The sequence below is a fragment of the Mya arenaria genome, chromosome 13 (assembly GCF_026914265.1).
Source record: "Mya arenaria isolate MELC-2E11 chromosome 13, ASM2691426v1".
Classification (NCBI taxonomy): Eukaryota; Metazoa; Mollusca; class Bivalvia; order Myida; family Myidae; genus Mya; species Mya arenaria.
Window position 1 is genome coordinate 5012820 of NC_069134.1, and position 288358 is coordinate 5301177.

At 36.3% G+C, this 288358-nt stretch overlaps 7 protein-coding genes and 4 long non-coding RNA genes across 25 annotated transcripts; 3 read left to right on the forward strand and 8 right to left on the reverse strand.

Moving 5' to 3' along the window:
• Nucleotides 1–2912: 2912 nt before the first annotated feature.
• On the reverse strand, nucleotides 2913–4165 carry LOC128213409 (uncharacterized). The gene is made up of 3 exons (XR_008257727.1): nucleotides 4073–4165; nucleotides 3302–3429; nucleotides 2913–2995 (listed from the first exon to the last, which is right to left on the reverse strand). It is a non-coding gene; the product is annotated as an uncharacterized LOC128213409 (long non-coding RNA).
• A 37533-nt stretch (nucleotides 4166–41698) lies between these two features.
• LOC128213561 (coiled-coil and C2 domain-containing protein 2A-like) lies at nucleotides 41699–81090 on the reverse strand. 5 transcript variants are annotated; one of them, XM_052919405.1, is made up of 43 exons: nucleotides 80851–81090; nucleotides 80361–80436; nucleotides 80135–80185; nucleotides 79312–79380; nucleotides 77184–77421; nucleotides 76469–76659; nucleotides 75898–75996; nucleotides 74009–74029; nucleotides 72620–72706; nucleotides 72203–72352; nucleotides 71640–71808; nucleotides 71347–71486; nucleotides 70979–71113; nucleotides 70520–70729; nucleotides 70222–70278; nucleotides 69937–70004; nucleotides 69531–69671; nucleotides 69057–69213; nucleotides 68687–68785; nucleotides 68326–68525; nucleotides 67943–68035; nucleotides 67731–67815; nucleotides 66764–66917; nucleotides 66350–66500; nucleotides 63392–63530; nucleotides 58376–58585; nucleotides 57986–58078; nucleotides 57533–57624; nucleotides 57112–57288; nucleotides 53849–53884; nucleotides 52067–52115; nucleotides 50995–51012; nucleotides 47296–47405; nucleotides 46969–47065; nucleotides 46412–46510; nucleotides 45625–45795; nucleotides 45009–45194; nucleotides 44695–44784; nucleotides 44236–44484; nucleotides 43841–43963; nucleotides 42883–43043; nucleotides 42492–42567; nucleotides 41699–42245 (listed from the first exon to the last, which is right to left on the reverse strand). In XM_052919405.1, the coding sequence occupies exons 1-43, from the start codon at nucleotides 80853–80855 to the stop codon at nucleotides 42057–42059; spliced, it is 5211 nt and encodes a 1736-aa protein (XP_052775365.1). In that variant the 5' UTR covers nucleotides 80856–81090; the 3' UTR covers nucleotides 41699–42056. The 5 variants fall into 5 exon arrangements, with proteins under 5 accessions (XP_052775365.1, XP_052775367.1, XP_052775368.1 ...); XM_052919407.1 differs by lacking the exon at nucleotides 74009–74029; XM_052919408.1 differs by lacking the exon at nucleotides 53849–53884.
• Nucleotides 81091–81185: 95 nt separating this feature from the next.
• LOC128213602 (succinyl-CoA:3-ketoacid coenzyme A transferase 1, mitochondrial-like) lies at nucleotides 81186–115557 on the forward strand. 2 transcript variants are annotated; one of them, XM_052919503.1, is made up of 15 exons: nucleotides 81186–81318; nucleotides 84937–85045; nucleotides 85358–85491; nucleotides 85859–85951; nucleotides 89822–89971; nucleotides 98667–98773; nucleotides 103850–104018; nucleotides 104558–104666; nucleotides 105599–105693; nucleotides 106067–106188; nucleotides 107086–107161; nucleotides 107711–107878; nucleotides 108145–108246; nucleotides 110923–110970; nucleotides 114563–115557. In XM_052919503.1, exons 1-14 carry the CDS (start codon nucleotides 81220–81222, stop codon nucleotides 110962–110964), a joined length of 1575 nt encoding a protein of 524 aa, XP_052775463.1. In that variant the 5' UTR covers nucleotides 81186–81219; the 3' UTR covers nucleotides 110965–110970; nucleotides 114563–115557. The 2 variants fall into 2 exon arrangements, with proteins under 2 accessions (XP_052775463.1, XP_052775461.1); XM_052919501.1 differs by lacking the exon at nucleotides 110923–110970.
• On the reverse strand, nucleotides 95136–97926 carry LOC128213604 (syntaxin-1A homolog). The gene is made up of 2 exons (XM_052919504.1): nucleotides 97787–97926; nucleotides 95136–96738 (listed from the first exon to the last, which is right to left on the reverse strand). The coding sequence occupies exon 2, from the start codon at nucleotides 96729–96731 to the stop codon at nucleotides 95838–95840; it is 894 nt and encodes a 297-aa protein (XP_052775464.1). The 5' UTR covers nucleotides 96732–96738; nucleotides 97787–97926; the 3' UTR covers nucleotides 95136–95837.
• A 6437-nt stretch (nucleotides 115558–121994) lies between the features above and the next one.
• On the reverse strand, nucleotides 121995–193133 carry LOC128214793 (heparan sulfate glucosamine 3-O-sulfotransferase 1-like). Its single transcript, XM_052921443.1, has 2 exons — nucleotides 193073–193133; nucleotides 121995–128324 (listed from the first exon to the last, which is right to left on the reverse strand). The coding sequence occupies exon 2, from the start codon at nucleotides 128292–128294 to the stop codon at nucleotides 127206–127208; it is 1089 nt and encodes a 362-aa protein (XP_052777403.1). The 5' UTR covers nucleotides 128295–128324; nucleotides 193073–193133; the 3' UTR covers nucleotides 121995–127205.
• LOC128213817 (uncharacterized) lies at nucleotides 135939–139288 on the reverse strand. The gene is made up of 4 exons (XM_052919873.1): nucleotides 139285–139288; nucleotides 138347–138877; nucleotides 137545–138252; nucleotides 135939–137326 (listed from the first exon to the last, which is right to left on the reverse strand). The coding sequence occupies exons 1-4, from the start codon at nucleotides 139286–139288 to the stop codon at nucleotides 135939–135941; spliced, it is 2631 nt and encodes an 876-aa protein (XP_052775833.1).
• On the reverse strand, nucleotides 145588–191515 carry LOC128214794 (heparan sulfate glucosamine 3-O-sulfotransferase 5-like). Of its 8 annotated transcripts, none has more exons than XM_052921448.1 (2): nucleotides 191492–191515; nucleotides 145588–147288 (listed from the first exon to the last, which is right to left on the reverse strand). In XM_052921448.1, exon 2 carries the CDS (start codon nucleotides 147206–147208, stop codon nucleotides 146219–146221), a length of 990 nt encoding a protein of 329 aa, XP_052777408.1. In that variant the 5' UTR covers nucleotides 147209–147288; nucleotides 191492–191515; the 3' UTR covers nucleotides 145588–146218. The 8 variants fall into 8 exon arrangements, with proteins under 8 accessions (XP_052777408.1, XP_052777409.1, XP_052777406.1 ...); XM_052921449.1 differs by lacking the exon at nucleotides 191492–191515 and adding an exon at nucleotides 178299–178390; XM_052921446.1 differs by lacking the exon at nucleotides 191492–191515 and adding an exon at nucleotides 165018–165343.
• On the forward strand, nucleotides 155131–157025 carry LOC128214796 (uncharacterized). Of its 2 annotated transcripts, XR_008257976.1 has the most exons (3): nucleotides 155131–155341; nucleotides 156376–156472; nucleotides 156768–157025. It is a non-coding gene; the product is annotated as an uncharacterized LOC128214796 (long non-coding RNA). The 2 variants fall into 2 exon arrangements; XR_008257975.1 differs by lacking the exon at nucleotides 155131–155341 and having other exon boundaries at nucleotides 156060–156472.
• Nucleotides 193134–193158: 25 nt separating the features above from the next.
• Nucleotides 193159–222172, forward strand: LOC128214797 (nardilysin-like). 2 transcript variants are annotated; one of them, XM_052921453.1, is made up of 32 exons: nucleotides 193162–193301; nucleotides 195598–195763; nucleotides 196030–196136; nucleotides 196390–196487; nucleotides 196830–196911; nucleotides 198954–199054; nucleotides 199589–199715; nucleotides 200362–200457; nucleotides 201003–201125; nucleotides 201404–201461; nucleotides 201664–201697; nucleotides 201922–201961; nucleotides 202194–202263; nucleotides 203332–203409; nucleotides 203709–203829; nucleotides 204062–204175; nucleotides 204568–204672; nucleotides 206653–206821; nucleotides 207264–207311; nucleotides 213568–213690; nucleotides 213897–213948; nucleotides 214095–214178; nucleotides 214654–214726; nucleotides 215931–216058; nucleotides 216590–216749; nucleotides 217166–217240; nucleotides 217532–217681; nucleotides 217955–218091; nucleotides 219122–219212; nucleotides 219942–220058; nucleotides 220424–220516; nucleotides 221882–222172. In XM_052921453.1, the coding sequence occupies exons 2-32, from the start codon at nucleotides 195615–195617 to the stop codon at nucleotides 222050–222052; spliced, it is 3174 nt and encodes a 1057-aa protein (XP_052777413.1). In that variant the 5' UTR covers nucleotides 193162–193301; nucleotides 195598–195614; the 3' UTR covers nucleotides 222053–222172. The 2 variants fall into 2 exon arrangements, with proteins under 2 accessions (XP_052777414.1, XP_052777413.1); XM_052921454.1 differs by lacking the exons at nucleotides 195598–195763; nucleotides 196030–196136; nucleotides 196390–196487; nucleotides 196830–196911 and having other exon boundaries at nucleotides 193159–193301.
• Nucleotides 222173–235581: 13409 nt separating this feature from the next.
• Nucleotides 235582–240465, reverse strand: LOC128214783 (uncharacterized). Its single transcript, XR_008257972.1, has 2 exons — nucleotides 239958–240465; nucleotides 235582–236877 (listed from the first exon to the last, which is right to left on the reverse strand). It is a non-coding gene; the product is annotated as an uncharacterized LOC128214783 (long non-coding RNA).
• Nucleotides 240466–264865: 24400 nt separating this feature from the next.
• Nucleotides 264866–270235, reverse strand: LOC128214856 (uncharacterized). Its single transcript, XR_008257983.1, has 2 exons — nucleotides 269636–270235; nucleotides 264866–265714 (listed from the first exon to the last, which is right to left on the reverse strand). It is a non-coding gene; the product is annotated as an uncharacterized LOC128214856 (long non-coding RNA).
• Between the last annotated feature and the right edge of the window lie 18123 nt (nucleotides 270236–288358).

Below are 288358 nucleotides of genomic sequence, written 5' to 3' on the forward strand. Positions count from 1 at the left end.
AAACACAGCGGGATTTGTGCGACTTTCATATTTCATCTCCTACAAGCCTGTCAGCCCAATCTCACCGACAAATGAGTTCCATTATCTCTCAATTAGATTCTGCAATGCTCGCAAGACGTCGTGAGTGACCCTCATTGTTTATTTATCAAAGCAGAGTACAAAGGTATTAAACTATGCCTACACAAGAGCATGATGCAGAGGTATCACATTGCGATTAAAATAAAAAATAAAAACCATTAACCATCCGCAAAAACGTTACATAATATTTGTCATTTCCGTCTGTGGAAATAGTGGAAATGACACCAATATTTCAAATTATATTTCCAGATAGACTCATTAAATTTCAGGAGAAATACTTTTAGTGATATATGTTTATATCATATTTTATTGAATCATAGGTGAACAAGTATAAAATATAATAATGCCTGTAGTTGAAATATATCAGGAAAGGTGTATGTGAAGTCAAATTAGAAATATGAATATGAATATGTGGGTATCGCTAAAGGCAGTTTTGTTCATGCTTGGTTCGCCAAAGATAAGTGATCAATGAGTACATCATAAAATGCAAGTTTGTAAATTCGTGAAATGAGTCTTATGGTCTTTGTATTATAACTCGTTAAACAAACATGTTATTTCAACCAGACATTTCATTGATATTACATTGAGACAAATAATGTCTCACTGTTTGTCTCAAAGCAATTTGTTCAGGGAACATGCTGTTTTTCTATCTCAGTGCACAAAACATATTAATACAAAATAAAATACTGACTTGTTATAAAATATGTGACTGATACTGACTGGTAAAAAAACAACAACTGTACTTACAAATTAAACACTAATATGCCACACAAACAATTTTCTTCCATCAATGAGCATAAGATTTGCTTTAAAAGCCCATAGAAAAAAGTGAAACAACCGACTAATAATACTGACAGAAGCTCCCAGAAACACTAAAACAAGCAGGTGAAATTGGATTTACCGACCATTATATAGGAGGTTCATCTAATAACAAGGATCCAATATCATTTGTGTGACTTATTAGAATATCACAAAGTACAATAAGTAAACATCTACATACTTAAAAGTATATACATGAACGCGATGACTATTTACACAGATAAAACTGTCTTCTCTTTAAAATCAAATAACAGGTTTTGGCAGCAAGTCGTAGCAATGCAGAATTACAGAGTATAAATTTCAACTTTTCAGTATTACTCATAGTTAGAAATAAGTTATCAGTTTCAACGGCCTTAGCAAACAATGTTACACGGTAATCATCATATGCTCTACAATCAAGGATAACATGAGACTCGTTTTCTACAGTATCACAAAAAGGGCATTTTCTAGCTTCAACCGGTAAGTTTTCATATCTACCAGTTTCAATTCATAGAGGAGCTACACCACATCTAAATTTACTCAGTGCCGACTTATGCTGCAGCGGCATGATTATTTTACAATACTTTTCTGTACCAAATTCAGTTTTCAACAAACAGTATGTACGCAATTTGTTGCGCCCTCTACCTGATGTACCAACTGTACTATTAATCTGAGCCAACCAGCCCTGCGTAAACTGATGCAGCAACAACTCCTCTACTTTAGGCGTGAGACCACAGTTATTTTTACTATATGTTTCATATAGACACTAACCTGGCTTTTGACTTTATACACACCCCAATTGAAAAACAAGGACATGGCATCTCTAGAACAATTCAAGACACAAAATATAATCACAAGAAAACACCATGTTGACCATTGACCCGACTGTCAAAATTGAGTTCAAATACATAACCCTTCCGCCAGGGAGTCAATCGGCTACAAACAACTAATTTTCAGACTTCCACAAGCTATGATTTTTCCAATATTTACATTGAAAACTATCAATTTCTGCAATAGAGTGTCAAATTCAGTCAAGTTCTCTGCAAAAAGAACATTTTTTGCTTCTTTTTCATTCAATTTTAATAAAAAATATTGATACTTGAACACAAGCACTCTTTGTTTCTGTATTCACATCCGGTCAACGGGGGGCAGATAACTGTGGTCTTGAGCCTATTTAAGCAACATTTTTTCAGAAACAGACTTCAAAACTCCTATAGTTCAGCTTCAGGCTATATGCAACACATACTGAAAGTTTGGCAATGATATATCAAACACTAAATGAATGAGACAAGTATTAGCACCTGTGGTATTTTCATAAAAAGCAGAAACAGCCATTTCCCTCAAATGTTAAGCCGCAAACCTTTGAAGAGCCATTATTTCCTTATGCATTCGAATAATTTGACCAAGTAAAGTTTTCCTTGTAGCTTTTAATGGTGTCTATAGAACAGCACCACAAAACTGGCCTGCCTACTCTTTTAAGATTTTTTCTAAGCAAAATAAGGTTTTTCCACTTCATCGGCTTAGTGTTTTATATAAAAAATGACATAGAGCCCAACTGAAATGCCTCAACTTGTCAAAATTTTGCTTTTCTGGTCCACTTATATACAAAGGTAACAGAACTGTTCAGTTTAACACAAGAAATTTAGTGATAATGTGTTAATAGACAGTCTAAACAACACTATATGCCAAATTGTTGGCTTCCGGGACAAATGGCGCAACAAAGGAAATGGCAAAAAACACACCAAAACTTAAAGATTCATGACAACTGCTAGTGTTTTCATGTATGAGGTGGCTACATGATGTAGAAAATGCAGAGATAGCATTATTATGCCCATTTTTAAAAAAAAATTACTTTAAGAATCTGTTTTGAAGGCTAGATTTGGCATTAAATTCAGAGTACAGCACTTCACTATTGTCTATAAGATGCTTATTTACACCTGATTTGCTATAAATCTCACTCATTGGAATCATTTACACACAAACAAGCACTACAGAGTTGACTAACATCTTCATTCTTCTGAAATATTGGATTCAGAGCTGCATCTCCTGGATTCAGATTGCAGGACTACCGCCTGGGGAAAAGGCCGCAGCTAACTGGAGCTTATTGGCACATCATGATCTGCAAGCAAGACACAAAAGCAATGTTTTACACAAATAAAACTATCTGCCACTACTGTTAAAGTTTGAAAAAGGCCTGTAAACACTCATTTGAGGCATACACAACCTTTAATATAGTCATAAATGTGATAAATATGCAGAAAAGTTCATGAATTCAAAGATTTTCAGGACAAATTTAATAGAATATATAGTCTTTTGGACATTTTGCAATCAGTTTTTAACAACTCAAAGGTAAACCTCATCTTATTGAGTACCCAGATGCATTTTGCAAGCATTCAAACCAGACATGCTTAGAATTTCTTCTTACTTGGAGATGGTATTCCTTTCTTGAAAATCCTTGCCGAGAGCCGGTATGGAAAACCACAGAGACCACAGTTTTACCAGCACTGGTTCTTGTCCTTGAAAATTCCTCTGTGGCTACAGCAACCAGGCTGGCTATTAAAATAAGCAATAAATTAGGGTTTTTAAAACATTTATACTGTATTAAGGTTGTGTTTTTAATGCATTAAGGGAAAAGGCTCTATTCTTTATGAAAGCTGCTCACTTTTTATTTATTTTGCCTTGAGAAATGTCAAGTTTTTCAATGAATAAATTGAATAAATGAATGAATTAATGAATATATATGAATGATTGATAGAATGAATTAATGAATTAATGAAAGGTGGCATTATTTCTTTAAAATTGGGATCTCATTGTGTTGCTGTGATTGTTAAAGTATATGTTTTCTTGTCCATAAGCTGAAAATCATATGCACACTAAATAAAACATCATTCTGCATCCTATGTGCAGTAAGTTTTGTTTAATTGCTTATAGAATTTGCAATTATTGTAATGTTTGCTTAAAAGAGCAAACAAAATGTGTGAATAGATGCACAATACAGACCAAAGACTGATACAAGTCAGCAGTTTCATTAGAAAATAATATTATTATCAAAGCCACATCAGAAATGATTGACAACATGAAAGAAATTCATTTAGGAATGGAACAAACAGTCTCAATGGGCTTTTATGACCAAACTGTCTCACTTTGTACTTCAGTTTGGATACCATTTTCTAATATATTATCTTGAAGTACTTACAAAGTACAGCATGTTGGCAAACACCAAGTACAGCTTGGCCTCTGGTGGGCAGCTTGGTGGGGGGGGGTCTTCAACAGACAGTTCCTCCTGGGTCTGCTTCCTATGTTAAAAAAAATCCCTCCATTTATACTTTGGAATTGAAAGTGAGGCTTTCATTCATTAGTTACCATCATTTGGAACTATTTCCAAACATTAAATTGAAAGTGAAAGTAGTTTTTTTTTAAAATGTCAAAAATATATAAGAAAATTATATATTATTAATTTATATTATGTAATATAAGATTTTCACATTTCATACTCAAACACCAATATTCTATGGCTAAGCACTGTCAACTGGCCAAATTTCAACCAGATAGCTGTATAAATTAAGAATTTATAACAATTTAAAATAGGCCACCCCTCCAAAAGCTTCCTCTATATCAGGCGTGAGACCACAGTTATTTTTACTATATGTTTCATATAGACACTAACCTGGCTTTTGACTTTATACACACCCCAATTGAAAAACAAGGACATGGCATCTCTAGAACAATTCAAGACACAAAATATAATCACAAGAAAACACCATGTTGACCATTGACCCGACTGTCAAAATTGAGTTCAAATACATAACCCTTCCGCCAGGGAGTCAATCGGCTACAAACAACTAATTTTCAGACTTCCACAAGCTATGATTTTTCCAATATTTACATTGAAAACTATCAATTTCTGCAATAGAGTGTCAAATTCAGTCAAGTTCTCTGCAAAAAGAACATTTTTTGCTTCTTTTTCATTCAATTTTAATAAAATATTGATACTTGAACACAAGCACTCTTTGTTTCTGTATTCACATCCGGATCTTGAGCCTTTACTTAAAATAGCATGTTTAGGTATAACGGTTTCAATACTGCAATAAATATTCAGGTTCAGAAAACACAGTTTCTGCTTAACCAAATAAAACCAGTTACGACATGTTTCCACCGAACACAAAACTGATACTGACAGACTTGTTCAGTAAATAGATCCATTATACCGCATGGTGTCAGTGGTGTGAATGTTCGTGCCCACTGAGTACATGGTGTCAGTGGTGTGAATGTTCGTGCCCACTGAGTACATGGTCAGGGGTGTTAATGTGCGTGCCCACTGAGTACATGGTATCGGGGTTGTGAATGTGCGTGCCCACTGAGTACATGGTCAGGGGTGTGAATGTGCGTACCCACTGAAAACATGGTCAGGGGTGTTAATGTGCGTGCCCACTGAGTACATGGTCAGGGATTTGAATGTGCGTGCCCACTGACTACATGGTCAGGGGTGTTAATGTGCGTGCCCACTGAGAACATGGTGTCAGGGATGTGAAAGTGCGTGCCCACAAGTGTTTGTAGTATTCCAGTCAAAAGCAAAACTCTACAAAGTAAGGTGCTCCAGTCAAAACCATCATGTAAATGATTACCATATAAATGTTACCGTTCAAGAAAATCGCAAGCGACTTAGAAAACATGTTCTGTGATGTTCATTGATAATAATTGATCGGCTGTATACACATTGTTTATTTCATATTCGCTTCATTTTATTACGTAGCATTCTTGCATACCACTTTCAACTTTGTTTCGTCTTCGGTCATATGATCTTTATATCAATAATAAACTTGTGATTACAAGTAGATATCTGATTCGATAAGTTTTCTTGAATAAGTATGTATTTATAAATGTCGGTCTCCTCAAGGTACTCCGGTTTCCACGACAACACTCTATTACAATCTCGCGTAACATCGTGCCAACGAGAGTGAGTGGTAGTATGTTGTAATTACTTGTTTAAGAATCTTTGTAAAATAATTACGTTAAACGTTTACATGATATGCCGTGCTATTTCACACTTGATGATACCCAGTTAATAGCAATAATTCATCTTTAGAAATGCATGTGTATGATATAAAGTGGAACTAGTATTTCAGAACCTAATGGCGATTGCAACGGCGTAATCCATACAACGATAACTCTTTCTTTCCACGATGCAACATTGTCAATTTATCTTACATTTCATTGAGGCGAATGACAAACATCCCTCTATGATTATTTTAAATGAAGGCACATATTCTCTACAATTTTCGTTCGCTATTTTACTTATTGTCATCGATATAACATCGCAACAAAGCCCATTTCAGGAAGAATCATCGAGGGAACAATTTGACAAAGATGGATGCGATGCCGTACTCTTTTGACCTCCAAGCCGGAAGCAAGTGAGGTCTTCACTAGAAATAGGGAACAATTGATGTGTCGAGAGTCGTGCGACTTTTTATCAATGCTGCCTGCGTTTGCTTCTCTGTTTATCGAGCTCGCATCATCATAGCAACGCTGTCATCATCATCAGTGGCGTGCAAACACTGTTATGGCAACCTTTATCCGGAAACCATGCACGATATATGCACGGAATTACATATTACCAGTGACAATACGTATGCTCAAATGTGGTACAATGTCCATATATATGAGTCTTCAGCAGAAGACAGCGGAAATGCGCTGGCATCTGTATGTGGTGCTAATGGAATACACTCCCGTGTCATACTGACAGTGTGGGGGGGGGGAAGCGGGTGGGGGGGGATTAATTGACGTGTTTGTAGTATACCAGTCAAAAGCAAAACTCTACAAAGTTAGGTGATCCAGTCAAAACCATCATGTAAATGGTTACCATATAAATGTTACCGTTCAAGAAAATCGCAAGCGACTTAGAAAACATGTTCTGTGATGTTCATTGATGATAATTGATCAGTTGTATACAAAATGTTTATTTCATATTCGCTTCATTTTATTACGTACCATTCTTGCATACCACTTTCAGTGCCCACTGAGTACATGGTCAGGGGTGTGAATATGCGTGCCCACTGAGAACATGGTTTGTATAAGTATTTCCTTGAATAATGAAGTATGCAAAAATACAATAATCTTATGTTATGAGTTATTTGTTGAAATCTTCACATTACTCTCATGTATACAGAAAATTACAGAATGGATAGTTTTTCAACTGCGTTTCTTTGTCATTTGTCTTTGATAATCAACGGTGTTTAGAGTCGCTTGACAAATATTAATGGTTAATTAATAATGTTAACGAGAACAATCTGATTAAAATGAAACTATTTTTAAACTACATAGCAACGCACAACACTATGATTTTCGCAATTACAATTTTCTACTAAATTATAGTAACATTTACGTCCTAAATCACATTTCTAGAAAAACATCGGAGAATAATACATTTCTCAAAGGAGACGATCTGATAATTAATTTGGATCATTCCTGTTCTGATAGACAAGATAAGCGTATGAAGTATACCAAGCAGAATATATTGGACTTGAACGGTTAAATCAACTGTCAACTACCGAGACACAGGAAAGAAGGTGAAAACCAGTAGATGTTTTTATGATATAATTCAAAGACATTTTCTATGGTCCATTTATTATTTAATGACCCTTTATTTCCATGAACAGCATGTAAGCTACACATGTCTACAACAATACATGAGAATCTTAAATGATTTTGTGAAATTCAAAATTGATTAAATTGATAAGAATGACATACATTTTGTTAATTGTCAATGTGACGGATGCGGATATCGCCGCATGCATCACCATAGGTATTGTTTGCCAATGCATTCATGGCCAATAGCAGGTGAGTCAATGCGTGCACCAACAAAGGTAATATTTGTCAATGCGGACAGCGCCAATAGCAAGTTAGTCAATGCGTGAACCAACAAAGGTAATGTTTGCCAATGCGTACATCGCCAAAAGCAGGTACGTCATTGCGTGCATCACAATATGTAATGTTTGCCAATGCGTACATCGCCAATAGCAGGTAAGTCAATGCGTGCACGAACAAAGGTAATGTGTGTCAATGCGTACATCGCCAATAGTAGGTAAGTCAATGCGTGCATCACCATATTTAATGTTTGCCAATGCGTTCATGGCCAATAGCAGGTAAGTCAATGCGTGCATCAACAAAGGTAATGCTTGTCAATGCGTACTGCGCCAATAACAGGTAAGTCAATGTGTGCACCAACAAAAGTAATGTTTGTCAATAGTAACATCGCCATTAGCAGGTTTGTCAATGTGTGCACCAACAAAAGTAATGTTTGTCAATGCTTACATCGCCATTAGCAGGTTAGTTAATGAGTGCACCAACAAAGGTGATGTTTGCCATTGCTTACATCGCCATTAGCAGGTTTGTCAATGTGTGCACCAACAAAGGTAATGTTTGTCAATGTGGACAGCGTCTTTAGGTGTTGGATCTCTACGGTCCCATCACTGACGGTGCATCGAGCGTTTTCTTGTGCTGGATCTCTACGGTCCCATCACTGACGGTGCACCGAGCGTCTTCAGGTGCTGGATCTGTACGGTCCCATCACTGACGGTGCACCGAGCGACTTCAGGTGCTGGATCTCTACGGTCCCATCACTGACGGTGCACCGAGCGTCTTCAGGTGCTGGATCTCTACGGTCCCATCACTGACGGTGCACCGAGCGACTTCAGGTGCTTCAGGTCCCATCACTGAGCGTTTTTATGCGCTGATCTGGACGGTTCATATGTTTCTTATCAATTGTTTATTTATTTGTCATCATTACACGCATATTATTAGTCATTAATGTGAATGAGCCTTGTTTATTCTATCATAACCTTAGTGATTGGTAATTATTATACACCGGACACAACGTCACACATTGAAATACAACGCTTTGCTTCTTAAATCAATTAGGCTTCCTTTTAACTGACAATGCATCTTGTTACCTTCGAAAAATATAATACAATGTATAACTACTTAGTAATATCGTACATTAGGACAATTGTAGAGTCCGTTTATAAGTTGCTTTACGGGAAGCAGTCGAAACATAACAAGCGTTACTTGTAATTCAACATTACTGAATGTTTTAATGTCTATTTCTGTACATTATGCCAATATCTATAAAAATGCTAACAACAATCATATACAACACTTAATAATTACTTTTAATTATGAATAAGATTGTATCTGAATTTCGTCAGTAATTATATCAACATAGAGTTATGTGCAAAGCAATACACACTGCCCTAGTTGTGTGTTAATACTGTTTTCTTTATCGAGTCAAGATGTCTTATATTGCGTGCAAACTTTTTAACTTATATTTAGACGGGGGAGGTGGCGGGTATGCAGGGTCCGAAGAGTAGGGAGCGGGTGGTTGACTGTATTCTACGACGTTCTGCGACGGCATGAATACCGTCCCATCCCCCTGTTGGTGGTACCCAGGTGGGGGGCGGACCATGGTGGACGATAACGGCTCCCGTGGCGAGTATCTGCGGCTGGCTAACTACCGCGCATGTTGGAGTAGGGTCCACTTGATTATTGTGGTAATAGTCATCTGAAATATGATAAAAATATAAACACTAGCATTATATGAAATATATGAATTAAATAATCATTCATGGCCATATAATAAAAGAGCTTTTAATCTGTTCAATTACATGTATCCTTCTAATACCCTATTTATATGACGAGATTTACCCCTGGATGTTTTGTTTAATCTTGTTGAAAATTCGCTAAAGTATCAGTTCAAGCAATCTTGGAATAGTACTGTAAATGAGGATCAGTTCAAGCAATCTTGGAATAGTACTGTAAATGAGGATCAGTTCAAGCAATCTTGGAATAGTACTGTAAATGAGGATCAGTTCAAGCAATCTTGGAATAGTACTGTAAATGAGGATCAGTTCAAGCAATCTTGGAATAGTACTGTAAATGAGTCTCAAATGTTGTAAGTGTTACAATTATAGGATTTACATAACGGATCATAAGTTTGAAGATTGTTATGGTTTAATTCCAGAAATGTTTATCCAGTCGCTCATAAATTTCAGACTTAGCAATAATTATTTGCCCGTTGAGACGGGTCGCAGGGATGGTATCCAAAGAAATGTTTTTACATAATTGTATTCATTACTCTATTCCATTTCATATGAACTAATAAAAGCATACCCTACCCGAGTTCGTTTTCGAAATAAATACGTCACATTCACCGATGGGTATCTATTTTTGGCGATTCCTTATAAAAGACTTTTCGTCATAAAACTTAAAATTAATAATTTTCTTCTTAAATACTAGTACTAAAATTATAGGATTATTTATTCAGCATACAATAAATTATATTCCGAATTTTTTTTTATAAAAAAGCCGAAAAATCATATTTTTTTACGGTTTCAGCAACGTTTGCGCCAAATAGCACGTGTCCGCTAGGTGGCTCTGTAAATCAACAAACAACGGGATTTAAAAAATAAATAAATACCCCTCGTTAAAGTAGAGTCATTGACGATTGTTTGTTCCAAGTTTCATTAAAATCGGCCGACATTCATTTTTTCGGAGAAACGTGGTCATGTGCCTTAAGTTACATATAGTATTTTGAAATGCACCCACTTTGCAAATGAAAGAAGGAAATATTTACCAGCTTTACATAGTAATGATGTCAATATTATATTCTTCCATAGGATAATGTGTAAGACTGATTGTCAAAAGCTAATCGACACAAGCAAATTCATATCAATTTCGGTCTGACCTTATAGCCAAATTACCACAGTTTCATACTATTGTGAATAATTGAGATAATTGTATAGTGCATTCGTCTCAGACCTTATCACATCTCCAAAACGAGATATTCTGATTTTCACGTATGTTTCACCTGAATGAACAACTATATAATTATGAGACTATCAACGTAAATGGCATTGAAGTTTTAAATGACAAATTGACGTCCATTCTGTCAGATTTTCCTACGTCACACTAGTTGACAGCGGGTGCTTTAAATGCGCGAATTGGAGACCTGTTCAATTTCATTACGTCCGATAAATTAATCATTAAATTTGGTGAATGTGACTAACCATCAGATACATTTTGTATTCCCAGAGTAAGCAAAGATTGGGTCGTGAATAATTTTGGTGTTGCGCATGCAGATCTTGTTTGCACACATGGCGTTCATGTAATTAATAGCCGGACTCATGGGGATGAAAATGGCGAGATAACATGAACATCTAATAGCGATAGCAGTATAGTTGACTACTTGTAACTGCCTTTTTCGTTGGTAATAAACTAGTTTCGGTTTTATATTGGTTTCACGAACTGTGTGTTTGTTGGGACGGTTTCAAATAGAATGAAAATATCGAAACCCCCTTTAGAGGCGGTTTCGTCGGTCCGTTCCATCTCAACTCTAGCTCACTTTGAAAAAACAACAACATGGCGGACAGTAATCCAACACGTGTGTTGAAACACCATTTATAGTTAAAACAGGCAACCGACCATCTGCAGTTTCATTATTTTGAAGAAATACAGAAATAATGGCCACATGCAGAAAATGCACCATCATGTTGTTGGAGCTGTACACAAAACCATGCATCTGTTACTTCAAGCAAAACCTTCAAGACAGGTTTCCAAACCGACGAAATCATTGAAGCGAAAACCAGGGTTAGGAGTCACGTGACTTCAACGAGGTTCTCACATGGTGCACCACGGGGCAAAACCGATGTAAACAAACTTTAGTGACGTTAATTTCTAAATATCTTTATTGACAGAAAAGATATTAAAGAATTGTTTACCCTTCAAAATAACTACGCTATTTCCTGCTTCTACGCGTGTGAAATATTTTAGATTTGCTTGTATTTTAACGATGCAATCCTTGGCCAAATTTTAACATGACGGACTTAAGTAGAACGATGCGACGCTGTGTGCGCCGTTTTCTTTGTTTTGTATGCATTTCTTAGGTAAGAGTATTGTTTAAAAAGTCAGATATGGCCATGGATTTGTTATTTGACTGTGTGGTTTTTGTTCTTTTATTTGCGTCGATAAGCGTTTGTTTCTTATCAGGCTCTATTTATCACTGCTGGGGTTGTCCCTGTAGGTTTCATTGTATTAATAAGATGATGATGATGATGATGATGATGATGATGATTATATCTTTGTGGAAATCATGAACCGTCTATTTTATACAGAAACGCAAACAACATTGAGTCTTTTATTAATGTGTATTGCTTTAGTCCGTTAAAACACCATAAACCATGTGCGAATAACTTAGTGCAATGTATCTACAAAAGTGAGGTTAAATATATGATACACAGGTGATAGTAATTATATACATATACATTGCGTCACTTGCTGTTACCTAAACAATGGTTTATTAAATTTATACATTTAAGTAAGAAATAAAAATATGTATAATACTTGTACACAAAATATTTACAACAATCTTTTCAACATCGAAATTGAAAGTTAACAGTTGGTTATTTTTATCAAAAATCAAACAATGAAATCAGGGCATTCTATTAAGTGTCTTATTTTTTTAACCAGCAATGGGAAACAAAGGAAACTCTCAAAAAACATTTTAGTTGTACAATTGAAATAAAATGTGTTTTTATTGTGTTTTAAACCATGTTATCAACATGTAATAATCAAATCTCCACAAGGTTCAAACAACTCGATAACACACACAACAACGACAACAACAACAACAAGAAAGGAAGAAAAACGACGGTACGCATGGACGGAATTAATCAATTAAATACAATGTTAATTGATGTTTATGCCAGTGGCTTAAAAGGTAATTATTAACGCAAAAAGTATATATGTTTTTAAATAGTGTATGTTAAAAAGGTAACAATTAAAACGTGGAAAAAACTCAACATCAACAAAAATCTAACAAGGTAAAATATCACAATGAAAAACTTAACATAGACAAAACCGTTATAAGGTTAACTTAAAAAAAGCTTGACATGATCTTTTCTATAAAAAAAGAAGTGTGTGCTAAGGATTTGTTTTAATTAATACATGTGTATGATTTCAAAAAAGAAGGACACTTTTTGTTTGGTGTATATTCGAATGTTGATGCCTAATTTGCTACATTTTTGATTGCACAACATGTGTACACGCATTCTTTTAAAAAGATAGTAAAAACCCACCACCATTTTATTTTCAAATATAATGCAATGTTTATCACAGACACGTTAGGTAATGGGATAAACATTACATTTAAAATATAACATGAGAGAAAATCACCGAAATACTTGTAAAACATAATACATTTAAATACATGTCCTTATATTAAACGAACAACTGATAAGAGTTTTCATATATATACTCGTTATTTTTACCTGTAAGTGATTTAACAATTATATGAATGAACATATAAACAACAATACAAACAATCGAAAAATACATTTGAAAGAAGTAAAGAAGATAAAATAAAATCACATCATAACTATTATAACAGTTAACCTATATCACAGCTTCGCTTTTTTCAACTATACGTTTATATCACAGATATGCTTATATCACAGGTATGCTTATATTACAGATATGCTTATATCACAGGTATGCTTATATTACATATATGCTTATATCACAGATTTGCTTATATTACAGATATGCTTATATCACAGGTATCCTTATATTACAGATATGCTTATATCACAGGTATGCCTATATTACAGATAAGCTTATATCCCAGGTTTGCTTATATCACAGATATGCTTATATCACAGGTATGCTTATATTACAGATATGCTTATATCACAGGTATGCTTATATTACAGATATGCTTATATCACAGGTATGCTTATATCACAGGTATGCTTGTAGTACATGTACATAAAAGATGCGCTTATATAACAAGCTAGCTTATATCACACATACACTTATATCACAGACAGTGCTCGAGAGCAAGACATTTAAGTCCTTAATATCTTATTTTGGTAGAACTTTTCACATTCAGATTTTTTTGTATTGTTTTTCGTTTCTTTTTCGTAACTTTAACAATAATTTACATGTCATCAGACAGTGCTCGAGAGCAAGATAATTAAGTCCTTGAAATCTTATTTTGGTTGGCCTTCTATCATTTTACTTTTTTTTTTGTAACTTTAACAATAAATTACAAGACAACAGTAACAAATACATAGATAACGGAAAGTATATATCAACAATAACAAAAACGCTATTTTAAATGTCGACAATTTCGGCACATGTATAAAAAAATCGTTTCACCATCTCTCACATTCACATCATAACTAATACAACAGGTAAATTATATCACAGATACGCTTTATGACGGATATGCTAATATAACAGGTGCGCATATACAACATCAAGTGCTCGAGAGCAAAACATTTAAGGTTTTTTTAAATAACATTTTGGTAGGACTTTTTCATTTTATATATTTTTTGGTGTTTTTTTCGTGTGTTTTTTTTTCGTAACTTTAACAATAAATTACATGTCAACAATAACAATCGTATAACTAACGGAAGGTTAATATCAACAATAACAAAAACGTCATTTGGAAGGGCGACAATTTGGGCACTAGTATTGAAAATTTGCTATGCAAAATCTCTCAATAGACGCTAACATTTTTCTCAAAACGACAAAACTCCTGAGAGCAAGTAACCAGTCGAATTACCGCAATTTAACGTGCGTTCCCTCGGGCGGGGCTGGCTGGCGTGTCCGACTGGTCGGTGTATCGGAATGGAACCGGTTGGGCGTGGTAGGGGTTGCATATGCATGTTCAAAGATGCCACCATGTCACCGGAAGGATAATCTGTGAATAAGAATCTTGTATATAATGTCAACTATGACCGTTTATTATTCGACTTCGACATCTATTGAGGACTTAAATTGTGTGCAAAATATAGTGTTTCGGCGTTGAGATTGTTTCTGAAGCTTGGATTGGACGAAATATTAATTATGAGATTCATAGGTGCACCTTGAGCGTCATTTCTCAAATTATGTTAAAGAAGAATTTCAATCAGTTATAGTTATTAAAATTGTTACAGTTCCAATTTATAACTGATTGACTTATGATGATGATATAGAAACTCGTTGATCGATACTATGAATGGTTGTACGTTATTTCTTTTCCATAGTTTAATTTAACTTACAAATTGTTGGTTTGTTTGCTGAAAATGCTTTACACTTAGCTTTATATTTGTACATATGTACGCATATCTCCTATAAGGAGGAAATACAGATTTTGATTTGATGTGAAGATGGAATACAGGTTGTTAGACTTAAATAATAATAATAATACTTTAATAAAGCTGAAGATATATCATACGTTTTGTTTTTAATATTTCGTTGTGTATCGTAGATTTTGGATGAAGACTCGCCAACTTAAAATACATTTGATAATAAAGGTTTAATTGGCATACTTTAAAATGATATTTCTGATTATAAAAGGAAAGGCTCTGTGTTTCTATGTATTGATTCAAATAGTCGAGTAAACAATAAATATATATACATATATATACTATAATAATACATGACAAATGTAATACATCTATTGATATAATATAGATTATGAACCAGCCAATACCCCTGTTATGGCCTCTGTCGATAAAAATCACAAAAGTCATGTTATTAAGTTATTAGACCATTATAATTGAGTGTTCGAATTATAAATGGTCGCATTGGAAATTCCAATACAAATCAGTTCCCATTTTTATCTTTTAACGCTACCTCTATTATTGAGTAGTGAGCAATCGCTTAACGAGAGGACAATTAAAATGGCACATACTAATTTTGCGCTGATTTGTAATAATGTCCCACCAATTAGTGATAGTTATTCTGAAGAACGTTACGAGTGCAATACTATATAAATATTGAATGCCTTGAGGGTGACAGTGCATATTGTCAACCTGAGGTAAATCATGTCGACCGAGGCGAAGCCGAGGTTGACAGTGTTTTCCGAAGCGCTCAGGTGATACAGACTTTAAGTAAAATACTATCAGTAAATCCCGTATTCGTACCGTATTGCCAATTTCATATGTTCTATAGAAGTGAGGTCTTATAATTAGTGCATTTTAAGGTTGCAATGCCAGTTTTATATTAATCATAATTTTTCACATACGAATCCAACATGGCGGCGTATTTGTAGCGTATTTTCAATTTCATGACGTCAGAGGGTGACAGTGCGGCAGAGGGTGTTAGTGCGGGGTGATAGTCGAAAATATTGCCCTGGCGTTTTTACTATATGTTCTATAGAAGTGAGGTATAATAATACTACCTATATGGATCAATTTCGGTCTGACCTTATAGCCAAATTACCACAGTTTCATACTATTGTGAATAATTGAGATAATTGTAAAGTGCATTCGTCTCAGACCTGATCACATCTCCAAAACGAGATATTCTGATTTTCAAGTATGTTTCACCTGAATGATCAACTATATAATTATGAGACTATCAACGTAAATGGCATTGAAGTTTTAAATGACAAATTGACGTCCATTCTGTCAGATTTTCCTACGTCACACTAGTTGACAGCGGGTGCTTTAAATGCGCGAATTGGAGACCTGTTCGATTTCATTACGTCCGATAAATTAATCATTAAATTTGGTGAATGTGACTAACCATCAGATTCATTTTGTATTCCCAGAGTAAGCAAAGATTGGGTCGTGAATAATTTTGGTGTTGCGCATGCAGATCTTGTTTGCACACATGGCGTTCATGTAATTAATAGCCGGACTCATGGGGATGAAAATGGCGAGATAACATGAACATCTAATAGCGATAGCAGTATAGTTGACTACTTGTAACTGCCTTTTTCGTTGGTAATAAACTAGTTTCGGTTTTATATTGGTTTCACGAACTGTGTGTTTGTTGGGACGGTTTCAAATAGAATGAAAATATCGAAACCCCCTTTAGAGGCGGTTTCGTCGGTCCGTTCCATCTCAACTCTAGCTCACTTTGAAAAAACAACAACATGGCGGACAGTAATCCAACACGTGTGTTGAAACACCATTTATAGTTAAAACAGGCAATCGACCATCTGCAGTTTCATTATTTTGAAGAAATACAGAAATAATGGCCACATGCAGAAAAAGCACCATCATGTTGTTGGAGCTGTACACAAAACCATGCATCTGTTACTTCAAGCAAAACCTTCAAGACAGGTTTCCAAACCGACGAAATCATTGAAGCGAAAACCAGGGTTAGGAGTCACGTGACTTCAACGAGGTTCTCACATGGTGCACCACGGGGCAAAACCGATGTAAACAAACTTTAGTGACGTTAATTTCTAAATATCTTTATTGACAGAAAAGATATTAAAGAATTGTGTACCCTTCAAAATAACTACGCTATTTTCTGCTTCTACGCGTGTGAAATATTTTAGATTTGCTTGTATTTTAACGATGCAATCCTTGGCCAAAATGTTAACATGACGAACTTAAGCAGAACGATGCGACGCTGTGTGCGCCGTTTTCTTTGTTTTGTATGCATTTCTTAGGTAAGAGTATTGTTTAAAAAGTCAGATATGGCCATGGATTTGTTATTTGACTGTGTGGTTTTTGTTCTTTTATTTGCGTCGATAAGCGTTTGTTTCTTATCAGGCTCTATTTATCACTGCTGGGGTTGTCCCTGTAGGTTTCATTGTATTAATAAGATGATGATGATGATGATGATGATGATGATGATGATGATGATGATGAAAATGATAATGATGATGATGATGATTCTGATGATGATGATGATGATGATGATGATGATGATGATGATGATGATGATGATGATGATGATGATTATATCTTTGTGGAAATCGTGAACCGTCTATTTTATACAGAAAGGCAAACAACATTGAGTCTTTTATTAATGTTTATTGCTTTAGTCCGTTATAACACCATAAACCATGTGCGAATAACTTAGTGCAATGTATCTACAAAAGTGAGGTTAAATATATGATACACAGGTGATAGTAATTATATACATATACATTGCGTCACTTGCTGTTACCTAAACAATAGGTTATTAAATTTATACATTTAAGTAAGAAATAAAAATATGTATAATACTTGTACACAAAATATTTACAACAATCTTTTCAACATCGAAATTGAAAGTTAACAGTTGGTTATTTTTATCAAAAATCAAACAATGAAATCAGGGCATTCTATTAAGTGTCTTATTTTTTTAACCAGCAATGGGAAATAAAGGAAACCCTCAAAAAACATTTTAGTTGTACAATTGAAATAAAATGTGGTTTTTTTTCATTGTGTTTTAAACCATGTTATCAACATGTAATAATCAAATCTCCACAAGGTTCAAACAACTCGATAACACACACAACAACGACAAAAACAACAACAACAAGAAAGGAAGAAAAACGACGGTATGCATGGACGGAATTAATCAATTAAATACAATGTTAATTGATGTTTATGCCAGTGGCTAAAAAAGGTAATTATTAACGCAAAAAGTATATATGTTTTTAAATAGTGTATGATAAAAAGGTAACAATTGAAACGTGGAAAAAACTTAACATCAACAAAAATCTAACAAGTTAAAATATCACAATGAAAAACTTAACATAGACCAAAATGTTATAAGGTAAACTTAAAAAAAGCTTGACATGATCTTTTCTATAAAAAAGAAGTGTGTGCTAAGGATTTGTTTTAATTAATACATGTGTATGATTTCAAAAAAGAAGGACACTTTTTGTTTGGTGTATATTCGAATGTTGATGCCTAATTTGCTACATTTTTGATTGCACAACATGTGTACACGCATTCTTTTAAAAAGATAGTAAAAACCCACCACCATTTTATTTTCAAATATAATGCAATGTTTATCACAGACACGTTAGGTAATGGGATAAACATTAAATTTAAAATACAACATGAGAGAAAATCACCGAAATACTTGTAAAACATAATACATTTAAATGGCCTTATATCGAACGAACAACTGACAAGAGTTTTCATATATATATATACTCGTTATTTCCACCTGTAAGTGATTTAACAATTATATGAATGAACATATATACAACAATACAAACAATCGAAAAATACATTTGAAAGAAGTAAAGGAGATAAAATTAAATCACATCATAACTATTATAACAGTTAACCTATATCACAGCTTCGCTTTTTTCACGTATACGTTTATATCACAGATATGCTTATATCACAGATATGCTTATATTACAGATATGCTTATATCACAGGTATGCTTATATTACAGATATGCTTATATCACAGATTTGCTTATATTACAGATATGCTTATATCACAGGTATGCCTATATTACAGATATGCTTATATCCCAGGTTTGCTTATATCACAGATATGCTTATATCACAGGTATGCTTATATTACAGATATACTTATATCACAGGTATGCTTATATTACAGATATGCTTATATCACAGGTATGCTTACATCACAGGTATGCTTATATCACAGGTATGCTTGTAGAACATGTACATAAAAGATGCGCTTATATAACAAGCTAGCTTATATCACACATACACTTATATCACAGACAGTGCTCGAGGGCAAGACATTTAAGTCCTGAATATCTTATTTTGGTAGAACTTTTCACATTCAGATTTTTTTTGTATTGTTTTTCGTTTCTTTTACTTTAACAATAATTTACATGTCATCAGACAGTGCTCGAGAGCAAGATACTTAAGTCCTTGAAATCTTATTTTGGTCGGCCTTTTTTCATTTTACATTTTTTTTGTAACTTTAACAATAAATTACAAGACAACAGTAACAAATACATAGATAACGGAAAGTATATATCAACAATAACAAAAACGCTATTTTAAATGTCGACAATTTCGGCACATGTATAAAAAAATCGTTTCACCATCTCTCACATTCACATCATAACTAATACAACAGGTAAATTATATCACAGATACGCTTTATGACGGATATGCTAATATAACAGGTGCGCATATACAACATCAAGTGCTCGAGAGCAAAACATTTAAGGTTTTTTAAATAACATTTTGGTAGGACTTTTTCATTTTATATATTTTTTGGTGTTTTTTTTCGTGTATTTTTTTTCGTAACTTTAACAATAAATTACATGTCAACAATAACAATCGTATAACTAACGGAAGGTATATATCAACAATAACAAAAACGTCATTTGGAAGGGCGACAATTTGGGCACTAGTATTGAAAATTTGCTATGCAAAATCTCTCAATAGACGCTAACATTTTTCTCAAAACGACAAAACTCCTGAGAGCAAGTAACCAGTCGAATTACCGCAATTTAACGTGCGTTCCCTCGGGCGGGGCTGGCTGGCGTGTCCGACTGGTCGGTGTATCGGAATGGAACCGGTTGGACGTGGTAGGGGTTGCATTCGCCCCATATGCATGTTCAAAGATGCCACCATGTCACCGGAAGGATAATCTGTGAATAAGAATTTAAATAGGTAAGAATAATGATGATACTTTGATGCATGCTTGAATGTATTTTATACGTTGTCATGATTATTTACATGTAGTTTGAATGACGTCATAGATATACGAAGTGTACATGTGTGAACTAATCTATTACATTAGGTTATCTATAAAATGGTATGCAACTACGTGTACTTTGTACATAAATGTTGGCACATTGAGTTGAGTTGCATTTTTCTGACATTATTTTTATTTCCCAGTATAGAAATATTCAACCGTCGTTAAATAATCTGATGTAGAACAATTATAAAAGGAAATGGTTACATACCTCATAACAGCCAACACTCGTCTATTGAACACTGGGATATGTTCAACAACTGTCGAGAATAACTTGGTTCTCGTCCTGAAATGGCAATAAGTTCGATAAAACATTCTGGTACATTTTTGTATTCATAACAAGACCAATGCATTAAAACAATGGAGTTTTCAAGTTTGTTGTATTTCTCCAAGAGTTTCTTGTTGATATAAAGACACTAAATTTCCCAAAAGTATATGTTGTAACAAAGGTAACCATTACATGTTAATGTTGTTGTTGCTGCTAAATGCAGTGCAATGCTTAAACAAAATCTCAAATATCGTTTTAACTTTTGTAATATTCAAAATATGTATTGGTACAATTATTCAATGAAACAGATAAAACACTTAGTTATTATTTACAAAAAACGCGTATGTCAATAAAAAGCATTAAATATCCCACTAAAATAAGAATATAAACTTACTTTTCTACTCACGAAGCAAAGACCTCCACATGTCCTTATTCTCGCAAGGTCCTTATTTTTCGGCACATTTTGAAACTGATTGTCTGAAACAAGGCAATGATGCCCCCAACCCCACCTGGCCATTGCCGCCTACGGCGACCCGAGGTGAACTGATACATTCTTGGAGCCGTCAGTATTTATATTTACAGATCTAGTTGCCGTCCGTTCGTGTTCACGCGTGTTTGTGTCACTTCATCTGATGTTCAGATTGACAATCGACTTAGAGCGAAAGGTGCTAAATCTTTTGTGAATTCATTTTCATGGCTCGTATTATCGCCAACTGTAAAAGCGGTTTATTGCATTATAGAGTAATTATTGCCTATTACTGAATAAGATAACAATATAACAAAACAATAATTGATTAAAGGATAATCAAAACGTACTGGTATATTCTTGTATCGAGTATATAATATCTTAATATTGATCATATCCATATTAATGCAGATGTAGGTGATTTAATAGTTTTTAAAATATCAGATTAAACTTAGTTTTTACCAGTAGATAATGGATACAATTACGAAAGTATTTTTTAAAGAACCATATTTTTGTATTAAATACTGAGATAGGAGTTAAGGTTTTAGCTCGACCATTCAAAGAATATGAGAGCTATACTACTCACCCTGGCGTCGGTGTCAAATCTTAGCCATTATCTCAGTAAATACATCATTATTGCATTGTTACTTTCGACATGTGTTCCCAACTTTTCAACCGACTTAAGAAAAATATTCAATAGCCCTATCTTGTATATAATGTCAACTATGACCGTTTATTATTCGACTTCGACATCTTGTCAATGATTTAACTAAATGCACACATAGATTTATTTCTCCAAACCCAGATGAATAGATCCAACTATTAGGTCTTACGTATAGATAAGATAAAACGTACCCGTATGTAGAAATAAATTAAAATACATGTTTCTTTATTTTTTTCAAACTGACGCTTGTGTAAGATACTTATAATCCCAGCAAACGAGTGATGAATTGCATTGAGACTTTATGAAACGGTTCTCAGCCATCTAACCTACTAATATAACCAAGTGAGATAACTCTGTTTTGCATATAATGCAACATATAGAACTTTAATATTTGATTTAGATTATGCATGATATCACATTTAAATCAATATCTCAGTATAAACTCCATGTGTTGCAACACAATTTAAAGACAAATGATTTCAATCATCCAGCCTACTTCAAAAAATCCAGATAGATTACTCTATTTTGTATTCAATGCTAATTATTGCCCTTTGTTATGAATGAATGAAGAATGAATGAATGTAAATATTTGTATAGCGCATTATAAAACAAGTCTCTAAGCGCTGCACACGCGAATTAAAGGTTAAAAAGTCCACATCATTTCACTGATACGCCAATTTAAATAGGTGAGTTTTTAAAGCCTTTTTGAAAACTGTCAGGGAGTCAATGTGTTTAATTTTTTACTGGCAGGCTGTTCCAAAGATTGGCTGCACATTTATCAAATTAATAAATGATAACAAGATTGAAACCGTTTATTTAATAGCTGAAAACGCAAATATATTAAATGATCGTTGAGTGCTAAAATATTTACTGTGATCTACTATTGTCTGATTGTCTGGATTCGGATTATACTTTGTAGTGATCAGACGTGTTTTAGGGACGGGGCTAAATTTTGGGATTTTAACGTGAACTATTTGGAATACAATCGTGAAAGTTATACCATAAGAAAGAGTTTTTCATGGACATTACATAAACTAAAGATGGATTTAAAATGACTGGGAAAAATAGAAGAAATAAGAAGAAAAGGAGTGAAAGTGACGATGAGTTCAGTGGAAATAAACGTATAAATACACAGAAATCGCCGGGGGGCTTCGAGTCAATTAGCCAGGTGTTGGGCGAGGCGAATTCAGTTCTGTATGACGAGGAGATTAACGTTTCAACAAGCAATTTGTTTGAACCACTAACTACCTGGAACGATAATTGCTCACAATCGACAGATACTATGGAGGACCGTTCGGGACAACACACAGGGGGACCTACAAACTCCGATATTATCGCATTGTTGGGGAAAATGGACCTTAAACTAAATGACATGGATACACGGCTAAAAACACTAGACGGGCTGGAAAAGAAGGTCGATAATTTTGACAAAGAACTTAAGAAGCTTTGGCTACATATTGATAGCTCCATAAAAGAAAACAGTGTGAAATTGAATCGAGTGGAACATAAAGTGGACTCGGTGGATATTGAGTTGGAGGGGGCTAGGAAGAGGATTGCGGATCTGGAGCGAGACAAGGATAAGTTAAAATATGACATGAATTATGTGCAATCGCAGACTATGAGGAATAATCTCATTTTTGGGAATATACCAGAAGATGTCAATGAAACTCCAGCAAAATGTGATGAAATCGTGAGGGAATTCATTGAGAAAAATCTTAAAATAGCCAAGGAAACGGTTGCTAATATGAGATTCGAGAGGGTTCATAGGATGGGCCAAAGACAGAACGAGCCAGCCGAACGAGCAGGCAACGGAAATGGGAACGAACGGCGCCACCGCAGTATCGTGTGCAAATTCTCCTTCTTCAGCGAACGGGAGCTGGTCCGTGGTAGCAGTAGAAATCTAAGGGACACGCCATTCTTCGTGACGGAGCAGTTCCCACCGGAAGTTGCGGCGAAGAGGAGGAGACTGTTTAGGAGAGTGAAAGAGGAAAAGCAGGCCGGGCGGAGAGCCTGGGTGTCATACGACACTTTGTATGTGGACGGGAGGCCGGTTAAGGATGCGTAGGACGGGCCGGATGGGCTTAAATATGTTGTTTGGAACTGCAATGGCTTAAGCGCTTCTAAGCGCGAGGACCAAAACTTTATTTCTTTTCTTGTGCAACATGATGTTATTATTTTGACTGAATCATGGACATGTAAATCCAGTAAAATTGATCTTTCAGGATTCCATTGTTTTAACTATTATAGGAAATATAGGCATAGGCACGCCAAACGCAATAGTGGTGGCATTGTCATTTATGTACGAAATAACATTAAGGAAGGCATATCTATAGTTAAAAATACACATGATACTATTATATGGCTAAAAATGGATAAACATTTTTTTAATAATGATAACGACATATATCTTGCAGCAGTGTATATGTGGGCTGACTCATCGCCTATCGCAAATTTGATTGACGTTGATCTCTTCGAATGCCTCGGTGATGATATAAATTATCATAATTCATTAGGCACTGTTATGATTGCTGGGGATTTTAATGCCAGAACTTCAAGTAAAAGCGATAGTATTATTTGTGACACTTATGTACCGGATATTGATGATGAAAATTATGTATGCGATATTCCGATACCTAGATACTCGATGGACAAGGGCAGTAACTCTCACGGTAATAAATTATTGGACTTATGTAAAGCCACTGCATTAAGAATCGTAAATGGCCGCCTTGGTTTAGACTGTGGCGTAGGTAAATATACATGTTTTAATACTAAAGGTTCCAGTGTTATTGACTATTTGATAATCAATGAAAATAACTTTAATTTTGTTCAAAACTTCACTGTTTGCCATTTTAATGATTTCAGTGACCATGCCCCATTGTCTTTTGATATTGTTTGTAACACACATGTATTGAAAGAAGAACCATATTTGGGTGAATTTTTGAAATGGAATGACGAGGAGAAGGATGCCTTTAGAAATAATTTGATTACTAGAGTAAATGATTTTAACAATTTAGTCCAAAATAGTGATGCACAAAATGTTGACCATATTGTAAATAAGTTCACTGACATTGTACGTGAGGTAGCAGACCCTTTATTTGTTAAGCATATCATAAATTTTCCATGTTTCGAAAAATGTATTGTAACTGATTCGGCCAAATGGTTCGATCAAGAATGTAGAAATACTAAAAAGTTGTACAAAAATGCTCTACATATTTATAATAATTCACATAGAGATATAGATAGATTAGAACTGTGTAGATTGAAACGAGTGTATAAAACTACAGTGTCAAAGAAACGCAGAGCTTTTAAATTTAAACGCTGTAAAGAGTTTGAAAATTTGAAACGTAATAAACCTAAAGATTTTTGGAGATATTTCCATTCACAAAAGTCAAGTAATACGAATTTAAATGTACCCTTGGAAGATTTTAAAAATCATTTCGAGCAGCTGTTTGCGGATATTACCCATGAAATAAATGAGGAGGCTGAAATTTTTAATAACAACCATGATTTCAATGATTTTAGTACTGTTTTCGGTGACCTAGATCACCAAATAACATACGATGAGGTTTGTAAAGCTATAAAATTGCTTAAGAAGAATAAATCACCTGGAGAAGATAAATTGCTAAATGAGTATTTTATAGAAGCATGTGACATATTGGGAGGATATATTACAGAAATTTTTAATATTATTTTAAACTCTGGGAATTTTCCAGTCGCCTGGACTAAGGGTATAATCGTACCATTACATAAGAAAGGTGATAAATCGGATGTTAAAAATTATAGAGGTATAACATTGTTAAGCAATTTTGCAAAACTTTTTACATGTGTACTTAATCAGCGAATAACTAAATGGTGTGAAGAAAATAATGTAATTTCTGATGCACAGTTTGGTTTTAGAAGAGGCAGGTCTACAATCGATGCAGTGTTTATTCTTCAGTCAATTGTGCAAAAATACGTTAACTTAAATAAACGGTTGTATTGCTGTTTCATTGATATGAAACGTTGTTTTGATTCCATATATCTCAGTGCGCTATGGTTAAAGTTGTATAAATCCAATTTAGATGGTAAAATATTACGTATTATACGCAATATGTATCAGTCAGTAAAGTCCTGTGTAAAACACTGTAATAGCTATTCAGACTTTTTTAATATAGCAGTAGGCTTAAGGCAAGGAGAGATACTTTCCCCGATTATGTTTTCATTATTTGTGGAAGACTTAGAATTGTATTTACAAAATAGAAACGATTGTGGTTTAGCTTTACGTGATATTTCTTTGATTTTATTGTTATTTGCGGATGACATGGTTGTTCTTGGTGAAACCCCGGAAGACTTACAATTGTCGTTAAACCGTTTATATAGTTATTGTAATACCTGGGGCTTAGAGGTCAATATTGCTAAAACTAAAATTGTAATTTTTCGCAAAAGAGGTGGCACAAAACGTAATGAAAAATGGTTGTATGCAAACGAAGATGTTGACGTTGTAAATGATTTTAACTATCTAGGAGTAACTTTAAATTATACTGGCAATTTTAGCCTTAATACCCAAACATTATATGGTAAGGGTTTAAAAGCAGTAAACACATTGCTGTCAAATCTTAAAAAGTATGAATGTAAACCTAGTGTAGCTTTGCAATTATTTGATGCCTTTGTTTCATCTATAATTACATACGGGTGTGAAATTTGGGGATTTACGAAGTCTACACAGCTAGAAAAGATACATTTAAAATTTTGCAAAGCCGTACTAGGCGTCAGACAATCGTCTTCAAATGTTGCTGTTTACGGTGAATTGGGTAGATACCCATTGTATATAAATAGATATGTACGTATTGTAAAATACTGGTTCAAACTTAAGAAAAGTGACAATATAATTACTCAATCTGTCATAGAAGACGCAATGTTGAATATTAATAACAATCAGGATAATTGGTTCAATAAGGTTAAGAACCTTCTCACCAGATATGGCTTTTATGATGTATGGTGTAATGATACACAGCTAAACGAAAACCAGTTCATTTGTATTTTTAAACAGCGTCTGATAGACGAATATTTACAACAATGGCATGGAAGTGTTAATGAAAATGGTGTCTTAATAGTTTATAGAGTACTTAAAACTGCATTCGAGTTTGAATCCTATTTAGACAATATTGTGTCAAGAAATCTTAGAATTGCTATCACAAAAATACGTATATGTTCGCATAATTTAAGAGTTCATACTGGCAGATATGATAGATTAGAACGCCACTTACGTCTTTGTCAAGTATGTGACTCGAACGAAGTAGAAGACGAATTTCATTTTATATTTAAGTGTACACCTTATGTCCAATTAAGACAAACTTATATTAAAGGTTATTATAGAATAAGACCTAGTATGTTTAAACTTGTGCAACTTCTTAATACACAAAATACATCTGAAACATTTAGGTTAAGCAAATATATATCGGAAGCATTTAAGGTGCGTTCTACTTTATTAATGAATCAATAATTATAAGCCTTGATACACATTTTTATCTCAAGCAGTGGTATGCTTTGTTAACATTTGTAACCATTGGTTACTATTTATGTTGATATATACTATGTGAGTCTGTTTTATTGTTAGAAATTGATCAATTGTATCATTTGTTCCAACATATACTAGTATATAAAAAGCAAACTATTGGTTATTGTATTGTATACTATTATAGTTTGATTGATTCGTGTTTTCTATTCCAGTTCATCCTTAAAAATAGATTAATTATAATATTTATTTAATATTTCACACTACATTGTATAATTGTAATTGTAATTTATAAAATATGTATATGAAACACAAAAAACTGTATAGTTTACGCGTAATAAAAATTCTGTTCTGTTCTGTTCTATCAAATCTCTTTTCACCATATGTTTTAGTTTTTGTACGTGGAACGTTCAGTAGCTTAGCAGAGTCTGATCTCAGAAGTCGTATTGGCTGGTATTCACTAATTAGATTGTTCATGTATACAGGAGCAAGTTCATGTCTGATTTTTAAAGAGTACAGTATGACTTTGTACTGTACTCTGTACGGAACCGGGAGCCAGTGCAGAGAATATAGAACCGGGGTTATGTGGTCACGCTTCTTTGTAAGTTAACCAGGTTTCAGTCAGAACAAGCAAGTCAATGTTTTTATTTACAATGAAATCATATATAGAAGGTGTTTTGTTTTTGATTGAGCGGCAGTTCAAGGTATATAGAGACAAACTTCCTGAAGTAGGCTGAACATCTTTACTAGCAATCTTCAATTGTCTCTTTCTATGGGCGTTTGTAGAAATTGTGTGATCCGCTTTAATTGGTATCAAGTTTGTCCAATGAATACCAGCATTAGATCTTGTCCTCAGGCGACCGGCCCTACCTCTATATCGAAGGATATTGAATGACTTAAGCCTACTTAGTACTTCTATAGATGGTAATATACTCCTTCTAGGAGTAGATCTTAAATCCAATAATTGGTCTCTATTGTATGTAATTGCCATGTCACATGGTGAGCTGTTGATCACTAAATGTGTTGAAACTATGAAAAAAAGTAGATCCAATATTGTTCAATATTGAAATATTAAAATCAATGTAACTAATTAATCCAGTAATAATTCCACAAATCAAACTCATGAACATGATGGTATCCACTTCACAAATCACTCTGCCAAAAATCCAAATTTTAGAATCACTAGTTTTCACGTAATAATCCAAAAATGTGAGAGAGCAAAAACATTGCAGCCTTCACCAGGCGCACTAATACTCCGGAAATTGTATAATGCTTGTTATTAGACCGAGAAATTCTGCTTAAGGTTTTTAATGTGAGCACACATAAGTCAGTATCTCAGCGACTACTTCATTTGCATATAATGCAAATTATCCGTGATTCATTATTCGTCTTATAAATTTTGTTTAAGGTTTTGCATGTAATCTACACTTACAGTGATCTATGCATGTTTCACACAGACTTTCCAATCATTAAGCTTAAATGCGAGCGCGCTGTCCATGTGACTTCCTTTACTATTCAAGGATTCACTTCTACCAAATACTTAATTTAAAAAACAATATCATCACAAATATGTATGAATAAGCTTTTGGGATTGCATATTGCATCAACTCAGTGATATTATATAGCACTTATTTCAGGAAACTGATATAAATGTGTTGGTTTTCGGTCATCAGAGAAAGTACATGTAGTTTAAGAAACTGATATTTTTGTGTCTTATGCTCGAGACTGAGAGAAAAAAATCATTATGTGGATAGATAGATAGATCTCTAAAATTCCTCCAAATTAAAGGCCAAAACGTATATACAAAATTTATTTACGATAGTATTTGCAGTGCAAAAATACAACATTCATGGTCGATAGTCAATTTAATCAGTATTAGAGATAACGTTGATCCGTATATATTTTAACGTGAACCCTAACGTAGACGACTTAATTTATACGTTCGATTTGTTATTTACCTTATTTCATGCGTAACGGACAACAGATGCTCCAGGTGACATTTAAATTTACTAGATACAGGACCAACGATCGTGACATGTGAAATAACTTTTATTTACTCAGAAATAAATAAACAATCCTTGCAAACAATAAGATACTGTAATAATATTACTTTGATTAAAGTGTATATATATATATATTTATATATACTTGTAAATGTTCTTTTAATGATAACGTTCCTTTTATCTATAATCTATAATGATATAATATTATATTAACATTGCTGCAGGGCGACTCTCTTTCTTGTTAAATAAACTTGTACGAAAAGATTTGAAAACGTTAAGTTTTTAAAGTTTCCAATATGGCCGAAAAGTTGTGAAAGCTGGCGTCTGCTGCGCGGTCTTGTATTTATACTTTCCCGCGCCTTGATACTTGGTGATAAGGTCATGGCAATCATTTGCCCCAAAACCAATCAGAAACCCGGTAAATCCAAAATGGCCAATCTCATCCAATCAGGAGCCGTGCGGAAAATCCGTAGATTGTAGTCCTCTGCCACATCAAATATATTGCAACGTACGGAATCCGGACGAAATCCCCATGATACGTACTCCGTTTATGTAAGCGTGATCCACCGTAAAGTTAACAACTTAAAGTATGGTTTAACGTAACCTTGTATTACAAAGGTATAGCTAATTCCTCTTAAGCATGTTTTGCGAATAGAGATTATTTTAAGTAAAACAGGCCGCCCCAAAACAAAATGTTTTACTTCCGTGTTTCAATTACAACGTGAAATTACTAAATGGAATGACATAATTAAGAGAGTTTAACGTTAGTACATTAAACTATAACCATGATCTATTGTAAAGCCACTGACCGGTGTATGCAACACAACTATTATTGCAGATAGGGGAAAAAGTAATGTATTTTCGCGGCCAATAAAAGTTACTGTTGGCAACAAACGCAGGCAGTATTTTAATATACCAGCTGGATTAATCATGTTGAATATTATAATATTCAAGAACAGTTTGGCAAATATGCATAGCCAATTACATTACAATATCTAAACGGACGATATTGTATGCACATATGTATAAACGATTTGAAATATAAGGCAACAGTATGTTAGCAATACAGACTTGCATGTATATGTTTCGTGACTGACAGTATCTATAATGCTATTGGTCTATATTACAGCTAAAGGCTAGCATGCCTTAAACGAACATTTTAAATTGAACGCAGTAATTTACATAGCGCCATTGAAACGCATGCATTTAAGAGCAACTTACTCTGATTACAAATTTCAGTAGACGGTGTTTGTCTAAAAAAGTGATAGGAATTCCTGCTATTCTATGATATTCACCTCAATCATCTATCACAACAATGCAACTGTGGTACCGCGGCATAGTCATAAAAATCACATTCTTTACGATTGCGAAGTGTTTGTGGAAATTGTGATCAAAATTCTAATTTCAACACAATCGAAGCACTATTTTACATTTTTCTCTGACATTTGGAAAATCCGACCCTCAGGCACGCTAAATGGCCGGGTAATTCGGCAAGCCTCGGTTGCAGGCTTACGCGCGTGTCCTCGGATCGGATTTTTCAATCCGGACTTGAACATACGATGGACGCTCTTGATTGTGGCATTACAGAGGAGTTAACGATTAAAGAAAACATCAGTAAAGGGCCGAGACGACATTTAACTTTAAACTTTACCGCTCGAACAACTTATTTACAAACAGCTTTCGGATATCGTATAGAAACAGCGATAATGAGCTTTTACTTTTACTGTGGGAAAAAGAAACCGAAATTGATAATTAAAGGAGCACCCAATAGGTTGATGCAAGAAAAATGATGCATTATTATGTAAAACTATTTTATCATTAATGGCCAAAACAAGATAGCATACAATTTGTGTTCAGATCCAACACGCGTGTTGAAACACCATTTTGTTAAAACACGCAACCGACCATCTGCAGTTTCATTATTTTGAAGAAATACAGAAATAATGGCCACATGCAGAAGCCCAATTATGTTGTTGGAGCTGTACACAAAACCATGCATCTGTTATTTCAAGCACAACTTTCGAGACAGGTTTCCAAACCGACGAAACCATTGAAGCGAAAACCAGAGTAAGGAATCACGTGACTTCAACGAGGTTCTCACATGGGTCTCCGCGGTGCAAAACCGATGTAAACAAATAATTTAGTGACGTTAATTTCTAAATATCTTGATTTTTAGAAAATATATGAAAACATTTTGTATCCTTCAAAATAACTACGCTATTTTCTGATTCTACACGTGTGAAATATTTTAGATTTTCTTTTAGTTTTAGTACAATGATGCTTTTTTATTATGTAACTCTATGATCACACAGTTTTAAAGCTTTTATTTTATAAGGCAGACTGTGTGTGATGTTTTTGGTTTCTAACGATGACTGCATCGTATCTTTGAAAAGTATTTGCATTAGGTGCTCTGAATTGTTTCCCTCCGTCTACAGATAGAGTTGGGATCTCTAATCATTGAAGTACTTGGGATTTACCTTTTCGTGTTTTTTATTATTATTATTTGTTTTATCGATAAGTTAATGCATACTTTGATAAGATTTACCTTTTGCGTTTTATCTTTATTAAGAATTGTTGGGATAAGAGTGAGGTTTGTGCACTTAAACTGGTTTAAACTCCCAGTAAATTTACATTTTACTGACCGTTCCAAGGCGGTACCTAACAATTCTTGATAAACATACCAATTATATATATATATATATATATATATATATATATATAATATATATATATATATATATATATATATATATATATATATATATATATATATATATATAAATATATAGTATTCATGCACTGTGCTGTTTGTAGAGTTTTGTGCTGTTCTATGTTTCTTGTCTGTGAATTTGTGTTCTATGTCTTTGGCGTTTACCCATTGCCACTAACCCAGGTTTATGTTTAAACTTTTTGCTACTGAGCATGTTTCTGTAGCTTTTTGCATATATATTGCTTGTATTTTAACGATGCAATCCTTGGTCAAAATTTCAACATTACGGACTTAAGTAGAACGAACGATGCGACGCTGTGGACGCCGTTATTCTTTCTTTTGTATGAGTATTGTTTAAGAAGTCACATATGGCTATATATTTGTTTATTTGACTGTGTGGTTTGCGTTCTTTTATTTGTGCCGATAAGTGTTTGTTTCTTTTCAGGCTCGATTTATCACTGCTGGGCTTGTCCCTGTAGGTTACATTGTATTACTCATTAAATAGAAAGATGATGATGATGATGATATTTTTGTGGAAATTGTGAACCGCCTATTTCATACAGAAAAGAACAGCATTGAGGTTTTTTTAATGTTTATTGTTTTCTTTGAGTCCGTTATAACACCATTAACCATGTGAAATTAACTTGGTGCAATATATCTACAAAAGTGAGGTAAAATATATGACACACAGTTGATAGTAATTTTATACATATTAATTGTGTCACTTTCTGTTACTTAAACAATAGTTTATTAAATATATACATTTTAGTAATAAATACAATTTTATTTACAGTTTATACACTTTTTTAAAAACAGGTTTTATACTTGTACACAATATATTTACAACAGTCTTTTCAATATCGAAATTGAATTTTATCAGTTGGTTATTTTTATCGAATATCAAACAATGAAATCAAGGCATTGAATTAATTGTCTTATTTTTTTAACCATCAATGGGAAATAAAGGAAACACTCAAAATATATCTTAGTTGTATAATTGAAATAAAATGTTGTTTTCATTGTGTTTTAGACTATGTAATCTACATGTAATAAGCAAATATCCACAAGGTTCAAACAACTCGACAACAAACACAACAACAAAATCAACAACAAGAAATGAAAAAAAACGACGGTATGCATGGACGGAATTAATCAATTGAATACAATGTTAATTAATGTTTATGCAAGTGGCTAAAAAGGGTAATTACTAACGTAAAATATATGTTTTTACATAGTGTATGTTTAAAAGGTACAATTGATACGTGGAAAAAACTAAACATAAACAAAAATCTAACAAGGTAAAATATCACAATGAAAAACTTTACATAGACAAAAACGTTATGAGGTAAATTTAAAAAACAAATATTCACCATCTCTCACAGTCACATCATAACTAATACAACAGGTAAATTATATCACAGATACGCTTTTTGACGGATACGCTTATATAACAGGTGCGCATATACAACATCAAGTTTAATATCACAGATAAGCTTACATAACAGGTAGGCTTATATCACAGCTACGCTTATATCACAGAAACGCTTTCATAACAAGTAGGATTATATCACAGTCACGCTTGTATCACAGCTACGCTTATATCACAGACATTGCTCCAGAGCAAAACTTTTAAGGATTTTTAAATAATATTTTGGTAGGACTTTTTTCATTTTATATTTTTGTGTTGTGTTATTTTTTTCGTTTCTTTTTTTTCATAACTTTAACAATAAATTACATGTCAACAGTAACAAACGTATAACTAACGGAAGGTAAATTTTAACAATAACAAAAAAGCCCTTTTGAATGGCAAAATTTCTGGCACAGGTATTGAAAACTTGCTATGCACCAGCTCTCAATAGACGCCAACATTCACAAAACGACAAAAAACGTAAAACGAGAGCAAGTAACCAGTCGAGTTACCGCAATTTAACGTGCGTTCCCTCAGGCGGTGCTGGCTGGCGTGTGCGGTTGGGCGGTGTAGCAGAATGGAACCGGTTGGGTGTGGTAGGGGTTACATTCGCCCATATGCATGTTCAAAGATGCCGCCATGTCACCGGAAGGATTATCTGCGAATAAGAACATTTAGATTAGTAAGACTAATGATGATACTTTGATGCATGCTTGAATGTATTTCATACGTTGTCATGATTATTTATATGTAGTTTGAATGACATAATAGATATACGAAGTGTACATGTGTGTAATAATCTATTACATTAGGTAATACATAAAATGGTATGCAACTACGTGTACTTTGTACATAAATATTGGCACATTGAGTTGAGTTGCATATTTCTGACAATATCTTTATTTCCCAGTATAGAAATATTCATCCTTCGTTAAATAATCTGATGTAGAACAATTATAAAAGGAAATGGTTACAAACCACATAACAGCCAACACCCGTCGATCTAGGATATTTTCAACAACTGTCGGGAATACCTTGGTTCTCGTCCTGGAATGGCAATATTAAAAGTTCGATAAAACATTCTGGTACATTCTTTTATTCATAACAAGACCAATAAATTAAAACAATGGAGTTTTCAAGTTTGTTGTTGTTCTCCAAGAGATTCTTGTTGATATAAAGACACTAAATTTCCCAAAAGTATATGTTGTAACAAAGGTAACCATGACATGTTAATGTTGTTGTTGCTGCTAAATACAGTGCAATGCTTAAACAAAATCTCAAATATCGTTTTATAATATGCAAAATATGTATTGGTACAATTATTTAATGAAACAGAAAAAAACATTTAGTTATTATTTACAAAAAACGCGTATGTCAATAAAAAGCATAAAATATCACACTAAAATAAGAATATAAACTTACTTTTTTTCTCACGAAGCAAAGACCTCCACATGACCTTATTCTTGAAAGGACCTTATTTTTCGGCACATTTTGAAAGTGATTGTCTGAAACAAGGCATGATGGCCCCAGCCCCACCTGGCCTTGCCGCCTACGGCGACCCGAGGTAAACTGATCCCTACTGGGAGCCAGCAGTATTTATATTTACAGATCTAGTTACCGTCCGTTCGTGTTCACGCGTGTTTGTGTCACTTCATCTGATGTTCAGATTGACAATCGGCTTAGAGCGAAAGGTGCTAAATCTTTTATGAATTCATGTTCATGGCTCGTATTATCGCCAACTGTAAAAGCGCTTTATTGTATTATAGAGTAAGTATTGCCTGTTATTGAATAATATAACAAAACAATAATTGATTAAAAGAAAATCAAAACGTAGTATGAACTGGTATATTCTTCTATAGAGTAATATAATATCTTAATATTGATCTGTATTCATAAAAAGTACTCGTATGTAGAAATAAATTAAAATACATATTTCTCTTTTTTTTTCTAACTGACGCTCGTGTAAGATACTTATAATCCCAGCAAACGAGTGATGAATTGCATTGAGCCTTTATGAAACGGTTCTCAGCCATCCAACCTACTTATATAACCAAGTGAGATAACTCTGTTTCACATATAATGCAAAATATAGCACTTTAATATTTGATTTAGATTATGCATGATATCACATTTAAGTCAATATCTCAGTATAAACTCCATGTGTTGCAATACAATTTAAAGACATATTATTTCAATCATCCAGCCTACTTCAAAAATCCAGATAGATTACTCTATTTTGTATTCAATGCTAATTATTGCCCTTTGTTATTCGACCGAGAAATTCTGCTTAAGGTTTTTCATGTGAGCACACATAAGTCATTTTAACTCGCTTATACTATTCTCTTTTCTTTGTACTTAGGCCATGAATCGTTGTTACCATACTGAATATTTATATGTGTGTTTATAGTTTTCTATATTTTGTCAAGAAACTGTTACATAACATGTTTACGACAATAAACATCTCTGTTTGTCTGTCAATATCTCAGCGACTTCTTGATTTGAATATATTGCAAATTATCCGTGATTCATTATTCGTCTTATAAATTTTGTTTAAGGTTTTGTATGTAATCTACCCTTACAGTGATCTATGCACGTTTCACACAGACTTTCCAATGATTAAGCTTAAATGAGCGTGCGAGACATCTCTTACTATTTAAGTATTCACTTCCACCAAATACTTAATTTAGAAAAATATATCAACACAAATATGTATGAATAAGCTTTTGGGATTACATATTGCATCAACTCAGTGATATTATATAGCACTAATTTCAGGAAACTGATATAAATGTGTTGGTTTTCGCTTATCAGAGAAAGTAGTTTAATAAACTGATATTTTTGTGTCTTATGCTTGAGACTGAGAGAATATTTCATTATGTGGATGGATAGATAGATCTCTTTAATTCCTCCTAAAACAAAATGTATTTATGATAGTATTGGCAGTGCAAATATGCAATACATGAATACTTATACAATACACATTCATGGTCGATAGTCAATTTAATCAGTAGTAGAGATAACATGGATCCGTATATTTCTAAACGGACGATATTGAATGCATATATGTATAAACGATTTAAAATATAAGACAACTGTATGTAAGCAATACAGACATGTATATGTTTCGTGACTGACAGCATCTATAATGCTATTGGTCTATAGTACAGCTAAAGGCTAGCATGCCTTAAACATGTATTCTAAGAACATCTTCTGATGTCAAATTTCAGTGGACGGGGTTTGTCTAAAATAGTGATAAGAATTTCGACTTTACTATGATATTCGCCTCAATCATCTACCACACCAATGCAACTGTGGTACAGATGCCACGTCATACAAATCAAATTCTTCACAATTGCGAAATGTTTGTGGAAAATTGTGATCAAAATTCTAATTTACATCTCTGACTTTTGAACAATGCGACCCTCGGTCACGTTGAGTGGCCGGGAAATTCGGCAAGCCTCGGTTACAGGCTTACGCGCGGGCCCTCGGATCGGTTTTTTCAACACAGACTGGAAGATACGATGGATGTTATTAATTATGGCATAACAGAGGAGTTAACGATTCAAGAAAACATAAGGAAAGGGACGTGACGATATTTAACTTTAAACTTTACCTATTGAAAAACTTATATACAAACAGCATTCCGATATCGTAAACATACAGCGCCTATGTGCTTTTACTTTTACTGTGAGAAAAAGAAACCGAAATTGATAATTTAAGGAGCTCACTATAGGTTGATGCTAAAATGCATTATTATGTTCAACTCCTTTAAAGATGCCCCCCTACTCCCAGATAAGATCGACCACAATTAACAATATTGTTTTAATATTACCAAAAAGTATGAATACATGTTGAAAACAATGGTTCTTATAAAGGATACCGAGTTCAATTTTTGAAAGAAATGAGCATAAAACACGGTATTTCTACCTTTATGAGACTATAGTAGATCACAGTAAATCTTTTAGCATTCACCAATAATTTAATATTTTTGCGCTTTCTGCTATTAAATACATCTGTTTGTATTGATTTTAAATAAGAGTGTCCCTTTAAATTAAATGGTCAAAACAAGAAAGCTTACAATTTTGTTCAGTTAGAAATATTAGCCCTCAGCATATTGTATTTTAATTAATAGCTACATGGCCACAAATTACCCAAGTTGTGTATAGTCTAACCCTCGTTGACATTTTGCGTTATGGTAAACCAGATGGTACTTTAGGAAGATCTGTTAGATTTATTGAACATGCCCTTGTTTTGGTAGAACTGTGATGAACAAGTTTGTTAACATTTTGATTTGGGAGTTTCTGGTAATCATCTTTTGAAGTATAGAAGTTTGCTCAAGTACTGATGGACACACTTTCGGTTTGCAATACAGGTAAATCATTTTGACTAAGCCGTCACCTTAAGATCTTAAAAATAGAATCCGTATGGAGAATACATGAGAAATGGGTTTCTAATTGATATCAAGAGAGTTTAGATTGACATAAATTTATGCGCAACAAGGGAAATATAGTTTGATAGTTTTGCGTTAAATATCGAAGTTGGCCGACATCTTAACATAGACAGAAATGACAGAATATGTGCGTCCTGCTTAATCAACGAGAACAGGCTTTTATTAGAAGATGAATTTCATGTGTTTTTCATATGCCCAAGGTTCTCTACTGTAAGAAATCAGTTTTTATTTAGCTGGTACACGGGTCGATCTGACCTACATGCCTTTTACAGACTCCTAAAGTCAGATAATAGTTTTGTTATTCGACAAGTGGCAATATTTATTTTTTACTTGTTAAAAATGGCAGATTGAAATTTGTAAACAATTTGTATTAAGCAATGACACCACTGTATTGTAATTAATGATGTATATATTATAGTATGTATTTTGGGCCGGAGGCCTTTGTGTACTGAATAAAGTTGAGTAAAGTTATAAAGGGCAGTTTATCTGTTCTTACGACAAGCTGTTAAGGGTGTGTTATGCCTTAATTTCTTATACAATTGATTGGTTCTTTCTTAGTGACTGAGTTGTCTTGTTATGTTGCAAAATTCTCCTTAAAGGGACTGACTCTGTTATTTTGCCCCCGATGCTTTATTGCCGTACATACAGAGAGTACCAGATTTAGAGCGCTCAGCAATGCTTCTCTGTGCAATAGATGGCATTACAGCAGACGAGGACAAACGCAATTCGAAAAGTATTTTTCTTGAAAGAGTTTTAGTTACGTACAAAAAAACAGGACACTTGAGAAAAGATGTCTTCAATAGATAACAAGATTCCTGTTGTGCGGTTATATAGAGAACACGATGCTTTTCAGCTTTCATAATCTAACGTGATCAACTAGGAACGCTCCCGATATACGTAATATTACACCTGTCATTTGCTTCCCCGGAAATTGTGAAAAGGACATATAGAGTATCATATATTTTCAAATAAATCAAGATGAAATACTGAGAGTAATAATAATATGAATTTTGATTAAAAATGTCTATGTTGACGGTTTGAAAATTCATTATGATATATGAGTACAATAAGACACTCTGGAAAACACATACACGCATTGTACACTATATTAATTAAGCACACTGTTATGCTAGCCGCCATAATTAAAATGAATTTATTGCAGCCAACTCGATTTAACACTTTCGTTAAAATATACATTTTAAATGAGAAACATAGTATTCTCGAGATGTATCAACTGTGTAGGCTGGTTGCTTGTTTGCCACTGCATTAAGACGATTCACAATACAAGATATACCATAGACAGTTAAAATATGAGAGCAGAATCGGTCCAGCTACAAACATCTGTTTGGTGGTCCAGTCATGAACATCAGTTTGGCGGTCCAGCCATATACATCAGTTTGGCGGTCCAGCCATATACATCTGTTTGGCGGTCCAGCCATGTACATCAGTTTGGCGGTCCAGTCATATACATCAGTTTGGCGGTCCAGCCATGTACATCAGTTTGGCGGTCCAGCCATATACATCAGTTTGGCGGTCCAGCCATGAACATCAGTTTGGCGGTCCAGCCATATACATCAGTTTGGCGGTCCAGCCATATACATCTGTTTGGCGATCCAGCCATGAACATCAGTTTGGCGGTCCAGCCATATACATCAGTTTGGCGGTCCAGCCATGAACATCAGTTTGGCGGTCCAGCCATATACATCAGTTTGGCGGTCCAGCCATGAACATCTCTTTTGCCGTCCAGCCATGTACATCAGTTTGGCTGCCCAGCCATGAACATCTCTTTTGCCGTCCAGCCATATACATCAGTTTGGCGGTCCAGCTATGAACATCAGTTCGGCGGTCTAGCCATATACATCAGTTTGGTGGTCCACTCATGAACATCTATTTGGCGGTCCAGCCATATACGTCAGTTTGGTGGTCCACTCATGAACATCTGTTTGGCGGTCCAGCCATATACATCAGTTTGGCGGTCCAGCCATGTACATCAGTTTGGCGGTCTAGTCATATACATCTGTTTGGCTGCCCAGACATGAACATCTCTTTTGCCGTCCAGCCATATACATCAGTTTGGCGGTCCAGCTATGAACATCAGTTCGGCGGTCTAGCCATATACATCAGTTTGGTGGTCCACTCATGAACATCTATTTGGCGGTCCAGCCATATACGTCAGTTTGGTGGTCCACTCATGAACATCTGTTTGGCGGTCCAGCCATATACATCAGTTTGGCGGTCCAGCCATGTACATCAGTTTGGCGGTCTAGTCATATACATCTGTTTGGCTGCCCAGACATGAACATCTGTTTGGCTGCCCAGCCATGAACATCTCTTTTGCCGTCCAGCCATGTACATCAGTTTGGCGGTCCAGCCATGAACATCTGTTTGGCGGTCCAGTCTTGTACATCAGTTTGGCGGTCTTGTCATATGCATCTGTTTGGCTGCCCAGCCATGAACATCTCTTTTGCCGTCCACCCATGTACATCAGTTTGGCGGTCCAGCCATGAACATCTGTTTGGCGGTCCAGTCATGTACATCAGTTTGGCGGTCCAGTCATGTACATCTGCCAGTCATGAACATCTGTTTGGCAGTCCAGTCATGAACATCTGTTTAGCGGTCCAGTCATGCACATCTGTTTGGCGGTCTAGTCATGAAATCTGTTTGGCGGTCCTGTCATGAAATCTGTTTGGCGGTCCTGTCATGTACATCTGCCAGTCATGAACATCTGTTTGGAGGTCTAGTCATGAACATCTGTTTGGAGGTCTAGTCATGAACATCAGTTTGGCGGTCCAGCCATGTACATCAGTTTGGCGGTCCAGCCATGTACATCAGTTTGGCGGTCCAGCCATGTACATCAGTTTGGCGGTCCAGCCATGTACATCTGCAAGTCATGAACATCTGTTTGGCGGTCCAGCCATGTACATCAGTTTGGCGGTCCTGTCATGTACATCTGCCAGTCATGAACATCTGTTTGGAGGTCTAGTCATGAACATCTGTTTGGAGGTCTAGTCATGTACATCAGTTTGGCGGTCCAGCCATGTACATCAGTTTGGCGGTCCAGCCATGTACATCAGTTTGGCGGTCAGGTCATGCCATGTACATCAGTTTGGCGGTCCAGCCATGTACATCAGTTTGGCGGTCCAGCCATGTACATCAGTTTGGCGGTCCAGCCATGTACATCAGTTTGGCGGTCCAGCCATGTACATCAGTTTGGCGTACCAGCCATGTACATCAGTTTGGCGGTCCAGTCATGTACATCAGTTTGGCGGTCCAGTCATGTACATCAGTTTGGCGGTCCAGTCATGTACATCATATGGCGGTCCAGCCATGTACATCAGTTTGGCGGTCCAGTCATGCCATGTACATCAGTTTGGCGGTCCAGTCATGTACATCAGTTTGGCGGTCCAGTCATGGACATCAGTTTGGCGGTCAGGTCATAAACATTTGTTTGGAGGTCTAGTCATACACATCTGTTTGGCGGTCCAGTCATTTACATCTGCTTGGCGGTCCAGTCATGAACAAATGTTTGGCGGTCCAGTCATGAACAAATGTTTGGGGGGCAAGCCATATACATCTGTTTGGCGGTCCAGTTATGCACATCTGTTTGGCGGTCCAGTCATTTACATAAGTTTGGAGGTCCAGTCATGCACATCTGTTTGGCGGTCCAGTCATGCACATCTGTTTGGCAGTCCAGTCATGCACACAGTGAAACATTATAATGTTTTACTGGTGTTTTCATCTATAAATGAGCTTTATAAACTTTTATTGGTGCTATTACTGTCATGAAGATAAAATACAATGCTATTCACTTTTACGCACACTAATTATTGAACGTTGTCCTTGACAACTTTATACGAATCAGGAACATAACTCAAAACAAACCATTTATGTCTTACTTCAGTTTATTTTAATTATATTTCAAATGATACATTATCTATTAAAGCTAAAATATAAATAAATATTAAAACTATAATTAACAATATCACAGATCTATAAAACCACTGGACAGTATGTCCTCAGAGCACAATTTAAAACGATTTATCAGTTCCTTATATAATTTAACTGAGATTGTCCATGTGTAATATAATTTCATATATACTTGCATTTAGATGATGTCAAAGGTAATGCAAATTCACTGAAATGAATATCCATGTACTTTATAATAATTCACTGAGCATGTTTATATTGAAAACATTACTAGTGCTGCACTTTAATACAGAGACACTATAGCCTTAGCTACTGGTGTGCTCATCTGTTCTTGAGGAGTGAGGCCACATACACCCAAACTGAGAGCACAGAGTTAGGGTAGGGATGAACGTATACTGCCAAGGCAAACTCCATTTCACTAGACTCGTGTCCATGCACTCCTGTGGCGTACACAGTCTCTACGATGGCATCAACGTCTGTAAATGGCATATTGATGGGGAAACCAGACACCTGGAATAAGAGAACATGCTGTTTTTACAAACTCAAAACAAACATTTTTGTAATCTCAACAATAATTTACTTATTTTACTATCAATTCATACTACTTCAAATTAATGTAATTTGCTTTGAGAGCTATGATTTAGGCCAATGAGATTTTTTTTTTTATTTAGAACAAACATGTAATTATTTCCAAACAACTGATCACCCTATTGTACATGTAGAGGAAGTTCTACACCACAAATCACATGAATGTACCTTGTATGTGGAGAATGACTGTTCCAGCTCCTTGATGTGCTGCTCCCCGACCGTCAGGCCCAGTGACTCCTCTAGCCTGGAGTGCATTTACATAGGTGTTCAGGCAAGTCAACAATACAGGCAAAATGGCTGTACAATTTATCAGCATTATTTTAGTGACCCTGATTAATACATGTATACAACACTGCCAGCATTATGTAAATACTGTTCATATATATATATATATATATATATTACATTTCACATGCAAATACATTTTCAAAATAATTTGACAAAGACCACTTTTAAAACATGAAATATTGATATTTTTTTGTAATTCCAAGTTTCATTTTTTAAGTATTATGCAATAAACTACATTTCTCATACACCATTCAGTGCCACCCAAACTTACAGTGGTAGAGTTTTCCTCATGATTTGAGAGCAATGTCTGTTCCAGCGTGTAATGTAGCGCGCCCGCCAGTCCATGATCTTGTTCTTCAACACATGCATGATCTTCTCCTGCAGCTCTGTCACGTAATCCTTGTCTGTGGGGTAGTAGTACAGGGAGTCAGGCTGGAAAACAAGGGAGGAGTATTATACATGTAATCCTTGTCTGTGGGGTAGTAGTACAGTGAGTCAGGCTGGAAAACAAGGGAGGAGTATTATACATGTAATCCTTGTCTGTGGGGTAGTAGTACAGGGAGTCAGGCTGGAAAACAAGGGAGGAGTATTATACACGTAATCCTTGTCTGTGGGGTATTAGTACAGTGAGTCAGGCTGGAAAACAAGGGAGGAGTATTATACATGTAATCCTTGTCTGTGGGGTAGTAGTACAGTGAGTCAGGCTGGAAAACAAGGGAGGAGTATTATACATGTAATCCTTGTCTGTGGGGTAGTAGTACAGTGAGTCAGGCTGGAAAACAAGGGAGGAGTATTATACACGTAATCCTTGTCTGTGGGGTAGTAGTACAGGGAGTCAGGCTGGAAAACAAGGGAGGAGTATTATACATGTAATCCTTGTCTGTGGGGTAGAAGTACAGGGAGTCAGGCTGGAAAACAAGGGAGGAATATTATACATGTAATCCTTGTCTGTGGGGTAGTAGTACAGTGAGTCAGGCTGGAAAACAAGGGAGGATTATTATACATATTATCCTTGTCTGTGGGGTAGAAGTACAGGGAGTAATGCTGGAAAACAAGGGAGGAATATTAATGAAAGCTCTTGTTGCATTAAAAATCACCACTAGTATGCTCATTCACAGTTAAAAGCTAATGGTAATGGTCTAACTTAAAAAGGCTTGGTTGTAAAAAAAATTGAAAGAAAAACTTTCGAATTTTAGTCTAAAATAGGTAAGAAAAACAGCCTAGCATACCTGTATGCTCTGTAGTCCCGGGTTAGGTCGACTTTTATTGAAGAGTGGTTCCCAGCAGGAGGTGTCTGACAGTCGGTACATCATCTGGTCTGGCTTGTCATATGGCTGGATGTTTGCCCAGATCTGAAACAGATGGACCACATTAAACATGAATCTTACCAATTTCCTTGCATCGATAACATCTACAACAATTAATTACTGAACTTGGAGCGAGAAATACATATTTCCTTTTATTTTCCAGCATACAATTGTACACAAACAGGATTTATAACCAAATAAGTTCATAATATGCCTCTAACAATCTTATCCATGTATGTATTTATAAGCATTTCATTTGATATGTTTTATAATTATATCAAATCATTATAAAGGATTATCAGCCAAAAGCAACCTACATTTTCAGCGTTCACCAGACAGCCAATACTGCGCAGAGGACATGTAGGGTTGTTGGTGCGGAACTTCTCGCCAGTGGAGGGGTTCCAGATGTAGAAGTCATTGCCCTCCTCAGTGAGGACGTACGATGTTGGGCCCTCTGGGATGGCATTCCCGCAGATCAAGTAGGCCTTCATGTCGAAGGAGAGCAGGTAGTTCACCAGCAGAATAGCATGCTCCTCCTCATCACCAGACAACATCTGCAGGAATTGCTGGAACGCAAACGCAATGGAATGACCAATTGTACTGTACTGAATTTATAACAAGTTATTGAAGATAATAAGGTAAATAATTGTGCCGTAATTCACACTTAATATATGCCAACATATTCCATTTTAACTCTGATTTCTTTTTGTTATGCCTTTTCATTATGCGACAAATGAATACAAACGTTTGTCACGAAAGTTAATAAGTGTCCTTACATCACAAGTATTCCAGATGTCACAGAGGCCAGGGAAGATGGAGGAGTCAGCCACAAACGGAATTAGACTCACATACCTCGCTACCAGATCCTGGAGAGGGGAAATGATGAGACATCAAACACACAGATTTACAAGCTTCTGTTAGGATTCATTCATATCACAAGCATACATTTTGATATTTTATGAAATGCAGCCATTTTTTGGCATACAAATTTGTTGTTGATTTCTGAATGAGACATTTATGCCATCAAAAGTAATTGTTAATAGTACTTCAATCATTCATATTTTTCGAATACAGATATATTGACACTTACAGAACTTTTGCCTGTGAACTCATCTGGTGGTTTGATGGGCCTGAAGTAGCGAGTGATGAACACGGACTTGAAGTTGATGTCTGTGACGAAGGTTTTGAGCTCGCGTTTCGGTGTGAACCTCGAAGACACTGCCTCCTGCCATTGGTCAGCCAGGACCATCGTGGTCTCGTCCTCATTTGTGGAAAACTGGGAATATGCAACATATCAAAAACTGGAATATTAGCATTAAATACAAATGCTAAATCTACGGCTTAAATGGAATGTTCCAAAATGGTTTTGAATAAAATGGAAAGTGAAGTGCCAGAATAGCTTGTATAATAACATATTTTGGTGGGAAACAGTATAAGCTCTGCTTTCATTTAAATCTGTTCCAACATATCATTTATATAATGGTAGAACACATAATGTTGAAATCACATAATGTTGAAATATGATGTTTTATGTAAACATGTTGAATACATATATATAATATTTCAAAACAGTTATACCTGAACCTAAAGAAATAAGTTTGCAGATACAGACCACAGGGTGTAATCTTTCAAGTTTCAGTCAGCATTTTTAGGAGTTTGTGGGTATCATTGCAGAATGAAGGGTTAAGTGTGAGCAGCTTACATACCTTCTCCTTGACCGGTTCTGGCTGTGTGAGGGGAGGCTGTATGGAGATATAGAGGGACAGAAGGGTCTTCATGTCCTTGTTAATGGGGATGTCCTCGCTACCATGACCAAGACCCTCGTACACATATCCCAGCAGTACTGGCGGGGCGTTCACACGGAATGTGCCATCAATCTTGGCAACATACAGCAATACATTCAGATATTGTGTCCAATAAATAATAAATACCGTTAATTAATAACATACCTACAGCTTATAAATGTTAGATTGTATTATAAAAACAACTCCACTGTGCTACATTTCATGGGTCATATCAACATTATGGAAATTGTTTTGCTATGAAGTAAATTGAGATTGTGTTTAATAGTATAGTGATATAACAATTATTAAGTATAATTAAATAATCACTGCTGAAATCTTCAGTTTGGCAAGAATCAATCTTGTTTATAGTCACTTCAACATAAAATAGCTAAATACTTCTTCTTATTATTTCACTTCAATTATGAATAGCAGTATCATCAGCAATTGAGTTTTAGTTCTTAAAAAAATGTAACTGGCAACATTGTTTGTAGAATAGTTGATTTTTGTAATGTCATATATCATTGGTTAAATGATGTCTTGCTTTACAATGGAAGCTCAATATGGAAATAAACAATGATGTCATATCTTCCTGCGTGTTATTCAATATGAACGAAAATGTAAATATTTGATTATCAATTCCATTTGAGGTTCCATTTTGCAACCCAAGTGTAAACTATTTAAGTGATTGTAAATACATGTACATCCTTACCTTGCCATTGAAGTATATGGTGGTGAAGGGAATCTTGAGACTGCCCAGCCACTTCTTCTCGATCCTCTGGTGGACCACACGTTCCCTCTCTCTGTCATCCTGTCATACACAACAATAATCCCATACAACCTCTGCTCATAGACAATCATGTACTTAAATGCACAATTGAAATCTGATACATATTGGTTTCATAATCCTTGCTCACTACAACAGTTTTCAGAAAGTGTGTACTGTGTTCTAAACTAAATAAAGCTACCTTATTTATTTCACAAGATATGGTAATGATATAAGAACTGATTGAACAAGCAGAAGAAGTTATAACTACAGTAAAACTGCGATCGCTCGAGGACACCGAGGACCGAGCCAAAACCTCGAGGGAACCGATATTTCGAACGACCCAAGTTTCAATTTTCCAGTCTGTTATGAAATATTTTTCAGTGTAAAAAGGGACTGCCGGTTCTCCAATGACCGCTTGTTCGAACGACCGCAGTTTTACTATATAACAAAGGTTCATAGCACATTTAAACATTGGAGATATGTAGGAACCAATGCCTTACCTCCTGCACATCAACAACGACTTCATCAAACACATTGAGAAAGAGGGAATCAGACACAGTCTCCAGGCTTGCTGGGGAGAAGTCATCAAACGGTGCCCTGAAATAATAATAACAACTTCATCAAACACATTGAGAAAGAGAGAATCAGACACAGTCTCCAAGCTTGCTGGGGAGAAGTCATCAAACGGTGCCCTACAATCATACAACCACAACTTCATTCAAGTTTAACTCTGTTTCTTTTAAAATACAAAAAAACACTTACAGTGCTATGAGTGGACTAATAATTGAATGGTTGTCCAAAAAATCTTTCCAATTAATAACACCTACTTGAATGGGATTTCGAGTTCCTCATTGAAGCTTGGGTTGGAGCCGTCCCCAACAGATGTTCGAACCCTGTTGTTCTGGAACATGACCTCCACAAACGGGCGCACCATCGTCTGTAACACACACACATATGGGTGAAGATGCATGCTACACTGTTATAAACATTCTGTACTAGACCTAGACCATGATGGGTGAATGGTGGACAGAAGGATGAGGCAAGAGTTATAATGGTACTTCTGATATCACTTGGCTACCAATATCTCCCGATCAATCCTACACCCTGACCATTAATTTCCCACCTAACTGGATTTTCAAGTTTGGAAAAGGAAAGCAGTGAAAAGATAAATTAGTCTACATTTATCATTCAACGTTTGGTGAAGCAGTGGAGCTGAAACACATTTAATTACAATGATTTTAACTTGTACATAAAATGCCAAAGCACAATTATGAACACTATTTCACTGAAATTTAAATATTATTGAATAAAATTGTTTTCCCCCTTATTCCTTATTACTGTTTTTTATGTTCTATATCTTAAAAACTTGATAAGCATACAAGGCAATAGTAAGACACATTTAGATGTAACAGTATAAAAACATTACACAGCATTAAAATATTGAAAAAGGTTGTATACAATGTGAAACAATGAAAGATAATAAAAAATATAGCATTAAATTAAAAAAATAAAATAAATATATATATATAAATAACAAGAGTGCTGCGACGCAAACGTGAAAGCTCGTTGTTTTTGTTTTTTCAGTCAAATACCGAGCAAAAATCAACAATAATTGAAGCCCGAGTTATGAACTTATGGGCCTGCTGTAAATGTGCATATGGTCCCTGCCAACATGTGGCAAGTTTCATTTTCAAGAATATCTTGAACAGTTTTTGAACTATGGCCAACCACGCCAACATCAACACAAAGACTATCACAATAACCCTAGAAATTTCATAATTCTTCCAAAGAAAAGACTTTTGCATTAAAATAGTATTCAAAAATACAAAGCTTCAAGTTTCATTTTGACTAAAAACATGGAAAGCGAACAGGACAAACATTTCCCCACAATGCATTGCAAATTAAATATAAGGCAACTGCTTTCTTATTTCTTGGTTTACAAAAACTCAGAACATGGCTGTTAAACACAGGGGACCCTTAACATAAATATTATATATATATTTTTGAAGTCAGGTAGTATAAAGGGATCGTATAATTTAAAGGGACTCATGTTTTTGTAAAATGCACTTTTTTTGTATGATGAAATAAAGTGTGGCAAATCATAAGAAGTGTTAAAACTTGGATACTGACAGCTGGAACCCTTCAACAAATGTTGACATATGATCAAATATTGTCTTTGAAGTCTACAATTTTGAATAGCATTAGTAACGCAGTTCAGCAAAAGCTTCAAGTTTAAGTTATCCTTATGTTTGTGTATGAGTCCTTGTGGGTGTGAGGTTTTGTTGTCAGTTTTCTAATGACTGTACCAGCATGGTTTCGTAACCCACTAAAACAAGAATATTTTGTTATGCTGTTAGTGTATTTTATTCTGTGAGAAAAAGAGTAAAATAGTAAAAATATAAGTGTTTTCAGATGCATTACTGGGGGGAAAAATTTGGTGGAAAAAAATGAAGGAGTCCCTTAAAAGAAGAGTAATAATTTGTGTTACTATGCCTTTATAAGATGTTCAGAATTAACAATTATGCAGAATTAAATTTTAAATGCTTGAACCTAATTGAGGGATTGTTCACTGATAAATTGTGATTGTAAAAATCTTGGTAAATATAAAATGAAAGTTGCCATTTCCTAATATAGTTGATTAAATATTTATTAGCAATTACCGTCTTCTTTGTGCATAAAATTATATAAAACAAGTACAATTGCTTTGACAATTTAGCAAAATTCTGTTCCCATATTTATTCCCTTGAATTCAATCTAAAAGTTTTAATTATACCTCTTTTGCTCAATTGATTTCAGAAAAAATATTAATATTGTGTAACAAAATGTTAATGTTATTTAATAGATATACTGTAGTAATATTCTTGAAAAAAATGTTATATTCTCATTGACATTTCTATTTTTTTTATGCATTGTCAGTGACATAAAAACAAAATGGCAGCTTTTATCAATACTGTTGCAATGCAACATCACCATTCAATGTGTGACAACTTGTCGTGTGCTTGGCCAAAAATGGGCCTAACTCCATATCAAAGTAGAAGGAATTATGTTTATCTTAAGTTGAACCTTCCATTTGCACACTACTTGATATTAACAGTGTTTGGTAGTTTAATTTAATAGACTTCATGAACTTCTCTGCATTATTTTTTTTCTTTTTTTTTTGGAATTTTGTGAATGACATCTAAAATAAATCAAACAAGCCCTACAAAAAGAGCTTTTGTAGGATAGCGGGCTCGTTAATAGGCTGCTTTGCCTTAGAAATGAATGCAATAATGATGTCATATGTGCCTGTCAAATGCAATAAAAAAAGTTAAAAAATGCATCAAAACCAGGTTTACAATGATTGTCAGAAGAACTTCAACCTTTATTGTGAGATTCAGCTTCAACTGTTTTTTTATTTCTATTTCATTAACAGGGATTTAGACTTTAACCCTAGGGGCCCCATATGCAATTCAATGGAAGTCCTCCATAAACTCTTCCTACATACCAAGTTTGTCACACATAGTAAATTTTTTGGCTTGATAACAATAATAACAAAATCAAGACTATAACAATACCTCAACCTTTTTTTATGAAAAACAAGGGCTGAATAAATAAAAAAAATGACCAGATAGTTTTGTAAACCAAGAAATAAAAACCAAGTGACATATAAAGCCAACACAGTACAAAGTTGCGTGAACAATACCTAAAGCCCGAACACTATGTGTGTGCTCTATCGGAACTGATTCACCAGCCCATCAAAGTTACTGTTGCTTTATACTATTGTAGGAATATTATTTTATATATGAACAATTATGGCCAAAGCTTACACCAACACACACATTATATAAATGTATTAAGTAACTTTTAGTTTAACATGGTGATGGATATAGTTTATCGAGCAAAGTGATAAGTATTCTTCTTCAATTGGTTATTTTCCTTTGTTTCTTCCACAACCAAGATGCTGGTCTACTGTCTACAGAAGGTTTTGGCTAAATTACCAATCAATTTTATGATACATGACAATTAAGAAAGGGAAAGCCAGGGAACTGTTCCGAATGTTCTACTTATGTTCTAGTAGAAAAGAATTATCAATATCTTATCAACAAAAGACAACAGGATTTCAGTTTTCACATCAAGAACAGCACACTAGGGGTCAGCCCTTCCCTGTTTGCCTGCAAATGAAGGGGTAGGTTCTACCAAAACCAACTTATCAAAGAAGTTTGAAAATATTCAAAATCATCCTAAACCATCCTCTGTGTGATGACCCAAACTAAGGAAGAAACAAGAGACCACAGTCATATCAAATTGACATAATGCATGTCCATGCACATGGTCAAACATACACTGGCTTTATAACTCCTCTTGCTGATTACAAGTAGAAAATAGTTAGTAGCTGTAGTATTTATTTTTTTTCAACCCACTAATCATTGTCTAATTGAAATATTTCTGGTTAGAAGTAGTTTTTTCAAGTGTCTTCATACAAGGAGACTGTAACAAAGCCATGTGTTTGGTTGACCATGAAGGAGTGTCTTTTGCACTCGACTTACTGTGTGGTCTGCAGACATCTGAAATTGGACTAAACAGTCTTACTCTGCCTCCTGTAGTATTTCAATTACTCAACCCATATAGTGGCACCTTACAGGAAACATTTGGACTAAATGACAGTAACTGTAATGAGCTACTACCTACAAGAGTGTAGGGCATGTGATCAAGAGGCTGAGACCCCGATCACAGTCAAAACCCATTTCAGATTATACAATGTTAATGGATTTGCAAAACAGTTGTATGCATATTAGCCTGAAAGATGAAATTTGGTCAAACCTACATTATTAACATTTACTGCTACTGTCACAGGAATATTAAAAACATCGTGCTGTAAAGCATTGGTTACGGTACTTTTCATCACATGTTAGATACACAAACATCAACAAAAATATTTCTGTTAAAACATGTATTTTACACATTTAAAACCATCCATGATATGATTGTGACCGTCAATTGTCATGTGACCCACCATTGATATCATTCTTATCCCACATAGAAATGCAACAGTGTCATTATTCATCATCACATGACCCAAATTTGACCTATAACCTATTATTGTGAGGTGATCCTACTGACATGTGACCTTAGATTAACATGTGTTTTTATGTAGCCATGATATCACATTTGTCATGAGATCCCAGTTTGTCACTTGACTCAATTTTATCTTGTTACTCCAATTTGCAATGTTACTCAGAAAATACATGTTACATGTATCCAGTTTGCCATGTTACTTTGAAAATACATGTTACATGTATCCAGTTTGCCATGTTACTCCAAAAATACATGTTACATGTATCCAGTTTGCCATGTTACTCCGAAAATACATGTTACATGTATCCAGTTTGCCATGTTACTCAGAAAATACATTTTACTTGTATCCAGTTTGCCATGTTACTCAGAAAATAAATGTTACCAAGTTTGTCAAGTGACTCATAATAATCATATGATCTCAATTTGTCATGTCACTTGGAAAAATAATGTAACACAGTTTGCCATTTGACTTGGAAATCTCATGTTAACCAGTTTGGCATGTAACTCAGAAATCATGTGACCCAAGTTTGTCATGTGACTCACCTGTTCAAACTGTCTCTGTGCTGGATCTCTCTGCGTCACTGTACCAGACCTGCAACATACATCATACCATGTAAGGACTACATTTACGCCAACACACATCTGTCTGGGACTACCAATTGTTTGTATATTAATAAAACTTAAAAAACTACTAATTAGAATTGACTTACAAGTAATTCTCCCAAATTATAAAAACAAGGTTGATAAATGTTCAAAAATGAAGCCATGAAAAGAAATCTTGAATTAACTGATGCAAATACACTGTCTTGTTCAGGCTTGGTGTAGTTTGAGGAACTGCCATGGTCCTACACTAGACTGAAACTTCATAAGCCATTTAGATGCTCCAGTTATACATGTGTAATTGCAAGCTTCTGTGTATGTTTGTTTTTTCACATTTTTTACAGGAGATATAACAACTTGGGCCTAAAAAAAAAATTGTTTGGTTAGGGTTACATCCTTTTCAAAAATAGGTAGGGTAGGTAGGCTATTTTTTATTTATTTTTTTTTTTTTTATTAGGGTTTATATAAGAATGTCATTTTCATCATTGGAGAATGGTGTTAAAGTTATCTTCTATATAAGCAATTAAGGTTTTAAACTACACATATTTTTTTTTTATTTTTTTTTTTAGTTTTTCATTTATTTTTCAAACTGACTATAAAAACGTTAGGGTCGGCGCCTATTCCGTAGGTAGGGTCGGGTAACCCGAACCAAATGTATTTTTTTTTAGGCCTTGCAAGTACTGTAATAATCAAAATACATTGTTAAATCACAGTAACACGTGGTTAAATCAACACTAAAAAAGAATCAACAAACAATATTTAAGAAACAGAATAATCTATAGTTGAACCCATACAAGTGAATGTTAAATCCCTACAAAAGTGCATACACAATACATTTTTTTCAAAGCATTTATATTAAAATTGTGGATTCATATTTCTTTATTCCATGTATAATTCAAAGGTCTACATTATGTTAACAAGAGAAATGTTATCTTCGGGGGTATTTAGAATGTTATAAGACTGGCTTTGTGGGTAGACACCAAGACAGCCCTTGCATGGGAGGAAACTAGCCGTAACCCTGACACCTGGTACAATTAAGAGAGAAAGTTGCTAGTTAGGTGAGAACAATAGTTCTCAATAATAAAGTTAACATTTTTTAATAACAAAATATATCACATGTTACAGTTAGTTAGTACATTTTGGTATAAAGGTTACTGTATACTGAATCGTGTAAACTGAAATTTTGTATACATTTATACAAATAAAACTGACAAGTGTACACAACTGAAGTGGTTGAAGATGTGGTCCATCTGAAAATAACATGTGATAAACAGTGCTTCACTAGAGAGATCAGCCACCACTACACTAGAAAGATTAGTCTCATGTGAGTAATAGTTAAAGCAGGCACAGTGTATTGTATAGCAAACTCAAAACAGGTTCCAGCATGGTCTGCGTCACATCACCCACATCTGAATTTGCTAGCTGTTAAAGGCAATAACTTGGTGATGAAAGCACTAACACATCTTCACAACTCAGTTCCAATGGGCAGATTTGCACATGCCAACCAAACCATGACAAAAAGCATAAAAAAGACTAACACGTTTTAACTTTTCCTAACTTTCTTTGTGAGAATGTGCAAGATGTGCCTAGAGGATATTTGCATAGACAAGAGTGAGGCAGGAATGACCGTGAGTCCGTGATGGTGGTACAACAATGTTACTGCAGTGGAGACGACTGTACAATATCAGTGTGAGGTACGTGGGTACACAACTATACACAAGTTACCTCCATAACTGCTGCCCTGCACCTTCACCCTCCGCGCTACAGACAAACACAGAAATGTACACACATGTACATGGATCATGGACATACATGCACACATACACACCAATATAAACACATACACTCTGTATGTATAAACACCAACATAAACACATACACTCTGTATGTATAAACACCAACATAAACACATAAACACCAACATAAACACATACACTCTGTATGTATAAACACCAACATAAACACATACACTCTGTACCGTATTTTCTCGACTATAAGACGGGGAAATTGGGTCACGATTTTTAACCCCAAAGTAGGGGACCCGTCTTATAAGCGAGTCGATAAAATATTAAAAAAAGATTCAAGTCAAAATCAGTAAAATTTTACATAGGGTATTCGTCTATCCAGTATATCGTCTGCTGATACAAGTATGGGGCGATTAAGTAAACAACAACACGACATCTCTTCACCGCTTGTGTTCTGACGTCACACAGTGTACCGTTTGATCTGCATTTTTTCTCACGGCGCGTGTCACTATATCAAATCATTAAATTGGAATCGTAATATGATGTAGGTACCTAACTGTCAATTTGATTAAGCAAACAAATGCAAATATGAATCCTTTATGTTCGTCGCCAATCAAGGGGCACTACTGCTAAACAAACACACATTCATTCACTGCCTCGGCTTTTCGCAGTTATGATATTGAAGCCATTTATTTTCATGGTGTTATTTGCGGTTTATTGATCACAAAATGGTCAATCTTTTGATTTTAATTGGGTCGACCATTCAAAAAGGTTAAGATAGGCAAACTTATGCAGAGTTTACACACGACAATACATTTGATTGGCTTATTTTATATTACGAAATTAAAAACATAAAAGTAATTCTTTTATAATGTTTATTGATGCCGAAGAACTTCAGTTGTTATTGATTAATTATTACAATTCCGATAAGTAACGATCTGTTCTGCAAACTTAAACGCGTAGCCATGTACTAATTTTTAACCTACCTCCAAATAGAGAGCTCACAGTTGACTGCCATTTTCTTTGAATTAAACAAAAACAGTTACCGCGAAAGTCAATAATTGTCCGTTGAGCTTGAACATTTTTACACATTCAGAGGAATTCAAGCATTTTAGATTTACTGAAAAATTGACCCGTCTTATAAGCGAGTCGAAACAAAAAGCACCAGATATCATGGGCAAAGTTAGGGGGTCGTCTTATAAGCGAATCGCCTTATAGTCGAGAAAATACGGTATGTATAAACACCAACATAAACACATACATTCTGTTTGTATAAACACCAACATAAACACATACATTCTGTTTGTATAAACACCAACATAAACACATACATTCTGTTTGTATAAACAGTCAATACTGGCGTAATACAAGTTCATATAATGCATACATGCATAATATTGGCTAAATAATCTTGGCATCATGGCTAAATAACCTTGGCAGGGCTGATTCCTTGGCTTTAAAAAAAAATCTGGTGAAATAAATCAAAACTTCAGTCTTCTTTCAATTATTCTAGCCATCGATCATTTGTAATACATTTATACATAGTTCCAAAAGGAAACTAGCTGAAAATCAAGTATAGAGGGAACTAGCACCTTTATGTTAGTGATGAATTTCACACATGAGCAATACCGAGGGAACACCAATGCTTGTGGGTTTTCTCAGTCAAACATAGGTGATTATTCTACAATTATTTAAGCCACATTTACTTTCTATAAATATGTGTCGTGTCTCTTAAGTTTCATTTGATTTTGTTTTTGTTTTTGTACTGTAATTATGGCCAGGGTTTAAGATGAAACATGACAATGTTGATGAAAACAACAACACCTAGGCTATGACAATATCTGGAGTATTTATGATGGGAACACAGACAGCTAATAAAATAAAGATTAACCATTATAATTCATGACAAACAAGATGCAACGCTAATTGTGCATCACGATTAGATGCATGTGTATTAATATTTTAATATTACAATATCAATCTTATGTAGACGTCCATGTATATCATTAGCATTCTATAGCTAGAAACTTACGCATAACGGCCAACCCTGAGTAAGAACATTTGTCAAAAATATAATAACACCATCTCAAATATTCAGAAATAATGAATTTGTTTTATTGCAGTCAAATTCCTAAAGAACAAAATTCTTTTGAGTGTGGAAGTGTTTCATATCTCATTTTGTTTGATATTTGAGACTTAAAAGAATAAACAAGAATCAACAGTAAACAAGAAAACAGTATAAACGTGAGAACTGTTGAATGTGAGAACACTTGCTACCTGGCATACAAGGCAGGGTGATGGGCAAGACCTTCATACAGGTCTTTGCCTGATAACTCTTCTCTGTTCCAACATAATCCATGAATGATTTAATAATGTACAAAGGGTAATATGACATGTGTACCAACTAGTATAACCAGTTATTCTCATAACGAATGCCTTTAACAGAAATTTTAGAATATATACAACTTTGTTTCAAAGTATTTGATAAATACTAGTCATACGTGCATTGGTTTTGATAATAAAACAAAGATCTATTAAATAGAAAACAGTAAATGACAAAAACTCTATCATGAGTAATATCTTCTATTTAATGCATGATACTTGTGTATCTATAGAAAAATCCAACAATTTTGGCTCTTGTGGCCAAAATGATATTATCTGACGGTTTTACATGAAAGACAAGAACGTTTTGATACAAAATTAAAGAAATCATTCAAGTTATTTTATTCATGTTATTATTATTCTGCAGCATCTATATGTCCATAAAACAATTGAAATCAATTAAGGTGTTGCTTAATAAATGCAATGAAAGTTAACCTTTTCAATTCATTGTTCAAATAATTTTCTAAGACTTTTTCCATACAAGTCTAACTCAATAAGTAGCAGTACCAGTTAATTATCTGTGATGATATCAGTACTGTAGAAACACACATGAAGATAACAAATTCTGATGTAATGTTGCATGTTAGTAAGGCCAACTTTTACCTGCACGGTGCGTATGCTTTAGTTTTGAATAACACAATCAAATCACACAAACAATGAATTAAACAAAATCAAGTGTTCTCCAAATGCCAGATTCTAAATAGGTAAAGAAAAAGAAAAACACAGTCAAAGTTCTAGTCAAGACTTTAAAAGGATCTTTTAGTTAAAAAGCAATCCTAATTATGCATTGTTATTGAGCCAATCCCATATTGAGTGCCTTATCAAACAAATGCCCGCCCAAACTTGACCACTATCACCTACCCTGGTTGCATAGATGCCGCGATCCTCACAGGGATGTTCTGTGCGCGTCCAATGTTGACGACAATGCGAACCTCGTCTCCCTTTACGCTCTGGGCAGCAACCTTCTTTTGCTTCTTACGAGTTGGCTTCAGTGGCGTCCGCCGAGCAAATATCTTCATTATGCTTGTGCCCAGCAACCTGTTGGGGTACCGGTGATGTTGGTAAAGCACATTTCAACACCTACCAAAACTGATCAAGTTCTCATGAAACATTAACTTACAAAAACATATTTAACAAGAGCACCACTCTCAGCCACAGCTGGCATAACTCAACAAGTCAATTAGCCAGTTTGATGAGGATTGCTAATACTGATGAGCTAGAAATTCAACACTTACTATTGAAACCATGGACAATTATATCTAGAATAATCCTGGATACTTACGCTACATTAGGAACCATCTCCTCCTTGACAATATCGTCCCAGCTCTTCATGTGGGCCTGGTACCGGAATGTGCGCATCACCTGCTCGCGTATCTACAACACACCATTCCATTGAGCAACATGTCATCAGTTGAACAGAAACATTTCAAATAATCATAGGAGTTATATCAAACATGATCCTAATCATTTCTACTGTATTTTGAAGGCGGATTCGACATGCCCAGTATGAAGATGGGAGAAGGCGGTATAGGTGTAAACATGTTTACCGTAAATGTTCCAGTCAACAGTCACTAAAGGGATGTAGGTGCAAAACCAACCAGTGGTGCATTGACTTAACTGCTCTAGAAACCTCTCAAACAAATACTTATACTGCTTCCTAACAAAAAATAGATTCAAGCATTGACCATGAAGCTAAGAAACAGCTCTGTCAGAGTAAGATGACATGAGTACCTACCTTCTGCCTGAATCGTTTGACAGCAGCCCTTTGTGACTCAATGTCATCCTCCTGCAGTAGACGCTGCTCTTCACGCTTCTTGCGTTCATACTCCTGCAAACACAACATTACACCATTTCCTAGGGGAATTCAGTTTCAAATACAGTATTCAATACAAGGTTCAGTTTACACATGTCTGATTTTTAATACACTATAACTGCATGAAAGATAAGTGATGTTCTCTTTCTCAACTTTCTAGTCCACACAGTGACACAATTTCACATGTAGTACTTTATACTATTTCACATGTTATATGTATTTATATACATTCTCTAATTTGAAAATGATAAGACATTTAAATTGCACCTGGTTACAAATTAAAGTAAACCCATTACATAAATTCAATCTTACGGCAAATGCATCCTTGGGGACCTCCCGTTCCAGTGCAGGCACCATCTTGTAGTTGCGAAACTCCTGAACCTCCTCATCACGCAGCTGGATCAGTCGGAACCGTCGATTATCCATCAGCTCCTTCTCCGATACAAAGTCAAACTCGGCCATGAGCTGCTCCAGTCGGAAATACTCAGCAGGTGTTAGGTGACTCATGTCCCCACCCTTACCCTGGGAACAGACATTGAAGAGAGTTGGTAAGTTGGTTAAAAAATATCCTATTGACGAAAAAGCATAGAACATGTCAATATAAATACATTTTCTATATCCAGTATTGGAAGGGTAGACATTAACTAATATAGTTCCTCTCCCTGTATCTATATTACACACAACGTAGGCATTATCTAGAAAAAAACAACACTTTTAGGATCAAAGTAAAAGCATATAACATGCTAAGATGATTGATTGTAATTGTGAATAAAGTAATGAACAGCATCAAACAACATCTCCTTTTGCTATTCTGTCAGGATCTAGAGGTTATAGGGTAAATTTAGTTAAAGCTTGCACTGAGTTGAGCATTAGTCACCTTTAGTTGTAGAAAAAAGGGCAAATGAGAAGAAGGTACTATGTGGTATTCTGACTTCCACAACAACAGTTAAATATATTGTATGGAGTGAAGTATCAAGTTCATATTTTATAACCACAGCTCTCATGCAGACTATTTTCTTGATTTTGCGCTTAAAAATTTAGTGCAAGCAACAATATAAGAATTCTTTACCAACAATTCAGCACCATAATTTACATGTAAATACATAGTGATCATGAAGTAACATAATTATAATTATAACTTATACACCTGTTGTCAATTTACTATGGACAAAGGCATAAAAAAATAAATGTTCTCAATTCTGATAGATATATATGAATACTTCCACAGCTATTGGCCACATCAAACTTCCATATAAAGTTTTACAGATATTTGTTGATGCATGTCTATTAACAAAATCATTTAATATAATTAAATGACACATGCTTCTTCATATATATAAATGCTGAAATTGAGGAAGCAGGAAGTATATGCTATACAGTCCAGGGCTTCTAAAAACCGGCAATTTGCAGGTCTGGACCGATTTTGACCAAGCCAGACCAATTTCATTTTCAAAAAGTGTAAAAAAATTCCTTTTTATAATTTCGGTCCAAAACGACTAAGTCAGTAAAAGTTGTAGAAATTGTAATACACAATCATTCATGGGTCATTCACACATTCAAAACTACCCCCAATAGGTCATAAAAGTGTCTTAGTTACCATGAGACCGATGCGACCAGCTGTTTTTTTCCGCTACGCTGATCACTCTATAGCCTATCTGTTAATTAGCAGAAGCTTGCAATCGGTCCAATCACGTGTTTTGGTATAGTGGCAGAAGACACAATTAAACAAACTATGTGTTAATTATGTGCTTGCAGCTATCCTGATTAAGTGTTAAAATCAGTCCATATTTTCACATGGCAATATGCTATGACGTCGTCGACCATTACACGATATATCCGTTTGTTGATTACCAAACAGTTAAATTTAAATTGTAATAAAGAACCATTGCTGGTTAAAAACGTTTTTTAAGATAAATGCATTAATTTTGTCATTATTAATCCGTGAAAGCATTAAAAATTTGAATTAATTAACCTAGTAATATATAGGATATCAACAGCTACACGCTTGATTAACTACATTATATAGTCTGAAAGCTGAGTGCGCCGCTTACGTCATATTAATTCGCAGTAATGAAAAAAAAATTGTCGATATCACACTTATAGCTTGTTGCCCTGATTATAAATCTAGATATATATTATTTTTCAAGATTATCAGTTGAATGTTGACCCACTGTAGAAGCATTAAGCAAATAAATCATAATACTGTTTCACTTTTTGTCGTCTAACCGCTTCCTGACAGCCACAGTTATTGAGTTAATTACGATCGCAGTCGTTCTTGTTAGTGGGGGGGGGGGGGGGGGGGGGGACGATTTTTTTTTTCTTTGGGGTGGGGGGGGTGGGGGGGATGGGGGTTGTCGCCGTGTCCGGAACGATTGAGGTTCCAAAATTTAAGAAGCCTTGATACAGTCACAGTGGTAATAGCGCTTGAACTATTCATAACAGTTCTGATAAAAACACATGGGATGGGTTTTGAACTTTGATATCAATTGTTCAATTGGCCTGCCAACATGTTTACAGCCAACAGGTGTATATAACTAGTGTAAAAACATTCAAATTGACATCATAAGTGATCAGCCTTGTGACACTTTCACATTTTAATGTAACAAAATTGATTTTTTTTTTAAATAAAATATAATAAATACCATATAAGAGATAGATAGAATATCCCATTTAGAGGTCACTCATGTATATGGCAGATTTCACAAAAAAGGCAATTATTTGGCCCATTTGCTTTCATTTATTGTTATTGCATGTCAACGTCATATATACAGCAATTGCCTTTCCCAACCCAATAAGAACACCTAATAGAAGTGATTTGTATTAAAATAATGAAAATATTGTGTTAAATAAGGTAAAAAAATGTAAAAATATGCCGATATTTAGGACAAAAAAGACAGAAAATCTTCCCGGTACCAATATACCACTTTTTTGAGGATGCTTTTCAGTAACATCTGGTAAGTATTTTATTCTTGTCTGTTGAATAATGTTTGCAAGAAATGTTAATTAAAACAATAATATATCTAAAATGATTGCATTTCGTTCGAAATATACTTAAATTTTCGGTAATTGCGCATGGTGATAACGTTACGGTAATCTGTCCTCGAATTGTTGTGTAACATTAGCAGACATGATCCACTGCTAACTGTTTTAAGCCTAAACACACCTTTATTAAATCACTGAAAACAAAGACTACGTGTCGGATAAAAACAGTATTGCATGTAACAAGAAATTGGTCATTCCCGATCATAAAGTTTTTTAGGTCTAAAAATGTGTTAATGTTACTCAAAATCGATTCTGTCCCATTTTAGCATGACGATAGCACCTTTTCTATTCGTGAATAATTTACACCGACTGAGGGTTAACATCCGGGTAGCGATTACTTTTATATTGGACTGGTTCACAGTTGACATTGAAATGATAAAAATAGTGGTGAATACCGTTGATAAAAACTTAATCCAAGTTTGGCTCATTCTGTCCTTCGATGTAACATTAACATTATGTCACGCTAGCATTAAGACAAGCGCTTAATAAAGCAAGAAAATCGTTGAAATTTGATGACTTTCCCAGAGTCAATTATTCGAACATAACAATGTCGTCTGTAAACTATCGTTTGTAAGTATTCATTCATTAGGTATTTAGTTTATATTGAATTCATACCGCTTTTGTGTTTGATATCGTTATTTATTGGACAGAATTAAGAATTTTTGTGATTATCAATTGACCGTGTTTATCAATCATTTATATAGTTTGTTTTATACTGTATCAAGCTCAAACAGTCTGTGGTAGGTCTGTATTTTAATTTGTTGTGAAACATTCTGTCCAACTGCTAATGTGACATACTGCTAATGTTACTCATTCTGTTTTGTGGTAACACTAGCACATACTGCAATTAGCAATTTATAATATATATGTTTAATATCAAAGGTAATGATAATTGCACCATACTAGAGACATTTATATTACCACAACAAAACATTTATGTTTATAGCTTATCTGATCTGATATAAAAAGAAAACCTATGTTTGCAGAAAGCATTTTCTGTCTTGTTGTCCAATTAGGGTTTGTTTCAATAAATTTATTTGAGAAAAACGAAACAATCTTTATTTTTTGTCTGTACAATCTGTTTTATAGATAAATGAACCATTTAGTGCAAGACAAAATACTTCTTTGGATCAAAATATTAAAAAAAAAAACAAGTTTTTACCGGCAATATTGTAACACTAGCACAAATGGTATGGTGATACAAAATTCTTTTTTTTATAAAAATGCATGAATAAATCATTGCAAATGTTCTAAAATATGATAGATAAGAAATTGCTGTAAAAGATTATGTTGAAATCACAAATCTGCAATAAATTTTAAAAATCAATATTCGCCGGGAACTTTTTGGTCACCAAAACGTGAAATCTGCCATATGCAATATGTTTTACGCATTCATTAATTTGTTAAAACTTGGGCTTGTTTATATCAAGAGAACTTGTAATCAATATTGAATGACTACTCATGATATACTTTTTTAAGTTGTATTAAATGAATAAAAGAAGATTCTCTTGTCTTTGGTATTCAACTACTTCATTCAAAATAAGCTAGCATTATACCACAACTGAATCAAAGCAAAACAGTGCATGTAGCACAGTGTACTGTGAATTTCAGGTGAAACAAACATGTTTATCTCATGTGCTCAAAACACACAATGTGACTAAAACAGATGAGGTGTCACATACTGGTAGACCATAAAATAAATTGTGTTGCTGTTCATTTTATGAAACTATTTTGTCTTATACAAAACAATACTTCGTTACTATTTTTGTTCAAATTATCTGAATAAATCTGCTTAAATATGCATTAAATTTTCTGGTAATCATAATTTTTCCAGACACAAAGTTTCATCAGCTATTGTTCAACATATCAGTGGGTGCTATTGACATTGGGATAAGAGGAGAACCAAGAACATACCAGACGATGTGCAACTCTTTCATTTTTCTATAACATGCATTAACAATGAGTCAACAAAAACAGAAACAAATATTTTCACAGGTATAACAGCGAGACAGCAACCCTCAACATATCAGTAAAAATACTGGAGGTAAGATAAATATGGGTACACAAGCAAATATATAGGAAGACACAATCAATTGCATAAAAATAGAGGATGCAAGATATATGCATGCAATCTTAAAGGGAGAGAAATGTGTACATAGTTTACTAAGCAATACTGCAAATATGCCACACAACAAACAGACATATCATACATGTATGAAGTTTGTTTTAAATAACTCATGCTGAACAATTTCCAGAACAACCCCCGTAAGAATCTACTGTACATACCCTGAGCATGTACACAATGTCTGCGTTACTGGGGTCGTTGGGATCTAGTCTGGAGGTGGCAAACCAGTCTGCCAGCTTCTTGATGTCCATCACCCCGGCTGCCCCGATCGCTGCCAGAGGATCCAATCTCTTCATATGCCTGACAGGGAAGATAATAAATGGTATTCTCAACAAAAACAAGTTATAATATTTCTTTTTGGCTGAATAGACTATCACACACAAGATATCCTTGATTTGTTCTAATTCCCACATGGCATATACAAGTCTAAATTGTATTTATCATAATAATGATTTCATATAAAGTTAGGGCTATTCCAGTAAAACATATGTCCCACCCCAGGAAGGCACTTTCAAAATGGACCATCCCCCTTCAGAAGTTTATTTGATGAGAAAAGAACCCCCTTTAGAATATTTTTTGAGCAAATTCGGACCCCCTTGAGAAGTTTATTTTTTTATACGTCTATATGCAAAGATTATTTGCAATTACTCTTTTGTAACTCTTTGATCAGGTGAGCTATATAGGACCTTATAGCTCACCCTAGTTTCTAAGCCAATCATCACCCAGAGATTTTCAAATCTTTGCTCGAATAGGTTTCATATAAGATCACATCTGCATCCAATAAGTTAATTATTATAACTAGGTCAACAGACATGGCGTGCGCCAAATGAACTTCGAGCAGCCAATGGGCACGCTGTATACGGCCTTGTTCGATGATTGGCTTAGAAACTAGGGTGAACTATAAGTCAGTTACAGCTCATGTAATGGAAAATAACAAAACTTATTGCTGGGCTTCGCTTGTAATAAATTTTGTTATTTTCCATTAATAAATTTGGTTATTTTCCATTATATGGACTATAACCTACACACCACGGTTCTCTTGTTTCTTCATATGTTGCTATAAGTGCATATTAAGCCACATGAGGCTGAAACTTTCACCCATGTAATTATATACAACCTTAAAATAACTTGTGGTCGAAATGTTAAGGGGACGAAACATTCGGATTTATAACATTTACGCAATACGTACAAATTATGATTTCTAATAAAATTCTAGACAACTGTTGTCAATTTCAGGGGTCGACACTAACCATTTTTCCAAGGGATCCCGAAGGGACACCAACATTTGAAATCATGTGTCCCTTCCTGAAATTAGGAGTCCCTTCCACTTTTTACATTTTTTCATTGTTGAGCCTGTTTTAATATTAAATTCAACATCCTTTTACTTTTCAATTTGTAATGCAAGTATAAACCACCATAATTATTATACATGTTTTCAGCAGCATGTAATGACAGGTTAGTAGCACTGAATGGCAGTGAGGTATATTTTGGTCTCTAAGTTGGTAGATTGGGTTCAAAAGCGGGAGAATGTCTAAGTCCCTTTTGTTTTCAGTCAAAAACAGAGATGGATACAATGTAAACAAAAACTTGATGTTGTTACTATTTTTAGATTTTTGGAAAATACGCATAAAATACATCATGGTTCAGGGTCTTGTCAAATGTCGGTGCTTTTCATTAAGAAACTGTAGGAATATTACATCTGGCTTGTGAAAACTCCAATCAATATTTAGTAGAGCTGTTGATAAATCAATCAGACTGCCCAACAGTCGTAGTGCATACTGGAAGAGCAGACGACCAAAAATTGTGTATACATGTTAATTTTCGCGCCAAAAAGTCATAAAATTTTATAAATTTATTGAATTAATGAATAAAACCCTGCAAATTTTATTTCTATTATTTTTTTATCAAGGCATAAAATATATGTCTTTAAAATTAACAAAGAATATTGATAAGTTGAATGCCAATTAACAAAGAATGCTGAATGTAGGATGCAGTTCTTTTGTGTCGTAAATGTTACTGTAAATACTCAAAGGTCGCATCATATTATATAAAAGGTATCATCAGAGTTGGCATCTTTTTGGGCGGTTCTGACACATAAGCAAAACAATTCCACAGAAGTATTTTACCGATAATAAATCTCTGTCAGCTCTGACCTTGTTTAAAATGTAAACAACAAAACGGAAGCGTTAACCTGCATGCGCCTGTGAAATGACCTGTTTATTTATAGATTCATGACGTAACTTTAGTCAAATAGTCAGCTATACTTTCGCTTTGATGAGTCCGATAATGATAATTAATAATATTGTTTTGACATGTGCTGTCAAGAAATTTAGGGAGCCCGAATTTAGGTAATAAATTAATTAAATGCTACTTATTTATTGATATTTAGCGTTTATCAGTCAGAAATTTAAAGTGTCCCGACGGAATACCGGACTTCGAAGTTCAGGTGTCCCTCCTGAAAAACTGGTGTCCTCGGGATCCCGGGACCCCGTTAGTGTCGAACACTGCAATTTGGTATACTTACCACGAAACGTATCCACACATGCGGCGCAACTATTGGTTTCTAGCCAATTTTGTAGGTTGGTCTTCGACCACGACTTTACAAATTCTGGCGCCTCCGCCATCTTGTTGTCAAGGGACGCAACTTCTTCTGATTTCCGGTACTGCGGAACCGACTCGTAATATCGCGAAAATTTGTATCCAAACCAATTCTGTACACGACGTTCGGTAAAATATGTTATATGGATAAAAAAAACCCCGGTATTTCACCATCGGGCAGTGAATATAAATGAGCAGATACGGTCAGAAGCAAAAAAGAAAATGACGCCCCCCTATAGAAGCGAAATTGGACTTATCACCACCCCCTACAGTAGCAAATTAAGAAAAAGACCTACCCCCTACAGAATTTCTTTATTTTGCCGTCCTGGGGTGGGACATATGTTTAACTGGAATAGCCCTTAGTAAGACTTTCACTTTTCCATGAAAGTTTGCTCAAGAACAGTAATTCTTGGCCACAATAAAATTAAGTACAAATAGCTGCAAAATTGTATAACTATTACTATTTATTCCTTATTTCTTTAATAAAGCTTTGTACATATAATTTTGCCAGATATACTCACTGGAACATGGAGCTCTGGTGTGTGGAGGCTGATGGTGGCACAAGGGCATGGCCATGCTCATCCACAGCCCATGACACGCTGAACGTCACCATCCCCGTTGTCATAAGGATCACTATATCTTCACTTGCTATGCCGTACGTGAATGGCAGACCTGGGCAACACATGGCAACATGAGAGAAGTCAAGTCATTATGAAAACAGCCCAACTATTTATTAAAAAATCCCCAATAAGATAACAAATTGTTGAGAACGACATCTGTAACTATGCTTCAAATCTAAGCACATCACCATAGTACATAGTTAAAGACAAAATTACAACAAGTGTATTTGTTTTGGAAGTGACTATATATAGCCACATATTTTTCCCAGTGGAATGGATTTTATTTGTACACAACATGTCTTATAAGTAATGTACCACTGCCAACAGCTGCATGTCCGTGGCTCACTCTATGATCGCTGGAAAACTCCAACTCCTCCAGCTGTACGGAGGCTGTCGTGACACTCGTGTCCGGGATAGGGGCACATAACTCTGCCATCAAGTCAGACCCCAGGCCAAAACTCTCATACACCTGAATACAAATAAATACAATGTATATAGTCAATCAAAGTTAAACCATATTTCAATACTTACTGCTCGTTTTACCTACTGTATAACCTAGATTTAGTTAATAAAACTCTTATTTTTTAATTTAAAGTATTCAAAGTTGGACAAATAAATGCAGTGGTCGAAATTAACACAAGCCCACAAGCCCTGCACTGGTAAAATATCTTCTGGGCTTACTCAAATTCTGAATTTTATATAGCAGGGCTTGTTCAAAAATTTGATGCCAAGCAATAGTATAAGAATTCAGGCTTGTTCATCCAAAAGTCTACTTTCTATGACTGTAAATGCATGATTAAATTAAACACTCTTAAGTCTATTTTGAATGCTATTTTGTGCAAATCAAGCATCTATTTACTAGAACATTTTAGAAATTAAAACTTCTTTATTTAGATTGAATGATTGTCTTAAAACCTTTTATTATGTCTTAGTTCAACACTTTAACAAATATGTATTGTGTTTTTTATAAAGATTGTTTAAATGATTGCATTCAATAAGTGGAAAAAGTCCTAAGCTATCAATTTCATTTTTTTTTGCTAATAAATCTAGATTTCATAAATGTTCATGAACATTTCAAACAGAGTCAGTTATGAGATCACAACACACATACTTCCTCCAAATTTCCTCTCTGAATATTGAACAATAAAGGAGAAATTAAGAAAACCAGTGAATGTAAGAATTGCCCAATGGAGAAACGCATCTTGTCTTCAAACAGGCCTCTGGGTAATAGATAAATGGAAAATCATGAATTCTCCATTACCGTACATAGAAGGTGTGTTACCTGGAAGGTGATGCTCTCTGGCCACTGTACAATCTTCATGTTAAAGATCTGGCCAAAACTCACTTTGAAGTCCTGACTAAGTGCCCTGGTGAAACAAAGGGAAGACATCTTGTAACTCTACTCTACTTAAAACAACACACTAGACACATGGAAACTTTAATTTCAAAATGTAAACATTGCATGTATGATTTACACAACATAATGAAGCTTACTTAAGGTTTGTCCTGGAGACCTCCTTGTTGTTGAAGAGAACCTTGACAAAGATCATACAGCGAGACACGTCAGACCGCCTCCTCTGCTCCTCACTGTAAATAAACAAACACTGGTTTGGGGAAACGTTTCTATTGTTTCATCCTTTTAATATACATGTACTCCTTGGAAACTTGGTAAGGTGCATAATAGGAATACTTCATACTTGTGGAACATCTTGCAAATTGGTAGATAAAATATATTTTTCTAAATGCTGGAAACAAGGGGTCACATTAATTTATCTAAACAAATTTGGGGATCAATCTTGCAAACAATGTACTGTAAAGACATTATAACTTTTTAACCCCTATTTAGAAAATACCAGACTAATTTTCTGTACACGTACGGTTTACAGTTGTTTGTGGGTGTGATGGTGGCAGTGTTAGAGAACTCCAGGTGTAGGCGGGGCTCCCCAGGCTTCCTCCTGTTCTCACGGGCCTTCCTCTCCACATTTTCACGGGCTAGGCGCTCATCAAACATCTCTGGGGGCTCCGGCTGCGGTAGGTCACCCTCTGTCAACAGCTCCTCATCCTTCCTCTGTTGCTCCTTTATACATGTGAGAACAGAAAAACAGTTAACAAAAGTGGAATGAAAAACACAGGCTCATAAACTAGGTAACAATTGTTGAAATCAAAGCTGAAACATTATTCTCTATCTTTAACTTATAACAACGGAAGTGATAAATGTATCAATATTATTTCCCTTACATCATCATAGTCCTCAAGCCCCGACATTCCGCTCCCCCGACTCTGCTTCGACCCGCGCCGTTTCTTCCGCCTCTTGTCTATCCTCTTTTTTGCATCAGCCTGGAAGTGTAACATAATAGATATAATTCTCAATTTCCATAAAATTTAACACTTTGAGGACTTATGGAGCATGCATAAAATGGCCATATAACCTTTGACCCCTACATTTCAACTTGAACCTGATTGAATATGACTGGAGCAGGCCCTCTACCTGATAGCGGTATCAGGTGAACACTTGTGGTATGTTATTCCATAAGCTGTTAAGGAGGTAATTGGCAGACACAAAAAAATGTCTGTCTGATATGTGACCCGTTAATCTGACATGTCCTACCTTGGCCTGTTGTTGGTTCTGGTATCTCTTCAACTCCTCCTCGTATGTGAGCATGTTGTGTTTGAACTCACGCTCTTGTTCATCACGCAGCTCCTCCATCTCTTCCTCGATCTCCTGCTTCCAGACGAACTGGTCCTGCGTCACATCTACATCCTCCCTGCAACATAATCATTTGAACATTGATGGACAGGGATCATATGGAAACAAGTCCCCAAGATGACATGCACAATTTTAAATGGTAATGCATCAGTTAGAACTATTACTTTCATATCACAAACAGTAGATTTCTCAATAACATGTGTAAGTGTGTAATGGAAAAGCTTTAGACCATCTTTACTTAAATGCGGCCCATTTACTCAACTTTCCTTTCTTTACACTAAAACTATGGTTACTTAAATTTTATTTTTCAACCGAAAGGCGACAGAAAATGTTTAATTTATTGCAACAACTGGTATGCCTCCATGCCACACATACTTCCTGATGAGCAGTTTGACAGGCGTGTTTGTGTATCCCTGTATCTCACGCTCCTTCTTGATCCCCTTCCACGTGCTCAGGATGTTGCGCAGTAAAACACGGTCCGTCTTTTCCTCCAGGTCACGCTGATGACGTGTCTGACTGGAATATATATGGAAAATGTTAAGAGAGCTGTACACTGATGATGTGTATGACTAGAATATGTATATAGAAAATGTTAACAGAGCTGTTTTACACCAACTGAAACTTGACAATTTGTGAATCTGTTATATTGTATCCTTTGCAATACATGAAAGACATGTAAGAACTGAGACCACCCACTATATTAATAAAGAGTTTAACAGAAATTATTTCTTACATGTATTAAGTTACATATTATGAGGAAGTTGCTTATGTTGAGTATTACCTGATTTCAGCCCTGTAGTCATGCAACCTGCGGTCATAATTGGTTCTGTCTTGTATGCTGTATTCGGACTGAAATGGGGGAGTTCATATGTACTTAAACTTTGATTCAGTATAACATTACATACAGTTTAGCATTTCGTAAAGTCTCATTTTTAATTTAAGCATCATTAGTAAAAATGTTTGACATAGCATTATCTATGATTGTAAAACAAAGTTATATTATAAATCACAATGAAAACAGTCTTCAGATGTATATCAGTATGAAAAAGCTGAAAAGCATACACACCTTATGACCTGCTATGTGGTCTTGTAAATGGAGTGCAGAGTTCTTTAGGGCTTTCAGCTAAAATAGAATCAATAGGACATGTTGAGAAATAACATGAAGAAAATAAAGTCTAGAATGCTAATAGTCCACTGGAACTTTACTTAATGAGAAAAATTGTAAGTTTAAAACAATTATTTTCAAGAACTCATTGTACATTTTCCTGCAAAAATCCAATTTGTTTATAACCTTTACTATGAGTAACAGACAAACATTTGCTCTTTTTTGTTGTCCTTTTTATCAGAGAACAAAGCAGCCTCACCTTTTCTCCGAGGTACGATGTCATGTTCCGTCCCTGGCGTATGACATACTGCTCATACAGCTGTGTAAGCTTCTGTGCGAGGGCGTGCTCCTTGCTGTACAGATGATGGTGGGAGAACTCCACCTGGTTAATGTCCACATCCAGCTGGTAGTGTCCAACACCAGACGTCATACCATCAATGTAACGGTTGTCAAACTCACGGATCACAGCCTACATGAAGAAAGAGCACATTTTATACATTTATAAAAAATAAACTAACAAGTCAACTAACTGATTCACAGTTGTATCATGGGGTTAGCATGTTTAGATTGCAGATCAAAGCACAAATAAGTGTTGATGTTTGAAAAGCAGATTTCAATTTCATTCAAAGCAAAGATCCAAGAGCTTTATCGAAACACTTCTTCAGATATCCAAACAGGATCTTAACTTCACTTTTGGGAGAACAGAAATAGGAAATACCTTCTTGAAGTCCAGCTGCAGTATGGGTTCCACTTCTTCACTAATAGGGGGTCTAGAGGGACTGGACCTCAGGGGGTCAGGCAAGGCCAGCAGGCGCCCATCCTCACCAAACCACCCACGGCTACTCTCACGCCCCTGAGAGGAGAGTTGAGACTAGAAACATTTTTCATTACTACATTAAGTTACAAAAGTTTGCTCATTTACAAGGCAGAAGTATATTTCTACCATTGTCAAATGAAACCAATTGTTTGTATTATTTGTACTGATAAAGACCAAGTGACAAGTATTTATCAACGAAGCAATATTCAGGCTTGCCTCTTTGATCTAATGAGTATTTCTCAATTTGTTCTCAAGATTCTGTATCTTACACTCTGGATTTCCTTTAGGAGCCTGTTTTCCATGCGGTTCTGGTTCCAGGTGTTGGTGGCTGGCCGGGTACCGACGTAGAAGCCCTCGTCCTCTAGTCTCCTTACATCAACCTCCTCACCCAGCTTTTCAGTGTCAGGAACTGCAGGGAAAATATACAGGTGAACATAGGTCATTAGGACAAAAGACATTTGAAAAACATTTGACAATTATTTGTATTGAATGCACCTAAGACCAAGTCATATAAATGAAACTCAAACATATTTTATCATCACTCTCCCACCAATCCACTTACCAGTTGCGAAGGAAGGATAATGGTACATCTCATTCTCTTTGCGTATCTGCTCATCGATGTCCAGTACCTCCGCAGCACAGGTGACTGTGTACACATTCAGTACAATATCATCATCTTCTTTTGTGATCAGAGGCTGCTCATCCTCCTTGCCTGGCTTTGGCTCACCTTCCTGAGTAGATGTTTGAATATTTGAAGTAATCATATAACATTTAAGAATGTTTGTGTCACCTGACCAGGATCTTGATATTATCATCAATTTCTTGTTTGTAGTTTCCAACTACAGTAATGCTGACTCATTTTATCAACTAATTAAGCTCCACCTTAACATACATCTCATTCAAATTTTTCTCTCTCCTCAGTCAACCCCATTGATTTTTCCAATGCTATTGTTATCATACCCCAGCCTCTTCCTTCTCCCCAGCATTCACGTACCTCTCCCTCCAAAGCCTCTTCCTTCTCCCCAGCATTCACCTACCTCTCCCTCCACAGCCTCTTCATTCTCCCCAGCATTCACCTACCTCTTCATTCCCTACACCTCTTTATTCTTCCCTTTCTATACCTACCTCACCCTCCCCCTCCTTCTCCTCGCCTTCTTCCTTCTCCTTCTCCTCTGTTTCAGCCTTCTCCACCGCCTCCTCTTCCACCGGCGGCTCTGGTTCCCACACACGTGTAAAGAAGTCGTATGACTCTTCAGTAGTTGGCATGGCAAGGCCCTGAATTTAATTTGGTTATCTATTTAGCATGGTTTGAGCACAAAATACAAGTACATTCGTGTAAAGTTCCAGTTGAACAAGAGAATATCAATCAGATGACTGAGCTTGTTTACTATCAATGGCATTACTCATAATAACTCCTTATCTTTTATGATTTTACCAGGGCTAAAATCCAAAAATCACAAGCTAAAAAATGAACTACATGTTTAAGACAATCATTATGTTGCCAATTACAAACCACCAATGAGCAAGTCTCTTGTTCCATACCTCTTTTCCAGTGGGGGTCTTTTTCTTCTTCCTCTCCATCCTCTTCAGCTGTTCTTCTGTCCGTCTCTCCAACTCCTCTTCGTCAATCTACAAAACGCAATGCAATTATACCACTACATATGTTGAGCCACTGAACAGTCAAATATCTGCATAAAACGCAGCGGAAATGCAGCAATGAACAGCTTTGGACACAGTGAGATATCATTATTGTATGGTGAAATATCAGCTCTCAACAGCCAGATATCAGCTATGAGCACAACTACTATTTGTACTCTATATAACTGTATATATCAACAATGTATGTGGTGGATTATAAAAAGAACACCGCAAATAATAGCTGCTATTGTTACATGATGACAGTATGATTAAAGCAGTCATATGTTATGCAAATATATTCAATTATAAAATCAAGCATTTACATGATACTGCATGATATAAGTATAATACCCTGTAAAATATATATTTCATCAGACTTAATGTTAAGGATAAACACATAAAAAGTAACCACAGTGACTTCACAATCATGCAATAGTGTGATCAGTGAAATCCTGCTAATAGTTCAATCCAAATTATTTTCTGAAACAGGAAGATTATGATAAATGAGTGAGTGAATTATTAATGACAAGCAATTAACTACTTACTACCAAATCTTTCTAAAACAATTATGTGTTTGCACCAACAAACATAATCTGCTGAAAATTTCTCTTACCCCAGATAAATAGATTCAAATATTTAGCCATGCTGGAATTATTTTTAATATACACAAAAGAGTTCCAGTGAGAAAAAACCTTTTTACTTAATTTTGTTAAACTGAGGTGAGAGAAAAAGCATCTACCATGACCATTGGTTTGGGCTATCTAGCAAGCAGGAAACAATCTAGAACCCAAAAATTCTACAGATTCATTTTCAATTCTATTCTAAAACAAGTAATTACCTTAATTACTGCAAAATAAGCATGTTGTTATTTTAAGCTCAATTTTCTTCTTAGTAAAATTGAAAGAACTACTTACTAGGTGAAGAGCAATGTTAGTGATTTCTATTGATGTTTTTACAATATGTGAAACAGCATGCAAAAAAAGATGATTTCCCTTAATAAAATAAGACATAGGCGGTTTCCATAAGGAAGAACATGTCAAACACTGCAAACTTACACATGAACACAGGTTATTAAAACATTTTCAACACTGGTAGTGTACAGAGTTTTTTTAACGCTAAAACCGTACAAAATTAGATGAAAATCTTTGTGAAAATGTAAAACAACCTCCAATTGCAAAGTATGTGCTCATTCCTTGTTACTTGTTCTAAATGGAAACTGGCAAACCCGGACATTTAGTAGCAACACTCTTTTAAAACAAAATGTGACACAGAAACAAATCTCAGCAAAGTTACCTCTTTGTAATCTGGAGATGTCTAAAAACACAATGTTAAAAGTAAGTTACTGGATAAATAACTACCTAGTGTGCTAAAAGAAATGATACAGGAGAGAAGTCCTCTAAAGTGGATAGGATATAATGTGACAATATGTGCATTAAATATAACTATAAATGTTGTTTTCAAACAGCTGCATTCCCTTTAATGGGAGCTTGCTTGACGAACTGTTAACTTCAAGTGAACACATTAGTATAAACGTTGTCATTTATCAATCATTCAATTTCAATTGAAAAGCATTTAGTGGATAGGCTTTGAATAATATTTGTTTAAAGAAAGTCAAAGAAAAGTACAAGGGGAAATAACATAGCAGGTAAATGACCTAGAGTTACAATTGCGGCACTGTGAGCAACTCCTAAATAATCTATTCATGTTCATAGAAACATTCAATTGCTACCAGAAGTTACCAAGTAATGCTTTGTACAAACCTATTCTTAAAAAAGTTCAAGGGAAGGTAACACTGCAACAATGTTATCAAAGTTAAAATTCCTGCACTCAAAATAACTATCCATGTTAAAAGTTTCATTCAAATCCTTCAAGTAGTTTACAGGTTATAACTGCAAAAATGTGACCAATGTGAACTACAATTATTGCATTATGAACAAGTTCACATTCTCACCTTTTATAGATGCTCAAGGTTTCAATTAAGTTCTTTGAACAGTTTTAAGGTAATGGCCTAGAATAAGTATGTTACAAATAGATTAAACAAGGGGAGATAACAAAGCACCCAAGAAGTAAAATTATCATCTGTATAATGCACACTTAACAAGAGCATCACAAGAACATGCCAAAACTTGACAATTTCTTCTCAATCAAGGGACAAAACTTGGCAACTATTCTTGCCAGTATTATTAGCCTTGCATACACATGTGTGCATTGTCGCCGACATACTAAGCCATAATAAGGCAGATGTGAATATCTTGACAGTATGTGAACAAATTGTAATTAAGATATAATATAATCCCTAGAAAAAAACACAAAAAAACATCTATACAAACAATACTCTACAAAATATGTATCTGAACAAGCTACATAGTTTCTGCTTAGCTCATGTTTGGCTACCTGTCTATATGTTGTAGACTGTTGAAAAATGTAAGCAAGAAAATTAAAGCCATCGATCATGCATACAAATCTTTCTAAATCATAGTCATATTAATACATGTGTATGACTGTTTTATGCTCTATAAAGCACCAAACAATGTTTGCAATGAAGGCAGGATACAAAATAAGACCTACCATAAGATTAGTTGAGAACAGTGCAGATCAATCATAGCAATTATGGAAAGGGGAATACAGTAATGTAGAGTTTATGTTTGCATACTAATAAAGCTGACCTTCCAACAAGCAATAAGCAATAAACACAGCTCTATAATCTACTGTTGAAGGCCTGTTTGTCTCTATACTATTTCAGTGATCATTCCTTAATACAATCTGTGCAACAATTTTTTCAGACTGTATGTACCTAATTGATGTCAAATATAATGTGAAATCCATAAACAAGTCTACCTTTGGTGACAGCTAAAAGCAACTATTTATTTCCTTTTATGGTATCATTCAACTTCTGCCAATCCATTCCAACCATATCAATTTGACTTTGTACAAGTTTTCCAACATAACAATTGATTATTATGTCCAATTTAGTCAGGTTTGATATTATTATGACCAAACAGGCCCTTTTATAAACTGCAGTATATTGTACATGTGATTTGAAAGCAGATGCATGTACATGGTTTTGTTGCATACTGGAGGCATAGAATTGTTATAAATGTCATAGAATTTAATAAGTGATGAGAGTCACAAAAGTCATGAATGAGTTTAGCTTATATGTATGAGAATGGGAGGTAACTCACATCAGTGTCGAAGCGTGTGGTTTGTTTCTTGTCCCTCTGGAGTCGTCGTTCCTTCCGACTTGTCTTCTCCTCCTCCTTCACCTCCTCCATAGCCTCCTCCTGAAAATACACCGGTCCAGAGGAAACTTCTTGCAATTAATAGGTTACACATAAAATAAATAGGCTTTAAGGTTAAATAGGCTTTAATGTTTTTTAATGTCATAACTGTCTTTTACCCTTGATCTAGTCAGGACGAAAAACTTATATACTGAGTGAACAATTATACATTGGTTTGAATAAGATGATTTAAAACAGGTATACAATATAAAATAGTATATTTAAAAAGGAAATACCATTCCTCCAGACTTGCCATGAAAGGAATATACATATGATTATATTCAAAATACAGGTATCCTTTTTAATTTTTTTGAGAAAATGATTTGTTCATTGATACTCTCACAAAACAAAACAATCGTATGATGATTATTTGATAGGTTTCTTGGTACTTTTAAAAACTTTTGACAGAACACTGACACAAGAAAACTGTCTTTCACTGTAGCTACCAATTTTGTAATTGCATCAATGGGTAAACCTTAGCTTTCTGGAGCCTATCCTTCATCTTGGCCCGGAGTGAGGCCATTCTTGGTGGTTTCTTTTCTGGCTCTGCCTCAGGAGAGGGAGGCTGGGGAGGAGGCTCCACCACTTCTGCAGGTTTTTCCTCTTCCTCTACCTCTGGTTTGGCCTCTTCCTCCCCTTCCAACTCTGGGGGCCCTTCTAGTGGGGCTAAAAAATATTTTTAATTCATGAAGACAATTAATGGATTCTAAATATATGAAAACAATGAATGCATACTTAATATCATATTTTAACCACATTTGTGAGAATCAGTCATAAACCAATACACACATTAACTTTATACCTTTAAACAAGGAAGAACAACCATTTCATTAAAATGACTGAACTTAAGGTTTGGTAATGTTTGACAAAATTTAATATTTACATTCCCCTAGTCCTTTGTAAATATAAACTTGACGTTAATATTGTATAATCTGCAAGGGATTATAACGTCATTGTTGATTTCAATAGTGAACTCCAATTTTTTTAGCGCAACGTCATTAAACAAATGATACATGCAGTTACAAATACTTAATAAAAATATAAGTATTGACCATGGAATAAGCCGGTGTGCTTCTTTGTTCATACAGCATAAATACATGAAAAATGTGATAAATCCATAAATATATCTTTTCATAAATATATATGCAAAATATATTTAAGCTTATTTCTGTCTGGAAGATTTCTCTTACTTTCTTCAGTCTTCTTCTTAAGTTTCCTGATCCTGCTCTCCTCCTCCGATGTCACCGGTTCCCCCTCCTCCCCCTCTGGCATGGGCAGGGTACCATCATCCGCCACTTCTGACACTGCCCCCGCCGTCTCCTCTAGCTCCTGGCGCTCACTCTCATCCACCGCAGCCTTACTCTTCCGTTTTGCTTCCTTTAGCTGACGTGCCAGATCATCTTTAGGAGAGATTACGGAGTCTGCAAGCTGTTGAAATAAACACTAAGGCCAGAGTTTTTTTATCTTTAGATTTACGGGAGATTTTTCAAAAAGTTGGGTAAGGAGGAGGAAATAAAAATAAAAATAAAATGCATAAAATGTCCCAAAGGAGAAATAAATAAAAATAAAACGGATTTTTCTCCGATTTTTTTTATTTTTTAAATCTTCTTATATCATGAAGACAAAACACACCTTACTTGTGTCAGCTATTTCATAGGCTGAAAAAAGGGTGATAGATCACCATAAAGTTTCAAAAGCATAATTAAAAGATCCTTTTAATGACTGAAAATATTGACCTCAACACTGTGAGTTCAAGCGCTCATTGAAATTAATTGTATATATTTGTTCGAATGCATCTATGCATATGAGGTGCATATATTATCAACCCATGGATTTTATGAAACATGTCAGTGTAATAAAGAAGTTTAAATGGCCAATTCTAACCTTTTGCCCACAATATAAGCATATCCTTTCCATTGTGAAGTAATCAAACATTGAACACAGTTTCAGACACGGTATAATAAGGTCAAATGTGTTTTTCTGTCTTTAACGAAATAGCACCGTGACAATTTACCGTGATGTGGTTTTTATATAGAAAATATAACCAAAAAAAGTAGAAGCCCTGATGGAAATTCCTCTTCACTTCAAAGTTTGACGGGGCTTACGGATACACAGACAGTCAAAATCTACATTTATGTACTTCACCAAAGAAAATTCGGGAGCATTATGATAAATTTTACAAGTGTTATATGTTTCAAAAAACCAGGTCTAAGAACAGATTTTAGAATCATTCCTGAAAAATATCCTAATTCCAGCTATGCCCGTTGGCAATAAGCAACAGATAAGTTTGACTTCTTGCACTGACTGCCAGATATCTTATGTTCAGATTTTTTCTGTTTTATCGGAAACACAGACTATGTTATTATTGCATCATTTTCAGTATTCTATAACGATTTAAATTCTAAATCATTATTAAACTAATTGACAACTACGAATATCAGGATACCTTGTGTTTTTCTCTTCAAATATGTGATCGTGAAGCAGTGTGTTCAATGCTCCCCAGAGTCAAATTCAGAAAAAAATATCCATTTTGACTATGATGAACACGATATCATTTTGCAGTTTGTGTTTGTCAGAAGCTATACATTTTTGCGCTGTAATCCAATTCATCCTTGTTAATATACGACGTGACTCAACGACTTTTAATAGACAATACAACCCACGAATTTCTGTCTCCTTATTTTGACCGGAAGTTCGGTCCCGGAAGTTTCGCAATCATTCCACGAAACGCGAACAACATACTGAATCTACAAAAAAATCACAATAAACACGCTTTAAGTTCACCACGGTTTGATTTAAATAATGAAACATAAACATCGGAACGTTTTTTGTAGGAAAACATTTCTATATAGATGCAGAAATTGCGAGAGATAAGGGGTATGACAAAAAGTACTTTCACTTTTGACAGGACGTTGTTATGGTAACGGGTACCTGTTCTGTTTCCCCGCGTATTTCCGACTGGTTTACGTGGTTTGTGCAGTAAAAAGACCGATAATGAATGACAATTGGTACACCAGTTGGTTCTGAGATATGGGTTATAGAACACTAACTTTTATTTTGTTCTTAACATTGGAGCAACGTTCGTCGGAAAAAATAAAAATAAAACTACGAAAATGAATTTTATTTTTATTTGGGTTTTGCAATATTGAGGTACGGCGCTCCCGTAAATCTAAAGATATAAAAACTCTGGCCTAATTTGTAATATTATGTTCCATATTTTAGTTATCGTTACAGTGTGCAAAAACAATCTGACAATTAAACAGAATAATTCACTTTTGTCAAACCAAAAGTTAACATGTAAACAGTATCCATACAGACCTCCTTCTTTTTTCTTTTCCTCTTGGTCTTCAGGGTCTTCACAAGAGCATCAGCTTCAGCTGCCTCCATCTGGAGATAGAGAACAACAATGTTGTCAATAAGTATATCATTAATTGCCAGACTTTGATGAAGTCCACTAGCCTGAACCACGGGGCTGGTAAGCCTGACTCAAACTTGTGATAATTCAAAGTCAGTAGCCTGAATGACCAAGTGAAAATTTCCATATAAAAACCATACTGTGCACAGAAAATGTATACCAGGCAAGCAGGAAACAACTGATTGATAATGTTCATGTTTTTGTAATTACAACTATTGATATAACCACAACACAGAACTGTCCAGTTTCAAGTATAATTTTTTTTCGATGACTATCAAGGAAGTATGTTTTGTGAACCTTGCAGGGAATATCATAAAAATAGGGAACATCTAACTTCGGACCTGTTAGTGTTCATTCTTTATCAATACTATTCATTTCAAAAATATGTTAGGGCTAGTGAAAGTGGATTCAGGCAGGTACACATTTTCATGGCAGCTAGCCCAAATGAGCTAGAGGTCTGAAAAAAAAGAGTCTAAGACTGAATTGCTGTATGATAAAAATACAAGTGTTTGTTTAAACTTAATCATTCAGGCAAAAGAATATATATATATATATATATATATATATATATATATATATGTTTTCAGACAATACAATTAACATAGTTTCCTTTACTTTCTAAATGTTTTTAACTTTGTTAACATCAGTTATAAAGCTGTTACAAGTTGAAGTACGAATCTCCGAGCAAGTGCAGACAAATAACTTAGTTATATTGGTGTTGTATACCTCTGGTGAGGAGTCTGTGCCAGTCTGTGTGTACTCTCCCAGCTCATCATCCTGGAAACATTAAAAAAATACTAGTTCAACTGACATATTACTATTATCAAGCTTGTTGATGTATTGTATTACACTTATGTTCTTTTACTACACTGAAGAATGCAGAAGTACAGCAGACACAGTCCAATGGTTTTGTATGTATATTTAGTACAACCCATGTCTAAGCTAGACATACCATGGATGGATTTGAGATTCCCTCCTCCTCTTCCTCCTCTGCCAGCAGCCTTTCTCCCTTCTTCTTGCCTAGCCCACTAGATGCAAATAATGAAATATGTTTATCATATAGAATCAATAAGTCTACTCCCATATTTCTTATTTATAATTAATCACTAGTGGACAGACAATAAGTGAAAGCTTAAGCAACTTATATATTAAAAGTTCACTTGGACTATTTCAAGGGGAGCCATTAAAAAAATATAAACCAAACAATTTAAATGCAACGATATATAGCTTTTGGCATTTGTTGAGTTCGAGCATTGGTCACTTTTGCCGTTTTAGGTTGGTTCAATGACCAAGGTGTGCCTTTTAATTTAAGCCATGCATTCGGCATAATTTTTGCCGCAGGCTTTACACATCATTGTTTCAGTGCATGTTTGCTTAATTAATTTGAGTGTTTGCATTAAAAATATGGAATCATTTTAGACAAATGCAGTCAGATTACCTACCTCATATTTGCTTGCAAATTTATATATCAGATTTGCAGCGTTCCTGACAACACATCAGCTTTTGCACATTTTCAATGGCAATTCATATATAAAAAAACAATTAAATAAGTATAGACAAAGACAGAAATATACAGATTTGAAAATATTCAGTGATTGTACGTTGAGAGCAATTGATATTGGTCGTTATCTTCAGTGTTTCTTGTGCGAGATCATGAACCAACTTGACAGGTAAAATCCCGCAGTTCGATAATCCAGACGCTTGCATTCTAACGCATTTTTTATAAGCTTTCTTTGTAACGCCTGAGTAACCAGGATCACTATGTTCTCCAATACTGAAGAGTATATGTCAATAATTATTCCCCTTAGTTTATGTTTACAGCATTCGCAATGTCAACTTTACTGAAACTGTTTTCAAGGCCTAATTTAAAGGTTTTGCAGTATAGTCATCTTGCGGCGACATCATACTTTGTAAGTACGCAAAATACATAATTTTGGTGAACTGTCATTATTTACTTTTCTTCATGGAAGCTAATAAAACAGGTGACCTAGAACTAGAAGCTGGGACATATTGGACTGTTCATCAACCAATTAAACCACAGCATTTAACACACCTTCATGTAATATATGTTGTTTTTAATTAAAAATGTACATAGTACAGACTTATGTATAATTTTAGAAATATGAAACAGCCGAACAGTCAGCGATAATTTAAAAACACTTTACCGTAGTCTTGTTCAATTACAAAAGTTACATGGCCTTATTGTTGCTTACTGTACATATGCACATTTGGAACAAGTCCTGAGGGAGAACCTAACTTCTTAAGTTAACATATTAGTTCAGCCGCAGATTTGTTTGGCTTTTGAACTAACTATATATAGTCTGCCAGACACTCAAACTTAAGAGAATGACTATGGTCATATTTCAGTATCAGATTATTTGAAGACTGATGCAATCTTGACCAAACATGTAAGAACCTTGGTCACTACGACTACCAGACAAATTAGCCCCTTACCAAATTACCCCCTTGTTGAAATGGTTACCTTTTTGGCCCCTTACCAAATCAGCCCCATCCTGTAGACGTTTCAGCCCATGATTACGGAGACATTTCAGCCCTTATTTTTATTTATTTTTTTATTTTTAAATATACAGTATGAAAAAAACCCATAAAATATAGAAGTTGTAATGAGATATGTTTATTCACATAAAGCCATATATGCATAAAAGGTATTGTTAAAAAAATAGATTTAAAAGTAAATATCTTTATACTTGAACACAAAATATACATAATTATGAACATAGACATTTAATCATGATATTTTTTTTATAAGAATAAATCAAGTTAAAAAAAATAAATCTTTATATTTCAAACAAATCTTGAAATAATCTTCAAACAAATATACTTAAGTATGTTGTGAATATTTACAAGAGGTATAATGATATGTGTTTTACAAGTCCACTGAAAAAACTGTATCAAGCAGTAGGTTGCACCAACATTTTTCAAAAACTCCTTGCACATGACCTCATGTGAGTCATATAAGTCTCACTAAGCCATGATCCTGGGGTCAATGTCTACATAACGCTTTCGATGCTTACGGCCCAGGGCTGCCTATGACACGAGTTCATGTGTAAGCTTGACCGTCTTTGACTCCCCCAATGACAGACTCGTCGCTAGTAAGTGGCCTTCAGCCCCAAGTTCTGAACGTGACGCAGAATGGACTTACACCAGTGGAAGGCACACCCCTTTAGCTGTGACACAGGAAAAACGGATCGGAGGGCCTGCCATAAACCTTAAAGGAAAAATATTATGATCCATCCATCTCTTTACATATTTGATATGATCATTTTTAATTTTACCATGATGCATGTATATTGTAACTATGTCTATTTTGTCATTTTGATATACCGATATGTTTACCTGCTTAAAAATCCAAGATTTACCATAATTTATACAATTGTTTTGATATACCAAAAAAAATGGTATAATTTTCTTGTCCGGAGCATAACTTGAAAACTATTGGATGGAATTTAATAAAACTTCATACAGTGATAGATCATAATGAGAGGGAGTGCAGAGTACAGGAACTGCAATTCTTTTTTAGCCAATTACAGAGTTACTGCCCTTTGTTATCTTTTCTTGTCCGGAGCATAATTTGAAAACTATTGGATGGAATTTATTAAAACTTAATACAGTGATAGATCATAATGAGAGGGAGTATAGTGTACATGAACCGCAATTCTATTTCAGCTAATTACAGAGTTTCTGCCCTTTGTTACTTTTTCTTGTCCGGAGCATAACTTGAAAACTATTGGATGGAATTTAATAAAACTTCATACAGTAATAGATCATAATGAGAGAAAGTGCAGGGTACAGGAACCGCAATTCTATTTCAGCCAATTCCAGAGTTATTGCCATTTGTTACTTTTTTCTTATCCGGAGCATAACTTGAAAACTACCGGATAGAATGTAATAAAACTTTATACGATGGTACAGCACAATGAGAAGGAGTTCAGTGTACATGAATCATTACACTAGTTTAGCAAATTACAGAGTTATTGCCTTTTTCTGTCTTTTTTTTCACCTTCAGTCATAGCTCTAGTTTTACTAAACAAGATGATTTTTAAAAGCGTAGTTTTTACAACTGTTAAGTAATGATTTCTTAAATTCTAGGTACAGTGTCAAACTAAATATGTATTAAATGCAATACAAATATAGAAATAAGAGTATATTTTTAAGAAAATATGGAGATCAATAGTATACCACAAATAAGTCTTCATACATAAAAAATTGATGGTTGAAACGTAAAGGTATAATTATGGAAAAACATTTTAGCTTAGCTAATCATTTGAATTTGAATGATCAGAATATGGAATGGCATATGATCAAGGTATAGAAAAACAAATATTAGCGTATATTTTTGCGTTTTTATATGATTAATTTGTGGCCACGTAGGTTTTAATTTATTTATGTATTATCGTAGATTTATTGATACATTTATAACATGAAATTTAAACTTGGCATCAACTAAGCTGGACACCGGTAATTTACAATAATTAAATAAAAACCATGAAAGAACCCAGGTCTTTAAATGTTGATAATACTATGTGAGACACACATGTTTTTTATAATGTCCACAAATGTCCACGTGCCAATGTGTGTCATAAACATTTAGACATATATTTTACCAGTCCAGTGTCAATGACATTAGCTTTGATATAATTTGGTATTGTATGCATTTTATTCTAAATAACATGAATCATGGGATAACTTGCTGTTACATACATAGCCATATCTTGACAGATTTATTATACATTTTTGGGGTGTCTACAAAACATCAATATTGCTATTGTAACACTCGGTGCTGCCATCTGTCACATTCATTCACAACCTTATCATACTCAATACACAAATCTGAATCAGACATTACAATTATTAAATCAAAATTCAAAAACACAAATCATAAAGAAATAAAAGACACTTATTTATTCTCACTCACACATCTTTGAACATCTTTTCCACACCCACAGTTTGCCTGGCAAAGAATGCATTGATCAAAGACAAATTTTCTTTTAAGTTTTTATCGGTCAACTTATATTCAACAGTTTTAACAAAGTACATTTTTATTTTTTCATATTAAAAATAAGGGTTCAGATTTTAATGTTTTTTTTGCAATCTTATCAAAATATTTCATGAATATATATTATATATATATATATATATATATATGATCTCATGTACAACTTCTTTTGAAATAAAATTTGACAATTTATATGTTTTTCTTTATATTGAAAATAAAACAATGAAGTGAAAATTAAGGGGTCGAAATGTCTCTGTTGAAATTCAGATAGGGGCCGAAATGTCTCGAGTCAATTTAGTAAAGGGGACGAAATTGCAGGGCGGATACGTATTAGGGCCGATTTGGTAGTAGGCCAGTTTGGTATACATAGATTGTTGCTGTATAAAACCCCAAGTCATCATTATATAAATGCAGGAATTATTTTTTTACCATTTCTTAAAATAAGAGAAAAAAATTGGTTTAGTTTTACATGAAGCTATCAATTGTATGATCATGTATGTTGATTTTACAGGTATCATGTAAGTTTGGCACCACTCAGAGATTGGATTCCACCCATTACTTCAAAACTGCACAGGAGGCTGTGGCGGACATACCAAGTGGAGCAAAGCTGCTGGTTGGAGGTAATCAGTATCGACATTGTACCATCATTTTTGCAGAGTCAATTTGATATGTTCAGTTTTAGTTTGATGTGTAAAATGGAGGTCATTTTCACATACGTACAAGTACAAGTCTTGTGAATCAAGTACAGTAACAGCAGTCTTGAAATCTTTATATACAATGATTGCAGTTAATCTTAGCACAAAAGAGAAAAATACGCCTTATTCTCTTTTTTAAAGAAACCATCCATGGAAAAACTCGGACATTGAAGATTTTCCTTTGTGAGGCTACATGTAAGTTGCATTCGCAAAAGCTGTGTTGACTGTTGTTTGTAGGTTTTGGCCTATGTGGGATCCCAGAGAACCTAATAGCTGCCTTGTTGGAGTCTCGGCCTAGCGATCTGACTGTTGTTAGCAACAATGCCGGCGTTGATGATTTCGGTCTTGGACTACTTCTGAAACAGAAACAGGTAGCCACCTAGTAATAAGTAAAGGATGAAATGTTTGTCTTGTTTTAGGAAACTGATATATCAGCTCAAATAATGGCTGAGTTTAATTAATTCAGACGTAAATACATAATTGTAATTATGCACAAGTTATATCCCTTGTTTTGTTCTAATCAAGCTGAAAGAAATAGAATACCTAGTAATAGTTTTTCCCTCATTTCTAAAATTGAAAGTATAGATATTCTAATCAGAGCATATTATATATATATATATGTAAATCAGCGAGAGGTTATCAAATTACTTAACAAATAAAATATGGGCATGCACCTTACATAAACTCTTATTTACTTGTACTTCTTAAGCAGGACATGTTTTGCTACGTGTGTTTCAGATAAAGCGTATGATATCATCGTACGTGGGAGAGAATGTAGAGTTTGAGCGGCAATATCTGAGCGGTGAATTGGAGGTGGAACTTACACCTCAGGTTTGTTAAATGGTTTTCAGCTTGTCTGTTTGTCGACGATTGTCATAGCCTTGGGGTTGTTGTAGTCAGTGGGGTGCACAAACTATAACCTTGCCAATAACTCAAAAGCTGTTCATGATATTCAAATAAAACTTGGTACATATGTTTCCAGATACAATATGACATGTGTAGCAAGGCCCATAACTCTGGCCATAACAATTGTTTGACTGAAAAAGAATAGACAAGCATTGATGTTTGCTTGCTGTGTTCTTGTTATTGAATATAGGATTGGAATATCTGCATATTTCATTGCTGTCAGAAAACTCTCATGCTTGATGGTTCTTGCATCATGACACTTTGATCAGTTTATGTTGACTAGTTTTCATTTAATATTGCAAGGTTTAATATTAATTATGTCTCCCCCATTCATGGGGAGACATATTGTTTTTGCCCTGTCCATCATTCAGTCCGTCTGTCAGTCAGTCAGTCTGTCTGTCCGTACGTCGCACTAAAAGTCTTCATTTCCGCTCAATAACTATAGAAGGCTTAGATCCAGGAACTTCATACCTGGTATGCTAGTTGGTCATGACTAGTAGATGACCCCTATTGATTTTGAGGTCAAAGGTCAAGGTCGCCATGACCTTGAGGTGAAGAAACGTTTCCGTTCAATAACTATAGATCCTTTGGGTCCAGGAACTTCATACTTGGTAAGCTAGTTGTTCATGACTAGTAGATGACCCCTATAGATTTTGAGATCAAAAGGTCAAAGGTCAAGGTTACCTTCAGGTAAAAACGATATGTTGGCAGTGACTTTAAGCTTTAAAATGGTTTCTGATCAATAACTAAAGAACACTTGTACCCAGGAACTTAATACTTGGTATGCTAGTTGGTCATGACTAGTAGATGACCCCTTTTGATTTTGAGATTACTAGATCAAAGGTCAAGGTTGCCATGACCTTGAGGTGAAGAAACAGTTTCCGCTCAATAACTAAAGATCCTTTGGGTCCAGGAACTTCATACTTGGTATGCTAGTTGTTCATGACTAGTAGATGATCCTATTGATGTTGAGATCAAAAGGTCAAAGGTCAAGGTAACCTTCAGGTAAAAAACGATATGTTGGCGATATGAATGCTTGTACCCAGGAACTTCATACTTGGTATGCTAGTTGGTCATGATTATTAGATGACTCCTATTGATTTTGAGATCAGTAGGTCAAAGGTTAAGGTCACTGTGACCTTGAGGTGAAGAAACGGTTTCCCCTCAATAACTGAAGAACGCTTGCACCCAGGAACTTCATACTTTGTATGCCAGTTGGTCATGACTAGTAGATGAACTCTATAGATTTTGAGGTCAGTAGGTAAAAGGTCACGGTCACCGGACCTTGAGGTGAAGAAACAGTTTCCGCTCAATAACTAAAGAACACTTGCACCCAGGGACTTTATACTTGGTATGCTAGTTTGTCATGACTAGTAGATGACCCCTATTGATTTTGAGATCACTAGGTCAAAGGTCAAGGTTGCCATGACCTTGAGGTGAAGAAATGGTTTCCGCTCAATAACTAGAGATCCTTTGGGTCCAGGAACTTCATACTTCGTATGTTAGGTGTTCATGACTAGTAAAATGACCCCTGTTGAATTTGAGAACAGTAGGTCAAAGGTCAAGGTCACCGTGACCTTGAGGTGAAGAAATGGTTACTGCTAAGTAACTAAAGAACGCTTGCACCCAGGAACTTCATATTTGGTATGCAAGTTGGTCGTGACTAAAAGATGACCCCTATTGATTTTGTGATCAGTCCGTCAGTCAGTCAGTCTGTCAGACTCTCAAGGTCGCAGTAGATGTTCACTATTTAATACAGATGAATAAACTAAACTTCACTGTTGGTTCATCTCCAGTCCAAAATCACAAATTTCATGTCCATCATTTATTCTTTTCTCAGCTACAACCACACAATAGGGAAGACAAGCGCTTTTTTTCAAAAAAGCAATCTCTACTCATACATATTATCATTTGGATTTGAGATCAGTAGGTCAAAGGTCAAGGTCGCCGTGACCTCGAGGTGAAGAAACGGTTTCTGTTCAATAACTAAAGAATGCTTGCACTCAGGAACTTCATATTTGGTATGCAAGTTGGTCATGACTTACAGATGACCCCTATTGAATTTGTGATCAGTCTGTCAGTCAGTCTGTCGGTCTGTCAGACTGTACGTCACACTTCGTTTTCGCTCAATGAATAATGAACGTTTGCACCCAGGAACTTCATACTTGGTATGCTAGTTGGTCATGACTAGTAGATGATCCCTATTGATATTGAGATCAGTAGGTCAAAGGTCAAGGTCGCAGTAGATGTTCACTATTTAATACAGGTGACTGAACCAAATTTCACTGTTGGTTTGTCTCCAGTCCAAAATAACAAATTTCAAGTCCATCATTTATTTTTTCTCAGCTACGACCACACTATAGGGTAGACAAGTGCTTTTTAAAAAAAACAATCTCTAGTTATACTTATTTTTGGCTGGATTAAAAAATGACATATTTAGGAGAGTTTTAATTTTTGAATATCTGAAACTGTGACTGTAAGGATTGAGTTGATTTTGGTCAATACATGAAGTTAAAAGCAGTTTTTCCTCCAGGATATTAAGGGATGTCGGGCTAAACTGGGCTTGGCCAGGGATGGGTGCCCTGTCCCTTTCATTGTTTTTAGAATTTCATTTACTGCTTGTGCAATTTGACACATATTTCAAGATTTTTTAAGGTCATGAAGTGTTAGTAAATCACGCTCAAGATAAAACGAAAACACAATGAATGCAAATTAAATCAAATTTAATGACTAGTTTCATACTTAAATTATTTTTTACATTATACAGACAAATACTTGTGAATCAAAATCTAAACAAGTTGTCACATCAAGTTACAGTCAATGCATCAGTAAACACATGACCACAATATTTAAAAAAGTGACAGGTTTCACCTAAAGTTGCTGATTTTTGCATTTTCAAGACAAATGCATATGGCCAACCTTTGAGAACATTGACTGTTGCTGTATTTTTTACAGGATTGTCTAAATTTCATGTAAAGGTGAACAAATGAACTTAATTAAATGATCAGTCTGTGAACTGATCAAAATTAATATCTAAACTGAAAAGAGCACCGCGTATTAATCGGTTAACAACCCAAAACACTTTGGAGGACGCTTTCCAGCAGGCAGATTTAAGGTCAGTTTCAAAGTTTATTGTATAACTTTTATGACATGTCACGTGTCTTGATAAGGCATGTCGGAAATCCAGCTCTGAATATTAAGGGATTTCTTGCATACGGACGTGTGTTAACGGTCATGTGACCAGTGCTGGAAAAACCCATCTTACATACACCATGTAAGATGAGTCACGCGCAACAACGTGCCACTTCTTATTTCATTTATTGTATGGTTTATGAAAAATATATTATGCCATAACAATATAGTGCTATCAAATATATATGTTTGCAAGACTTTTAATTAAAATTTAAAATAAATAATCGTTAGAAAACGCTTTTTATAGTTATTGAAAATTACTGCGCTCTATGACATGCTTTTTGGTGTATATGTACAAAAAGTTCGTTTTCAACATAATTTTTCCCACAAATTGATAAATTTAGATATGCAAGAAAAAATATCAATTATGTTTTTCCGGTCCGGATTTAAAAATGCGACCCTTGGGCACGCTGCATGGCCGGTAACTCGGCAAGCCTCGTTACCGGCTTACGCACATGCCCTCGGGTCGGATTTTTCTATCCGTAACAGAAACACATGATAGATACTTATAGTCCATACCAACACCTGAAAAGGCCCTGGGGGAATTATTGCTTCAAATTTATCACTTAGTATCCTTCATAATCATACATTTACGATTTGCAGGGCACCCTGGCTGAACGTATTCGTGCGGGTGGGGCAGGTATCCCAGCTTTCTTTACCCCCACAGGATATGGAACACTGATACATGAGGGCGGGGCTCCAATCAAGTACAACCCTGAGGGTGGCATTGCCATTGCCAGTGAGATGAGAGAGGTAGGACTTGTTGGGCTAAATACACCAATATGTTAGTGTTACTGGCCTTTTTAACTAGGTTTTCACAAGGTGAAACCTGCTTATTAGAATGACCAACCGCATATCACTGTGTTCATCTGCTGCTGTATTTTAACAAGTGTCGCGGGTACCTGGTTATTAGAATGACCAACCGAATATCACTGTGTTCATCTGCTGCTGTATTTTAACAGGTGTGGCGGGTACCTGGTTATAAGAATGACCAACCGGATATCACTGTGTTCATCTGCTGCTGTATTTTAACAGGTGTGGCGGGTACCTGGTTATTAGAATGACCAACCGCATATCACTGTGTTCATCTGCTGCTGTAATTTAACAGGTGTGGCGGGTACCTGGTTATTAGAATGACCAACCGCATATCACTGTGTTCGTCTGCTGCTGTATTTTAACAGGTGTGGCGGGTACCTGGTTATTAGAATGACCAACCGCATATCACTGTGTTCATCTGCTGCTGTATTTTAACGGGTGTGGCGGGTACAAAAACAAGATTGTTAATTGTACTGTCCTGGCAGAATGGCTTTTACCAGATGGTATGGGTAAACAATCTTATCCCCCCACACTTGATAATTAGGTCGCTGGAATATTAAGTGATTGTTAAAGCATTTTTGGAAATAAGTTAATTGAAATTAAAATATAAATGGCTTTCATGCCCTAATAGGAAGAGTTTTCACCAGTAGCTCTGTTCATTTTTCATGCGTCTTTGTTGGAAGAGCAGGCCCCAATTTCTCGAAATTTCTTAAGCTTAAAAGGCTTAAGTCGCTTATTTCAATTAGCCAAAATACATACTTAAAATTGATTTTGATAAATGAAAAACGGTTTATAATGATTATCATACAGATAATTCCTATATATCGTCTAAAAACTCTTAAAAAGGTAAAGATAACGCACATTATAGAAACATAAAAATAGTGAGCTTAGTTTAACCCTGTTATAAGGGACTTAAGAAGTTTCGAGAAATCGGGGCCAGAGGTTATTGTATGTACCTAATTTTAAGTGTCAAACCTGATAAAACAAATTGAATTCAGTTTTTATACGTGTTTGTTTAAATTTGTTTTATTATGTAGGAAACTTTTGAAAGATTTTCTGAAAATCCCGATTGAAAGTACCTGTGGTCAAACATGTGTGCTAATTTCACAGGGCATGGTTGAAGGCCTTCTTGCCTCATTTTTGAGTGGAAAACATCTCTAAAGGCAACTACCTATTTTTAACCTCCAATATCAAATATCATTTAATCATATGCTACACTGTATTCAATATATTATTATGCACATTCACCCAAGTTTAACGAGGGCATTTGAAATATAGTTAAGTGAGAATAAGGTGACAATAGTGTCTGAAATTTTCAAAAGTTGCAAAGCATTATTTTTTTAGGGATGAAACTAAGTTTTGAGTAAAAACCAAATGATTTGAAGTTAACGGGGGGTGAGTGTGTTAAAACTAACTAGAATTATTTTTATAGGACGGGAATTACCGTTAATTAACACTTTCCAACCATGGGTAAAACCTGACTCGATGGGGGGGGGGAATAACTTTGATATGCTATATCATGGGGTATAGTGAAAAATACCGCAAGAAAATAATGTCTGTGGAATGGACAAATCGCGGTGACCAGCTAATTCTGCAAAAAAATGTGTGGTTGGTAGCGTAGTTCCCTTTAAAGTGGTGCACACAGTGTTTACCTTGGTTGGCAAGCACTCAATTTGCACTTATGTTAATGACATTTAGGTGACATGATATAGAGAAAATGATGCTTGAAGGTCTAAGTAACAGTGGGGTCGAAGTCACTCACGGAAAGCCATCAGATTGGTGGATATCTTAATCATGGACAAATGAATATTAATGAGGAAAAGAACAATATTTCAGTATGAAAGACTGTCATTTTAAAAAGTATTTCGTAGAGTAAACAACTAAACAATTTTCGTTTATTGTAATTCTGAATGTTGTTCATTATTGAGTGTAGTCTCGATCATCTTGACGCTCGAATATGATCCGAGTTTTACTTTCCATTTATAATGTAGTACATATATAGGTATAAAATGAAATGAAAACGACAAATTAAAAGCATGAAACAATATTTGTTTTCTTTTTATTGATTTCTCTGTTAAGGTACGTAATGACAGTATTATTTAAAGATGAAATGGCCAATATTATGACCAACGCACAATGTACATGACCGATACATGTATACACTAACCTGTCTTTCTTGAAAACCATATCAAGTTATCCGAGTAATCAAGTACCCGAGTACTTGATCGGAAGATTGTCCGAGTACTCGAGTATCAATTTTACTACTCGTTGCCATCCCTAATTAAAAGCATTGTAAACTGTGTGCTCTATAATTGACATTTCATTTATTAAGCCGTACATATAATTAAATTGGTATTATTTGCAAATAAATGTCACAATTCTGGTCATTCAATACAAAATTCATTCAACTAGTTAACTAAATAGATATAAAAAACTTGCCAATGATTTTTTTTGTTTGTTATCTTTAATAGAAAACTTAATTAATCAATTTTGTATTTAATGACCACAAAATTTAATGTAATTTCCTCTATATCCCATATACAGGGGTTCTAACGTTCAGGTATTATCCTGAAATAAGGATCTAGACCTTTTAACTTACCCTGCTTTGGGCATGAATGCCTCATCCTCTAAAGAAACCCCTAGCTTTCAGGATTGACAATAAACAGTTGTTTCAATATAATTGTGGTCAAGTTGCTTTCAATGCTTTCAATTACTATGCCTCCCCCTTTCTTGTAGCTAAATTTTGGAATACTTACACAGCAATAAGTTATAAGTATAGCCATACAAATGCAACTGTGAAGATATACTTAATTGGTCACTCAGCGTTGTCATATAGCTTATGAGCACATGTATGGTATGCAAAAGCAACCCGTCAGGTGCACGGTGTGCTATTGTTATAATGCAATAAGTTCTTATAAACTTTATCTTGTATGCTATTAACTTGAACTTACAGATAGTAGCGGATGTTAATTATGTTACACTGAGTGGTAACAACATCCTGTTATTGTTTAAATTACACTTGATAACATAATTAATTTTCCTTTAAATCTCATGCTTTACACTTTCTTATCTGTCTGTTTGTCATATCTTGCCCATGACGCTCATGTTAGCATTTATCATGGTCAGACACAAGTCCAGACCCTCATGTTGGCATTTATCATGGTCAGACACAAGTCCAGACCCTCATGTCAGTATTTTACCATGGTCAGAGACAAGTCCAGATTCATGTTGGCATTTACCGTGGTCAGACACAACTCCAGACCCACATGTTGGCTTTTATCATCACAAGTCCAGACAAATATTGGCACTTACCATGCATTTCCAATGAGAGTCATATATACAGATAGAAAGATATTTCTAATAATGTGTTTAACAATTTCCAATAACTAAGTAACTTTTAAAGTATACAAATGGTCAGAACTCTCATTGTAAATGGCATTTACCATGGTCAGAGACAAGTCCAGACTCTCATGTTGGCATTTATCATGGCCAGAGACAAGTCCAGACTCTCATTTTGGCATTTATCATGGTCAGACACAAGTCCAGACCTTCATGTTGGCATTTATCATGGTCAGAGTTAAGTCCAGACTCTCATTGTGGCATTTATCATGGTCAGACAAATCCAGACTCTCATGTTGGCATTTACCATGGTCAGAGACAAGTCCAGACTCTCATTGTGGCATTTATCATGGTCATACACAAGTCCAGACCTTCATGTTGCATTTACCATCGTCAGAGACAAGTTCAGACACATGTTTGCATATACCATGATCAGTTACAAGTCCAGACCCTCATGTTGGCATTAACAATAGTCAGACACAAGTCCAGACCCTCATGTTGGCATTAACAATAGTCATACACAAGTCCAGACCCTCATGTTGGCATTAACAATAGTCATACACAAGTCCAGACCCTCATGTTGGCATTAACAATAGTCAGACACAAGTCCAGACCCTCATGTTGGCATTAACAATAGTCATACACAAGTCCAGACCCTCATGTTGGCATTAACAATAGTCATACACAAGTCCAGACCCTCATGTTGGCATTAACAATAGTCAGACACAAGTCCAGACCCTCATGTTGGCATTAACAATAGTCAGACACAAGTCCAGACCCTCATGTTGGCATTAACAATAGTCAGACACAAGTCCAGACCCTCATGTTGGCATTAACAATAGTCAGACACAAGTCCAGACCCTCATGTTGGCATTAACAATAGTCAGACACAAGTCCAGACCCTCATGTTGGCATTAACAATAGTCAGACACAAGTCCAGACCCTCATGTTGGCATTAACAATAGTCAGACACAAGTCCAGACCCTCATGTTGGCATTAACAATAGTCAGACACAAGTCCAGACCCTCATGTTGGCATTAACAATAGTCAGACACAAGTCCAGACCCTCATGTTGGCATTAACAATAGTCAGACACAAGTCCAGACCCTCATGTTGGCATTAACAATAGTCAGACACAAGTCCAGACCCTCATGTTGGCATTAACAATAGTCAGACACAAGTCCAGACCCTCATGTTGGCATTAACAATAGTCAGACACAAGTCCAGACCCTCATGTTGGCATTAACAATAGTCAGACACAAGTCCAGACCCTCATGTTGGCATTAACAATAGTCATACACAAGTCCAGACCCTCATGTTGGCATTAACAATAGTCAGACACAAGTCCAGACCCTCATGTTGGCATTAACAATAGTCAGACACAAGTCCAGACCCTCATGTTGGCATTAACAATAGTCAGACACAAGTCCAGACCCTCATGTTGGCATTAACAATAGTCAGACACAAGTCCAGACCCTCATGTTCGCATTAACAATAGTCAGACACAAGTCCAGACCCTCATGTTCGCATTAACAATAGTCAGACACAAGTCTAGACCCTCATGTTGGCATTTATCATGATCAGTAAGTCCAGAATGTACACAGGACAACATTATGTTACCAAAGAAAGTTTTTCAATTAAGTAATTTTATCAATATTTGAACTTATAGGATCAACACTTCTTATGCAAGATCTAAGAAATATCTTTCTATCTGTATACTACACATGGATATGTATAAACATAAACACCTTGTTTTACCATCATAAGTGAGTGTGTTTATTACAGAATAAAACAATATGCACAATTACATCATAGGTAGCAAGCCACATTTGGAATGTCAAAATCTAATACAAATAACAATTGTAAATCCTTAAAATGTGACCGAACCATGACAAGCAGAAATTGGAATAATTGTGAATTTTTGAAACTAAAAAGTTTTAACTTGATGCATAAAAGTTATACATAAAAGAAACTTGCAAGAAACAGTCTAACACCTAAATGTGTAACCCAATGTTGCTGCCATTCTTGTTGCAGTCACAGCAAAGTATGATGTCATATTTGCCACTATTTCCATATATATGATAAAACCTATTTCTTTTTGCATGGTTCAAAATTAATTAAAATATAAACAAATATTTGTTCTGTTCAAAAATCATGTGCCACATGTGATGAGACTAGATAGTCCAACCAGGAACTTTGATTTTGTGAGCCTTAATTTCCTGTTGAAAATCCTGAAAAATAACTAAAATGAAAAAGCAAAGTAATGAATGAGTCTTGAATAAGATCAAGTTACAATACTTAATTAATTGTTAATTGATCTTAAAACATTCGAGTTTTAAAGGTTGTTTTTTTCTTTCTAAAATCTTTTCAGGTTCACCAAATACATGTATGATAAACTTTATGCCATCTTTGCACCAATAGGCATGTCATTGACAGTTTAAGCTACAAGCTTATGAACATCATGTTATTCTTTCTTGTTGTTATTGACAACTACAATAACGATGATCACTCCTACAATGAGCAACACAGCTACGATGATTCCAATACAGCAGACCTTCTTCCTACGAGCCTTATCTCTATATGTCCTTGCTTGCTGTAACTGTTCCACACCGTTTTCCACAGTAATTTCTGTCTCCATTACATGCTTTTCTATTGTATCAATTGTCTCTCCTTGCTCCATGATTAAGGCATTGATCTCTTTAAACAGTCTGTTCACCTCAACAACACTGTTTTCTATTTTCTTTATCTCCTGATCACGAGCTTCAATTTCCCTCAGCTCTAGTTTGGCCTTCTGTGATTCCAAGAGAAAGTCTGCTCCGAAAAGGGCTTGGTTGCTTGACGGATCACTAGAGTCGGCTCCACCAGCTTCAGCACCTACTATTTCTACTTTCTTGTGATGCAGTTTCTCAGATTTATTAATGTACTCGACTTGGGCAGCACGGAAGGTGTTAGTTGTCTTTGAGACCTCACTGCTCAGTCTATCAAGATGTGTTTTAATAACACGCTCATGATTACTGTCTAAGTACAGGTCTCCTACTTCAGCCCTGTAGCTTATTATTTCTTTCTGTATTTGATTTGTAGAGTTCAGAATTTTGTCTGAAGCCTGTTCCAACTTTTCTACTTCACTTTTGTGAATTAGTGGGTTGGACAAAATGTTTTTCCCTAACTTAACCATGACTTCAATATCTTCTTTTACTTTCTTAATCTTATTATCAAGCTCGGTGACCCTGCTGAGACAGTCAGTGAGCTGTTGTTCAGAACTGAGAAGAGGTGTTCCATTTTTCTCCTTCTTCTTAGACTTGCTGTCGGAATCTTCCGAGGTTTTTGCCTGCATTTCAGCGAGTCTGTCTCGAACCATTGTGAGCCTGAAGTATAGAATATCAAATCATCGTTAGATGGGATACATTGTATATTACATAATGAAAACAGTCTTTGAGAATGTTAAAAACATGTATAAATGATGGCTGTAATATACATCATGATTTGATGAAGTTTTTCTCCATAAATATACACTCTTTGTAATTAAGCTGATATATGAATTTAAACTGTCTCCACAATCATTAGTTAAAATGAAGAAATTTGAACATAATTTGTTTACTGTTCCAATTCAGAATGTCCAACTGTGATGTTTTGGTTCGACAAACAAACTTTAATAACATAATTTTAACTGAAACATGACTCAAGAAAAAAATTAAGTCATTACTATTTTTAATATCATCTCAGTGCATCATTCTGTTGTGTTCATGAAGTGATAAAAAAGGTGCGAACATTAGGCTATATATTTATATTGACCATGCCACAGGCAGATGACTTAGTCCAAATAATTGTACGTTGACAGATTTTTTTTTAGATTTTTGATATGGCAAATCCTTCACGTAGTTAGGGATTGGAAGAATCCTGTATAACACGTCTATTATTTTAGACTAGCAGATGACTCTGATATTGATTGTGTCTAAAATGGGAAATTATTTCATTTTGGGTCATCTACAATGTAGTGAGCAAATATTTTGTTTTATCCATGCATCATCATTCACTTGTCATCTTTTTCACAATCTTGAATAAAGATTCTTTATGTTGGACATTGTCAACACTTTATGACTAATTATTGGGTTAAGTTGGAAACTAGTCTAGAGAAAATAATATGGACATGAAATTTATTTACCTTTAGAAGTAAAAACCATACACAGCTACTTGATATTTTCACTGTATTTTACCTGTTAAACTGTTCAACAGTAAACACTGACTTTTAAAATAACATTGTGTGGATCTAGTCATTCTAAAATGCCGTCCAGGCTTTTTTTTTTAATGATGGTTAGTCCAGTCTAACCATCATTAAAAAAAGCCTGGACGGCATTTTAGAATAACTATGTGTGGATCTACCTGTGTATTATTGATCAAATCAAGTTTTCTTACCTTACAGGTACAGATTTTATATAAACAGAAGAAATAACCACTTTCTTTTCTCAGTTTCCTATGACATTGTGTTTGTCATGCTTTTTGCTGCACACTGTTATAGATAAAATATGTGTGTGTAAACACTCAGTGAATCATTGGACTGTGTCATAAACATCTATTTTTAGCCTGATCATGACCTATTTATTAAGGTTACATTATACTATAATATTTGCATGTACTGGATTCCCTTACCTTGATGTTACATGTATATATAACTCTAAAAACAAAAACATATTTAGAATAATTATATGCACCTATTGCTATGGAAATATAGTTGTTATGTTTATTCTTGGATTATTTATTATACAATCAAATCAAAACACTCAGATTCTACTCACACAATTAAGTTAAATCTAAGGTAGTAATTGAATATGGTATATATCCTCTGTCAGTTATAAACAGTAGAAATCCTCAGGCCTATCACTTTATCTGTTTGTACTTGTTTATAATGTGCATCCACCTTGCAAAAATGGGTGCTCTTTCATTTGTGTATATATCATTATAACTAGAAAAGGGTTTGGTTCACGAAAAAGGTAAAAAAGGCACTGGATTTAACCATATTTTACACTTTTCACTTCAGCTTTAATTTATTAATTATTTCTACAAAGGAGAGCTGTCATACTTTATTACAAAATTAAATTCCATTTTGTAGATGTTCTTTCAAAATAACCAAGAGTTGAATATAACACACACACGGCCAATTTTGCTCTTTCATAAACCAAGCCCTTTATCTATGATGATTCCCAAGGTTTGATCAATATATCTAACTGCCATTTTGACATTGAAAATCACCTTTGAGTTGAATGACATCGCTTTAATGGTCATTCTCTAACTTCAGTCCCGGCTGTTCAATGGTCGTCAATACATCATGGAGGAGGCCATCACAGGAGACTTTGCCCTCGTCAAGGCATGGAAAGCGGACAAAATTGGCAACCTAATGTTTCGGTCAGTATCAGCATGGACCTATAGGTCCGTGGTATCAGTTATTATGTAACTTATAAATTCTTATTGCAATGCAAAACAAATTTCAAAGCAATACTTTGCAGTAAGCCATAATGTTATATAAATGAATTTCAATCATGGTCCTCAGAAATTCTTTCCAAAGGCATAAATATGCCATTTGTTTTCTCATAAGGCCTATTATTATAAGTACAAACTAAGAGTTGGATTAGGATTATTATGATTTGTTACTAGTCCTAGGTACAAATGACTGGTCATCTAACAAGGACACATACCATTCCTGTCACTACATTGTCAAGGACACCTTACATTCCTGTCACTACAAGGACACCTTACATTCTTGTCACTACAAGGACACATAACATTCCTGTCACTACAAGGATACCTTACATTCCTGTCTTTACAAGGACACCTTACATTCCTGTCACTAGAAGGACACCTTACATTCTTGTCACTACAAGGACACCTTACATTCCTGTCACTACAAGGACGCCTTACATTCCTGTCGATACAAGGACACACAGTATTCTTGTCCCTACAAGGACACCTAACATTCTTGTCACTACAAGGACACTTAACATTCCTGTCACTACAAGGACACTTTACATTCCTGTCACTACAAGGACACACAACATTCCTGTCACTACAAGGACATTTAACATTCCTGTCAATTCAAGGACACCTTACATTCCTGTCACTACAAGGACGCCTTACATTCCTGTCGATACAAGGACACACAGTATTCTTGTCCCTACAAGGACACCTAACATTCTTGTCACTACAAGGACACTTAACATTCCTGTCACTACAAGGACACTTTACATTCCTGTCACTACAAGGACACATAACATTCCTGTCACTACAAGGACACATGCTTACATTCTTGTCACTGCAAGGATACACAACATTCCTGTCACTACAAGGACACCTTACATTCCTATCACTATAAGGACACCTTACATTCCTGTCACTACAAGGACACCTTACATTCTTGTCACTACAAGGACACCTTACATTCCTGTCACTACAAGGACACCTTACATTCCTGTCACTACAAGGACACCTTACATTCCTGTCACTACAAGGACACCTCACATTCCTGTCACTACAAGGACACCTTACATTCCTGTCACTAAAAGGACACCTTACATTCCTGTCACTACATTGTCAAGGACACCTTACATTCTTGTCACTACATTGTCAAGGACACCTTACATTCTTGTCACTACATTGTCAAGGACACCTTACATTCTTGTCACTACATTGTCAAGGACACCTTACATTCTTGTCACTATATTCTCAAGGACACCTTACATTCCTGTCACTACATTGTCAAGGACACCTTACATTCCTGTCACTACATTGTCAAGGACACCTTACATTCCTGTCACTACATTGTCAAGGACACCATACATTCCTGTCACTACATTGTCAAGGACACCTTACATTCTTGTCACTACATTGTCAAGGACACCTTACATTCTTGTCACTACATTGTCAAGGACACCTTACCTTTCTTGTCACTACATTGTCAAGGACACCTTACATTCCTGTCACTACATTGTCAAGGACACCTTACATTCTTGTCACTACATTGTCAAGGACACCTTACATTCTTGTCACTACACTGTCAAGGACACCTTACATTTTTGTCACTACACTGTCAAGGACACCTTACATTCCTGTCACTACACTGTCAAGGACACCTTACATTCCTGTCACTACATTGTCAAAGACACCTTACATTCTTGTCACTACATTGTCAAGGACACCTTACATTCTTGTCACTACATTGTCAAGGACACCTTACCTTTCTTGTCACTACATTGTCAAGGACACCTTACATTCCTGTCACTACATTGTCAAGGACACCTTACATTCTTGTCACTACATTGTCAAGGACACCTTACATTCCTGTCACTTACCTTCCTGTCACTACAAGGACATCTTATATTCTTGTCACTACAAGGACACCTTACATTCTTGTCACTACAAGGACACATCACAATCCTGTCACTACAAGGACACTTTACATTCCTGTCACTACAAGGACACATCACATTCCTGTCACTACAAGGACACCTTACATTCCTGTCACTACAAGAACACCTTACATTCCTGTCACTACAAGGACACCTTACATTCCTGTCACTACAAGGACACTTTACATTCCTGTCACTACAAGGACACCTTACATTCCTGTCACTACAAGAACACCTTACATTCCTGTCACTACAAGGACACATCACATTCCTGTCACTACAAGGACACCTTACATTCCTGTCACTACAAGAACACCTTACATTCCTGTCACTACAAGGACACTTCACATTCCTGTCACTACAAGGACACCTTACATTCTTGTCACTACAAGGACACATAACATTCCTGTCACTACAAGGATACCTTACATTCCTGTCTTTACAAGGACACCTTACATTCCTGTCACTAGAAGGACACCTTACATTCCTGTCACTACAAGGACACCTTACATTCCTGTCACTACAAGGACACCTTACATTCCTGTTACTACAAGGACACATAACATTCCTGTCACTACAAGGACACTTTACATTCCTGTCACTACAAGGACACCTTACATTCCTGTCACTACAAGGACACTTTACATTCCTGTCACTACAAGGACACCTTACATTCCTGTCACTACAAGGACACTTTACATTCCTGTCACTACAAGGACACCTTACATTCCTGTCACTACAAGGACACATTACATTCCTGTCACTACAAGGACACCTTACATTCCTGTCACTACAAGGACACTTTACATTCCTGTCACTACAAGGACACCTTACATTCCTGTCACTACAAGGACACTTTACATTCCTGTCACTACAAGGACACATCACATTCCTGTCACTACAAGGACACCTTACATTCCTGTCACTACAAGAACACCTTACATTCCTGTCACTACAAGGACACCTTACATTCCTGTCACTACAAGGACACTTTACATTCCTGTCACTACAAGGACACCTTACATTCCTGTCACTACAAGGACACTTTACATTCCTGTCACTACAAGGACACCTTACATTCCTGTCACTACAAGAACACCTTACATTCCTGTCACTACAAGGACACATCACATTCCTGTCACTACAAGGACACCTTACATTCCTGTAACTACAAGAACACCTTACATTCCTGTCACTACAAGGACACTTTACATTCCTGTCACTACACGGACACCTTACATTCCTGTCACTAAAAGGACACCTTACATTCCTGTCACTACAAGGACACCTTACATTCTTGTCACTACAAGGACACATAACATTCCTGTCACTATAAGGACACCTTACATTCTTGTCACTACAAGGACACCTTACATTCTTGTCACTACAAGGACACCTTACATTACTGTCACGTCAAGGACACCTTACATTCCTGTCACTACAAGGACACATCACATTCCTGTCACTACAAGGACACCTTACATTCCTGTCACTACAAGGACACATCACATTCCTGTCACTACAAGGACACCTTACATTCCTGTCACTAAAAGGACACATCACATTCCTGTCACTACAAGGACACCTTACATTCCTGTCACTACAAGGACACCTTACATTCCTGTCACTACAAGGACACTTTACATTCCTGTCACTACAAGGACACCTTACATTCCTGTCACTAAAAGGACACTTTACATTCCTGTCACTACAAGGACACCTTACATTCCTGTCACTAAAAGGACACCTTACATTCCTGTCACTACAAGGACACTTTACATTCCTGTCACTACAAGGACACTTTACATTCCTGTCACTACAAGGACACCTTACATTCCTGTCACTAAAAGGACACCTTACATTCCTGTCACTAAAAGGACACTTTACATTCCTGTCACTACAAGGACACTTTACATTCCTTTCACTACAAGGACACCTTACATTCCTGTCACTACAAGGACACATTACATTCTTGTCACTACAAGGACACTTTGCATTCCTGTCACTACAAGGACACCTTACATTCCTGTCACTACAAGGACACATAACATTCCTGTCACTACAAGGACACATGCTTACATTCTTGTCACTACAAGGACACATCACATTCCTGTCACTACAAGGATACCTTACATTCCTGTCACTACAAGAACACCTTATATTCCTGTCACTACAAGGATACCTTACATTCCTGTCACTACAAGGACACCTTACATTCCTGTCACGTCAAGGACACCTTACATTCCTGTCACTACAAGGACACATCACATTCCTGTCACTACAAGGATACCTTACATTCCTGTCACTACAAGGACACCTTACATTCCTGTCACTACAAGGATACCTTACATTCTTGTCACTACAAGGACACCTTACATTTCTGTCACGTCAAGGACACCTTACATTCCTGTCACGTCAAGGACACCTTACATTCCTGTCACTACAAGGACACCTTACATTCCTGTCACTACAAGGACACCTTACATTCCTGTCACTACAAGGACACCTTACATTCCTGTCACTACAAGGATACCTTACATTCCTGTCACTACAAGGACACCTTACATTCCTGTCACTACAAGGACACCTTACATTCCTGTCACTACAAGAACACCTTACATTCCTGTCACTACAAGGACACCTTACATTCCTGTCACTACAAGGACACCTTACATTCCTGTCACTACAAGGACACATCACATTCCTGTCACTACAAGGACACCTTACATTCCTGTCACTACAAGAACACCTTACATTCCTGTCACTACAAGGACACCTTACATTCCTGTCACTACAAGGACACATCACATTCCTGTCACTACAAGGATACCTTACATTCCTGTCACTACAAGGACACCTTACATTCCTGTCACTACAAGGATACCTTACATTCCTGTCACTACAAGGATACCTTACATTCCTGTCACTACAAGGACACCTTACATTCCTGTCACGTCAAGGACACCTTACATTCCTGTCACGTCAAGGACACCTTACATTCCTGTCACTACTCCTATATTTACTTAGAGACAGCTTGTATGAATGTCTGATATATTATAATGTCTTCGTTGTTTTGCAGGAAAACAGCTCGCAACTTCAATCTTCCAATGTGCAAGGCAGGGCATATCACCATAGCTGAAGTTGAAGAGATTGTAGAGAATGGGGAACTGGACCCAAATGACATACATGTGCCACATATATATGTACAGAGGCTCATTAAGGGGCCCAAATATGAGAAACGTATTGAGGTAAGGAGACATTTACCTATATTTGTTTTTGGACATGATTCTGTTTCCTGTTGTAGTAAATTGAAATATTCTATTTTTTCTTAGTAGAATATTCTTTTAAACCTACAGAGTAACAGTATTATTTATATCAAATAATGATTAATATAGCCTGGATTTAAGTTACCATAGTAATTATGTTTATCTTGAAAAAAATTTTTTATTCAGTTGCCATTCTATCCAGAAGGCTTTTCTTTTAAAGATAAATTTGGTTCTTCAAGAATAAGTGCTGAGAAGGTAAAACCTTGCCTCTAGAAAGTCCACTTGGTTTAAACTGCTTGTTTCAGATATATAGAGATTTTCTAAGCTTTTTAATAAAATATGCTTTCCATGAGAAAGCTCAAATCTTTACATTTACAATTGAGAAGTGCTATCTTGTTATGTATCATTGCATAGATTAGTTTGCTGCAGAGCGAACAAGTTTGGTTTATTCATATGACTTTGAAGTCAATAGTGATGATTATAATGAACATATTTAACAGTAGCCATGTATACATTTGCAGCGTAAGAAGCTCTTTAAGAGGGAGGAGCCACATGAGATGTCAGAAGGGGAGGCCATGCGTACCCGCATCATCAAGCGAGCCGCAATGGAGTTCCATGATGGAATCTATGGTATATTGTGCGATTAAATATTTACTATTAACTTATCCTTCATAGTCATTGTATCATTTATCAAAGATACTTTTATAAGTTTGCTGTTTAACTTGATCACCCGGGCAGCATGGTAGTTGGTGTCGTCAAAGTCTACCACTGTCTAAGTAGTGCACTTCTTATCTAATCTTTACCACTCATGAAGTTTTTAACAAATTTAATAAGCAGCCAGAGTAAGAAGTCATTCAGGAGTCATGGCTTGGCCCTTACATTGTCAAATAAAATGACCAGATTTATATGGTCAGGCCCCAATATGAAGAAAATACTCCAAACTCAATCTCAGCTATTTTTATTACATAAAACAGTGGCATTATTTAAAATCTTGTTTGCCTTTAAATCTTTTACAAATGTATTTTCTGATAGAATGTGCTCATAAACAACTTTTTAAAAACTCAATATTCCAAAGAAAATGTATTCTTATGCTTAAAATGTACTTGAGTTATTGTTAAAAAACAATGAGTTGTACGTAATAACTTGTTTTGGAATCTTGAGTTTTTAATCATCATATTTTATGAGAGGATGCACTCTTAAAAAAAGAAAGTAAAAGCATATTTTTTTTTATATCATATTGGATAATTTTTAATGTTATGTGGTAAAATGAGTCAAGATTGATATTTGACTTAAGTATTTTTATGATATTGGAGCCAGGTCTTAAACTTAAGCACTGTATAGCCTACGTTAACCAAACAAAATTAGTAGGAATTGTAATCTTCTTAATGAGTTTCATAACCAGCCATATAGATGAAGTGATTCTAGATGTACATCTGTTTGCCATGAAGTGTCTGAATTTGTTTAAACTAATGTCTATCTCTTGCTTTTGTTTGTCTTTGATCATTTTGTCGGGGCAGAAATATACTCTAGGGGAAATAACTCATGATCATGTATGTTTACAGCAAACCTGGGTATTGGTATGCCAATGTTGGCCAGTAACCACATCCCGCCCGGCATGACCGTCCACCTGCAGAGTGAAAACGGCATCCTCGGACTGGTAAACCTCTTCTGTAACATTTGAAAATATACCTGTACTCATTACACATTTTTTACTGTGAATTTAGTATTATAAGTATTTCATTAAAGATACTTGACAGCTTGTTGATTATTGTAATGTAACACTTGCTTTGTGTTTTATTCTCCAGATGTCAGTTACTAATTTAGATGTCAACTTGACCAATTAAAACTCATATTTGATAAGTTAATAGTAGCACAATGGTTGCATAATATCATTCACTCACTTCAAAAGTTTGGCAAACATGAAGACTTGGCTATACAGATAAGTATGATGTTCTCAACTGACAGCCAATTAATCAGCTCTTATATTGGAGCTTACTGATATTAACTGTTGTTACCTAACCCTTATGCAGGGTCCCTTCCCGACAGCGGACGAGGTAGACCCGGACCTGATCAACGCAGGGAAAGAGACTGTCACCAACTTGAAGGGCAGTAGCTTCTTCTCCAGTGATGAGTCATTTGCCATGATCAGAGGGTACGATAGTCACATGCTGCTTCCTTGTTGGCTGCCATGAGTTGACATTTGTTATAGTATTTGTTAACAAAACCATGTACAATAATGTAGACATAAAAATGCTTTTTTAGATAGTCTGTTTTGTATTGCAAGAGTCCAGATGTTATCTTACCATTGGTGTAAGTTGTTGTTGGCATCGAAATGAAAGGTGGTACACATCTTGCCAGAGACAAAACACTCATGTACAAGATGAAGATTGAATTTGTAATATTTATGAATATAATGGAGCAGGTAAGCTCAATTTTGAGGACAAAAGGATTTTCAAAAATGTCCATTATTTGTTTTTATTATTTTTTATGTGCTTGGAAAGGTCCTTAATTAAACCTTTCAATCGGTATCTTTATTGTTGCTTAAAATTGCATCATGAAGTCTTGAATGTCAATAAAAATTTCTTAATATTGAGAAATTGAAGGAGTTACATTACCAACTGTAAGTCCAGAAACTTTTTGCCCTTTCAGGACCTAATGACACAATTTACAGCAACAAAAAGATACTGAATTGAAATTTAAATAATACTTATTCCGTGTGTAGCATTTTTGTTACGATAATTAAAGAATATCTTTTAAGATACACATTTTTTTCTCAACAAACATGAAATATACGTGACTGAATTCTCCACTGTGATGTATATCAAGGCCCATAACATTGGCTTTAATAATAGATGAGTTATGCCCAGTTTAAAAGCTTTTAAAGAAAAAAACAACAACACCAAACTTTTTGTTCATACATTGATTTTATTTTTTAATATTCCATTTTTGTCATTCACTATTTAATAATAATGTTTTATAAAATGAAACAATTTGGAGAAATAATCCTTAATATGTTAAACATCATTTTTATTTCTGATTTCTATTTCAGAGGGCATGTTGACATTACAATACTTGGTGCTATGCAAGTTTCTAGATATGGCGATCTGGCCAACTACATGATCCCAGTAGGTGGAACTTCTGTCAGTCTTTAAGCTTGTCAAAGGGAATAATACAGAAGTCACTTTGTTAGTCTGTTACACTTGTGTCTCAGCTGTAACTTGCTCAATTCTATTCCAATTTCTTTCAAACTTCACAGAATTGTACTGCAGTATAGGAAGGTGTATAGCACAAATCACTTGTGTTCATGTCTCACAAAGGTCAAAGTCACATTTAAAGGTGAATTGGGTAACACTCTGTCAAGGCCAAATATTGGGGCATTTCTCATGGCCCTTTGACAGCTCTTGTTTAATGCTTTCTTTACACAGATCAAATTTTCAAAAGATAGGTATATTCTTCATTAATTTTTTTGGATTTAGGTATATTCTTCATTTAGTTTTTTGGATGTATGTGGTTCTTTTAGAAAGTGTTGATAATTAGAATTTCAGACTGATTATGGTTTATGCTGCATTGATATATGCATTTAATTTAAAAATCACATAAAAATGTTGAAGTATAAACGAACATTCACTCAAGTTTAAAAGAAAACAACACAAGAGATATTTCTCCCTCCTTAGGGTCGTATGGTGAAGGGCATGGGTGGGGCGATGGATCTGGTGTCCAGCGGTAACAAGGTGATTGTTACCATGGAGCACACAGCTAAGGGAGGCAAACACAAGATTCTTGACAACTGTGACCTCCCCTTGACTGGACAGAAGTGTGTCAGCACCATCATCACAGAAAAGGTGGGCAGGAATTAAGTCTACCGGTGGATCAGTAGATGTCAGATATATATAAGTCATAATTTTAGAAAATACACAAGTAGGGTTTAGAAAAACAAGTTTGCTTATGTGTTTGTGATTAGTAAACACTGCTAAATAACAGGTTTTTAAAATAATCATGATAGTACTAATTGTGTTCTGTTTTTGATAGACATTTGTCAGGACCTCTGAAGATTTCTGTTGATTTCTGTTGGTAATGTCCACGATGCTGGATGTCATGTATGTTTCAGTGTGTATTTGAAGTGGACCCTGAGCAGGGCCTCATCCTGACGGAGATCGCAGATGGTGTGAGCGTACAAGACATCGTAGAAAACACAGGCTGTGAATTCAAGGTAAGAATAGTTACACAATGTAAATTGAATTTATATGTCACTGCGAATTCATTATCACAGAAATCAGTTGTTGTTGTGAATTTATTTTTGGGAGGGGAGGGTACTCTGCATGCTAAGAACGATTCAGCAAATTTTAAGATCTGCTAAATTCCATGATCAGACATGTAAAGGGTCATAAATGTAAAATACTGACTAGGCTTGTCACAGTTAAGCAACACCTAGATCGTAGGCATAGTTGGAAGCCTGCAACTGACCAATCGATGATCAGTATTCACTACAACATAGATTTATGCATCACCTGATGTGGTAATCAATAAAATGGTCAAATGAACATGTGGCTTCAATATATTTATACACAGTTTTCAGCAAGAACGAGAAATGTTTTGCTCTGTTATCAGCTTAGGTGATGTGTAACTTTAATTATACAATAGGGTAAACGTTAATATGCGTGAAATCAGCACTCTGAGCAGGTGTGCTATAAACAAATGGCCCCTATGTCATACTTTGCATAAGAACAAATGGCATTCTTTTAAGTCGAAAAATAGATCCAGGAAAAGACCTCCATCTTTTGTATTTTGTGAATGTGCATCTTAAGGACATTGGCGGTATGAACATTGATAGTGCATTTATATTTTATTTCACAGAAAAAATACTCTAAAATTATCTTCTTTTTGTTGACTAAAGTATTTAGATACCATAAATGTCTGGTTATAAGACGCAAATTTTTCCCTCAGATTTTGATGTAAAAAACAAGCTTTTGATATTTTTTTCTGAAGTCGATGTCAGGCCGAAATTGGCTCTTCAGAGAAATAAATGGTGAAAAAACTAGTTTGTTTTGATTTATGTAGAAAGGGATGTAACTCGCATGATCTTGATTTAGTTTATACGGGTTAAAACGGCAAGTGAAGATAGGGAAACGGTGTATCGTAAAACGTTTATTATTTTTAATTTTTTTGCATTATTGTACAAATAAAAATTATTTAATATTTTTTGTATAAAACAATATTTAAACATGCATATAGGAAGCATAGCTGTGCACTGTCAAAATATGGTCAGTGGTATGATAAGGTTAGAAAACTTGCACTGCCTTTAAGCAGTTTAACATACCAATAGTACAAACTGATGCGATAATAGTCTTGTTTGTTTGCACTTTGCCACGTTCTTTATACATTCCTGTAGGTGTTGACATTTTGTGAACAAACACGTACAATATAAGGTTTTTGCTATGTAAAGTATTCAACCTCGACAGGTAATCGTTTACAATACACCATTAGAAAGAATATTTTTCTTGGCATTAGTATTGCATGGTTTAAAATAACCATCGCCATTTTCACAAAAAAACATTTTTTTTGTCACTGTCAACAAACATGGTGGCCAATGGTGGCAGACAATTTTAACATTTTTTCAATGCCTCTTAAAACCCATAACATAGATTGAAATGTTTTTCCTCGTGTTTTTCACAGATTATTTTGCCTGCGTCTTATAACCACTATTGTCTTATAACCAGTCATTTACGGTGCAAGTAGTTAAAGAATCTAATATGATGTTAATTGAAACTTGTATATTGAGGTCTTGTGTAGTAATCCATTTCTACCTATTATATACCCCAAAACAAGGTTTTGGGCGAGGGTTATATAGGAGTCAGCTTGGTCAGTTGGTCTGTTTGCTTTGTGCGACAACAACTCATAAAGTAAAGATCAGGTTCTTCTTTGGTTATGATCCACTAGTTTTTGATAAATGGCGCCTTTTGAACTAAGAATTTGCCAAAAATATGATGTCTGATAAGAACTCATGAAAGGATTGATGGATTTGAATGATATAAACTACAGGTCAAGTTAGACTATGGTAACAAACCAACAATTCTTTTATGTAGTAATATCCACTTTCAATCAACTTAAAATATGAACAAAAAAATAAGTGTCTAGATGGTTATATACGGCAGTCAACAGATTTAAATATTTTTTGGTTAACATGTTGAACCCAATAAATACAGGTCAAGTTTGGCTTTGCTTACAAATTACCAATTTCTGATGGAGTTATGGCACCTTTTAACTTGAAATTTGCCAAAATTTGGTGTCCGGATGATCACTTGTAACTGGTTCAATGTATTTAAACAAATGTTACACATGTTTAACACTAAAACGTACAGGCCAAGAACAATACACCAATGTTTGATGGAGTTATGGTACCTTTTCAAAGAAACCGTTAACCATTCCTGTTTGGAGGTGGCATGTGGGGAGTTCTCATCACTCCTGTGACATCTTTAGCTTTGCTTTTTTTCTTCTGCCTATTTTGCATGAATCTAGCAGTCTTCTTAATTTATATTTACCCACAACTATCATGTGTTTGTGCAAAGTAATCCCATTGTATATGTCATAGATGTTTATGAATTAAAGTTACATGTGTGTTATTTATTTCACTTTCTGTTTCTTTATTTTCAATAAATAAAAAAAAAAAATTGTTATCACTAAGAACTGATATGTCTAACCCATTATTAATTAGTTATGATGAAAAAACATGACATGATGCCGCATGTCAGTTACATAATTGAGGCTATTTAAAAACCATCTCCCTTCAAGTCTGGCATATCTGTTCACATGGCCGACTTGATTAACAGTATATTAATCTAAGTATATTGTTATTTCACTCACGTTTTCTTGCCTCCTGTTCCCACAGACCGCCGACAATGTGAAACACATGGGTCAGACGGATGTATAATGGCGGGTAACTCTTTTCCCTCTGTCTGTGCTTGGTGTGTGCGTATGAATACATAATCAGGATGGCTTAGACGGCCTATGGCATTTTATTTTAAGTGTGTACTCATCTGTCCTAGCATTTGATCCAGTGCAGTATGACAGCAGTGAACATGTCAAATTATTGTATTTGATCTGTTAACTTGCATACCCTAGCCTGACAAATTCTGACAATAGCAAAATGCTAAACGAGGGGAGAAAAGAAAAAAGTATTCATATGCATTTGTGGTATGTTATGCTAGAAAAAAGTTTGAGTATAAGATAAATATAAACTATAAGAATAAATAATGCAATTTAATAAACAATCATTTTATTTAGATATTTATTATATTTCTGTATAATTCAAACTTAAGTTTAATGTGGTAAAACACATCATAATTTATTAAAAAAAAAAGACTTGTCTTTAATGAGTATACTTACATTTGCATTGATCACAGAGTTTATTATGTAGAATCTGTATTGTTCTGTCAGGTACAACACTGAGTCAAAATTTGTATGAATCAGTTTATACTAAAAAATAGAGTTTTGAAAGATGTAAACCAAGTGCATGGTGGTACAAAGTGTCAGTGTTTTGGTGGGAGATTTACTAATAACACAATGGCATTGTTTGGATGGCACATCAATAAAAAAACGACATGGTTCAGATGACACACCAATAACACACCAACATGGTCTTGGTGACACAAAAATAACACATTGACACGGTCTTGGTGACACACCAACATGGTCTTGGTGACACACCAATATCAAGTTGACACGGTCTTGGTGACTAACAGATAACACATTGGCATGGTCTGGGTGACACACCAATAACACATTGACATGGTCTTGGTGACACACCAATAACACAATTGCTTGGTTTGGTTGACACAACAATAACAGACTGACATGTCATGGGTGACATACCAATAACACAATAACATGGTCTGGGTGACACACCAATAACACAATGACATGGTCTGGGTGACACACCATGAACAAAATGACATGGTCTTGGTGGCACACCAATAACAGAATGGCATGGTTAGGATGACACACCAATGACACAATGACATGGTCTGGGTGACACACCAATAACACAATGGCATGGTTTAGATGACACACCAATAACACAATGACATGGTTTAGATGACACATCAATAACACATCAACATGGTCTTGGTGACACACCAATATCACATTGACACGGTCTTGGTGACACACAATGAACACAATGACATGGGAAACACAATGACATGGGCTGGATGACACACAAATAACACAATGGCATGGTTTGGATGACACATCAATAACACAATGACATGGTCTGGGTGACACACCAATAACACAATGGCATGGTTTACATGACACACTAATAACACAATGACATGGTTTAGATGACACATCAACATGGTCTTGGTGACACACCAATATCACATTGACACGGTCTTGGTGACACACCGATAACACATTGACATGGTCTTGGTGACACACAATGAACACAATGACATGGGCTGGATGACACACAAATAACACAATGGCATGGGTTGGATGACACATCAATAACACAATAACATGGTCTGGGTGACACATAAATAAGAGAATGGCATGGTCTGAATGAGACACCAATAACAGAATTACATTGTCTTGGTGACACACCAATTACACAATGACATGGTCTGAGTGACACACCAATTACACAACAACATGGTCTTGGTGACACACCAATAGCACAATGACATGGTTTGGATGACACAGCAAAAACAGAATAACATGGTCTGGGTGACACACCAATAACAGAATGACATGGTTTGGATGACACACCTATAACAGACTATCATGGTTTGAATGAAACACCAATAACACAACAACATGATAGTGGTGACACACCAATTACAGAATGACATGGTTTGGATGACAGTGATAACAGAATGGCATGAGTTGAAAGACACACCGATAAGGAAATGACATGGCTAGGATGACACACCAACTACACAATGGAATGGTTTGGATGACACACCTATTTCAGAATGACATGGATAGGATAACACTAAAACAGACTGACTTGGTTTGGATGACACACCTAGTTCAGAATGACATGGATAGGATAACACACTAAAACAGACTGACTTGGTTTGGATGACACACCTAGTTCAGAATGACATGGATAGGATAACACACTAAAACAGGCTGACTTGGTTTGGATGACACACATATAACAGAATGGCATAGTCTGGATGACACACCAATAACAGAATGGCATTGTCTGGATGACACACCAATAACAGAATGGCATAGTCTGGATGACACACCAATAACAGAATGGCATTGTCTGGATGACACGCCAAAAACAGAATGGCATTGTCTGGATGACACACCAATAACCGAATGGCATTGTCTGGATGACACACCAATAACAGAATGACATTGTCTGGATGACACACCAATAACAGAATGGCATGGTTTGGATGACACACCAATAACACAATGGCATTGTCTGGATGACACACCAATAACACAATGGCATTGTCTGGATTACACACCAATAACACAATGGCATTGTCTGGATGACACACCAATAACACAATGACATTGTCGGGGTGACACACCAATAACACAATGGCATTGTCTGGGTGACACACGAATAACACAATGGCATTGTCTGGATGACACACCAATAACACAATGGCATTGTCTGGATGTAACACCAAAAACACAATTACATGGTCTGGATGACACACCAATAACACAATGACATTGTCTGGATGACACACCAATAACACAATGGCATTGTCTGGGTGACACACCAATAACACAATGGCATGGTTTGGATGACACACCAATAACACAATGGCATGGTTTGGATGGCACACCAATAACACAATGGCATTGTCTGGGTGACACACCAATAACACAATGGCATTGTCTGGATAACACAATTAACACAATGGCATTGTCTGGGTGACACACCAATAACACAATGGCATTGTCTGGATGACACACCAATAACACAATAGCATTGTCTGGATGACACACCAAGAACACAACTGTATGATTTGGATGACACATCAATAACAGAATGGCATGGTTTGGATGGCACACCAATAACACAATGGCATTGTCTGGATGACACACCAATAACACAACTGTATGGTTTGGATGGCACACCAATAACACAATGGCATTGTCTGGATGACACACCAATAACACAACTGTATGGTTTGGATGGCACACCAATAAGAGAATGGCATGGTTTGAATGACACACCAATAACACAATGGAATTGTCTGGGTATAACACCAATAACAGAATGGCATGGTTTGGATGTCATACTAATAACAGACTGGCATGGTTTTGATAACACATCGATAACAGACTAGCATTGTTTGGATGACATATTGTTTTTGCTACACTCACAGGCTTTTCTTATGTTATTTTAAATCTGTTTCTGGACTCCTTTCAATTTGGCAAAACAAATTTGACACTACAGAAATATATATACCCTTCTACAGTGAGAAAATGTTCATAAACATAACACGAAGATTACAGTGAAAGTTGATTTGCGGTCAATCCTTCTGTTTCAGGCAGCGGAGACGATCAAGCCAATGGGTCAGGTAGAGAGCTGAAGGGCGTCACTCATTCACTCATTACTAGTCATCAGTAGGTATTCACTCACCTGCCACTGGTACAAGCTGCATGGTCCGGCCATCTAGAGGGGGGATTTTAAAAGGCAGCAAAGATGATAATGGTTGCATTTTGTGACTGTTTGAAGGAATTTATTGTTTTTGAAAGATGGCAAAACAAATTATTTGTAATCATGATGTTAACATTTTGTACATATTAATCATGTGTACATTAGTTATGATGTAAAGGTTCCTGAATTTCTTCTATTAAACACTTAAAGAAAACAATAATGTTAATTATGCATGTTCAGTTTTTATCCAGAATAGAGTGCTATTAACCATTTCATGAACTGATTATTATTTTAACTGCTGATGTTATGATATTTTCGTGCGATATTTAGTTTTAATTCATATTTGATTGCATAAATTTGTTGATGACTTTTGCTATGAAATCTACTGTCAAAGTTAACTTTGTATATTTATGCATTGATTGGGATATATGTGCTTTGTGTTTGTTTTGTACCAAGGCCAGTTTGTAATAATTATGTTTAACTAACTCGCTCAAATCATAATGTTTGCTAATAGCTGTTTCTTTTATTAGGACAGAGATCTGAATTGTCCAATACATTCACTTGCCTTACCCAGATTCTATAAACATACATGTACAATATACATTAAGATTATCTACAAGTATAATAACAAGTTATAATATTTATTTTAAAGCTCTGAACTAGTACGCCAGCATTCATAATAAATAAATCATTAAGCTGAACCCAGTGAAACATGTATAGTTTTATTATTTTTCTTATAAAAATGTTTCCCTTAAACAAATTATCACTTGTGGCATTATATTAATTACTCATGTTAAAATTAAAACTCACTCTTTGAAGTGCTTAAAACAGGTTTTTATTGTACATGAAAATTAAACATTATGAATAATAAAATCAAAAACTGTGTTTTGTTGCTTTTGAATGTATATAGAATTATTGGCCGATACACCATCAACTTTCAATTGTTTATGGACAGGAAACACAGATGTAGTGTGGGTGTTCCAAGACAAAACCACTCAACTTCGTAGTTCGAATATATTTATTTACGTTGTCGAATGAAACCTTAAACATATAATAAAACATATAAAAGAATATGCTAACATAATCATATTATTAATAACAGAAAATACAAAGACAATGGACAGTGATCGGTAAATATATATAGGGAGACTTCGCGGTTAAATACATAAAACATTCTAAGAACTATGAGTAATAAACTTACCAGGCACGTCTAAATAATAATTATATATGAAAGTATTCAGCTCAAAGATAAGAGCGAATATTAAATAAGTTAAATATTTCAGCTCAAAGATAAGAGCGAATATTAAATAAATAGTAACAACTGTTACAATTGCAAATCTTGACTTGCGTCGATGACGATTCAGAACGGAATGATTTATGTGTATACGTATATAAATAAGGGCGTGTGCAATGAAGCGGGAAAAAGGGGAAAATGCATTATGAACCAATCAATCACTCTATAAATTTAGACAAACTCGCATAACCAGTATTCACGCTCTGACACACTCGGACATAGACGGACATTGACGGACATAGACGGACAGTAACGCACAGAGGACAATAACCACGTAGCACAACACTAAACACGACGATACACAAACAATACAAAACAATATACGATATAGAACCATACCAAACACACAAATTGATAAAATACTGAAATATGCACCTTGCTACATAGACATATACCCTTGAAGACTAAATCTTCTTTTTATGCCCGCTTCGAAGAAGAGGGGTATATTGCTTTGCACAGGCATGTCGGTCGGTCGGTCCGTCGGTAGACCAAAGCTTGTCCGAGTGATAACTCAACAATTCCTGGACATATGGTCATCAAACTTGACATGAAGGTTGGGCCTGACCAGTAGCTGACCCCTATTGTTTTTGGGGCTCATAGGGTTAAAAAACAAGGTCACAGTGACCTTGAATGGTAAAAGGTTGTCCGAGTGATAACTCAACAATGCCTGCACCCATGGCCCTCATAATTGACTTGGAGGTTGGGTATGACCAGTAGATGACCCCTATTGTTTTGGGGGTCATCAGGCCAAAGGTCAAGGTCACAGTGACCTTGAATGGTAAAAGGTTGTCCATGTGATTACTCGACAATGCCTGCACCATTGGCCCTCAAACTTGACTTTCAGGTTGGGCCTGACTAGTAGATGACCCCTATTGTTTTTGGGGGTCATCGGGCCAAAGGTCAAGGTCACAGTGACCTTGAATGGTAAAAGGTTGTCCATGTGATTACTCGACAATGCCTGCACCTATGTCCCTCAAACTTGACTTGGAGGTTGGGCCTGACCAGTAGATGGCCCCTATTGATTTTAGAGGTCATTGGGCCAAAGGTCAAGGTAACAGTGACTGAACGATAAAAGGTTGCCCAAGTGTTAACTCAACAATGCCTGCGCCCATGGCCCTCAAACTTGACTTGGAGGTCATCAAGCTTGACATGAAGGTTGGGCCTGACCAGTAGATGACCCCCCTTGACTTTGGGGGTCAAGGTCACAGTAACCTTTAACGCAAAAAAGTTAACAAATCTTGATGACTGATGAAAAGCGTCCTATACTGGTCAATGGCAACCTACTGATGAAAAGCGTCCTATACTGGTCAAGGGCAACCTACTGATGAAAGGCGTCCTATACTGGTCAAGTGCAACCTACTTATGAAAAGCGTCCTATACTGGTCAAGGGCAACCTACTGATGAAAGGCATCCAATACTGGACAAGGGCAACCTATTGATGAAAGGCGTCCAATACTTGACAAAGGCAACCTATTGATGAAAGCATCCTATACTGGACAAGGGCAACCTATTGATGAAAGGCGTCCAATACTGGACAAGGGCAACCTATTGATGAAAGGCGTCCAATACTGGACAAGGGCAACCTATTGATGAAAGGCGTCCAATACTGGACAAGGGCAACCTATTGATGAAAGCGTCCTATACTGGTCAAGGGCAACCTTTTGATGAAAGTGTCCTATACTGGTCAAGGGCAACCTATTGATGAAAGTGTCCTATACTGGTCAAGGTGAACCTATTGATGATAGTGTCCTATACTGGTCAAGGGCAACCTACTGATGAGTGTCCTATACTGGTCAAGGGCAACCTACTGATGAGTGTCCTATACTGGTCAAAGTCAGCCTACTGATGAAAGTGTCCTATACTGGTCAAGTGCAACCTACTGATGAAAAGCGTCCTATACTGGTCAAGGGCAACCTACTAATGAAAAGTGTCCTATACTGGTCAAGGGATACCTACTGATAAAAGGCGTCCTATACTGGTCAAGGGCAACCTACTGATGAGTGTCCTATACTGGTCAAGGGAAACCTACTGATGAGTGTCCTATACTGGTCAAGGGCAACCTACTGATGAAAGGCGTCCTATACTGGTCAAGTGCAACATACTGATGAAAAGCGTCCTATACTGTCCAAGGGCAACCTACTGATGAGTGTCCTATACTGGTCAAGGGCAACCTACTGATGAGTGTCCTATACTGGTTAAGGGCAACCTACTGATGAAAGGCGTCCTATACTGGTCAAGTGCAACCTACTGATGAAAAGCGTCCAATACTGGTCAAGGGCAACCTACTGATGAAAAGCATCCTATACTGGTCAAGGGCAACTTAGTGATGAAAGGCGTCCTATACTGGTCAAGGGCAAACTACTGATGAAAGGCATCCTATACTGGTCAAGTGCAAACTACTGATGAAAAGCGTCCTATACTGGTCAAGGGCAACCTACTGATGAAAGGCGTTCTATACTGGTCAAGTGCAACCTACTGATGAAAGGCGTCCTATACTGGTCAAGGGCAACCTACTTATGAAAAGCGTCCTATACTGGTCAAGGTCAACCTACTGATGAAAGGCGTCCTATACTGGTCAAGGGCAACCTACTGATGAAAGGCATCCAATACTGGACAAGGGCAACCTATTGATGAAAGGCGTCCAATACTGGACAAGGGCAACCTATTGATGAAAGGCGTCCTATACTGGACAAAGGCAACCTATTGATGAAAGCATCCTATACTGGACAAGGGCAACCTATTGATGAAAGGCGTCCAATACTGGACAAGGGCAACCTATTGATGAAAGGCGTCCAATACTGGACAAGGGCAACCTATTGATGAAAGGCGTCCAATACTGGACAAGGGCAACCTATTGATGAAAGCGTCCTATACTGGTCAAGGGCAACCTATTGATGAAAGTGTCCTATACTGGTCAATGGCAACCTATTGATGAAAGTGTCCTATACTGGTCAAGGGCAACCTATTGATGAAAGTGTCCTATACTGGTCAAGGGCAACCTACTGATGAGTGTCCTATACTGGTCAAGGGCAACCTACTGATGAGTGTCCTATACTGGTCAAAGTCAGCCTACTGATGAAAGTGTCCTATACTGGTCAAGTGCAACCTACTGATGAAAAGCGTCCTATACTGGTCAAGGGCAACCTACTAATGAAAAGTGTCCTATACTGGTCAAGGGATACCTACTGATAAAAGGCGTCCTATACTGGTCAAGGGCAACCTACTGATGAGTGTCCTATACTGGTCAAGGGCAACCTACTGATGAGTGTCCTATACTGGTTAAGGGCAACCTACTGATGAAAGGCGTCCTATACTGGTCAAGTGCAACATACTGATGAAAAGCGTCTTATACTGTCCAAGGGCAACCTACTGATGAGTGTCCTATACTGGTCAAGGGCAACCTACTGATGAGTGTCCTATACTGGTCAAGGGCAACCTACTGATGAAAGGCGTCCTATACTGGTCAAGTGCAACATACTGATGAAAAGCGTCTTATACTGTCCAAGGGCAACCTACTGATGAGTGTCCTATACTGGTCAAGGGCAACCTACTGATGAGTGTCCTATACTGGTTAAGGGCAACCAACTGATGAAAGGCGTCCTATACTGGTCAAGTGCAACCTACTGATAAAAAGCGTCCAATACTGGTCAAGGGCAACCTACTGATGAAAAACATCCTATACTGGTCAAGGGCAACTTACTGATGAAAGGCGTCCTATACTGGTCAAGGGCAACCTACTGATGAGTGTCCTATACTGGTCAAAGTCAGCCTACTGATGAAAGTGTCCTATACTGGTCAAGTGCAACCTACTGATGAAAAGCGTCCTATACTGGTCAAGGGCAACCTACTAATGAAAAGTGTCCTATACTGGTCAAGGGATACCTACTGATAAAAGGCGTCCTATACTGGTCAAGGGCAACCTACTGATGAGTGTCCTATACTGGTCAAGGGCAACCTATTGATGAGTGTCCTATACTGGTCAAGGGCAACCTACTGATGAAAGGCGTCCTATACTGGTCAAGTGCAACATACTGATGAAAAGCGTCCTTTACTGTCCAAGGGCAACCTACTGATGAGTGTCCTATACTGGTCAAGGGCAACCTACTGATGAGTGTCCTATACTGGTTAAGGGCAACCTTCTGATGAAAGGCGTCCTATACTGGTCAAGTGCAACCTACTGATGAAAAGCGTCCAATACTGGTCAAGGGCAACCTACTGATGAAAAGCATCCTATACTGGTCAAGGGCAACTTAGTGATGAAAGGCGTCCTATACTGGTCAAGGGCAACCTACTGATGAAAGGCATCCTATACTGGTCAAATGCAACCTACTGATGAAAAGCGCCCTATACTGGTCAAGGGCAACCTACTGATGAAAGGCGTTCTATACTGGTCAATGCAACCTACTGATGAAAGGCGTCCTATACTGGTCAAGGGCAACCTACTGATGAAAGGCGTCCTATACTGGTCAAGGGCAACATACTGGTGAAAGTGTCCTATACTGGTCAAGGGCAACCTACTGGTGAAAGGCGTCCTATACTGGTCAAGGGCAACCTGATGATGAAAGGCATACTATACTGGTCAAGTGCAACCTACTTTTGAAAAGCGTCCTATACTGGTCAAGGTCCACCTACTAATGAAAGGCATCCTATACTGGTCAAGGTCCACCTACTGATGAAAGGCATCCTATACTGGTCAAGGGCAACCTATTGATGAAAGCGTCCTATACTGGTCAAGAGTAACCTACTGATGAAAGGCGTCCTATACTAGTCAATAGCAACCTACTGATGAAAGGCGTCCTTTACTGGTCAAGGGCAACCTACTGATGAAAGGAGTACTCTACTGGTCAAGGGTAAACATTCTGATGAAGTTGTCCTATACCGGTCAAGGGCAACCTACTGATGAAAGGCGTCCTTTACTGGTCAAGGGCAATCTTCTGGTGGAGTTGTTTATAGTTCTTTATCAAACAATTCTTCAGTTATTTTAGTAACAAAGATCCCTTGATGAACTCTGGAAAAATTAAAAAAACAGGTCAAATTTGATTGTAAATAAGATCACTATGTGTAATATTTTTTTTTATATCTGGAACCATATCTTATTTTTAGGGATTTATTAGTTTATATTCAAACCTTATCAGAATGGTTCCCTTTGATGAACTCTTGACAGTTTTAAAACTGGGTCACATGCAATTAAACATGTCTGAAACCATATCATTGCCCTTGATGAAATTTCATCGTGTATGAGTCACACTGTGGTCAAAAACTAGGAAACAAGGTCAATGTTAGAAAAGGATATTGGGAACATGCAAGTAGAGGCTGTTTGATCAAACATTTATGAAACTAAATGGAACGTTTTCCATGATGAGATCATTGACTAGTTTGAAAGTGGGTCAAATGAGGTCAGAAACTAGGTCACTAGATTAAATCTTTGAAAAATCATGTCCAGAACCAAATAGTGGTATTGATTGATCAGACTTTGTATAAACTGTGGTCAAAATTTTACCTAATATGCAATCTTTGTAGACTTTATAAGTGGACCACAACTCAGTCATGAGGTCAAATCTTAAGAGAAAAAAACAGAGGTAATACATCGAATCTTCATGAAACTTTTATAGAATATTTGCCTCGATGCAATCTTAGATTAGTTTGAAGCTAGGTCACGTGGTCCAAAACTAGGGTCACTAGGTCAAATCTTAGAAAGACCTTGCTAACATTCGAGAGGATATGTTTTTGAAACAAATCTGGTCCAATCTAAATGAAACTTTCAAAATGTTTTATTGATGAAATATTTTGTTAGTTTTAAACTGGATAACCTGGGGTTATAAACTAAGTTACTAGGTCAAATCTAAACGCTACACTATAAGCAATATTCTTTTACTTCAAACATTTGCAAACAAACTCAGTTCTCATATTCAAGAGTCCATCACACCACAGTTGTAATGCATAGTTCAGGTGGAATATTTCACCAACACTTTTCCATTCCATCTACTTAGCCTAATCAGGCGGTGCATATCAATTCAACAGATTTGCTTGTTATAATATTTATTGTAGATATATACATGGTATAATGTGACCGATCTGGCCAGTTCAATATGAACAATGGATTAAAACCTGATGCCACTGGGGCATGGGACAAATGTCGCTTGCATGTATAAATAGTTATATAAGGAGAAAATGTTGGAGCATGAACCAGTTCATGTATACAAGTATATCACAGAGATGAAAGAATGTGTACAAAAGAAAAAAGTGTAGGAATAAAAAATTATGCAAATTATCTTGTTAATTTCTTTATGAAACCAAAAATGTTCAGATGGATATTTAACATTCTGCATAATTTAAACAATTAAAAATTAAACTACTTAATATATAAAGTGGCCACTTCAAAGAATTTGTTAGCAAGAAAATAAATCATTATCTGCTAATAATAATTTAACTAATTATTTCTGAAATGATCATTATTCAACATCTTAAACATTCATGTGGGATGTACAAAAAGATTGCTTTTCGGTCGTAAATTAAGAAAGATATTGAAAAAATAATATTCAAAAATTGTACTGGGCCATCAGTGTCAAGGTTTTTTTAAGAAAAAAAGAAATTTGACAGAATACTAGAGATCACTACTGTATTCAAAACACTACCCAAGACGCTTACACTGTACCATTGAAAGGAAACAGAAGTAAGAGAATTCAGTACCAAAATGATACATTATAAATGTCAACTATTCTACAATATTAAATATCAAATCAAATATACATTTTGCACATAAAAAATTCATTATTGGTTGTTGATGACCTGATCCCTTACAACAGAGTGGTACCATAAAATAAAATAAAAATAATGATCAGATGTGTCATGAAATGAAATGTAATAATATAAGTCATTGGAGTGAGGTAAATAATATAATAGATGATATGGAAGAATGACAAAGGCAATTTAAATAGCTTGGAAATTAAAAGTCACTGACGCACTGAACAAAGGTGACTATTTAAGATTTAATATCAAGGGGTACAGTTTCATACTTATTTGAGACTTGATGGAATTCATCAATTTCAAAATAACATTTGACAAACAATTTCAGGGTGTAAATGTTTCAATGAAACAGAAAATAGGTATATACAATGGGTCTTTAGTATAATGTGATATTCGCTGAGTGAATTACTGAAAAAATAATTTATTTATAAAGCAATTAAACTAGTACTGTTCCCAGTTGGGTTTTTTTACTCAATAATCCATAGATTTAAAATTTCTCTTTAACCTTTACATTCCGAACACCTCAGCCATTTTCCATCGAAAACAACCTTGGATGTATGCTGGTACATTAGTAGAAGTAGTTAGCAAAATTTTAAATAATTATGAGTATTAACTAATTGTATGGTTTGAATGTGTATTTTGTATATCGAGGTTTAAATTGATATAACTAAGATTCTCAGGATTAAAGTCATTAAGTTTAACTGCTGAATTGAAATTACTATGCGATCTACTTGCAGTGTATTTAATTGTCAAAATTTCTGACATTGTAAACCGTCCATTAACATCAGAGGTTGTTTTCAATGGAAAATGGCCGAGGTGTTCCGAATGCAACCTTTATTGTAATGCTTGCTGATGTTAATTTGATGAATGCATACAAGCAATCAGTTGATGTTAACAAATATGGTTAGGTTACTTTGATTATATTGAAATATTTATATTTCATTAAATATATTTCACTTCCTTTTGAAGTTTATTCTAAGCCAAAACCGATACAAAAATGTACATGTCTATATAATGATTAATCTACATTGCAATATATAGGTAAGGTTTGTAAAACAAACAACCATTAAACATGATCAACTTTAATAATAATGTCATGAATATACCCGTTTTATGTTTTGAAACACAAATAAAAAATATAGCTGCAAGCTTCTCATCATTGTTAAATTTACAAAAACTAAAAACAACTGAAACTACCTACCACATCCTGAGTATATTAGAAAACATAATATAACCACAGGTCTGCTGGCTGCAAACAAATCAACAGTACATAATATACCACAGTCATAAAGGTCTTTCAATGCAAACCAGTCAACAGTACATCATATTACCACAGTCATAAAGGTCTTTCAATGCAAACCAGTCAACAGTACATCATATTACCACAGTCATAAAGGTCTTTCAATGCAAACCAGTCAACAGTACATCATATTACCACAGTCATAAAGGTCTTTCAATGCAAACCAGTCAACAGTACATAAAATTACCACAGTCATAAAGGTCTTTCAATGCAAACCAGTCAACTGTACATTATATTACCACAGTCATAAAGGTCTTTCAATGCAAACCAGTCAACAGTACATTATATTACCACAGTCATAAAGGTCTTTCAATGCAAACCAGTCAACAGTACATAAAATTACCACAGTCATAAAGGTCTTTCAATGCAAACCAGTCAACAGTACATAAAATTACCACAGTCATAAAGGTCTCTCAATGCAAACCAGTCAATCATATATAATATTACCACAGTCATAAAGGTCTCTCAATGCAAACCAGTCAACTTTACATAATATTACCACAGTCATAAAGGTCTCTCAATGCAAACCAGTCAACTTTACATAATATAACCACAGTCATAAAGGTCTCTCAATGCAAACCAGTCAACTGTACATTATATTACCACAGTCATAAAGGTGTCTCAATGCAAACCAGTCAACCGTACATTATATTACCACAGTCATAAAGGTGTCTCAATGCAAACCAGTCAACTGTACATAATATTACCACAGTCATAAAGGTGTCTCAATGCAAACCAGTCAACCGTACATTATATTACCACAGTCATAAAGGTGTCTCAATGCAAACCAGTCAACCGTACATAATATTACAACAGTCATAAAGGTGTCTCAATGCAAACCAGTCAACCGTACATTATATTACCACAGTCATAAAGGTGTCTCAATGCAAACCAGTCAACCGTACATTATATTACCACAGTCATAAAGGTCTTTCAATGCAAACCAGTCAACCGTACATTATATTACCACAGTCATAAAGGTGTCTCAATGCAAACCAGTCAACTGTACAGAAAAATTTATTTAAGTAAGATATGTTGAAGACAAAAGTTCCGAAAGAAACTAAGTTTTGTCACAGGTTACGTAAATTTTAAAATCACTAATAAGATTGAAATTTCTCGTATTTTATGAGCATTTTTGGTATAGAGTTGAATGGCTGACTTGAGAAGACAAAACATAATTTTCTGCCCTTCTGTTGAAATATTTACCCAAATAAAAAACCAACAGATTCATAAAGATCTTAGAAATTATTATTTGAACAGACCTGGACAGCGCCAAGCAGAAATACTGGGTCTTAAAGCAAATGTGAGGTAAGCCGTAAATTATGGCATCATTGTTTATACATTTATTCTGAAAATAAACAGTATGGTTGTGCCCATGGAGTGACTAGTTTAAAATTTCAAATAAATACAATACATGAAATCTGCTTGTAACTTTTCACATGTTGACTATACCAATCAAAGTTAAAATCTCTTCTTGATAAGCTTGTCATATTAAAGAATTCTGTTAGCATTCACACATTGTTTACACCCTTCCAAGATCGTTTATCAAATGATATTCATATTGGTCCAAGGAACTCAAACTGAAAATCTGAGTCCCTGGTGCCACTGGATCTTACAATCAGACTCTCATACTATTATTACTACATGCATTTCTATGACAATTAAGTATAATTATCTTTATTAATGTTGTAAAATGTTCATAATACTATTATGCCCCACATTTTTGTTACATAAATTAAATATAAATTTATGTAAAAATGATAATTGTAAATTACAAATATTTATTTTATGTGGATAATATGTGTATGTTGTTAAATAACTCAAAATTACTTATTTAGATATAGTTTAAGAATAACTATTATGACTAAAAACTCCTTTTCGAACTTTGCATGTCTATAAATCATGTAAACATATTAATGCCTGCAGCCTGTATAATATTTTTGGCAGCTAATAAATATCTTTTTAGATTCTTAACTTGTTTTTAAGTTTAATAATTTGGCCACCTTAGGCTAAGTGGTTTCCTTTAATTACATTAATTGATGTCAACCTATCATATATTTTTCTTCAAAACAGTAGCACAATCCCTCAGGCTACTCAGCTTCAATTTTATAACTTTTGTACTGACAAGTTGACGAATGATTTAATGATGCTTATCAAATCTGAGATCTGTATCATATTGTTGAAAACTTAGTATTTAAGATGAAGCCTGTGTCCTGAAAATCATAAAGGACTTGATTTTTAAACAAGCTCATCTTCATTATTCAGGTATGTTGTCATTATTTTTATATATAACTTTTTGTGTTTAACTCAATTTATTTTATCAAAGTACTTTTAAATATAATAGTTTAAATATTTTGTGAATTTATTTTTAAAAACATTTAGAAGTTATTTTCATGTAATAAAAAGTTTGAATTATGTGAAAATTATGTTATTCAATTATTTGTCTAAAAATATGAACTCACTTAGAAATGTACAGATCTTATTTCTGTTTGCAAGTATTTATAAAGTTCATTTTATTAATGTTATTAAACAAACAATTATTAAATTAAACTAATAGTAATATAAAATGTTGTCAAGCAGTTAACCTTTCACATGCATTTTTAAAAGCGAGTTGTATGCTATTTTCCCCAAATTAGTTTAACTATTTGTAACATCTTTTGTACTTTGTGTTTATTGATATATATATATATATATATATGTGTTTGCTTTCAAAATAAAGGACTTGATTTTTAAACAAGCTCATCTTCATTATTCAGTCAGTGAAGCTCCCATTTTCGGGAACAATCTCCTCAGCGACCCGACAACTCCCGCAACCTCCTATTTGGCACTCTCGACAGCCGCACTAAGCTCTTCCCGACTGGCATAAAAGATTAATACTACTAAGTCTTTGCCATTGTACATTACTACCTTGAGGTTCCATCCCAACTACAGAAAATTGCAGCACCTAATTGAGAGATCATTGTGATCTAATATAAGACAATATATTGACAATAGTTATATAGACAATAAATAGTTCTTCACTGCCATAGTGCTTCACCAAGACACAGCACCATTATTTCTATTATTCATGCACTAGATTTAACACTTCAGATCTATCAGGTAAATGTTATTAACTCGGGTAAATTCATATTTATTTTTGTACAACGCCTGGAAAATGCACAACCTTGAATTATTCAGCAGATTCCTACCATTTTACTGCCAATCAAATGTTCGCTTCACCAGGCTGAAGAATTTTTCATTTCTTGGTTTATAAAACTCACGGAGCTGTTGAATGACTTGAGGATCTACAGGGGGATGTTTTCTTCCTTTAGTTTCACCAAGACAGGGGGATTGCTCCCCACCAACCTTAGAATTGATACAATAGAAACCCTTTGTTTCATTATAGTAGAAAGTGTCCCTGGGTATACGGTGATGGAGGCCGAGGAAGGTCTCCACTGCATAGATTTCTGGGTAGGGGTTTGATATAAGGGCTTCACCATCAACAATATGGATTTGCTTCAAGTCAAAAAATTCAAGCCAGTGTCTGAGATGTTCGTAGTATATAGAGATGCGAGTTGCCTTGAATTTCAGGTTCACATCACCATTCTTGTCTATAATTAAGCTCTCAAATGGAGGGTATGTCAAGTTACTTCTTTGATTCTTCTCAGCCAATTGTGCATAGTCAGAAATTAAGCGTGTGACTGGATCTCTTACAATGAGCAGGAGCCGTATACTGCTGTTCATCCGATACACTCTCTCTGGGGCCATGATGTCAATGAAATATCCTGGTGTCTTTTCCATGGTTATCTGATTTTCATAACTTGGTAACATCTCCGACTGGTAAAATCCAAGCCCTTTCTTGTAATTTTCATATTTGTTAAAGAAATGTTGTTCTTGATAGGAGGCCACAATTTCTGGATGTAAACCCAGATATTCTAGCAAGGCCCTTGTGCCACATTTTCGCACCCCTATTATTATGCAATGAGGAAGACGTTTTTGGAATTTTCCTTTTGCAACAAACACTCTAGACTGGTTTCCATATTTAAGTGGGTCGGATGATTTCATACACAGATTTGAACACTGCCAGTCACATGAAGTGCAGGAGTACACTACACTGATTATCACTACAACAATAATCACAATTAAACCTATAAACTTCTGTTTGAGGTTTTTCTGTGCTGTTATCCTGGACAGGCATGTCTTTTGTTCGGTGTCCGAGGACAGCAGTGTATACTTGACTGCCGAGGTTGGGATCTGGCTGGCGGAATACTTGTTGGCAGAACCGTTGCAACCACCGCTCATATCCCTTCAAGCTGATCAAACATTACTTGTCTGAAAAAACAGAACATAAACATTATTTATAATCATTAATTGCAAAACAGTCCAATATTTTACTTTTCAAACTGTTACATAACAAATTAAGTATGCAACAAAATTTTCTCTAAACATTGATTTTAAACTTACATATTAAGAGCCATATGTACTAATTTATTAAATCTAACCACATCACAAAAGTACCACTTTTAGAATAACTATTAAACTTGGCAGTATTGATTTCAGTATTAAAATGTAAATAATTATCATGGATGATTATAGGCAAATATTTACATATGCTGAGCTTAATTACTCACAGATTAAATTAATGCAACAAGTGAATGATTATGATCACTTTTTCACTTTAAATCTCATTAACTTTATTTTTAGTCATTTTATAATTTGTGACAGATAGATCAACAGATTCAAAAGTAATGATATTGCAGAGTGACAGCTAATTTCCTTTGATTTTAGTCCTTTTAAATTCAAACCTGTTTTAATAACAGATTAAATGTGTTTATTATCAACAATTATGGTAACAGATATAAGTCTCAGGACATCCAGGAAAGGGGGTGTAATTTGTGATTGGAATCTTCAGGAGTCAGGTCATGTGAGAGATTTTAATGCATGTTCAAGGACTGTTAAAGAAGTGACATGAATACCTGGAATGAACATAAACCAAATCATTGGACAAAATATGGCAGGGCTCGAATTAAAACCTTTTTCCTACTTGCAATTTTTTGCAAGTAGGTGAATTTTCACCTCGCATTTTCAAACAGTTACTTGCTTTTTCTAAAGTATTAAATTTGGTTAAGTAAGCATTGTATGCAGAATAATAAAGTAACAAAGTCAATACAAGTGAGTTCTAGTTAAAGGGTTTATTAACCAATTTCAAACATTACAAAATTATTTTAAACAATAGAATAGACATTTTTTCATTTCACATTATTTATTTAGTCTGAATAAAACTTCTGTCCAACAATGTCAGTGTAACATTCAGAAAGCAACCCAAATGGTATCGAATCGCACACAAACAGTGGTTTCTCCCCTTGCTGTACATGTACATCTCCGCTTGTCAAGGATGATCACTGTGTTGGAATTTGTGTCATCAAATCACCACATGCGATCTGTGTCACAAAAGCATTAAATGCTGATCTGTTATGCGTTGTAAAGCGTCTAAGCGATATGATATTCGCTGCATACTCAATACCATTCGTCCTCTAGTTTTTTGTTTTGAAATATTGGACTGGCGAATTTTAGCGAGCAGATTTTTTATAAGGTCGCTATCAGCAAAACTGACTTGCATTTAGCGAGTATGCGAGCTAAAATTCAAGCCACGTATGGCAATGAAATGGTCATCCATGTATTATTACAAGGTAATGGTATCATGGGACAAAATATTGCAGAGAAATGGTCATCCATGTATTACCAAAAGGCTAAGGTATCATGGGACAAAATATGGCAGAGAAATGGTCATCAATGTATTACCACAAGGCTAAGGTATCATGGGACAACTATGGCAGAGAAATGGTCATCAATGTATTACCACAAGGCTAAGGTATCATGGGACAACTATGGCAGAGAAATGGTCATCCATGTATTACCACAAGGCTTAGGTATCATGGGACAACTATGGCAGAGAAATGGTCATCCATTTATTACCACAAGGCTTAGGTATCATGGGACAAAATATGGTAAAGAAATGGTCATCCATGTATTACTACAAGACTAAGGTATCATGGGACAAAATATGGTAAAGAAATGGTCATCCATGTATTACCACAAGACTAAGGTATCATGGGACAAAATATGGCAGAGAAATGGTCATCAATGTATTACCGCAAGGCTAAGGTATCATGGGATAAAATATGGCAGAGAAATGGTCATCAATGTATTACAACAATGCTAAGGTATCATGGGACAACATATGGTGGTGAAATGGTCAACCATGTATTACCACAAGGCTAAGGTATCATGGGACAACTATGGCAGAGAAATGGTCAACCATGTATTACCACAAGGCTAAGGTATTATGGGACAAAATATGGCAGAGAAATGGTCATCAATGTATTACAACAAGGCTAAGGTATTATGGGACAACTATGGCAAAGAAATGGTCAACCATGTATAACCACAAGGCTAAGATATCATGGGACAACTATGGCAGATAAATGGTCATCCATGTATTACCACAAGGCTGAGGTATCATGGGACAAAATATGGCAGAGAAATTGTCATCCATGTATTACCACAAGGCTAAGGTATCATAGGACAAAATATGGTAGAGAAATGGTAATCCATGTATTACCACAAGGCTAAGGTATTGTTAGACAAAATATGGCAGAGAAATAGTCATCCATGTATTACCACAAGGCTGAGGTATCATGGGACAAAATATGGCAGAGAAATGGTCATCCATGTATTACCACAAGGCTGAGGTATCATGGGACAAAATATGCCAGATAAATGGTCATCCATGTATTACCACAAGGCTAAGGTATTGTTGGACAAAATATGGCAGAGAAATGGTCATCCATGTATTACCACAAGGCTGAGGTATCATGGGACAAAATATCGCAGAGAAATGGTCATCCATGTATTACCACAAGGCTAAGGTATTGTTGGACAAAATATGGCAGAGAAATGATCATCCATGTATTACCACAAGGCTAAGGTATCATGGGACAAATATGGCAGAGAAATGGTCATCCATGTATTGCCACAAGGCTGAGGTATCAGGGGACAAAATATGGCAGAGAAATGGTCATCCATGTATTACCACAAGGCTGAGGTATCATGGGACAAAATATCGCAGAGAAATGGTCATCCATGTATTACCACAAGGCTAAGGTATTGTTGGACAAAATATGGCAGAGAAATGATCATCCATGTATTACCACAAGGCTAAGGTATCATGGGACAAATATGGCAGAGAAATGGTCATCCATGTATTACCACAAGGCTGAGGTATCAGGGGACAAAATATGGCAGAGAAATTGTCATCCATGTATTATCATCAGGCTGAGGTATCATGGGACAAAACATGGCAGTGAAATGGTCATCCATGTATTACCATCAGGCTAAGGTATCATGGGACAAAACATGGCAGTGAAATGGTCATCCATGTATTACCACAAGGCTAAGGTATCGTGGGAAAAATATGGCAGAGAAATGGTCATCCATGTATTATCACAAGGCTAAGGTATCATGGCACAAAATATGGCAGAGAAATGGTCATTCGTGTAAGGTCATCCATGTATTACCACAAGGCTGAGGTATGATGAGACAAAACATGGCAGAGAAATGGTCATCCATGTATTATATGTACCACAAGGCTGAGATATCATGGGACAAAATATGCCAGAGAAATGGTCATCCATGTATTACCACAAGGCTGAGGTATCATGGGACAAAATATGGCAGAGAAATGGTCATCCATGTTTTACCACAAGGCTGAGGTATCATGGGACAAAATATGGCAGAGAAATGGTCATCCATGTATTACCAGAAGGCTGAGGTATTGTTGGACAAAATATGGCAGAGAAATGATCATCCATGTATTACCACAAGGCTAAGGTATCATGGGACAAATATGGCAGAGAAATGGTCATCCATGTATTACCACAAGGCTGAGGTATAATGGGACAAAATATGGCAGAGAAATTGTCATCCATGTATTACCACAAGGCTGAGGTATCATGGGACAAAACATTGCAGAGAAATGGTCAACCATGTATTACCACAAGGCTGAGGTATAACGGGACAAAATATGGCAGAGAAATGGTCATTCATGTATGATCCTCAAGGCTGGAGTATCATGGGACAAAACATGGCAGTGAAATGGTCACCCATGTATTACCATCAAGCTAAGGTATCATGGGACAAAACATGGCAGTGAAATGGTCATCCATGTATTACCACAAGGCTAAGGTATCATGGGACAAAATATGGCAGAGAAATGGTCATCCATGTATTACCACAAGTCTAAGGTATCATGGCACAAAATATGGCAGAGAAATGGTCATTCGTGTAAGGTCATCCATGTATTACCACAAGGCTTAGGTATGATGAGACAAAACATGGCAGAGAAATGGTCATCCATGTATTATATGTACCACAAGGCTGAGGTATCATGGGACAAAATATGGCAGAGAAATGGTCATCCATGTATTACCACAAGGCTGAGGTATCATGGGACAAAATATGCCAGAGAAATGGTCATCCATGTATTACCACAAGGCTGAGGTATCATGGGACAAAATATGGTGGAGAAATGGTCATCAATGTATTACCACAAGGTTAAGGTATCATGGGACAAAATATGGCGGAGAAATGGTCATCCATGTATTACTACAAGGCTGAGGTATCATGGGACAAAATATGGTGGAGAAATGGTCATCAATGTATTACCACAAGGTTAAGGTATCATGGGACAAACTATGGTGGAGAAATGGTCATCAATGTATTACCACAAGGTTAAGGTATCATGGGACAAAATATGGTGGAGAAATGGTCATCCATGTATTACTACAAGGCTGAGGTATCATGGGACAAAATATGGTGGAGAAATGGTCATCAATGTATTACCACAAGGTTAAGGTATCATGGGACAAACTATGGTGGAGAAATGGTCATCAATGTATTACCACAAGGTTAAGGTATCATGGGACAAACTATGGTGGAGAAATGGTCATCAATGTATTACCACAAGGTTAAGGTATCATGGGACAAACTATGGTGGAGAAATGGTCATCAATGTATTACCACAAGGTTAAGGTATCATGGGACAAAATATGGTGGAGAAATGGTCATCAATGTATTACCACAAGGTTAAGGTATCATGGGACAAACTATGGTGGAGAAATGGTCATCCATGTATTACCACAAGGCTGAGGTATCATGGGACAAAATATGGTGGAGAAATGGTCATCAATGTATTACCACAAGGTTAAGGTATCATGGGACAAAATATGGCGGAGAAATGGTCATCCATGTATTACTACAAGGCTGAGGTATCATGGGACTTATAACAGATTATGTTTGTAAAGTCTCAATCACATACAGCGTGGGCATCACTAGCATTATGGTACATTGATTCTCTTATTGTCTTCCTCATAGAATATCTGAGTGCAGTTTTTGCATTTTGCTCATGTTAGTGAAAACAAGGTACAATTCAGTGTTTATCCTGTCAAAAAACAAACTAAACACATTAAAACATTTAAAGCACTAATTAAAGTTTACTATCAATTTTTGAACAGCCCTCGCTTATGTATTTTTCTGGATGCAGATTTGGGAGTCATAGATGACCTGGGAGCTATATGTACCATACATTTAAACACATGGCTCAACTAGTTGAAGCAATATAAAAATGAAAGAAAAAGTTCTGCATGAATTTTGGAACAAATATTGACTTGTTGTATTTTTCTGCTAAATATGTCTGACAAACAAACTGAAAATGGCAACTGTTTATACATTTATCATTGCATTATTTTTAAGGAATTTGTACATTTTTTTAAATTAATGACTTATATATTACCAACACTTACATACATTGTATCGGGAATTTTTCCTTCCCACAAAGGTGGATAGATGGCATTTTCATTGCCATACAAAGTCTTTTGGCATTCATTTTATGTTATGCTTTCATATACAACTAACTAATAATGATACCTAATTAAGAAGCCAAGGTACAAAGTACTTTTCTGAAACCATCTATTCCAAACATCCTAATAATCTTGGTCAGTGGTGCTGGCTTGACCACTGTAAATCTCACAGGGAGCCATTATGTTTCCAAATCCTGTAATTTCCTAGTGGACTCTGGAGACCATGTCTCAGAAATGTGGCCATAATTCATGGAACCAATGTGTGATTCCTAATTCTTCACCATGAATGGGTAACATTGATGACCATTTTAGGGCCTCCCTGGCAATATATCTGCATAGCAGACCTCAAGTATCTGAGAGGGTACAGATATATTTAAGAATGTAATTACTGTCAACTTGGGGGCTTGAAGTCAATAAGTCTACGCAGCCTCTGTAAACCCACAAACATGGAACATAACTGTTCCATGCACCACCATCATGCTATCTGCTTCATCTATTGACTATAAAATAACTCAAAGCATTTAATCTTCTGAAGAGTAGGCCTTTTAAAAGATACCAGGGGTTATATTTGGACGACTTCGTACATAGGAGTAAAAAAGAAACAATTTTAACAGTGTTCAAGACCGAGAAAACATAAGGTTTTGATGCAAATAGGAAAATTATTTTATATTTATATAGAAATCATTTTGTAATGATTATTTCTACATTATATTGAATCATGTGATTATGAAATACAATCATCAAATATATTTTTTCTATAAAACACTTAAGTGTTCTATACTAACTTCACATGTAGCGAAAATGTCAACTGTCTATAAGTGACAGATTTAATTAGCTTTTTGTGCTAAAAGTTATACAGAATAAAAATAAATTTAAAAAATAATATGATGAAAACACAGACTGTTGCTTAATGTATAATCATTGTTGGAATACTCTCTTTAAAATTCTCTTTTAATTGGAAACTGATATAATATCATTGTTTCTACTTTTATGTAACACTTTTAAGCCTAATTTATTTCTTTCTCAAATGCATCCCTTTCAAGCTTGTGACATAATTATGAAAAGACTAGTACAGGTTGTATAATAATATAGGAGAATCCATGAGGCCGGGAATCTGTGAGGAGGTTGTAACAGGAGGTTGTTCAATGAGTGCCGTGCCCGAGACACTGTGAGGAGGTTGTTACAGGAGTGCCAAGCCTGGGAATCAGTGAGGAGGTTGTTACAGGAGTGCCAAGCCTGGGAATATGTGAGAAGGTTGTTACAGGGGTGCCGAGCCCAGGAATCTGTGAGGAGGTTGTTACAGGAGTGCTGGCCTGGGAATCTGTGAGGAGGTTGTTACAGGAGTGCCGAGCCTGGGAATCTGTGAGGAGGTTGTTACAGGAGTGCCGTGCCCAGGAATCTGTGAGGAGGTACAGGAGTGCCTAGCCTGGGAATCTGTGAGGAGGTTGTTACAGGAGTGCTGGCCTGGGAATCTGTGAGGAGGTTGTTACAGGAGTGCCTTGCCTGGGATCTGTGAGGAGGTTGTTACAGGAGTGCCTAGCCTGGGAATCTGTGAGGAGGTTGTTACAGGAGTGCCGAGCCTGGGAATATGTGAGAAGGTTGTTACAGGGGTGCCGTGCCTGGGAATCTGTGAGGAGGTTGAAACAGGAGTGCCGAGCCCGGGAATATGTGAGGAGGTTGTTACAGGAGTGCCATGCCTGGGAATCTGTGAGGAGGTTGTTACAGGAGTCCCGAGCCTGGAAATCTGTGAGGTTGTTACAGGGGTGCCAAGCCTGGGAATCTGTGAGTAGGTTGTTACAGGAGTGCCAAGCCTGGGAATTTGTGAGGAGGTTGTTACAGGAGTGCAAAGCCTGGGAATCTGTGAGATGGTTGTTACAGTAGTGTCTAGCCTGGGAATCTGTGACGAGGTTGTTACAGGAGTGCCTAGCCATGGAATCTGTGAGGAGGTTGTTACAGGAGTGCCTAGCCTGAGAATCTGTGAGGAGGTTGTAACAGGTGTGCCAAGCATGGAATTTGTGAGGAGGTTGTTTCATGAGTGCCCTGCCCGGGAATCTGTGAGGAGGTTGTTACATGATTGCCGTGCCCGGGAATCTGGGAGGAGGTTGTTACATGAGTGCCGAGCCCGGGAATCTGTGAGGAGGTTGTTACAGCAGTGCCATGCCTGGGAATCAGTGAGGAGGTTGTTACAGTAGTGCCTAGCCTGGGAATCTGTCAGGAGGTTGTTACAGGAGTGCCGTGCCTGGGAATCTGTGAGGAGGTTGTTACTGGAGTGCCTAGCCTGGGAATCTGTGAGGAGGTTGTTACAGGAGTGCTGAGCCTGGGAATCTGTGAGGAGGTTGTTACAGGAGTGCCGAGCCTGGGAATCTGTGAGGAGGTTGTTACAGGAGTGCCATGCCTGGGAATCAGTGAGGAGGTTGTTACATGAGTGCCGAGCCTGGGAATCTGTGAGGAGGTTGTTACAGGAGTGCCATGCCTGGGAATCAGTGAGGAGGTTGTTACATGAGTGCCGAGCCTGGGAATCTGTGAGGAGGTTGTTACAGTAGTGCCTAGCCTGGGAATCTGTCAGGAGGTTGTTACATGAGTGCCGAGCCTGGGAATCTGTGAGGAGGTTGTTACAGGAGTGCCATGCCTGGGAATCAGTGAGGAGGTTGTTACATGAGTGCCGAGCCTGGGAATCTGTGAGGAGGTTGTTACAGGAGTGCTGTGCCTGGGAATCTGTGAGGAGGTTGTTACAGGAGTGCCTAGCCTGGGAATCTGTGAGGAGGTTGTAACAGGAGTGCAGTGCCTGGGAATCAGTGAGGAGGTTGTTACATGAGTGCCGAGCCTGGGAATCTGTGAGGAGGTTGTTACAGGAGTGCCATGCCTGGGAATCAGTGAGGAGGTTGTTACATGAGTGCCGAGCCTGGGAATCAGTGAGGAGGTTGTTACAGTAATGCCTAGCCTGGGAATCTGTCAGGAGGTTGTTACAGGAGTGCCTAGCCTGGGAATTTGTGAGGAGGTTGTTACATGAGTGCCTAGCCTGGAAATGTGTGAGGAGGTTGTTACAGGAGTGCCAAGCCCGGGAATTTGTGAGGAGGTTGTTACAGGAGTGCCTAGCCTGGGAATCTGTGAGGAGGTTGTAACAGGAGTGCCTAGCCTGGGAATCTGTGAGGAGATTGTTACAGGAGTGCCAAGCCTGGGAATTTGTGAGGAGGTTGTTACTGGAGTGCCTAGACTGGGAATCTGTGAGGAGGTTGTTACAGGAGTGCCGTGCCTTGGAATCAGTGAGGAGGTTGTTACAGGAGTGCCGAGCCCAGGAATCTGTGAGGAGGTTGTTACAGGAATGCCTAGCCTGGGAATCTGTGAGGAGGTTGTTACAGGAGTGCCGAGCCCGGGAATCTGTTAGGAGGTTGTTACAGGAGTGCCAAGCCCGGGAATCTGTGAGGAGGTACAGGAGTGCCTAGCCTGGGAATCTGTGAGGAGGTTGTTACAGGAGTGCCAAGCCCGGGAATCTGTGAGGAGGTTGTTACAGGAGTGCCTTGCCCGGGAATCTGTGAGGAGGTACAGGAGTGCCTAGCCTGGGAATCTGTGAGGAGGTTGTTACAGGAGTGCCAAGCCTGGGAATCTGTGAGGAGGTTGTTACAGTAGTGCCTTGCCTGGGATCTGTGAAGAGGTTGTAACAGGAGTGCCTAGCCCGGGAATCTGTGAGGAGGTTGTTACAGGAGTGCCTAGCCTGGGAATCTGTGAGGAGGTTGTTACAGGAGTGCCTAGCCTGGGAATCTGTGAGGAGGTTGTTACAGGAGTGCCAAGCCCGGGAATCTGTGAGGAGGTTGTTACAGGAGTGCTGTGCCTGGGAATCTGTGAGGAGGTTGTTACAGGAGTGCCTAGCCTGGGAATCTGTGAGGAGGTTGTAACAGGAGTGCAGTGCCTGGGAATCAGTGAGGAGGTTGTTACAGGAGTGCCTAGCTTGGGAATCTGTGAGGAGGTTGTTACAGGAGTGCCGAGCCCAGGAATCTGTGAGGAGGTTGTTACAGGAGTGCCAAGCCTGGGAATCTGTGAGGTGGTTGTTACAGTAGTGCCTAGCCTGGGAATCTGTGAGGAGGTTAATACAGGAGTGCCTAGCCTGGGAATCTGTGAGGAGGTTGTTACAGGAGTGCCGTGCCTGGGAATTTGTGAGGAGGTTGCTACAGGAGTGCCTAGCCTGGGAATCTGTGAGGAGGTTGTTACAGGAGTGCCTAGCCTGGGAATCTGTGAGGAGGTTGTTACAGGAGTGCCTAGTCTGGGAATCTGTGAGGAGGTTGTTACAGGAGTGCTGGCCTGGGAATCTGTGAGGAGGTTGTTACAGGAGTGCCTATCCTGGGAATCTGTGAGGAGGTTGTTACAGGAGTGCCTAGACAGGAATCTGTGAGGAGGTTGTTACAGGAGTGCCTAGACAGGAATCTGTGAGGAGGTTGTTACAGGAGTGCCTAGCCTCACTGGGACTCTGTGAGGAGGTTGTAACAGGAGTGCCTAGCCTGGGAATCTGTGACGAGGTTGTTACAGGAGTGCCTAGCCATGGAATCTGTGAGGAGGTTGTTACAGGAGTGCCTAGCCTGAGAATCTGTGAGGAGGTTGTAACAGGTGTGCCAAGCATGGGAATTTGTGAGGAGGTTGTTTCATGAGTGCCCTGCCCGGGAATCTGTGAGGAGGTTGTTACATAATTGCCGTGCCCGGGAATCTGGGAGGAGGTTGTTACATGAGTGCCGAGCCCGGGAATCTGTGAGGAGGTTGTTACATGAGTGATGAGCCCGGGAATCTGTGAGGAGGTTGTTACATGATTGCCTGGCACAGGAATCTGTGAGGAGGTTGTTACAGGAGTGCCGAGCCCGGGAATCTGTGAGGAGGTTGTTACTGGAGTGCTGAGCCCAGGAATCAGTGAGGAGGTTGTTACAGGAGTGCTGAGCCTCGAACTTTGTGAGAGTTTGTTACATGAGTGTAGAGCCCGGGAATCTGTGAGGAGGTTTTTACATCAATGCATCTTCATGATCCCCCTGGATGTATTAACAATTTCATCCCAACCCCACCCCTTGATTTGTTACAAACATATTTCTGAAAATTTAAACCAAAGTACAATAAAATGTGCCAACAACACTAGTATCATTGACATACTCCAAATGAAGTATCTCTGTAAAAGGTAGTGGGTATATTTTATGTTGAACAGTTTTTGTAACAATCGCTCATACCTAGGACAGTTATGTACATTTCAAATTGCTTGCAGCTCATGCATTAATTCCTGTGACATATACCATGCATCAGCTGCTACATTTCCTATTAAATTATGCTGTGACATATTGTAAATGCCAAATTATTTATCATGAAGAAAATTAATTTTATGTATTGATGAAATGATTGGATACTCATGTTTCTGAGAGAGAAAGTGTTCCGGACAAATATAGAATAACAACTGTTCATGCAGTACATAAATTGATTTTTACATATTCAACATTTGCTTTACCTTAAGGTTTCCAAGTTGACAATAACAGTCTTATCATAGTCTTCGCTTGTAAACTTTGCAAGATTGCAAGAGTATAGTTTCTTTGAGCATTTTGTAAATCACTGCAATACAAATTCCTGCTGCCTTTTTTGCAAAACAATTTGCAGCAATTAGTTTTGGCATGAAGATTTGGCAATTCAAGATACCGGGTAATTTAGAAACGTAATTAAGGAATTTTTTTTTCTGCCATAATCTAGCTTCAAAATCATAATTACAATCTGTGACTTTATTGCATTTACAACCTTAAAACAAATGCATAAACTTCTGTAGGACCAACAAGCAAAAACTAGATTATTTCATCATTTTTTATCTTCCATTTTGGTACAGTCATATGCAAATTCACATAAATTTTCAAAACAGTACATATTACATAAAGACATAATTTACATTTCCTCAAATGAGATTGCTATTGTAATCAAAATATAAACTGTGAACATAGGACACAAATGCCCCCACTTGCCATACGGGACAAAGGAAATTTTAAACCAGTTGTTATTCATTCCAACCAAATTGAAAGACTTAGACTATCCAAAGAAATTTAAAAGAACACTCATATTTGCAAACAAAATAACTTGAAAATGCCAATATTTGGTAATTGATGGGCCATAACTCTCCCCATACTGTGTGCAACTACAAATGAACCCCCAGATGCACAACTTCATCACTTCAAAAACATTCCCCATAAGGTTTCAATACTCTAGGTCGCATCATATTTATGCACAGAACCGAATAATGGACGGACGGACGTGGAGGCATAACAACTGAAATGACTGTTCATTGTTGACCCTACCATAGCTTAGGATGATTTCCACTCAACAAAGGGGCACAACAGCATATATTTTTTAATTCATGAAACATTATAATACACGTTTCATGCAAAAGGCTAAAACCTTAGTTTATTTAACAAGAAAAAGAAAGCAATTTACTCGAGAGCCTCTAGGTAGAAGGTGGAGTACATGGCCAAACAAATCACTGAATATAGCCAGCAATGTATATAGTCTTCTACTCATATCATTGCCAAAAACACCATATTTTTTGTCCATCAAAATAAATAAAATGGCTTGTATAATCTCCATATAGCCATTAAACAATACACAAAGTTTTATAGCTTGCATACTTCTTGAGAAATCACAGGGTACAGTTATTTAGGATGGTCCTGGACAGACAGACATATGGAGGGCAAACCATTCGGAGACTTATCAACAATAATAAAGTAATACACAACATTTCAGTGCTTAGAAAATGCCCCAAAATTAGTTTTAGATTAGAGTCAAGAGTAAATCTGTTTTCAAATATATGCATATATACAGTAGTTCATAAAATAATTTTAGACAAGAATAAATGTTCATAATATAATAATCCAGCGGGCATGCCAGTGACATGTGCTGGCACGAAACCATTACACAGGCGGCTAGTTTTTGGTGCCGTATACACACCACATTGACTCTCCCATGATTGACAAAGCAATTTCATATCCATTTACTCTATCCTGTGAATCCAATAAAACTATGATACGCATTGTCAAAACCTAGACACAAACTCAAACTACATTATGGAATATTGCACTTTGATTGCAGTCTCTAGGATAATATGGTGTAACCAAGTTCTAAAAATCGGCATTTAACTGTATGAATTTCGTAACACGTCATCAGACAAAGTAGGAGTTGAATAGAAATATTTGTCTGGATGAAACAGAGAAAATATGAGAAAAGATTTCCTTGGAGATTAGGAAACGAGACTAAAAAGAAATCATTTGTGTTTAAACATGTCAACAGCCTGAATTCTATACTAATTAATCTCCGGCAAATCTAAGACCTCTTATACTTGTCAGGTAGTTTTCAACAAAAAATATATAAATTTTATAAAGTTACATTGTCCTTTTTGGCATTTGTTTCCCACCCAGATACCTAGCTGGGGAACCACTGCTTTATCCAGTCCAATTTATTTTATGTCCAGTGCATATTGCATCTGATTGTGTCACATCTGTGGACTCTGCAGTCTGTAAGTCTAATGGGAATTCAAAATGGCAGCACCATAAGAATAGGTTAATATAACATTATGTTTAAGATATTGTTTATTTTTGCTTAACCAAACCATTGTATGGGTATACACCAGGCACAGCAGGGCTGCTGAATGAATGGGTATAAACCAGGCACAGCAGGGCTGCTGAATGAATGGGTATAAACCAGGCACAGCAGGGCGGCTGAATGAATGGGTATAAACCAGGCACAGCTGGGCTGCTGAATGAATGGGTATAAACCAGGCACAGCAGGGCTGCTGAATGAATGGGTATAAACCAGGCAAAGCAGGGCTGCTGAATGAATGGGTATAAACCAGGCACAGCAGGACTGCTGAATGAATGGGTATAAACCAGGCACAGCAGGTCTGCTGAATGAATGGGTATAAACCAGGCACAGCAGGGCTGCTGAATGAATGGGTATACACCAGGCACAGCAGGGCTGCTGAATGAATGGGAATAAACCAGGAACAGCAGGGCTGCTGAATGAATGGGTATAAACCAGGCACAGCAGGGCTGCTGAATGAATGGGTATAAACCAGGCACAGCAGGGCTGCTGAATGAATGGGTATAAACCAGGCACAGCAGGGCTGCTGAATGAATGGGTATAAACCAGGCACAGCAGGGCTGCTGAATGAATGGGTATAAACCAGGCACAGCAGGGCTGCTGAATGAATGGGTATACACCAGGCTTGGCATGACTGCTGAATAGATGAGTATAAATCAGGCACAGCTGCGCTGATGAATGAATGGGTATAAACCAGGCACAGCAGGGCTGCTGAATGAATGGGTATAAACCAGGCACAGCAGGGCTGCTGAATGAATGGGTATAAACCAGGCACAGCAGGGCTGCTGAATGAATGGGTATAAACAAGGCACAGCAGGGCTGCTGAATGTATGGGTATAAACCAGGCAAAGCAGGGCTGCTGAATGAATGGGTATAAACCAGGCACAGCAGGGCTGCTGAATAAATGGGTATAAACCAGGCACAGCAGGGCTGCTGAAAGAATGGGTATAAGCCAGGCACAGCAGGGCTGCTGAATGAATGGGTATAATACAGGAAAAGCAGGGCTGCTGAATGAATGGGTATAAACCAGGCACAGCAGGTCTGCTGAATGAATGGGTATAAACCAGGCACAGCAGGGCTGCTGAATGAATGGGTATAAACCAGGCACAGCAGGGCTACTGAAAGAATGGGTATAAACCAGGCACAGCAGGCTGCTGAATGAATGGGTATAAACCAGGCTAGGCATGGCTGCTGAATGAATGGGTATAAACCAGGCACAGCAGGGCTGCTGAATGAATGGGTATAAACCAGGCAAAGCAGGGCTGCTGAATGAATGGGTATAAACCAGGCACAGCAGGTCTGCTGAATGAATGGGTATAAACCAGGCACAGCAGGGCTGCTGAATGAATGGGTATAAACCAGGCAAAGCAGGGCTGCTGAATGAATGGGTATAAACCAGGCACAGCAGGTCTGCTGAATGAATGGGTATAAACCAGGCACAGCAGGACTGCTGAATGAATGGGTATAAACTAGGCACTGTAGGCCTGCTGAATGAATGGGTATAAACCAGGCACAGCAGGGCTGCAGAATGAATGGGTATAAACCAGGCACAGCAGGTCTGCTGAATGAATGGGTATAAACCAGGCACAGCAGGTCTGCTGAATGAATGGGTATAAACCAGGCACAGCAGGGCTGCTGAATGAATGGGTATAAACCAGGCACAGCAGGGCTGCTGAATGAATGGGTATAAACCAGGCAAAGCAGGGCTGCTGAATGAATGGGTATAAACCAGGCACAGCAGGTCTGCTGAATGAATGGGAATAAACCAGGCACAGCAGGGTTGCTGAATGAATGGGTATAAGCTAGGCACTGTAGGGCTGCTGAATGAATGGGTATAAACCAGGCACAGCAGGGCTGCAGAATGAATGGGTATAAACCAGGCACAGCAGGTCTGCTGAATGAATGGGTATAAACAAGGCACAGCAGGTCTGCTGAATGAATGTGTATAAACCAGGCACAGCAGAGCTGCTGAATGAATGGGTATACACCAGGCACAGCAGGTCTGCTGAATGAACGGGTATAAACCAGGAACAGCAGGGCTGCTGAATGAATGGGTATAAACCAGGCACAGCAGGGCTGCTGAATAGATGAGTATAAACCAGGCACAGCTGGGCTTCTGAATGAATGGGTATAAACCAGGCACAGCAGAGCTGCTGAATGAATAGGTATAAACCAGGCACAGCAGGGCTGCTGAATGAATGGGTCTAACCAGGCACAGCAGGGCTGCTGAATGAATGGGTATAAACCAGGCACAGCAGGGCTGCTGAATGAATGGGTATAGACTAGGCACAGCAGGTCTGCTGATTGAATGGGTATAAACCAGGCACAGCAGGGCTGCTGAATAAATGGGTATAAACAAGGCACAGCTGGGCTGCTGAATGAATGGGTATAAACCAGACACAGCTGGGCTGCTGAATGAATGGGAATAAACCAGGCACAGCCAGGCTGCTGAATGAATGGGTACATACCAGGCACTGCAGGGCTGCTAAATTAATGGTAATCAAGCAATGCAAAAATAATTATCTCAATCTTGAAGCAAAATTTTTCAAAACTGGAATTCCATTGGTTGAAACATAAGCATATAAACTCAAAATCCACATTCAGTTATCTGTAAAGGAACCTTAAAGTAGGATTCAAAAAGGATTTAAAACAAAATGACCAATATAATTTGGGGTGAAATGTGAACGAAATGCTTGTTTTTTTATGCAACTTCATCTTAAGTTAAATAAACAGCCTACATTTAATCTGTGTATAAGTCCCATTAATATTTGGCAATAAACCATAGTCAGAAATGCTGATGTAAGATTACCATAGTATTGAGGGACCTTTCCTTGAACAATACAACATTGTCTAAAGAAAGTTAATCGCTTAAAATCTAAATTAGTGCTATTTCAAAGCCAGGACTAAATTTCTTATGAAACTGAGGGGTTAAGACAGCAAAATCAATGCTGTATGGTTAATGTGCCGCTGAGACCAACAATCCTTCAGCTATTTTCTAGCAAATTATCTCCCAACAAAACTGCATTCAATTATATCATTGTTGATACTTCAACCCCAAAATATTGGAAGATGTTATCACCCATCAAATGAAATCTCCTGAGTTTAGTTGAAATTGAAAGTGTTTTTTGGAATTGATAATTTATGTCCTTAACTTTGGTGGCATTTCTCCTGATTAAAGCACCACCCAATTTAGATTGTATCATTTACAGGATTTATTGGACTCTTAGGGCCCCAAAAGCAGCACTATTTGTGTGAGGAAGACATTTAGGCATTTTCCAAGCACCATCAATACAAAAGAAATTAACCGGAAAGAGGCCCTTAGGCTGGTGTATAGAGAGAAAGAGTGATGTAACAAGGAATTAACCACTTGTGTTTTCTGTATATCATCAGCATTAAAACATTAATTGTGGGAAATAAAATACAAGATATATGTAATTGTACAGATAGTTTGTTAAAATGACTCTTTAAACTAGTCTATCAACTGACAACTTAGAAGAAACTGAAATTAATTGAAGTAAGTAATTGAAGCAAAGGATTATTTCTTGAACCATTTACTCTTATGAAGAATTTACTCTTATGAAGAACTATTTTAATGGAACAAAATGAGTAAATTAGTGCATGTATTAATTATTACGCAAGGCTCATGGCATATATAAAATATATATAGGCTTGAACAGGTTGTTGTAAATTTGATCAGCAAGCTGCCGGTAGCATTCATCACATGAAATGTTCCATTTATAAAGTTTTTTGTATTTTGAAGAAACACTTCTATCAGTTTCTCATGAACTAGCTCTGACCTTATTCCTGAACCTTGTAACAGTTAGTGTTTATTTCTGGGCTTCTACACACTTAATTGTTGTTAATGCCTCAATATTAGCAAGTGCACATGCACCAGCTTCAAAATAACCCACTTAATAAAACCAATTAATGAAAAAATGGAGACTTGGCAGTTGTTTTTGTCAGAGGCTTTCAAAATGATTTCATGTGAACCCAAGCAGTGATCCTCTTGGCAGAGGAATGAGCATAGGAATTAAAATGTGTGTGTTGTTTGGAAGGACACCACAGATTAACAAGACATAAACAAACAAAATTAAGATAATTTACTAAGTACCAATTCATAGTAACTTGGTGAAAACTCACACAAGAACATAAATGATTATTCAATATGATTCAGTAATGCATAAATGTATCGCCTAAACTGATCATAATAACACACTGACGAGTAAACAGCACAGGTACACGAAGATTGCAGGGTTTGACCTGAGAATGGATAATGACCTTGACCTTGAAACTCTCCAAGGTCACAAACACAAACAACATATGGCAAGAGCACAGTTCTATGTACATTACATTGCACTTTAATATAAAATGCATGACAATTTTAATATCTCCTCTAGAACACATTGTATTGCTATTGATCACAGATAGATTTGTTTCTCATAGAAAACCATTCAATGTCCTTTGTCAGCTTGCATACACACTGCAAAAACTTGTTTCTAATTTATGCAATTCTAATCAGGTAATGAGTTAAAGACATAATATTTACATTAATGCTTTAAACATTGTACATTTTTTAGGAAAATATGTTCTTTACAAAGTCTCTGCAGTTTAACATAAATTCCTCTCTATATCACAATCTAATACTGGAAGATAATGGAACTGACTACAAGCACTGACTATTCATATTCATATTGCTTTCCTTACACAGACTCTTCAATCCCAGTCAAATTCTTTACCTATCATTGCAAACAACTTCCTGTTGTATGGCCGATAGAAATTCTTCAATTTCTTAACAATTTTGCTGTCAATGTTTGGGTGTTTCCGCCCTTTAGTAGCACCCAGACAGTGTTGTTTATCGACAGAGTTCATGCAAAAGAATCCTCTAGTTTCATTGAAGTAAACATTGGTCTCTGTAACATGATGGTTTAATCCGAGAAAGGTTTCAACTTCATGAATCTCCTCCAACGGATTCACAATGAGATTATCTCCATTTACAACATGAATCTGGTCTCTGTTGAAATACTGCAGCCAATGAGTTAAGTGGTAATAATACATGCTAATTCTAACAGCCTTATATCCAGTATTTACACGCCCTGTCCGTTTACTGATCACTATATCCTCCAACCTTTCAACAGAGTAATTCCTTTCCACCTTATTTTGATACACTTGAGCATAGTCTGAAATAACTCGCGTAGTTGGATTTCTGAAAATCACAATCAATTTAATACTGTGGTTCATCTTCTGTATTCGTTCGGGTGCATTTTCTGAGATGAAGTATCTAGGTGTCTTCTCAATAGTAATGTCCGTATTCAATGAAAAAGGCATGTACTTTGTGTACCATTCATAACCTTTCTCATAGTTTTCATCCTTATTGAAGAAGTGCATTTCCATGTCAGCTATTCTGATTTTGGGATGTAGATCGAGGAACTCTAGCAGGGCACGGGTCCCACACTTGCGTACCCCGATGATGATACACTGCGGCAGCCTCTGCTCCATACCTTCACTGCGGAGTCGTTCAATCCTGGCAAGGGGGTCTTCAAGGAGCTTGCGGAATCCATACCCCTCTGAGAGATCTGTGTCATCAAGATGCATATTTGAGTTAAGCCTCCAGTGGGCCTGACCATCAAAGATCAGGATGACACAGAAGACCAGAGTAATGGCTGTGAGCACAATCCAGACGTGGCGTTTCCTTGGGAATCCCATCCTAGGCGTGAGTTGCGGCCATCTGTCTACTTGGATCGGGATATAGGCACTCTCTACATCAACAAGGGAGGGAAATCATCCTGAAAATATAATGGTCATTCAAATAACTATATACAACACGATTATACAACAATCTATGAGTCATGCATGTCTCAAATACTGTGAAATCATTAATGTTCGTGGGGCATTAATGTTCGTGGTTTTCGTGAGTTAGGTGATCCACGAATTCAAGATCCCACGAAATAAAGACCTTTTATTCACTTTTTCACTTGCCATGTTATGTACATACTCTAGTTTATTCGTTACCCAGGTCGCAGTATACAGCGTCAATACCTGTCTCACTGTATATCTTACTATAATTGTTTTTTTAATATATTATAACTGCCTTTAACAAATTATAAACTAGATCATTTAAATGTGTTTTTATGAACCAAATGACAGAAGCACGTGCGTAAACGTGTGTTGTTCATGAAAATCTCCAGGTTTACAAGATGTGAGTGACGAGTGTCGGTTTTCGATTTTTTTCTTTAATGAAATGATTATTCGATTACATTGGAGGCTGCGCAACCAAAGTGACAATGTACAAAACAACGTGTTTATAACACTTGTATAAAACAAAAACGTGTGAATAAATATTGAAATGATTTGTCAATGATATGAAATAAGATGATATTCAAAAGTGATTGAATTTGTAAACATCAGCTAACTTTTGGGATTGCTGACTCAAATATACGGACCATCTTGGTGTTTTCACAGTTTGCAAAATTCTTAATTGGTATTCAATGGCTTCGCCTATCCGTATTTATGGTCAGGGTACATCTTCTTACATGACCTTAATTTCCAATTAAATCGATAATTGACATGGGTATATGCACTAATTGGCATGTCGTACCACTTAAGCGAGTGTCATAAATGGAGTGAGGTAGAGGACGGAAATCACTGGCCAGCGCCTGGAGATAATGCAGACGATCTAGGACTAACGCAGTTTCGAAAAAAAAATTAAAAATGAAAAACCACGAATTCAAGTACCCACGCAATTGTAAATTTTTGGCAAACCACGAAATTTCATGCCAACGAATATAAATGATTTCACAGTATGATAATGAGTATGAAACAAATACAAAAGACTTTAATTCCTAATAAATGTTCTGTTTTAAACCTTGTAACTCAGAATTCTAGACAAAAGCAGCACATGCTGCCAACATTGATAAGCTCCAGACTACAGAGAGATGCCAACAGACTTGGGGACTGTAGTAAGGACTAAGACAAAATGTTCTGTCAGGCAATAGACTGGAAGGAACCTACAACCTAACATTTCTATCAGATGTGTGTTTGTATAACCAAGCTTATAGGGCATGTAGGGGGCTTAGAGCCGCCACACTCCAGAACTCAGCAATTCATTGTAAACACTATAAACTGACAAGTATCCTCAATGATGTCATCAATATGAACAATACTTCCCCTTTAAAACAAAGTCCAAGTTTCATTCACCTCCTTATAAAAATCTCTTATAAAGTGGTTCAATGATAAATTATACAGTCATACTTTTCCCATGCATCTCCCTCTTCCTCTTACACCTCATATTGAATCATACTTAAAATATTCATAATCATATCAACTACTGTATTTAGTAACTTATAATCTTGTGTACTGTGGGATTTTTTATACCAACATGTAATTTCGAACATGTAATCTGGCAAATGTAATCTCACCTGCATCTATTTAATTAGTTCACTGTCATGATATTAATTGTAAGCTTTCATGCATCAGCTAAATGGTACCAGACACAAACAACTCTGTGGTACTTGCAGTAACAATACATCAATCAAAGTTAGTACCAACAGGGCAGAATTAAATCTAGTTCAGTATCAAACATAATTATAGAGTCTAGCTATATATAGTCATGATTAATGAATTACTGGCCTTGGTGAGTAAACCTTGAATATCACTTTCACTTCCTTTTTTAAAACCCAGAGTGTCTAAAAGCATTGAAACAACTACTCTATGTATGAAAAAGTATAAAAATAATACCCTTACAACTTTAGCTAGATAATATTTACATATAACAATAAAAGTCAAACTTATGAAAAAATCTACAAAGTCACAACAAGAGTTATATATAATGCTCCATTGCTCCCAAGCACCATGTGTGATCCGCTCGCCTAGCATCTCAACGCAACCAACATCCAGAATCAGCATTTTTGAAAAGGAGACAAAGTATAAGATCTTGGCACTTCTAACGGACAAAGTTAATCTCAAGGAAGGCTAAAAATCACCTATCACACTTTTTACCACTTCAGAAGAGACCAATCAATACTGTAATATCCCAATTTTGTGCAAGAATGGACTTTCCGCTGATATCAGTCACTATAAATTGGACAGCGTTCAGTTTGTTTCCTTTGAAGTAATCCCCATCTGAATGTACAGATTTTATAAACCTTTGTTTTAATTACCAGACTTACTGAGATTTTTTTTATCCCTATAAGGAATTGTGAATTCAGGCAGATAATCAAGGTGAATCCTGGGGGTATAATTAATTATAAGATGGCGTGGTGATATTGATAAAAGTGGTGATTATATTGATAAAAAATTTGGTTTTCACACATACTCTGGGGCAAACTACTGAATCACGATGATGCCAATCACAGATTGTTTGATAGTACACTTATTAATAATCATCCTAAACTTTTTTCAAAAATTACCTAAAAGACAACAACAACAAAAAACATCTTTTACAATGCATTCAGCCAGATGTTGAAAACATCTCATGCATAAAAATACATCACATTTTAGTGTGGCCTCTTATTCACCCAGGTCAACTTGCAGTATTATCATAATTTTATTCATGTAAGGTACATTTGAGTTCGCACACCACCTTCATTTAAAGAGTATATAATACCATGAAGAAATCTAACATGTCATTAACAAAGTATTAATTTCCTACTATCTATTCCACAGTGAATATATTTAACTAACTCAATTTGCAATGTCATCTCTAATGTTGCTCAATTAGATTAAATATCATAAAATTTGCAAAAAAGTGACAATTTATTGAGGTTCTTCCTTACATTACAGTAACTATTAAATGCCCTTAGAATGGAACATTTAACACCATTAAATGCCCTTAGAAATGAACAACGCCATTAAATGCTCTTAGAATGGAACAACACCATTAAATGTCTTTAGAACGGAACAACACCATTAAATGTCCTTAAAACGGAACAACACCATTATATGCTGGCCCTTATAATGGAACAACGCCATTATATGCTGGCCCTTAGAATGGAACAACGCCATTAAATGCCCTTAGAATGGAACAACATCATTAAATGCCCTTAGAATGGAATAACACCATTAAATGCCCTTAGAATGGAACAACACCATTAAATGCCCTTAGAATGGAACAACATTATTAAATGTCCTTAGAATGGAACAACACCATTAAATGCCCTTAGAATGTAACAACACCATTAAATGCCTGTAGAAATTATGGAACAACACCATTAAATGCCTGTAGAAATTATAGAACAACACCATTAAATGCCTGTAGAAATTATGGAACACTTACACCATTAAATGCCTGTAGAAATTATGGAACAACACCATTAAATGCCTGTAGAAAATATGGAACAACACCATTAAATGTCTGTAGAAATTATGTAACAACACCATTAAATGCCTGTAGAAATTATGGAACACTTACACCATTAAATGCCTGAAGAAATTATGGAACAACACCATTAAATGTCCAACACCATTAAATGTCCTTAGAATGGAACGACATCATTATCGTTAATGAGTCATACATAATGTAGACCAAAGAGATAATACAGAGGAATCTATGTAAAATACCCCATTAAAATTCTCCAAGTTTCCTTTTTATGTCATTATCAGAGAAAAAATGTAATGAAATAAGCCTAAAATGCACAATTTCAGTCTATAAGTTGTTTAAGTTTTCATGGAGGAAGTAACCCCAAACTCTATGCAAAGTTCTGAGGGAGGCAGAGGCGGTTTCTGGATTTTGCACAACTACGGAAGTATGCCCCCTTCCCAACAAATATTACAGGGTTTCAATTCCTTAATTGTGGAATTAAATCGACTGTAAGGAAAGATTGAGCCATTTTAGTCTGAAATAATGCATACAATTGCTATTTTTTTTATTATTTTTTGGACAATGACACAAAAGTAATCTTGTAACAATTGTAGAGGTGGCGGGTGCCGCACGCGCCCCTGTCTAGATTTACCCAGTCATTTGCAAGTCAAAAGGTTCCTACACTAAGTTACGCCCCCTCTAACGTCAATTTCTGGATCTGCCCCTGAAATTTCCATCAATTTACAATAAAAATATAATATTATACCCTAAGCTGTTATCACAGTCAAAACTAAAGGAAATCTAATAAATAAGTTCTTAATGATTAAGACAGGCAACTAGCTTAACTCATGGGTCAAATAATAAATCTTCCACACAACATATTATCAAAACTCTGAAGCAATTTAATATAAGTGCAACTGGAAAATAGATTTCCTCAAACAATCAAAAAAAATGTTTTCCAAAGAAAATGAGAGATTGATTTTATATCAGTTTCATGAAATCTGCATCCTACTTCTGACAGCTCCCCTTACTCTCCGTCAGTCCTGGTAGGAAAGTCTATCAACAATCAGATACTTTAAGACATTAATGATTCAATTGTACTTGCCCACACCATTCCGATTATCCAGATTTACACCATCAACTTCATATTACTAACAACTGTATACAGAACATTTCTAACCGAACATTCAATCTTAAAAGTCTAACAACTCTCAAGTACACTAACATTTACTAATAACATGAAGTAAAATGGCTCAAAAGTTTAATAAAGCTGTCATTGACTATGTTTATCGGAAGAGCAAACAAATGTGGCAGTGTGTGTCACACAGTCCGAGCTATTAAAAGATGAGGTCAAGCAGGCGTCCAGGACAACACAAGAATGATCACAAGAATGACCAGTGAGTGACCAACACTGATTTCAAAATATACTTGAAACTTCTCCCATCTACTTGGCAGTTGTTGTGGTCAATGTTGATTTGAAAGGAAACAAGTACTTCTATCTACTTATGGTACAGGAAAGGGAGAGGTAATTAGCATCCTAATGCAGTGTCAAGTGAGAGGAAACAACAGCAAGCAAACCACCCACTTTTAAGGTTATTATCATGTAATTGTATTTCATTCCTGTTTACCGCATAGTTAAAAAAACTACCAGACAATCAAATGATAACAAACAATAGAGTAGGATTATGTATTAAATACAGGATGTTCAATGCAGAAGTATTGTATTTCACATTGCAAATAAAAACTGTAAAGAACAAGAAAACCTGCACACCATGAATGTTGAATATTCCAGTTCTGTACTTCCATTTTTGCTTTAGAAAATCTTCTTGTTAATCCAAAGAAAGATAGAAGTACAAAGTAAAACTGAAGAAATAACAAGTCACTGTTGATGATGTCCGGAGTACCTGTAAATACATTCCTCTATCAGAAGATATACCATTAGCAGAAGTATTGTATTTCACAGGCACACTTATGACACAGATGTGAGTGATTAGTAGCTAATACCATTTAACATTTCTTCATGCATCTATCAATCAATCAATCATCTAAATCCAAGTGACATCTCCTCTTCAATAGTTGAACCCCCTTTATCAAACAGAGCTTGCCCAATACTCAATACTAAGGTGGGTCATATTATAGCTTCACAAAGCCTACTCAAACAGTCATAAAAGCCGACCTATAACTCCTGGCTTCACTGGTCCTCAATTTGTCTCTGGTACAACATCACACTAAATCACGGTGACAGCTACCACAATCAACTAGAGTGACATTGTTCAAACATCATTAAATGAGTTTTAAATGGTGTCCATAAATCTGCTGGCAGGCCTCTAAAACCTGCCATAAGAGAGTGGACAATTTCATAGGCAGTCATCAGTGAAAGTCTTGCGCTCAGATTTCAGCTTTATGCTGGAGCCTATCCAATTATGGAATGTGATATTCATTAAGCGTAAAATCAGGAAAGCTGTCCTGCAGTGGATGGATGGAAAGTTACACATCCCTACAAGGGCCGACTCGTTCCTCAGGAAATTGGCAGCTACGTTTACCATGTTCGGGCTAATCTACCACACACCATCACTCTGCAATTTTGTTTTTCAAGTAACTGAGAATTGCTTTGAAGATTTTTAATATAGCCGGACAGTACAAATGGATTTTTTTAGTGTATCCCAGGCACCATCAAGTGTTGAGGAAATCCCCGGCGAAATAATGACCATGGTCGACCATGGTCCCCACGGTTTTTGACAGTTTTTGACGGTCAACCATGTTTTTTCATGGTTAACCATCAAGTACCGTGGGAAAATCATTGCCTGGACCACGGTCGACCATGGTCGACCATGGTCTACCGTGGTCGACCGTGGTCGACCATGGTCTACCATGGTACAAAAAAATATCACCATGGTATACCATGGTTTGACCATGGTCGACCATGGTCTACCATGGTACAAAAAAAGATCACCATGGTATACCATGGTTTTTGAAGGTCAACCATCAAGTACCGTGAAAAACCCCACAGTAGACCATGGTACAAAAGTTTTACTCCGAGAGTCACCATTTCAACCATGGTCTACCATGGTACACCAAGGTTGACCATGGTCAGCCACTGTGACAGTTTACCATAGTCTACCATCATCCTTTTTTATCTGATTCTTTACTTTGGATAAGTCTAAAAATGATTTGTTGATTTTGGTAAATAACAGAAATAGCAACTTAATAAATGTGGTCTTATTCTTTACTGATATTTAGTAAACACACAACTTGTCAACAACAGAAGTTGTGTTTCAGTATTAACCCTTTACCAGCTGTTCTGCTAATTTTAGACTCATCCACAACGAAAGCATCTGATGGAAAGGAAGAATATCTATTGGAAAGGAAGAATGCCAAATTTGAAAACCTTTGAAAACAATTTGTGGGAAATAGAGCATTTGCTCATTAATGAGCATCTATGCTCCATTCCTCTGTGAAATGATGTTCTTGTGTTTAATTACTGTTCAAGAACTATGCAAAACTGTACTAGAACAGTAACTGATCACTTTTAAGAACAGTTGTACTTGAACAGTTCAAGAATACTTTTTAAGAACAGTTCTTGAATTTTTTAAAGACTATTGTTGTTCTAATACTGTTCTATATTAAAGTCTTAAGTACAATATAAGAACAGTTCATGAATAGTGTTTGCACTTAAAATGTTCTTGAACTGTTCATAAAGACAAGTTGGCACATTTAAAGAATAGTTTATGAACTTTTATGTTCTTAATATGTTCTTGAAATGTTCTTTTTAAACAATTTGGCACATCATAGGAACAGCTTATGAACATGGCAAGTTCTTAAAATGTTCTGCATATGTCTTTGAAAGGAAACTTGTACAAAAACAAGTAGTTGCATCAGCAACAGGCAGGAAGTTGAGGTAGCTGTGGTTACAACTGGCTGGTGCATTTAGTGTAACACATTTGGCCCAGTTATAACCCAAAGATTATAAATAAAAAAATAACAAACGTAAAGAAAATTCCATATCAAAATAACATGAACATTAAAATTAAATTTATTTTAATTAAAGCACCACATATATCATATGTATCATGTAAGGTGCCATGGATTGCTGGTCACATTGCCTGGATACAGTAATTTATATTTTTTATATATTTTTTTTTTAATAGATTTTTTTTATTTATTTTTTGTCAAGATTTTGTCAAGTTATTAGTAACTTTTTTTCATGAAAAATGTGGAATATTTTTTAAAATGACATATATTCACTATCTTGTCAAAAAAAATAAAAATAATAAAAAAATATTATATTTTATATAAAATTACTGTATCCAGGCAATGTGACGAGCACCTGTGGTCAACACTGGTTAATTAGTTGTTAAACCGGTTAAATATAATATTTACAAAATACTATAGCCATATTCTAACGTAGCTATATAACTATATTCTAACGGTTACGCATTTAAGACGAAACGCTCTTCACTGGCGGAGATAGTTTCGAACGCCCGCCATTTTTGTCGAAATAATGCGCCAAATAAACTGATGTCTTGTTTCGTTTATTTAAGGTAAGTTCAAGCGATGTAAGGAGTATAATTCAGTAACGTTTATAACGATCTTTTACGCTAATATTATTGTTTAAAATAACATAGCAACATTTTGAAGTAAAGAGCAAATATGTTTTGTTGTAATACATTTTCGCGACAAACATACGAAATACGTTTGTGTAGAAACACAGTTAAATGCTTGTTTTTGACTAGCGTTCAGCTAATACTTAATTTATATATATATTAAAGCAGCTTTTAAATTTGTTTCTTAACGTTGGTAAGCTATTTTTGTCGAGAAAAAGGATCAATTGTAATGGGCCGGCAGCGATGCAAAAGTGGGTGGGGAAGGTCAAAAACTAAAACCTTTAAAAAAGTTTTTATTGTTTTGAGGAACGATCTTTTAGGGGAGTGAAACATATATTTTTGGCGACATGTTAGTAGGGAGTTAACAAATTTTACAATAGAATATTAATTTTTTTTATAAAAAAAACTTTCACATTTATTCTAAAAAGTCTGTTGACATTATCACTTGGTTTTCATGTCAAAATGCTCCAGACTACCTATTTAACAATGTTGTGAGTTCGTTATTATATCTTGTCAAATAAAAAATAAAAGTTCTTCAGGTTAATAATGAAAAGTAGTGGATGAGAGATCATTTCCGGGTTACAAATATGTTAATATCTTTTTAAATATAGCTGCAATTAAAACAAAGACATTGTTGATTGGACAGTTTCAATAACTTCGACTCAGTCACAAATATACTCTTTATGTTTAAAGACAATATAGCTTTTTGATTTGAAATCTGATAAAATCTTATATCATAAAATATGCTCAAATCCTAATTACAGCTTCTCATGTTGCAATGGATAAATGGGTATGAATCATGCTTGTTAAATATTGAACCTCAAAACTAAGAAGAAATTGATTTTTTTAACATTTTTAAATTTTGGTCCTTCAATGGACTTTTGCATCGCTGCCAACCCTTGACCTTTTAAATAACCACTATGCAAGCAAATTATGGTTAAGTGTCTGAAATGTTGTTTCGTCTATTTTAGCCAACCCAAAGGAGCTAACAAATAAATCATCAGTCCTCAAACGAATCAACCAGTGAAGGAGAAAAACATTCAAAGCCGTAAATTGTCAAATCCATCAGTGAGTAGACTATTTTTTAAAGCAAATGGTAAGATTTTCATTCTGGTTTTGAAAACAATATGGTTGGATGTGTGGAGTGGATTTTATATGTAACAGACAAACACTAATGAGAATCTTTAAAAAAAAATCAGACTCAATAAATTTGAGCTCTTTGGTTCGAAAGAATTAAATAAGCTATCATTAATTTATATACCTGCAACATTGAAATCTTAATTCGCACTGATTTGATAACCAACTGGCCGTTAGTTATTTGAAAATGTTGGCAGTACAAATAAATAAAAGAAATATTTTTCAGGTTGGAAGATGGATGTCAAAGTCTTAGACAACGAAAGGCTTCCAGAGTTAAGAAAAGACCACTTCAACAAAAACAATCATGCAAAGAATGACTGCAAAAAATCTTTTCGCAGATGCGTTTCATCATCAAGTGTATAAGGAAAAGGGACCTGGGTACAGAGACTAGATGTAAATGTCAAGGACTGAAATGAGCAATTCAATGGTTTCTTACTAATTGTGTTTATATGCGTCATAAGAAATTAAAACTGTTATAAATGGATGTGTAGTAATGATGAAATTATCACCTTGTGTCGAATGACATTAACTATTCATGAATTTAGTTCATGAATGACATTTTGGAAAAATAATGTTCATGAACTGTCAAGTTCATTTACTAAGCAGGAGTTCATGAACTTAGTGGAAGTTCATGAACATGATTTGTCAAAATTGTCATTCATGAATAGTTCATGTTATTCTCATCAAACGCTTGACGTCACTGACATGGATAAGTAATTTGCTGGACTAAAGAAGCTCGATACATGGAAAATGATAAATGCGAATCAATTAATACGCTGTCGTTCTAGAATCAAAATAACAACTGTATGACTAACTTTTATCAGTAAATACAAAACTGAGTTTGGCGCGCTGATGCAAAAAATTAAGTCATTAATAACTATGCATTTAAACTCCAGAATTACCTTTAAGAACCATTAATGTACAGGTGCATACTTTTTGTTTCTTAAATACAATAACTTTATCACTTTGTTAGTTTGAATTTTTTATCCATGTTTTTATGCACATTGGTTAAAAGTACATGTTTGAAAAATATAATGATATAATTAAGGAGAGATAACAGTTTTACTTGCGTCTATGCTGTAAGAGCGCAGTAGGGCATGTGAGCAAATTTCATAAAGCATGTTAGAGCATCTTGGGTCATTTGCTTTCTTACCCTACTGCGTTCATACAGCATAAGCGCAGTAAAATGTGAGCAATACTTGTAACTTTAATACATAATCATAAATGAAAAAATGTTCATTGTGGTAAAACAGAAGCAGTTAAGAAAAGTAATCTACTTTTCATGAAGAATTGAAATTGGTTACCTAAAACTGGAGCTTATAAGAAAGTGTTTTCAATTTTCTTGTTGACTATTTCTTTCATAATAGTGGTTGACATTTTAAACAAGAAAGTTATAATGTAACAATTGTTCAAGATTTGTTCCTAAAACGTTATCGTTTAACAATTGTTATCACATCTAGTCAGGAATGTACTGGGTAGATTTCAAGATTTTAATCCATGCAAGAACATTTCTAGATCCGTACTTGATCTATTCTTAACGTGTACAAGAACCACTAGAAAATGATAAGAACATTTTAAGAAATGTGCATGAATTGTTCTTGAACTGTTCAAGAACTGTACTTTTACTACTATTTAAGAAATGTGCATGAATTGTTCTTGAACTGTTCAAGAACTGTACTTTTACTACTCTTTAAGTGTGCAGGAACAATTCAAGTTCTTGAAATGTAACAGTTTCAGTTTAAGAACTATATTGAAGACGCTCCAATATTTTACATAATGGACAGTTTGAGGCCTATATCATACTAAATATATATATATATATATATATATATATACTATAATTTTGTTCTAGTCAAAGTTTGGCACAAGTTGTTAGCTATTGCAGAGAAATAAGACATTTTTTTTTCCTTCTCATATACATGTAAATGGGATATCAACAGAATACAGTACTCGGCATGCTAAACTAGATGACGCCATAAACATATTTTAATCAATACAATTCCATTTCACTGATTTTGATCTTTGTTAAGTTTGTTGTCAATCCTATTTATGTGACCATGGTCTACCATGGTATGTGACCATGGTCTACCATGGTATGTGACCATGGTCTGCCATGGTATGTGACCATGGTCTACCATGGTATGTGACCATGGTAGTTCATGGTCTACCATGGTAGTTCATGGTCATATACCATGGTAGTTCATGATATATCATGGTAGTTCATGATATATCATGGTATACCATGTAACGTCAAATGGCCGCCCCACGGTTTATGACCATGGTCTACCATGGTCTACCATGGTATCAAACCATGGTATACCATGGTGTGATACCGTGGGGCGGCCATTTGACGTAACATGGTAGTCCATGGTCATATGACCATGAACTACCATGGTAGTCCATGGTAGTCCATGGTTATTGGCCATCATTTTCGCAGGGGATGTAAACAGAAGTATACTAGAACGAACATTGAAAGCAGTGCTTAATGAATTTTAGTATTTCCTTGACTAATTGAGACAATGTTAACATGGGTCAAGCGGTTAAAATAGATACAGAAAGATTTCCCCTTTATTCTTAGTTAATCAATTATTGTTTCCGACAGGCGATCACAAAGGTTGCAGCACTGTGTAATAAGGTGACAACCCCCCCCCCCCCCCCCCCCACACACACACACACACTTCAATCCCACGACCAATTTAAGATAACTTATTCTCCTAACTGCTGGTAATTCATCAGTTCATTTGAAAACAAGATTTCAGTGAAATGTGCATGTCATCACAGCATGCGGGACCATCATGTATGAATTAAAATAATAAACTGCAATTTTTAGGCTGTTTTATAACTTCAATAATAAAACAAGTAAACCTTTTATCCATTAAATTAAGAAGGAAATTAGAAATGATCAATGTAATTGTTATAAATTCATTTTTTTAAATTTAGGTATTTCTACAATTAGGTTTGCAATTTTGTCTGATGCCTATGTCTGGCAATTTACTGGCATGAACAATTATAAAAGAAACTCGTAAGCAAATTAGAATAGTATTTCCAACAATAACAAAATTTAAACTAAAATCACTGATTTTTTGTCAATTTTTCACTAAAATGCGACTGAGCAAGTTATAATACACCTGTTTTGCATTGTTGCCATGGGGAGGAAAGCTGCTATTACCTGTGGGTTTATCAGTAATTCTACATTTATCTTACATTTTACCACAGTAATCACATATTTTTGTTCTCAACTGAATGATAAGAAATTTAATAAATAACTCATTTTTTATCTACTTTTTAAAGAAAATTGATCGAGAATCCAGACATGGTCACTATAGTAATAAATGTTTATTTAGATACTAAAATATATTTCTCAGAAAAAAACCCAGAATTTATTGAATCAACAAAATAGATAAAGCTTTCAGATGCTTTAGAACTATGTGTCTTTGAAGTGGCAAAAACAAATAATTCAATGTGATTCGGTTTGGATGCAAGCTCCAAAATTGCATTTGACATGGAACCAAAACACATCAAAAAGTAAAATGAATTTTCAGGAAATTAGATGAAATGGCTCTGCCATTTAAATGTGATTCTTGAAAGCTGGCATTAAATGTTGGGAACAAATGTCTTTAAATGGGAGAGAAAAGACATAAATCAGAAGCCAGAGATAAAAAGAGGAGATAGGGTAAAAAGATAAGATGAATATTTCATCACCAGTCCTTATCTCACCATATCTTCCCAGTTTCCCCATCCCTGGTCCAAGAAAAAGCCAGAATACCTCCACTCAACCAGTCCCATGGATCCTGACAATATTGAGTCAAGCATCTTAAGGAAACACAGAGTAGGTAATAGTTCATTGACCAATCTGCACCAAATTAGCGGCCAGGATGGCAAGCTTTTACTTTGATCACTGCAGGATATACCAATGTTAAAATAAACTTAATATACTGATGTCAATATAACTCCTCCATTCATCTGTAAAAATTAAAATCAATATTGTTGTAAATGCATTGATTTCCAGTGGATTTAGCAGGTGTGAAGTAAATTTAGAATCAGCAGAGAAAGCTCATTTGTTTGCAACATCTTGGACTAAAGATGGCAATTATAGGTGTCAGAATCACATGATGTTTCCTAATTGTTTTACACAAGATTTACTGCTATATTCATGCATAGGAACAAGAACCCATCCTTTGCTATGGTCACTAACAACTGAAAACTTTCTTAACATCATTAATTTTCTTAAGTGTAAATATTGTTCACTAAATGGCAAAGAACGCATGTCAAAAATGATGCCATGAACAAACGCTGTAAGGCAAAACAACAGGCTTGGTGCAGTTAGAAGTGTGCTAATGAAGATGTTCACATCAAGAAAAGTGAATTAAATGGTGAAAATCCATTAACAATTAGACACACAGGCCCCAAGGTATCAATGTAAAAAATCCTGAACAGAAGAGATATTCTAGCCTCTGCAGCTAGTATTGTGAATGAGTCAACAGAACCAAGAAACCCTCAACACCGACTGTGCCAGCTGCTTCCAATTCATTGACAATTTCCAAATAGGTAAACAGTCCACGTGAATTTGGAGCAAACTTTCATTACTATGCAGCAGTGCACTATGCAGTTAACTACTTAGATTTAATGAACACAGCTGGGTGTTGAACATTTCCCACAGAATGTCAGAGCTAGGAAGCAAAAAACATCTATTCAGAGAATTCAGGGTGTTTACACACAGAGATTAGGGAAGCTGTCAGTCCAAGATCTGAACATAAACCACAGGGCAGATGTTAGTTGTCAGAGCACGGCATGTTAAGCCATTACTTAGCCTACTAATTAATTACTATATGTTGAGGAGAATGCAGGTTGCTTTTCTTCTTCATAGATCTTGTTAGGCTATAACAAAGGTATAATGTAAAGTAAATATTGTCATTAAGAGTACTATATTTACATTGACTACAAATAATGTATGAAACTCAATCATGATGGCATTTTGAATAACATAACCAGCAAATTATTAAAATAAAAATACCCCTACTTAATATAAGCGCCTACTTCAATATAAGCGTTTTTCTCATGCACACATTGAAAGGCGAACACATTTTGGTTCCACTTCATAAGTAGAGATGCTATTCCCTGATACTTCATAAATATATTTTTATTATTTTTTAGAAAACAAAGCTGACATAATCTGTCAACATTTTATGCCAAGCCGCTATATTACTGTCCATGCCATACAGTACAGCCTGCACTGGTGCTCCATCTGCAGAAACTATTAATGATACTTAAATACCTATCTACCACATTTTTGTAACAGCTATATTGCCATGGTATGCCAAAACCAAGCCAATGTTTTGCTTCTTTCAAGTTTGCAAAAATGACAGGCAATTCTTCTTGAGTACCAACTTTCACAAGGCAGGAGAAGTTCAACAAAGGCCTTGTAGAATATAGATGGAAGAACTTCAAGCAATGACCAGCAGGGGATCTATAACCATGTCAACACCAAGCAACTAAACTGTGACTGTTACACATCAAACCAAGGCCATTTATCTGTGTTTCCACACCATGTTCATATGGTTTTGGGTTATATACAGTATTAGGCTTGTCTATTGTATAATCATCAGGTTTAAAAGGAAAGAATCAAGCATCTTAAAACTTGTCAACAACTTCCAACACTGTCACTTTTCTGTGACAATTAGTTGGAGTTTCCAGCAGGAATCTCCCAGTTGCACCTAGATAAATAAATTAATTATCACCAGTTGCACCTAGATAAATAAATTAATTATCACCAGTTGCACCTACACACACGGGAAGAGGTAAGGGAGTTTTACAAGGAAATGTTGCCATGAATTGTCAAGCCAGTCCCGAGAGTAACCTCTTCAAGTCCTCCAGATATGATATATGGCTTATATCTATCAATTAGAAGGAAGTAAGTGAAATATGCCCAAATATGTAGACAAGACATGACTCTCAAAGGAATAATACACAGACATTCATCAATTTTGTGATTCAAAGTTTCTAACTTAAACGTTTAAGATTATTAAACAGTGAAACCTATTGCTTGTCAGCAAACATATTATTGGTGTCCTGATTTATGTGGATGTGGACTGTTATAGTGGCCAGATTAGGTGCATCAACTTCTATTTCCTTCAGAAACCCAGAACAAAATGAGTTTGTATGTATTGAACCTTAATCTATTACAATGTACTAAAAATAATATTAAATTACTGAAATGAAAACACCACAGCAACTCCTACAGAACCAGTCTGACATGGTGACCTTAATTCCCCAAGACCTCTGATCACTGTCAGCATTCTTGATGTATGATCAGCCCTGGAGGGACCCTGCATCAATCATACAGCTACATCCAAAAGATAGTGAACATCTAATAACATTTCTCTTTCCATATATCACAATCATGTAATGTAGAACCTAGACTGCACTAGATTTCACAATATTTTTTACAAAGAACATCTGTAGAAATTATAATAACTGCACAGTGAGTCTTACATAAATGCTGTGATCCTGGATGGTACTGATAAAGAACTGTATGTTGCCATGGGTAACCTGCTCAAAAATGTGTTTCATTTTGTTAATGGACTTTGCAAATTCAAATGGTATTAGCTTACAGGCAAAACTAACCAGTATAATACTAAAAAAACTATTAAGGCCACAATTTACATTTCCATCAATATTCAGTGTTATATAACCTAGTTAGTCGAGATGCTCCTGATAATATTTAAATTTAGTCAAGTTAAAAATCAAAATCAAAAGTGGGGTTGCCGATATCATAATGTATATGTGACAATCAGGTTTGCACAGAAAAACAGGTATAATTTACATTAAATATAACCAAGAGTAAATGGTCTCTTGAGTGCCTCCTTTGACTTAGCTTAGGGGCATGTTGAAGACTACAGTAACTGGTTGTTTACATGTGACAATGCCTGCATGACCAACGGTCTGTAACACGTGATAAATTACATTATAAATGCTACGTCCGATTGAGGCAACATTTTGCTTCGAATGAAGACTTTAAACAAAGATATCTTTACTATTTCTTTACCATTTTAAATGAAAAATGGCATGTCAGTCTACGCCGCTGACAGAGTCCCGCATTCAGTCTTTTACCAGAGTTTGATTGAGAGATAAGTTTCTTAAACACTTCGACAAACCTTTTCACAAAACGGCTGCCATGCAGATGGAGAACTTTCAGAACATTATTTTGGAAACAGGTTTGTCGGGAGTGTTTGAGGAAACTAATCACCTAATCAAACTCCCCTAATGAAACAAAGGTGGGGCTCTTACGGCAGCAATTAGACTACCCTTGGTTTCATTTATAATGGTGAAGAAAAATAAAAGTTATCATTGTTTTAAGTCTTCATTCTTGGCGAAATGTTGCTTTCCGATGTAACATTCATGACACATTTGTCAAGTGGTATACACACACCAATATCAGTAGCCTGCATGTAAAAGTTTGACCAATCCCCAACAAGAATCACGAAATCAGCCAAAAATACCAAAACATCCGTTAGATGGATTAGGTATAGGACAATATCAGAATTACTCCTATATTATGATTGACTTGTTTACTAAGTATAACATCATGGAAGGTATTTCCAGTAAACCAGGGAAACATGGAAACCAAAGATAGCACCTTTCTTTCCACTCCTGGTCTGGAAAACATGTTAGGGGCTTTATCTCATTTCAGCTGCATAAATAACACAGAACTTGCATTATTTAAACAAATATACAACCTGCTGTAAAAACCATATCTTCTGACACACGAGAAGCCATCTGTTGAGTCCATTACATCTCACAATGCATAATTTGTTCACATATATGCATATATGATAACTTAATATTTTGATGAATATTTGCCAACTCATCTAAGAAACAATTCAAAAATCAGATAGCATTAACAAGACATTTGCGAATCTACACCCATGGATATAATCCCCCACCTATGGATAACCTTGCAGATGGCGGCCTATAATTATTTCCACCAGAACCAACAGCTTGTATGCACACGCCCTGTCCCAGTTATCTTGGCATGCAACAAACAAGAACCCTAGCCTCATTATATGGTACCAGCACACATACACAGCCTCTCAAATGGGATCAGTTTCCAGTTTTAAGGTGTTCTGTAACCTCCATAAAACTTTATTACATACATAAACTTGTGAATGATGGTGTTCAGTAACAACTTAATAGAATCATCTCGTGAATAAAGGATTTCACATTCTTGTATCATTTCTACCGTAAGGGTTATCTAATTTCTGTCTATTTGTGTCATGTCATTTATCAAGTCATCCAATAACAAATATCCTAAAAGCCTTCAAAAATTCTAGAATGTCAGACAACAACATAATACTTAGCAGATTGTAAATATTTATACTGCAAATTGATTAATACTTTACAATGCATTTATTAACTTCAAAATCTTATTTTCTCTAAAACTGAATAAATATAAACTTAGAATATACCTGAAACTTGCCTTTTGACATTATCTTCCAAATTAGTATAAAGGTGTATAATGACACAGCTATCCAAGTAAGTCCACAAGCTGAATGGGCACGACTATCGGCATTAACTGATCCAACTGTGCAGTGTATTGGACAGTGTATTGGATTAATGCACAGAGTTATGCCTCAGCATCCAAAAACATGTGTGCACAGTAAACCTAATCCTGTGGCAGCACATTTCTCTCTGATAGCGTTGCCTCCAAACTCTGCCTACTGGCACCCTGATAACACCTCGCTTCCCTAGCACCAAATTGTTTCTCTGAGCAGGAGAAGGATTCCAGGGCAGATTTTCACCATTTCACCAATTAAACAAAATTCTGACAAGGAAGAATAATATTTCACTGAGACTTGTTATATGTTTTATTTAACTTTAAGCACTTGAAACTTCACAGAATAGGCCTTGAGTGTGACTGTGAAGTTATCTGTTTGTAGTTCACAGGTCCTGTGGAGATGGACATCAATTAATCCCAGAGCCACAGATAACACTTGATAATCCCTTTATCACTGCCTTCACAATAGCTGCAGGAACCCCAGGATTGACCCAGATAAAAGTGTATTCCCACAACTTCAAAAATCTGTATTCATCTCAAAGTGACTTTTTAAATCCAGTCCATAAAAGATGACATAGACATGTATTCTGCTAAAGCAAAATGCAAGACACCTATGCAACTCATTACCAGTTCACCGGTCACAAAATCAGGCCAACAAATGATTTTGTCAATTATTTGTACAGTGTAGTAGTGCTATGTGACCCGAGGCAGCATGTGACAGGTATTATACCCTGTGACTGATGTCCCCCTGTCACATACAGTCCTCACAATGGCCTGTTTAACCCAACCAGCCACTAAACGATCCAACATCGAACACTGGCTTCCCACTGGCTAATGAACCATTGAGCAGAAAACATATAATTACAGACCGACAACAATCCTTTTCATTAGAACTTTTACGTTCAATATAACTCAATTAAAGACATAAAAGGGCACGCCAACAGTGTGGAAGGGAAATGATTATTTTTTACCTTGTAATGAAATGTTTGTGAACAATGTCACCAAGCGAATGTAAAAGAGGCAGTAATGAGATCTCATGGGTAGATTTCACTCATAATTCATTGATGTTCCCCATTATGACTACAGGGTTATATAAAGGCCTGCTAGATGACATTCAAACTGCAAGGTTGCATTATCCAGGCTTTTTCTTCCAAATTACATCTTGGCCAATCTGTATGTATAAATAAATGTGGCAATTAGATCAACCCAATTAAAATGTTGCCTGGTAGCCTGTTGTTTTGCTTTTTAAGGTTTAATATATTTGATTTATGTTCTTATTCCTGAATTTCATTTTCTTTGTCTGTAGAGGACTTAATGGTTGTTTTACTGAATAATAACATTATGATCATTACTTTCTCAACCATAGGTCAACGAGAAAATGGAATAACTACCATTTACTGTCACAGTTACTTCTAGGAAGATTACAAGACCTCTCTGCATAATAACCAAAATGGAAATAAAAGGCAATGTGAATTAAAACCAACTATCAAAAACCTATTTTAGAGCTTGCAAAATTGTCTTAAATTGCTGTGCTCTGAGTTATTTCCATTATGCAAATAGACAGTTTTTCCAGCTCTGAGTGCCTTTACGGTGATCTATGGCCATTTGGACATAATGTTGCAATAAATGTTTCATACGTTAGTACAAAAGACACAGGTTTTATCTGGTACATCACTGGTGTATTATGGACACCAGACGAGACAGAAAGTTGACATAGATGCAATATTTTCAATCCTTTGTATTATATACAACAGACATAACAAGTGGTGGTATGAGTTGGAACAAATTTGGCTATAGATTATCAGAGATCGATAACGATTGCTGATCAATTAATAATCAAGTATTTTTATGCTGGTTCAAACCCATCACTCTTTGCATTTTGGTTCTTTATTTTATAACTGCAAAATACTTATGCATATAATAATAATACAAAAATGATATTTCAAAAATGGATTAAGACAATATCACTGTCGCTAATCTGTATCTTTTTAATCAATTTTTCTGTCACAAACATACATCAACATTTGCGATTGCCATCAAACAGTAAATAATATATTGAATTCAAATATAAACTCTAGTATGAAAGGAAGAACTCATTGAAACAGTAATTACACAGTGCCAGTAGAAAGGTCAGCAGGTGTGTGCTGTACACTGGGCAGATAAGCCAGGAGAAATTAAGGTTAGCAGCTGCTTGTCGTACACTGAGCAGATAAGCCAGTGGAAAGTTCAGCAGCTGTATTCTGTCAATGAGCAGATAAGCCAGTGGGAAGCTAAGCAGCTGTATCCTGTCAATGAGCAGATAAGCCAGTAGGAAGCACAGCAGCTGTACCCTGTCAATGCGCTGAAAAGCCTGTGGGAACCTCAGCTGCTGTATCCTGTCAATATGTATGGGCAAATAAGTACAGTACTGTGTGTTGTACACTGGGCAGATAAGCCAGTAGGAAGCTCAACAACTGTGTGTAGTCCACTGGGCAGATAAGCCGGTAGGAAGGTCAGCAGCTGTGTGTAGTCCACAGGGCATATACGCCAGTAGGAAGGTCAGCAGCTGTGTGTAGTCCACTGGACAGATAAGCCAGTAGGAAGGTCAGCAGCTGTGTGTAGTCCACTGGGCATATAAGCCAGTAGGAAGGTCAGCAGCTGTGTGTAGTCCACTGGGCATATAAGCCAGTAGGAAGGTCAGCAGCTGTGTGTAGTCCACTGGGCAGATAAGCCAGTAGGAAGGTCAGCAGCTGTGTGTAGTCCACTGGGCAGATAAGCCAGTAGGAAGGTCAGCAGCTGTGTGTAGTCCACTGGGCAGATAAGCCGGTAGGAAGGTCAGCAGCTGTGTATGGTCCACTGGGCAGATAAGCCGGTAGGAAGGCCAGCAACTGTGTGTAGTCCACTGGGCATATAAGCCAGTAGGAAGGTCAGCAGCTGTGTGTAGTTCACTGGGCAGATAAGCCGGTAGGAAGGTCAACAACTGTGTGTAGTTCACTGGGCAGATAAGCCAGTAGGAAGGTCAGCAGCTGTGTGTAGTCCACTGGGCATATAAGCCAGTAGGAAGGTCAGCAACTGTGTGTAGTTCACTGGGCAGATAAGCCAGTAGGAAGGCCAGCAACTGTGTGTAGTCCACTGGGCATATAAGCCAGTAGGAAGGTCAGCAGCTGTGTGTAGTCCACATGGCATATAAGCCAGTAGGAAGGTCAGCAACTGTGTGTAGTTCACTGGGCAGATAAGCCAGTAGGAAGGCCAGCAACTGTGTGTGGTCCACTGGGCATATAAGCCAGTAGGAAGGTCAGCAACTGTGTGTAGTTCACTGGGCAGATAAGCCAGTAGGAAGGTCAGCAACTGTGTGTAGTCCACTGGGCATATAAGCCAGTAGGAAGGTCAGTAACTGTGTGTAGTTCCATGGGCAGATAAGCCAGTAGGAAGGCCAGCAGCTGTGTGTGGTCCACTGGGCATATAAGCCAGTAGGAAGGTCAGCAACTGTGTGTAATTCACTGGGCAGATAAGCCAGTAGGAAGGTCAGCAGCTGTGTGTGGTCCACTGGGCATATAAGCCAGTAGGAAGGTCAGCAACTGTGTGTAGTTCCATGGGCAGATAAGCCAGTAGGAAGGTCAGCAGCTGTGTGTAGTTCACTGGGCAGATAAGCCAGTAGGAAGGTCAGCAGCTGTGTGTAGTCCACTGGGCATATAAGCCAGTAGGAAGGTCAGCAGCTGTGTGTAGTCCACTGGGCATATAAGCCAGTAGGAAGGTCAGCAGCTGTGTGTAGTCCACTGGGCATATAAGCCAGAAGGAAGGTCAGCAGCTGTGTGTAGTCCACTGGGCAGATAAGCCGGTAGGAAGGTCAGCAGCTGTGTGTAGTCCACTGGGCAGATAAGCCGGTAGGAAGGTCAGCAGCTGTGTGTGGTCCACTGGGCAGATAAGCCGGTAGGAAGGCCAGCAACTGTGTGTAGTCCACTGGGCATATAAGCCGTTAGGAAGGTCAGCAGCTGTGTGTAGTTCACTGGGCAGATAAGCCGGTAGGAAGGTCAACAACTGTGTGTAGTTCACTGGGCAGATAAGCCAGTAGGAAGGTCAGCAGCTGTGTGTAGTCCACTGGGCATATAAGCCAGTAGGAAGGTCAGCAACTGTGTGTAGTTCACTGGGCAGATAAGCCAGTAAGAAGGCCAGCAGCTGTGTGTAGTCCACTGGGCATATAAGCCAGAAGGAAGGTCAGCAGCTGTGTGTAGTCCACAGGGCATATAAGCCAGTAGGAAGGTCAGCAACTGTGTGTAGTTCACTGGGCAGATAAGCCAGTAGGAAGGCCAGCAACTGTGTGTGGTCCACTGGGCATATAAGCCAGTAGGAAGGTCAGCAACTGTGTGTAGTTCACTGGGCAGATAAGCCAGTAGGAAGGTCAGCAACTGTGTGTAGTCCACTGGGCATATAAGCCAGTAGGAAGGTCAGTAACTGTGTGTAGTTCCATGGGCAGATAAGCCAGTAGGAAGGCCAGCAGCTGTGTGTGGTCCACTGGGCATATAAGCCAGTAGGAAGGTCAGCAACTGTGTGTAGTTCACTGGGCAGATAAGCCAGTAGGAAGGTCAGCAACTGTGTGTAGTCCACTGGGCATATAAGCCAGTAGGAAGGCCAGCAGCTGTGTGTGGTCCACTGGGCATATAAGCCAGTAGGAAGGTCAGCAACTGTGTGTAGTTCACTGGGCAGATAAGCCAGTAGGAAGGTCAGCAACTGTGTGTAGTCCACTGGGCATATAAGCCAGTAGGAAGGTCAGTAACTGTGTGTAGTCCACTGGGCAGATAAGCCAGTAGGAAGGTCAACAGCTGTGTGTGGTCCACTGGGCATATAAGCCAGTAGGAAGGTCAGCAACTGTGTGTAGTTCCATGGGCAGATAAGCCAGTAGGAAGGTCAGCAGCTGTGTGTAGTCCACTGGGCATATAAGCCAGTAGGAAGGTCAGTAACTGTGTGTAGTCCACTGGGCATATAAGCCAGTAGGAAGGTCAGTAACTGTGTGTAGTCCACTGGGCATATAAGCCAGTAGGAAGGTCAGTAACTGTGTGTAGTCCACTGGGCATATAAGCCAGTAGGAAGGTCAGTAACTGTGTGTAGTCCACTGGGCATATAAGCCAGTAGGAAGGTCAGCAGCTGTGTGTAGTTTACTGGGCAGATAAGCCAGTAGGAAGGTCAGCAGCTGTGTGTAGTTCACTGGGCAGATAAGCCAGTAGAAAGGTCAGCAACTGTGTGTTGTTCACTGGGCATATAAGCCAGTAGGAAGGTCAGCAACTGTGTGTAGTCCACTGGGCATATAACTCAGTAGGAAGGTCAGCAGCTGTGTATAGTTCACTGGGCAGATAAGCCAGTAGGAAGGTCAGCAGCTGTGTGTAGTCCATTGGGCAGATAAGCCAGATAAGCCAGTAGGAAGGTCAGCAGCTGTGTATGGTCCACTGGGCATATAAGCCAGTAGGAAGGTCAGCAACTGTGTGTAGTTCACTGGGCAGATAAGCCAGTAGGAAGGTCAGCAACTGTGTGTAGTCCACTGGGCATATAAGCCAGTAGGAAGGTCAGTAACTGTGTGTAGTTCACTGGGCAGATAAGCCAGTAGGAAGGTCAGCAACTGTGTGTAGTTCACTGGGCATATAAGCCAGTAGGAAGGTCAGTAACTGTGTGTAGTCCACTGGGCAGATAAGCCAGTAGGAAGGTCAGCAACTGTGTGTAGTTCACTGGGCAGATAAGCCAGTAGGAAGGTCAGCAACTGTGTGTAGTCCACTGGGCAGATAAGCCAGTAGGAAGGTCAGCAACTGTGTGTAGTCCACTGGGCATATAAGCCAGTAGGAAGGTCAGCAGCTGTGTGTAGTCCACTGGGCATATAAGCCAGTAGGAAGGTCAGCAACTGTGTATGGTCCACTGGGCATATAAGCCAGTAAGAAGGTCAGCAGATGTGTGTAGTCCACTGGGCATATAAGCCAGTAGGAAGGTCAGCAACTGTGTATGGTCCACTGGGCATATAAGCCAGTAGGAAGCTCAACAACTGTGTGTAGTTCACTGGGCAGATAAGCCAGTAGGAAGCTCAACAACTGTGTGTAGTTCACTGGGCAGATAAGCCAGTAGGAAGCTCAACAACTGTGTGTAGTCCACTGGGCAGATAAGCCAGTAGGAAGCTCAACAACTGTGTGTAGTTCACTGGGCAGATAAGCCAGTAGGAAGGTCAGCAGCTGTGTGTAGTCCACTGGGCATATAAGCCAGTAGGAAGGTCAGCAACTGTGTGTAGTCCACTGGGCATATAAGCCAGTAGGAAGCACAGCAGCTGTGTGTAGTCCACTGGGCAGATAAGCCAGTAGGAAGGTCAGCAGCTGTGTGTAGTCCACTGGGCAGATAAGCCAGTAGGAAGGTCAGCAACTGTGTGTAGTTCACTGGGCAGATAAGCCAGTATGAAGGTCAGCAGCTGTGTGTAGTCCACTGGGCATATAAGCTAGTAGGAAGGTCAGCAGCTGTGTGTAGTCCACTGGGCAGATAAGCCAGTAGGAAGCCAAGCAGCTGTGTGTAGTCCACTGGGCAGATAAGCCAGTAGGAAGGTCAGTAACTGTGTGTAGTTCACTGGGCAGATAAGCCAGTAGGAAGGTCAGCAACTGTGTGTAGTTCACTGGGCAGATAAGCCAGAAGGAAGCCCAGCAACTGTGTGTAGTTCACTGGGCAGATAAGCCAGTATGAAGGTCAGCAGCTGTGTGTATTCCACTGGGCAGATAAGCCAGTAGGAAGGTCAGCAACTGTGTGTAGTTCACTGGGCAGATAAGCCAGTAGGAAGGTCAGCAGCTGTGTGTAGTCCACTGGGCAGATAAGCCGGTAGGAAGGTCAGCAGCTGTGTGTAGTTCCATGGGCAGATAAGGCAGTAGGAAGGTCAGCAGCTGTGTGTAGTCCACTGGGCATATAAGCCAGTAGAAAGGTCAGCAGCTGTGTGTATTCCACTTGGCAGATAAGCCAGTAGGAAGGTCAGCAACTGTGTGTAGTTCACTGGGCAGATAAGCCGGTAGGAAGGTCAGCAGCTGTGTGTAGTCCACTGGGCAGATAAGCCAGTAGGAAGGTCAGCAGCTGTGTGTAGTTCACTGGGCAGATAAGCCGGTAGGAAGCCCAGCAGCTGTGTGTAGTCCACTGGGCAGATAAGCCGGTAGGAAGCCCAGCAGCTGTGTGTAGTCCACTGGGCAGATAAGCCGGTAGGAAGGTCAGCAACTGTGTGTAGTCCACTGGGCAGATAAGCCAGTAGGAAGGTCAGCAGCTGTGTGTAGTCCACTGGGCAGATAAGCCAGTAGGAAGGTCAGCAGCTGTGTGTATTCCACTGGGCAGATAAGCCAGTAGGAAGGTCAGCAACTGTGTGTAGTTCACTGGGCAGATAAGCCAGTAGGAAGGTCAGCAGCTGTGTGTAGTCCACTGGGCAGATAAGCTAGTAGGAAGGTCAGCAGCTGTGTGTAGTCCACTGGGCAGATAAGCCAGTAGGAAGGTCAGCAGCTGGGTGTAGTCCACTGGACAGATAAGCCAGTAGGAAGCTCAGCATCTGTGTGTTGAACACTGGGCAGATAAGCCAGTAGGAAGCCCACCAGCTGTGTGTTGTACACTGGGTAAATAAACCAGTAGAAAGGTCAGCAGCTGGGTGTTGTACACTGGAGAGGTAAGATGGTAGAATGGTCAGCACCTCCCTTCTCAAAAAAGTGCGGAAAACGCGCGTATAACGCGCGTTAAACGTGCAGAAAACGCGCGTTAAACGCAGCGGTATTGGCACTGCGTTTTAAGCGTATTTTTCTTACCGAGTGCGTAAAAAGTGAATCAAATTGAACAGAAAAGCGCACTTAAGCGTATTTTTTCTGCGCTTTTTACAAAAAACGCACTAAAAACGCACTTGAGTGTATTTTAAGTGCGTTTTTTAACAAAAAAAATACACTTAAAACGAACTTACACAAAAAAACGCACTAAGTGTGTTTAAACCGCGTTTTTTAGGATAAAATGCGCACTTAATACGCAGTTGAGTGCGTCTTTTCTGAAAGTGTGTTTTTTACCTCCAAAAAGCGCAGTTAAAACGCACTTAAGTGCGTTTTTTTAGAAAGAATACGCACTTCTTGAAAGTGCGTTTTTAGTTCGCTTTTTGGAGGTAAAAACGCACTTCTAGAAAAGACGCTTTCAACTGCGTTTTAAGTGCGCATTTTTGGGTTAAAAACGCAGTTAAACGCACTTCAGTAAAGAAGTGCGTTTTGATCCCTAAAAAACGCGCTTAAAACGCACTTCCGTTTTTACTGATTAACAGTGAATCTTTTGCACCCAAATTTTATGAAAAAAATGCGTTAAAAGTGCATTTTTTTCTGCATTAAAAGAGCATTTTTCTGTGTTAAAAAAGAGCACAAATTCACTCAGGTGCATTTTACCTGCATTAAAAGTGTCCATTTTTGCAAAAATAAAAAATGGACACTTTTAATATACTATTTATATATATAAATATATTGAACCATCAAAAATAGAACACATTTGAATAAATAAATACTGATTTTGTTTCATTTAAATTTCCTAAACATGAGTTTGTGTTACATATATAAAAAAAATATCTCATAATTAATTTAACATGACACCTTGTAACTGGACATAATGTATTTACAGTCAGACAAACAAGTACATATTTGTAAAATTTAGCAAAAATAAAATAACCTTTTACTCAGTGGCAAAAATAATTGATAGAAAATCATGAAACTGTAAGCTACAAATTGGAAAATGACAGTCTCAAGAATCTTTTGTTATATTTTTGTCAAATCTAGAGATTCCTGACAGCTCTGGAATAAAACAGGGTATCATATTTTAAATAAGTATTGACTTCATTAGTACATAAATTGATTGACCCAATTTGGCCAGTTTCCAATAACTGGTAAGCCATGTGGAAGATGACAGTTTTATGACCCCTCCAAAAACCAACACTGTAATCATTTGTATAACTTTAAAGATGCTAGTGTGCATATTTATGGAAACATGGCAATTTGTGCTTAATATGTTCATGTTATATTAACATATATAAGGATAAAAACAAGTGCATCTTCATAGAGTTTTAAAACTACATCTACTATCTGGGACCAATAATCCTACTTCCAGCTACTATCTACACCAGCATTGCTATTTATTAAAATATGTGCACTAGATTGAAAGTTGACAAACACAAGTCCCACAAGTAGTCAAGTGTCATAACAGTGAATTTAACAACTAAAATAAAGAATACATACCATGACCTGAGTGCTTTCACATGTCAGTTTATCACAAATCATCCAATAGTGGTATTGTCATGTTTCTAATCATAGTTCATATTTACCTGATCTAATGATCATTATTTTATTTCGCTAATCCCTTTAATATTAATTTGTTTTAATTGGTGTAAATCCATTTATTAATTAAAACATCATCAATATTCTTTTAATGAAATCCCAACAAAATGGCTACCAGCAGCTTTGATTTGAAATTGGCTCCCTAAATGCTGAGATTTAATTGGTCCTTGGTACAATCAGATAAGATCAGGCTTATCATGCATGTTGTAAAATTGGAAAGGAAATGACAAAGAATTTGGTAGTCATTACAAGAAACTTAAGGAATAATAATTCTATAAATGTTGTAATTACATGCAATTGATTCTTGCCTATAAGTAAAATGTGTTCTTTTGATTACACAATAAATAAGAAATTATAATATATTTTTGATTTTTAAAATAATCTTTCTTTTTATTTCATTATTTTATTTTTTTTATTTTGAAGGTATATTGATCAATAATAAAATGCTTATTTACTGGTTGATTTATTCATTCATTCATATTCTTGTATTTATGTGTGTATTTCATAAATGTTATTTTGAGAAGGGCATGATTCACATTAATATTATAAAAAGTAAACGATTCACTTCTTAACAAAAAGACGCACTTAAAACGCACTTACTGGTGGTCAGAAAAATATCAAAATAAATGACGCACTTAAAACGCACTTATTGGTGGTAAAAAAAGAAACAAAATAAAAGACGCACTTTTCCCTTAAAAGATCCACTTAAAACGCACTCTGCTGAAAACAAAAACCTAAAAGATTCACTTTTAACGCACTTCTGTATAAAAAGCGCACTTATTGACAGAATAAAAAACACTTAAACGCACTTCTGTTAGAAAAGACACACTTATTCACACAAAAAACGCACTTCAGTTAACAAAAGACGCAGAAAAAATACACTTATTTAGAAAAGATACACTTATTACGCAGTTATTCATAAAAATACGCAGAAAAACGCAGGAAAAATACACTTTTTAGTGCGTTTTAAGCGCGTTTTGGTAAAAAGTGTATTTTTTTTTGAGAAGGGCTGTGTGTAGTCCACTGGGTAGATAAGCCAGTATGAAGGTCAGCAACTGCATGTGTGCTGTACACTGGGCAGATGAGCCAGTAGGAAACCCAGCAGCTGTGTGTTGTACACTGGGCAGATAAGACGGTAGAAAGGTCAGCAGCTGTGTGTTGTATACTGGGCAGATAAGCCAGTAGAAAGCCCAGCAGCTGTGTGTTGTACACTAAGCAGAAAAGCCAGTAGGAAGGTCAGCAGCAGGGCAGATATCACAGTTTTTTTGGGTTGGGTTTCCATGGAGACCTCAGGAGAAGCAGATTTTGACAACTAACATTTACCTGCTGGTGTTACTTGCCAAAACAACTTGTTTATAGATCTCCCTGGGAACTCTGCACAGCCTGCTGCTTTCTGGCACCTTGGACTGATAGCCTGGCATCTATTAGAGTGGCTTTAATTACAAACAATAACTTGGGATTATCTGATTTATGTACCCCAATTTCGTGCAAATACACACATCATGTGTTTGTATATCTGGACTTCTATCAGAACTTTCCTCCCAGTAAAAGTAAACTATTCCCTCCACTGTTTACAAAACCTCATTACTGTTTTTTTTCTGTTTTAGACAAAAAGTCTCCAGGAAAAGTTCATTACATTACTTTATTAGTTTCTATTGTTTCGTACACATGATATATCAAGAACAGACTACACTTATTCTTAAGCAACAATGTTAAAACAGTATATATATTTTGTGACTGTGTACAATTACTTATGTAATATATAAAATATTAACTGAAAACGTTGTTCACAAAAAGTGAACAAGAACTTTCACACTGAGATTTATGACCACCTGTTTTTATTAAACTTTTTGTTTTTCTTTCATATTTTGTACAAAACATCAACACCACATTGTTAAATTTTATCATAAATTTCACTTTTCCTTGAATATTAAAGGAGCACATAACTAAAACCAATACAGTTCTAGACAATGCTCAATAAATCACAACAAGCAGAAAGCTCTGGCTTGGAAATGTCAAAGTGATCATTTCAAGTTCGGAAATGACTATATTGGCCAATGGGGCTTCAATAGAGAAACTAACAGCAGCCATGTTCACGGAATTTTGTGCTTTTGTCAGTTTTTTGTGCTTTTAATGCCTAATGCTAACTAGAATTATTTTCTACAATATTCCATGGTATTTTCAACTTTTGTTATTTATTTTGGGAAGAGTCTGATGTGAGAAATATCATAGCAACATACCGCCATGCCTGAGACAAATAGTTCAGTTGAGTGATGGAACTTTTCACATGATTTTGTACAAATATTTGATAGTTTATGAGATAAGGCCAAGGTAGAGCCATTGTTAATAATTTATTACAAATAATGTAACTGTTAACAGAAGCAGTCTGACTTTAATAAATCAATTACACATTCATTGTAACAATATCATTCAATGGTTTTAACACATTCACTTGTGTGGATGGGATGGTTTATCATGCATTTTCCATCATAACAAATTACCCATGCATTAAACATGATGCAGATCATAAACCAAAAAGTGTCAATTCAGAATAAAGCTGAATGATTGAAATGTCTTGTGTTGAATGTGAGCCAATCAACACCCATATAATACCTGGGAATAATGCAATTCTGATATAGGGCACAACATGTTTTAACACATTAATTGTTCTTAAGGCTTTATAAATTTAGTTCAACTATGCCTCCACTTAATGTTTGTTTGTAAAATAACCAAGCAGAAATGAAATAAAGCCCAGGTCTAAGCCACTTAAGTTATGATATGATGATAGCACAGATAGGGATTATATATATTTAAAACAGGGTAACAAAATACAGGATGGGATGTTTGTCCACCATGTCAAAATGATGTGGGATGTTTTGTCCACTGTGTCAAAATGATGCGGGATATTTTGTCCACCCTGTTAAATTGATGTGGGATGTTTTGTCCACTGTGTCAAAATGATGTGGGATGTTTTGTCCACCCTGTTAAAATGATGTGGGATGTTTTGTCCACCCTGTTAAAATTATGTGGGATGTTTTGTCCACCATGTCAAAATGATGTGGGATATTTTGTCCACCCTGTTAAAATGATGTGGGATATTTTGTTCACCCTGTCAAAATGATGTGGGATGTTTTGTCCAGCCTGTCAAAATGATGTGGGATGTTTTATCTACCGTGTCAAAATGGTGTGGGATGTTTTGTCCACCCTGTCAAAATAATGTGGGATGGTTTGTCCACCATGTCAAAATGATGTGGGATGTTTTTTCCACTGTGAAAAAATGATGTGGGATCTTTTCACTGTGTCAAAATGATGTGGGTGGTTTTTTCAACCTATTCAAAAATGGCATGGGATGTTTTGTCCTATTTTTATATGACTCATAAGAGCAACATCCTTGAAACGCCATGAATATTGGCTGAAAGTCTTTCTGAAAGATGAAGCATACCCTTGCAAATGCTCTTTTGATAGCAGAAAAAATAAAGATTGATAGCTTGATCAACTCTTGTGAAATATCATACCTATATGCTCCTTTAAATATCAATAAAAACATTATCTTCTGTGAGTCACTCGCCTCTGGAAACGGTTGCTATCTCCAAACCTGACAGACTATCAGTGAAACATGTTCAAAAATATAGCAAAAGCTATTTGTGCCAACGTTTTTTTTCCCCAATTTTAAGATTTATTTATTCATACATCTGCAAATGACAGATTAGCTTTTTGCACCAAACAGCAGCATGGAGAGATTTTCCATTGTACCTGAGTAAGAAATACTTATTTAAGCACATGATTCCTATATTATAAATTAAAAAATTACAAAACTCAAAGAGGTTTTGGAATAAGAAACACTGCAGCAAATGAAGAAGTTCTGGAATAACTGACCAACCTGGAAATATAATCCCATATTAGTAATGTATTCTCCCAAGAACATGAACAGACAGATGTTAGGAGGATTCTCATAAATAAAAGATACTTTAGGAGTTTCTGATGCAATGAGATGTCACCTGGAGGATTAAATGAAGATGGATTTTTTATCCATCCTATTATTCTGGTCCAGTTGGGTGAATTTATCAGACATATAGATCTCCTTACATGGTATCAATTCCAATTTCTGATCGTCTTACCATAATTATCATGTTTAACAGATCTTGTCATGTAGCCTAAATTATCAATCCTTCATAACGGCTAAAAATAAAGTATAAATATACATAAAACATTGTTCTATATACATATGCACTACTGTTTTCAAATAAACTTAGCATTTGGAGGATTCGGAGCATTGAACGATCACGGATGACTTGACCTTTGCTCCAGCAAAACAAGCCAAGTGGCTTCTGAATCAAGTGCGACAAATTACAGCCCATCAAATGACTTCACACACATAAAGAAAGCTGTTTGCCACTATCAGTAATAGATCATATTTAAGATCTAACTAACTATGGAAGGGTGGGCTCTTACAACCCCAAAAATGGTTTCACATCAATCGGCCAATCAAATCATAGCTGTGCTGAAGACTTACTAGTTTGAAACTGGTTTTGGAACAGAAAATATTGACTGTATCTTCATCGCAAAAATGGCATATGATCAAGCTTGTGTTAAACTTTAGCGCCAGAAAAACATCTTCTCACAGACAAATCCTGGTAATGGACATTGTGATTAAATTATGATTTCAATCAGATTATTATTGGAAGTGGGTTCACACTCCTGAAAAAGCCATTTTTAGCCAACAGCCAAAATATCTTGGTAAATTCAACTGATCAAATATTAATGGAAAAAAACACCCAAACTCACAATCTTCAAATAGTAATGGTAATTACCTCATTTTGTGACAATTACAGCGCACATCAAATGACAAAATGAAGGGTCATTCCCAATCTTAAGCCCCGCGGGTAGCTGATAGTTTTTCCTGCAAATGCTTTTGTGGTTTGTATTTTATCATCATTATTTTTATGAAATAGCTACGATGTTCTTGGTGAATGCTCTCAAGCAAGGTGAATGCTCACAAGCATTGATTGGGAGAGAGACTTTATCCAGTACCTACATGTATATCTGGCACCAGGTTTTCTCCCATTGGCCATGGTTATAAAATCTTATCCTTCTAAATCAGTTCTTTGATTTCCCTAGTCCAGCTTTCCAAAGAAATCTTAATAGAGACCATTTATCACCATTTCTGGTAGAGCTGTCAAATGGCGTATGGACAAATTGCATGCTTCCTGCAGGACACTGTACCCATGGGGGAGACCAATTGATTACCTCCCATAAATGTCAAATGAAAAGATAGTGTTCAGAAAACTTCCACTTTCTTATACTATACTGGCTAATAGGCCTGGAATAATCACAAACATTGATAGGCTTCCTTTTATTGAAGCAATGCATGTAATCTTGTAATTCCACCACTAGCTCAGTTAATTGTGTGTTTAAACAATGGGTCAAAGATCAGAAAGAAATCTCCCAGAAAACTCATAAGCACCAGCAATTTGTAACAATCAAGGTTTCAGTAATGGTAAACAAATGAAGAATCTGTCTAGAATGAGAGAAATCCTTGTTTTTGAAAGCATTCATATAATGTTCTATAAGAAAAGCTATTATTTGAGAGTTGATGTGAGATATAAGTACCAAGGGACACACCAAATCTAAGAACTATATTACAACACAGAAATATTCCGATTTTGCTCTATGAAAACAATCATAACTGCATGTACATAGACTGGCTTATTTGTATAGGCATTAAACAGTTGATTTGCTTTATACTTTCAAACTGTAACAAAATGTTTGAAGAAGTAAGTGTCTTACAAAAGGCCTTTCCAGTCACAAATACATGGAAGGGTATTGAAGCAAAAATAACATCTTGCTTTCTGCTTTGTACATCTTGCTTTCTGCTTTGTACATCTTGCTTTCTGCTTTGTACATCTTGCTTTCTGCTTTGTACATCTTGCTTTCTTACTTGTACATCTTGCTTTCTTATGAGTACATCTTGCATTCTTACTTATATCTTGCATTCTTACTTGTACATCTTGCTTTCTTACTTGTACATCTTGCTTTCTTATGTGTACATCTTGCATTCTTACTTATATCTTGCATTCTTACTTGTACATCTTGCATTCTTACATGTACATCTTGCATTCTTACTTACATCTTGCATTCTTACTTGCACATCTTGCATTCTTACGTGTACATCTTGCATTCTTACTTGTACATCTTGCCTTCTTACTTATATCTTGCTTTCTTACTTGTACATCTTGCATTCTTACTTATATCTTGCATTCTTACTTGTACATCTTGCATTCTTACTTGTCCATCTTGCATTCTTACTTGTACATCTTGCATTCTTACTTACATCTTGCATTCTTACGTGTACATCTTGCATTCTTACTTACATCTTGCATTCTTACGTGTACATCTTGCATTCTTACGTGTACATCTTGCATTCTTACTTACATCTTGAATTCTTACGTGTACATCTTGCATTCTTACATGTACATCTTGCATTCTTACTTTTATCTTGAATTCTTACGTGTACATCTTGCATTCTTACTTGTACATCTTGCCTTCTTACGTGTACATCTTGCATTCTTACATGTACATCTTGCATTTTTACATGTACATCTTGCATTCTTACTTATATCTTGCATTCTTACATGTACATCTTGCATTCTTACATGTACATCTTGCATTCTTACTTACATCTTGCATTCTTACTTGTACATCTTGCATTCTTACGTGTACATCTTGCATTCTTACTTGTACATCTTGCCTTCTTACTTATATCTTGCATTCTTACTTGTACATCTTGCATTCTTACTTATATCTTGCATTCTTACTTGTACATCTTGCATTCTTACTTGTCCATCTTGCATTCTTACTTGTACATCTTGCATTCTTACTTACATCTTGCATTCTTACGTGTACATCTTGCATTCTTACTTACATCTTGCATTCTTACGTGTACATCTTGCATTCTTACGAGTACATCTTGCATTCTTACATGTACATCTTGCATTCTTACTTACATCTTGAATTCTTACGTGTACATCTTGCATTCTTACATGTACATCTTGCATTCTTACTTTTATCTTGAATTCTTACGTGTACATCTTGCATTCTTACTTGTACATCTTGCCTTCTTACGTGTACATCTTGCATTCTTACATATTTGTACATCTTGCATTCTTACTTACATCTTGCCTTCTTACGTGTACATCTTGCATTCTTACATGTACATCTTGCATTCTTACATGTACATCTTGCATTCTTACTTACATCTTGCATTCTTACGTGTACATCTTTGCATTCTTACATGTACATCTTGCATTCTTACTTACATCTTGAAATCTTACGTGTACATCTTGCATTCTTACTTGTACATCTTGCCTTCTTATGTGTACATCTTGCATTCTTACTTACATCTTGCATTCTTACTTACATCTTGCCTTCTTACATGTACATCTTGCCTTCTTACATGTACATCTTGCATTCTTACGTGTACATCTTGCCTTCTTACGTGTACATCTTGCCTTCTTACGTGTACATCTTGCATTCTTACGTGTACATCTTGCCTTCTTACGTGTACATCTTGCCTTCTTACATGTACATCTTGCCTTCTTACGTGTACATCTTGCATTCTTACGTGTACATCTTGCCTTCTTACGTGTACATCTTGCCTTCTTACGTGTACATCTTGCCTTCTTACGTGTACATCTTGCATTCTTACGTGTACATCTTGCCTTCTTACCTGTACATCTTGCTTTCTTTTTTAATGAAATGTTTGCTTTCTTACCTGTACATTTTGCTTTTTCTTAATTCTTTATTTGGGCATCTACATTTCTAGCTTCATGAAAAATCCTTTGTGTATCTTAATTGGCTGGTCCAAAGTGACATTCAACATATCCTTATGTATAAAATACAGTATTGTGCATGCGTATGGTTTCTGAATTACTTGGCGGTCAATTATCAATTTATTCGTAAATCTCAGATATAATTTGTGTTATTTCTTTTTACTCTAACTAGCTTTACAACTTATTTCCTACATACTTTCTATCCTTTCTAAGTTTTACAATATTCAACATTAATGACAAATGTCAGTAATTAACAAGCATGATGCAAACATCATTAATACGAGTGTTTCATTATAATTTTGTATTACAGCAGATTGCTCTGCGCTAAGAATCATAGGTAAATAAATCCATAATTTTCTATAAATAGTTTTAAGATACGGAACAGTAAAGGGCAAGTGTTCAGTTTATAATATAATAAACTCATAACTGGTCGAGAGTTTCTGTACGGTTCCGTATCAGTTTCCGAACTAGCCCCCTCTTGTGTAAAAGACGGAGCTGTTTTTCATTCTGCTTTGTAGCATGTTACAAAGTGCTTGCTTACATGTGCTCTTCGAACATTAGGAGAATGTGAAGTTTCTTAATGATTTATATACTCCCACAATAGCAACATGCAACTTATATTAACAGATGAAAACAACACCGGTATTAACTTTGAAAATAAACTGCATGGAATATAGCAACCGACCAACATATATTAAACAATTGAATTCTACAGTTGCTCAGATGAAAAAAGGGACTTTAAGCTCATGATTTGTAAAATAAATAATTTTTATTATGAAATTAAGTATGGCAAATCATTAGGACAGTTAAACTTAAGATACTAAGTGGCCAAGTGGTTAATGCGTCAGTTTTCTATTTATTTCTTTACTGGCATGCATTCGCACTCCAATTTAACCAAAAAAATATATACTTAAATTGTTTGTTTTTTTCTGCAATTTCAATACCATAGAGTAAAATAATGACAAAATAAGTGTTTTCAGATGTATTACCGGGAGAACTAATTTATGGTAAAAAAACATGAGCGATTCCCTTTAAGGATGCAATAAGCCAAGACGTTCAAGTCAGAAAACACTTTTGAAACACTTGATGTAAATGTAGAAAAACAAAGTGTACAAGTCCAAAACATAGCAGTATGTTAAGAACCCCACTCCACTCCACTCAGCATTGTCTTTCCTTTAATAGAATAAAACTAGAGCTGGCACACTGGTCAGTGACGTATAACCTCAAATGCCCGAACACAGGAATGCGGGGTTCTATGTTAACTTTTTTGAGAGCTAGACTAGTGGTCCAGATACTTTGAAAACCTAGACCTGACCTTAACTTAACTAGACCTATGTGTTGACACATAATACCATACAAAACATACAAAGTCATACTTAGATTAACAGTTTAGTGATTTCAAACATTTTCTAATAATATACTTCTTCGAGTAGTTTTATTTTAAGTATATTATTACAAAATGTTTAAAATAAAAAACCTGAAACCCTTCTTATTCTACTTCTTTGATTTGTCTTTACCCTTCCATTTCTTTATATAAATACTGCCATTGTTGCTCTTGTCAGAACACCCAAACTTAAAGAGGCTGTTTGACATTTTCCTCAGTTGCCCTTAGCGCTATGTAAGCAAACTGGGAAATGGTCAGTTGTCATAATACTTTGCACCGCTCTCAATATTTACCACATACATGAAAACTTCGTAAACATTAACAAAATAAACATTTAAATGCAGAAATAAACAATCTCTTTATGCTTTACAATATAAGCATAACAACATTGTAAATTGTCATGGTAAGCACATACAGGTTTCCAAACATATTTTTGGACAACTTAATCTGAACAAGGGTCAGTTTTTACACCGTTATGTTGTGGTTTTAATTCGTCGTCATGACATCATTTTGGCTAACTTTGATCGATTTGTAACATGACCAGTTGGTCAAGATAGCTTTGAAAATTGCTAGACCAGACCAAGGATCTACTAGTGAATATTGTTTGGTTGCCCTGGAATGGCAAACTATTTCTTTAAAGAGGCCATAACTAGGTTATAGTTCAATGCACTTCCTTTAATTGTGATTTACCATTGTATGCAGCTAAATTAAATTCCATGAAGTAGTTATATGCTCTATACAAGAAAAAGTAACAAAGAGCAATAACTCTGGAATAAGCTGACATAGAGTTATGGTTCTTGCATAATGCTCATCCTCTCATTATGTTCTATCACTGTATAAAGTTTAGTTGAATTCCATCTAATAGTTTGGAAGTTATGCTACGCACAAGAAAAAGTAAAAAAGGGCAATATCTCTGTAATTAGCTGAAATAGAGTTACGGTTCTTGTACACTGCACTTTCTCTGATTGTGCTTTATCGGTGAATAACGTTTAATTGAATTCCATCCTGTAGTTTTCAAGTTATGCTCCCTGACAGACCAAAAACCTAACGACCAACCACAGGGTGACTTCAATATAACCCCTCAAACTGTGTTTATCAGGGAGATATATAAATCCACATGACTACAGACCAAAAAGTTGCCATGTTTAGAACACAGCAACACCTGAACACAAATCTTGTGCCAACAATTATAAAGGTAGGTACAATTCTGTGATAAATGCAATAAAACAATATTATGTTGAGTTTTAAGCCAAGTATAATTGAACCTTATTGAAGCATTCACACACTTAATTTAGTTCAGCCATATATTTGTGTTTGAAACTGGCACTTTATCTATGTAAGCAACGCTCTTGACATGATTATCTGATTTTTTCCATTTCATCTGAAAATAACTTCAGCTCTTAACCTTGATGTTATGAATACCTGGAAAATTTGAAATCCAGAAACAGTATGTGACCTTATTATCTGTAAAATGAGTTATGATTTGTGCTTCACCATACTTCAAAGACATCAACAATTTACATCTGTTATTAACTTTCTTAACAGAAACAACAGTGAGATCAACAGTATGAAAACAGAATAAACAAGATTGCTTTTTTGAAAAAGTGCTTGTCCCCCCACTGTGTGGCCATAGTTGAGAAATAATCAATAATGGACATAAAATGTGTACTTTGGACTGGACGCGCCAACAAAGGGGTCACCTAGTACTGGTCATGACCAACCTCCATACCAAAGTTCCTTGGTCCAAGTATGAAGTTCCAGCTGAGTCCAAGCATTCTTTTGTTATATAGTGGAAAGAAATGTGACATACAGACTGGTGATTTTCAAATTGCTTTGCACCTGAAGATCACTGTGACTTTGACTCATTGACTTCAAAATCAATAGGGGTAACCTACTTTTTACGACCATAAAGCAACCCAAGTATGCAATTACTGGGCCTAAGCATTTTTAAGTTATTGAGCATAAACCATTATTTTACCTCCAGATCACCTCCACTTTTGACCTACTGATCTGAAAATCAATATGGGTCATCTACTAGTCATGACCAACTGGCATACCAAATTTGAAGTTACTGGGTGCAAGTGTTCTAAAGTAATTGAGCGGAAACAGTTTTTTAACCTTATGGTCAATGCGACCTACAACGTGACCTTGACCTTTGGCCTTCTTATCCCAATATCAATAGGGGTCATCAACTATTTATTACCAACTGATATACCAAGATGAAATTCCTAAGTGCAAGCATTCTTAAGTAATTCAGCAGAAGCCGGTTTTTTTTCACCTGAAGGTCTCCACAACCTTAACCTTTGACCCACTTATCCCAAAACCAATAAGGGTCATATACTAGTCATGACCAACTAGCATACCAAGTATGAATATCCTGGGTGAAAGTGTTCTTTAGTCATTATTGGAAACTGTCTTAAAGGTCATTGCAAACTTGACCTTTGACCTCCTGATCCCATCATCATTAGGGGACATCTATAAGGCATGGCCAATTGGCATATCAAGTATGAATGTCCTGGGTGCAAGCATCCTTAGCAATTGATTGAGCGTAAACATTTTTGCACCCTTGACCTGTGACCTACTGATCCAAAAATCAAAATGGGTAACAATGACCAACTGGCAAACCAAGAACTAAGTTCCTTGGTGCAAGTAACTTCTTTAAGTTTTTAAACAGGAAAACTGTTTTTCACCTGAAGGTCACAGTGACCTTGACCTTTGACAAACTCAGGGGTTTCAATAAGACCCAAAATCAGGAATCTTTAGGAATTTTCATAGAATTCGTAGGTAGAGTTGCGCGTTTGATGCACAATTCAAAATGTTTATATTTATATTTATTGTTTATATTCAACCAATACAAGAGTCTAGCGTAGGGGCACATGGGGATGTGTTTGTGTGCATTGTCTCATTTTTCTCCTAAAAATCATGTAAAATAAAAAAAACAACAGACAGTTAAGCATTTGAAACAATCATACTGGCATAAATACACAAAAAAACTAGAAGCGCCGCAATGCGACGAAACCAGGTTTTTGTTATGGGCTATCAGAAATTATAGCCAATTAATTTGTTGTATGACTTTATCTTTACTTTTATCAAAAAGAGACGTAACTGAAAATTACTGTTGGCGGAAACCATTTTTCTATTTTTAGTAATAGTGACCTTGACCTAAGCCCCTCCACACTCAAAAGCAATTCCAAGCTAGCTCTTCACATAAGCTACCTACACACCAAGTTTCATCAATATCTGTCAATGCTAACTAAAGTTATTGGGCAGAAACCATTTTTCTATTTTAAGTAATGTTTTAAAATAAAATGACAATAAAAATCACTGCCCTTGCTTAAAAAAAACACTAATACAGCATAGAACATTGATAAAATAACTCTGAAAATCGTTCCAACAAAAAGGCGGTTTGGCGTATTTTGACATGATCGTAGACATGATAGGTAAACCCGACATTAAGCATCAAAATATTTTGGGGGTTACAAAGAAATGTTCATCATGAATATTTTACAAATACACTTTCAAAACATTTACTGATAAATTAATGTATTTGATAGCGTTAGCGCCAGCTTTTCTATGTCTACAAATCGGCAGTGACTGTCTGCTTCAAATCAACAATATTTAAAATAGCGAGTCTCGTCTGTACAATACAATTATTAATTATTTTAAAAGGTTTAATAGTGCTTGACAACATTTTTCACCATCCCTTCGGATAGCATCTTACAAACTTTCATCTTGGAATGAACAAGTTTTCATTGTATATTCTGATTGGCTGACATTCAATAGCTCCACCTCCTGGCGATGTTTCACTAATTGGCTCTTCCTAATTATCAGATTAGAAGATGGCCTTTTATGAATACACAGGTCATCTGCTCATTGCACACAATAAGCTGTCATATGACACGTACAAGGGATATGGGAAGATGAAAGGGCAGTACGGCATATTTTAAGCAGTCAATGGTGCAGCATATGAAAACGTCCGGTCAAATTTAAAGAGGCGTACAAGGCTATTATAAGGAATTTTCAAAACGCCTGGGGTCAAATTCTGGGACGTTTTTGGCGATTTTGCGGACGTATAATACATCTAGGTCCGCTTATTGAAAGCCTTGCTGAAACTGATCTCAAAATCAATTTGGGGTCATGTCCTAGTCATGACCAACTTGAATACCAAGTATAAAGTTCCCTGAACCCAAATGATCTTCAGAAGTTGAGCAGAAACAGGGGTTTTCACCTTAAGGTCACAATGACCTTGACCTTCTGATCATACCAAATATGAAATTCCAGCATTCTCAAGTAATTAAGCGTAAACATAGTGTGATGTATGGACTGACTGACTGAGTGACTGACAGGGCAAAAACAATATGTCTCCTCCATTCATTGGGGTAGACATAATAAAGTCCTTTTATAACAGCAAGCTGGTGTAGAAATTCAAGAATCTCTATATCAAGTCCTTAGAAACAAGAGATGTTTGTCAAACATTATGCCCCCCCCCCCCCCCCCCCTGAGCGCCATGTTGTCAGGATTATATGGACAATTGAATGAAACATGCATGGACCGAAATGACAGGCAATTTTAAGATTATGACCATTAAAGTGTGAGGATAGAGTGTGTTATGACCATGACATTATGACTCTATGAACTCAAAATCCAGAGTCATCAGCTGGTCACCAGAAACCTAAATGTCAAGTTCGAGGGCCATGGGTGCAGGCATTGTCAAGTTATCACACAGACAAGTTTTTTTCGTTCAAGGTCACTGTGACCTTGACCTTTGACCCAATGACCCCTTAAATCATAAGGGGTCATCTACAAGTCAGATGCAACTCCAAGTCAAGTTTGAAGGCCATGGGTTCAGGCATTGTTGAGTTATTACTCGGACAACCTTTTACCATTCAAGATCACTGTGGCCTTGACCTTTGGCTCTATGAATCCTATAATCAATAAGGGTGATCTACAACATCCATGTCAAGTTTAATGATCATAGGTTCAGGCATTGTTGAGATATCAGTGGGAGAAGATTTGCTAACTTTTTTGCGTTAAAGGTTACTGTGTCATTGACCTTGGCCTGATGACCCCCAAAGTCGATAGGGGCCAACCTTCATGTCAAGTTTGATGACCATAGGTCAAGGAATTGTCGAGTTCGCTTTAAAGGTCACTGTGACCTTAACCTTTGACCCCTAAAATCAATAGGGGTCATCTACTGGTCAGGCCCAACCTCCATGTCAAGTTTGAGGGCCATGGGTGGAGGCATTGTTGAGTTATCACTCGGACAACCTTTTACCATTCAAGGTCACTGTGACCTTGACCTTTGGCCCAATGACCCCCAAAAACAATAGGGGTCATCTACTGGTCAGGCCCAACCTCCAATTTAATTATGAGGGCCATGGGTGCCGGCATTGTTGAGTTATCACTCTGACAACCTTTTACCATTCAAGGTCACTGTGAACTTGACCTTTGACCCGATGAGCCCCAAAAACAATAGGGGTCAGCTACTGGTCAGGCCCAACCTCCTAGTAAAGTTTGAGGGCCATGGGTGCAGGCATTGTCAAGTTATCACTCGGACGACCTTTTACCATTCAAGGTCACTGTGACCTTGGCCTCTGGCCTGATGACCCCCCAAAACAATAGGGGTCATCTACTGGTCAGGCCCAACCTCCATGTCAAGTTTGAGGGCCATGGGTGCAGGCATTGTTGAGTTATCACTCGGACAAGCTTTAAAATTATTTTACCATTAAAGGTCACTGTGACCTTGACCTTTGACCCGATGACCCCCAAAATCAATAGGGGTCATCTACTGGTCAGGCCCAACGTTCATGTGAAGTTTGGTGACCATACGTCCAGGAATTGTTGAGTTGTCTATCGGACAAGCTTTGGTCTACCGACGGACCGTCGCCAACCGACCGACCAACATACCGACATGCCTGTGCAAAGCAATATACCCCTCTTCTTCGAAGGGGGGCATAATTAAATATACATTTATAATGTCAACTCAGATGGCACGCAATCAAATATCTTGAGCATTCAACACAAAGGGAATAATTATAGATATATAATATTCCAGCCTCTAAGATATTATTAGACTTTGCCCCAGCAAACCAAGTATGATTGGAGAACATCAAGCTATGGTGCTAAAACAGAGAGGATTATTCCCCTAGAGGAAACAGGTGTACATTAATAAGACACTTTTCACAATCAAATATGTACAGCACTTGCTTTGCAATTTCTCCAACTTCATCTTCAACATTTCCATACATACTGCAAGCCATTTGGGAGTACAGGTTTCCTATGTTTTGTGAATAAAAGGCTAAGAAACACAGACACAGGGACAATAAGTATTCAAATCAAGAATCGTCATGCAGGAAAGCAATGAAACAGGATCAGCATTGCCAGTACTAGCATTAACGATTTATTCAATAAATGGACCTAATATATGATACTTTCTGGCACATGTAAAAAGGGAAACAACAAGTCCTGATAATTTCAACAATAAAATCAGCCATTTTACATTCTTAGAACTGCATCACCTTTATGTCCAGAACTTCACGTGCCATTTTAGTTTAGTTAAAATCCCACTATTCATAACAAAAATAGAGCCAGGACATACCTAATTACTGTGAAATCATTAATGTTCGTGGGCATGAAATTTCGTGGTTTGCCGAAAAAAAACAATTTCGTGGGTACTTGAATTCGTGGATTTTCATTTTTGAAAAAAAAATAAAATCGAAGATGCGATCGTCCTAGATCGTCTGCATAATATCCACGCGCTGGCATGTGATTTCCGTCTTCTACGTCACTCGGTCTATGACACTCGCTTATGTGGTACGACATGCCAATTAGTGCATATACCCATGTCACTTATCGATTTAATTGGAAATAAAGGTAATAAAAGAGGATGTACCCTGATCATAAATACAGATAAGGGAAGCCATTGAATGCCAATTAAGAATTTTGCAAACTGCGAAAACACCGAAAAGGTGCGTATATTGTCACGTTCAGTGCTTAGTAACCTTCAATGTACTAGTAATCAATTAATTATTTCATTAAATAAAAAAAATCGAGTACAGACACTCATCACGCACATCTTGTAAACTTGGAGATTTTCATTAACAGCACACATTTAAACACGTGCTTATAACTGTCATTTGCTGCATAAAACAAATTTAATTGATTTGGTTCATTATTTGTTAAAGGCAGTTATAATATATTAACAGAATAATGATCGTAATTTATACAGTGAGACAGGTTTTAACACTGTATACTGCGACCTCTGTAAATAATATACTAGAGTATGTACGTAACAAGGCAATTGAAAAAGTGAATAAACGGTTTATATTTCGTGGGATCTTGAATTCGTGGATCACCCAACCCACGAAAACCACGAACATTAATGCCCCACAAACATTAATGATTTCACAGTATACTATATATATGTACATATATGCCTATATTTAGCATTCTATAATAATAAAGCTGTAAGTGTGACCTTGACCTTTGAGATTGGGACTTGAGTCTCCCAAGCAACATGTCATGTTAATGTACCGAGCATATGTAATTTTAAAATCCCTCTCTGCATGGCAAAGAGCCTGGAAATGACCAACTATTCTTTATATGCATACATGCAGCATTCCATTATGATTAAACTCCAAGTGTGACCTTGAAGTTTGAAGTAGGGTCATGGGTCTTGCTGCTATACGCGGCACGTTGTCTTTGTATACTAAATACATGTCCAAAGTAATTTTAAAATCTGTCAATGCATGACAAAGTTACAGCCCTGACACACAAAACCAGACAAACAGTGCTATTCTAATATGCCCTCTGCTGGGGGCATAAAAATAACAGATTGATAAGCACTAACTAAGATATTACCTTTAGGGCTGATGTACATGTAGCTCCTTCCAACCTTCCAATCTTGTCAACCTCCCAATCTTGTCAACCTCATGCTATCCAGAATGTTGCTTTGTGTGCCATCCACCTTAGACATCTAATTTACATTCATCAGCAGTCTATATAAAGGGTAAATGAAATAAGCAACATTATTATATTCTCTTCTACTTTAAAAACAGCAAGATGCATCAAAAAGTAAAAGCAAACAATGCATTTATGAAAACTATGTATATCATGCTTTTGGTATCAAGTTTTATCCAAATTCAACACACACAGACCAGAACAAATTCAAAATATCAATGACTTCATATCAATAACTTCATTGTTCATCCGAGCCAATTAGCTCATTTGGCTGAGCACCTGACTTTCAATTATGGAAACCAAGGTTCGATCCACAGCATTCTTCTGAACCTCTGACACAGAGACTCTCTTATAATCAGTAACATGAACATTTAATTATACTTAACTTTTATAAATGTTACCAATCAACCTACCTCAATTTGAAGTCTTCAGGAAGATCCACCATGTTTAAATCAGCGCAATGAAAAATCACAGTTTACCTTACACTGGGAATTGTATGATGAAAATAGAAAATTAAACTAAAAATATAATTATTTTCATGAAAATGATAAAGAGTCTATTTTAAGAAACAACAATAAAAAAACACCTAGGTATAGCTGCTTGTACCAATTGATGTTTAAGTTGAGAGTAGTTAGAAACCAGTAGTCCGATAAAAAAAAAATGGCACCCTCAAAATAATGTTCAATAGAGAAAACAATGAATGAATGTGATTTTAACAGCTGCATAAATAATTCACCTATGAGGCTACTGAGCTTAACATACAAAAAAACAGTCAGAATATAACTAGTACCGGTACATGTAAAAGTACTTGTTATGTAAAAATCATTATTTACTTTAGGTCAATCCACTACAGAACTAAAGCCCTTTAAGAATTCCTTTTGAGATAAAATCATACATAAGAATCTCTTGACTTTTGCAAAAGTGCTGGGGAATCTCAACCAGACTTCCTTGTATCCCACCGCTGTCCCTTTCGCGTGCTGTCCTTTCAGCATTAAAACCAAAAGGAACCCGTTAGAAATAAGTTCTTGCACTTTCACAGGTTATTCTTGACCGCAATGTCTAAAGAAATACATAAACCTGAAATACATAAACCTAACGGAAAAAGTTTCCTTATATGATATTATGTGTTGTGGTAAGAAGTCTCCATAATTCTCAACAACTAGTCAAATCTTCAGAGGAAAAGTGTGCCGGGAGCAGGACTCAAACTTACGACCGCCAGAACACTATCAGAAGGGTTTTAGCAGCTGTGATAACCTGGTGGCTGGTTCTTAACCACAGACACTACATAAATAAATGGTTCATCTGTATACACAAACTGATAAACAACCTGAACAACAACTTGTGTCAACACTTTATTTTACATTAGACAGTCTCCTGACACCTTTTTCATAAATATTAAGTCCACATCTTTAATGTGAATGTGTTGGATTAAATGCTCATGCCATAAAGATGTGTTTCATTTAATTTGTGTATGGAACTTACCAAAAACAATAATAAAAATTCAACCACTTTTGTCCAATGAAAACATTCAGGATCACAAAACGCTTACACATCGAACTCGTCACGAACTCGTCAGGCGCTTGATTAATCGTCAACAGTCTCATATTACGCGATTTTGTTCGTTTTCTTTGTAATCTGTGTTCAAATTATCTAGCACTACACTTTCACATGCTGGAACATACGATTTATTTATCCAAAAATGATATAAAAGGTATTTATGTCCTACCTAAATAATTATTGAAGTTTGTCATATATTTTCGCGACAAATACTAAGATGGAAAGCAAAGATATTAGCCTTAGACTGTTAATTGTGACATAAAATGTGAGTGTGATTTCAAAATGATTGGAATTATTGGCCATGTTACTGCCGTAATTCACCTAAGAGATCGGACACCTTAAATTAATTATTTTTTTCGCTGTCCGAATACATAGAAAATTACCATTTTTACATTTTATTTACATGTCTTCATGTTTGCATTTTACCACTTATTAATTTATCCGTAGTAATCAATGGTCATAAACTTATTTATTATGCCTATAAGTGTAAATCCTTCATCAAGTTAATTAAAACACCATTTTATACATGCATTGAACTGAATAAACACATTCTATCGGCTTCAAATCAAAGAGTCACACTGTGTGACGTCACATAAGTTACAGTTATACCCAGGAGGATCTCGTGGAGAGCATGGACATTGCTATGCAGGATTAATGTATAACTGTACGATTATTGCTTCATACAGTCTATTAATGTGGTACAAGTTTGAAAGTTTATTGGCAGATCGTTTTACAAACGTGTCATGTCTATGTTTTCTTTAGTCTATAATAATAGACGTGTTATACGGGATTCTTCCAATCCCTAACGTCTAAACGGGAATGTGCAAAAAACGGGGGTGTTTTAAAAATATTGAAATTGTTTTAAGTGAAGTATTTTATGGTTGAAATTGATCATAAAGAGTTATATTCATATTTTACTATGTAAGTGAAATGTTATTTTGCACTAAACAAGCATTTAGTGCATTAAAACAAGTTGTTTACCTTTCCAATAAAACGAAAGCTGACTGACACAGACAACAATTATGCGAAGGGGAACAACTCTATACAATCGTAATAGCTCGGCCTCCTCCGACAAAGCTTCGAGATAGACCTCGTTATACAATCGTAACAACTCGGCCATGGCCGAAATGTTCCGAGCGATTTAAAACTGTGCCCTAAAGCCTTGCAGGTGCCCTTCATGTATATATCGTTATGTTTTGACAGAATGAAATGAAAAAAAGCTGTCAAACTCATAATTATAAGTTGGATATTTATTTTTTTGTGTACGGAACTAATATAAAATAACATTATCTGGTAATATTTCTTGTTTTTATGATATTTTATAGACGCTATATGCTTTAACCCGGAATCCTGATCGGAACAACTACCCACTTTTGATACTAAACAATTTGTACGTGAAGGATTTGCCATATCAAAAATCTAAAAAAAATCCGTCAACATACAATTATTTGGACTATGTTTTCTTAATCCCTTTATTGCCCTTGTTGTTTCTTTAATCCTCCAATAAATATATCAAACATCCTTTTCAACAGGCAATAAATCGTTTAGGATGGGTAGTAACTAATTAACTTGTCACAGTGGTGTATACGGTTAGGTAATCTAGCCAGGCATTTTAAAGATAAAAATCAATAATCTTCGTCTGTGAAACTTGGTAACTGTGAAAGTTATGATTGATGTCCTTTAGGTGTCCGAAATTTAGGTACGAAAAATGAATTATTTTGGAAAATAATTATGGGTGTCCAAATATTTAGAGTGTCCGAACTCTTAGGTGAATTACGGTAATCTGTGTATGATGTCACTTTTGTCAGAAATGTTGGACTTGTTGGCCATGTTAGTAAAATGTGTGTGATGTCAGAATTGTTGGACTTGTTGGCCATGTTAGTTGTTACTAAAATGTGTGTGATTTCAGAAATGTTTGACTTGTTGGCCATTTTACTAAAATGTGTGTGATTTCAGAAATGTTGGACTTGTTGGCCACATTACTAAAATGAGTTTAATTGAGTCTTTTTGTGAACAGTTTGCAACAAATGTATTGCCATTAAGACATTACAATATAAATGAATGTGAAAAAGAGGTGTGCAAGTTCAGTTTTATTTATTTTTCAAATTAACATATATATGTTTTAGCTTTGTCAATGGCTGGTTCTGGTTATCACCAAGTATTGGTAAATGGTTCGGAATGAAGTTAATTATGTATATATATTTAAAATACCAGAAATGAACCAAGCTGTATTTCCAGCTTGCTTTTGCTTAACTCTTTGTAACTGTATAGGGAAAGGTCCATACAAAACACATCCAATGTCATGTTTTAAGTCATTGCTACTTGTGTACATGTTTTGTGTAACATTCTTGGTCTATTTTTTATCTATTTATTCTAATTACTAGACAGTGGCAAATTTTTTTTATTAAAGTGATGGATTCCATCTTTAGTAAAATTTATTCTTTTTTCAGTCTAGCTACAGGATGCAATGCGATTAGTTAGAAGTTTCATAAGGCAAATAAAAGTAATTTCAACCAACTGCGTTCATTTACCAAAACGAAGGATGTCATCAAATGTGCTGGTGGATACTGCCGCCTCTATGATTAAAAAATCTCCTAATGATAAAAGGGATTACAGGTAAAGTTTTCATTATCTTATGAAAATCATTTTGCTGCTGTTCCAGCTTTAGTTGATTTCAAGTGATTTAATACTGTACCTGTATCATTTGCTTGAAATCAATCTTTGAATTTTATTGTTTATTAATTTATAGTGATACAAAAAAAATCTCTTTTTAAAACTAGAATTTTATTATTATTTTTATTATTATTATTATTAATAATAAGAAAGCAAAACCCTGGTATGTTATTTTGTAAATGTAATATTAAACAGTTTGCATTCTGAAGGTTTGTTGTTTTGGATAATGGTCTGCGTGCACTGCTGATCTCTGACTTGGACGGCGCACAGGAGCCTGAGGATGATAACGACTCCGATGACATGGAAACTGATGCTGGTAAGACGCATGTATACACAGGCTTGAAGGTTCTTGTCTGTAAAAATATGGGGGGACACAAGGGTATATTAAAATGTAAGGGGTTTGAGAAATGGAGACCTTATGTTTTTTTACACTTTCATAGTTTTGTGTATGAAAGCAATGAGCTAGCTAAACAGATATGCAGGGTGTTAACTATGAAATTATTGCGAATTTTAAAGAATGCCAAGTAATTGTATTCGTACCTTCATGTTGATGTTATGCTGTGTTGTAGAGAGTGAAGGGAGCGAGATGGAGGAGGAAGATGGAGAGTCCGAGGGAGAGATGAGTGACGCCGAAGATGTTGACGATACACAAGCGTCTGAGAAAATGGTATAATGGAAAACACAAAAATGTTCACACACTAGTTCTAGATTGACATCTGTAAGAATAGAAATAAAATATAGATTCATTTTTCTTAATCTAAATATTGATACTAAATTTCTATTCTTGGGCTTTTCAAAATATATTTTTCCTCTTTGTGACTTATGTACACAAATGTTGTTTCATGAAGTTATGATAAATATGCCAATAGAAAATCTGAACAGCATTTATAAGGAATATACAGAAATAATGTAGGTTGCATCTTAGATTTATCTAGCTTTCAAGCTACTTCTCTTAAACTTGAACTGTTCAAAATATTATTTGTTAACAAGTCTTTTTCTGTGGTTTCAGTCAGCAGCTGCGCTGTGTATAGGAGTGGGGAGTTTCTCAGACCCTGATGACATCCAGGGATTCGCACACTTCCTAGAACATAGTATGGAATGAAAACTACATTTAATGTTTTTACATTTAAAAACCCTATGTGACGGCCCGTTTTCTCGACACATCCGCTACTAAGACCAATTTTTTCAGACCCGTTCTTTGTCCTCTATAATTCAATGGTTGTAAACCCCCAAAAAAACGGGCAACCCGTTATTCAGTTATATGACCACTTAATCCAGTCCCATTTAATTAATCACATGTTAAATTGATCTGTTAATGCGACCGCAGGTGTCGACGTAGCCCAGTCGGCATATATTTTTAATTAGGATCCGTTTGTGTAGAGTAACCACTGTAACAAATCAAAATATCCTAGATATTTTATTATAACAATAATGTGACTGGTCACTATAAAATCAGGAAGGCAAGTGCAAAGATTAACACACTCGACACCTGATGACCAATCACGCGTGACAGGTTAGTACGAACAATGGTAGAATAAAATGTAGAGTAAAATAATGATCACAGGACACCTAGGGCGGAGTTTAGTTGGATCAAGGTAAGGAAAAAGTAGAAATATAGGAAATAAGAATAATACGAATATCGTGGATATAATAAATACAAAGACTCCTGACTTAATGCAAATTTAATATATTTTATTAATGTATTCAATACAATCAACACATGTCCTGTGACACAGGCAATTTGTTGATAGGTACTATGCATGTTTGTGTTCACACCTCGATTGACACGCAATACAAAGAAGTTTACAACACGTTTCCTGGTTTAAGGAAAATCACCGACCACTTTATGACAACATGTAGCTGCTTTATGATAGAGGTAATGAAATCACGGAAGTGTTTGATAATTGATAGTTTTTTGATTGGATTTTCGGGGATACTTACTGTGAAAATATAATTACAGGACATTGAAACTGTGTTGTTTTAATACATGTTATTCTTTGAAAAATTTATGATGTAAAATAATGAATGACATAACTTTTTATTTATATTCTCTGCTTGAATAGTATTCACTATAGCCCCATATTACCAATACCTAGTAACACCTGTACTTGTACATGTAGAAATCTAATGAATTCCACCACTTGACAATTCATTAATCAAATCAGCACAAACTCAGTAATGAGACCACCCCGCTATTAAGACCATTTCTCAAAGTCCCAAAGGTGGTCTGAATACAGGGGTTTTACTGTTATTTTTTATAGTGATCAATCTTCTTCAAATGCTTCAGATTGATATATAGAAGTTGTTGTTTTTCTTGCATTACAGACATGCATTTCCATTTATTTACCAGGCTTGGAAGTCTGTCTTTCTCACCCTGGGAAAAAAATGTTGTTTTTTTTTATTGATGATGATAAATTAAATGTGGGGTAAGGTGTTTTAGAAGGAAACAGGCAAATAACATTTACTTACAAAGAATGTTACAACAAAGTTATTTCAAAACTTTAAAATGGCGATGTGATTCTCATGCTTTGACATTGACCTTAAATACTGCACATATCATGATGTTCAAATCGATAAACATCTATTCAGGCACTATTTGGTTAAGCGTATACTGTACAGCCTTTGCAACCTGATATTTTACTGATTTTTTTTCAGGTTTGCAAAATAGTATGTGTATGCAGGAAAGATTAACAATCCAACCCTGAGACACACTGCATGGCGGGTAACTTGGCAAGCCTTGTTACCCTGGGACACACTGCATGGCGGGTAACTTGGCAAGCCTTGTTACCCTGAGACACACTGCATGGCGGGTAACTTGGCAAGCCTTGTTACCCTGGGACACACTGCATGGCGGGTAACTTGGAAAGCCTTGTTACCCTGGGACACACTGCATGGCGGGTAACTTGGCAAGCCTTGTTACCCTGGGACACACTGCATGGCGGGTAACTTGGCAAGCCTTGTTACCCTGGGACACACTGCATGGCAGGTAACTTGGAAAGCCTTGTTACCGGCTTCTGCACATGCCCCTGGGCCTGATATTTCTATCTGCTCTACATACATGTGAAAGATACTTATTCTACTGTTAGATTAGCAATCTCTGTGTTTCACAGCTCATTCATGTTTATTCTTTTAGTGGTGTTCATGGGAAGTGAAAAGTACCCTAAGGAAAATGCGTTTGATGACTATTTGTCAAGACATGGTGGCCACACAAATGCCTGGACAGACCATGAAAGAGTAGGTCTTTAGAAATATTAGCAATTCAAATTATTTTCTAAGAAATAGTTTTTAGCTACAAGGCGCTGTTTCGAATGCATTCAGATGCACTTGCTTGCTGATCATTATCTAAGTGTCTTATTCTCACAAGAAACAAGATAAATTTTGATCATGCTACATGATTGATCGTTCTTTCTCTTTTGTAAAACTGTAGCATTCACTACAATTCTAAACACTTGTCTCTAAATACCAAAAGGATTTTACATCACACTGCGGCCCAAAATTTGCCACTTATTAGCATTTGATAAGTATAAACCATACATATGTCTTAGGATTTTCCATTAATAAAAGAAAAGCTGTACACATTTCGTTGGTTTAAGATATAGAAAATTTATTAAATTATTTGTGTCCTTGTATGCATATATATTTATTCATGTAGAATGAAGGGGCGTACAAAAAAGCCCTTATTACCGTCCTTGATTGCTGATGGTGGTAATAAATATCAAACTGTCTCTCTCTGTGTCACATTATAATGTTTTCAGTTGTTATTTCCAGACTAATTTCTACTTCGATGTTGATCGTGACTATTTCCGGAAGTCCCTGGACCAGTTTGCCCAATTCTTCGTGAACTCGCTCCTTCTAAAGGATGCTGTTGACAGGGAAATACAAGCTGTTGATAGTGGTAATTTGCAGCAGACTGAATATTATTGCTTCAAAACTTCCAATAAAGTAACATGCATGATTTATTTTTCTTAATTTTTTCTAAATTTCTTTTACAACTTTTTTTTTGTCTTTGAATGAGCAATTTTTTGCGTAAATATGTGCAAACCAGTGATAAAAGACCGCTGACAAAAGATCAGATCGCATATTTTCATATTACCGTTCAAAAATTAATATTTTATGGCTAAAAGTGTTACTAGCAGTTTATGAAAAATGCATAAAACATCAATTTTTGAACTTAAATATAAAAATCTGCGATCTAATTTTTTGTCAGCAGTCTTATACAACTGGTTTACATGCATTTTCGCATAAATTGGCTCGTTCCAAGACAAAAAAATGTCAAAATGTTCAATCTGTGAGAGTGCAGCTTTAACCATATCAAGTATATATAAGCATATAGTAAACAATAATCGTTCCTTTTTACAAAATCAAGCCAATTAGACAAATTGAGCCAAGTGAACTGCAGCCATTGAGATTTGACTGTATTGTGAAAAAAAAATTGTTCTATAGTATTTATAGTTTCAATTGTATACTACTTTCACTATATGCAAAGATTTTTTTTAATGGATAACCAAGGAAACTTAACATGTACGTTTTACATCTTTTAGAGTTCCAGGAGCGGGTTCCCAGCGATGATGACCGTCTGTGTCAGATCATGGCTGATACGGCTAAACCTGGTCATCCCATGTCCAAATTCCTCCTAGGTATGGCTCATTATCTTTAAGAATTATTAATATTATTATTATTGTTGATGTCGTTTAATGAAGCATTTACCAAGATTTTATTGAAAATCAAGTAGAACATCCATATTCTTTCAATCAACTTTGCACATCAGAGAAAGATGAATGCCACTGTCAATGATTATGCATATTCTTAATCATATCAATGTGGAACATACTTCTCATGGGGGGCGGGCTCATTCACCCACAGAGGATCCATACATGTACAGTTTGCACTGGTTTTACATCAACTGGCCAATTTAATCGCAGCCTAAAAAGGCCGTCTTTGAAGTGTTGAAAACAAACTGTTCAAATCACTTTTGGGATGGAACAAAAGGCATCATGATTTTGAAACAACTATTGTAAATGTTTGGAGATTTCAATGTTGACAATGTTGACCTGTTGTCTATTACTCAGTCATGAAATATTATTGGGCACAATGATGAACAAAAACTGGTAGAGATATTTTATGATGGATAACATTTCAATGAGATCAAGTTGATTACATTCAAACATATCCAACCAAACAGGGAACCTTGAGAGTCTGAAGAAGATGCCAGAGGAGAAGAACATCGATGTGTACGGACGACTGCGGGACTTCTATGAGCGCTATTACACGGCACAGTACATGACCCTGGCTGTACACTCAAAACGTAGGTATTGTATGGTGATGGATACACATGGAGTATTTATTAGTATAATTTAAGATCGACAGAAAAACTTAAGAAAAAATGTATATATTAATTCAATTCTAATAGTACTATTACTAAAAACTGATATTAATGTGTAATTAAATTACTGAATAGACTGCAATAACATTTAAAGATAACTATCGAAGATGTATTTAAATATTTTACTATAAATAGCATTTGAGTTATTTTAGTATTACTATTAATTGAATCCATACATTTGGCAATGTTCTTATATGCAGATAACCTTGACAAGTTGGAGAAGTGGACCCGAGAAAGCTTCTCTGGAATCCGTAACAAGTATGGAATATATCCATGTATTGCTTGCATCAGTTCATGAGTTCTTCATGGTGGAAGCATTAAATGATTGTTGATTTTTAAAGCTTTTTTGCTGAGTATAATTTAAGTCTTTCATACAGATGTAATACAGTGATGTAAACCAGTGAAAAACATTGATTTATTGATCTTATGTTTATTGCTCAATTGCAAATTGTTTTTCCAGTAAGGAGCCACCTGTCACTTTCCATCAAATGAAAGTAAGTACATGTACCCATAAATTGACCGTTTTAAATTTTAATTTGATGAATTATTACTTGTTTGTTTTTGATATTGAAGTTTTACTCTTACAATCATTTAGTTTACATTTGAAATAATGATTTTGTTTTAATATACATGTACTGGTAGATTCTTCACAAAAAATAACTTCAGAAATGTAATATCATGAAGGGCGTGGATAACATTGGACATTGTGTTATTTCAGGAGCCATTCGATACTGATGCCTTCAGAAAGATATACAAAGGTAGGTCCTCGCTCTACACGTAAGGCTATGGAGATGATGTCTTTATATATAGTTTTCTTTGTCATATTTCTGATATAATCTAATCTGATGATACAGTTTCTCTTTCATATTATAAAGGTTGTGTTAAGATTCTGTATGTTTTTTATGTGATGACAAGGACAAATATTTGACAGAATTGACCAAGATGATTAAGAAGAAATGACTCTATAATAATGTACATTCTTGTGTTCAGTGATAGCGGTGACGACCACACACAAGCTGTATGTGACCTGGCCCTTCCCTCCCCTACAGGCCAAATACAGGTAACACATTGTTCCATTGAAACTAGGTTCACAAGTTACCAGAGAGAATGTATATGAAGGCCAATAACTCTGACAACTTTGAATGTAAAACAAAAGACTAGTATTGGTGTTTACTCCTCAGCGCACTTGTGCAATTGAAAATGATTGATCACTGTCTGACTATTTGATAAGGAATGTCCCTGAATGAGTAAACGACTACTTACATATCATCTTTCCGTATTTCTGAATTTTAAATAATTTTTTAACCTCTCTTACATAAGTCAACATCAGCCATGATAGACAATTATGTTGTACAGCGAGGTCATTGTTGTCAGCATTATCATATGTGTCTAGGGCATCCGCCATCTAACTTCAGCATTTGTTATCTAATCTTTACCAAACTTGGTTGCAATACTTATTGGCATTCTATCGTGGCTGAGTCCAATCAACTGTCAGACTGCTTTATATACTCTGGAGTTATGGCCTTTTGTTTTTTTAAACTTTTTACCTATATTACTTTGTCCACTTTTGAACGTGAGAATTTCATATCCAAACTTTTCAATAAAAATTAGTAAGGTTGATGGGCATAATATTCACGTATATACTGAGTTTTGTCAATAGCCAGTTGTTGATCCTTGCTCTTTGACCAAAGCCACTTTGACAGCTCTCTTACTTGAGCATTTGTTGACCAATCTTGACTACACTTGGTTTCAATGTTTAAGTGCATAATATCTCAAATAAGTAAATATACAGCCAGATCAGACTTTTTATTCTGGGTTTATGGCTGTCAAATTGTCAAAATAAGATGAAATTCACAGACATAAGTGTATTTTAATGATTTCTTTTTCAATTTTCCATGCTTTTCTCTAAATATGTTAGCAAAAGAAGCAATCATCAACTTAAAGCTTTATAGTTTACTATTTTCAGCCTATATTATTATCAGGTATTAACCTTACATGAAAATGTCTGCACTTGCTATGATGCATAAAAGTTGGTTCTACAATAATGGGCACTCCCAACAGGCTTTTAGGTTTGATATTTGAATGATATATTGGTCTGAAAATTTCATTATTATTTCTGAATGTGCAGACTGAAGCCCCTGGAGTACATCTCGTCTCTCATGAATCACGAGGGAGAAGGAAGCATCTACTCATATCTCAAAAAAAGGTAGGAAGTTTAATAGTTGAAAAATGTTTCAATTTCAGGAGAAATGTTGTCTGTAGTGTAAATAGCGAGGAGGAGTGGTTTGGCGTAAAACCTAGTTGAGTAACTTTTCCATCTTGTTTACTTGGATTGACCATTGCAAGAAAAAAATCATCATCAAATGATACAAGATGTTGTGTACAAATTTTGTGACCTGTAATGCTGTCTTTAAAATAGCATTCGTGTTGAAAAATCTCTGCCATTGTTTTTTTTGACATATTGAAATTACATTTTGAAAATAAACTGCTTCCTGTCTCCATCAGAAACTGGGCGTTTGGTGTGTTGGGGGGCAACTCTGGTGACGGTAATGATATGAACACCACATGGTCAGGAATGGACATGTGTATCACGCTGACTGACACTGGTATCAAACATGTACATGAGGTAATAGCATGGTTATAAATAGAAAATATAATGCAGAAATGTTGTGTAGGATTTTAATTGACACAACATCAAATAGAAATTAATAATAGGAGTGGATTAATTTGAATAAAAATAGTACAAAATTAATTGATGTAAAATGGCACTACTTTGTTAAATGCAGATAATTACAGCCACTATCTGTTCGTTTGCTAGATGCAGTGAAATATTCTAGCTTTATACACACGCTTTCTAGGTGCTGCAGGTGATATTCTCTTACATCAGGCTGCTGAAGGACGCCGGCACCCAGGAGTGGTTCTACCGGGAACTCCAGCTGACCGAGGACAACAAGTTCAGATGGAAGGAACAGGTACATGTACTAAACATATAACCAACACCTTCAAACATGATTTTTTTAATCTGGTTACCCAATTATAGTACACTTGTTAACATATGTTCTTTGTCACAAAATACAGAAGACGCATCACAAAGAGGCCCCAATTATTGCATTCAGTTAAAATACTCTAACCTAATTCTTCAAAATAATAAAATGTAATCATAAATATGATTCCATTTTAAGCCTCAGAATTATTCAAAATAAGAAAAATACCCAATTAATACCAAATTTAATCCTATTATAAAGGACTTATTGTTCAGTAAATAGGGGCCGGGCATTTACCCTTTTGGTACCAGTAATGTGAAGTTATAATGTTTTTGGTCCAATATGTTATTTGAATTTAGCCACCTTTTCCACTGAATTAGGGTGACCCAACAGAATATGTTGAGAAGATGGCAGACAACATGCAGCTCTATCCTCCGAGGGACTTCCTCACCGGCCACAGGCTACTGTTTCAGTATGATTCACAGGTAGGGAGTGTGTGAATGAAACACAGGTAGGGAGTGTGTGTATGAACCACAGGTAGGGAGTGTGTGGATGAACCACAGGTAGGGTGTGTGTGGATGAACCACAGGTAGGGAGTGTGTGGATGAACCACAGGTAGGGAGTGTGTGGATGAACCACAGGTAGGGAGTGTGTGGATGAAGCACAGGTAGGGAGTGTGTGTATGAACCACAGGTAAGGAGTGTGTGGATGAGCCACAGATAGGGAGTATGTAGATGAACCACAGGTAGGAAGTGTGTGGATGAGCCACAGATAGGGAGTATGTGGATGAAGCACAGGTAGGGAGTATGTGGATGAACCAGTGTGGATGAAGCACAGGTAGGGTGTGTGTGGATGAACAATTTGGATGAAGCACAGGTAGGGAGTATGTGGATGAGCCACAGGTAGGGAGTATGTGGATGAACCAGTGTGGATGAACCACAGGTGTATGGGGATGAACCAAAGGTAGGGAGTGTGTGGATGAACCACAGTTAGGGAGTGTGTGGATGAACCACAGGTAGGGAGTGTTAGGAAGAACCAGTGGTAGGGAGTGTGTGGAAGAACCACTGGTAGGGAGTGTGTGGATGAACCACAGGTAGGGAATGTGTGGATGAAGCACAGGTAGGGAGTATGTGGATTAGCCACAGATAGGGAGTATGTGGATGAACCACAGGTAGGGAGTATGTGGATGAACCAGTGTGGATGAACCACAGGTAGGGAGTGTGGGGATGAACCAAAGGTAGGGAGTGTGTGGATGAACCACAGTTAGGGAGTGTGTGGATGAACCAGTGGTAGGGAGTGTGTGGAAGAACCACTGGTAGGGAGAGTGTGGATGAACCACAGCTAGGGAGTGTGTGGATGAACCACAGGTAGGGAGTGTGTGGATGAGCCACAGATAGGGTGTATGTGGATGAACCACAGATAGGGAGTATGTGGATGAACCAGTGTGGATGAACCACATGTAGGGCATGTGGGGATGAACCAGTGTGGATGAACCACAGGTAGGGAGTGTGGGGATGAACCACAGGTAGGTAGTATGTGGATGAACTACTGGTAGAGAGTGTGTGGGTGAACCACAGGTAGGGAGTGTGTGGATGAACCACAGGTAGGGAGTGTGTTGATGAACTACTAGTAGAGAGTGTGTGTATGAACCACAGGTAGGGAGTGTGTGTATGAACCACAGGTAGGTAGTGTGTGTATGAACCACAGGTAGGGTGTGTGTGGATGAACTACTGATAGAGAGTGTGTGTATGAACCACAGGTAGGGAGTGTGTGTATGAACTACTGGTAGAGAGTGTGTGTATGTACCATTGGTAGGGAGTGTGGTATGAACCAGAGGTAGGGAGTATGTGGATGAACCACAGGTTGGGAGTGTGTGTATGAACCATAGGTAGGGAGTGTGTGGATGAAACACAGGTAGGGAGTGTGTGGATGAAACACAGGTAGGGAGTGTGTGGATGAAACACAGGTTGGGAGTGTGTGTATGAACCACAGGTAGGGAGTGTGTGGATGAAACACAGGTAGGGAGTGTGTGGATGAAACACAGGTAGGGAGTGTGTGGATGAAACACAGGTAGGGAGTGTGTGTATGAACCACAGGTAGGAAGTGTGTGGATGAACCACAGATAGGGAGTGTGTGTATGAACTACTGGTAGAGGGTGTGTGGATGAACCACAGGTAGGGAGAGTGAGGATTAACCATAGAAAGTGTATGATTTTTATATTTATGCTTGAAAGGAATGATTGACATTCAAAATTTCAGTTGAAACCGGTTTTGGATTTATCTAAAAGTGTTGTTTGTATAAAATTGATCACACATCTTTGTAAAAATACATAACATTTCACAGACATTTTTGGAAGGTTATGCTTTAATTTGTGTCCTTTCTACCTAAGAGACCAAACTGTGATGTATTTGAGGGTTTAGTCAATGCTTACATCAAATAAGCCCTTTATTAATATTTGGACCCAGGTGTTGTCAGACTGCATGGATAACCTTCGTGCAGATAACTGTAACGTGATGATCCTGTCCAGCGACCTGACAGAGGCTGACTGCCCACATCGGGAAGGCTGGTTTGGCTCAAAGTACAACATGGAAGATATAACTCCAGAACTCAGGCAACAGTGGACTTCTGAACTTGGTAAATAGCGAGGTATTTCTTAGTTTAATTCTGATACCAGCATGTTATCTGAAGGTGCTTTGTAGTTTTTATGGAAGTGGAGGTATACACTAACCTTGGTGTTGAATTTTCGCTGTAGGGTAAGAATGACAGTCTTGCCCATAACTCAAATCATTTAAAGATGTATAAACGAAATGAAGCAAAAGACACATGTTGAGCAAAGCCCCTAACTCTTGTTTTAATAATGGTCAAGTTAAAAAAACAATAGTAGATGAGCGTTGGCCTTTGCTGTGCAACTTCTTGATATGTTTTCTCATTTGACCTCAAAGGTTGCTTGAATGGCTTGATGAGAAACCTCTATATCCATTCTTGAAGCAGTGTTTAACAGTTCTTTCTGGTTGTTATAAACCAACTTCCGTTGCAGTGTCAGAACATGTGTACATATACATTGTATTATTTACAGGAGCGACTCAAGCAGAACTTTACCTGCCCAGACCCAACCAGTTTCTCTGTAAGTAGCATGCCAGTGGCAGTGAATAGAACTTTACCTGCCCAGGCCCAACCAGTTCCTCTGTAAGTAGCATGCCAGTGGCAGTGAATAGAACTTTACCTGCCCAGGCCCAACCAGTTTCTTTGTAAGTAGCATGCCAGTGGTAGTGAATAGAACTTTTCCTGCCCAGGCCCAACCAGTTCCTCTGTAAGTAGCATGCCAGTGACAGTGAATAGAACTTTTCCTGCCCAGGCCCAACAAGTTTCTCTGTAAGTAGCATGCCTGTGGCAGTGAATAGAACTTTACCTGCCCAGGCCCAACCAGTTCCTCTGTAACCTGCCCAGGCCCAACCAGTTCCTCTGTAACCTGCCCAGGCCCAACCAGTTCCTCTGTAACCTGCCCAGGCCCAAGCAGTTTCTCTGTAAGTAGCATGCCTGTGGCAGTGAATAGAACTTTACCTGCCCAGGCCCAACAAGTTTCTCTGTAAGTAGCATGCCTGTGGCAGTGAATAGAACTTTACCTGCCCAGGCCCAACAAGTTTCTCTGTAAGTAGCATGCCTGTGGCAGTGAATAGAACTTAACCTGCCCAGGCCCAACAAGTTTCTCTGTAAGTAGCATGCCTGTGGCAGTGAATAGAACTTTACCTGCCCATGCCCAACCAGTTTCTCTGTAAGTAGCATGCCTGTGGCAGTAAATAGAACTTTTTCCTGCCCAGGCCCAACCAGTTTCTCTGTAAGTAGCATGCCTGTGGCAGTGAATAGAACTTTACCTGCCCATGCCCAACCAGTTTCTCTGTAAGTAGCATGCCTGTGGCAGTAAATAGAACTTTACCTGCCCAGGCCCAACCAGTTTCTCTGTAAGTAGCATGCCTGTGGCAGTGAATAGAACTTGACCTTCCCAGGCCCAACCAGTTTCTCTGTAAGTAGCATGCCTGTGGTAGTGAATAGAACTTTACCTGCCCAGGCCCAACCAGTTCCTCTGTAAGTAGCATGCCTGTGGCAGTGAATAGAACTTTACCTGCCCAGGCCCAACCAGTTTCTCTGTAAGTTGCATGCCTGTGGCAGTGAATAGAACTTTACCTGCCCAGGCCCAACCAGTTTCTCTGTAAGTAGCATGCCTGTGGCAGTGAATAGAACTTTACCTGCCCAGGCCCAACCAGTTTCTTTGTAAGTAGCATGCCTGTGGCAGTGAATAGAACTTTTTCCTGCCCAGGCCCAACCAGTTTCTCTGTAAGTAGCATGCCAGTGGCAGTGAATAGAACTTTTTCCTGCCCAGGCATAACCAGTTTCTTTGTAAGTAGCATGCCTGTGGCAGTGAATAGAACTTTTTCCTGCCCAGGCCCAACCAGTTTCTCTGTAAGTAGCATGCCTGTGGCAGTGAATAGAACTTTACCTGCCCATGCCCAACCAGTTTCTCTGTAAGAAGCATGCCTGTGGCAGTAAATAGAACTTTACCTTCCCAGGCCCAACCAGTTTCTCTGTAAGTAGCATGCCTGTGGTAGTGAATAGAACTTTACCTGCCCAGGCCCAACCAGTTCCTCCGTAAGTAGCATGCCTGTGGCAGTAAATAGAACTTTACCTGCCCAGGCCCAACCAGTTTCTCTGTAAGTTGCATGCCTGTGGCAGTGAATAGAACTTTACCTGCCCAGGCCCAACCAGTTTCTCTGTAAGTAGCATGCCAGTGGCAGTGAATAGAACTTTACCTGCCCAGGCCCAACAAGTTTCTCTGTAAGTAACATGCCAGTGGCAGTGAATAGAACTTTACCTGCCCAGGCCCAACCAGTTTCTCTGTAAGTAGCATGCCAGTGGCAGTGAATAGAACTTTACCTGCCCAGGCCCAACCAGTTTCTCTGTAAGTAGCATGCCTGTGGCAGTGAATAGAACTTTACCTGCCCAGGCCCAACCAGTTTCTCTGTAAGTAGCATGCCTGTGGCAGTGAATAGAACTTTACCTGCCCAGGCCTAACCAGTTTCTCTGTAAGTAGCATGCCAGTGGCAGTGAATAGAACTTTACCTGCCCAGGCCCAACAAGTTTCTCTGTAAGTAGCATGCCAGTGGCAGTGAATAGAACTTTACCTGCCCAAGCCTAACCAGTTTCTCTGTAAGTAGCATGCCAGTGGCAGTGAATAGAACTTTACCTGCCCAGGCCCAACAAGTTTCTCTGTAAGTAGCATGCCTGTGGCAGTGAATAGAACTTTTCCTGCCCAAGCCTAACCAGTTTCTCTGTAAGTAGCATGCCTGTGGTTGTGAATAGAACTTTACCTGCCCAGGCCCAACAAATTTCTCTGTAAGTAGCATGCCAGTGGCAGTGAATAGAACTTTACCTGCCTATGCCCAACAAGTTTCTCTGTAAGTAGCATGCCTGTGGCAGTGAATAGAACTTTTCCTGCCCAGGCCCAACAAGTTTCTCTGTAAGTAGCATGCCAGTGGCAGTGAATAGAACTTTACCTGCCCAGGCCCAACCAGTTTCTCTGTAAGTAGCATGCCTGTGGCAGTGAATAGAACTTAACCTGCCCAGGCCCAACCAGTTTCTCTGTAAGTAGCATGCCTGTGGTAGTGAATAGAACTTTACCTGCCCAGGCCCAACAAGTTTCTCTGTAAGTAGCATGCCAGTGGCAGTGAATAGAACTTTACCTGCCCAGGCCCAACAAGTTTCTCTGTAAGTAGCATGCCTGTGGCAGTGAATAGAACTTTTCCTGCCCAAGCCTAACCAGTTTCTCTGTAAGTAGCATGCCAGTGGCAGTGAATAGAACTTTACCTGCCCAGGCCCAACCAGTTCCTCTGAAAGTTGCATGCCTGTGGCAGTAAATAGAACTTTACCTGCCCAGGCCCAACCAGTTTCTCTGTAAGTAGCATGCCTGTGGCAGTGAATAGAACTTTACCTGCCCAGGCCCAACCAGTTTCTCTGTAAGTAGCATGCCTGTGGCAGTGAATAGAACTTTACCTGCCCAGGCCCAACAAGTTTCTCTGTAAGTAGCATGCCTGTGGCACTGAATAGAACTTTACCTGCCCAGGCCCAACCAGTTTCTCTGTAAGTAGCATGCCAGTGGCAGTGAATAGAACTTTACCTGCCTATGCCCAACCAGTTTCTCTGTAAGAAGCATGCCTGTGGCAGTAAATAGAACTTTACCTTCCCAGGCCCAACCAGTTTCTCTGTAAGTAGCATGCCTGTGGCAGTAAATAGAACTTTACCTGCCCAGGCCCAACCAGTTTCTCTGTAAGTAGCATGCCAGTGGCAGTGAATAGAACTTTACCTGCCCAGGCCCAACCAGTTTCTCTGTAAGTAGCAGGCCTGTGGCAGTGAATAGAACTTTTTCCTGCCCAGGCCCAACAAGTTTCTCTGTAAGTAGCATGCCTGTGGCACTGAATAGAACTTTACCTGCCCAGGCCCAACCAGTTTCTCTGTAAGTAGCATGCCAGTGGCAGTGAATAGAACTTTACCTGCCCAGGCCCAACCAGTTCCTCTGTAAATAGCATGCCAGTGGCAGTGAATAGAACTTTACCTGCCCAGGCCCAACCAGTTTCTCTGTAAGTAGCATGCCTGTGGCAGTGAATAGAACTTTACCTGCCCAGGCCCAACCAGTTTCTCTGTAAGTAGCATGCCTGTGGCAGTGAATAGAACTTTACCTGCCCAGGCCTTACCAGTTTCTCTGTAAGTAGCATGCCAGTGGCAGTGAATAGAACTTTTTCTGCCCAGGCCCGAAAAGTTCCTCTGTAAGTTGCATGCCTGTGGCAGTGAATAGAACTTTACCTGCCCAGGCCTAACCAGTTTCTCTGTAAGTTGCATGCCTGTGGCAGTGAATAGAACTTTTCCTGCCCAGGCCTAACCAGTTTCTCTGTAAGTAGCATGCCTGTGGCAGTGAATAGAACTTTACCTGCCCATGCCCAACCAGTTCCTCTGTAAGTTGCATGCCTGTGGCAGTGAATAGAACTTTACCTGCCCAGGCCCAACCAGTTCCTCTGTAAGTAGCATGCCAGTGGCAGTGAATAGAACTTGACCTTCCCAGACCCAACCAGTTTCTCTGTAAGTAGCATGCCTGTGGCAGTGAATAGAACTTTACCTGCCCAGGCCCAACCAGGTTCTCTGTAAGTTGCATGCCAGTGGCAGTGGATAGAACTTTACCTGCCCAGGCCCAACCAGTTTCTCTGTAAAAAGCATGCCTGTGGCAGTGTATAGAACTTTACCTGCCCAGGCCCAACCAGTTTCTCTGTAAGTAGCATGCCTGTGGCAGTGAATAGAACTTTACCTGCCCAGGCCCAACAAGTTTCTCTGTAAGTAGCATGCCTGTGGCAGTGAATAGAACTTTTCCTGCCCAAGCCTAACCAGTTTCTCTGTAAGTAGCATGCCAGTGGCAGTGAATAGAACTTTTTCTGCCCAGGCCCGAAAAGTTCCTCTGTAAGTTGCATGCCTGTGGCAGTGAATAGAACTTTACCTGCCCAGGCCCAACCAGCTTCTCTGTAAGTAGCATGCCAGTGGCAGTGAATAGAACTTAAACTGCCGAGGCCCAACCAGCTTCTCTGTAAGTAGCATGCCAGTGGCAGTGAATAGAACTTTACCTGCCCAGGCCCAACCAGTTTCTCTGTAAGTAGCATGCCTGTGGCAGTGAATAAAACTTTTCCTGCCCAGGCCCAACCAGTTTCTCTGTAAGTAGCATGCCTGTGGCAGTGAATAGAACTTGACCTTCCCAGACCCAACCAGTTTCTCTGTAAGAAACATGCCAGTGGCAGTGAATAGAACTTTACCTGCCCAGGCCCAACCAGTTTCTCTGTAAGTAGCATGCCTGTGGCAGTGAATAGAACTTTACCTGCCCAGGCCCAACAAGTTTCTCTGTAAGTAGCATGCCTGTGGCACTGAATAGAACTTTTCCTGCCCAGGCCCAACCAGTTTCTCTGTAAGTAGCATGCCAGTGGCAGTGAATAGAACTTTTTCTGCCCAGGCCCAAAATGTTCCTCTGTAAGTTGCATGCCAGTGGCAGTGAATAGAACTTTACCTGCCCAGGCCCAACCAGCTTCTCTGTAAGTAGCATGCCAGTGGCAGTGAATAGAACTTAAACTGCCGAGGCCCAACCAGCTTCTCTGTAAGTAGCATGCCAGTGGCAGTGAATAGAACTTTACCTGCCCAGGCCCAACCAGTTTCTCTGTAAGTAGCATGCCTGTGGCAGTGAATAAAACTTTTCCTGCCCAGGCCCAACCAGTTTCTCTGTAAGTAGCATGCCTGTGGCAGTGAATAGAACTTGACCTTCCCAGACCCAACCAGTTTCTCTGTAAGAAACATGCCAGTGGCAGTGAATAGAACTTTACCTGCCCAGGCCCAACCAGTTTCTCTGTAAGTAGCATGCCTGTGGCAGTGAATAGAACTTTACCTGCCCAGGCCCAACAAGTTTCTCTGTAAGTAGCATGCCTGTGGCACTGAATAGAACTTTTCCTGCCCAGGCCCAACCAGTTTCTCTGTAAGTAGCATGCCAGTGGCAGTGAATAGAACTTTTTCTGCCCAGGCCCAAAATGTTCCTCTGTAAGTTGCATGCCAGTGGCAGTGAATAGAACTTTACCTGCCCAGGCCCAAGCAGTTTCTCTGTAAGTAGCATGCCAGTGGCAGTGAATAGAACTTTACCTGCCCAGGCCCAACAAGTTTCTCTGTAAGTAGCATGCCTGTGGCAGTGAATAGAACTTTTTCCTGCCCAGGCCCAACCAGTTTCTCTGTAAGTAGCATGCCAGTGGCAGTGAATAGAACTTTTTCTGCCCAGGCCCAAAATGTTCCTCTGTAAGTTGCATGCCAGTGGCAGTGAATAGAACTTTACCTGCCCAGGCCCAACAAGTTTCTCTGTAAGTAGCATGCCTGTGGCAGTGAATAGAACTTTTCCTGCCCAGGCCCAACCAGTTTCTCTGTAAGTAGCATGCCAGTGGCAGTGAATAGAACTTTTTCTGCCCAGGCCCAACCAGTTCCTCTGTAAATAGCATGCCAGTGGCAGTGAATAGAACTTTACCTGCCCAGGCCCAAAATGTTCCTCTGTAAGTAGCATGTCTGTGGCAGTGAATAGGACTTTTCCTGCCCAGGCCCAAAATGTTCCTCTGTAAGTAGCATGTCTGTGGCAGTGAATAGAACTTAAGTTACAGGCATACAATTGCTTTTGAGTATACTGTAGATTTATTGCCTGGTTTTATAGACGTTTAGGCTTGGATTAAGATAACTGAAATATACATGAAATGCACATTTATGTAAACAGAAATTTAAATTGATAAATGGAAGTAGTATGTCATGTTCCACTCTGTTCTCACTAGGTACTGACTACACAGTGAAGGAAGTCCCGCCCTCGGAACAGACCCCACTACCCGCCCTTGTGTCATCCAGTTCCCAGCACAAACTGTTCTTCAAGAAGGACAACAAGTTCCTTGTACCAAAAGGTGCCATGTCTACAACATTTCTGGTCTACTGTATTGTGATTGATAATTTGTCTGAGTAAAGAGATGTCAGAACATCAATCTGACACAACTGCATGTTTACTGAACGATTCCTTACTTAGATTTCTATCAAGGTATAGATTTTAAATTTATCATCACACAAATCCATATTACGTTTGTTTACATTTTATTTTTGTTTTATTTTCCAGGTTATGTAAAGTACCATCTAAGAAGTCCAGTTGTGTTTGAAAGTGCTAAAAGGTATTCTACTCTTTCTACTAAGATGTATTTGACCTTTTGCATCCACTCTCTGTTCCTACCGGGGTATATGTCTTGTATTCAATTTCAATTTCATACACATGGTTATTGAGGTGCCATTTTAATATACCTGTATATTGTTGTTCCAGCTTGGCCCTGTTTGACGTGTTTGTGTCGATTCTGTACCACAACCTGTCTGAGCCGACATACCCCGCTCTCATGGCCGGATATGAGTGAGTTGTCTCCTCCTGTTTCGACTACATATCGATGTATAAACTCTTATGAAGATATATAATGAAGTTTAAAAATAGCTTTATAAAGTTAAAACATCTTTAATTGCATTGTAACTCATCTATTGTGTGTTGGACATTAAAGCATACTTTTGGTACTGTAAAAACTTTTCAAATAAATTTCGGAATTTAGCTGATATTAAATATTTCTTTTTAATAAAAATGCAATAACTTATTGTCAAATAACCTTATTAAAATATCCTGAAAATGTCAAGATGTTTGATCTGTTCTTTTCAAAGTGGAGGCTGAGAAATTCCCTATCAAAATAGACTTTCCAAAAAAAAAGAAGCTTTATATTAATCTCAAAACTGTCATATGATGCTGGACTAGATTGAATAATACATTTCATTCAATTTTAATATCACTTTTTATCAGGTAAATGCTGTCTTCTTGCACTAATACTTGGATTACTTTCCAGGATCCTGTGTGCTGCTGACTCCACACAGTCTGGGCTCACCATCACTGTGGATGGTTTTGACCATAAAATCAAGGTAAGTTTCCATGTACTGTAAATGACTGGTTATAAGATGATAGTGGGTAAATGAAGATAGTGGTTATAAGATGCAGGCCAAAAAATTTGTGAAAACTTGAGACAAAAACTTTTAATCTATGTTATGCTTTATAGGACGCATTGAAAAAAATGTTAAAAATCCTCTGCCACCAATAACTTGTCGAGAATGAAAAGTTTTGTAAAGCAAAAACCTTATATTGTATGTGTTTGTTCTCAAAATGTCAACACCTACAGGAAAGTATATAGAACGTGTGAAAAAACAAGACTATTATCGCTACAATTTGTACTATTGGTATGTTTAACTGCTTAAAGGCATTGCAAGTTTTTCACACCTTATACCACTGACAAAAAATATTTTGACAGTGCACAGCTATGCTTCTTTATATGCATGTTTAATTATTGTTTTATACAAAATAATATTGAATAATTTTATTGGTACAATAATGAGAAATTAAAATGATAAACGTTTTACGATACACTGTATTCCGATCTTCAATTGCCATTTCAACCGGTATAAACTTGAACTGAGATGATGTGAGTGACATCCCTTTCTACATAAATCTAAACAAACTAGTTTCTTCACCATTTATTTCTCTGAAGAGCCAATTTCGGCCTGAAATTGACAAAAAAAAATGTCAAAAGCTTGTTACAGTTTGTAAGGCGCAGGCATTTTTTTACATCAAAATCTGAGGGGAAAAAGTGTGTCTTATAACCAGTCATTTACAGTAATAAAATGTGACAAAATAAAAAATATTATATATATATGAATATTACAGTTATTGCCAAGTGCTCAATGTCATGATTTGTTGATCGGCTTCAACCAACAGTAAAACAATTGTTATATTTTGTAACTTCAAGTTACAAAATATGTGATATTAGAGTTTAACTAAACCCACTAGCACTATACTATGAGAATTGATGAGAGAAACTGAGGTATCAAAGGAAAACCAATGATTGTGTCTGGATTGTGCTTTCTTAATACTGTCACACAGGTGGACAGGGACTCACTTTCTATGTTACCTTGGTGAGAAGCCTATGCAGGAAAGCTTGAACTGTACAGTATGACAGCAATGCAGAAATTGTTATATGATATCTAGAATATATAAGTTTGCAACCTATATGCATGCTTTATGATGTACTTCATAAGTCAAGTAAGATAAATGTACAATTCTACCCCATCCCAGGAGGTGTTGATGCTTATTGTTGATCTGCTGGTGGGGTTTTCCTGCAGTGAGGAGATGTTCACAGCCATGAAGGCAGAGGTAAAGAAAGGATACCACAACACTGTCATCAAACCACAGGAGGCGGCCAGGTAGTATACGCATGGGGGTCATGTTAGGGAACAAGGGTGTAGGGGATAGGAGACCGTCAGTGTCTATGGAATTCCCATAGAAGAATAACTTTCTTAGTTTAAGTGGGACCTTGGCCGGTTTTTATAAAACTTCTTTAGTCATTTCCTAACTTAAGTCAATTTCTTAAGTTAAGCTCTGATCATATTCTATAATAACCTAATAATATCTGAAATACATTATTTTCCTTGTTTGTATTGATTACACAAACTATTTTTTTAAAGACACTTACACTTTTCTTTTAATGTGGCTTCAAAATCTTAGGAAATCAACTTTAGTTAGAAATGACTGAAGAAGTTTTATGAATACGCTATTGTTTTTCATAACAATGAATATCTATTATTTGATAACTTGGTGTTTTATTAATTTATATACTAAGGTGCCACATAAAATGAAAAACTATCTTGCTTAACATGAAGATTTTTAAATAATGGGTTATTTCCCTTACACAAACTTCAGTGTGTCCTTACTCACTCCTGCATGTTTATTTACAGCATGTTGCGGTGGCAGTTGTTAGAGCCGTGCTACATGAGTCACCTGGACCGCTACCAGGTGGTGGACACCCTCACCAGGGACAGCCTTATGGAGTTTGTACACAGCTTTCTACACAGGATCACCGTAGAGGCTCTCGTTATGGGCAACTTTACACAGAAGGTGTGTGTGCATTATGAAAGAAACACTGTGGGAAACTTCATGTAACATGAATTATAGAAACTTAGCTCTTTAGAGAAGCATTGTTTACCAAAATTAACATTAAAAAAAAGAGGCACAATTGACAGGACTTTTCATTTGAATGTCTTACTTTTAAAAGAAGTTTAAAGTTTGTTTGTAAGACAAGATACGGTACATCACGGCCATGATTACAAACAGTAGCATGTCAGAGTGCAGACTCTTTAATAAATGATAAAGAATCATAAGGAATCATCTTTATTCCATTGGTTTACATATATTTGTCAAGAAGGAAAGTTTCAATGAAATGAAGATTTGCAGTTTTATCACTTGAGTCTAAATTCAGACTTGAGACTACCTGATATCATGGCTTCAACGTCTTTTGTATATTTTCCTAACAGGAGGCCATATGTTTACATGAGGATGTGACAGGTAGACTGCCGCTCCAGACCTGCTCTGATGAACCTGTCTTCCAGGTGATATATTGTTCCAATACTAATTACCAACGCTTTTATCTTAGAAAGTGTTCAATGTTTACTTAATTGAAAGGAAAGTACATTTTTGATAAATTCAAGTCATGTTTTTACACTTATGTTTTTCTCTGTGTACTCCCTCTTTTCTGAAGTATTTCATATTCACTGAATTATTATTAAAATTTGTGCACAGCTCCCTGTCCTGATAGTATCACAGCTTTGTCTGGGATTTTATGGGCAAGGCTAAACAAGGAACCACTATGTTGATACTCAAGAACTTTTCTATGATTTCAGGAGCATGACCTGGTTGTGTCTCTTCCCACCCAGCTTTCATATTGCCAGACCCTAGGGCTTAACCCTGAGGGTACGATGTCATATCTCGTGAACTACTATCAGAGTGGGCCCGGCAGCCTGAGAACTACCTGTCTCAACAGTGTCCTAAAGGTAATGGTGTGCTTAAAACATGTGACTTGTTCACGAAAGTAATAATAACTTGAATCCTTTATAGTGCCATTATGTATATTTTTAGCTTCAGGGATGAGACTTGTTTATACAGTCTGTGAAAAATTAAAGTAAACATATGGGTTTCATTGTAAGGCTGCAGCATAATTGTAAAATAAAAAAAATAGTTGCTTAAGCTAAAAAGATTTCAGTATTCAGCTTGATAATAATTTAATAAATGGCATACAAATCTGAACATAAATGTTCCCATTTCAGGGTCGGATGTACGAGCCATGTTTCGACACCTTACGGACAAAGAAGCAGCTGGGATACACGGTAGAGTGTATTAACTTCCTCACATACGGCATTATGGGGCTTGGGATATGTGTGGAGTACCAGGCTAGCAAGTTCAGGTATGTTTGCACTTATTTAACCTTACTGATGTTCAACTCCAGGTATTGTCAATGCCTTGGTCTTTCTGTTGGCATCATTGTTGCCACGCAAAATTCAATTCTTGGCTATAACTAAAAAGACGACATACAGTAAGGGAGATAAATTAATGTAATTTTTTTCAAAGAATTAATCTGAGGGTTAACAACTCATCTTAAATGGTGGTAAATATGTTTATCTTGTTGAAACAGGATTTACTCACAGCTACTACGAGAGCTGTTCTTAAAGTTTGTGGACTGGAGAACAATTTATTCCAGCGATCATTTATGTAAACAAAATTACTCATACAACATGTTATTCAATTAAGTGAATTCAAATTTAAGTAACCTTAAATATCAGTATATACAATTTAGGATTGGGAAGGAAGCCAATGTCTGTGAAGGAATTTTCTGTCCTTCCTTAAAGGCTTATTATTCCCACACAAAACAGAGTTTGGTGGGAGGCAGGGGGGTATAGGAGTGAGCTTGTTGGTTTTGTTACAGTTCAACTTCAAATTTGTTTACAAATTACCAATATTTGCCCGAGTAATAATTTCCCAACAATAGGGTGTCCAGACAGTAACAAATGAACGGTTTGATGTGTTAACATACTTTTTGGTACACATGTTTAACACCATAAAATACAAGACAACCCTTACCCTAACCCCCTTTTTAACTTAAAATTTGCCTAAAATATGGTGTCGGACATTAACTTATGCAAGGGTTGGCAGATTTAAATATCTTTGCTTCACATTTTAACACCATAATTTTTACGAAGTTTTCCACATTTCACCTTAAAATTTGCAAAATTAAGTTGTCGTCTGATGATGACTTATTTTTATACTATCAATTTTTGACAAAGTTATGGCCCCTTTTTCACTTAGAATTTGCCTAAATTTGGTGTCCAGACAGCGTGTGGGGTATTCATTACTCCTTTGACAGCTCTAGTTTATAGGTGTACATGTTTTGCTTATTTCTCCAACAAAAGAAGCTCCTATATACTTGTCATTTCCAGTGAGTCTTATGTGAACGGGGAAGTGGAGGGATTTCTGGTGGAGATGCGTGGAATACTCGACACCATGACCGATGATGAATTTCACACCATGGTAACTGCCTACTGTCCATGTCTAATGTTTGATTATGCAATTGTATTATTGTAATGCTGAATTATATCGAATTAAATGAGTATTATATATACATAATATGATGCTAAATTACGTTAAATTCTATTTAATGTTGAAGCATGATAAATCCTAGTTTTGCCACAATTACAGTTTTATTCCCAAAGCTACCGTCAAAGTTAGAAAGAAATTTAGAGTAATGATGTGTTATCAGTGCAGTTTTTAAAACAAGGAAGTCACAATTGACTTAAGACAATAAAGAAGATGCAATATAAACAATCATACAGGGAACACTAGCCCTGCACCTTGCCAGAAATGATTTGTCACAAATTACAATGGTTTGAAAACTACATTATTAGGGGTTCACAAATAATGTATACCGGTAATGTTCCTACTATGACCCTCCACTGATGTTGATCACAAAATGTGATTTATATAAATAAATGCTGCTTTGGTGTTCTCATAGGGCATTTGTGATTGTTTTTTTTTAAACCTGTCTGAAACGGATGGACAATCATTTCTGATTATGCGTTGTCAGCTACCAAATTTGTTAAAGCCATCCTGATAACAGAACCAATTTGAAAATGAATGTAAGTGATGTGCAAATGGACAGAATGATCCCATTATGTCTATTCAAGTATTGTTATTATAGAGTATGTGATGTTGTGTATGGTTCACTTTCTGGTATGCCCTGAAAGTTGTACAATATTTTAGATCGAGAGCGAGATAACAGCACGGCGCACAGAGGACACGTGCCTGGAGGAGGAGGTCGGGAGATACTGGGCTGAGATTCTCAACCTGACGTATGTGTTTGACAGGCCGGCTGTTGAGGTATTTAGCAAGTATATATAATTCTTTACTACAATGTAGTTATATTTCACCCATTTAGAATTACTGTGAAAGTCATTAAACAACCAGATTTTAGGAGGTATTATGAATATATTGCCTTTTGAATGTATGTTTTTTACACTCCTGCAAAGCAAATTAGAATTTCCAATTGATATTCAAATAATATGTTTTTGTATAATGCTTTGTTTAACTCCACTAATTAATTACTGCAGTATGCCATTATTAATTCATTTAAGATTTTGGCTAAGGGAGAGAACTGTTTCTCTTTCATTTAAATACTAAGTAGTAAAATGTAACACACTGTTACTTTGTGACTATCATGTGTTATGTTGCCTTTCTGTCCCCAGATTGGCGTTATCAAGACGTTTACAAAGCAGGATCTGGTAGACTGGTACACCCAACAATACCTAGGGAATTATCAACGCAAAGTCAGCATACAGGTAATGTAAACTGGTACATCCATCAGTAGCTCGAGAGTAATTAACTTAAAGTCTATATACATGTAATATAGACTGGTACATCCATCAGTACCTCAGGAGTAATCAAGGCAAAGTCTACATACATGTTAGGTAGACTGGTACACCCATCAGTACCTCGGGAGTAATCAATGCCAAGTCCACATACAGGTAATGTAGACTGGTAGACCCAGCGGTACCTTAAGAGTACTTAATGCACTATCTTCAGCAAGGGCCGTATGAATTTTACCCATGTCTCTTTGTAGGGAATGTGCATAGTGTAAAGTTCATTTTGCCAAACAAAATGTGCAATAAAGTGTCTGTCAATTATGTTCTAAAATGTGCAATAAAGTGTCTGTCAATTATATTCTAAAGTTATGAATATACATTGTTATCATTCCTTTTAGCACAGAAAACAATGTTAGATTCACATCCACACTTTGACAAAATCATGGGATGCACTTATATTTGAGCACATTTGTTTCCATTTTTCATCTGCTTCTGACGTAGACTGATTTGTTTTGTCAAACGAAAAATTTGGGGCAGGCAATTTCACTCAAATTCAGACAGTGTTGAGTGATATGGAGTAAAAATCTAAAATATATTTTTCTTTGGCTTGAATTGATGAAAATGATATGTATCTTTATATCTTCTCATCTCCTCAGCTGAACAAGTTATTTTTGATGTATTGTATTGATAATTCAATCATGTTTAATTCAATATGTAATCATCTTTCTTCAGGATATGAATACCAGAACATTCCAAATTAATATCCTGAAAAAAAACCATACCATACATTAGATTCCAAATATTTTTTCCAAACTAACAATTACTGTATAATAGTTAATGGTTTGTATTACATTCACAAATTACTACTTTGTGAGAGCACTGAGCACTGTTACATGTCCCGAGACTACGGTAGACTGATGACCTCATCTGGGTTGCAAATGGTTCAATCTCACCATATCCATGCCTCAAAACCAGAATAATCTAGACTGGCTTTGTATAATGTTAAATTTATGTATTGTTATCAAGCCTATATCTTTTGTTTGAATGATTTGGCCTGACAATCCCCTCATATCGCCAGCCAGTGTTGATTTTTTACCCAACAGCCTCTGTGGAAATAACAATGCCTAGCGCCAGGGAAATTTCCACTTTATTTCCTCATTCTCAAAGTGCTGGAAGCTGTTGGAAATTTGATAAAAAAGAATCTGCTCTAATGTTATTAAAATTCTGGTTTAGCTTTGTTCTGTTGATATTGTTCAAGGTATCTGACAGGTTTTATGATTAGAATTGAATCTGTAGGATTTCACTTATTTGTTCTGATCATATGTTCTCATTTTATACCAGGTTGTTGGAAAGCAGAGCCAGAGGCTTGCCGAGTGTAAGCATCTTGAGGATACAGATCACACGGTCAAGTGTCTGGTTGACCCGGATCAGGCGGGAGCTGTTGCCATAGAGAATATTCAGAAATTTAGGAACTCTCTTAAAACTTTTCCTTATACAAAAATTACTACTTGATGCGATTGCGTTTTCTAGTCATCTTTAAAATTGAAATTTTTTGTTAGTTGCTTTTGAACTATCGTTTGAATGGATTAGATAAATTTATGACAATGGCAATAAAATGACTATATGAATGAATTGTTGTATGTTAAAACACTGCAATTATTAATCAATTTTACCGAAGAAATATGTGATGAACAATACGTGAACCTTGCATTATTTGTGCTCAGGTTTTGTGTCCATGATATATTTTGAGCATGAACATATTATCTTAAAGCGTTTGTTCCTATTGATCCTGTTTTAAGCAACAAAGTCGTGCCACAGTTCGCACCAACCAATCAGAAGAGTAGAACGAAAATGAGGCTGCACAAACCGGAGCTGTATGGGGCCCATGGTGTCAAAAGCATCATGCTGTTCTTATTGAAATTGCCAAACGGCAGTTTAGAATCCAATAAAATCCTCACGGATTGGCCGGACTGTGACCTTGTTGAAAGGCACATGGATCAGATGGTCAACACGAGACTGTCTAAACAACTACCAAGTTTGTTTCTAGTTCGATGGCGAGCATAAATAAACGCATCGAACACACTACATACTGTTTGCGAAACGTACATTACGATTTCCGACAAAGAGACGGTCACTTTATATCGCATTAGTAGCGGCTTCTAACAGTCCGTTGAAAGAATTTAGTAGTAAGTTCAACGTTAACGTATACGCCAAGTCGTTGATTGCGGCAGCTGGTTTCTTTGATACGATAAGTCGATCGACATGCTTTATACTGATGCTATATGTTTCGACCTACGATCATTTAATACTTCAAGTTTTTCGAGTTCATTTGCAAACAGTGTTTATTGAAGCCCAAGTATGTTTTAGTGATGACAAAAGAATTTGAATGTATGTCCAAATGACTTCTTATAACTATTTTGATATCTTTAAACACCTTAGGATAATAAAAAAGATGCCTTAATCGCAATTGTAATATGTAACAAATTGAATGTAAGTTATACTAAATTTGTATATCACGTGATTCTCTTTAAAGCAAAAAAAAAATCTATGTTGTTTTATAAACTAATGATTTTCATTTTTTGTTATTGGTTTAAGTAAATAGTAATGGTTTATATATTTTCAAAGAACAAAATCAAACGTACACTGTTCTTTTCACTAAATATTGCAACTGAAAGATAAAATTATATTCAACTGAAGAAAGGGGAGATAATAGGATAACTAGGATTGACCCATTAAATTGGTGATTTTTACTAAACAACATTTATATTATTTTCATTCGAAAAAGGTTGCATCACATTTATTCTAGAAACATGAGCGTTATTTTCTTCATGTGAAATTTCATTTAAAAATGTTCAGATTTTCTCTAGTTTTTTTCTCCAGTCTAAAACCTCTGAAAGAGTCCTGCAAATGTTCACGTACTGTTTGCAACGAGCTATGATCCATTATCAGGCCCATTTGGATATAGTTAAATACGAACACTTATTAATGCACTGTCCCTTTTTCGTTATTTTATTCTACGTGGTACTGGGTTTCAACACATCTATTATCTGTTCTGTTCTGATGGAAACTCTTAGTAGCAAAACAGTCAAACGTACATTTTTAAACAAGCTCTTATAGCTTATAGCTTGTTTTTTTTTATTATAGTTTATCTCTTCAATCAAAGCAAAAAGATCTAAGTATTCCATGCTCTGTATTAAGTTTTTTGGCGTTGGTGACTGAGTCGATTATTCACTTTCAACGATAAACAGTTATAAATATAACCTTCATTTTGAACCAATGATACCATCAAATGACCTCCAAAAAGTACTATGCTTAATCGTTAAGAATTGCATTAACAGACATGACGCTATAATTAAGTTGCCAGCCTGCTGAAAACTGATTACAATCTAATTCATTTGGAACATATGTTGTAATATCTTAATGACAAAAAGGGCTCTCTCCCAAATGTGTTCGAACTATTACAATAAACTCCGGTATTGGTTCAAAGCATATACATGTTTAGAACAAAGGAAACGAGCGATTGCAGTTTCTTGCACAAGATATTCCCAATGCCATTGGGGGTAAGAGAGATTTAATATGTTAGTGCAATCAAATAAGAACCATTTTAAGGCTGATATTTCGCAAAAAACTTTTTTCAGTCTCTTCTTTTGCCGTTCAGTCTTGCAAAATGTGGGAAAACTATAAAATAATGATGCTGGTTTGCAAACTTCAAGGCAAGAATTGCATATCATTTTTTTTGTTTTTCTGGCATTTGCTTCCAGAAGTTTTCATATATTAATTGAGGTTTCTATTGCGATCATTCGACCAAGGTTTTTCCAATTAACGGGATGTTTCCATATGTCAAAGCAATGCGGCTTAACGGGCCCGGTAATAACGCAAAGCCACTGAGTAGGTTACCCTACACGAATTACTTAAGCTCGAGTGCTTTCTTGGAAACTTTTTCTGAGGCCTGAACGGTGGAAATGCTCGCACGTATTTGAGGAGCGTACAAGCTGTATTGTGGAATATGCTGTCCAAGGTTTGCTGCATTGTATACAATATATGATCTGTCGTTCAATTTGCACCTAAACAACAAACCACAACCAAATATTATAGATATAATTTAATGTGTTTTGCGTTACAATACAAATCGAGATCGGAAATCACGAGGCGACTGGCCGACATGAAAGAATGGGCATGTCTGTAAAATGATTGCAAATTGGACATAATAGTGATCATAGTTCATTCTTAATTTGCTCAACAAATTGTTTATTTCTAAATTGTTGGGTTATCGCCAAGACAAGTTATCGCCGCACGGCCTGTGCACTCGGGGAGAACAACCGGTTTCAATGTAACGGTAAGTAACAACACAATTGTGTATATATTGTCGGAAAACACAGCTAAGTTAGCTAATGTGTTTCAATATGTTTGGTATGAACAGTTCATTTGGATTTGGATCTGGTAGGCATTACGTAAAGTTGTTCAAGACATTTAAAAGAAACTTGATGTACATTTGCCAGTCACAAAACGCACATGTCCAGCAAGTCCATCCTCGGCAACCACGGTACTTTCTTCCGTTACACTTCATACATACCGTGGGACAATTGATTGACAAAATCTCGTTTTAATGAATATTCATGAGGCAACTCCTCTTTCAATGAATTCGCATGTCACTCTCAAATATTGTTCAATAACTATACAATGTCAGTAGCCTCCGTGGCCGTGTGTTCTTGACTACTGTGAAATATTAGTGTACTGAGAAGGCGGACCAGGTTCAATTCAGACAATCGCCAGAATATTTGACAACCGTAAAGCATCTGGTACTTTGCGGAACCAATGAAACTGCCTCATCAATCAATCATGATTACGAGATGTTCTTAGCCAATTTGCCCACGGTACACAACGAAGTATAGCTTAGTGTCTATCAGGGATATCCGACGATGAGCAAGTCTAAAGATGTGGGTTTATGATTGTCGAGTTTTGCCACTTGGTCAAATGAAAAACAAAACGTAATAAAACAATACATAAAATCAGTCTTGTCCTATCAGAACTTTTGCCCAATCATCACCAACTTTACTTAGGTGGTAAATAGGCAAAATATATCGGCCCTTAGTCTCTCTACAGAAGTGACCTTTGAATTGGCTAAAACTGTATTCACAGTGTCAGCTCTCTTAAAATTTGGCTAAACGTACAAGCACTTAGCACCAACTTTGGTGTCTTCACAATAAGACGTATGTATTTTTTCACTGCTGGCACTCTTTAATGCCACCTTGTTTTCCTACTTCATCTTAAAACATGTTCCTAATTTTTTTGAAAAAATATTATTTATTTGATTGCTTTAAACTATTCAACAACTTGAAACTGTCGTTCAGGGTTTAGTTTCATCGCACATTTGATGATATAGGAATAAGGCATTAAATCTGCTCTCTCATAGATCTTGTCTTGGAAAGAGCATTTTTTTGCGTAAATATCTGCAAAACAGTGATATAAGATTGCTGACAAAAATCAGGTCGCAGGTTTTCATATTTCCGTTCAAAATTAATGCTTTATGGCTTAAACCGTTACTAACGTTTTAAGAAATATGCATAAAACATAAATTTTTGAACTTAAATATAAAAATCTGCGAACTAGTTTTTTGTCAGCAGTCATATATAATCTGTTTCCATGGATTTTCGCAAAAAATGGCTCGTTCCAAGACAAAAAAAAAGTTGTAAAAACGTTCAATCTGTGAGAGTGCAGCTTTAAGATGATTGCAAAGATGGAAACATATTGATCTTCAACTAATGTTTGTTTCCTACATTTTGTTGTATAAAAAAATCCTACTTTCTCCTGTCATTGTTTCTTTAAAGCTTCTATTTTATGCCTACCGTTAAACGGGACACTGCTTGAGAACCTGAATTTATTTTGATAATTGGTACTAATATTACACGTACTTAATTGTCCTCTTTTCAATGTAATTAGCAAGGGCCATATGAAATATTTAGTCATGTCTCATTCTAGTCACATGTTCAAAGAGTTTATTACTCTTGTTTAAACAAAATGTTCAAAAGTGTCTCTTGGAAATTATGATCTGACGTTTTGAACACCCATTTAAATCACACAGAAAAAAATTAATGTTAGATTTACATCCACAATTTGAATACCAACGAATTGGATGCACTGTAAGGACATAAAACAAACTTTCAATTGATACAAAGTATATGTATTTCCTCATCTAGAGCTGAACAAGTATTGTATTGATAATTCATTCATGTTTAACTCAATATGTAAGCATCATTTTCAGAAAAAAATAACAGAACATTCCTATTAAAATGGTAAAAAATAAACATTGCATTAGCATCAAAATATTTTTCCCAACCAATATGTAAGCATCTTTTTCAGAAAAAAAATAACAGAACATTCCTATTAAAAAGGTAAAAAATAAACATTGCATTAGCATCAAAATATTTTTCCCAACCTAGCAAATATGGTATATGCTTAATATTACATTCACAAATTACTAATTTCTGACAGTTATGCATTATTAAAATATGGATATTGACATTAGCCATGATTTCGTTAGCCCTTAAACATGTCCCGAGACAAGATATATGGCCTCTTCTTAGTTGCAAATAATTATGTATAACCAGATGCATGCCTTAAAACCAGAATATGTGTTCGCTTTGTATAATGTTAAACCAAGCCTACATCTTTCATTTGAATGATTTGTGCCTGCCAATTCCCTCATATCGCCAGTCTGTATGCATTTTTTACCCCACAGCCTCTGTGGAAATAACAATGACTGGCGCCAGGGAAATTTCCACTTTATTCCCTAATTCTCAGAGGGCTGGATGCTGTTGGAAAATTGAAAAAAAAAACACATCTCCACTCTCAATTTATTAATATTCTGGTTTAGCTTAGTTATGATATGTCAATAATGTTCATGGTATCTGACAGGTTTTATGATTAGAATTGATTTCTTAGGATTTTACTTAGTTGTTCTGATCATATCTTCTTATTTTCCCAGGTTGTTGGAAAGCAGAGCCAGAGGCTTGCTGAGTGAAGCTTTGCTGAGAATATTCGGAAATTCAGGAACTCTCTTAAAACTTTCCCTTATTCAAAAATTACACCTTGATGCAATTGTGATTTCTAGTTGCCTTATAAACTTTATTGTTAGTTAATAATTTGGTTTAACTATTTGGATTTGTTTATGTGGATTAGATTCATTTTTGGAACTGTCAATATGATGACAATATGAATGGAATGTTGTTTGTTTAACACACCAAAATTGATGAGCAATTATACAAACAGAAATATGTGATGAACATAAGTTTCATTTTAAACTGTAGTCTTAAACAAGCCAAACAAGGTGAAAACTGTGTTATTCTCGAACCATTAACCTGGTGACATAGTGTATTACTATTAATGACGTCAATGCCTATCTGACATTACTTAATAATTATCTTAATGCTTATATACCAGTAACTGAGGGCAAAATGACCTGGTTAACTAAGCAAATTGGCGAAGCCTTCAATAATATGGCATGTATAGAATGACCTATTTTTTACCAAACATGAATAATATTCAATTTGTCTAGATATCATAAAGTTTAGCATTCTGACTAAGTTTATAGAAGACTGGGTTGAAGTCGTGGCCTATGGAGTGCGAACACTGTATTCTCAATTTTGACCAAACATGTGTGAAGATATTTGTTAAACTTGGCTATTTCTAAACAAAAAATGTACAGCTAGTTATAACAGTGTTATATGTTTACACTCATTGACCCATGGTCTAGAAACTTGGGGGAGAGACAACACCTGTGTCAGATTTGGTGACCATGCAACAATTTTAAAAAATACACAGTAACTCATAAAACAGTTAAATTGAGATTGGTTTGATTTTTTTTTCTGCTGGAGTGTTACCAAAAAACAACAACACTGACACTGAAAAGTGACAATAGTATCAATGAGCCAAAAACGTCAATTTAAATTTTCATTAATAACTAATGTACCATTTCCCGATCCGATTGCTTTGAGCAAGAAGCCTTAACAATTGTCATGCAATATCTGAACCTTGATCATAACTAAAAAGTCAATTTGTATAGTTTGCACGGAAGCAAGTACACATGTTTCTTGCAACAGTACCAACATACATATATGTAGCATGGCAAATAACTTGGCCTTCAATAATTGTTAAATTGCAATGTATAACCCTTGATGGCCAGGAAAAGGACAAATGATTATTCATCGGGTAGCATGTGGAATGGTGCATATTACAAACTCATTAATCCTAGTTAAAGAGTTTGTCGTTTCATATGTCTAATAAAAGAATATAATTTAGTCTTCATAAAGCTCTGGATCTGAGCTCATTAAATGCTGGCGAATGGTTCATTTAAACTGAGAGAGAAGTACATATCGTCTATCATTTGAAGGTTATCTCAGGGGCAGTCTATGTTGTGAATATAAATGAGACATGAACAGCCTATCCATTGGTATATTTTTGTCTGTTTTGCGAAGAAACAAAGTCGATGTATTGTGATTGCCTTGATGTCGTCGGCATCGCCATCTGCGTCCGCTCATAGGGGTCGAAGTATTGTGATTGCCTTTGTGTCGTCGGCATCGTCATCTGCGTCCGCGGCTCACAGGAGTCGAGAAATTGTGATTGCCTTGGTGTCGTCGGCTTCGAAATCTGCGTCCGCTCACATGGGTCGAGATATTGTGGTAGCCTTGGTGTTGCCGGCATCGTCATCTGCGTACGTTTACAGGGGTCGAGGTATTGTGATAACATTGGTATCGTCGGCATCGTCATCTGTGTCCGCTCACAGGGGTCGAGGTTTTGTGGCAGCCTTGGTGTTGCCGGCATCGTCATCTGCTTCCGCTCACTGGGGTCGAGGTATTTTAACAGCCTTGGTGTCGTATGAATGGACTGTAATTTCCAGTCACCTTGAAGTTTCCCTTAGATGAAGTTCAAATCCAACTGGAGCTAATTCAACTCAAATTGTGGTCCTTTCATAAACACTTAATATAAATGGGATGTCGTTTATTATTTCATCTTAGTGAACTATTTTGTATCTAATTGTAGCTACTTAATCATGTCCACTAAACGCAAGCCCCACATAACATAAGTAAAAACAAAATCTTCTAAAGTCATACCCGAATTAACACTACCCAATATAGAGCATATTTCGTCGGTTTACGTGACTTGGTACAGTCGTCAATTTTTCATAGATCGCTTTGCCCTATGCGCATGCGCGAAGTAACTATGATTAACAGTTAAGGTTGTTAAAGCTTCCGTAATGAACCAGAATATTAAAGTGATGTGTAAACAGCTATCAAATCGTATTGACAACTAATCAATGAAACTAACGCTTATGCTGTTTAACTTTCGCGCCAAAATAACACGTGACTACACAAAAGGGTGGAGCTAGTGGGTCAAATAAGTGCGAACACTAAATAATTTCATTTTGGCGATCTACAGAAAATGCTGCAAGTTGTTTCGGCCTTCGGTCTCGATGCACGCTCAATTTTCTGTAAATTGTCAAAATGAACGCATACTTGAAAGTCACGCAAATTTCTTTATTATATTCTTAAAGCTTCTGCAACATAATATGGCGTATGAGTATATTTCAATAATATGCTAGTTATAGCTTTATCACTAAATTTAATGTACTTTTTAACCCATAATTTTGACAATTTGTTCATTATATCCATTGTTCTCAATTGCCATAAACACGCATCAAGAATACCCCGAATTTGCACACGTGTTCTTTTGCTCTATGGGTCAATGTCGGGCATATACATGCCATACTCGAGTAACTTTGCTGGGCCACAAAATTTTTTGTTACGTTTATAACAACCTACTGTCTTCAAAAATATACTGTTGAAATGAGTGAACGTGACATAATTTGTACTCAGGTTTTGTGTCCGTGACATATTTTGAGCATGCACATATTATCCTATTAAGCATTCGTTGCTATCTATCCTGTTTCAATAAGTACAGCCGTGTTCCAGTTCGCACTATTCATTTTTTCTTTAATTATTTAATCCTACGTGTTACTGGGACTTTAATACATTTAAGATGGCAACACAAAGTAGCAAACAACAAAAACACACGTGCTTTTTTTAAACAAGCTCTTTTAGCAAGTTTGTTTTTATAGTTTATATCTTCAAACAACGCAATACGAGTTAAGTACTTTATGCACTGTATGAAGTTCATTTGAACAGGTGACTAAGTCGATTATTGTTCACTTTTAATGTTAAGCAGTTGTATAACCTTCCTTTCAAGCCAAATATATCACAAAACGTCCTCCAATAAGTATTGTGCTTAATCGTTAAAAATTGCATTAACAGACATGACGCTATAATTAAGTTGCCAGCCTGCTGAAAACTGATTACAATCTAAATCATTTGGAACATATGTTGTAAAATCTTAATGACAAAAAGGGCTTTCTCGTAAATTTGTTTGTACTATTACAGGAAAGTCCGCTATTTATTCAAAGAATATGAATGCTATAGAACAAAGGAGACGATCAATTGCAGTTTCTTGCAAGATATGTTCCCAATACCACAGGGGGAAGGGAGATACTTAATATGCTAGTGCAATCAAATAAGAAACATTTTAAGGATGATTTTTTGGTTGCAAAAACTTCCTTTTCAGTCTCTTTATTGCCGTTCATTCTTGCAAATTGTGGGAAAACTACAAAACAATGATGCTGGTTTGCATACTACACGGCAAGGACTGCAAACCAATTTTATGTTTGTTTTGACATTCGCTTCCAGAATTTTACACTGGAGGTTTCTATTGCGATCATTTAACAAAAACTTTTTTTCCGATTTACTGGATGTTCCCATAGCAATTAATTGTTATCATAATAATTAACATTTTGATTCAAGACTGCTTTCTAGAAATCAGCATTACGGGTCCATTAATAACGCAACGCCACTGAGTAGGTTACCCTTACACGAAGATGTAAAGCTCAAGTGCATTCTTGGAAACTCAACCTTTTTGGTAGCCTGAAAGAAGAAAATACGCACAGCATGTATTTTAGGTGCGTAAAAGCTGTATTGTAGGATATACTGTCTAAGACTTGCTGCAGTGTATATACTATTTGATTTGTCGTTCAGTTTGTACCTAAACAACTAAGCATAGCCAGAATTATTACAGAGATAATTTAATGTGTTATGTGTTACAATGCAAATAAAAATCGAGATCGGGAATTAGAGGCAACTGGCTGACATGAAAGAATGGCTAAAAAATTTCGTGTCTCTTAAAATTATCGCAAATTGGACATAAGAATGTTCATTGTTTATCTAAAATTTGCTCAACATTTTTTTATTTCTAAAATTCGAGGTTATCGCCAAGACAAGTAATGGCCGAGCGGTCCATTAATTCACGGAGAAAATACCGGTTTGAAGGTAACGGTAGGAAACAAAACAACTTCGTGTATTTCATGTCAGATAACACTACTAGGTTAGCTAATAAGATATCATGTACGAAGTTCATATTAATTCTCGGCACATGGTATTGGATCAATTACTATTGTTCGAGCAATTCCTATTTTCTTGATTTCGGTTTTTGTCAAGAAACCATATATTTGGACTTGGATTTGGTTCTGGAAGGCATTAATTAAAATTGTTCAAGACATTTAAATGAAACTTGGTGTACATATAGCCGGTCACATAACGCTCATTTTCAATAAAGTCCAAAGCTCTGGGTTAAATAATGATTGAATTTTGCCACTTGATCAAATAAAGAAACAAAATGAAGACAAACCTAAAATCCGTCTATGATTACACCGTTTTTAATCTTTTATTTGCTAAGAAAGACTGTGTGAGATTTTGATAGTTTCAAAAAATAATTGCATCTTATATTTCAAAAAGGTTTTTGCATTAGGTACTCTGAATTGTACGTTTATTATTATTGTTTTATTATTAAGTTTCCTCACGTTGATGCATACTTTGACGTTTTACCACGTGTATACTTTGTTTGGGATTGTTGGGTTGGATAAGAGTGAAGTTGTGCACACAAACTAGTTAAGCCCCCCCCCCCCCCCCCAGTAATTTGCAATTTACTGACCGTTCCACGGCGGTTTAGTACCTAACAATCCTTGATACACACCCCTGATGTTTATATTGTTTGTGAAGTTTTGTACTGTTGTTTCATCGTTCTGGTTTGTGATTTTTTGGTTCTTTATTCTATATCTTTGGCGTTGACCCTGTGCCATTAAACGGGGGGGGGGGTATGTTTGAAATTTCGACTACTGTGCTTGTTTCTGTAGTTTTTCATATACATATTGCCCAGTGTAATTACTTGTTTTGTCCAATCATCACGAACTTTACTCAGAATGTATATGGGCAGAATATCTCGGCCCTAAGTCGCTCTAGAGAAATGACATTTGAATTGGCAAAAACTGAATTTACACTGTCCGCTCTCTCAGCTCTCTCAGCTGGCATAACGTACAAGCACTTAGCACCACACTTGGTGTCCTTACAATAAGACGTATGTATTTTGCGACCGCTGCTCCTAAACCCCATTTGTTCCTACTTTTTGTGATTTGTTGATTTAAATGATTGCTTTAAACTTATCAACGATTTGAAATAAAACTGTTGATCAGGGTTTAGTTTCATCACAGACTGGGTGAAATGGGAATAAGACACTAAAATGATTTTAAAGGTGACAACATACTGCTGAACGCTCTTTAACTTTCCCCTATTTTATGCCTACCTTCCAACGGGACTGCTAGGGAGCCTAATTTATTCTAAGATCTGGTATTTATATAAAACGTACTTGATCGTTTGTTTTCATTGTCATTAACAAGGGCCAAATGTCACGTTCTAGAGAAATGTTCTAAACCTGGCTTATATGTTCCCCATTTGGCTTAACAAAATGTTCAATATTGTGTCATGGAAATTATGATCTGACGCTTTTAACTTCGAACATAAATTTATATCATACTTTTTAAGACAGAAAGCAGTAATGTTAGATTATGTTCCTCATTTTAAATATTAACGAATGGGATGCACTTTTAGGACAGAAAAAAAAGAAATTGATAAAAACATATATGTATTTCCTCATCTCCAGCTGTAAAAGTATTGTTATTGATAATGCATTCATAATTAATTCAATATCTAAGCATCTTTCTTCGGGATATGACTGGCGGAACATTCCATTAACAATGGTAAAAAATATACCTCGCATTAGAATCCAAATTATTTCCCTACCTAAAAATTTTTGTATATGGTTTGTATTACATTCACAAATTACTAGTTTCTGAGAGTTGAAAATCTGAATACTAATATGAACCAGGATTTGTTAGCCCTTAAACATGTCCCGAGACAAGACTTATGGCCTCATCTTGGTTGTAACTGATTTTGTTTAACCATTTGTTTGAATTGTTTGTGCCTGGCAATTCCCTCATTTCGCCAGTCTGTGTGGATGTTTGCCCCACAGCTTCTATGGAAGAAGAAATGCCCGGCGCCAGGGAAATTTCCACTTTATAATCTTATTCTCAGTGGTTTGTATGCTGTTAGAAATTTTCAAACAAACAAACTCCATTCTCATGTTATTCTTATTCTGGTTTAGCATAAGTAGTAATCTGCTGTAATGTTATTAAAATTTTGGTTTAGGTTAGTCCTGACAAGTCAATACTGTTCATGATGTCTGACTGGTTTTTTATTAGAATTGATTCCGAAGGATTTCACTTATTTGTTTTGACCATATGTTCTCATTTAATACCTGGTTGTTGGAAAGCAGAGTCAGAGGCTTGTCGAATGAAAGCAAATTGAGGATACATATTATATAGTAAAGTGCCTGGTTGACCAGGATCAGACGAGAGCTGTTGCCATAGAGAATATTATTACATTTAGGAACTCTTAAAACTTCTACAAAAATGACATCTTGATACAATGGCGGTTTTTAGTTGTCTAAATTTGTTTTAATCTGTTTGGACCGTGGATTATGTGGATTAGTTTTGCCTTTTATTTGAACTGGTCTTAAAATCATGGTCTTAAAAAGAATGCATGAAGACATTTCTTAAACTTATCTTTTTAAAAACAATTATAACATGTGTTATATCAATGTTATATGTGTACACTCATTGACACATGGTCTTGAAGTGTGGGGATCAGAAAACACACATGTCCAGCCATGCATAACAAGTTTCATTGGGTGGAAATTGTTGCTACTGGAGCGTTACCAAACACCAATAACATTGTCGACATGGACGGTAACAATAAGCACCTCGTGAGTCAAACACTTACACAGGCGCTTTCTTAATAAGTTTTTATTAATGGAAATGATGTGCAATTTTTACCATAATGTCCTACATTTTCAGCGTCATTCAATATTCTAACTTGATCATAACTAAAAGAACTATTATATAATTTGCATGGAACATTGTACACATTTTATGCGTTATAATTCATACACATGTACATGTTGTTCACTTGCTTTTCGTTTAAAATCCCACATATACATGGATCATGCTGGGTCTTTAATGATAATATCTTTAATAATTAAAGATACAGTGTATAAACCTTGAAGATCATGACAAGGACATTCTTCATCTTAGATTTTTAAACATCAATAAAACCCAGAAAAATGTTTGTTAATGCTTTATGTCTTACAAATAGAATATTAGCTTATCTTAATATAAGGTCAATATGGATCTGATCTTATAAAATGAAGGCAAATGATCCATTTCAACACAGAGTACATATAGTTAAAAAGTTATCTTAGTTGTGGACAGTTGAGGTTGCTAATATTAACGAGACCATGACACCAGATTTATTTTCATCGGCTTGTCTTGTTGTCGAAAATAAGAAGTCGAGCTATTGTGATCGCCTTGGTGTCGTCGTCAGCGGCCTCGTCTGCGTTGGCGTCGTGCAATAACTTTTTAATAATAATTATAATAACTAAAAAAAAACGAGAAAGATATTTCAATGAAAACTGGTACATGTGTCGCCAGTGACAATACATAGATGTAAAGCAAGGCTTATAACTATGACTTTCATAGTTGTTAAACTATGCAACAGACGACCCTTTGGCGTTCGCTTTGAAGCGCTGTTGTTGGTCAAAATACTGAAAAAGTTGTGTTCATTTATTCAAGCGTCACGAATAAACAAATTCTACAGACATTATGAAATAAAAATGCAAAATTGAATGAATTGTATATATAAACGAAAAAAAAAACAATTTCGAGAAATTACCAGTCGTAGAGAGTATTTATTAGATTATAAAATGTTGTAAACAAGCCGGCTCAATGATTCTACAGCTAACCAGTGAACCCTCTGAAATTTGTTGAGGTTGGTTTAGTGTTGGTCAACCCGCGCCCACTGGCTAAATAATGACTTGACCCCGCCGTGTGTCTCCGTTTTCGATTCAAAGTGTATGTAAGGGTGAAAGGAGACAGGACGTTGAAGTGACTGCAATTTCCAGTCCCATTGATTATAATACTTAAAAGAAAACCTTCAGAAACAATCCCAGAAGTTCAAAGTTTAAACATAAATCAATAATCCTAATATTGCGCGGAAGCAGAACGATATTAACAGGTCATTATGAAGTGTAATTTGGTTAGAAGGCATGCTGCCCAGAGAAGATTGAACCTGTCAATTTACTTTTGGTACTATGTATCAAAGCAATGCGTGTTTAGATGATTTGTGTAGGTATTGGTCACCTACTCACACATGTTCAGCGGATTCTTTGTAGTTATCAACTTTAAACACATGCTTGATTCTTATTTTGTTTTAGAATTAAATAGCGAATATCGAACTCGTACCCTTTAAATGTTTTCTGACAGTTTGACAATATTTGCTTCAAAAGACTAACACATTTCTTTATTGGTATCACAAATGAACTGCAAGACAATATCGCGTACAAGCAAGTATATTCCATTCATATATTAGTAATAGCTTTTCCATTATGTTTAACACACTTTTCAGCACAAACAGTTTGCATTATTTTCATGATATCCATTTTTCACATTTGCCATATAAACGCGTCCAAAAATACCCGAAATGTGTCCACCTGTGTATATTTGCACACCGGGACATATTTGCACCATGGGTTAATGCTGGGCATATAAACGCCATTCAAGAGTAAGTGCACTGGGTAACATATAGTGTTGTGGTACGTTTATAGAAAAAATGCTGTTAAAATGCGTGAACCTAACTAACACAGGTTTATGAAAAAGTATGTCCGTTACATTGTCTGAGCATGAGCATATACTTTTAAACCATTCGTTTCTATTGGTCCTGTGTCAAGCAATAAAGTCTTGTCTCGATTCGCTCCAACCAATCATAATACAGGAGAGAAGAACGGAAATGACGCAGCACAAACTGGAACTAGAGGAGGGTCGTGATGTGGAAATCGTGCTGTACTTCCTGAAATTGACAAAAGGCAGTTTAGAATGAAATGAAAGCCTCAGGGACTGGCCCTGATGAACGGCACAAGGATCAGATGATCAACAAGAGACTATCTAGACAACAACCTAAATTGTTTACTAGTATAAACAAACGCATCAAGACACCTTACTGTTTGCAAATAACTGAGCGAAAAGCGGCTTCGAACAGTCCGTTGAACGAGTTTTGTTTGTAATGAGTCGTTCTTGCGAGTGTTATTTTTAAAATACGTTTAAGTAATAGTTAGATGACTTGAAGTAATATCTGAATGATTAACGTGAACAACCCCTCCTTTATTATTAAGATTTTACTTCAGGTAATCTAACTAACTTAGAACACAACCTCATTAGCTGACACACTTTTAACGAAAATTCTGACACAGGGAGTGTGAATCGGATGAGTAGCAGAAGGTGGACATTGAAACACCCTCAAAAGTTGAAATTCGTAATAATGCCTAGTACTAAATGATAACATATCTGCAATTTCATCGGCTAAAAATGTACCCCCTGTTGTTTTCTAATTGGTCGTTTGACGTGAAACTAAGAAACCATTTCAAACTGTACATGTATTGATGTTTTGTGGGAATATTTGCCCGCCTTTTTAGTAGTTAGTCCAACATGAACGTGAAAGTATACGCCTGGTCGTTGATTGCGGCAGTCGGTTTCTCTGATATGTGAACCCGATCGGCAGGCTATATATGTTGCGTTTGACCCATGTTCATTTATTATTTCAAAAACTAGAAATACTAAGTTCATTTGCAATAAAGGGACATCTTTAACTGATTTAAAACACTACATTTATGCCGACAACGCTAAGTAAACGCTATAATAAGCCATGCGGGGCCGCTGATAACGTAAGCGAGTTGTTTACCGTAATGCCTATAAACACACCAATACGAATACGTTATGGTTAACAGTTATATTAATATTCGGCCCATGGTATTGGATCATTTTCTATTGCGCGAACAACGCATCTTTTGGGATTCTGTGAAGAAAGCATTCATCTGGTACTGAAGGGGAATTCTCCTTTTCCTCATTTGTGCAAATCAGCTTTTCGGAGAAACTGTTAATATGTATATATAATGTAAAATGTAAAGCCATATACCATATATAACACATTTGTCTGATTGTTCAGAACATGCTTAAAAATAACACATCGTGAAATAGTTCACCTTGAAAGTTTAACAAGAATTCTGTTAACATCATTGTATACTTTGACACAGTATTGAACAATATACTCAATTTCGTAAAAAATCGACATATAAAAAAAAGGAATGAAATATTGACCTATTATGTTATTGAGCTTGGTATTTCGAAATGTACTTACGTTTTGGTTATATTTTCCTATAATCTGACTTCGTTGAACAACATTATACAAATGTATCGTGGCCTCCATATAGCTAACAGTGAAATTGTTTGAAATCAAATGAAATAAAACTTGAGCTCGGACATCGGAGGCATCTGACCGATTTTTGAGAGTAACTATAAAATAGGACATGAATTCCTTGGAAATGGTCTAGCTTTATGTCCACATTGTAGGCGTATGGCCAAATTTACTTAAACTGAAAGATTTGAAGACCTCTTCAAATAATCAGCGATTTCTAAATCAATTGATATTATCATAAAATCTTTCGGAGCAATCTGTAATTGTAGATAAATATTTTAAGGGCTCTTCAAATATTTAAGTGTATGTGTATTTAGTTTAAACAAATTTTATTGAGCAAAAACAAACACCATTTCAATATAAACACGTAATCAAATTTCAGGATTGGAACGGTAGAATTAAACAAGTGCTGTTCCTTTCCCTGTTATGACAGATAACAATTGGCATGAGAGGCAGTTAGTATTAATGAAGTTTTTATTATTCAAGGTCATATTAAATTACGTTTTAAACACGGATGATTGGATCTGAGACTTCAAATGCAATTACCTGTATTTAAGAATAATTTATTTTTTATGAATTGATTAAACATATTAGAAGAAGAATAAATTAAAGTATTATAAAAAGAAAGATGAAATAGGAATATGTCTATTTGGCGTTTAATTTAGGCCAGGTCTCACAATATATCAAAGAGGATGATGCTCAGTTTTCTGATTGGAGTCTAACATAGATCAATTTAAATAATAGTGATATTGCGGATTATTATTTTAATGATTTCTACAGATACCAAGGCACTGCTACTTTTATGAACATATTGCTGTTGAAACCAATGATCACTCCGTGAAATCTTACATCGAAATAAATATCCACATAACATTCTGGTCTGCACTGACATTACGCCAAGAGCAATATTTTGCCAATTTAAAGTATAATCATATACGCTACTTTTTTGTCAATTTCTGGAAAAGGTTTCAAATTAAAAGCACCACAGAACAACTATTACGAGGCAAATGCAGCCGACAGCTATTTCAACACTTTTTAATTTCAAAAATAAGAATAAAAAAAAACTGATCAGCTGAAGAAATAGCGAACAGTTGTTGTGTGTTTACAAAGGGATTGGGTGTCTGATAATCTAAATAGTGTTTTCCGATTCTAGATATGCATAAATGGATTTGTGCTGCTGTTTTGTGATGTTTTGTTTTTGTGTCCTATGTCTTTGGCGTTTACCCTGTGCCATTAAACGGGGTTTATGTTTAAGCTTTTGGCTACTGAGCATGTTTTTATAGTTTTTCAGATACTAAAAGCTCAAAAACTGTACATTTATAAGACAAAAACTGCTTTACATAACTATACTTTAAGGTGTTCATTTTATATTTATTTTGACCAGCTGTATGTTATTGACAATCCTGGCATACCTTCACAATCATTAAATATATAAACCAAATGTGCCGTTTGTATCTCATGGAGCTTGTGGCGACAGGAAAAATGCGTACACACAACGATTATAACACACATGATCAATTACAACATCCATCACTCTCGTTGACACGATTATACGCGAGAGTGTGAAACCCAGAGCAAACCCACTTGTCCGGCTCATTGACCACAAACCAAACTCAGATACACATAGTCCATTTTATTTTCAACAATATTAAAGAAATTATTTTACCAAAGTACATTACCTCTGATCGACGGGCTTTACTCCGCCTTTGTCAATATAGAAGTGCTGCTCGACCGTGCTGGCGCGCGTGCTTGAGCTCCGAGACTGCCGCCGCACCGGACATGACGACGCCGCTGCCGTCGCCGAACACACGCTCATCACGTTACGTTACGTCGACTCTAAGGTAATATTTTTTATAAAATACGTCTCAGGGTTGCTGCGGAAATGTGAACTTTAGGAGCAGACTTCAGGAAATATTCAATAACTGAATTAATACGTTTAATTATACGAATTACACGTCATAAACTGGCAGATAATATCCATTTGTTTCAAGCACACGTCCAATACCTACTAAAACAATGTGATCGTATAACGGAAGAACACTCGAAGACCTGGCACGGGCTTTCGCTTCCAAGAACATACGCAGCAGTGTTAAATCTATTGATGCACAGCGTCTGTGCGGCAACAGTGCCATACTGCGACATCCACTTCGATATCTGCAAGCAAAAGGTAAGACCACTTGTTACGAATCTGGCCGCATCTGTGAAGTCTGGCAGAAAATGTCTATAAAGTGGAAACTCAAGGCCAAGGAATCCTATTATCATGAAGTGTTATGTAAGTATACGAATTTGAAATATTCCAATAACCCAGGAAAACACTGAAGCTTTAATTGAAAAGCATATCCAGCATGCTATATATTTAAGGTCCTCCTTATGAACTTACTATGCATCCAGATAAAAGCAAGCAACACAGTTACCGCATAAATCATTTATAAAAATATACTTGCAGTGAATAAAAAAAATATGATTTACTAAGACGTAAATGTGTTCAGATGAAATATTTCAAGTAAATTGAAACTTTGTTTTTACAAACGGTTTTTGGGCTAATTTGAAAAGCATATCCAACATACTTGGTTTGCAAGGTAGGCAAACGAACACATCATTTCCATAATACATCCTTGTAGTTCGTCATTAATCATTGTTTATGTTCGAATTGTCCTGACTTACTTACTGACTTGCCTGTGTCTCCTAACATCCGTTAAAACAAGGCAAGAACGTGTTTTCGGAGTGTCTGGTTTGGTGAAAACACATCCTGTCTTGTATACAATCCAAAGAACAAGAGGAACCTTAGTTTTGTAAAATAGAAACGCACAGTGTCTTAAAACAAGATAAAGATAAGGCTTAAGAAAACAATTTTACAAAACAAATTTGCCAATGAATTCGTGCTTGATAGGCCTTCTTGTTTTATGTTAGATATCCGTCAGAAATGTCAAACCATTGTTTTTAAAAGAAATGATCCAATTCACCGGATTCTAAAATATCATTCTAAATTATAAGAAGTGTCATAAACAAGTATACAGTCCCAAAGAACTCCTTATTCACTGACCGTTCAAAGGCGGTGACCCCAACATTTATTGATCAAGACATAAGGATGCGGACATGTATGTCTGTGTTGTGTGTAAGTTCTGGGTCCCTTGTTCAGTGTCTGTTCAAAGGCGGTGACCCCAACATTTATTGATAAAGACATAAGGATGCGGACATGTCTGTCTGTGCTGTGTGTAAGTTCTGGATCCCTTGTTCAGTGTCTGTTCAAAATCGGTGACCCCAACATTCATTGATTAAGACATAAGGATGCGTACATGTATATCTGTGTTGTGTGTAAGTTCTGGGTCCCTTGTTCAGTGTCTGTTCAAAGGCGGTGACTCCAACATTTATTGATTAAGACATAAGGATGCGGACATGTGTGTCTGTGTTGTGTGTAAGTTCTGAGTCCCTTGTTCAATGTCTGTTCAAAGGCGGTGACCCAAACATTAGTTGATAAAGACATTAGGACGCGGACATGTCTGTCTGTGTTGTGTGTAAGTTCTGGATGCCTTGTTCAGTGTCTGTTCAAAATCGGTGACCCCAACATTCATTGATTAAGACATAAGGATGCGTACATGTCTGTCTGTTGTGTGTAAGCTCTGGGTCCCTTGTTCACTGACCGTTCAAAGGCGGTGACCCCAACATTAGTTGAATAAGACATTAGGATGCGGACATGTGTGTCTGTGTTGTGTGTAAGTTCTGGATGCCTTGTTTAGTGTCTGTTCAAAATCGGTGACCCCAACATTCATTGATTAAGACATAAGGATGCGTACATGTCTGTCTGTTGTGTGTAAGTTCTGGGTCCCTTGTTCAGTGTCTGTTTAAAGGCGGTGATCCCAACATTGGTTGATTAAGACATAAGGATGCGTACATGTCTGTCTGTGTTGTGTGTAAGTTCTGGGTCCCTTGTTCAGTGTCTGTTCAAAGGTGGTGATCCCAACATTTATTGATTAAGACATAAGAATGCATACATGACTGTTTGTGCTGTGTGTAAGTTCTGGGTCCCTTGTTCAGTGTCTGTTAGCCTTAGCCTTATGCCTTCAAACAGGAAATCTGTGAAATGTTTGGCTCTGAACCAATTACATTTGAAGTATACACTATACTGATTGGTATGTATAAATACACACTCTTGATCTTGTTACCATAATTCTTAGACCGGTTCTGGTGCCAACACTGCTTAATAATATTTGACGAAAAAGGAGGAATCGAGGAATGCTACTTACTATAACATTGTTATTTGACAAGCCCTGTGGTCGTGAGGATGTCTCCAGGACACACAAATTGTCGTATTGTATTTTACATATTTCTCTACATCAATATTTTCTTGTGTCCATTGATGTTTCTGACAGGTGTCGAGAGGAATGGCCCCAGGGGAGTTCTACAATCGTGTTATATTCCTTTTTCAGTGTCATTTGTCAGAGCTAAATCTTCTCGTTACTCCGGAGACAATTATACAGTAATATAAGAACGTATCTATGAGACTTCTGCGCACTCAATTTGATATAGAAAATCAGTGATTTAAATGCATGGCCTTTCCGCACACCTCTTACGTTCAACATACAACATCTTAAAAGTCAACAGGATTCTACATGGATGGGCAAACTCGTGTACGTTCCTTATGACGTTGATCGACTAGCTTTTTATAACAAACCAACTGACATTTGGTACCATCTGTTATTGAATAAGATAACGCATGCATAACAGAAATGTAGCATCCGGAGGAGAAAATATGTATATCCGATCATTTAAATTTTGTTTTAAAGAAAGAATGACCCGGAATGTTTCACAATTTAGACACTATATCTTTTTACGAAATTTGCATACATTTCAATCCTGACGTCACACACAGTTGGATTACGTCATCATTTATAATATGTTCAAGTAATATTCTGTTTGAATAAAAAAGAGACTGAGATGTTAAGAATGTTATCCATACAAATCAGAAAGAAATATCGTGCCTTCCCATTATGATTTAAATAAAAAATAAAATTTTATTCAAATGAATCTTTTTCATAAAAACCAAATGAAACTAAGGGCGTCTTTGGGCGCTTGTTTCCGGGATAGAGTCGAGTGGAGTCGGAACGCGTAATTCGCGTAAAACGCCGCGAACCAGAAGTCGAGTGGTTTACATTATCGAAGGATAAGTGGCCAAAGAATATAATAATAATATAATAAACAAACGACGTTAAACGTGACTAAACAACCATTCTACGAAAATAGTGTAGTTTCTTCTTTGAAATGATATTTAATTCAGTCAAACATTTATGTAGTCCGCAGCAGATGGACAGTTATGGCAAATGAAGCAAGTCCAGCGGCCGTCTAAACTAGCCATCTGAAAGAAGAAAACATAAAAAAGATAAACAAGAGCCGTCAGTAAGACAGCGGGCTTGATTATTGAGTATTTGTATACTGTCACAGAAATACATACTTTGATAGTAAAAGATGGCAAATTTAATTTAAAAGTTACGAAATGTTACATTCATGACCAGATTTTGCCGGGTACGAAATAGTGTGGGTATGAGATGATATTAAGTATTCCATAATCCCACAGAGGTGGTGACACCCACTACATCCAATCTGGATCAAAGAATGACATCAATAATATTGTATTCCGATTGATTTAATCATATTATTTACTTGTTAATCTATTTAATTTCACTTTAAACCATGCACGCATCGTTCTTACCTTTACTATCCGCCATTTCGTTCTCGTGTAGTTCTAGGTCCTCCCGGTTTGTAGGTAGTGTGGAGGTTTGACCCGAAAACAATGTTCTTGGACCTTTGTTCATGTCGTTAGGGCGATTGTATCTAGGGTTGGACACAGAAGAACAAGAAGAACGAAGCGTCAAAAGACACTCTAACCTTATGACTTGCTGATATATAACCAATTAAGCAATTATGGTTTCAAATGGAATTGTTTATAAACATTCGTAGTGAAAAAGAGAGCTGAAAGAAATGAAATTGTTAGTGTGCATAATATAAGTCAATAAGTAACCTTTACATAAGATGTCATTAAGTTATCGTTTTCGACTAACATCAAACTATATCCAAGGGTTCCGTAAACGGTTTGATGAACTACCTTGGACTTCGACGTTTTGAACTACAGATAAATATTTTTTGTTGGCGTACCATGATTAACCAACACACAAGTATCGATTTCCTTTCGAGGTTTAGGTCATGAACGATCAAAACAGAGTGTAGAGTTTAGATTGAGTTCTTCTTTCATCTAGTGACCAATTACCTTGACTAACAAGATATCTGATTACTTATTATCATTTTATCACGCTCCCGTATGTATATATATATTTGCAGTTTAATTCAATCCTACTATTAATAAAGTTGATTGTGTTTAGCAAGAACACCACCCCAATAATGTACTTATTAATAGCGGCATTTCCCTATTTAGTAAACTAACGCATTTATCCGACAACGTGCACGTCATCTTGCTTTGAAAGAAATATATACAGATAAGTGACGTCATTTTAGCCATTTTTGCGGGGACATTGTTGCATAGACGTAGAGATCGGCAATAGTGGAATAATTCGGCCACGTCCTTTATTGCAATCAATTACCTTGGTTTTAATAAGGAAATTCTTTAGACGCACCGCTATATATCCATGTATTTTAGCACATTTCGAGACGCATTTTCAAAACAATGTAGAACAATATAACCATTGAAATTTCTGAAATACCTCGTTATTAAACTACTCATATGTTACTGCGTGTTTCCGATTTAGGACAACCGTTGCGTACGTTTTGTATTACGCATGAGTAATATAACTTAACTCTGTTTCTATTGGTCAGAAAATATATAACTCCGAATATTGCAAGCAATTGGAAACAAATAATTGCATAATTGATACCATTCTACTGATTCTAGCCATTAATTCTTATTTTCCTTTTTAAAATAAAGATGTATTCAAGTAAAGTAATTCAATATTCTTGTTATTTCATATCGATGTTCTAGAAATATATAAGAATAAAACAATTGGCCTTTCATCTATACAGGAAATGACGTCATAAATCTTTTAAGAGTAAGACACCATAAAATCTTATGTGACGTCACGATGTAAAAAAAAATGTCATTTATATCCTGCTGTTTATCACTGTTCTGACAGAAACATTGTATAACGCTGATTCTAGTCTATCTGTCAATTCAGATTTTCTTTCGGGACCCTTTCGCCCATTTTGGTCTTTATAAAAGACATTACGTTAATTTGAATGTGTCCTAAGAGTGACATGCTGTTTTTCCGTTTAAATACTTGACACTGAATTAAAGCCCGATTATACGAGTTGACTTCTTTTCATCTGTATGGTTTGTGAAACTAAATGGTTTGTGATTTAAAACAAAACTCACTGAAAAGGCTGGATATCTTATACCAGTTTATTTAAATTTTATTGCCTGTACGTCGAATTTATGTAAATTTAACGAATACCAATTTAAAAAAACCCCTCAACTTTCATCATGGATAGGCTTGCTGCATAGTGTCTCAGCATGTAAACTAATGCACAGCTATCATTGAAACAGAGAGCAACGAGTCAAACTTGGTCCAATTATTAGTAAGTAGGACTCAATCAGGAAAGGTTCAATATTAGGGCCTCTAGTCTTAAAATCTTTTTCAGTGACATCTTCTTTATCAATAAGGCAGTCTTGTATAATTTTACAGATGACAACCCTCTTTCTGTGTCTGGTAACACTCCTCATGTTGTAAAGACCACTCTTGATGAACAAAGTAACCTTTTGATAAATTGGTTTACTTCCATCCAAAGGCAGGCTATATCTTACAAATTTCAAGCAGTTTCATTGGGCTCCAATTCTGTTAAAGGTATAAAGCGTTTCAATATTCTTAATTGCACTATTGTGTAGAACAAGTTAAACGTTTATGCGTTGAGGTAGACAATTAAATTTGATGCCCAGAAAGAAGCAGCAATGCAACTGAATAGTCTTTAAAGACTAAGCAAATGCTTGACATTAAATACTAAGCCTATTATCTTTTAATCTATTATCAGATCAACTATTAACAACTTCCTTTTTGTTTGGCATTTTTCAAAGCAAAATCAAAGCATAAAAAAATCACCGGTCTTTCAACATTGTTTTTTATGATTACACCTTAACTTATGAAAATCTTCTTCTTAGAGTTCAATTGGCAACATTCCACCTGAGCAGAGTATGCTAATGAAACTTACAAATGTCTGCACGGTCTCTCTCCGGAATATGTTCATAATCTTGTAGCTTTAAAAACATGTACATGTGATTTTAATTTCAGATATGAAAACTGGGTAAATATACCATCCATAAGAACAATTTAATTTGGGAAGAACACTTTCCACTTTGAGGCCAGTCAGGTAAGGAAATGAAGTAAGGTGTTCTCAAAGCTACCAAATTCAAAAGCTGACAGGTCCTTGTTATAAAGGCACAATGAAACTTCCAAATATTAATAGTTTTATGTTATATTATATTTTTAAAGGGAGAAGATACTATAAGGTGTTTCACTGAATTTCTTTTATCCTTTGTCTTAACGGAAAAGGAGTTTTGTTTTCAGTGGATTGGCTAAGACCCACTGGACAAGATGTGAAATTCAAATACCAGAAAGGATACCAGGCGGCATTTTGAATTTAAATAAACCAAATTTAATAACAAGTGCTAATGTTTACTTTTGTTTGTTTCAAATCTATATCGTTAACATCTATCAAACACACACAACTATTTGTGTGTTTTTTTTGTCTGGAAATTAGTGTATTGTTTGTGGAATTTTGTGCTGTTGTTCCATGTGTTTGGTTTGTGATTGTTTGATTTTGTGTTCCATGTTTCTTACAACGATTCTGTTAAGAATGTATCCTAATTTTATCCTTTAATAATGAAACAACTAAATAGTTTATACTAGTATGTCAACTAGCGGAACAGAGCGCGTGTGGACAGGCCATACAATCGGGAAGACTAGTTTCTATTATTTATTGTTTATATTGCTCTAATCCATCTTATTTTTCGAGTTGTCTGTATAAGTATAATTAGAACCGGCTTTTGAAAAAAAAAAATTCAATTTGAAAACTATTTAAAACTATACGCTTTTATTTCCATGTCACCAGATCATAGTTATGTTTTGTTATGTTATGTATGTTTGTTATTCATGTCGGAATATAGCTCATTGCGCTAAAGTCTTTTTTGTTATCATATATCCGATCAAACAAATGCCCAATTATTCATCGGATTTGTTCAAAAGGGTTTGCAGTTATTTGCACGCGATATTCTGGAAAGAGCGACACATTGGCAGGAACTTCTATAATTAGTTTGCAATTTTGTTGTGCAATTAAACAAAATAAATTTTAATGAAGAATGGAACTTTTAAAACAAGAGTTATTTTTTTCGGTTTTGGTGACATGCGAAATAGAATTATTCTTTGTGGTTTAACGATCAATGCCGAATTGCAAACAGTCAGGCAAGGATATCATATAAGTATTTTTAACCCTTAGAGAGAATTTCATTGATACCTGAAGGATTCGATTGGGATCAGTGAAGCCTTTTTCGATCGCAATGTGAAGTGTATTGTTGTTCGGAAACGACTGCGGAAATCAGCGTTAAATATATCACACTTTTCTGGAGTGTAAAAGGCACACAGCGTGATATATGTCGCGGAGAAACTGTCAAAGAAATACTTAACTGCTGTACAAACATAAATGGTCGAACATGCGAACATTAGTTGTGAAGCCTACATGAGAGAATCGTTTAAGCATTTTATTTATGTTAAAGTCATCGCTTACTGAATATGAATTTTCAAGGAAACGCCCAGGTAATCGACAATTGATCAGTATCTGTTTGCTGAAACGGATTCGTGTTATCTTTACAAAAAACGGGTTTTCATTTGTTTAGCTACAACGGAATGTTACAGCGTGTGACGTCACTTTTTTCAAAAAAAATCTTGGGGTAATCACTTTGAAGACGACTTTAGCAAATATATATTGTATTTATATTTTGAATGATATTTTCTATCTTCCTTTCGAGATTAAGTACAATTATGCTTTTCATTACTATGGTTTATGATCACACAGTTTTAAAAAAATATTTGCTAAGGCAAACTGTGTGGGATTCTTATAGTTTCAAACAATAACTACATATTATCTTTGAAAAGGTTTTGCATTATGTAATTTGTACTCATTTGTCTGCAGATAGAGTTGGGATCCTTAATCATAGAAATACTTGGGGTTTACCTATTACTTTATAAGTACTTGTTTTATTATGAAATTTTCTCAAGTTAATGCATACTTTGATAAGATTTACCTTTTACGTGTTCACTTTACTTGCGATTGTTGGGATAAGAGTGAGGTTGTACACACACACTGGTATAAACCCCCAGTAAATTTACATTTATCTGACCGTTCCAAGGCGGTACCTAACAATACTTAATAAACACCACTTGTTTTTTTTTATTATTATATATGTCGCGTGTTTTTTGTCGAGTTTTGTGCTGTTGTTCCATGTTTCTGGTTTGTAGTTGTTTGTTTTTGTGTTTTTGTGTTCTATGTCTTTAGCGTTGACCCTGTGTCATAACACGGAGTTTATGTTCAAACTTTCGACTACTGTACTTGTTTCTGTAGTTTTTCATATATATAAACAATTTTTGGAGCATTTCTAGCAGTAAGGTCAACTGAACATTGCAAACATTCAAACTGTACTTTTCGCCATAGTTATAGAAGAAACACTTAACAAATTATCTGGAAAAATTCCGAACAAAATTTTTAAACACAGAAATTGAACTGCACGAAGTAGATTTTCTCGTAATCCAAGTTTGGTATCATCTTTAGTAAATTAAACATTTTTCCAATAATTTAATAGCCACATGCTATTTTAATGTTAAATATAGATATCCATGCAAACGCTTACCATCTTTATGCTAAAAAAGACTGCTTTCGCCTAGAAAAATGTGTAATTGCGACAAAAGCGATGCCATCTTTTCAGGATAATATCAAGTATTTGTCAATCACTTAAAATAAGCAGATTTTTTAATACTGAATAACTTCAACACTGTTTTACTCATTTCCAAACTTGATCGTTGTTTTCTAGTCCGTGCTTTAATTACAAAGAGACAGTCTATTCACATCATACTTTTATTTATACAATAAATAAAGTTTGTATGGCAACAATCATAGCAACGTTTTATTATGTACATATTAATAAACATGCATTACTCATTATACAATTTTAAAACAGGCACTAAGAATAAAACCAAACTGTTTCTTGTCGGATTGGTTATGTGAGGCAGTATTCTTTTAAAATTTACGGCATGATATATATATATATATATATATATATATATATATATACCAAATCGGATGTATGCATGTCTACCGGATGTGGCTTGGAGAAGGGCGACAATGCGCAAGTGCACCCACTAACATTTTTGCCTCGCCACTAACAATGATCTATTTCGTAAGATTTGGTGTAATTGTATTATGTCATTGATGTTAGAGTATTTCTGTTGAATTTGAAATTTATATCGAATAAATGGTAATAAATGTAGTTCCCGTTTCCTAACTCGTTTAACAGTAGTTGTATCCTTTACCAAAACAACTTTACTATCATAAAACAGATGTGGTTCTAGTAAGGTGGATCATATGTACGGAGGATTAGTTATCATCAACGGAACACACAAAATAAGGTCTTTGAATCGTCAAATAGCTTTTATGATATTGATTAAAGGACGTTTTACACCATTAACCGTTTGGTAAAACTATGATTGAAACTACAGAAACGAGCACAAAATCTATTTTTGGCAAAAACATTTCTGTATATCAAGTGCTGGGTTTTATCAAAAGCAGCAAAGCTCCTGTGTTTGCATCGTTGTCCATTTTATGTTTCTGACAGGTGTCGGGAAGAACTGTCCCAGGAGGGTGATACTACTTTGCATTGTCGCCGCCTTATGAAAAAGGGCCATTACGATCGCTCTTGTGTTTTGTAAATAAATATTTGCGTAGAAGTCACATAGAAACCGTCCATACAATTAGGTTTAAAACATTACCAACATTATTTTGGCTACCAAATAATCACATTACAAGATCATTAACAAATTGTGACGCTTTTTCGGCTTGTAATATCAATTTGCTCACATCTCTACAACAAATACTCATGTGAATGGTTACAACCTTATCAATGTGATTAAACGTTTTATCAAACAAAATCTTAATGCAAATTGTTTTCGTTTCTTAACAACAAATAAGTAAAGGTTTTTCCAATAATATTGGTCAAGTATATATCGGAAAATCATATCAGTTGCCACGTGTAAAGTAATTTAAGCATCACCAGTGTCCTTTTGGGTATCATGTCAGCAAGTTAAACCATTCATAATTCAATAAATCCAAGTTATGACCCTTTAAGTCTTAAAATGTGGACACACTTGGCTAAACAAATCCTACACAAAAGTTATATTAAATTTCTAAAGATTATATTATTGTGACTCAACAAAGGTTAGCATTTGCTGATTTTAGGAATATTTTTCGATCCTACACTATATGTTTTCTTTGAGCAAAGTTAAAGTCAACAGAGTAGTATATGTATAGTTAGACTTGAATATGTTACAAAGAAATGCCGTGTAAGTTCGTCTATCCGATGTCGACACGATTTTCAAAATGTACCAATCGACATTTAGTACCGGCTGTTATTGAATAAGATATAATAATGCACTCAATAATTAGGTTATGATATTCCCATACGTGATCTAGGTTTCTTCATTGCAGTACTTTTGTGAACGCTAGAGCAGACAATTGAGTTAGACATTTTTTTAGAAGTCACGATACAGGATTTATCAGGCATTTAAATATCAGAGTATGCTTAATCAAATAAATACTGATCTGGAAAATAAATCATTTCACTGCATCTTAAAATAACGAGGCCTTACTCCAGGGAATCATTTGCATTATGAAAACTTGCCAGGGGTAGTACTATGGAATGATAAAAATTGATTATGTTTACATAACTTGTAATAAACCCCTTTGATGTGCATCTGATTGGTGTATTGAGTGATTACTGAATGAATAAAGAAGAACATTTTGGCTCACTTTGCTACAAACAAGAGCAGAACACTTATCATTAGTGTGCAATATGTATTTAATACGTAACCTTGACCTAAGATGTATGTAAGTAATCATAATGAACTGGCATCGAACTATATCAGAGGGTTCGGTAAACAGTTTGGTGAACTGTCTTATGGCGATGAAGTTGGAGCTCGGCCATTTAAACTTCATATCAATACACTTTATTTACGTGCCATGACCAACCATCATAAAAGAAAGTCAAGCACGATTGGATGTTAATAAGTTTAGAGTTTATTTCAAATACATGGGTCACTATGCCAATGTTTACACAAGCAATTATATATACAAGGGTGATCAAAGTAAATGGTCAGCCAATAAAAATACAAAATCAAAAGTTCATGATCACAAATATATTTTATAAAACATGATGTCAGTACCATCATGTACATAAAATAAATAGAGTTTCTTACTTGTAAAGCCGTGAATACACTCATGGTACAAAACTTGGTTTCGATTAATGTTGCATACTGCATAAAGGCAGGAAATAACAAACCAGTCCTTAATACATTTCAAACGCATGTGCCTAACATTGATATCATGGAAGCTACAGGGACAAGCCAATATCAGGCAAATAGTTTATCAGATTTTGAGTGTTGGTATTTCTAGTTTTTATATGATTAACCCGAAATAATATTTACTTGAATGATACATATACTTCATAAAGACAAACATTCAGACCAAGTTTCACTGACATCTGGTAGAACATGTATAAAATGGTACTACTACAGTGTTACAAACAAACATGTTTTCGACGGACAACAGACTATTAAATATGACACCTTGTGTGTCGTTATATGAAATTTTATACAAAATATCGATTTTGAACGTGTGGATGCCTACTTTCAAAAACCTCAAATATCTTTGGAAGTGAAATTTCAATCAAACTTTATTTTACTGGGAAATGATTAACACATGTAATAAAATAAATTTCATTCAAACAGATCGAACGACGTACGACTCTACATGATACAAAATGTTCTGAAATAGTTTAGAAAATATACGAACAACCATCAATATCAAGGATATTGTGAACAGCTAAATCAGTCGTAAACCATTCATTCGAGTGCTTAGCTCTCGTCACAACGTTATTGTCAAAGCGTACATATTTTTTTCAAAATAATAATAATAATAATAATAATAATAATAATAATAATAATAATAATAATAATACAATGAAAATACAGAGAAGTAGTTGAAAATTCAAAAAAATAAACACTATTTAAGGGCACAAGACAAGAGCTCAAACGACAATGAACTAAAGACACAAACATATTGACACAACATACACAAACACCAAAGACAAGCTTAGACCACACCAACTTAATGTTTCTTTTTTCGGATTTTTGCCCAAAAAAATTGGAGCGAGCGAGGAATATTTTTTTGTTAGTTTTCATAAAACCCAAAGCGAGCGTTGAGCCAAAATATTTTTTCCTTATAATCAATATAAATAAGAAAGATTGTTCAATATAGTTGCCCTTAAACCCATTTGAATGCAATCTTGAACTAAACCTCAAATGGACAGTTGGAAAATGTCCGAATGCATACTATTTATTCGTCCGTGTTTAGTATACACATTATATGGATCAATCAAATTTCTAATACAATTAAATAATATTTTAAGTATGACGATCATTCATAATTAAAAAACCCCTACTTTTAGGAAAAAATTGGAAACGACTTATATAAATATACCTGTATTTAGACATTCAGTAGGATTGATTTCGGATGTGTAAAAATGATGTTTTACACTTGCATCATCAAACATCAGACTCCATTCACATTTAAATTTCTTGACTTAGTTTCGTTTTTATTATCACTGGAAATGCAATGGCATGTGCTTATCGAAATGAAAAGTACAAGAGTATGTTCAGAGTACTTTTATAGTCAGTGAGATTTTTTATAATCCTTGATTATGCTGCAAAAGAAAAGAGAATTTAAGGTGATAAACTTAGGTTAGGCTTTAAACTTTTTGCTACTGAGCTTGTTTCTGTAGTTTTTCGCATAAATATTTACCATCTTCATCTATCCGGACCAGTGTTTATATCGCTATTTGTGAAAAGATATTTGTTTGGAACTGTTGTTTTGTCAGAATTTGGTAAAAAATGACTTCGATAAATCAATTTGGACCAAACATTGAACCATGTTCCTGTTAAACTAAGCTGCCATCTTCAGCATCAACGACATAAGGTAACATTTTGGTCACTTGTATTATGACTTGAATCAAATGATACTTTGTTGAGTCATTGTTCATCATTCCGATTTCCATCCAAAAAGAATGACTAACAACGCATCACCAGTATCAGATACGCATGCTTTATTGTATAATTATTGATTCAATAAATGGTCCTTTAGTGCGTTAGACGATGAACAATGACTTCAAGCATGGTCAAAACACATTTATTGTCGCTTCAAGCATGGTCAAAACACAATTATTGTCAAAGATAGGATTTAATTTCCAAAATTCGAGCCACAGTGTTTATGTCGGAAGCCGCCATTTTGATTGAATTTATTGAAATCAATGCTAAACCGATCGATATACAGCATAAAAAAACATGCAACGGTAACTTTCCTTTACAAAAACACTTAAACCAGCGTAGAAAAGTAAACATGATTATTTTGATTATTTTGTCAGCTTTTTATAAAAAAAAATATTACGAGAATAAATCTGGTTGGCGATCAAAATATAGGTAATAACTAAAAACGAAAATATTTTTTTCACATTTTCAAAAAAATGGAAGCGGTAAATCCGCGGAACGAAACATTGTTGTGGCCTTACACCAATGCACAAATACAAACACCACAACTAAACCATTCCCTCATCAAAATTGCCTTACTGTTAAATGATGATAAAACATGATGCTGTTTAGTGTTAAAAACATGTGTTTTAAAAAAACATGAGTACGTTTCGTATTCCAAGTTTCGGTTTAGATCATTATTTTGTTGGCAATGGGAAAAGACAAATTATTGTCTAAAATAATTTTCCAGACAACGAAGTGTACTGATTGATTTGTTTTAGAAGCACGTGTCCGTGACATTTTTTGAGCATACACTTTATAATTTAAACCCTTCGCTGCCATTGTTTCAACCAATGAAATCTTGTAAAAGTTCACACCCGCCAACCAGAATGCAGGCAAGTAGAACGGAAATGACGCAGCACAAGTTGGAACTTGAGGAATGCCGTGTCGTGGAATTCGTGCTGTACTTCCTGTAAGAGATATGTGATTGTTTAAAATACAACCGAAAGTTTAGCAGTGGTCTTATTTTATGGCACAAGAATCAAACACCAGATTCAAACATACAATATACAGAAACACCTGACAATAGATACTGTTCAATATAAAAGTACAACTCTGTTAACCAATAAATGTTACCACATTGGTCAGGGAACTAGACGAGTTCAAGCGAGTTTAACCGTATTGCGATCGCTTAGTCTCTCATTTATTCCAATATATATTATCACCGTATAATGACCTACACACACACAAGAACCATTCTGGCGTAAGCAAAGACAAAATAACATTGACAAACAAACTGTTTAATATTGATAATTATAAAATATACACATACGTACACCAATAATTTTGGTCATTGAGTGATTTTCGTTGGCAAAAATGCATGCCCGCATTCATAATATTTTATCACATATCAGTATTTCAAGGTTTCATACAAATATACAAACTACAGGGACAAGACCAGTTGGCAAGTACAGTAGCTCAAGACGCTGTTTAAATGTACCAGGCTAAGACCGACAGACATTGAACATGCAAATGGCACAGGCAACCACTTATGCATAAGACTTTTCCCAGGAGCTCTAGTTATTTATATTTATCAGCAATCATGAAACGATGAGTTAGCATAATGTCTGAACATTGTGTCTGCCTCAGCCTCTAAAATCAGATGTTTTTACTTACTTTACACACCATCTATAGTTTTAAGATTTGCGAATAACAATAATTAACCATGTTCACTTATATCTGAACAAGGGTTCTGACTGTGCCTCTATGTATTAACCTTCTCCTTTTTTTACCACCAACATATATACGAAAAGACACAAATCGAATAAAAAAAAACATAAACATAAACTGCAATTTACGTTGAGGCTATCTTCGTTCCAGAATTTGGCTTTTCCGTAAATCACGCTATAATCAGGCACGCAAGACCATTAATAACGTCAGTGAGAATGCTATCCCATTAAACCCCACCCATAACAATAAGTGATGGCGTTCAAGTACATTCATAGAATTTCAGGCTTCACTGAACCTTCGCATGGAGTGAATGTATTCACTGACACGACTGCGGAAATGCGTTCCATATATCAAACTTTCCTGCTGCGTAAAAGCGAATAGCAGTCAAAGAAATATTGGACTGATTGTACGGTTAATTTTAAGACAGAAACTTAACCGACTGCATTAACATAGGGACAAGTTATCGCAGTAGAGGTATGTCATACAAGCTGTTGACAATATGTCTGGACTTTATTCCTAATATACGTTTGGAAATCCTTAAATTACTTACGAAATACTTCCACCTGGAGAAGTGTGTATAATTGCATCTTAAATTTTTAAATCACTGCTTTTTACTAATTTCATACTTTGCCAGCTACGAGAAAAGGGCTTAAAATCGTTTCTACAAAACTGATGGTGCATTGGACATTCATCTGTTTTTCTCATTAATGGCTGTTATTTTTTAATTTGGGCGAACAATTCTTATTTTGAGCATTTCATCAAGAGAACACTGATTTGCGTTCGCAATATCGACACATATGTGTTAATGAGAAACAGTTCTCTACTTGTATGTATTTACTCAACGTTTAATGCATCCATTATTTTAACAATCAGTCGCGCACAAAAAATGATGTTTTGAGTGAAAAATTGTCCAAAACTTGAAGCTGCGAGGGAATTTTGTACATTAAATGATGAAAAGTAATATCCACTCTGATAAATGCGGCTAAAACAGCAGATTTCTTGTAGGACTAAAACGGTGTTGTTAAAGTACATTTGTCACACATTATTTCCACTTGGATCTTAGCAAAACTTGTAGAACTTGATAGACCGCACATGGAACAGAATATCAAAGGTGCACTTATAAGAACTGTTAATTTTCGTTATACAAATGCAAATGCAAATAGAAACGAGAGCTGTGAAATAGGAAGCAAATACCAGAGAAGTGCTTAAACATTTCATATATGTTAAGATAATCTTATATTCGACTTGATTAACCATTTACGTTTCTTCTTTATTCGGGGGTATTGGGATTAGTGTGAGGATGTGCATAGAAACTAGTTTAAAACCCTTGAAAATTTACATTTGGCCGGTACCCAACAATCCTTGATAAACAATCCTAGTTTTATATACATGTATTCTATTTGTTGTGTGTTGTTTGCAAATGTTTGTATTTTGTTCGATGTTTCCTATATGAACGGTGTTAATGTAAAGACTACTGGACTTGTTTCTGTAGATCTTCATTTGATTATTGAATATCAAGGAATGTGCACGGATTGATCGTGATTGGTATTTTTGTTCGAGCGAACAAAGCTTATTTTGGGACTTCTGCAAGAGCACAACCTTTTGTTCTTGGAAGTTTCCATATGATTGGCGATGACGGAGGTTGATGTTTTTCTCTTACTTCCTTGTCATCGGTGTATACATCGGCTTATCTGAGAATCTGTATAGATGTTGGTACATGTGAATTGGACTTATGTATCCAAACTGAAGTTTTTCCTTTTGGAGAGACGGAACAAAGTAAAGGGTTGTTATCGCATAATACACTATTCTAGACAATGCACAGTCGCTGTGTCCAACCAATGTCGAAAGCACTCAGATAAAGAAAAGTATGCATGAAATGTACACATCTTCGGAAATAATAGTTGTTAATAATCTAACTGAACTATACATCTCACATGCAAACTCAGCGTTTAACAGACATTCCGAATAATATCAAACGAAAGAAACCTCATTAACACACAATTCCATGGACTTGTATTATATGCTGGAAGTCGTTGTCTAAATATCTGATTTCGTCAATAGGATTCCTTAAGGTAATCGTAAATCATATCTTAATAATTACAGGTTACTATTTGTAATATTAACAAGAGATATCAAAGAATAACTACTGCTCTATTAACTTGCGTAAAACATTTTCAGTAAAAGATAAATTGAAACCGCAACGATTATCAACAATTTGACATTTATACAAAATAATACAGAAATAAGCCAACATGTTCTTCTCATAAATACACGTACACATAATAAGAAACGAGGAAACAATTACAAGCGCACAAATTGTATCGACGCACAACATTACAAAATAGAAAAATGTTATAAAACAGACCACACCTGTGGTCAACGGGCTTGAGACCGCCCTTGTCAATGTAGAAGTGCTGCTCGGACGTACTTGCTCGGGTGCTGGAGTTCCGAGACTCTCGCCGTCCCGGCCGTGAATACGCGGCAGCCGTCGCAGAACAAACGCTCATAACGTCACGTTACGTTAACGTTTGTTAGGTAATAAAAGTCTTTTAAAGAGGAAAGATGCTTGAAACTGTTCCGATCGGTATATCACGCCAACAGTTTAAACCCCATATAAACTACAATTAAACACTACTGAAATGCGTATTGTTTCGTCACTTTTCATATAATTCGTTCAAGGTAAAGACAAAGTGTCATCCAAATGTGTAAACTTTACCAACAAGCTATTGAAAAGCGAGTTCAAATGAATTGAACTTTGGATGCAGACTTCTTGTAACGTACTTAATTCTCAATAATTATAACGAATTACACGTCACATAATCCAATATGAAATCAATTTATTTCATCCATACACCCATTACTTACTGAAACAATGAACTTGTTTCACCACAGATCATTTTCACATCAATCGAAGTCCTGGTACGGGCTTGCACTTATAGAAACTTACAGAATTCCACTGTGTAAAAAGTATTGAATCACAGCTGCTGTGTCCGCATCAGTTAACGGCAACAGAAAAATGTTATCCTGTGATATTCACTACGATATCTGCTAACAGAAGGAAATATATTGACTACAAAGCCAGTATTTGTGAAATTCTGCAGGAAAATGTCTGAATGGTGGAAATTCAAGGCCGATGAATCTTATTCTCTAGAAGTGTTATGTAATACCAAGTCTTAGAAATGTCCCAAATAACCCGGCAATGTATTCAAGCTGTAATTGCAAAAATATCCAGCATGCGACACATTTTAGATCTACCTAATGAAGAGACGGCAAAGCTTCCTGAGTTTTCATCGAGAAATCGCAGCTCGGTTACGGCAGCATTTATTTCTTAAAATATAAAAAGAATTCCGCAAATAAAAACGTTTCAATAGAAAGCGGCGCAGTAAATTGGAAATCTAAATTCCAGCAGGTTGTGTAAGCCCATGGACGAAACTTGAATCTCTAGGGCTGATTGTGTTGTATGAAAATATCCAAGATAGATGGTGCACACTTAAGAGTCAACATTTTTCCGTGCCACGCAATTCATTGATACGCTACAAAAAAGGTGTTCTAAGTTTTGATATGTTGACATTGCGTCTTGAGAATAAATGTTTTCGTGAAACAATCTTACAAGATGGGTTATAAACTGGTTTGACTAAACCAAACCTGACATTATCTGTCATGTCACTATTCAGTAGTGCAAAACGTGGTACGAGAAAAACGATGGTTGTCTGTCACTCTTGGAGAAGTTGGTAGTGGATAACGGTGGTTGTCTGTCACTCTCAGAGAAGCTGGTAGAGGAATACAATGGTTGTCTGTCACTCTTGGAGAAGTAAGTAGAGGAATACGGTGATTGTCTGTCACTCTTTGAGTAGTTGCTAGAGGAATACGTTGGTTGTCTGTCACTCTTGGAGAAGTAAGTAGAGGTATGCGATGTTTTTTTGTCAGTCTAAGAGAAGAGGGTAGAAGTATACGGTGTTCGTCTGTCATTCTTGGAGACGTGGGTAGAGATATAAGCTGGTTGTCTGTCAGTTTTGGAGGCGTGGGTAGAGGAATACAATGGTTGTCTGTCACTCTTTGAGAAGTTGCTAGAGGAATAAGTTGGTTGTCTGTCACTCTTGGAGAAGTAAGTAGAGGTATGCGATGGTTTTTTTGTCAGTCTAAGAGAAGAGGGTAGAGGTATAAGGTGTTCGTCTGTCATTCTTGAAGACGTGGGTAGAGTTAACGGGTGGTAGTCTGTCAGTCTTAGAGACGTAGGTAGAGATATACGGTGGTCGTCTGTCAGTCTTGGAGACGTAGGTAGGTAGAGATAAACGGTGGTCGTCTGTCAGTCTTGGAGACGTGGGTAGAGGTATACGGTGGTCTTCTGTCAGTCTTGGAGACGTGGGTAGAGGTATACGGTGGTCTTCTGTCAGTATTAAAGACGTGGGTAGAGGTATACGGTGGTCGTCTGTCAGTCTTAGAGACGTAGGTAGAGATATACGGTTGTCGTCTGTCAGTCTTGGAGACGTAGGTAGAGACATACGGTGGTCGTCTGTCAGTCTTGGAGACGTGGGTAAAGATATACGGTGGTCTTCTGTCAGTCTTTGAGACGTGGGTAGAGGTAAAAGCTGGTTGTTTGTCAGTCTGTCAGACGTTGGTAGAGGTAAACGGTGGTTCTCTATCAATGTTGGAGACGTGGATAGAATAATACCACGATTGTCTGCCTTCTTTCTGTTTTGCACCGACTGTAAAAAGCTAGCACTTTGACTCGAAAGGTAGTATTTGTTTTTAAAAGAGAGGGATAAAGAATTCGTATTCTAAAGACTTAAAATAAATTAAATAAACTATAACAGAATAAAAGAGTTATGGCTATATTTTATATTGACCCACGGCGTCCGTCCCTTATTACAGTTAAATCAATTGATAAATGAACATTTCAGTAATGTTTGCTAATGAGTAATTCCGACTAATCGCTGAATTTTATTAACACTAAAATGAAATAATTTCATATTTGAAAAACGTTTCATGAAACCAATCGACTGACCAATTCAAATATTAGCGGGGAATGAATAGCCATCAACGTTTTTCATCTTGATTTTGACCGTGGAATTAATAAGGTATGTTTCATAATTATCCTCGATAAAAATGCTATGTTTTCTTTTAACCCTTGATATAATTGGCTATGTTTATATTAAGCTCTGATAAGAGGTTGGAACACTAACACATACCAATTCCAAATCACACCATTCCAGTCTCTCAAAATCATTCGAGGTAGAACTATTCTTGTTGCTTAATTACTCAGTAAGTCATGCAACAAATTAATTGGCCATGTCTGTATGCAACACTGGATATTGACTCATGACTTGTGTTAAAATGACATATAGGCATGAGCTTGTATTTGGGCCTCGTTCGTTTACAAAACACGTTGTCCTTGATAAGACCGAAAGTACAAGACCAATCCACATTTGAGGTGAGGAACCTATTAATTGCCCTAAGAGTACCAAATATATGGTAAATAACGCAAGTTAAAATATGATTTAAAAATCATTTAATTACACTTAATGAATGAATTTATACCGTTAAAACAATTGCGTCTATTATTATACAACTAGATATACGTTTTATCATTCATCAACTAATCAATGTTGAAATTGAGTAACTGCATGAATGAAAGCTATAGCAAATCTCTGGAAGAAACGCATTCATGCTGCAATTCTGACATTATCACAAAGCTAGTCGTATTGATATGTATATTTTACATAACTGGTTGATGGCTTTTCGTCCGAGGAATGTTAGCCCAGTAGAAGTCGTTCCGGCATTGTCCGTATTAAAATAGTCATGATACCTACAGTGTTCATGTTATTAAATATAGGAACTTTTGGGTGCTCTCTACGAACGTCTCTGTACGAGCTATTTCCGCGTAGGTCTTAGGTCTTCAAGACTGGACTGTGAAGGGAGAAGATGTGCATGCCATCATTTAAGACTAATGGTTCTGGTTAAATTTTACGCCTGTCGTTGCCATTGTTAAACATGTTTCATTTCATTTCAGAGCAACATATAAGTATGTTATGTGTGCTGTATACTGCTGTTTATTTAAACCAGAAACATATGGGTAACATAACACAAAACTCATCCATGCAATACTGTGGAATTGGTGACTCCAGCATGTACACTCATAAGCAGACTGGTGTCTGATGATTGTATCCTTTCTGTTGCATAAGGATCGACTCCAGGTAACAGGGTGCCTGGTAATATTTTTATCGGATCAGTTGGTTACGTTATTTTATCTGAAGTAATTTGTCAACGTAACCACTTATGTGAACGAATTTCAAACTACACCCTGATATGTTTTGTTATCATTTACATTTATTAGTAAAATAAAACAGTACATAGCTATCCAGTATCCACGCACTCATGCACGCACGCGAACACACACATTATCATTGTTTTTGTCATGGTAGCATTTGTTCCAACAGTCCGTGCCGGTATCATTAAGTACAGTTCCCTTGTCCTAAATCTAGGTCTTGCATCTTTTAACGAAACAAAGACTGGTCGCCCTACCTATAGACGCGATTGTTCGTGTGAGTAGACACATACCAACGGAGCCTTTCTTCAACACATTTGTCACAGGGAAAGTAAAATGTGTAGTCAGACCGATGATCAAACCCAGGACCCGTTGCTAACAGAGCGGAAGTCTAACGCCTGAGCTACCGGGCCGCTTACACATATTATTAACACATGAAGGTAATAATACCGTGCCATACGTTGGAATTCTTCACTGAATTTCCAGGATAGAGATCACCGTGAAAATGATCTTGACCAACCCACTGGTCGGATATTGAGTACATATACAGTCACTGACCTACGTTGTGCGATCCTCGACAGAGCTACCGGGAAGCTCACACACTTTCTGAACACCGTGAGATAAGATCGTATAAAAAAATGGGTGATTCTTCACCAACTCCGGTTCCAATACACATTTCATAGGTGTTCTTTGTAAATCGGATCCTATCAAAGGAGAGATATCTTACCAAGCTCGATACAAAGGTGTTTTTGTGTGAATTGGATCATATGAAAGGAGGGATTTTTCAACAAACTAGGACCAAGACACATAGCCGAGATGGGTTTTATGAATTTGATCCAATGAAGTGGGGTTTCTTCACCAAACCACGCCCCATGGCTATTAATTAAAAGCCTTGGACACGAGCAAGGGGACCTATTATCATTTTAAGAAGGGCATGGTCTTTTTGTGGAAGCATTTCTATCTTTAAATATTTTAGTCAGTGCAACAACAAAACCTCGCATGTAAGGAGTTGCCTGCAAGTGTTTAAAATAATTTCCTTTTAACACAAGACAGTTTGAAGGATATTCTACAGCATATTAACTTACTTTCCTATGATTTAATTTTGTTTGACCTCCTTGATAATAACACAACCGTTTTAAGACTATATAAACACACAGTTTAAAATTACACATTAACTTTGTGTTGAAAAGCTGTCTTTGAAAGACTACACATTATCTTTAAGAATTAGACACTGTTGCTCCGGCGTGCAGGTGAGGTAGAATTATTGCGTTGTGTATTATAGCTGTTTTGTTTCACGTTATCTTTGTCTGTCTACAAGTTGATGTTGGGTCCGATTAGGCATAAATATTTAAGTTTGCAATTATTGATAAAGGTTTGCTGCAATCTTAAATGAAGGTATTTGTCGAGAGTTTTTGTTCCATGAGAGTGTTTAATATTTATATGAAAAACTACAGAAACAAGCTCAGTAGCCAATTAAAGGCACAGGATAAGCGCAAAATACAAATAACACGCACATTGAAAATCACAAACAAAAAACAACACCACAAAACTCCACAAACGACACAGTGCATATGTACTATACTAAACTAGGTGTGTTTATCAAGGATTGCTAGGTACCGCAAAGTACACGCCTGAAATATATATGGAAATGTCAAGATGTATAATTATATTCTGATGAATTTATGCTTGAATTTTCTTCTATGTCAATGGCTTAATATCCCTTGATATATAATATAAACAGTCAGTCATCTATTCATTCTTTATAACATGATGGCTTTATGAACGTGCTTTAATATGAAAACGCCTCATCCCGATTTTTATGGTGATGTTTTAAAGATAGTTCGTAAAATTAAAATGTTTCCAGCAGCTGGGCAGATAGACTTAATGAATTACTTGGATTTTATTTAAACCGTGGATATAAAGGCAATATTTTGAAGAACACTTGCCTTCTTTTTTTTGAAGACTAATACCTTGAAACAAAATATTGGGTTGAATATATCATCCTTTCATAACTAAACTTTCAGTGCTTTGATTTTTATGAAGAATTTGCTAATACATGTTATCTTTAAAACCGTTTTTGGCGGACACGTGTTAACTGACTCCGAATGTTTTGGATGTGACTTAATTTTCTTTAAATATTTTACGTTTTCAAATCATTTGGAAGGAGAGAATAGCATATACAAGTAGCTTTTATTTTTAATAATGTTTTTCTTTATTTGATCCCAGTTTTAGTACAATGATGCTTTTTTATTATGAGACTCTTTGATCACACAGTTTAAAATCTTTATTTTATAAGGCAGACTGTGTGTGATGTTTTTGGTTTCAAACGATGACTGCATCGCATCCTTGAAAAGTATTTGCGTTAGGTGCTCTGAATTGTTTCTCTCCGTCTGCAGATAGAGTTGGGATCTCTAATCATTGAAGTACTTGGGGTCTACCTTTTCGTTTTTTATTATTATTTGTTTTATTGAGGTTTGTGCACATAAACTGGTTTAAACCCCTAGTAAATTTACATTTTACTGACCGTTCCAAGGCGGTACCTAACAATTCTTGATAAACATACCAATTATTTATATATATAGTATTTATATACTGTGCTGTTCGTAGAGTTTTGTGCTGTTCTATGTTTCTTGTTTGTGAATTTGTGTTCTATGTCTTTGGCGTTTGCCCATTGTCACTAAACCGGGTTTATGTTTAAACGTTTTGCTACTGAGCATGTTTCTGTAGCTTTTTGCATATATATAAGATGATATGAGAAACACAGATGTTCTTCAATGTGATATATTAATGTAGAATAGGCCAATTTCAACTATTACTCCACCCCAACTGTCCTGTTTGTTATTGTCACTTGTTTGTCCATGTGATTCTCATGTTTATGTAAATGAGTGTATGAGGTTATGTATGAAAGTGGTCAAACGGGTATATTTATATTTAACTAACAGTTTCATTGGCTCTCCTATTTTTATCCCACCGCCCTTACTAATTTTCTAGGTTTTTCTAATCATTCCCAACCTAAACGCACAACTGCAAAGTTGTCCGTATATAGTTAATACATTCAGTTTCAACATAACTGTCTGAATCTTATTTAAATGATTGTATCGTTTCACAGCCTGGTTTTTTCTACATACTGATAATGAACAGTAGGACCCTGAGAAGTGTTGAGTTTACCACCACCTTCTACATTAACTTTAAAATTGTTACATCTGCTGTATTATATCTATACATTTTCGTATGGCTATTAAACACGAAATAAAATGATATATTTTATACCATGAAACGAAGCACTCAAAAAAGTATAATATTAACGGTATAATATGTTTGGAGGCGTTATATGTTTCATTATACTTCATCTACCCTTTTCAGTGTTGACAAATAGGTTGTATTGATGAAACTCTTAGCCAGAGGCTCGTTACTAACAAATTTCATTGAGTCGTACTATAAAGTGTTTCTTATATGACGACTTCTTATATTACCTTTATAGCTATATAAAATACACTTTACAGATAATGACCGACGAACTACTCTATATGATACTAGATCTACTGAAATATTTAAGATAATGAAGAAACAACGAAGAATGTCGCGAATATGGTAAATGTGCACTGCGTAATCAGTTCTGAAAGATTCAATCGAATAAAAGAACGAATAATCATTATTAATAACAACTTTTTCATTCATGAAAAATACAGTTTAAAACATTCGCGCTTTGAAACCTTATTATTTGTTTGAAAAGTGCTTAACTCTCGTCACAAAGTAATTATCAAAGGAAACATAATTTATAAAAATAATAAATTATGATGCTATATCAAGTTTAAAGCATGCGATCTAAAGTATGGCAACATTAGCATATAGCATTGTTAGCACGTTTCAAATCATTCCCCAGGTAATAAAACGTAGTGATGGATTCATTGAAAAGTCATCTGTCAGTGACATATGCTATATAGTTTTGAGCCCTTCGCTACTATTGGTCCTGCTTCAACCAATGAAATCGTGTCCTAGTTCGGAATAGCCAACCAGAATGCAGGAAAGTAGTACGGAAATGACGCAACACAAGTTGGAACTTGAGGAATTTCGTGTCGTGGAAATCGTGCTGTACTTCCTATAAGAGACAAAAGAGAGTTTAAAAGCAACAGAAACTACGAGATCAAGTTTAGCAGTGACCTTATTTCAGGCGCAAGGATAAAACACTTGATTCAAACTTACAATTATGTAAACATAATGTACACCAGACACAGACACAGTTCAAATGAAAAGTACACCACTGTTTACCAATAAATGTTACCACATTGGTCGACAAAACTAAAGAAGTTCACCCGGGTAAAACCGAATTGCATTCGCTCAATATCACATTTCATCCACGTGTAAATACACCACAGGTACAAACAAGAACCATTCTGGCATAAGCGGAAACAAAACAACAGTGGCCTACAAATTGTTATTAATATTGATAATAAGTATCTTATAAGCCAATATACCGTTTATTGTGGTGACATAGTATTTCCCGGTATATATAGTCTATAAATATATATCGGGGTTCCCGCAATTCATAATACTACAATGTAAACTACAGGGCAGTCCCAATAGCCGAGAAAGTATCCTGTTCAAATGCATCCGCCAGAGGCCACACATACACTGAATGTACAAACGACACAAACAGATCACTCATACATAAGACATTTCTCATAAATTATGATTTGAAACACACATAATTATGACACTATAACAATGGTTATCGCTAATGAGTTTATATTATGCACAGTTTTCACAGTAAATATCGTTGCGGTTTGAAACTATCGTTTCTTTAAGTTACACACACTAATTAGTTATGCATAGGAAAAAATGTCCGTATGATTTCGGGGAAAAGTGATACAATATCCGGAACCGTATTGTATAATTAGCCTGCAATTAGGTGTGATATCAGACATTATGACTCTCTATAAAGCATGGGATTTTAAAACAAGGTTTTTCCTATCTTTTTTGCGGGTTCAATGCCATGCAAAACAGGATTGTGGTTTTACTATTAATGCCAAATTGGAAACAGTCAGGCAGCGATTTAATATCGATAATTCTTCAAATCTGGAAAGTGTTTTTTATTTACCGCTGTTGGTTTCGATTTCGATCAGTTGATGTTTCTTCGAAGTAACTGGATCGTTCGATCGCAATGAACAGGTATGTGACGTTATTACATCTACACATCAACTACAATTTACGTGGTCAGGAGGCTTTCTTTGTGCCAGTATTTCGCTCTATAATCAGGCATGCTTGACCATTAATAATGCCAGTGTAATCCGATTTAAGGAAGATACAAGATATAAGACACAGGTATCTTCGTGTATATGATAACAAGGAATATTAGCTCAATGGGCTTTTTCCCGACATGAATAACAAAAATAAATTACATATCAAAACATAACAAAGCGAAAAAGCGCACCCATTGCAATAATTTAAGGTGTTAAAGCCCAATTATGGAACCTCAGGCTTCACTGAACCTTCATATGGAGTGGATGTTTCCCCGGAAACGCCTGCGGAAATGCGCAGAATATTTAAAATTATTCTAGTGCGTACAAACGTTATAAGGTTCCCGTTGAAACTGTAGCCTAAACAAAAGTCGTTGTTTTTCGTTAGGTTCTAATTTAAGAAAGAACCTCAATCGGCTGCATTATTATAGGGCAAATCATTGCAGTTAAGTATTTCATATGTGTAGCAATGATCGCTTATTGAATATAAATTTCTATGAAAACGCCCTGAAAAAAGGTAATTGATCGGTGTCTTTTTGCAAGAACAATGTTTATTTTGATACATGTATTGCAGAAATCAAATTGTACCGCAAACTGCATGCGTTAGGTACATACATTAAAGGAAAAGCGACCCGACTTTATAACTTAATATACGACTTCCACCTAGAGTGTAATTGCAACTTCAGTGTTGCAATGTACTAATGGTAGTTACCAGTATGTGTCAATACTTCGACACCTAGGACACTGCCGCTAGGAGAGAAGAGCTAGACAAGTTAATTTCTTTAAAATCGATCGTGCACTGGACATGCATTTCTATTAAACGGGCTTGGCAAATGTAAGTTATTAATTAACTTTTTGCGCGAACGATGCTTATTTAACTCACTGATGAGGCGTCACAATAAATGGAATGGTGGAATGCACCTGGTCCAGGCGGTTGGTTAGTTTGTGAGAATCTGTTACATGTATCTACTTTATGTCTGATTTCGTCAGGACTATCAAAGGGTAAATGGTTGTAGAATTATTTTACACAAGTTGAAAACATTCATAACTTGGAAAGATATGTGCAAGTTTGATGATTAACTTTTTTTTAAATTTTAAGCAAAAAAATAAAAAAAGCAGCAATTGCAATTCACAAAAAAATCACTGGAAGAGGAACGTTGCCTGATAGCCTGAATATGGATCATCAAATCATTTTTTAATGTTATTGCAGTCTATCTTTTTAGTTGCATTTGAATTCCTTTAGAATATTCCAAGATATAGCCTGAACAAGCACCTTTTTTCTCTATCAGATTTATGGGAGATTTATAAAGACATATTCAGGGTTGGAATACTAGTACTTTCCAAGATATGGCCTGAACAAACTAACTCCTATTTTCAAAAATATATTAGGGGAGTTTCAGGGGAGATATATATGCAAGGCAGGATGCTGGTTTTTAAAAATTGCAGTCCCTCTTATTGCCATATAATCACTTTTTAATTTTCATTTCAATCCCTTTAGTATTTTCCAAAATTTGGCCCGGACAAGAACTCATTTTCGAATAATATCAGGTAAAGAGGAGATAATGAAAAATATGCAGGGCAGGATTATGGTTCTTGTGGAATGTACTTCCTCCCATAACCATTTATCTATATTAAGATTACGGTTCTTATGCACTTCACATTCTCGATTTGCCATATATCTATATTTGAAGTTTCATTTAAAATCCTTTAGTATTTTTAAGAAGTGGCCCGGACAAGCACCGGTTATGAAAAAATGGTTAGATGGGAGATAACTTAAAAATATGCATGTTATGATTATGCTGCTTGTGCAACGTTCTTGATCTTATTGCAATCTATATACCAAGTTACCCCAACCCTAATCCTTTTATTCCCAACAGTATTTCTTACGTTACTCTCAAGTCAAGCGTGTACAAGCTTCATTTATTAAAAAAGTGGTTATGGGGAGATCATACTTAATTAATATGAGTGATAGAATTACGCTTTATGTACACTGCACTTCCTCCCATTGCAATACATATATAGGCCAAGTTTTAGTTCAATCTCTTTTTATTTTAAAAAGAATGGTTCAGTGCAAGTTCTCTCATTACCATTTTTTAATACCAAGTTTTATTTCAATGAAATAAGTAGTTTTAAAGATATTTTCCGGACAAGGACGTGACTGACGGACGAGCGAACGGTCGGACAGACGGCCGGGCGATGGGACAAAGCGGCGACTATATGCTTTCACTTTAGAAAGAATAATAATTGTAGGATATTATTTAAAATATTTATAACAGAAATCAAAGAATTGTTACTGCACTTTTGTTCTATCTAAAACCCTTCATCAAATAAATGATATATTGAAACAGCAACGATTATACTCAGTTGACATTTGCACAGAATAATACCGTTAGATAAATTTATGCAAAATAAGATTTAATTGTTATGTTCTAGCTAGTGTTAACCATTGTAATATTAAAATCAAAATCCTATTTTGTCATAATACATTACTTAATACTGAAAACAAAACGTTCTGATTCCCACGTACATTACCTCGGCCCATTTATACAGTATCATAACTGGATGAAATTTCTAGCAAAAGTGTAACATGCATGCCAATTTCATATAATTATCTATAAATGTTGCAAAAAGAAGGAATTACGATTCGGAAGAGCAAAGCTAATACACGTACGATCACATACAATTCTATTTAAGTTCTTGGAAAAATCGGTACATGGTAAGGAATTGTATCGATGAACTAAAACACACAAAAGATATAAGTGAAATGATAAAACGAATAATACCTTTGGTCGAGGGGTTTGAGGCCGCCCTTGCTAATGTAGAAGTGCTGCTCTGCCGTACTAGCTCGGCCGCTTGAGCTCCGAGACTCTCTACATCCCGGCCGTGAAGACGCTGCAGCCGTCGCCGAACACACGCTCATCGCGTAGCGTTACTTCAACGTTTGTTAGGTAATTATTTAGATTTTTCAAAAATATATGATGTTTGTTACCGATAAAATCGGTAAATCACGCACACAGTTGAATATACATCATGTATATAAACTACAATTTAACACTTTACCAAACGCGTTTTGTTTTGTTTTGTCTCTTTCAACAGAACTCGTTCAAGGTAAAGGCAACGTCAGTCACATTGTCTGTCTGTAAACGTTATCAACACAGTGTTGAAAATTCAATGCAGAGTTGTTGGAACGAACAAAACCGACCTAAATTCGCAATAATTATTACAAATTGAACGTCACATTATCCAATATGAAATCAATTTCATTCATATATACATCGAATTTATACTAAAACAATGGGTTTGTATCAAAATAATTCATGTTTATAACAGACGAATACCTGGCACGGGCTTGCACTTTCAGGAACATACAGAATTCCATGGTGTTAAACATATTGATGACAGCTGTTGTGCCTGCATCAGTTAGCGGCAACAGAATACTGTCATCCTACGATTGTTACTGCGATTTCTGCTAACAGAAGGTAAACTATTGGCTTCTAAGCCAGTATCTGTTAATTTTCTGCAGAAAAAATTTCTATATGTTGGAAATTCAAGGCCGATGAATCTTATTCTTTAGAAGTGCTCTGTAATTCAACGTCCTAGAAATGTCCTAAATAACCCGGGGTTGTAGTCAAGCTTAAATTGAAAGATCTGTACAGCATATATTTAAGATCTACCAAATTAAGAGACCACAAGGCCTCCTGATTATGCATGAGAAACAGCAGCTCAGCTTCTGCAGAAATTATTACTAACCACAAAAAGAGTGAAAACAAATCAAGGGATAGATGCGTTTAATAGGATGCGATCAAGTTAATTGAAAATGTAGATCCCAGGGCGTTTTGATATCTCAAGGACGAATCTTGGATCTTCAGGGCTGATTGCGATAATGAATACATTCACGATGGATGGCGCTAAGTTAAAGGTCAACATTGTTCTGTGCCCATGCAGAAATTGATACGCTTTAAATAATCCGGATTAAAGTGAATGAATCTGCTATGTCTCGAGATTTTGGCAATACGTCTTGAGAATAAATGTTTTACTGGAGCAATCTTACAGGATGAAAAATATTTTTTTACAAGCGTTTTAATTTCCAGTCAGACTGACCCATTTCAGTATTAGCGGGGATTGCATCCCATAAACGTGATTCATTTTAATATTGACCCTGAATGTAACTGTTTATGTTTTATATTGACCCTAGACATAGTTAACTATGTATTGTTTACCTTGCCTTTTGCCCTGTTAATCTCGTACTGGACCTTGTAACCTGATGACCTTGTGACCTGATAAGCTCTGATCAGAGGTTGGAAAACGAACACATATCATTTTCCAATGTACATCATGCTAGGCACTAGTAGTCATTCGCCTCGTGACGTTGAATATGAATTATAGGCACGGGTTTGCCTTTGGTTTGGAGGTGGTTTTGTGGAGAAAACACACGTTGTTTTTTTATCGAAAATACTTGACCAATCTTGTTGGAGGAAACCGTCCTGAAAAAGGAGCACAAATATGCCCCAAGAAACCACACATTTTAAAATATCATTAAAATTCAGTTCCATACAATTGATAATTGGATCTCGGCGTTTTGTTTCATTTAAACAAACACTTACTTGCGACAATCATGATGCAATTGGATTTGAGTTTTAATTTGCATTTAAAGAATACATTAAGAATATAAGTTAAGTAAAGGGTTGAATAATATATGGAGATGACTAGATGTATAACATAAAATATCATGTCATACAGAAATTGTGTTTGTCCCCATGGGCCGTATGGTTTTTTGGATATGAAATAAACCATCTACTTCTATTAACATTATGCTGGTGAATTTATGTTGATGAAATGATGCCTTTATGTTGCGTAACCGTAAAGTGCGCTTTATAAAAAAAATACGGGAAGAACAGACCTATTTCTTCAATGTAATATTTTAACTTTCAGATAGGACAGAACATTTGCTTCGTTATAAAGAAAAAATTAAGAATGGTTATAAAACACGAAAATTTATAAATATCTATACCATTAGCCCAAAACATTGAACAAATAATATCCTTAGGGTATAAAATGTTTGGAAGCGTCAAATACTTCATTGTACTTTGTGTACTTTTTTATTTATTTAAAACCATTATAAATCTGTTACGCAAACAATAGTATTTTAATGAAATAATGAATAAAATACTAGTCAACCAAACGCCAATCAAAAATCTTGATTAAAACATTTCACAAAATAAGATTTAAAGTCGATTTTTTTTCAAAGGAACAGACATTTTCTAAAAATCCTCATATAGCTTTTATAATACCAAAGAAGTGACATTTTTCGGCATTATTGTTTTGAAAAAAATAATAATTGAAACTTCAGAAACAAGCACCCGTGTTTTGTTAACATAATATCGCATTCAAAGGCAATGTATGTACTGAATGTACCCCCACCCCCTCCTCGCCTATTGATGTTTCTGACAGGTGTCGAGAAGAATGGCCCCAGGAGGATTTTACAATTGTGTTATGGTCCTAAATCATTGTAATTTGTCAGAGATACGCCTTATACAGCGGTGAAGCAAAATAAAAAAGCAATAAGTTTTCTACGCACAATATTGGATCAAGAAGCATAAGGTGTAGATACAATTTGGTCTTTTAGCACGATTCTTACGTTTAAATACGTAAAAAATTATTTACTCACGATTTAAAAAAGAAGTGCCATTACGATCGCCCTTTCGTGCGATTGCTTTCGCAAAAAGAAATATTTGCATTTTAATAAGCCACTCAGAAATCGACCGGCTAAAGACGCTACCAACGTCTTCCGGGTTACCAACCAAACAGATTAAAACATCATCAACGAATACAATTCAAATACATCTGCAGCAGTTCATGGAATTAATTTATAACTAATCCATGTGATCAAAAGGTTACTTGGTGCTCGCATGTGGGACAATGACAATCGAGGATTTTACCCCATTTACTGAAGCTCCATATCATGTAGAGCATATTTGACGTTGAATACAAACATTTATTTTCGTAGAGAGTATTTTGTTGGTATACAGTCGAATATGTTTTATATATCGCTCTGAGGTAACTATGATTGACAGTTAAGGGTTGCAAGTCTGAATGTGACCGCTCACAAGGGTCGAGTTATTGTTAGCACCTTGGTATCGTCGGCATCCTCATCTGCGTCCTCTTACAGGGATTGATGTATTGTGATAGCTTTGGTGTCGTCGGCATCGCTATATGCGTCCGCTCACGGGGTTCAAAGATTGTGATAGTCTAAGAGTAATCGGCATCGTTATCTGCGTCCGCTCACGTGGGTCAAGTAATTATGATAGTCTTGGTGTCGTCGGCATCGTCATCTTCGTCCGCTTACAGAAGTCGCGGAATTTTTATAGTTTAGGGTAGTTCACATCGTCATCAACGTCCGCTCACATTGGTCCGTGTGTTTTGATGGCCTTGGTTTCGCCGGTGTCGTCATCTGCGTCCGCTCACGGGGGTCGAGTAATTATGATAGTCTTGGTGTCGTCGGCATCGTTATCGTCGTCCGCTTACAGAAGTCGAGGAATTCTGATAGTCTTGGAGCAGTCGGCATCGGCATCAGCGTCCGCTCATATTGGTCGGGGTGATTTGATGGCATTCGTTTCGCCGACATCGTCATCTACCTCCGGTCACAGGAGTCGAGGTATTGTGATTGCCTTGTTGTCGTCGGCATTGTCATCTGCGTCCGCACACAGTGGATGAGGCATTGTTATAGCCTTGTTGTCGTCGGCATCGTCATCTGCGTACGTTCACATGGGTCGAAGTATTGTGATAACATTGGTGTCGTCGTCATTGTCATCTGCGTACGTTCACAGGAGTCGAGGTATTGTGATAACATTGGTGTCGTCAGCATCGTCATCTGCGTACGTTCACAGGGGTCGAGTTATTGTGATAAGATTGGTGTCTTCGGCATCGTCATCTGCGTACGTTCACAGGAGTCGAGGTATTATGATAACATTGGTGTCTTCGGCATCGTCATCTGCGTACGTTCACAGGGGTCGAGTTATTGTGATAACATTGGTGTCTTCGGCATCGTCATCTGCGTACGTTCACAGGGGTCGAGTTATTGTGATAACATTGGTGTCTTCGGCATCGTCATATGCGTACGTTCACAGGGGTCGAGTTATTGTGATAACATTGGTGTCTTTGGCATCGTCATCTGCGTACGTTCACAGGAGTCGAGGTATTATGATAACATTGTTGTCTTCGGCATCGTCATCTGCGTACGTTCACAGGGGTCGAGTTATTGTGATAACATTGGTGTCTTCGGCATCGTCATCTGCGTACGTTCACAGGGGTCGAGTTATTGTGATAACATTGGTGTCTTCGGCATCGTCATCTGCGTACGTTCACAGGGGTCGAGTTATTGTAATAACATTGGTGTCGTCAGCATCGTCATCTGCGTACGTTCACAGGGGTCGAGTTATTGTGATAACATTGGTGTCTTCGGCATCGTCATCTGCGTACGTTCACAGGGGTCGAGTTATTGTGATAACATTGGTGTCTTCGGCATCGTCATCTGCGTACGTTTACAGGGGTCGAGTTATTGTAATAACATTGGTGTCTTCGGCATCGTCATCTGCGTACGTTCACAGGGGTCGAGTTATTGTGATAACATTGGTGTCTTCGGCATCGTCATCTGCGTACGTTCACAGGGGTCGAGGTATTGTGATAACATTGGTGTCTTCGGCATCGTCATCTGCGTACGTTCACAGGGGTCGAGGTATTGTGATAACATTGGTGTCTTCGGCATCGTCATCTGCGTACGTTCACAGGGGTCGAGGTATTGTGATAACATTGGTGTCTTCGGCATCGTCATCTGCATACGTTCACAGGGGTCGAGTTATTGTGATAACATTGGTGTCTTCGGCATCGTCATCTGCGTACGTTCACAGGGGTCGAGTGATTGTGATAACATTGGTGTCTTCGTCATTGTCATCTGCGTACGTTCACAGGAGTCGAGGTATTGTGATAACATTGGTGTCTTCGGCATCGTCATCTGCGTTCGTTCACAGGGGTCGAGTTATTGTGATAACATTGGTGTCTTCGGCATCGTCATCTGCGTACGTTCACAGGGGTCGAGTTATTGTGATAACATTGGTGTCTTCGGCATCGTCATCTGCGTCAAAATGTCGTAGACAATCTGCTTAGGATCTGTTTGCAAAGAACATTAGCATATAGTGAGTCTGTTTAATAAAACATCGTGTGAACCTCGGGGTTTTATTAAACATTATCTAATCCATTATTATAGGTATATACGCACGTCTATTTACGCATTTGTTCTTTATTTTTTAATCTGACGTGGTACTTAGACTTTAAAACATTTATGATAACGACTCTGGAAAGCATAACGATAAAGTCAAACATACACTTTTTTTGAAACAGCTATTATAGCTAGTATAATTTTAAAGGTTATCTCTTCAAACAATGCAATACATGAGTTAAGTGATTCATACACTTTGTTAAGTGTATTGGCGTAGGTGACTAATTCGATTATTGTTCACCTTCAACGATAAACAGTATTAAAATCTTCATTTTCAGCCATGATATCACCAAACAGCCTCCAATAATACTTTGTATTATCGTTAAGAATTGACTTAAAAGAATGACGTCATTATTAGGTTGCCAGCCTGCTGAAAACTGATTTAGTTCATTCAGAAAATATGTTGGAAAATGTAAATGACAAAGAAGGGCTCTCTCGCAAATTTGTTTGTACAATTACAATAAAGTCCGGTATTTGTATAAAGCATACAAATGATTAGAACAAAGGAGACAGGCGATTGCAGTTTCTTGCACAAGATATTCCCAATGTCACGGGTGGACTAAATATGTTAGCGCAACACATAAGAAACATTTTAAGGCTGATTATTTTTGCAAAAAACTTTTTTCAGTCTCTTTTTTTGCCGTGCAGTCTTTCAAAATGTGGGAAAACTACAAACTAATGATGCTGGTTTGCAAATATCAAGGCAAGGATTGCATATAACTTTTATGTTTTTTTTTCCTGCATTCGCTTCCAGAAGTTTACATATATCATTGGCGGTTTCTATTGCGATCATTTGACCCAGGTTTTTCCGATGAACGGGATGTTTCCATCGCGATGAATTGTAATCATACATAATCAACTTGTCAAGGCAAGTCGGCATTCTAGAATCAGCCTTACGGGACCGTTAATAACGCATCGCCATCGATTAGGGTACCCTACAAAAATGAGTTTAGCTCAAGTGCATTACTAGAAACTCAACATTTTCTGCAACCTAAAAAGGAACTGCACACATCACCTATTTTATGTGCGTAAAAGCTGTATTATGGGATATACTGCCGAAGACGTGATGCATTGTATACAATATATGATCTGTCGTTTAGTTTGTAACTCAACAACTAACCACAACCAGAAGTATTGTAGAGATATATCAATGTATTATGTGTTACAATACAAATAGGAAATGGAGATCGGAAATCAGAGTCAACTGGCCGGCATGAAAGAATGGCTAAACTCATGTCTGTTGAAATGATTGCAAAATGGACATATTAATGTCTATTTTTCATTCTCAATTTGCGTTTCAAATTGTTGATTTCTAAATTGTTGGGTTATCGCCAAGACAAATTATTGCCTTGATGCACTTGAACGCATTGAGAACAACCGGTTCGAAGGTTACGGTAGGTAACAAAATAACTTTGTGTATTTCCAGCTTAGCAAACTAATTTGAAATCATCTGCAAGACGTTAACAGTTCCTATTGATACTCGGCACATGGTGTTGGGCCATTTGCTATTGCTCGATCAATTCCTATTTTCTTGATTTCGGTTTCTGTCAAGAAAGCATATTTTTGGACTCGGATTTGGTTCTACTAGGTATTACTAAAACTTGTTCGAGACATTTTCATGGAGCTTGATGTACATATTGCCAGTCACAAAACGCATATGTTCAAAAAAGTCCAAAGCTCCGGGTTAAATATAAATAAGAGACAATCCCTGATATCGGTCTTGTCCTATCAATAACTTTAGAAAACTTTGCCCAATCATCAACAAGTTTACTCAGAATGTGTATGGGCAAAACATCACGCCTTTTAGTCGCTCTAGAGTAATGACCTTTGAATTGGCAAAACTGTATTCACATTGTCCGCTCTCCAAATTTGGCTTAACGTAAAAGCACTAAGCACCAAACTTTATGTCCTAACAATAAGGAGTATAAATTTTGCGACCGATGGCGCCCGTGAAAGTAACCTTGTTTGCCTACTTTTTGTGAAAATATTTATTTATTTGATTGCTTTAAACTATTCCACAGCTTGAAACTGTCGTTCAGGGTTTAGTTTCGTCACATACTGGATGAAATAGAAATAAGACATTACAAAATTATTGTAAAGATGGGAAACTATCATAAAATAATCTTTAACTGAAGTTCAAAGTTCCTTCTTTTCCTACATTTTGTTGCATAGAAATGCTACTTTCACCTACTATTTTGTCATTAAAGCTCCTATTTTATGCCTTACTTTCTTCGGGACAATGCCCGAGAGCCTGATTTATTGTGATAACTGATTTCTTGATCGTCCTTTTTTACTATCATAAGCAAGGGCCATATGAAATTTGGTCATGTCTCATTTTAGAGAAATTTTCAAAGTTTAGTTCATGTAGGAAGACAAAATGTTAAATAGTGTGCCATGGAAATTATGACATAAAGTTTTAAACATACATTTAAAGACAGAAAACACTAATGTTAGATTCACATCCACATTTTGAATACCAACGAATGGGATGCACTTTTATGACAGAGAGCGAAAACTTTATTTGATGAAAAAAAATGTATTTCCTCAAGTCCAGCTGAACAAGTATTGTATTGATAATTCATTCATGTTTAATTCAATATGTAAGCAAAGTTCTTTATGATATAAATTCTAGAACATTCCATGTAAAACGCTAGCAAATATACCTTGCATTAGATTCCAATTATTTTTTCCAACCTAACAATTAATGTTTTGCGATTTGTATCACATTCACAAATGACTAGTTTCTGAGAGTTATACCTTATGAACATATGAATATTTATATGAGCCAGGATTTCGTTATAACTTTTATATGCCCCGACACAAGACATATGGCCTCATATGGTTTGCAAACGATTTGGTATAACCAGATGCATGCCTTAAAAAACAGAATACTGGCTTTGTATAATGTTAAATATATGTATTGTTATCATACTATATCGCTTGATTGAATGATTTGTGCCTGACAATTCCCTTATATCGCCAGCCAGTGTGGAGTTTTACCCTACAGACTCTGTGGAAATAACAATGCCTGGCGCCATGTAAATTTCCACTTTATTCTCTAATTCTCAGCGAGCCGAATGCTGTTTGAAATTTGAAAACAAACTCCACTCTTTTGTTATTAATATTCTGGTTTAGCTTAGTTCTGATATGTCAATATTGTTTATGGTATCTGACAGGTTTTATGATTAAAATTGATTTCCGAAGGATTTCAAGCAGTTGTTCTGATCATATGTTCTCATTTTTCACAGGTTGTTGGAAAGCATAGCCGGAGGCTTGCCGAGTGTAAGCATCTTGAGGATACAGATTACACAGTCAAATGTCTGGTTGACCCAGATCAGACAGAAGCTGTTGCCATAGAGAATATTCATAAATTTAGGAACTTAGAAAATTTACCTGTTTACAAAAATGACATCTTGATGCAATGTTGGTTTCTAGTTGTCTTATAAACTTTTATTCTGTTTGGACAGTGGATTATGTGGAGTTGTTATGAATTTCATTTGAACTGGTTTTAGAAAGAATTTATGAAGAAATTTCTTAAATTTGTATTAAAAAAATAAAAAATAAAACATGTCATATCAATTTTATATGTGTACACCTATTGACACATGGTCTTGAAATGTGGGGATCAGAAAACACACTTGTCCGGTTTGGTGGTTATGAAACAAACTCGAAAATACACACATCCATGCATAACAAGTTTCATTGGGTCGAAATTGTTGCCTCTGGAGCGTTACCAAAAACCAACAACATTGTCAACATGCACGGTAACAATAGCGCCTCGTGAGTCAAACAATGGCACTGGTGCTTTCTTATTAAGTTTTAATTAATAAAAATAATGTCCTACGTTTTCAGCGTCATTCAATATTCTAACCTTGATCATAACTAAAAGAACATTTATATAATTTGCATGGAACATTGTACATAATTCATTCGTTATAATACACACATAAACATGTTGTTGACATGTTTTCCGTTTAAAATCCCTTATACATGTAACATGGTCAAAAGCTGGGTCTTTAATAATTGTTAAGATACAGTGAATTACCCTTGAAGATCTGAAGAAAGACATTTTTAATCTGGTAACGTGCGCAATGGATAGATCTTTAAAAAATCGATTAAACCTAGAGAAGTGTTTGTTAATTCAAGTCTATTAGAAAGAATATTAGCTTATCTTCATATAAGCTCAAAATGGATCTGATCTTATAAACTGCAGGCAAATGATCCATTTAAACACAAAGTACGTATAGTTTAAAAGTAATCTTAGTTGTGGACAGTTGATGTTGTGAATATTAAAGAGACCAAGACACCAGATTCATTTTCATCGGCTTGTCTTGTTGTCGGAAATAAAAAAAACGAGGAATTTGATCGCCTTGGTGTCGTCGTCAGCGGCCTCGTCTGCGTTGGCATCGTTCAAACACGTAAACATTGACACTACTTAAAACAAGAGCAAGATATTTCAATGAAAACTGGTACACATGTCGCCATTGCCAATACACAAATGTAAAGCAAGGCTCATAACTCTGACTTTAATAGTTGTTGAATTATATAACAGACGCCCCTTTGGCTTTAAAGCGCTGGTGTTAGTCAAAATGATAAAATATAAAAATACTGAACTTATTTTGTTCATTTATTCAAGCGTCACAAATAAAACAACTAGTAATCTTTATATAGGTCGCGTAAATAATGTAATTAAAGTACGTAGTATAAAAGTAAATGTACACATTCTACATACATTATGGAATGAAAATGCAAAAAATGCAAAAGTAAATGAATTGTATATAAAAACAATTTCGAGTAATTACCAGTCGTAGATAGTATAAATAAGACTAGAAAATGTTAAAAAGAAGCCGGCGCAATGATTTTACAGCTGAACAGTGAACCCTCTGAAATTCGTAGATGTTGGTTTAGAGTTTATAAATGTCTAACCGCGCCCATTGGCTAAATAATGACTGGACTCTGCCGTGTGTCTCCGTTTTCGACTGAAAGTTTATTTATGGGTGAAAGGTGTCAGGACTTTGAAGTGAATGCAATTTTCAGTCCCATTGATTCTAATACTTATAAGAAAACCCTACAGAAACAAGTCCAGTAGTCAAAAGTTAAAACCTAAATCAATAATACTTATATCGCGTGGTAGCAGAACGATGTTAACAGGTCAATATGAAGTGTAAATTTGATTAGAAAGCATGCTGCCCAGAGAAGATTTGAACCTGTCAATTTACGTTTGGTACTATGTATCAAAGCAAGGCGATGATTTGTGAAGACATTGGTCACATGTTCATCTGATTCTTTGTAGTTATCAACTGTTAACACATGCTTAAATCTTATTTTTACAATGAATGAATAGTAAATAGTGAATATCGAACTCGTACCCTTTAAATGTTTTCTGCCAGTTTGACAATATTTGTTTCGAAAGACAAACATATTTCTTTATTGGTATCTCGAATTAACTGTAAGACAATATCGCGTACAAGTAAGTATATATATATATTCATATTAGTTATAGCTTTACCATTATGTTTAACGTACTTTTCAGCACTCTTTGCATTATTTTCTTTATAACCATTTTTCACAATTGCCATATAAACGCGTCCAAAGAATACCCGAAATTTGCCCACCAGTATATATTTGCAACCCGGGACAACTTTGTAATTAGCAAATGTTGGGCATATAAACACCATTCAAGAGTGAGTTTACTGGGCAACAAAGTATTGTGTTACGTTCATAGAAACATAAAGTCTTCAAAATATGCTTCTAACATGCGTGAACCTAACTAACACAGGTTTAGAAAAAAGTATGTCCGTTACATTGTTTGAGCATGAGCATATACTTTTAAATCATTCGTCTCTATTTGTCCTGTGTCAAGCAATAAAGTCGTGTCTCGATTCGCTCCAACCAATCATAACGCAGGAGAGGAGAACGGAAATGACGCAGCACAAACTGGAGCTGGAGGAGGGTCGTGTAGTGGAAATCATGCTGTACTTCCTGAAATTGACAAAGGGCAGTTTAGAATACAATGAAAGCCTCAGGGACGGGTATATTTTGAAAGGCACAATAAACAGATGATCAACAAGATGCTGTCTAGACAACAACCCAGCTTGTTTACTAGTATAAATAAACGCATCAACACACATTACTGTTTACAAATAACTAAGCGAAAAGCGGCTTCGAACAGTCCATTGAGTTTCGTTTGTCATCCTGTCGTTCTTGCGAGCGACATTTTAACATACGATTTAAGTAATAGTAAGATCTTGTCATCTAACTAACATAGAATACAACCTCATTAGCTGACACAATGTCAACGAAAATTCTGACACATGGAGTGTGAATCGGATGAGTAGCAGTAGGCGGACATTTAAACATCCTCAGAAGTTGAAATTCGTAATGATAAAGCCTATTTCTTAATGATAACATATCTGCATTTTCAATTGCTTAAAATGCAGGTTGTATTCTAATTGGTCTTACGAAGAGAAACCAAGAAACTATTTTACACTGTTTATTTATGAATGCTTTGCGGGTCCGTTGATAACGTAATCGAGTTGTTTACCTTAATGCCTATAAACAAACCAATACGAATAACATCGGTTAACATCAATATTGATATTCGACCCGTGGTATTGGATAACGTTTTAGTGCGCGAACAACGAATCTTTTGGAAAAATGTTAAGAAAGGTCTCGGATTGTCAATATGGTACTGAAGTGAATGCTCCTTTTCCTCATTTGTGTAATCAACTTATCCGAGAAACTGTTATTTGGTTATATGTATACATAACATAAGATATTGTTTATTCGGCTTTATATGTTACCACATTTTTATCCATCAATCTTAAACAAAACATTTGTCCGATTGTTCAGAATTTGGCTAAAGTTAACACATCGTGAAATTATTCACCTTTAAAATTTAACAAGGTTTCTGTTAACAGCATTGTTGTTTCTAAACAGTTTTGAACAATCGGCACCATGTCGTAAAGAGAAATGACAAATATAAAGCAAAGGAATGAACTATTGTCTTTTTATGTTCGTGAGATTAGTATTTCGAAATTCACTCACGTTTTGGTTATATTTTCCTTTAATCTGACTTCGTTGACCTATCGTATACAAGTGTATCGTTTCCTTATTTATAGCTAACACAGAAATAGTTTGGAATCAAATGAAATTAAACCATGAGCTCGGACATCGGAGGCTTCTGACCGATTTTTGAGAAAGTCTAAAATATCATAACTCTAACATTGGACGTGCAATCCTAGGAACTATCTTTTTATATGTCCACATTGAAGCCGTATGGAAATCCAAATTTACAAAAACTGAAATATTTGAGGACCTCATCAAATAATCAGAGATTTCTAATTCAATTGATAATCATTGAATCTTTCAGAGCAATCTGTAATTAAATTATAGATAATTATTTGAAGGGCTCTTCAAATATAGAAGTGTATGTGTATTTAGTTGAAACATATTTTATTGAGCAAAAATAAACAACGTTTCAATATAAATACATAATAAAATTTCAGGATTGAAACGGTAGAAATAAACTAATAGAGTTCCTTTCCCTGTTATGACAATTACAAATTGGCATGGGAGGCAGTTATTATTATTGAAGTTTTTATTATTCAAGGTCATATTAAATTACGTTTTAAACACGGATGATTGGAAACACAATTACCTGTATCAAAGAATAACTTCTTTTTAGGAATTAATTCAACGTATTAAAGTAGAATAAATTATAGTATATAAAAAAGAAGATGAAATAGGAATATGTCTATTTGGCACAGCATATAGGCCAGGTCTCACGATATATCAAAGAGGATGATGCTCAGTTTTCTGATTGGAGTCTAACATAGATCAATTCAAATAAAAGCGATATTGCGGTTTATCATTTTAATGCTTACTACAGAAACCAAGGCAATGCTACTTTTGTGAACATCTTGCTGTTGTCACCAAAGATCACTCCATGAAACCTTACATCGAAATGAATATCCACAATACATTCTGGTCCGCACTGACATTATGTCAAGAGCAATATTTTGTTAGACCATAATCATAAACGCTACTTTTTCTGTATATAAACATATATATAATTATATAACGTGTTCAAACGATCAAATATTGTTTTATCAATTTCATAACTCACTTAATATTCTAGCCAAAAGTGTTGTAGCAAGTTTGTTTATATCAATTTCTTAAAAGGTTTGAAAGTAATAGCACCGTAGAACGACTATTACGAGGCAAATGCAGCCGACAGAAAAGCTATTTCAACACTTCGATTTTTGTTATTAAAAAAGTACGAATAAAAAAACTGGTCAGCTCAAGAAATAGCGAACAGTTGTTGTGTGTTTACAAAGGGATTGGGCGTCTGATAATCTGAGTAGTGTTTTCCGATTCAAAATATGCATACATGGTTTTGTGCGGTTGTTCCATGTTTCTTGTTTGTGATGTTTTGTTTTTGCGTTTTATGTCATTAAACGGGGTTTAATGACTAAACTTTTGGCTCCTGAGCATGTTTCTGTAGTTTTTCACATACGTATTAACAAAGCTCAATTACTATACATTAAGTAGACAAAAACTGCTTTACATAACTATAATTTAAGGCGTACATTTTAAATTTATTTGACCAACTGTATGCAATTGACAAATCTGGCATACGTTCTCAATCGTTAACTGTATTCACCAATTGTGCTGTATGTATCTCATGGAGCTTGCGGCGAACAGTAAAATACAAATATATCGATTATAACACAAATCATCTATTACAACATCCAGCACTCTCGTTGACACGATTATACGCGAGAGTGTGAAACCCAGAGCAAACCCACTTGTCCGGCTTATTGACCACAAACCAACCTCACAAACACATAGTACATTTTATTTTTAACAATATTAAAAAAACACTTTTTTACCAAAAATGCATTACCTCTGATCGACGGGCTTTAGTCCGCCTTTATCAATATAGAAATGTTGCTCGACTGTGCTGGCGCGCGTGCTTGAGCTCCGAGACTGCCGCCGCCATGAGGACGCCGCTGCCGTCGCCGAACACACGCTCATCACGTTACGTTACGTTGACTCTAAGGTATTTTGATGAAATACGATCGAGAATTGCTGAAGAAATGTTAACGTTATGAGCAGACTTCTGGAAATATTCAATAACTGAATTAATACGTTTAATTATACGAATAACATGTTATAAACTGGCAGATAATATCCATTTCTTTCAAGCAAACGTCCAATAACTACTAAAACAATGTGATCGAATAACAGAAGAACACTCGAAGACCTGGCACGGGCTTTCGCTTCCAAGAACATACAGCAATACACAGTGTTAAATCTATTGATGCACAGCGTCTGTGAGGCAACAGTACCATACTGCGACATCCAATTCGATATCTGCAAGCAAAAGGTAAGACCACTTGTTACAGATCTGACCGCATCTGTGAAAAGTCTGGAAGAGAATATCTATAAAGTGGAAACTTAAGGCCAAGGAATCCTATTATCATGAAGTGTTATGTAAGCATACGAATTCGAAATATTCCAACAACCCAGGATAACAGTGAAGCTTTAATTGAAAAGCATATCCAACATATATTTAAGGTATTCTTTATGAACAGACAGCCAAGCTTCCTTATTTTCATCGAGAAAAATCAAGCAACACAGTTACCGCATTAATTATTACTTATAAAAATACACTTGCAGTGAATCAAACATTCCTCATAGACTAAGACGTAAATGTGTTCAGAAGAAATATTTCAAGTAAATTGAAAATATTTTTTTACAAACGGTTCATTGGCTAATTTGAAAAGCATATCCAACATGCATGGCTTGCAATGTAGACAAACTTACCCATACCATTATCAATAAACATCATTGTAGTTTATCATTAATGATTGTTGATGGTCGAATTGTCCTTACTTACTTAGTCAAAAAGCTAGACGTTTAATATGAAACAACTATATCGTTGGCGATGTCTTGACCCTGGCCTGTGTCTCCTGATATCCGTCAAAACACGTGATAGGCAAGAGCGTGTCTTGGGAGTGTCTGGTTTGGTTAAAAATACATCCTGTCTTGGAAACAATCAAAAGAACAAGAGAAACCTTAGTTTTGCAAAATAGAAACGCACGGTGGCTTAAAACAAGATAAGGCTTAAGAAAACAATTTTACTTAACAAATTTGCCAATGAATTCGTGTCTGATAGGTCTTCTTGTTTCATGTTAGATATCCATCAGAAATGTCAAACCACTGTATTTAAAAGGAATGATCTTCTTCACCGGATTTTAAAATATCATTCTAAACTCAAATTATAAAAAAGTGTCATAAACAAGTATAAACTCCCAATGAACTCCTTGTTCACTGTCCGTTTAAAGGCGGTGACCCCAACATTTATTGATAAAGTCATTAGGATGCGGACATGTCTGTCTGTGTTGTGTGTAAGTTCTGGGTCCTTTGTTCAGTGTCTGTTAGCCTTAGTCTTATGCGCGCTTAAACAGGAAATATGTGAAATGTTTGGCTCTGAACCAAATACATTTGAAATATACACTATACTGATTGGTATGTATATATACACACTCTTTGTCGTGTTACCTAAATTCTAAGTCCGGTTCCTGTGCAAACATGGCTGAATGTTATTTGACGAAAAATGTAGGTCCATGAGGATCCCACAATCGAGGAATGCTGCTTACTATAACATTGTTTTTTGACAAGCCCAGTGGTCGTGAGGATGTCTCCAGGACTCACAAATTGTCGCATTGTATTTTACATATTTCTTAACATCAATAATTTCTTCCCAAGCATTGTATGAACTATCTTACACCAAATAGACAGAAAAGTTCCTGGGTCCATTGATGTTTCTGACAGGTGTCGAGAGGAATGTCCCCAGGGGAGTTATACAATCGTGTTATATTCCTTTTTCAGTGTCATTTGTCAGAGCTACATCTTCTCGTTACTCCGGAGACAATTGTACAGTAATATAAGAACGTATCTATGAGACTTCTGCGCACTCAATTTGATACAGAAAATCAGTGATTTAAATGCATGGCCTTTCCGCACACCTCTTACGTTCAACATACAACATCTTAAAAGTCAACAGGATTTTACATGTATGGTCAAACTCGTGTACATTCCTTATGACGTTGATCGACTAGCTTGTTATAACAAACCAAATAACATTTAGTACCGCCTGTTATTGAATAAGATAACGCATGCATAACAGAAATGTAGCATCCGGAGGAATTTAGCAAAATTTGTATATCCGATCATTTAAATTCTGTTTTAAAAAAAGAATGATCCGGAATGTTTCAAAATTTAGACACTATACATTTTTACGAAATTTACATACATTTTAATCCTGACGTTACACACAGTTGGATTACGTCATCATTTATAATATGTTCAAGTAATTTCCTTTTTGAATGAAAATAGCTCCTTAGATTTTAAGAATGTTTTCTATAGAAATAAAAAAGAAGTATCACGCCTTCCTCTTATGATTTAAATGAAAAAAACCACAACATATTTGTATTTAAATAAATCTTTTTCATAAAACCTAAATGAAAGCGTATGACATGCTGTAATATAACCAATTTACCAATTATGGTTTCCAGTGGAATTGTTTATAAACGTGCGTAGTGATAAAGAGAGCTGAAAAAATTGTATTTTAAGTGTGCATAATATAACTCAATAAGTAACTTGACATAAGATGTCCTAAGTCATCTTTTCGACTGACATCAAACTTTATCCAAGGATTCGGTAAACGGTTTGATTTACTACCTTGACTTCGACATTTTGAACTCCAGATAAATATTTGTGTTAGCGTACCATGATCAACCCATCACCCAAGTATCGAGATCCTTTCGAGGTATAGGTAATAAAAGATCAATACAGAGTGTAGAGTATCAAGATATCGTATAAATTATTATTATTTGATCACGTTCCCGTATATATTATTTTTCTTGTTTGCAGTTTTATTCAATCCTACTATTAATATAGTTAATTGTGTTTAGCCATAACACCACCCCATGTACGTAGTAAGAGCGGCATTTCCCTATTTAGTAAACTAACGCATTAATCCGACAACGTGTACGTCATCTTGCTTTTAAAAATATATACAGATAAGTGTCCCCATTTTAGCCATTTTTGCGGGGACATTGTTGCAGGGACGTAGAGGTCGGCCATAGTAGAATAATTTGGCCACGTTCTTCAATTACCTTGGTTTTTATAAGGGAAGTCTTAAGAGGCAACGCTATATATTCATGTATTTTAGGACATTTTGAGACGGATTTTCAAAACAATGTAGAACAATATAACCATTGAACTTTCTGAAAAACTACTTATATTCAAATGTTACGGCGTGTTTCCGGTTTAGGACAACCATTGCGTACGTTATGTATTGCACATGAGTAATATAACTTACCTCTGTTTCTTTTTGTTAAAAAATATATAATCCCGCATATTACAAGCAATTTAATTGGAAACAAATGCATGCATATTTGATAACATTCTAGCCACTAAGAAGTGTATTTCTTATTTCTTTTTTTATAATAAAGATGTATTCAAGTAAAGTAATTCAATATTCTTGATATTTCCTACCGATTTTTATAGAAACATAACAGAATAAAATGATTGGCCTTTCATCTATACAGGAAATGACGTCATAAATCTTTTAAAAGTAAGACGTCTTAAAATCTTATGTGACGTCACGATGTAAAATAAAATAAATGCCATTTATATCCTGCTGTTTAGCATTGTTTTGACAGAAGCGTTCAAGAACGCTGATTCTAGTCAACCGGTCAGTTCAGATTTTCTTTCGGAACATTTTTACCCATTTTGGTCTGTATAAAGGTCATTACATTAATTCGAATGTCCTCTAAGAATGACATACTGTTTTTCCATTTAAACACTTGACACTGAATTAAAGCCCGGTTATACCAGTTATTGATCTGCTTTCATCTGTATGGTTTGTGAATCTGAATTGTTTGTGATTTAAGGTATTAGCCGCGTAATACACACTTTTTTAAAAGCTTTAGCCGACAACATAGTTATAATCACGGTACACTATGGGACTTTTATCCAAATTTTGAAGATTTTTTACCGTGAATTAAAAAAGTTATTTATGTTTCATTACACCCACCCCCAAACTCCAAGGGCTACAAAGAGCGACAAGTAAATATTTTGTCTATATTTGCATTTTTTTCGCATTATCAGAGATTATAAAATAAACACAACAGTTTCTGGTAAAATAAACTTCAGT

Coding starts and splice junctions, on each gene's coding strand:
- LOC128213561 (XM_052919405.1), bottom strand. Junction 71,809..72,202: donor AGAAGGAGGGGGAGGGTGAG/GTAGGTATAGAA, acceptor ACATCTACTCAG/GAAGGTGAGCCAAAGCCAGG. Junction 68,036..68,325: donor CCCACAAACAACTGTAAACC/GTACGTGTACAG, acceptor GTTTATTTACAG/TGAGGAGCAGAGGAGGCGGT.
- LOC128213602 (XM_052919503.1), top strand. CDS start 81,220: ATGTTTACAGCATTCGCAATGTCAACTTTACTGAAACTGTTTTCAAGG. Junction 85,952..89,821: donor AGGTGGAACTTACACCTCAG/GTTTGTTAAATG, acceptor TACGATTTGCAG/GGCACCCTGGCTGAACGTAT. Junction 108,247..110,922: donor ACACAGGCTGTGAATTCAAG/GTAAGAATAGTT, acceptor CTGTTCCCACAG/ACCGCCGACAATGTGAAACA.
- LOC128213604 (XM_052919504.1), bottom strand. CDS start 96,731: ATGGTTCGAGACAGACTCGCTGAAATGCAGGCAAAAACCTCGGAAGAT.
- LOC128214793 (XM_052921443.1), bottom strand. CDS start 128,294: ATGAGCGGTGGTTGCAACGGTTCTGCCAACAAGTATTCCGCCAGCCAG.
- LOC128213817 (XM_052919873.1), bottom strand. Junction 138,253..138,346: donor CAGTGAGGCTAGGCACTCCT/GTAACAACCTCC, acceptor ACCTCCTCACAG/ATTCCCAGGATAGGCACTCC. Junction 137,327..137,544: donor AACCTCTTCACAGATCCCAG/GCAAGGCACTAC, acceptor ACCTCCTCACAG/ATTCCCGGGCTTGGCACTCC.
- LOC128214794 (XM_052921448.1), bottom strand. CDS start 147,208: ATGGGATTCCCAAGGAAACGCCACGTCTGGATTGTGCTCACAGCCATT.
- LOC128214797 (XM_052921453.1), top strand. CDS start 195,615: ATGCGATTAGTTAGAAGTTTCATAAGGCAAATAAAAGTAATTTCAACC. Junction 201,698..201,921: donor TCACTTTCCATCAAATGAAA/GTAAGTACATGT, acceptor GTGTTATTTCAG/GAGCCATTCGATACTGATGC. Junction 207,312..213,567: donor CAGACCCAACCAGTTTCTCT/GTAAGTAGCATG, acceptor TGTTCTCACTAG/GTACTGACTACACAGTGAAG.